The sequence below is a fragment of the Zootermopsis nevadensis genome, unplaced genomic scaffold (assembly GCF_977971745.1).
Source record: "Zootermopsis nevadensis isolate Lab colony 2312 unplaced genomic scaffold, Znev_1.0 Znev_ptg000020l, whole genome shotgun sequence".
NCBI classification, from domain to species: Eukaryota; Metazoa; Arthropoda; class Insecta; order Blattodea; family Termopsidae; genus Zootermopsis; species Zootermopsis nevadensis.
The window spans coordinates 17,025,610-17,263,535 of NW_028259152.1; the positions used below are offsets into that span (position 1 = coordinate 17,025,610).

The 237,926-nt window shown below is 39.6% G+C and overlaps 3 protein-coding genes and 1 long non-coding RNA gene across 15 annotated transcripts; 1 reads left to right on the top strand and 3 right to left on the bottom strand.

The window, feature by feature from the left end:
- Positions 1 to 2,837: 2,837 nt before the first annotated feature.
- mRpL55 (mitochondrial ribosomal protein L55) lies at positions 2,838 to 8,558 on the bottom strand. Of its 2 annotated transcripts, XM_087352025.1 has the most exons (4): positions 8,372 to 8,558; positions 5,771 to 5,871; positions 5,192 to 5,393; positions 2,838 to 3,050 (listed from the first exon to the last, which is right to left on the bottom strand). In XM_087352025.1, the coding sequence occupies exons 2-4, from the start codon at positions 5,803 to 5,805 to the stop codon at positions 2,907 to 2,909; spliced, it is 381 nt and encodes a 126-aa protein (XP_087208151.1). In that variant the 5' UTR covers positions 5,806 to 5,871; positions 8,372 to 8,558; the 3' UTR covers positions 2,838 to 2,906. The 2 variants fall into 2 exon arrangements, with proteins under 2 accessions (XP_087208151.1, XP_087208152.1); XM_087352026.1 differs by lacking the exon at positions 5,771 to 5,871 and having other exon boundaries at positions 8,372 to 8,555.
- Positions 8,559 to 9,091: 533 nt separating this feature from the next.
- On the bottom strand, positions 9,092 to 40,641 carry Ctns (lysosomal cystine transporter cystinosin). 7 transcript variants are annotated; one of them, XM_022071004.2, is made up of 11 exons: positions 40,101 to 40,641; positions 29,669 to 29,799; positions 28,983 to 29,073; positions 27,376 to 27,552; positions 25,146 to 25,289; positions 23,938 to 24,037; positions 23,322 to 23,441; positions 21,234 to 21,404; positions 20,174 to 20,291; positions 18,964 to 19,066; positions 9,092 to 11,521 (listed from the first exon to the last, which is right to left on the bottom strand). In XM_022071004.2, the coding sequence occupies exons 2-11, from the start codon at positions 29,718 to 29,720 to the stop codon at positions 11,437 to 11,439; spliced, it is 1,161 nt and encodes a 386-aa protein (XP_021926696.1). In that variant the 5' UTR covers positions 29,721 to 29,799; positions 40,101 to 40,641; the 3' UTR covers positions 9,092 to 11,436. The 7 variants fall into 7 exon arrangements, with proteins under 7 accessions (XP_021926696.1, XP_021926694.1, XP_021926695.1 ...); XM_022071002.2 differs by lacking the exon at positions 40,101 to 40,641 and adding an exon at positions 39,412 to 39,519; XM_022071003.2 differs by lacking the exon at positions 40,101 to 40,641 and adding an exon at positions 33,553 to 33,882.
- Positions 40,642 to 44,193: 3,552 nt separating this feature from the next.
- LOC147873322 (uncharacterized) lies at positions 44,194 to 45,268 on the top strand. Its single transcript, XR_015535979.1, has 2 exons — positions 44,194 to 44,590; positions 44,890 to 45,268. It is a non-coding gene; the product is annotated as an uncharacterized LOC147873322 (long non-coding RNA).
- XNP (ATRX chromatin remodeler XNP) lies at positions 45,175 to 235,310 on the bottom strand. Of its 5 annotated transcripts, XM_087352021.1 has the most exons (37): positions 235,179 to 235,310; positions 196,042 to 196,143; positions 110,841 to 110,939; positions 109,627 to 109,806; positions 107,557 to 107,681; positions 104,969 to 105,097; positions 102,338 to 102,480; positions 99,154 to 99,298; positions 95,506 to 98,114; positions 89,456 to 89,631; positions 87,764 to 87,898; positions 85,540 to 85,703; positions 84,627 to 84,745; positions 79,420 to 79,458; positions 76,371 to 76,532; positions 75,731 to 75,818; positions 74,131 to 74,262; positions 71,695 to 71,826; positions 69,553 to 69,669; positions 67,611 to 67,774; positions 66,566 to 66,729; positions 65,925 to 66,062; positions 64,662 to 64,837; positions 63,735 to 63,977; positions 63,249 to 63,435; positions 61,751 to 61,919; positions 61,310 to 61,525; positions 60,393 to 60,570; positions 58,800 to 58,970; positions 56,909 to 57,077; positions 56,503 to 56,561; positions 54,921 to 55,031; positions 53,059 to 53,220; positions 52,188 to 52,328; positions 50,122 to 50,245; positions 49,732 to 49,834; positions 45,175 to 48,671 (listed from the first exon to the last, which is right to left on the bottom strand). In XM_087352021.1, the coding sequence occupies exons 3-36, from the start codon at positions 110,902 to 110,904 to the stop codon at positions 49,737 to 49,739; spliced, it is 7,329 nt and encodes a 2,442-aa protein (XP_087208147.1). In that variant the 5' UTR covers positions 110,905 to 110,939; positions 196,042 to 196,143; positions 235,179 to 235,310; the 3' UTR covers positions 45,175 to 48,671; positions 49,732 to 49,736. The 5 variants fall into 5 exon arrangements, with proteins under 5 accessions (XP_087208147.1, XP_021926691.2, XP_021926690.2 ...); XM_022070999.2 differs by lacking the exons at positions 196,042 to 196,143; positions 235,179 to 235,310 and adding an exon at positions 112,510 to 112,653 and having other exon boundaries at positions 45,175 to 48,651; XM_022070998.2 differs by lacking the exons at positions 196,042 to 196,143; positions 235,179 to 235,310 and adding an exon at positions 112,510 to 112,653.
- Between the last annotated feature and the right edge of the window lie 2,616 nt (positions 235,311 to 237,926).

The following is a 237,926-nucleotide window of genomic DNA, read 5'->3' on the forward strand; positions in this document are numbered from 1 at the left end:
ATGTTGACCCGCCTTGAGACACTCGCCAGTAGATGAATGAGTCACACATCACAACACTTCTCTCAAAGAAGACTCTTGATTTGTTCTTCCTCTGAACTGCCCTTCAGGGTGGTTGTAATTCTCTTTAAAGGACAATTTGCCATGTAGCGTCCTAAGAACAAAAGTTAAAACTACTCAAAGGTACTAACTTATTTCACTAGTCTAGTGATCGGACAAAGTCGGATGTAACAGAGGGAACAAATTCAAGTCAGTTACACAAAACATGATGCTGATGGAAGTCTACATAACAAAGCACAAGCAGCGTCAAGAGAAAGTCTTTGTTGTTATCTCAGACATCCCACATGATGCGAACTCTTGAACAAATGCAGTATTCGCCCAACCTCACTCACGCTTGTCTTCAAGTTCCCAGTATTTCTGATTCTTATCAGAGGAGACAACTTTGATTACTTGTACTTTCCAAAGATGTAGGGCAAGAAAAAGTGAAACTCATCGAGAAAATTTACCACGTTATGTTTGTTTGTTTATTCAGTCGACTGCTACTCTCCTTTATTAGGCGACAATGGCAGTGACATTACACTGCAACAATGTGAACAACAATCTATGGAAATTTGATGAGAAGGAAAGCATTCGGTCATAAGAAAGATGAAATAAGCGGAAAATGATTTTATTCTTGTCCTGAAGTTTTTGTGGCTGGAGTTCAATGTCTAACTTTGGTTTCAGGGATAAGCCGCATCGAGTGTTGTTATCCAAAAGTTTCAGCAAACACTGTAGTTGCCATCTTCAGGGTGATTGCGTAGAGGTTTGTTGAAACACTGGATAACTATCAACATCTGATGTAGCCTATTTCCATCAACCAAAGTTACTTGATCATTTATACTGTTTATCAGATTCTGTAGAGAGTGGTTAAGACTAAATAACCAGATGGCTTACGGAAGTCGAAGGTTCATCACCGAATTAACCAAAGCCCTCCACCGGACCCTGTCCTGGGCCAACAAAATCCATTCTCCTTCAACTCCTATCTCCCATAGATCCCGCCTGAGATTATCCTCCCATCTACGTCTAGGTCTCCCCAGAGGTCTCTTCCCCTCAGGCTTCCCAAATAGTGGACCCAACCAACCACATGGCTTACGGAACCCGAAGGTTCATCACCGAATTAACCAAAGCCCTACACCGGACCCTGTCCTGGACCAACAAAATCCAGTCTCCTTCAACTCCTATCTCCCATAGATCCCGCCTGAGATTATCCTCCCATCTACGTCTAGGTCTCCCCAGCGGTCTCTTCCCCTCAGGCTTCCCAACCAATACCCGGTGCACACCTCTCGTCCCATCCATGCGCGCTACATGCCCGTGGTTAAGACAGTGAAATGAATTTAAGTATACCAGATAAAATCCCCCAATGGGAGACGCAAGAAATTAAAAGAGAATTTTGATGAAATCTCATGTAAAGATACCACTTTGCAGAGGATGATAAAATGTCCCTCAAGTATCAATATCCTGCCTACAGCCCACTGTAAACGCTGCTGTGTATGCAGTTTTCCTCAGCTGCCTCACCATTTTGACTGTCACTTGATTCCCTGTGCCCTCACCACTGTACTTGGCTGCTGGATCCATTTGAGAAAGGCGTTTTAATTCAGGGAACACACGGTTGTATTTTGCATATGATATTTAGTGAGTATTATACTTCTGGGGCAAATTGTACTTGCAGTTGTAACAGGAACTTTGCTCTCAGGACCATGTCAGCCCTGCTCCTGTTGGGCAGTTGCACGTAGGCCATTAGCCAGTTCAGGGTAGACCCAGGACTTTGGACCTACCACAGGTCATCATGTTTCATCACAGACTTTGTGATCAGAACGTCTATACACAGCTGCTAAGAATGCAGGAAACCCTTTTTCTTTTCGGAGTCATCTTTCTGATAATTCATCTGCCGGAAGAACAGAGCTGTAGGCTGGAAGCAAGGCCCGGCCTGTCTGCACCCTCCTGATCGACGATAAATCCGGGCTGGAAACTATCGGACATCTGACTACAAATTAATTTCTCCACGATACCTAACCACTGTGGCTATTCAGTATTCCCACTGCAATCTTCACCTCTGCACTTTGAGCATTACTCATTTTTACATTCATATACATTTTGCATCCATCGAAAATAAGGAGGAAACTGCGAGATCTCAGCTGAATTAAGATTTTGCCACCCAGGACCACACTTCACGAAACCAGGGGACTACCACAAGACCCCACTAAGCAAAGTTTTGAATGTCATTTGAGGTGCAAGACAGACAAAGCTAAACAGCAGGGGACGCACAACAGATGACAGTCATGGTGCTAGGATCAATAATTGCTCACCCCTTATTCAAGGCACCCCCACCCAACAGGTCAAGGGATTACAGCGAATTTTAAAATCCATTATCCGCGTCAAACCTTCTCCACGCTTGTCAGGAAATGTGATGCAAATCAGCTTGGGATCAAAGAATTCTGGTTCCATTTTAACAATAAAAAGCTTGATTCTTTTCTCACAGCCCTCTAGAAGAAACAACATGAAACAAACCTCACTTATGGTTTCTTAGCATATTTAACAACACTTATAAAATTATTATGGGTTTATTGCATAAAATAGTAGGAAGCGTGATAATGGAATGGAAATGACATAGAAGGAAGTGTTTGCGTCTTTGCCTGCAGGGACTAACGAAACAAAAGGATTCAGTCAGGACGTCTGGTCTTCAAGTCAAGAATCAAATACAAACAGGAAATTCATGTGCTAAGCAATCAAGTACAATGTTCAATGAAGTGGGAACAAAATATTCAAGAAGGTCAGTTCTGTGGATTCTCAAATGACATGGGTATTCATCACACGAATTTGTATTATAATTTTTATATTACATCAACAACTTGTATGCGTTTGTTATCTGTTCATTGCTTTAGCAGATGAACATACTGTCTGGCATCAAAATCATCTTCAATATCTTCCTCGATCTTGACTTTCTTCTTTGGTTTTCTTCGTTCTAATCTAGCTATACGCTCCGCTTCACTTAACGTTGAAAGGTCAAGTGGTAACTGCAAACAGGGAATTGACATGATTACCGATCAGTACTTGTACTTCTAACCGCTACAATAGTTTCGGAGCAAAACGGCTAGCCTACTTTTAAAAGGCCAGAGATGGCAGGAAGATTTATTATATTTAAATGATGTGGGCATAATTCAAACGGTTAAATATTTTGGTAAAAAAAGGATATACACTCTTTTTGCATCAAAATGTGCAGGAACTTAGGTACGTAAACACCTGAAGATGACTAAATTACAGACAAAACATGTAGCCTAACAACATAAGAGTGTAAAAGCATGTAAAAAATAAGGTTTAAATAAAAACCATATAAATCTGGTTACTCTATGTTTGTTATCAGACGTAACTAACTGTGCGCCTCGGAATGGCAAGATTAAAGCACAGTGACAAGTGGATGCAGAGAGGTCCCCTGGTATAACTGGAACTTCCCCTTCCAGCTTCCTTTCTGTTTCATGTGGGTCAACTGAAGAAAGTCTTCAGCCTCATTAATTATGCCACAATCTTTCTTTCTCGATTTCCTGTCAGCTCTTCCTTTTCTGCTCGATGTTTTCTAGTGTCTGGATAAACCAACTTGTTCTGAGCTGTCCCACGGATCTCCTTGTTTTAAATTTTAATTCTCTTTGCAACCATATTATATCCTTTTTTCTTTTCCAACAATAATTCTCAAAACTTCTGTATCTATTGCTTGGCTTCTTCTTTTGTTTTCACAGCAGTACATATATATATATATATCAATGTTGGTCTTATGGGTTGCAATGCATGCCATGTGTACTGTCCACAGACCACGAGAAAAACCCTGCTGAGGGAAGTCGTTTCTGGTCGGTGCGGGGGGAATGTTTACTATCAGCTGGACTAGAGGGCTGCTATTGGTGGGAAGTGTGACACGTCAGAGTTTTACGCTACTACACACAGTCTGAAAACATCAAGCAGTTAAGCGTAGCGTGTAGTGAGCGCACCTCTAATGTGTTCTGATAATATTCTAGATTAAATCGCTGTGCCGCTGTGAGGTAATCTTAAAGCTGTACACATTAGAACACATGAAAGCCTATCGTCTGTTGTTCGTTCAGTGGTTGTGGAACGAATGCTTTTAGGATGGGTCGTCACTCACCGCGAAATCTTGCGCATGCGCGTATATCGAATTCCTAGCAGGGATTTTCTCCTGGTCTGTGGACTGTACTTGTAGACAGATTATTAATTATGAAAAAGTGGAGGCAGCAAGGGCCTCTGAAACGTCAGTAAATTTCTACCAGACTACAAGGCACAACAACCCAGAAGACAACCATCCTCAAACTCTTCATCATGAATACCTCAAATCTTACAACACATGCTTTGTTTTGAAAATATTTTTCTAAAATTAACAGGTTAATAGAAATCTCATGCACTGAACAGTTTGTAATACAGAAACAAAGTGAAGACCCTCTATTTGAAACAATGGTGTCCTATAAAAAAAGTTTATGTATTTTTAATAATACGTTATAATACTGTAGAGAAAATTGCGTTGGAATTCAATTTGCTAAAATGTCTTCTATGAGTAAGATTAGTACTTAAGTGTTCAAGAATAAATTTTACTGCTCTTAAAAATATACAGTTGTGTTTCTACATCGCCTGTGATCTATCAGTAAGTTCATGTGGTCATTATTTATGGTAATGCTTGTGTAAAGTAAGTAAAGCTGTCCCACTACACGCCATGCAGGCGCTTGGGGGGAGTGGAGGTATAGCTCCTACTCTTGACCTCGGCACTAGATGGGGGTGAGTGTTCAGCATCACGCCCCAGCCACGCTTTAGCCCCCGGGAAAGGACCCCGGTACCCATTGTATAGGAGGCTGGGTGGGCCCCAGAGCCAGTCTGGACGCAGAGGCTACAGGAAAAATCCTCTGCCCCCATCGGGGATCGAACCCTGGTCGTCCAGCCCGTAGCTAGTCACTATACTGACTGAGCTATGCCGGCTCATGGTAATGCTTGTGTGGTACATGTAATTCATTACAACAGTTGTCTATTTCAACAAATTGCATTCAGAATAAAAAAGCGCAAAAAAATGCATGTGGAAGCTGTGTATTGTGGTACAGATAACACTTTTCCAACCTAAATAAAATTAAATAACCCTTTTAAAGTAAATAATGCAAAATTAAAATACCTTAATGATCTTTCTTGGCTCATGATAACGAATACCGAAGCTTGAACCATCTGGTAAAATGACTGCAGTCGGATATAACCGAGCATAAATTTTACGATGCACTTTGGTTATACTAGCAGTGTTGCTATTCAGACATCTGAAGGGTTGATGAACTAAGGAGCGTATAACAAACCGGGCTGGCTCCTTTAACACCACCTGCCAACTAAGAAGACAAAAACTTCACTTCAGCGCATTTTTACAATACAGTGACCAGTACCTCACACCATTTCCGCTGCCACAATGTTTTGAATAAGACATACAAAAAAATTCATGTACTGCAAAAGTCACACATTCAAGTTTTTTTACATGTGGCAATGGAAATTCATAAATAAGTTCTAATAATTTCACACCTTTCAAATCATCCACTAATTGACGGAACTTGTATTTTTTTTATTGTGATTGGATATACTTTTATGTTTCTATAATAAATTTATAATATGTTAAGTCAGATTAGTTTAATAACCTATATATTTAAATGATGTCTTTGTGAAGTTTCTCAAATTTAAATTAACATTAATTTTACAAAACGTTTTATTGTACCTTACATGATCTTGATGAGCACTAAAGAGACTCATGTATACGATCACGGTAAAATAAGATTCCAACGCCGCTTTTGTTCTTACGCTTAGCACGAACTAGTGCTGAAATATAAATTGTCAAAAAGATTGGGAACAATATAGCAGTAGTAGTGGGTTTATAGGCGCATCATCTACTCTGGCTATTAGCATGTATTCAAGTAAATCTTGTGAAATAACACAACTTAAATATCCAAAAACTAATTTGAACATTAAGATTCTAGGGTTTTTTTTATTTTGCTGGTATTTCTTTCCTGCAAATGTTGATATCTTTCATGACAATTCGTACAACACACAGAGATAAAGATGATTTAGAAAAATAAAATCTAAAATATGCCTATCCAAAAAAGAAAGACATTTTTTTAAAAGTAGGTACATATTTAGTGTTTCTACCAATTCCCTTTCAAAGAGTTTCTAATTTTCCTTCTGTGTCATCTACACATAATTTTAGCAGCACAGAAAACCACGTAACTTAAACATTATAATGCTGCTGCCTGTTGCAATGAACAAGTTTTATAAAACTTACATAAATAATTTTCTATTTTCAAGGTGTAGATTTTTTTCCAGACTTTCACCTACAGTGAAGTCAGGAATTCAAGGCAGGCCCTATAATAAACGAAAAAACTGAAAATAAGGATAAAACAAGTTCTGATTTTAAAATGGAAACTATTAAACTCCTCCGCAGATTTGAGGAAAACAAACTCTTGTTGTACAAGCACAAACCTTCTTGCCAACATTTTAAGATATTGTATTTTTATTATTTCACAATATTTACACTTCTGTACGTCTTTGTCTTTGTTTTTTGTTTTTTTAATCTCCTATCTCAGTATCTTCCTATGAAGAAGATTAAAACTGTGTCCTAATTAACTAGATCCTAGAATATGATGAAATAAAATACAAAGACTTTAACTTATATAAGATTTTTAATTTCATGTATGAATTCAAGAGATTCAATCTGACTTAATACAGTATTCGAAATTAACCGACAGGTTATGTCATGATATCAAACAATTATATTGAAAAAAGTGCAGAAAATAATTTGAATTCTTCTATGTTTTGATCTAATCTAATTACACCAAGTTTGGCAAAATGTAACCAACTCCTTGGGGCAGACTGCTTCTTCAAAAGCTAACAGATGATCAGCTGTCAAGAAATTCTCCACCTTTTATGGAACAAGAAGTATAATTACCATGCTCGCAATTGCTGGTCAGACTGAGGATCAAATACTGTCCTGGAAGATAATGTGGTGGGGCAGGCAAACTGTATTCCGCACTTTAAACTTTAGTGTTGCTTGGTAAGTAAATGAGCAACACATGTTATGCAATTTGATATCAAAAAACTAAATGATGCAGAAGTTATCAGGCCAAAGCCTTAAAACCAGGCTGAAACTTTGGAAAACTCGGGATGGTTCACAGACACAAACTTATTAACTCCATTTGGAAAAAGGAAGAATTGCAAGAGGCTATTACTGCACCTATTTATAAAGGACAATAAAACTGACTGTGGTAATTATTGAAGAATATCACTGTTACCAATCCCATACAAAATTTTACCAGACATTCCTCTGTCAAAGTTAACTTCATGCCTACATAAAATTATTGGGAATCATCAACATGGATTTCCATGTGACTGATTAACTACTGATCAGATATTCTACATTCATGAGAAACTGGAAAAAAAATAAAGAGTTCAAGGGGGCAGATTACCAGCTATTTATATACTTCTAGAAAGCCTATGATTCAGTTAGGAGAGGGGACGTACTACACAACTCTTGCTGAATTTCGTATATCCATGAAAATAATTAGGCTAACTGAAACATGCTTTAATGAAACCTACAGTAAAATATATCGAGATAAACAACTGATATAGCACCTCCTATTCAGAATGGTCTGAAAGAACAGTATTTGGAGATAATGGTAACAGACCAAAATTGCATTCACAGGGAAATTCAAAGCAGATTAAGTCTGGTTACCATGCAGTTCAGAACCTTTTGACTTCCTGTGTGCTATCCGAAAGTGCAAACTGTAAAATACACAAATCTATAATTTTACCTGTTGCTCTGCATGGATATGAAACTTCATCTCTCAAATTACGAGAAGAATGAAGGTGTTTGTGAACAGGGTGCTTAGAACACTTGGACTGAAGTGGCAGGAGGCTCAAGAAACGTACAAAATGAGATGCTTCATAATTTGTAATCTTCATTCTATATCATTCGCATAATATGGTAAAGGAGATTGTGATCGGCACAGCACGTAGCACGCACAAGGAGATGAAAAATGCGCACGTTAAATTTGGTTGGAAAGCTTGAAGGAAAAGGACACTAAGGTGGCCTCGATATATATGGGAAAATAATAATTAAACAGTCTTACAAAACCGTGGATGGACTATTACGTGTATTCATTCAACTGGCTCGGGATCGGGGCCGGTGAAGGGTTATTGTGAACATGGTACAAATGCTTCAGCTTCCATAAAACGCAGGAAATTTCTTGACTAGGTGAGCATGGAATTTATTTAGCTTCTCGAGAAGGAATCTTCTCCATGTAGTCAGTTAACCGGCCACATGTACCATTTTATTAGCTGTGAGGTCAGCATAGTATAATATTGACCACTGCACCAAACAAACGTGAACTGCCCAAAATATACTACTGCATTCGCCCCACAATTACACCATGGTTGACATTGCACACACAACCACACTTATTCACACATGGATTACAGCACCACACATAACCACAGATTATTACAAACCCGAATACCGATACAAATCAGTAATCAAGTGCTACAATTTGGTGCTGCTTTCGCTGCCATCTATTCGTATGGAAGTAACACTACGATCACAGCGGTTGGGTCGATGAAAAGGTTACCTGCTATTCAACCTATACAATTTATCTCACCCAACTACTAGCTTGTACACACAAAATTGAATGGAAGTTAAAACAGTGAAAATGTTAACTGTTTTTAAAATGTTTTATGGTAATTTTACATACATATGTTATATGATCTTCAAGTTTATTCATTGCTGTCTCAAATTTTGCAACAGGACAATTCTTTTTCACAATATTAAACGTCTAATAAGACTCACATGAATCTAGTATATATCTGCTAAAATAGTCTGACCTCACATAATCCTTTTTATTTGCATTTTTCTTGCTATTCCCTACCACCATTCACATGACATAATATTTAAGCCTTGAAAGGGGGGAGATATTAGGTTCTCATGGTCACATAGTCTGGTGGATACTGACTGACAGATGCTTCAGAGGAGTTTACTATTTAAATACATTCATTTTCAATTCATTTCTTTATTATTGGTGCTCTGCATCAACAGCCAGACAGCACAAGAGAAGAACACGATCATAAATTAGAGAAATAAACAGATTATAAAAAATACATGAGTTTAAAGGGTGTTAATATACAAAGGCAACTTGCTACTGAAAACATTAGTATCTTTGTAATAATAATTTAATTAAATAAAGTCAATTAGATTAAAATTAGAAGAAAGTACCCAAAACATACAAGGTACTAGATCAGAATATATATATATGTATATATAATATGTAAATTTAGAATGATGACACATAATTAGTCAATGGTGAGTAGTAGAGGAGAGAAAGGAGAAAAATGTATGTAAATTTATTGTGTAATTAATATCCAGTATATGAATAGCAGAACAGTTATTCTAGTATGTGATTAAGAAAAACAATTTTTGTGTCAAATACGTATATCAAAGTCCCTGAAAACAATATTAGCAGTTGATGTGCATCTAACAGAAGGACAGTTTTTAATTAAAGGGCTGTAACTTAATATAATAAGATAATTAACTGTTGGAAACAGTTGGTTCCATCATATTACAGATACAAATGCATTTTTGTAAAGATACAGTACCAACTAAAATTATAAATTGTTTGTCCTGTTATTTCATTAAATACGTTTCATATTAAGAAACGTTTAAATAAATGTTAATGATCTTGATGATGTCTATGTTTTGTGATATACAAAGTTTTGTAGCGTAAGCCATTTATGAGATGATTGATAAAGTTAAACGTGAGTTTCATGTATGGTAAATTGTGCGTTTAAACCAAACAAAACAAAATCTACAACTGTGACAAATGTTAGAACATATTCTTCCAGTATCAAAATTAATTAAATCTGTTCAGTAATTCTGGAGATGAAATATAAATGGACAGATACAACCTCCAATCATGTGTTCATTTTATGAATTTTGTGCTCGGAGAACTTAAAACATGAATTACTGGCCCCCGAAAAAAACAACCATAATTAAGTTATTCTTGTGCAACTTACAACTGTATAACACGACTGTTATCATGAAACTGAAAACTGATTAAAATTTCATGTTGTCTCTGTAAGATAAAGTACAGCCAACCCACTACATACCAAGTGCTTGGGGGAGAGGAGGTATAGCTCCTATTCATTCTTGACCTTGGCAGTAGATGAGGTGAATGGTCAGTGTCATGGCCTGACCATGCTTTATCGTAGGGTCAAAGGACCTCCAGTACCCACTGGATAGCAGGCTGGGTGGGCTCCAGAGCCGGTCTGGACACAAGTAGAAACCTTTACTGTGCCTGAGATCAAACCTCAGTATTTTGTCAGACATTACGCTGACTGAGCTACCTCGGCTACGCGTACCGCCTGTGTGGAAGACTGAAGCCTGATTGGGAGAATCCCGCAACCCAAAAGCAGGCAAAGAAAGACTACTTTTCAAACAGGACATTCCTGTCCTTGTACTGCGACAACTTTATGGCTGCCTTCAGCTGTATAAAATCTACATTTCCATTGTAAGCCACCACTTTGAAGAAATATTTCACCAATTACAAGTTCCTGTTAGAAACCGTCCTGGTCTCCAACATATTTCCTTGAGCCAACATTTACATTCTAACACATTATTCTTAAATCTCAGCCACTCCACTGAAGTTACAATGATAAATATTCTCAATAATTTTGGTTTCTGGTAATTTTATATTTATTGAGATATACGAGGAATAATTTGTTGAAAATATCAACACTGGGCACTCACTGCATCGCCCTAAAAGTCCTATTTCGTGAAGTTTACTGACTAGATGAATTTCTGTTTGGCATGACAACCTGAATTATGGACTGAGTTTCCGACATACGTACCATGACTAGGAAACTATACCGTAGGGTCATTTTTGTGCAAATGACAACTGAATTATAGCACACATGTTGTCTATGAGGTAGGTGAATAATGTTCTTCACTGGACATGCTATGAGCTACAGCGCCATCACTTAATTCACTTTGAAGCCTCAAAAATAAACCAAACCCTAATGTCAACACATCATGCAACCTTAAAACTTATTCACATAATACTGTATCTATAGTGGTCTATTTCACTTTGAATTGAAACAAATGAAAAAGATGTGTCTGTTATGAATCAATTTTTTGTTCTCACAGTTAGTGTCACTTTTAATTCAGGATTCACAAAACCAGCACACATGTTCGTTCCATTTCCATTGTACCCCAAGACTGACACACAATAAATATCAGTAACTTTTTTCAAGCTTTTTATGCTCAAATTACCGCAGTAGTCTGAGCTGATAGTCGATGTCCACCAACAGCACAAAAATTGTGCTGAAATCTGTGAAAGTCCAGTGTTATGCAAAAATAGGTTCTGACAGAAATGCATCTGAAGATCCAGGATTATTTTCTCCACTGATTTCTATGTAAGATCCAAGACCCCTGAAAACAACACAAAAGAAAGACTATGATATAGCTTCATATGACCAACAAGATAAATAACAGATGTAGTGGTACAGACATTCATTATGAATGGATGACAAAATGCCTTTCAGTGCATAATAATAAAGATACTGAATAAGCAACTAATGAGTAGACCAAGTGTTTCACAATCAGTGTGGCAGGGCACACTGGTGCGCCATCGGAAGGTTTAAGGTGCGCTACAAATTTTTATAAGAAACTATATTCATATGTCACAGTTAGAAAAACAAAATATCATATTTTGTAATTAGAATATGAAATGCAAAATGCACAAACACACTGGTTCATCATCAATAGTTTTATTTAAGATGTGTTATGTTCTGTTTGCACAGCATTCTTATACATATTTAAGGCCATGAATACTTTCGTACCTGTTTTTTGGGGGGCAAAAGTTTGTGGCGTACCTACCATCTTTGACAAATAAGTGTGCTGTGGGTGACAAAATTTGCAGAACACTGGTCTTAGTGGTGAGATAAAGTATCAAATGAACAAAATAGTACACAGATCCAACACTAATAATGGAAGGGAGGAGCCGTTTAATGAAACAACCCATCCTGGTGGTAACATCAATGGATGATGAGATCAGTTATTATTATTATTATTAAGTGTTCTGTCTTACGACAGGTCCGTTGTTCTGCCCAAAAAGAACTCTCCAGTTGTCCCTATTCTCGGCTTCTCGCTTTAATTCCTGGAACGTCATCTTCTTTCCTTGTTTAAGATCGTCGGTTAGCTGTATCAGTCTTCTTCCCAGTCCTCGCTTTCCTTCAACCTGGCCTTCGATGATATCACTCATTAATCCATTCCTTCTCATATTATGTCCCAGCCAGTTGTTAGCTTTCCTTCGTGTAATCGCCTGTAGAATGTTTCTTTGCTCGTTGACTCTCCTCAATACTTCTTCGTTGGTCACTCGATCCGTCCACCTGATCTTCTCTATTCTTCTCCAACACCACATTTCGAAACTCTCCAGGTATTTCTGTTCCTTCTTCCTGAGTGTCCAAGTCTCTGCTCCATACGTAACACTTCACTAGTTTCTTCTTCATCTCCAAGCCCAACTTGCTAGTGAGAAGTATCCTCTTCTTGACAAAAGCTGCCTTGGCCAGTAAGTAAAATAAATTAAAAACACTAGCCTAGTGGCAAATAACAGAAAACAGGATTTTAAATATACACATGATTCATTCCGTAGTGACTTAAAGAATGCCAGGCACTTCAGAAATCACACCACAATCGTACAGTTGTATCATTTTATTAGAATCGTATCAGCCGTGAAACAAAAAATAAATGTCTGCATACATGCAGAAGCACATTCAGAAATTCATTCATGTAGCTAAGTATGCTGTCGCAGGCCAACACATGCATAGTTCTATTCTACTTAGCAGACCATTCTACATTCTGTCCAACACATGCACATACCACTTTCACTCTACTTAACTCCTCTAACCTACAGCCGAGAATCAAAACACCATGATCCATGTGGGATGCTTTCCCATTCTGACCGACTTCTTCATCAATCACGGGCTTCTGGGTTGACACCACGTGGTCTTATAGGTGGTATCACCATGATTTTCAGCATGAACCTTGAAAAGATGGAGGGGGTGTGCTCCTCTGAAATATAGGTAACCACCTACAAGATCACATGGTGTCACAACCCAGAAGACGGCGACTTATGGTGCTGTAAAAACCTCAAATCTTCACTTTACTTAAATATTAGTTGTACAACAACAGCGTTAGCTGATGAAAGAAAGTACGAGCAGGATGTGTTGCACAAAAACACAACTTTGGCTGCAAAACCTCACGATGAGATTTCCTGTTCAGTCGAGACGTAAATTGGAGGACAGTGCCACATCCTACAGTATACATAGTGCAATCAACTGTTCAATGCCATTCTTAAATACTAAATCATATTATACACAAGGCTTACATCAACTGGTTTGACTGCATAAGGATGATTAACTATATACAGCAGAGTCCTTCTAACTCCATGGAGCAAAATTCTTTTCAGAAATGAATTTCCCATCTTTTACAATACCCAAAGGTTCATTAGCTTGTTCACAAGAACCTGCAACAAATTCCAATCCTGAACCGGATGAATCAAATCCATATCTTCCAAGAAACACACTTACCTAAGATCCACTGCAATTTTCTCCTCCCACCTATGTCTTAGGATTTAAAAAATGGTCTCTTCCCTTCAGGCTTACCAAGCCAAATTTTTTATGCATTCTTATCTCCCCCATGCATACTACATGCCCTGCTCATCTCATCATTAATTTGATTGCCCTAATAATGTTTGGTTGAGAGAGTAATATCTTTTCCTATGATTCATACTAACGGACAAGATGCAGAAAATCTGCTGAGGACCCCCCCCATGATCGCCAGATTTAACCTCACCTGACTTTCTCTTGTGGGGTTACTTGAAGAATGTGGCGTACAGCATAAAGCCAGCAACACTTTAAGAGCTCTGGCAAGAAACTGAAGTCTTGCACAGCAGTAACTTTGATGGCCGCTTGTCATAAATTGTTCACCACTGTCAAGTGTGCCATGAATCTAATGGTGGTCATTTTGAACACCAACACTACATTCACCAAGCGCCAATGCTAATGTTTTTCTTTAATAAAATGTCTTTATTTCATTCACTGAATATATGCATACTTCTTTCTAGGACATTCTGTAGAAAGATGGACACGACTTCCTAATTCGGCATTAATTTTATGCACTCTGTGCAAAGATTATAAAAAAATCCCAATACATACACTGCATCAACAGGCTATGTTAAGCTATGGGTATGTGCAGGATAAAATAGACACTGGATACCAATAAAAACATTTTAACCCCCTCCCTCCTCTTTCCCGTTGTACCGCAGCAATATTAACAGAGTATGGAACTTAATTGTACATCCAGTGACTATCTGAAACCATGCATTCATCCATGGTAACAGTGCGCCAATTGGTATGTTGCAATTCTTTTTAATTCATACACCAAACAAGCGGCATTTCCATACGCATCTGGAAAGTGGCAGTCAAGACTTATTTCAAAATATGCTAACTTTGCCTTGAGAAACTGAGGAATATGAAAAGAAACTGGTAAATCAGCTAAGATTCAAACCAATATTACCACTACACGCATCTCCATGGTTATAAAGATAGGTATTGTTAGGAATTTTTATGAATTAAGAACTGAATTAAGTTGGTCCCTTGTCACAACAGAACAGTGCATCCTCAGGTTGCAGATGGAGAAGACTGCCTCCAAATATGGAGGGCAACTGTGAACTCATCACAGTACAAACCAGAACTTTACAAAATGTTACACAGGGAGATGTGGTATAAACATGAGAATAATATTAAAGTGTACCTTAAACAGTGGCATGTGACAGTGAATAGGGTCCAGTGGCAGGATCTTGTCAACAAGATAATAAAATTTTAAATTATGGAGCATATAATCTGTTATTTCAGTGCATATCTCACTTAGGGGAAATGAGAAAAAAAATATAGCAAATTATGTTCATGGAGTCTGAACTTTTATATCTATATTTAGATTTCTTCTACTAACAAGAAAACTAAACTACACATATCCCATATTGTTGAATCACAGATTATTTGGTTTATGGACTGTCTACACACATTTATTTTCATTACAAAATTTTTAATAATCTTGAATTCACCGAAGGTTTCTAAAACTGTACACAAATAACTGTGAGGTTCCTCTCATTTCTCTCTCCCACCCTTCCTCTTGTGTTTCTACCCCATTCCGTTCCACGATACTCTTTCAGGATGCAGTAAGTTATGAGGTGGTACGTACTTAATGTCCTCCCTCCCCCAAAAATCTACACAGTTCTGCTTATACTGTAACTGCTAAAATTATGAAGACGCCTGTCTTCTGGGTTGTTGTGCCATGTAGTACTTATATTAATGTGGTGATTATAATTTTAGCAAGGGTCACCATGCTGTTTTGGCTGGGTTGCCTTGATCCTCTTCAATAAACTGAAATTTCCCACACAACAGATTTTTAACAAGTGATGTGATGGGTGGATGGAAAATTTCTGCGACACATTAACACTGAACGAATAGGAGTACTGAAGACAGGAAAGAGAAGGAAGATGTTACTTGACAGGTAAGGCATGGGGACAAGGACAACGACCTGAGGGTGCATAAGACATGCATTTGAAGTAATGGCCAAAATAAATATTCACAAGTCTCCTGTCATTTTTATTGATAACCTTCAAACTGCAGTAATGGTGGTCATAGTGTTTTAAGGAAGTCTTGCTGGGATCTCCTGGTCCAGTCAGCAAATACTCTTCTCATATCGACTGATTTACAATTACAGCAATAATCGTAGTTACGGAATTAGGAAATTTTCACTTTTCTTATCAGAATTTTTATGAACAAGTTATAGCCTACTTTCTTGGTCAATGTGTTCTAGATTAACTCCATCACACTGATTAATTGTGACCGTCTGCACACCAATTCAAAACCTGAACGTATAATAATTTAACTTAAATTAGGAATTGGTATTTTCTCCATGCCAGATCTGATGGCTATACTGACAAGACTCGATCACAAAACCCCCATTGCGAAGAAGCAGCATGTGAAGCTGCAGCTGTCGTCATGGTACTAGAGGCTTTATACATAACCTAACCTAACCTAACCTAACCCTTTGAGTTATTTAGATATAGGCAGCAGGAAGCATATATAAATGCAAGCATGTTCCTGCAATCTGCAATTCTTTTACATTAACAAAATATTTGTCACACAGTAGTACATAATACATAGAATTCACCGTAGTTACGTTGCAGGATTAATGTTATTAGTAAGTAGGGAAATGAACATAAAAAAAGGAATGAATAGTGAAATATATATTACATGGTGGAACACAGTTCTTCATATGTAACAGCAAATATAAAAGTTACATTATGTTTCACTATAAAAATATAAATCAAAATATTTATATATTTGTACTCCAAACAACAATTAAATCCAGGCCTATAATTACAAATTCTTCTTTGTATCAACGTCCGATGCAAATAAATTAAAACCAGTACGACTTCAGGTTCTCATGGCCGTCAGTATGAAGATGGCTGCCTTCTGGGTTGCTGCACTGCATAGTCTGGTAGAAGTTTACCAACGATTCAGATGTGCTTCCTGCCTCCACCATCAGGGTGATTACTCATCGCCCGAATGATGGAAGCAGCAAATACCTCGAAAACATTGATAAACTTCTACCAGACTATGCAGTGCAGCAACCCAGAAGGCAGCCATCTCCTTTAAAACTGTACATTTGAATGACCTGAGCCATGTATTTCTTTAATAGACTGTGAAAGCTATTTAGGTTATTGATGTAGTTCAAAAAAACAAAGAATTACAAAAATATAACACAATTATTCCAGAAAACATGCTATCTCCTATACTTTGTTGTAAGGTAATTTTTTTCATTACAGTTTGTGTAAGTACCCAAATTTTTGGTAACACAATACACTACTGTTTTACCCAAAATATAAGGAACTTCCAAGTCTAAGATGATTATTTCAAATGTGATGTTAATGATTGGCTTAATACATACTTCGGCAGTGCTGTTAATATATGTACTGAACAATTCGATGTGCGCCTTGTTCGTAAGTCGATAAAACAGGAATAAAGTTTGAAAAGTTGTATCTTTTTACAACTGCTGCCCCATACAAGGTACTAATCACAGTTGTATTTGGTCCACTGTTGGCATGGACATGAGTCCCTCCTCACACACAAAAATATGTGAAATGTGATCACGCATTTGGGAACACAGTTCCACAGGACACATTTAAAGACAACAATATTCAAGCAGGTGCAAAGATAAAAATCAATGTGACAGATGTCCAGACACACAAACCCTGCAACTGGAGGAGACACAGAGCAGAATCTCATTCAAAGATGATGGAGGCAGCAAGGACCACTGAAATGCTGGTAAACTTCACCCAGACCACATGGCGCTACAACCCAGGAGACAGCCAACTTCTGCCATGAAAACCTCAAATCCTACAAAGACGTACCTAATACACGTGCATCAATGAAACTGGCATCAAAAATCAATCTCTCTAAGTATGCAAAGAGCATCTGTGCCTTTTATCCATGAAAAAGAAAGTAGCCCAGCGAGCGATCACTATCATTTTCTGCTGAAGACCTGTCCAGCAGGTGCTCAGTATGCTACTGATGATATACGTATATCCTCTGTACAAGGATAATGTCATTTCTATGTTGCTAATGCATTAGACTTAGTAGACAAGATCAATTTCCTTCGAATGTCTGAAAAATAATGGAAGTACAGAGTGACTTCAATAACTTTGCTGATCAGAAAGCAAATAAGTCTAATTACTTTATAGAACTCTTGGTATCAGACACGTCCTTCATTGATATTTACAGTTCAAGTTTTGCCTGACTAATCTAAAATATCAACAATTCGGGAGAGAAATACAAAGTTTTTTCTCACTTAAAACCGAAAGGGGCTGGATGATACGTGTACTTTGGGCACAAATGGACTTAGCGTACTAGCACCTGGTCATGATAACAGGTTAGTTCAAAGAATGGCAGTGGAAACTTAAATACTCTGAGAAAAATATGTCCAGTATTTGAAGATGGCTGTATTCCGGTCTTCTGGGTTGTAGCGCTGCGTAGTCTGGTAGACCAACATATCGAGAGGTCCTTAGTGCCTCCACATCAGGGCAATTACAGAGGCAGCAAGGACTTCTAAAATGTTTGTAAACTTCTATCAGACTACACGATGCTACAACCCAGAAGACAGCCATCTTCGGACTCACTACTCTCAAAATGTCAAATCCTACTTTCCAGTGTTTCTTTTCCCCCCATAATAAATTCTACATGAAATGGGATTGAAACAGGGCATCTGATGTGAAAATTTTCTCTCTGTAAAAGATTATAAAAGTATCTTATGCAAGAAGATACCGAACTAAAACTACTGAACCTCCTCTTGCATTTTCTTTCTTTTTATGAAGAACAATTCAGCGTGATTTTAAGTTTTTCTTTTTTTATTAACCCTCAAAGCCAAATATAGTCTACAAAATATTTAATAATTCAGTCCCTACCACAAAATACACACAACACCTCCATTATAAGGATCACTTGATTAATGTTGTTCAGGGAAATAATTGCTACTCATCATGAGAACCATACTAAACCTATAAATATAAAACATTTTTACCCAAGTACATTTCACACGACAAGAAATTTTTTGACAGAGTGAGGATAGTCAACAAATTGATATACAAATCAGTCATGTAATACAACAACTGCAAAATCACACTACATTTCATGCCAATGGTAAACAAGGTAAAATGACAAGAATACGCAAAAATAAAAGTGCATCACGACATACTACTGCCTTTCAAATTACTATAAGCCCACAGCAGCATTCTGAATTCTTACCTGTATAGAATGTAGTGTTGAATGATGAAAAATATATCAAACACAACAGAGAACAAGCCCAGTCCAAATTTGGTTGGATCACCAAATATTGATTCCCAATCATCTAGAAATAATATCAGAACCAGATATTATAGCTTGTTAAATTCGACCGCATAATTAAACCAATATCTCAGTAAGAAATAGTCTTACCTTGTCAACCTAAATTAACATTCCCCTGCCACTCACTTTATGACACACAATATTTTTTGAATAGTCAACTGTATAGTTGGCTTCTCAAAGAACAGCCCACTTTCTTAATTGAACCCAAAGGTCCATCACCGTGTGCACAAAAGCTTGCCACTGGATTCTATCCTGAGCCAGCGCATCCAGTTCGCTGCATCGATTCCTATCTCCCAAAGGTATATCTTAATGTTATCCTCCCACCTATGTCTAGGTCCTCCCAGCGGTCTCCTCCCTTCAGGCCTCCCAACCAAGACCTTGTAAACTCCCTTCCATCCCCCTTGCGTGCCGCATGTCCCACTCACCTCATCCTCCTAGATTTAATCAACCTAACAACATCAGGTGATGAGTACAGGCCGTAAAGGTCAACATCATGCAGCATTCTCCATGATCTGTCTCCCCCCCTTTTAGATCCAAACATCTTCCTCAACACTCCGTTCTCGAAGAAACTCAATCTATGTTCGTCACTCAAAGTGAGAGACCATGTTTCGCACCCATATAGCACAACTGGCAAAATTTACACTTTTTAATATTTTAATGTCTCCTGTCACTGGAAGAAAATATTTCTTTGAGCATACACCGCATATGTCACAAACTCTCTCTTCCATGATACAACAGAAAAGAGTTAAAACACATCTCTTGACGGACATGGTAAGAAACGTCCAGAAGGAAAGGGGGTTTAAGGGGAACTATGGTCCAAACTGAGGGAAAAGGTTATTTCTGGAAAATGATTAAGAACTGAAGTACCTCATTTGGCAACAACAATCCAAAATGTTATACTGTCAATGAATTCAATAAGTAAAATGACTGTAAAGAATCTATCCTTCTTAAACAAAAGTAGAGAACTGTCATTAATATGCTGGATAAAAATATGATCAGTCTGACAAGATTCATTATAAACGTTTCTCCAGCATCATCTTGGGAAATCGCTTATGACGTTAAATTTTCGTTGAAAACAAATACAAACACTGTAATGCAATACGTAACTTACTGTAGTTGTGGGCATTGAGGATCATCTGCAGCATACTGAGAATTCCACCAGTAAAATCAAGAAAGATGTTGCCTATACTCCACCCCACTGTACTTTTCCTTTTGTAGTTCATGTAGGCCTACAAATGTTAAACAATATTAGATACATGTACTCTACAGAGTACACAAAGTTCAAAAAACAAATATACGCTGATTGAATAAAAATTTTCTAGGATATTATCCATCGTCTAGTAAATATAAAACGTAAAACGACGTTTCGAAGATGGGACTCTATCTCCGTCTTCAGGTTCCTACACAGTTGGGCCCACTAGATAGAGCTAATCCCTATCTCCGTTTTACATTTTTTACGTTTTATATTTACTAGACGATGGATAATATCCAAGAAAATTTTTATTCAATTGACTCTTCACCATCGTCAAGAAGTTTTAGATTTGATAAATATACGCTGTTTCAACATAAGCACTTTGGAGCACATTGCTTCACATGCTAGCTACCCCCACTCTGTTTCGAGGCGTGCTGTCGCAGATGGCCAGCATTCAGGAAATGGTGAAGTCACAGCTGCCGCGCAAATATTTGTGTTCTTTCTACAATATTCTTCTGTCTTATACAATGCTGTTGTTATAGACCACACTTTCCCAAACTTACAACGCCCCCCTTAAAATGCGGCTGGAGTCGAGAGACGCGGCCTTTCAGTCAGTGGAGTTAGATAAGGATGGAGCACCGAGCAAATTACGGGCAAGAAACTGACAAAGGAGTCGTAAAGCCGAGTGAAACAGACAGTTCAGTAAAGTAATTACTAAGACATACAGAAGAGAACATTTGTATCCAAATAATATTTGTGACGTTACAAACATTAATCAAGGGAAAAACCAAATGTACTTGTAATAGCATGAAAAATAAACACATCTTGTGCCATATAAGATTTTTTTCGAGTTTTATGTACATTTCATCGTATTCATTTCAGCCAATTTTTCACTTGGTAAACTAGTTTTAAAGGTTTCTGCAACAGCACTTCACTGCATGATTGGTTACTTTTCAGCTGATAAATCTTACAGTCTTACCTGTGGTATATATTTGATTAGTGTGATGGCGAGTTTCACGTAAGAACAGTATGTCAAGAAATCGAGCCATTTAATAACTTCTGCCCATGCTAGTATCAAGGAAACAGCCACAACTGCAGCAAAAAGCACGTGAAATCCTCGCGCTGTCCACGACACTCTTTGACTTCCGCGCTGAAATTAGTGAAAACATTAAAACTGACACTACACAACACGATTCTCTCAACTGAAACAATTTAATATGCAGAAATAAAATTAAACAGATCTGACATAAATGAGAAGTAGCAGAAACAGATTTCACAGTGAAATTTTAGGTTCTTATAGTGGTCTAGCGGTTAGAACGCTGGCCTTATAATCCTGGGGTCTCGGGTTCGATTCCCGGCGGTGCCCGAATTTATAACTTGTGTTGGGCAAGGCCGTGGTCTAGGCAACACGGAGTTTTCCTCCGTGGCATCCCAACAATTACTCCATTCACACACAGAAGAAGGCAATGGCAAACCATTTCTGGATCATCTGCCAAGAACGTATATGAACAGGTCCCAGTCCGAGAAAAGGATGGAAGGATCCTGTTCATATGGACCTGTCGTCAGACAGAACATTAAATAATAATAAGATGAGGTGGTCTAGCGGTTAGAACGCTGGCCTTGTAATCCTGGGGTCTCGGGTTTGATTCCCGGCGGTGCCCGAATTTATAACTTGTGTTGGGCAAGGCCGTGGTCTAGGCAACACAGAGTTTTCCTCCGTGGCATCCCAACAATTACTCCATTCACACACAGAAGAAGGCAATGGCAAACCATTTCTGGATCATCTGCCAAGAACGTATATGAACAGGTCCCAGTCCGAGAAAAGGATGGAAGGATCTTGTTCATATGGACCTGTCGTCAGACAGAACACTAGATAATAATAGTGGAGAGTATAAAGATGGCTGTCTTCTGACTCGCCGTCAAACACTACCAACAACTGTTGCAAAAATTATTCATACAACAATGTATCAGTGAATAACATCAGTATGTATAGTCGGCGCAGTAGTTTTTGGCCAGCGGAATTTTCAAGGCGAAGGCTAGGAGCGAGTCACTAGTGCGATCGTATAATGCTGACTGCACCGAGGAGCTTATCGGACTGAACGCCCAAACAAAAGAAATACACTGACCGTGCCACCGCAGGTACACAGAGTAGGCCCTTCCGCCAGCTTCTCCACTGGCCAAAAATTACTGCGCTAACTATAACAGTTATTGCTGTGCATGTTGTGTGTATCGTTAGATATAGTTCAATAAACTGTTAAACAGCACAGTTTTCCAAATGAATCATATGTGAAACGAAGATTCTGCAAGGCAGTGCAGGAGAAAATTTTGTCACAAATTTCCCAGAATCACTTTTCCAAACACAACAAGCATCCATGAACTTATTAATAAAGGAAACCTGCTAAAAATAAAACGGCGTCTTCACCGAAGAAAAATTACGCAAAATACAGGCTAGGTTAGAACAAACCACAGAAATCACTGAGATGCTTTGCGCAAGAGACCATTGCCTTGAAATCATCAGCAGTCAAAGCAGCAAATTTCAACCTGCCAGTACACAGAGAGAGCGACGGAGTACGCGTACAGGAACATCATTTTCAGCATTTCTTATGATACAGATGAGTCAAGTTTATTGTTCTTATGGAGCAATTCTTGACTTGCATCGGGAAAATTTCATAGTGCTTGGCTGTGTGTCGTGCAGTTCCTGCCAGGAACCAGGATGACAGTGTTGTGTGTAACCATGCCAGTGGATTCACTGCATTCGTCTTCATTCTTATTACGCTGTGGCCAATTCTTTCGGCAATCTTAAATTTCACTGATAACACTTTAAGCATCTAAAATTTTTCTACATAAAGCTAAGAGAACTTTTTTTTTCTTCAGATATGCGATGCTGTGTTGCACTGCCAACTGTTTTTTTTAAAAAAATATTAAACCTCATGAAATTTGTTCGAAGCTACGTCATTTTTCTATAATAAAGATCTATGTTATTTGTTCACTTTACCATATCTGAGTACCAGCACTTTACACATCAGACAAACAAAACACCGGCAACATCGCCTCTAAAACAGCTTACCTCATATACAAAGCACTGAATAATGGTGATCACAGTAGCAACAGAGGCATGAAGAGAGAACACAACGTCATTAACTTGAACAGGATTCAATCCTGTCGGATACCTGCGCATATATTCCTCCTAAGAAAGAAATAAATATGTTACATTTGTTACATAAGCTCCTAAAAGGTCCTAACATTTGAAATACCCAACCACGTAACTCTGAAGAGCAAAGTTCTTCTTCTTAAGAAGTAAACAGTGGCTCGTGAAGTGCAAACCATCTTAAATCTTCCTAATGACATATTCTAAGATGAAATTTAAAAGCAATTGTGATAAGGCATTTCTATGTTTCATTAAGATAGTTTTTTTGAAAATTAATTATGATTTTAAAATTCTCTGTCATTTATTGCCATACGGCCACATAGCGATCACTTTGTAAAAGCTATAATAAAGTAAAAACATTTTGTAAGATGCAATTCCTATACAGAATAATATAAATAAGCAAATTCATTATTTGAGTATATAGCCGATTAACTGTTCAGAAAATAATCGCTCTGTAGAAACAAAGTATTTAACATATGAAACATACAATTCTCCTTTTTTTTGGAGAAAAAATATTATAGAGAATCAAACTTACCTCTATTTCTGTAATCCAATAGAGACCACAGTTGAAAAGGGAATATAACACAAATCCAACAATATTTAATGACAAGAAGTCAAAATTAAGTCCCACAACACTGAAAATAAGAATTAAATAATTACACACGTCTTCACCCAAGGTCACTGGCTGCTTACATCACTAATGAGATGGGAACACGCATCCTCCCCCTTGTCTCAGTACCAAAAAATATTAATTTTCGTAATTTCATTCGGCATTGAAACTATGTTACACGTATATTTTTGAAGTATCCTTTTACATCACAGACTAATAATGTCATATTTTGACACAAATTAAGTTTAAAAGTAGTACAGAGATGTAATGTTATGAATCACTATTAAATGTTTCGTAAACATGCTAGAAAAGTGTTCCGATGCACCCAAACATTAAGTGTACAAATTAGGGCAGAGGAACTGAGAGGAAGATTTTGACTATCTGGGAATGACAAAATTTTCAGCAAAGATGGCGCCATGGTCCGGGGTTTCTGGCCAAAGATCAATACTGAAATTGGACCATCCACCATATTCGGCCCTGTGCAACTTTTAGCTATTCCGAAAACAGAAGACCACTTCAGGGGCCACAGTTTTCAGACATTGGCAACATTCAGAAACATGCAACAACCATCCCGAAGGGCATTCCAGAAATGTTTTGAGTAGTGGAAACACTGACTCAGTAAGTGTACTGGTACGCACGGAGATTACTTTGAAGATGACAGCAACCATTACTGTGTAAGTAATTAAATACAGATTTTATGACAGCATTCTGGTAACTTAGCTGTCACACTTCGTAGTCTCCCAATAACAAATTTCGTAAGACCTCAATCAGCAATTCTCAAGTAAGTTACATACAGATGTAAAGACACAGCGAGGTAACGTTAACAATTTTTCAACTTTTTATTGTAAACATTCCTGAAAATCTCTGGCACTGCCAAAAACTGTACCCCCGTCCTCCTGAATGTACGTAGCCTACCACTTCATGGACTGACAATCCCCATCTCACAGGCACATCTACTTGTGGTTGATTGATGTAACTGATTATCAGAAGAACAAATGCACACGCACATGTGTGTTTATGTGCGCAAATGTACGTGTGAGAGACTACACATGAACTTTATGTGGATCTGATCACCAAACATAAAGAAATAAGACATATTAGTTGGCCTAGCCCAGGCTTTTTGAAACGGTTACCTTTTTCTCTTCCAGTTTTCATATATCTGCGGATAGAAGGATATCGACCAGGCCACAAAGTAGATCCAACCAATTACAGCGCTCGCGTGGAAAATGGCATCATCATGTTCTACAGTCACTCTTACAAATTTTGCATCCAGTGTTCTGAAAATACAAGCAAACATAAGAAACCGCACTTCACTGGTGGATTAAAAAATTAAATCCGTGGCTTAACAGCTCCATAGAGCCAAAGCCGACTAGCTTGACTGCTGGCCTCACGTTCACATGCCTAAGCAGAGGTGAATGATCATCCAACCAGATACAGGGTGATGTGTGGTCAGCACGACGAACCCCCAGCCATTGCTAGTTTTCAGGACCGGATTACACTACTCATTGTAGCTCCCCAATTTCCTCACGATGCTGGGTTGGCACTGGTCCCATACACTGGTCGAAAGCTCATGAGAAAATATCTTCTCACCCGAGACTCGAACCAGCGCGCATTCCGTATCACCGGTCCAAAGCATGATGCCTCAGACAGCGCAGCTAAGGCGCGGGACCTTCACTGGTGGATACTTTAGTATTTTACATCAAAATTATAACCCTGGAGAACTAATTAATTAATCTGCTACAGCAATCTAAGGTTGATTTTATGTAAATGTGTCTTCCTTACTGTAGCCATGTAGACCCGATTCAAAATTTGCCATCTTTTTCATGAGGATCGTATTTACGTTTTATATAAAATCAAGGGAACAGACCCCTTTGCAGAACAACGTGAGAATAATATTAAAGTATCTTAAGATACTAGAGATCACGGTAGTGACGATGTCAATAGTAATCATCTGGGTTGTTACATCTTGCAGTCTTATCACACTGCACAGTATCACAATGACAGATCACTAACAAAGCATTAAAATGGATCTTAAGAAAAAAGACAGTGAAAGTACTGACTTAAGTGACGTGGATAGGGACCAGCGACATGCTCCTGTGAGCACAGTAATAAACCTCAGTTTTTCGGAAAAGGGGAGGAACTTCTTGATGCCTGGTGACTACCAGGTTCTCAAAGTGAACTGTGCTCCATGCAGTTGGTCCATTTAGACCAGCGTTCCACGTTATCTCACCCACAGCACACCCTGATTTTACATCGGCAAATGATAGCAAACCACAAAATTTTGCGTCATGAAAAATGCATATGAAACTATACAAGCCCATAAATACTTACCTTACAAGAACGCGGGTACATGAAAACAAAACATTACACACACTGAATAAAACTATTGATGATGAACCTGTGCGCGCGCGTGCACATGTGTGTGTACTATGAATTCTAATTATGAAAATAGTGACTTATCCTAACTATAACATGTGAATATGAAATTTCTCATACACATTTCTAAAGCTGTTCTTCAAGCCTCATCACGTAGGCTGTGATCCATCATCATTAATGCATCTTGGGTTATTCTTGTGCTGTCATTCCAGGTTATTCAGGATGACAACCTCCACAGAACAAACAACCCTTTGCAATGCAGGCCGAGTACCCTCAATAACAACAATTACCACTGACCACAGAGACTGAGTACTCACAAGGAAATAACAAACAGACCATCAGTCATGCAGGTTGACTATCTTTATAGGAATAATTATCGCAACTCCAAGCACGCAAGATGAGCACCCCTGTAATCTTGAGGGGTGAGAAAATGGGGTGAAGGAGGAAAGATACCGTCAGCATTTAACGCTTCGGACTTCCTGCATTCCATGCAAGTCTCAAGATTACAGTCGCGTACTACAGGTCGAGTACTCCCACAGGAAATATGACCCCCAGCCATGTACAGTGAAGACCTTGTAAGAATACTGGCCCCCACTCATGAAGGCTGAGTACCCCCGTGAAAAATGCAACAGAAACACGTACAGGAATGTGTATAAAGAACACCTACGAAGCCACCTTTCGAAATTAATGCTCTTTCAGCATGTTTAAATACACGATGCTAACTACAAGTTTCAGATCACTATAAGCTAAACTACAGGCCATGAGCAGCTGATAAACTATCATAAATAACACCAGATGGAGAGTGGCGCGTTTTCAAGTTCCAATGATAAACTGAACCACAGAGAGTTGAAGATTTAAAGAGAAATTACGAAAAACAATTCCAATACTAATCACATCTTGTGCTGAAGATGTTTACGGAACGTGTAACAAGAAAACTTTGGGATAATTACGAACTAGTTACGTGAATGGACACGTAACATTTCATACCTGTTATCCAAAGAATTTACGAGACTGAAGTTGATAACTGCGTGTCCAGCATCTACTGCAGACACTGTGACATTCCAGCTCTGAACAAAAGGGTCTATGTGGATGACTTGTTTATTTGTTTCAATTAAGTCTCCGTTATTGATGGAGATATTTATATAGCCACTCACATTCTCCTGCCTGCAACAAGAAAATAATAAATTTATATAACAAATTATCTTAAAAACTTTTAACCCTTACAATTGTTTTAAATGCTTCCATCTATTCAGTGAGGACCAGAGAACTAACAAATTAATAAGAAAACAATTGCCTTAAATTTTTATCTAATAGAAATATGCAATATATGAAAGTTGTGAGACCTTACACCAAATTTGTAATTAACAAAAGAAAGATTTCCGTCTTCTGGTTTGTTGCGCTGTGTAGTCTGGTCGATGTTAACCAACGTTTCAGAGGTCATACTGCCTCCGTCATCAGAGTATGAAGATTTCTGTCTTCTGGGTTGTTGCGCTGTGTAGTCTGGTCGATGTTTACCAACGTTTCAGAGGTCATACTGCCTCCGTCATCAGAGTATGAAGATTTCTGTCTTCTGGGTTGTTGCGCTGCGTAGTCTGGTCGATGTTAACCAACGTTTCAGAGGTCATACTGCCTCCATCATCAGGGCAATGAGTATGAATATTTCTGTCTTCTGGGTTGTTGCGCTGCGTAGTCTGGTCGATGTTAACCAACGTTTCAGAGGTCATACTGCCTCCGTCATCAGGGCGATGAGTATGAAGATTTCTGTCTTCTGGGTTGTTGCGCTGCGTAGTCTGGTCGATGATAACCAACGTTTCAGAGGTCATACTGCCTCCGTCATCAGGGCGATGAGTATGAAGATTTCTGTCTTCTGGGTTGGTGCGCTGTGTAGTCTGGTCGATGTTAACCAACGTTTCAGAGGTCATACTGCCTCCGTCATCAGGGCGATGAGTATGAAGATTTCTGTCTTCTGGGTTGGTGCGCTGTGTAGTCTGGTCGATGTTAACCAACGTTTCAGAGGTCATACTGCCTCCGTCATCAGGGCGATGAATATAATGGTTAATATCGACCAGACTACACAGCGCAACAACCCAGAAGACAGAAATCTTCATACTCATCGCCCTGATGACGGAGGCAGTATGACCTCTGAAACGTTGGTTAACATCGACCAGACTACACAGCGCACCAACCCAGAAGACGGAAATCTTCATACTCACCGCTGTGAGAACCTCAAGTCTTACATAACAAAAGAAAGTTTCACACTATCTACACAAGCCTCATGTTTGGAATATACCACAGCATCTCCTGTAAGGCAGGTAATCAAACTTCACTCTACAACGTTGGTGTAGTCTCACTATCACCACAGCTGACCAAGCAGGAATGACAGCAACAGACACATTGTGAACAGCGCAGCAAAGGCTGTGCTCTTGGCACAGCTGTCGAGTAGCCTTGCCGACTATCAAACTGAAATGCTGCATCCAGAAATTCCTCAGTTTTAATAGTATTTGTAAACAAGTATGGAAATTTGGTACCAAAACATTACACTGCTACATAAAAATCAATAATTATTTCTATTAGAAAGTATGAACCTTACTTACGAAATATATATGTCTAAATCCCATTCACCACCAATTTCTATTCTCAGATCCTCTTCTGAGATCTGAAGTGAAGGATCATCGCTAGTGGAGCCTACATGAAAAAAAGAAAAAAAGAAAGAAACTTGTAAAATCACCTTAACCTAATACTGAAGACGCTCCGTTATGCTGGGAGCTGTAAAAGTGCAGTTATATAAAAGTTAAACAATGGCACACTTTCTTACCCTAACTTAATTAGGTCATTTAATGATACTGTTTCATCTGCAGAGGTTACAGACATCAAATGAGACGTTAATGGTGGGTACGTAAGGACTTGCTACGGCCTATTCTGAGGTACTACTCTAGCATTTACTTCGAGAGTAGTCTTGTAAGAGGGTACTGATATTTTGGAAGAATGTATTACCTCCATCTTCAGGGCTGAAGAGACTGCTGGTAACCACCTGCAAGATTGCATGACATCGCAACCCAGAACACTATAACCAACAAATTTACGCGCTTTGTAATTCCTTCTCTTTCATATCAGAAGGCACGACGGGATCGACAGAAAGCCGCAACAGGAAATTCAACGCTCTGGCTTTGGAGAGTTATATTTCTGCACGTCAAAACGTACAGCGACCTGTGAGAATACTGCATGCCTTTAACAGTCGAGGATACCGGTATTTTCAGGTAGCGTATTTCATGGTACTTACCACACTGAATGATTCCAAATATAAATATTACACACAGATATGCATAAGCCATCTCCTCTGGTAAATACTTTATGTTATTCACAGCCTGTAGTTAAGAGGTAGGGTATCTGCTTCCTTCCTGGATTCCGCACCTGTTGCATGAAAACGTAAAAAGTACTGGAAAGCAGGAAATCCTGGCTACAGAATGTTACGAGGTTTACTGCAAAAGGGAAGCTTAAGCTCGTTTAAATTTAATCTCGTGTGTTTTTTATTACTGCTGTAAACATTAAAGTAAACCTCAACTGCCTTCCAAGAAATGTATAAGGTCCGATTTGTTTTGCATACGCAGGGAACGTGACCGAGTCCACGAACAAAAGTTTTAATTTACTTCAGAGATAAAGTTTAAACAGACAGGTCCTGCTTTACATGTAACTTTGCCTACTAAATTACAACTGTTTTTAATGATAATGAGGCTCAGAGCAATTTAATATTTAATCAGCATCCGTATAAAGTATCTACCAGTCAGCATCACAAGAATGTTTGCATAAAACAAATACAAAAGGAATTTGGTCAATCTGCAATCATGGCATGATACTAACACAAGGAATGTAATTCTTGACTGATTCTACATTACTTAATAATGCTACTGTAACAAAAATGTAAAAATGACTTTAAAATTATGATGTATTTATAGTTATTTTACACACACACACATAAGACATCGACTCTTGGTAGTTATATGTTTACTAGACCCAACACTAACATAAAATAAGGTTAAATTGTACTTATTAGGTAGTTTAATGGTGGACCCCAAAGAGAAAAATCCTGTTAATGCCAGGAACTTAAATGTGATCAGTCACTTACAGACTCAGCTCTCCCAGAAAACACAGCATCAAATTGGGGTACATGATAATAACTTTAAATTAATTTATTCATTCATTGCAGACCACAGCACAATAAAACTATCTCTCATGGCATTATCATCTTCTCAGATTTATTCTCATAACTAGAAACCTTCCCCATTCCCACTTACATTTTACTAATTTTAATGTCTCATTTACATCTAGCTTTATACAAAAATTCCTTCATTCTCCATCAGAACAATCTATCATTCTCTTATAGGCCACATCTTCTTTAATAATAAGTCATTTTCTGTTTAAAAAAAACTGATCCCTCTACTTCCTTGTCACAAAACATTTTAATACAGTTTGGACATCTAACTTTTTATGTGCTCTATCACTATACTATCTCATAGTATCTCACGTGAACTAACCTCAACCTTGAGATAAGAAAGGGAACTGTGTCCAGGATGTTGCACATACCTCAATAATGATAGTTTAATACAAAGGTACACACAACCTGCTGTCCATGAACCAAATGTGGACCACATACAGTGTTTTATAATAGGTCTATTGTGTCAATCTGTATGGTGCAAAATATTTCGTCAATATCAGAAAACATGTTCAGTAAATTTTATCAGTATCTGGCAATAATAATCATTGTGAGCAACTGTACAGCTTACTGAATAAAGCAAAATAAGGAACTGGGCTGTTTCTTACAAATTAAGAGATGCATGCTGTCAATCAAGAAATTTCCTGCCTGTTATAGACCCCAAAGGCTCATTAAAGTGTTCATAGTTCTAATCCTGAGTCAGATGAATCCAATACACCCTTCACTCCTATTTCCCCAAGATTCATGTTAACGTCAGCATCCCATCTATGCTTACGTTTTTTGAGTGGGCTCTTCTCATCAGGCTTTCCAATCAACATTTTGTACAAATTTCTCATCTGCCACTTGCATGCTACACGCCCAGCCAACACCGTTATCCTCAATGTTCTCATCATATTATTTGCTGATGATTGCAAATGCTAGAGGTCTTCATTATTCATTTTTCACCAGCCTACTGTCAGTCCATTCCTCTTAGGTCCAAATAATCTCCTACTCACCTTGCTTTTGTTAGTAACATAAAACATAAAAACTAATTTAAATGTCAAAGAAGTAACTTGATCTCACATAACGCCACTCATCATCAAACCTCTTTTAACCCTACTCTTCATTTCGTCACTACAGAAGTACACCTACCTCCAACAGCACAAAACGCATTTGTGCTGTCCTCCCATTAAAAGAAATAAGGAACTGGTTGCCGTCTGTAGGCATCTTTGTACCGTTGTATTAGGAAGTGTTTTCATTAAAACTCTCCACAAACAGGAAACACGATACCTACAATTCGGACATGTGCTACATAACACACACACTTCGAAATGCACAACCTCCTCCTTTAGGCAGCAGTAAGCGCACTGATTACATAACAATTAGGGACACCTGTTGTCAACAGCATAGTACAAGTTCTAGACTTGGTCTACAGAGTGCATCACATGTCACAATTCTAACTAAACATGTGGCCTTGGTTGCGACACCATCACAGGCAACTAAATTATTTATCTCTAACCGCATTATTATATAGTGGTCCCTCGGCTAATGTCGATAAACGGTTCCAATAAAACCATCGTCAATTGAAACTGTCATTAATGGAATGTAGGAAATACATGCTAAAGGATTAATTCAATCCAAGACGACAGGAAGTTCAAATTTTTCATCCTAAAAACATAGTTTAAAATATTTAAACATGCATTTCTAATAAATACAAGTTATAAGAACATATTTAAGCATTAATATGAATGCATAGAAACATGCATGAATACGTAATTAGAGCATAAAAATAAAAATCCTTGCCGAGCTAAGAAGATGGATGGCTGAAGGGTTTGACAATGAAGTTGGGGTTAGAGAAAATTAATTTTTAGAGACGGTGGGGTATTAGAGGTGCAGACTTAATAAAAGGGGTTGCTGATTGGCTGTGGCCTGCTGAGTCCACCTAGGAGCTCCGATTGGCTCGAAAATTTGAGGATTTGAGGATTGTTGTCTTCTGGGAAAAGTTTGACGCCTAATTTTCTCTGTTTTTGTCTCAATAGGACGGGAGGTATTCAGTAACCCCCTCCTCAAGAAACTTTTGCACAAAACAAAAATGCTCTAAACATGCAGTACGGAACGCGTATTTGTTGTGTTAGGGCCACATTTCTCATATTTATCCATTATTTATTATAAATAATCAAACAAAATTTAATCTTACAAACTGATGTACAAGTAAACACACGGCTCTTGTCGGCGTATCACGTAAAGACAGATCGGCAAAGTTGGTACTTTGGTGTTTATAGTGACATTTTCGTTAAGTTGGAACTTTTCAAATTCCCTCAGACACAGTTTGAAGATTAATAGCACAAAGCTTGGACAAGAGTTCTAGGATAGTGAGGAATCAGGGACAACAATGCTATTGGCTTGAAGATTAGCTCTGCAACAAATGCGGTTTAATTTCTTGTGCCGAAAATAACAGATCGTTGGTTCTTCGAAACAGTTGCAAGAAGGCACGACTGTGGGTGTCTGTTCGTTCACGCAAGACTGAGACATGTCCGGGCGTGTTTGTTGCTGAATAAATACCAGATTACTTTCACAGTACGTTTGTTTGTCTGTCTGAAAAGTTAAGCAAGCGTCTTTCCCAGAGGCAATGAACTTTAAATGCAGCAATTACTCATTTACATTTCACATAGAAGATCAATACACTTGAACAAAACGATCAACAAAGTCACTTTGTAAACAAAAGAATGCAAACCGTGAATGCGGGACAAATGTGTCTAGTAGTTCCCGAAACTTACCGGCAGGTGTCTCGTCCGTGCAGAGCGATCTCTGTTTTTAAAAAAACTCGTGACGAAATCATGTAAGGTGAAATTGCTGGTAGGAAGAAACCTTTACCTCTAGATTAAGGAGCAGTATTGATGTGATTTGTGACACCACCATGACCAAGATAACCTATCACTTTTAAGATCCGTCTCAATGTTATCGTTCAAACTTACTGGTTATTCAGCGGACGCCTTTCCGAAGGTTTACGCACCAATATTCTGCATTTTCTGCTCGTCGCTACCTTACAGAGTTCGCTACCCTAACAACACTGCGCATCGTGTGTGGTTATGGTCGTCCTTCGACCGTGAAAGCCGGGGGAAACCGAGAGCTTGCATGGAAGGTCGGTTCCTTCAGGTCATGAACATCGTTTTATCTTTACTCGTGTTGCTTTCCGAGGTCACGGAGCGTCAACATTTATTGCGAAGTGAGGAAAGATGTCAACTTGTCAACTTTATTGAACAAAACGGCCTTGAAAGGGCGATTCTCCAAGTTTAAAATTGGGCTAAAGACTTTGCACCTACAAACACCTCCTTCTGGAATTATTAACATAAATGCCATGAACATACGAAATCGAAACGAGTTACGTCAACCACATATTTTAATACGTTGTGAAATTTCATCTAATAAAACTCCATGTGTTCACAGACTTTCATAGACGCTGGGAGCGTAATTTTCAATGACAGCTGATAAACAGAGCTTTTTTGTTGTTGAAGCAGGCGGTACATATAATTACCACTAGGCTTTAAAATGAATAAAAATAATGAAACACAGTCACGAAAATCGTTTCCTTCTTACATTGTATCCTGAGGATTTGATGATAACTTAAAATATCATGTGTTACTCACTGTTACTAATCAGTAATATGATATATTGACAATAATCCTCAGAAACTGTCAGCTGTTATCAGCTCCTTCCGGTTTGTTTAATCGAATTCACATTTTCGTCAATGTAACAATTTAATAATCATTATTATCAGCGCGATAACAGAAATTGACATTTTTATCGTGTTAGTTGCTTAGTCATCTTGAGATATTTTCCAAATGTTTATGGTGTCATGCTACTGGATAACTTAAGTGATTAGCACTACGAGAGTGATAACTATCCGTGGATTAGCGCATAGCCGTGTTATCTGCCAGAAGGAACTGAAGACAATGAACGAACGGTATGCATAGCACCTTCAGACATTTATTTCCCGTGCCAAAATACGAGAAAAAGTAAAATTAACATCGATCGATCAATCGATCGACCTATCGATGAATACTACGATCCTACCAGTCTGAACATAGCACCAGTAAGATTGATGGACAATATTAAACGTCTAGAACGTTCCATGCTGCAGCGGTAAATTTTGTATTGTTGTCCTATAATTCATCACAATGCTTAGCGTTTCCTACACACCGAATGTTCGCTGATATTAACTTAATCAAGACCGGTTTAAGAACAGTTGTAACAATGAGACTTTTCTCCGACAGTGGAACCATTAATAATACGTGCGCCATGTTTATCACGTGATGAGGATGGTGTTGTCTGTAGGAGCCCATGTTTGAGGTTAAGTACAAAACATTACGGTTGGCACTCATTAGTTACATCTGATAGTTACGGCTTCTAATTTATGCCATGGGATCGGTTATGCTGGCCTTCGTGGCTTACTCTGTTCCACTACTCATATTCTGGGAACAATAAAAAAACCACAGCCACTTCCTTCCTCATCGTTTCAAATTGACTACTCAGAAGCAATTTTATCATTCGACGTCATACAGTACATTAACCTAAAAAGCGTTCTGCATAAATCATTGTTCTTTGCTCGCGTTATTAGTTTAAGAACACAGATAATGAAATTCAGTTAAAAAATTAATAGCGTCATGACGACGTAGTTAAAGGATATTCATCTATACTACAATAAAAATAAATGATAACCAAAAATAATTAAGGGAAGTTTCGTAACTGAGATAGATAAGCGAAATCATACACAGATGCATAACCACCACGAATACCAACATTTGAAATCAAGCCAAACTACGTAGTACGAGCGTCTATCACCAGCTGGGGCCAGAGGTGAAGTTCCATTGAGATGTGGCCGAGACTTGTTGCACAACGGAGCGGGGATTTTCACAGAACACTGATGAATGGGCAGGGGAAATTAGAAAATATCATGGCATGCATTGCCACGCGGTGAACGTAAATCTCAACGCTGAAACGTCTGTGGATAATTCTTTGTAATAATATCATATGTACCACGAACATGCGTTGTGATATCTTTAGGGAAGGAACTGGATTTTCAGATAGATATATTGTCTGTAAGATCTTCTTTCAAAGGATTCAATGTGTGTGAAAATGGTTGATTCATAATACGAGTATAATATTACGCATTGCGTGAGACATTCGTAGAAAAAATTGAAAACGAAAAATGTTGCTCTCGGACAGATAACCCACGGAAAGTTATAGAACTATTTTTTTATTTAGAAAATCAGGCACAGATGTGTTTAAAAATTATTGTTAAAAGTGCAGAGATGAAAAGGTCACTGGGGACTTCAAACACAGTTATCATTTTTCCATCCTCGGAGGGGATGCAACACAGTCACTGGCTGCAACTCTGGGGTTCGATTCTCGGCAGAATCAGTAATTTTATTCTTCGCCGACGCGTCGAGGCAGTCTGTGGAGCCCATTGGTATTTGACACCATCCTGACATGTCAGAAAAGTAGGGTTATGTCACACAGTATCATAGAAACGTCGCGGGAACACATTCCTGACACGCGTTTTTCGTTTCTTGGTCAAATATAAATTACACTGAAATCAGAAACTCATCTTTGAATGCATTCACTCCTTTTCTCTTGTCTGGTGCAAATCGACAAAGATTTTCAGCAGAGACGCTTGAAAAACACAGCTCAGTAACTTGTTTAAATTATTCTAATGTGTGCGGATTATTTTTGAACACGTTATCTTTAAAAAGAACACTAAAAATGAAAATCCTCCGGTGATCGAAGGGACCACAAGGAAGTCACACAAAATAGTTCCCATCTTGCTGAAACCAGCATCCTTGTCCATCAAAATCCAAGAATACGAAACTGACGATGTCTGTCATAAATTGTTTACAGGAACAAATTGCAACCTGTTTAGACCTGTAGAGACTTGTTAAATCCTGTCGAAACCTATCAAAGGATATTCAAATTTCTTAGAATTTTACCAGACCCCCTGGTAACGTTCAGCTGTTATCGTTTCAAAGAAGGAAATTTGGCCAATTATCCTCCGCCGAGAGACAGCACGCCATACTCCGACTTTTAAGAAGTATAATGGTCTAGCGGTTAGAACGCTGGCCTTGTAATCCTGGGGTCTCGGGTTCGATTCCCGGCGGTGCCCGAATTTATAACTTGTGTTGGGCAAGGCCGTGGTCTAGGCAACACGGAGTTTTCCTCCGTGGCATCCCAACAATTACTCCATTCACACACAGAAGAAGGCAATGGCAAACCACTTCTGGATCATCTGCCAAGAACGTATATGAACAGGTCCCAGTCCGAGAAGAGAAAAGGATGGAAGGATCCTGTTCATATGGACCTGTCGTCAGACAGAACACTAAATAATAATAATGGTCTTTCACGGAAGGTATTCGAATGCCAAACAATCCATTTTCTACTATTTTGGTTAATAACGTATCCACTTGGGTGGAACCATGCTTCATCGATGCCCAGAACTTTATCTAAAGTGCCTTTGGTCCTTCGAAAGAATTGTGTAAATCAACTGCAGGACAGATTTCGTATTTCCCCATCAACTACTTGAGTTCGTGACTGACATGTATACACGGTATAGACGGAGGTTTGACATCTTCGTAGTCTTACGTAAACTTCCGTATGATATAATCCACTCTCGAGAGGAAGATTTCTCGGTGACTTGAGGAAATCTCAAAACCGATCGTCGCTTGTCACAGAATCTCGACAAGAACGATATATGTCATGTGTCGCCGGACGAGATATTGTCCCTTTGTTTGGTACAGGAGAATCTAAAAAAACTTGTCCCTAAACTCGTTCTGGTTAAGTTAAATCAGAACGAGATGTGAGGTAGTTTTTCACAATGACCACTTGTGAAAAAGACATCCTTTGCACATCAACCACAATAGTCTTTGGCGTTCCAACAGGAATCAAAATCTTCCCAGAAAGTATACAATTACATAACACGAAGATAATTAGAAGCACTTCCATTGTTTGAAGACAAATTATGGACTGACAAGAGCAGGTTACAACATGTCGAGACCTGCGTGAGTTCTTATATAATCGCAGCGATATTATATGTTTATTAATCGAATCGAATTAAGGACAATCGCACAAGCTCGTTATCGATGTCCAATCGAAGACTCGAGGTCACAGTGCCAACTCCACGTTCGCATAGTTTACGGGAGCAAAAGTGTTCTTAATAACACGAGGCCGTGCCGAGGCTTTCGCCTGTCAATAATATCATTCCACCGCTGCTCGACATTCTCTGGGGAGTGGACAGCGAACCAATCGCACAGAGAGACGTCGTAGAATAACTCATTTCGAAGAACCACATCTAGGAATATGGACAGAAGACAGAGAGCCTGGTGACACTTGGGGTTTATGAACACCGCAATTTATCTGCTTTACAAAGCGTTCAGAACGCTACTACTCTGAAGGCTGTGGGTTCGAGTCTCGGACAGATGGCTCTCCTCAGCACATCCAAGTACTTTCAAATAAGCAACGAACGATTCCTTACACTTGTCACCGTCCATAATCACCCCCAAATCTGATGCTACATAATGTGTGATTAACGTAGAATTCGACCAAAATATGGAGAAATTGTCATGGTAGAGAGGTGAGGTTTTCGAAAGAAGTGGTCGTGGTCTATTTACTGGCATGAAGACTATGAAACACCTCAGCTGTAGTGACCCATGACCTAGTTCAAATTCGAAACGGAACTACAAGTCAGGAACGTTATTTATAAGTAAAGAACGCCGCCCAAGTTAAGAGATTTTATAGTAACGCATGTTGAGGTCGAGTGGTTGGTACGCCTGTTTACTGTTCTGGAGATCCCGGGTTGTATTGCCTTCGTAATTTAATAATAGTTGACACATAACCTCATCTTTTTCATTAATTATTTATTACAACATTTGTGAGAAAACATATCCCATTTTAATTAATCATCCAGGGAAAATCATCCCTATTTTTAGTGTGTTGGCAATCTAATGTTTTTAGAAGTTGTACCTGTAAGCTTCGCCGTGTCCGTCCGCGTGTACCACAAAGTCGGGGAAATTTTGGGCTGTGCAGTTGGACTAAAATTTAAAAGAAAATCCGAAATGAAGATCACTTCGCGTGGAACATGCACACATTTCTGTGCATATTTCGACCGTAACACGAGCGCAAATCGATAAATATTTATCGGAGCGAAAAATTTCTAGAACGATATCTTTAAACGCTGCGCCTTGTTGTATAAGCAACTTTAACAATAGAGGGAAAACCGTTGAGTCACCGGGACGTATCGGTCAGGGTTGCACTGCTTCGTACGTAAACACCACAACCAAGATCGAAGTCCACAGGCTACCAACTACACACACGTGAAGCATAAATAGATGAAAAGTAAATACCATTACTAGAATAGTAAGCAGTTGATGGACCCAGCACAAACCACTCTCAACAAATCTACAGTCACATACCGAGATGCAATTTGTCTGACCCAAATTCGACATCACTGCCCTGAATTGTGGATGCTAACACAAATTCGCGTTACTCTGACATCTCCTTCTCGGTCTAGCAGTTAATTGTTTGCCCTTCAAAATTCTGTCTGTCTAAAAACATCAGTAATTTTGCGTTTCGATTACGTTTACAATGGCTTTAAAAACGTCTCACATGCAACTGGCCACCACGCTCTAAAATAAAGACAAATTCTTGTTAAATTTTATGAGACATTACACAAAAACATATTTGCTCCTTACACCAAAGCACTCGACACTTTTATATCAACTTAATCCATGAGCGCCTGAAAAAAAAATGACGAACGCTTGCAGTAGGGCGTGCTCTGTACTTACAGCGAACCGCTGGATGGACGCGTCTGCGCAGTAGAGTCGCTGTGGTCCAGTGACCTTCAGCCTTCTCGCCCGCGCTCACACTGGCATTGTGTAAAACGGCGTACATGAACCGTGCGTATTATATATATTGCGCGCAGATGTTGAGCGCTAGAGTGGCATATGCGCTGATTCTTCTTCACACGGCACTCATAATGACGTCACAGGTTGCAACATTTTTACAATGTGGCACACGCTCCTAGCTTCGGGGGCTCCTTCGCGGGGGTAAATTTATTTTTTTTTCTCCTGACACTTGGACAGACTGAACAGCTCGTATTTGCTAATCGATTCTTGACTTATTTAATGACGATGTTACAACTACAGTGGTTGTATAGATTCGAATAATAGGACTTGTTGCGAATGATTAATTGAAAGGGATTCGGGAGGAGACGGTCGTGGCCTAGTTTAAGGTACTGTCCCAACTATCGTGTGGAGAAACTGAGGAAAAACAGGAAGACTAATTCCCGTCAACAGCGTTGGTGTTTTAATTTACGTAATGACATCACCACGTGTGCTACTGCTCGAATTTCGCGTGTTAATTGTAAGTGTTTGTTGGCATGGAGTATGAACGGTAAGGAAAATCTTCAGAGACGCACAAATCAACTGCAGACATTACTGGAAAAAATAAAAATTTGACTGAATATGTTTCTTACCTGGAAAGTGATTTATTCGAAGAAACAGTAGCAGATCTTGTGGCGAGTCGCGCAGTTCCATCCGGGAGCTGGGAACTGACAGCATTTTTAATTAGGTCACCAAGTTTTCGATATGAAATTAAATTACGTCACGTAGTTTCTGAGATTAAATGTGAGGACCGGACACGACTTTGAATTATGTTTTATATTTGACATACGATTCAGTGGGTAACCGCTGGAGCACATTGTACGTGGGGCAGAGATGAATAGGAGCTAACTTAGGTTAGGTTGATGTTGAAACAAAAACAAAAGAAGTGACACGACCCGTGTGGTCCTCGATCCTAGAAATGCGAACTGAACGCCTCTAGACGAATTATTTTGAACTACGGCTACTCAGCAGATTGCAAATCTAAAAATGCAGTAAAAGATTCAACTATTATTCAAAAATAATTTATGGATATCGATTGTTTCAATGTGTAAAATGAGATATATGCGGGCATAAATTGAACCAACTCATTCTAGGTCTTCCTAGTTGGCGTTTTAGAGACACTTCCTAGATGTCGCCAGATAAAAAATGTTTTCCTCGACACTTTGTTTTCAAATACAATTTATGGCATATTTTTAAAGTAAAAGAAACACGTTTCACATATATTTAAAATTATTGTTTTATAATTCTTAATATTTAGTATTATAAATGCGAAGGGACAATAACATTTTTAGATCGTATAATTACGAGCATTTCAAAAATATTTTCTTTTCGCTCACTACTGGTTTAATCACTAAGCAAATTAGGCTGATTCCTAGAGGGGTACAATTGCGGCGGCGGGGGGGGGGGGGAGGACAGGAAAAACTGAATTAATAAAGAAGAATAATTAAATTTTAAGAAAAAACTGCACTTTCGAAAAACTGAGAAAAAATCTATCGCATATTCCCAATGTACGTCAAAATCTTCACACAATTAATTTTTAGAACTTAATTTGGGGGAAGGTGTGGAAGGCCGGACGTTCGCCTTGGACGCCCAAAAACCTTTGCTCCAGTCCCGTTCTCATTACTTTTATCAATTTACGGGTCAATGCTATCAGAGCGTCATTATAATCGCTCCAAAGCAGCGTTTCCCTCTGAGAGATGACATTGCACATTTCAAAGCCTTACATAACACCGATGAGTTGCATTCGCGTTGTGTAACATTCCCCCTCGATACGTACACAGGACCTACTGAATTATATAAGAGTATTTTATTTATATGGGGATCAGACTGTATCTCTGTGGAACTGGGCCTCTTAACGATCCGTTGCCTAGGTTACAGTCCTATGCAAATGATATGATGCACTCCTTTAACACAAACTGGACCCTAGACCCGTGTCATGATATCAATATCAGACCAAGATGGGCATACGCTGATGCTTGAAACGATTCCACCGAGAAGAGAAATTGTTCTCCAAAATTGACTTCAAAGTCACTTCTCCAAGCTTATGGTAGCCGCCACGAAATCGTATGTTTCAAGGTCACGAAAGGACTTCGTTCCGTTACCACGCGGCTCCAAGTCAACAGCACAGCGATTCGACCTGTCTTCATGCGCCTGCGCTCCGCTGTTCGTGTGGCAGTGGCCCTGTCACGTGTCTTCTATGCAGTAACAACGTCCAGGCTGTTACTGCATAGGCTGGAATCGAGTATGAACTGTCCAGCAGCTGCCCAAAAGTTTCGAAACAGTTCACAACTGGTGACTGTTCAAATCGTTTACATGATAAACTCAAAACATTATTATTGCATATGCCAAATATCTTCCATCCGCAGGAAGATCGTGACTGTTGCTGGTTGCTTGGGTGTGTACGCTGCCTTACAATGCTGAAATCCGCCACCAGATGGCAGTAACGTTATTTAACTGTCAATTGTTTTTTTTACGTGATCAATGGCGTTATTCAATTGTCAGTTGTACGAGGATAACGGTGAAGTTACAATCATTTGTACTGAACTGCCAATCCATCACTTTCCTTTATCTTAATACTAAAAATATTAACACAATCCCCGAATCACTGATAAACTTATAACCAACATTTGCTGTTATCAGCTCCTAAACTTATATATACTTTCATTATAATCACCATTCAGGTCATCATTAGGTTCACTTTGTACACTTTGCTAGTCGATACTCACGTTAGATTGAGGTTAGAAAATATAAACACATAAGTAAACATTACATTTTTAAACTCGATGTCTGTAACTCTCTTCAGGTATTCACAGAAGGTCTGCTTATCCAGAACAACAGGCTTTTCTAGCACAAACAATGATTTCAGATAGCTCCTAATTATTTTTACTCTTCTACGTTTCTGGAATGACTTCACTCACATTTTCACGTAATTGTTAATACTAAGTACTGTAGATAGAGGATCATTTTTTAATCACAAATGAGAAATGAAATAATAATACACCTAATTGAAATAAATACAGACCGGAGCAATAACACAATTTTATACCGAATAACGTTTATTTCAAGACGTGTCACGAACTTACTTCGACAGTACGGGTTAATATATTCTCTAGTTGAACATTCAGAAACAACATTTGCAAATCTGTTCCATAATTAATAATTTTACGTAATTCTAGACTAAATTAATGCTGCTATTAATAAATTAACACAAGTGTTGTTAATCTATCTGTCTCCTGGTAGATAGGGAAGGCATTTGTTTGTGTTATTCTTACAAAAATTGCTTGTTTCGCAACAATCCCGCCACTGAACCCTATACTAAGCCACAAGAATCCAATCCAAAACCTTACATAACATCATTTGAGTTTTCCCTTATTCTTTATTTCCCTCACCAATGACTACGTTTCCTGTTTGATCATCCAAGAGGCCAGAAAACTGATGCAATATAAATAAATGTAACGTAAATGGCGATTGTGAATCTGTGATCCCAAGAGACCGGCCCTGTTTATCGACAAATGACTTCACGACCTTCCAACTTTGAAATACTGCAAGACTTATCTCGGCAAATTAACACACATTCAACTGTTGACTAAACAGCCAACAAATATTAAAGTATTTTCCTGTACAAACAAGCACTATACCAAATCCACTGCAGGCCCACAGTATAAATATTCAGAGTGCAAATTTACATCACGTGACAAGGGTCGCCTAATTTGACTTGCAGAACAAAGGAAGGGGTCGACATGCAATCAGTTTTATTTTATTTTATCTTTGAGCTAATTAACAATGATCTTTCAACTGCATAAGTCGTCAAGATGAAATAAAGCGTACGGAAACGGCCGTGGCTTATTTTAAAAATTTCGTCTTCGAACGGGATTCGAACCACGGTGAGCATCGATAGTGAACAATGAATTGGAAAGGAAGTTTAACGAAGCAGTCGTGGCTTAATTTAAGGTGCTATTCCAGAATTTGTCTGGAGGGACTGAGAAAAATCACGAAGAATATCAGACAGGGTTGCCGGTCTCCGGGCCGAGATTAGAACCTGGGACGTCCCGAATACGAAGCAGGAATGAACCACTCGACGTTCGGTTGAGTAGGCCCTTGTGTAGTCACTGTTATCCTGTGTTTATTAATTCTGAATTGCGACCATTAATAAATATTTTTAAAATCATTTGCGTGACTTTTCGATCAATCTGTATGTATGCCACATAATCTTAGCAGTTGATAAAATACTGTAAAGGAGTTTAATTATAAAACAAGCACATGTTGATTGAACAACATTAGGTCGTCCAATATCCAGTAAATAAATAGTCAATAATGTGGAACTCATTTACAACCCTATCATTATAAAAGTAATGACACACTGAAAATGGACAGCAAACATTTCAAACAGTGACGTGGACTGCTTGATTATTGGTATTTAATGACACTGTTTTGAGGTTATATAACATATAAAGATGTATGATAATCAGCATGAATGTCCATACTGATCCTATTCATTCAGATATGACTTTCCTTAAATTATCACGAGTCACAGATATTACTTGTTTATATCTGTTAATGATAAAACATAATTCTACACGTATAAACACTTGATAAGTTATCAGAATTACAGATACAAACTCTGCAGTAAAGGATGAATTAAAACGACTGCAAAATATTGGCTTTGCCTTCGCTCGTTTCCTGATATAAACATGGAAGCTGCTCTATAACATGAATAACACTGAAACACGAAGTATTTGCATGTCACGTTCTCAAGTACACAAACCACGAATAATTAAACACACAGCTTCAAGCATTAACTCTTCAACACTGCATTATTTTCTCACAACTTTCCTGAGATAATGCTATTTTAAGGTAAAAATATGAAAAAATTTCATTTTATAAACGTAACGTAATATTTTCATATAACTTAAAAAGCTTTGAACTAGGTGGAAGCACTATGCAGACCACAAAGGTGTGTTTTCATAGCTCCGAGAATGAAGTCACTTGACACAACGAAAGATTTCTTGACGTGGACCGAGGTCAAATGTCACACTCTACGGCAATGGATTCTTGTTTGGATTCGGGCGAATAGCACAATAAGGTTAAAGGAAACACAATGGCACAACCAGGAATATTGAATTTATGACATAAATGTCTTCATTAATTATTTATCATCATCACAGACCATGATGTTTAACATCTAACTATGAAGGGTGTTAAAACTAGTAACTTCATCACATGATGTACATCCGAGTTGTCACATTCCTTAGCGCAGATATCCATAAAATATTCTTGTGTTATAAGCATTTTTCATTCTTTTTAAATTCTTGACCCATATTATTTTATATTCCTTTCAATGCTATTTGATATTCAGTGAAAATATCGGTATATCAATTGCAGTCTTCTGGGTTGCGGTGCCCTATTTTCCACCGGAACATTGGTAACTAACCTAAAAGGTAACATGGCAACACAACCTACAACAGCAAGATCAAGATTAATCGGAAACACCACTGGCTGTTAGGGAAGTGAAATGAGGCAGACTGGGAAAATCTGGCAATGCATATAAGTTTTTCAAATATACTTCCGAGCACTGAATATGAGATACCACATTTCATAGCCAAAATACACAAAATGTAAATTCTTAGCAGTGTGTACTTTAACCTGCATGGCGAATAATAATTAAAATGGAGAGAAATACTTTTCATTTATTAGAATAACAAAATACTACAGAAATGTATTATAAAAGTACATTGGCGACAACAAAGTAATGACGAATGCAGTGGTCTGACAATCTTATTATTAATCCTGCTACAAATGAAGATGTTACTGCTGGCCGAAGAGGGAAGCCCCCACCCCCAAATTAAACTCCAATGAAATGGTCTGTGCTCTGCTGTTAGGTCACGCAGCATTGTTATGATGTTTTGATAACCTCAAAAACATCCTAAGTCCACGATGGCTACATATGACACACTTGAGATCAATATTCTCATGACAAACATGATACATAATGGAACTAGCAATTATATCAAATATTTTTTTCTCTTTGTACAAATTTTTATAGAAGTTTTATCAATGAAAGGGGGTTTAATTTAATACTAACTCTTCTAAATGTGAATGTATAGTACAGAGAAACAGTTTTTTGATAACAGCACAATTTCTGTCTAACTCATTTCGCCGTACTTTAATTCGTATCTCTTACTGAAAACATAATCACACATATATAGCAGGCAAACAAAAGAAAAACATTAATTCGGATCGACAATCTACACAGACGCACAAGGAAAGGAAAGGAATCAGAACCCAAGACTCAAAATTTCTACGCACAAAACAATAATTTTAATAAGACAGAAGAATAAATGGACTAATGATTAACAAAATAAATTAAATAATCCTGTTTAACTGATTTAATTTAAGGCAGCTTAATTTAAAGCAGGAGGACAGACACAGCCGTCCGACGCGCTAACAGAAATATCCACTTATACAGCTATTAACATACATCGACTGGACATGTAAGGACCGGATGGCAAATCTTTACCTAGCGTCGTTCTGCAAGAACAGTACACAAAACGCATACGAATACAACTAATCAGTACAAAATATAACAGGAATACATGTATGAAGTGAACATCCAGTCCTCAAATTTGTACTGGAATAATAATATTTTTTTTTTCAAGTCTTATCATACTTTACAATACAGTTTTTAACTTTTCAGCTACCTTTACAAGAACATTCTTTATTCTAATATTACTTAATTAAATATACAACATATTGATAATTTACAACAAACATCTCAATTATCTGTTAAAATGCATTAACAGATTATGAGATGTTAATAAATTTGGAGTGTTAGCTTTGGAGAAGATGGGAGCTAACGGATTACACTGACGTGAACAGCTCTCTTACGCGTTGCTTTCAGGCACTGAACACACGAGTAAGAGTCGTGGAACTGAGGAAACTGGTGGAGGCCTATCACAAGGAAACAAAAAACTTACTGTTTCATTTTTCACTGCCTGCATTACTGAAGAAACTTCAGCTTGACAAAACTGATTTTGTTCCCACTGACATGAACATGAAAAGGATAGAGTGCGAAGGGCAGACATCAGATCCCACTGGAATACCATCTGTCTATGTATTATTATTTATAGTTCTGCAAATGACACACTACATAAAAAGTAAATGTAAAGCTGTCCCACTACACGCCATGTAGGCGCTTGCGGGGAGAGAAGTATAGCTCCTACTAATTCTTAACCTCGGCACTAGATGGGGGTGAGCGGTCAGCGTCACGCCCCCGGGAAAGGACCCCGGTACCCATTGGACAGGAGGCTGGGTGGGCCCCAGAGCTGGTCTGGACGCAGAGGCTAGAGGAAAAATCCTCTGCCCCCGCGCGGGGTCGAACCCCGGTCGCCTCAGCCCGTAGTTATTCACTATACTGACGCGGCTATCCCAGCTAATTACAGTTTTCTTAAAATACACTTTCTTTACCTAAAACATATGGAGGATAACAAATCTTCTGTTGTTATCTAAGAGCTTGCATAAGCAACATACACAGGTTTCAATTTGATAATGAAGACAATGGAAAGGGAAAAACAGTAAATTTATTTCAAATTCTCTTGCGCTTTCAGTATTCTATTCTGCTTTACCAATGTACATCCACTATGAACATGACACCTAACAAAATACAGTCATTAAATTTCATAGCATTGTGAGACGAGTATCTTGAGTTAAAAAGTTAAAACTCTGTTCCCAAATTGAGAATTTTATGATCAAGTTAATGGGCACACTACAGGTTCATTCAGAGACCTGCGTAGAAAGAAAAAAAAATTGCAGATCTGGTACAAGACAACTTATAAGCCCAACTTAAGACCAGGATTTAAACCTACTGCCAGCAAAAGTTAATATACTTAAAACGACGTACACATATTCCAGGAACAAAATTACTCTCAACATATTTTAGAAATGTCTGCACGCCACGTCCTTCCTCTGTGAGCACGTGACATTACTCCAAATTAAAACGCTTTACAGTTCTTACCAAATGCAAATTTTAACCAAATTGGACGACCATTTACATGAAGATATAATATTATAAATAATCTCTTAAAAATTATTTGATTCAAATATCGCAGTTATTTCTAACAGAAACACTGCTTATGTACATTTTATATATTAGCCACTTCGTGCTGCTGTTGACGATGACGATAAATACATACGAATCACGTGCCTATTTGTGGAAGTCTGTGGACATTGATAATTTTATTTGTCATATCAGAGATTCAGATGTACTACTGCAACTCAAAAATATATTTATTTGCAATAGCAGTGTAATATTTTAGAAATTTTATAGCCAGAGTACATTTTATATTCAAGGTGGGTAGACACATTTAACAACAGCATTTCAAATTTCATGTTACGAGCGACAAAATGTTCGCTGTTATTTAACTTATCCTTATTAAGAGTAAAATACCCTATAACATTAATTCATGGACTACTTTATTTGCAGTATATACACACATCCTATAAATGTTATTTTACGCATCAGATTTTGGTTTTCATTATGCTATTGCGTTACGACAGGCATACCACTCCAGCTCTAGAAAAATAATTGGTTTCATTTTCTTTTGACTAAACTTCCCTGTCTTTATTTATACTGACGTGGCAGACATAACCAAGACACTGTGATCTGATTCTGGGTCATGAGGATGCCTTGCGTTATAAAGTTAAAACGACTGCATTTTGTACATTTTTAGCGCACAACAGTAGGCAAACTCATGGTTCCAAAGAGATCTGACAATAACATTGACCTCAATGGTCTACTGCATGTCAGCGAGACGCACAGTGAAAAAGGTTGAAAACCCCTGGTTTATAGATGCCAAAACCAAGAACACAGTAAAAAAAAAGAAGATGAGTATTAAACGCCACTACTCTTCACCTCCGTGTCACCACCTGCCAATTTGTCCATTATTCTTTAATTACGGCACTGACAGTGTAAACATCTGACAACACCAGAATCCATCCAAACTACAGACTGAGCTCCAGGTAATAATGAACTTCGCCTCTTTGCGGTATTAACCACAAACACAATGAGCAGTTGCCAACTGAAGGCTTCTCCCATTTCTTCAACTGAGGAAAGATTTTCTTGGTCCATCCAACCCTCCCTCATACTTACTGCAGGAACGAGATGCAATCTGAGTTATGAACAGAAAATAACAGGGACACTTGACACACACATGTAATTCTTAACATTTGCTAATTTCTTTTCAGCATCTTCATTTTGACTCAAATGTATGTTTGAATGGGAAGAGTTGGATTTTCATGAATACTGAGAAAAATAAGTTTGATCTTATTTATGATGATTCAGGTCATCATCCAACCGACGTCTGTCACATGTACACTTCAATGAATTCCTTGTCTCTTTCTTCGAGTTAGTCACTTCCTGAGAAAAGGGGGTAACTTATGCAAGTAAAAGCGAAGCAGTCCCATTACACGCCATGTAAGTCGCTTGGGGGGAGAGGACATAGAGCTCCTAAACATTCTTAACCTCGGCACTAGATGGGGGTGAGTGATCATCCAGTCTATAGGCAGTCACTATACTGACCGAGTTACCACGCGTAAATACGCAAATCATCCGAACGGCAAGAAACGCTAGTATTAGTACTGTCACAAATCTGGAGAGACAAACGGGGACAGAGTTTGTTCCAAGAACGTCGGTTTACTACGGTAACCAGTTAACGCGGCTGATTGGCCGAGAAGATTTTATTGATTGTACTTGCTGCGAAAGTCTCAAATCCTATGGATCCCTAGAGAGTTTAAGTGAACGCGTTCTAATGAAGGGCTCTGACTGCCTCACCTACCAACACACAGTGAGATTGAAATTGATAGTTCTGGACCAAGGAATGGACTACTCGATCCCTCCCGACCTGCATCCTTAATACCCAGATTCCCACAGGAAACAGGGACCCAATTGGACTGCAATCTTTTTCCACCCAGACAGGACACACAATCCCAGATGAGCTTTGATGTTATCCTCAATGTATCAAGTGCCATTGCTATTGCAGTTTTATCAGCAACTGTGTTGATTCCTAAAATGGAACAAGCCACATTCCTTTCGCATATTACTGTTTCGTCTATCGTAACATTTCCAGTCAACAAATCTTTGTTCTTAAAAGTTCTATGAAAAATTGGGGCATATGACTCGTGCAGGGATGCACAGTAAATATATTTCTGACACAAAATGCAGATTCATACCTGACTCAATCAATTGTCTCGATCATATCGTCAGTTATAGTCGTACTGCTGCCTGCTGGTTGTTGTGCGTTCTGATGCTCCAAGAATTCTTTCAAATGACTCACTGTACAAGCAAACATCAATTAGCATATATTGTAAAACTATGAACCAAATATTTGGAGTGCGGTCTTCTGGGTATAACAACATGTAGTACTGCAGGTGTTTATCAGTGCTTCAGAGGAATTTACCACTGTCCTAAAGACAGACTAATAACCATACAGAAGAAATAATACAATTAAAATTCTGGAGGTCCTAAAACTGGCTCCATCCCACATCAACACCAAACGTACCTTCATTATGCAAACCCAAATAACATCACACTGACACACACAACTGCTACATGACACTGACCTTTGGTGTTGGAAGCAAATGGGGGCTGCATCACACTGGTGGATGGTCTTAACAATTGCAAAAGCATTGGTGGACGACTCGTAGCTTCATTTCTTCCTGTCTGTTTACCACCCAAGTTTGGTAACTGTGGAAATAATGATACACCGTCAAAAATGAAGCCAGCTTCACTGTCAAGGCACAATTACTATAATCCAGAAACAGAAATCAAGTAACAATAAGAGAAAGGCATACATTACTCCACCCCACTTAATGGTACCTGCACCTTGTCACGGTGGTGGGGCTTGAGTACCTCAGTGATCCTAAGAGCTACTGGTAGGGCCTCCCTAGCCAGATTGGTCGAGGGGGAGAGGTCAGACTAAGTCAGGTACCCTGATCCTCCAGGTTGGGGGTTTGTCGCAAGGCTAACAACCTCGCACCGTAAAAAGGAAGATGTTTCGAAACCTCGATCGAAGCCTCGGACAGACAGACCTAACAGTGGACCGAATGGAAGAGGAGAATTGAGGAGGCCATGGACCAAACACAGACAGGAGAGCCAGAGAAGAAGATACATTACTCCAAATAATCACACAAATGGCAAGGAAGATGTAAAAAAAATTGTTCTGAGAGACACTGTCACAGAAATCTGAAAGGCAGAGTTGAATCCTCTTACTGAATATCCATCACTAGAACGCTGCATGCATGACACATTTGCAAAGAGCAATGCTTGTATCCAAATATATATATAAATTATATGGTGATTTAACCTGCTCAGTGCAGACTGAAAAGCTTTTGTCAATGCGATGAATGATTTAGCAAATACAATATATAATTATAATAAATTATAATAAATTATTAGCTATCCTTCATATCATCACTTTTGTCCTCAGTTGGGGCATGAACATTAAAGACAATAATGCTGCACCAACGTCCTTCCAAAATTACGTAAGACAACCTGCGGCTAACAAATTCAACTCTCTTAATTGTGGCCCTAATTCTGCTATGAAGGGGGAGAGAGAAAGAAAAGAAAAGAAAAGAAAAACCACACCTAGGAAAAAGTGAAATTTTCCACTAAGTCTAACTTATAATTCTCCAATTCTCTACTCACTGATTTCAGTGCCCTAGCCCTATACAGACTTCTAACATTCAACGTTCCAAATCTCATATCGTTTTTCAATTGCCAAGGTTGTGCCAAAGAGTGTGTGTGAGTTTTTTACGGTGAAAGATTGCTTGTTAGCTTCACACCCAACCCCCAAGCTGGAGGACCACCCCTCATCGGCTGCCTGCGACTGCTTATTCAATATATTCGCAGCTAACCTCCATAACTGGAGGCTGTTCCTCCATCCGCTACCCGAGGACGTGTCACGCCGTGGTGACAGGGAACCACAAAACATGGCTTACTTAATAAATATCTGGCATAAATAATTTCAAATAATGAAAGGTATAAGCCACGGTGGTCTAGCGGTTAGAACGCTGGCCTTGTAATCCTGGGGTCTCGGGTTCGATTCCCGGCGGTGCCCGAATTTATAACTTGTGTTGGGCAAGGCCGTGGTCTAGGCAACACGGAGTTTTCCTCCGTGGCATCCCAACAATTACTCCATTCACACACAGAAGAAGGCAATGGCAAACCACTTCTGGATCATCTGCCAAGAACGTATATGAACAGGTCCCAGTCCGAGAAAAGGATGGAAGGATCCTGTTCATATGGACCTGTCATCAGACAGAACACTAAATAAAATATAAAATGGAAGGTAGACAAAAACCACATAAGGACAATACAAGGAAACTACGAATGACTGGAATTATCATGCTGACTATATCACTTCTGACGTTGAACTCAGAAAATTTTAAGTTTTGTTGCATAAAGTGTACCTGACTCTTTGAACAGGCATGAAGAAATACTGCAAAATGACATAACAGATTTTACATAATGCCTAGAGAAATGTACAAAAGAATTATGTGACTCATGTATACCTGTATATCACATCACTGTTTCTGTTTCAAAACAAGAAATATGTAATGAGAAGGTTAACCTCCACGCATAAGTAAGAGAACAACCATCGCATTCATTTCAGAACCTTTTCTCTTACCATGGCCCCTAATGATGAGCTCGGTGGTACACTAGGAACAAGTTTAGAATGCATCCTCAATATACCAGGATTATCTGTAGCAATATTTCGGTACAAGTTGGTCGGATATGCCGTTATATTCTGGTTCGTTTGCTGACGGTCCTAGAACAAGAAACAACCACAAACTTACAATTAGAGAATTCTACTTATAATAATTAACAAATACTACAAATTTACCATATCAAATATCAACTATGTCTTGCAACGAGCAATTCATTTCCCCTTTCCGCTCGAAAGTTTCAGCTACTACTGACAGTTATATTATATATAAACAATGTTTTGACATGTACTACTTATTTTACTAATAACTAACTACATCAAAAACAGAGAGAAGGTCTCTCTAGTGGAGCTGACAGCTATTTATATGAATGACAAATTCCTCTTCTTACGGAACTTATCAATTCTGCAAAATCTCAGCTCTCCTATGCCAGTTCAAACATTCAAAACCTATTTCTCTCTAATATCCATTTTTTTATGTTCTTCACACTCCAACATGGGTGAAGGGCACATCCACGTCTGTCTGTCTGCTGGATTCTTCCTGCATGTCCTTAACCCTCCTGCTGGCCAGATCCAATTTCCTGTTGGTTCCCAGGCCCTCCCCCAATTCTGACTCCGGTCCCCACTGGGTAGGCCACGGCTTTTCCCTGACTGCCAGTCTCCTATAACTCTAACAGTTTCCATGCACGTGGCTTCCTCATTGCCCTGACGATGGACCTCTGAAACACTGGTAAACTTCTACCAGGCTACATGGTGCAACAACGCAGAAGACAGCCATCTTCAAACTCGCCACCATGAAAACGTCAAGCCCCACTTAACAAAGAGTTAATTTTACCTGTAAGAACTGCCTGAATGTTACGTTAGGGTTGCTGTAGTTTGCTCCAGTCTGCATAATATTCTCCTGATGCTGCCTCAGTGTCTCCTGTTGCTCCGCTTGCTTCAACTGCTCCTGCTGTATTCGGTACTGCTGCAGTGCTTGCAACTGCGAATAATACATCTTGCGCCAAGCAAAAATAAAATAAAAAATCATTTACGGAGCCTTACTCTCATTCCAACTAAAATATCATGAGCTTGTACTTCCAGTGGCCCAAAATGTAGAAATGCTACAGTGAATTAAAGAAATTAATTAATCGGCAAAAGGACACAAACAGGGTGGAACACCGATAACATTAACATTACAGACCACCACTGCATCATGTTCTAAGCCATGTGTTTCTCTAAAGGTGGCGACTGACTTGTAACATTTGCCTGTAATGTAACGTGTTACAAATCAAGCATTACACAAGTGAAGACAGCGAACGGAGCCGCTCACGCTCGCGGGTGCTCCATCGTGTTGTCGGTTTTTTCGCGAATCCCTTTGAGTGTTACATTACAAGTCAGTCAGTCAGTCGAGCGGCGTCATAACGAGCATTCATGAGTTCTTTAGATAAGAGTAGCGTATTAAATGAAACAAAGATAACACAACCTCCACGTCCGACATATTGAATGAAATGAATGGAGCACACATGAGCACAGTCGAGCCGAGCGTTCAAAACGAGCATTCGATACGCCTCACCAGTTGTGGTGTAATGTAACATGCTCGCCGCGAATGTTACATTACGAGTAAATGTTACAAGTCAGTCGCCACCTTAACATCTAACTAAAATGCAATCCTGCATAAAGTAGCCAGTGAATTCCTCCTCCAAGAACATCAATATCTTACAGCAGATTTAAGTAAATTTACAATTTAATCATACACAAGAAGCATAATAACGACAGATGAAGGAGCTATTACTAGAGTAAGGTACCAGAACATGATGATGATGATGATGGTATTTCTGTCATTGTACGTAATATCCTGGTAAATATTCCACCTCCTTTACTTATCCTTTTCAGTACCACCCTCCCGCCTTTTCCTCAGTCTTCCACATAGACACATTTCAGGTTTCCCCATCTAAGTTACATTACCAGTGTACCTTAATCTTATTAATTATAAAAGTAATACAAGATGCCCTGTACAACTCTTGAAGCTTACGTTGCCTCGTGTTCTCCGTTCATCACAGAATCTATCTCTTACACATTTGAATATTTTCCTTGACTTTTTATTTCCAAACACAATTCATGTTTTTCCCTCATATTGAGAGAAATTTCACAGCCATATAAAAGGTGGCAACACTTTTAGTATATAAGTCGCAATGTAAAACGGTTGGTTTTTCAGGCGGCAGATTCTCATATCTCATTGCTACCCTTCTCCTACCTGATCTTTTAAACTTCCACTAAATCTAACTTTGGTAATTTTCTTATGACTGATGTCAGTTGACCTCCCCTGTACAGACTCCAGATATTCCAAGTTCAAAATTTCATGGCCTTTCACCCATTGCACGGATATGTCAAAATTCAATATCCTCCATGATATTTTGCGGCAAACAGTTTATAGTTCTGGGTCTAGCTCCCAACCTGATGGACCAACCCTTATCAGTTTTCAATGTCAATTTAGTACTCATTCAGTAATTAAATAATATATTTAGGAAGTCCTTCTTAATGTACAATTAAAAACTGTTATCATATTACATGTTACACTGTGAAATTTGATAATTGTTTGATTTTACAATCTTTTCTACAAAAGTGTTACATTTATGAGGCCCGAACATTTAAACATCTGCCGGCCTCGCAGTAAGGTTCCTTTCAAATATCCTATATGTCAAAGGATTAACAAACCTGGTAGTTTTGTGCGGGTACCGTATTCTGTGAAGTGTTCAGGTACTCAAAGATCCGGCCAATAGCAGCGCTCACTTTTTGTTGAAGTTCATCTTCTGTTATAAGAGGGTTCTAAACAAACAAAAATCATCACATAAAATGCCTATACACTTGACAACCCTTATAAATATTTCAAAAGTCTGGGTAACCTAAATGGGATCGTATGTTGACACTGCACTAAGTAGCGTGTTTCATGGTTGACGTGCTTTACAGAGCACTCTTAAAATGAATGATCATTGCTTAGTTCAAGTGATATTATTCAGAAATAAAAACCATTAACGAATCCCTTAGTAAGATTCTGTTAATATACAGAATGATTACAAACATCTAAGCAACATCAAACATTAATTACGAAGAAAAAAACTGATGAATTGAAAATCAGGCAATAGCAATGAAAAACTCTAGAATTTCTTGGATATCATACTGAACTGAAAGATGTGTACTGTCTGTGGCTATGTATGCATCAAAGCTGAATTCTGCTTCTTTCCAACAGCATATCAGAATGAACTTTCTTTCAAGTGTCGTAAGCTTCTCGTAACAGCAGAGCAGTTTCCCCATCCCTAGATTTCACCTCTTCATTTGAACTCCAAACAATGAAAAGTGTGAAGTCACAAGCTTATAGCAGTCAGAGAGCATTCCACTTACTAAGCAAAACAGAACAACTGAAAACAGATGACCAACCTTTCAGAAGCAACGGCCAATGCTCTTTCATGATCGACACGACAATTATAATAAATTAGTTAGAATGAAGAATCAATTGAAAGAGTGGCATCAGATAGAGATAATTTTGTTCATAAGGTAGTATATTTGCGTCATATTGTGAATTAGGTTAATATTTTCTGTCAAATCACAATTTTTAATAAGATAATAAAATATAAAATATTTAAAATATCATTTCACGTTCCGCATCGAATGATCGATTTACAAATTGGAACGTTTAGTAAAAAATTAATATTAAAATATTAAAATATAGAGATAATTTTATCACAAAAATGTTACATCATTGTAATTTATGTTGTAACTGTTCAAGGCTCACTGGTACCACAACGAATTGGTGAAATGTCACTTAACAAAAATTCAATAATCTTTCTAAAAACAATAAACCTCAAGTCATTAATTTATTTTTGTTTTCCTTCATTAGAGCAAATATTCTTTGAACAAATATAATTTGTCAACCTACAAAAATTCATTATAATGAGACGTTACTGTAGTGATTCAGGAAGTTTGTGATCTCACCAACGCGTTGAAACACAACATCCAATTTGTGTTGTATGAACTGGGACACGAGCCAGAATTCCAGCGTGTCCGCTGTTTCATAATAAATGTCTGAAATTTCTCAGACAACTTGTAATCATCCACTATTTAAAACAGCATGTCACATAACCAATTCAAGATTCCTTATCATAACTGAAGAGCATGACAAAAATACATATAATTGACAACATTATGAGATCTAAAAATGTCAAATCAAGTCTTGCAACATCTGAATGATTTCAAGGTAATTTATAATTTTTAAAATCACAGTAAAAAAATATGTACTGACCTCGTTCCGTAAGGTTTCACGAAGAGCTGGTATGTTCAGACCGGGTACACCAGTAATTACTGAAATAGAAGAAAAAGTTGCAAGTACTACAAAACAAACCAAAATGTGAATAACAAGAAATTAAGGAAATCACTGTTACAGAACTAATATTAATTTCAATAAAATCTTCTACGGCAATAAGCCACGTCAAATGGTTGCATGCGGAGACCAACATTTCAGGAACCATTTGTCCCAACCATCAGGGTTCTGATGTCATCAGAACCCTAACGAAGGGGACAGAAATGGTTCCTGAAATGTTCGTCTCTCATGCAACCAAATGATGTGGATGATTACCAGAGAAGATTTTATCGACTCTTGTCGTCGTGAAAGCTTCAAATCACATGATATTAATCTCGTGCTGACATACCTGGTGGAATGGTCTTGCCCTTCTTCTCATTCTCATACTCTTCCCACGCAACCTTACGTTCCTCCTCGTTCAGCTCTTCCTCCTCTTTGTTTTGAAGCAAAGAATCATGTTCATGGTATGTAACAATCCAATGTTCGTGTTCTTTCAACAGCTCAGCTAGCAGACGATCCTAAAAAGTCATTCACTCATTTAAAGAAAGCAGCGCACAGTGAATGGTCCTACCTCTGAAGAACATTTTCAAGCAACTCTTACGTGAAACAAGAACTTTGATAATAAATTTAAAGAATAGTTAATACATTTAAGTGCTGATTTCTTTATGACTCTGCAGCATACAATCAGAGATAGCCATTAATTTTTTTCGGTAAGAACACAAGGCCTCTCAGATATGCAGCGTCACATACAGAACTTGTTTCTTTGAAATTCTTGATAGATTCATGCACTGCATGTTCATTAGGTTCTGTATCAGAATACTCATTTAATCATGCATTCTTTGCACTGTGAATTTAGAGATATTACATCAGCTTTGTCCCACAGAATAAATTTACAAAATTTTTAAAATTTAAAAATTTTCAAAATTTGTAAACTCAGATAATTTTAAAAATTTTCAAAATTTCAAAATCCAGTATTAAAAATGTCATAATTCCCACATTCAAAAATAATATTTAAACACCTACCCTAACTTAACTTCCTTAACTGAAACTAAACAAACAAACCTAACCTGTCTTAACCTAACGAACCTGACTTGACTTAACCAAAACTAATGTTTCCTAACCTGTTCCAACACTTTGACTGATTCCCACTTACATCAATACAAACCACAATTACCACGGGAATAACAGTAAACATTCAAAGAACACATAACAGTGGTTGCCAATGGTAACAACGGCGACCATCGCAAACAAATGAATTCCCACCAAGACCACCAGATTGCAGTACCTCAATGTCAACCTTACAGCTTTCCTCATTTTACATTTTGTTATCGATGTTCATACGATATTCGAAAGTACAATTTTGAGTTCATACAGAATGGCACAGCCTCCATACCAATTTTTATTCCAATCTGTCCAGTGGTTCTTGAGTTGAATAGATTGGACACGATTAGCCCATAATAAGAGGTGTAGATTTAATCGGCTCAGAATAAGACTGAATCTTTGCGTCCCATAAAAGGAATGACTATAAGTTTCTTGATAAGGAATGTGCTCTATTATTATTATTAAGTGTTCTGTCTTACGACAGGTCCATTGCTCTGCCCAAAAAGAGCTCTCCAGTTGTCCCTATTCTCGGCTTCTCGCTTTAATTCCTGGAACGTCATCTTCTTTCCTTGTTTAAGGTCGTCGGTTAGCTGTATCAATCTTCTTCCTAGTCCTCTCTTTCCTTCAACCTGGCCTTCGGTGATATCACTCAGTAACCCATTCCTTCTCATAATATGTCCCAGCCAGTTAGCTTTCCTTCGTGTAATCTTTGCTCGTTGACTCTCCTCAATACTTCTTCGTTGGTCACTCGATCCGTCCACCTGATCTTCTCTATTCTTCTCCAACACCACATTTCAAAACTCTCCAGGTATTTCTGTTCCTTCTTCCTGAGTGTCCAAGTCTCTGCTCCATACGTAACACTTCACTAGTTTCGTCTTCATCTCCAAGCCCAACTTGCTAGTGAGAAGTATCCTCTTCTTGACGAAAGCTGCCTTGGCCATGGCTATCCTTGCTTTTACTTCCTTGGTGCATAGAGCGTCCGTCGTGACTATGCTTCCCAAGTACTTGAAATGCTCCACAGTTAGTTTAGTTCATAATGAAAGAAACAAAACAAGCAAAACAAAATCAAATGACATTTATTTTCTAGTACTAAGTATATAACAAACACGCAATGTCTGAGCTTTAGCAGAAAAAAATACCTTGGGTAGAATTGGAGTTGGCCGTTTGGTCTTCTGCTCAGGATCAAATTGGTAAAGCTCCTGAAGATCAGCCATGTTGTAATGCCTCTCAATTTGCTGTTCATCCACGACTCGGCACGACAGGGACAACTTTGTCACTTGCCTATCATAGATCTTCTCTTCCATTGTACCCTACAATGAATTATGTTCAGGAGTTAACAAATGTTGGCTGAGTTCATCAGTCGGACAAAAATTCTACTCATCAGATACTTCATCCACATGAAAAACTGTCGTGGACAACTGCTGTTTGTAAACGAGTGGCTATAACTGACCCACACAGTGGAGAGTTGAGTAGGTACTATCTTAGCTTTCAAACATGTTGAAACAGTTAAAATAAAACAAAGGAATAAATTATTTATAGGGTAATTTACAAGAACAACTGGCAAATTATGTTTCACTTTAATCCTCCTTACACCCTTATGTTCAAATGCGTGTCACATTAACGAAGGAACTCATCAGTCCCAGTCTGTCAGCAACATCATATTTGAAGATTTCTGTCTTCTGGGTTGTTGTGCCGTGTAGTATGGTCGATGTTTACCAACGTTTCTGAGGTCATACTGCGATAAATCACCCTGATGACGGAGGCAGTATGACCTCTGAAATGTTGGTAAACATCAACCAGACTACACAGCGCAACAACCCAGAAGACAGAAATCTTCATACTCATCGCCCTGATGACGGAGGCAGTATGACCTCTGAAACGTTGGTAAACATCGACCAGACTACACAGCGCAACAACCCAGAAGACAGAAATCTTCATACTCATCGCCCTGATGACGGAGGCAGTATGACCTCTGAAACGTTGGTTAACATCGACCAGACTACACAGAGCAACAACCCATAAGACAGAAATCTTCATACTCACCGTTGTGAAAACCTCAAATCTTACAACATCATATTTGTTTTTACACCAAATTCACTTAAAATGACCACATTCTTAATTGTAATCTGCACAATACTTCATTTGAACCTTGTTAGCAGTGTGCCAGAACTAGCATGCAGTAACAACAACATTAGTGTAAGAGATGTGTGGTGTTTCATGTACCTTCTCCTAAACCTACCCCTGGCAGCAGGAATGGACGCTAAAATTATTATATACACTTCATCACCAAAGGCATTCATGAGGGTACAGACATAAAAACAACTTCATAAAGTACTTTTAACGCACAAATACTCATAGCCTCCGACAGCTCTGTTTCTCTGCTGTACTCTCCTCTGGTCCTGCATGTTCTGCAGTCTATATGACAGCCAGTCTGCTTGAACACAAACATTCTCTTCCGTATTTATGAATTACTGTTCAGGACTCAGCTTTGCAACCACAGAAGCTGAGGAAATGTAACAGAACTGTGTGAAAACTGCGCCTGGCTCATATTCCTTATAGAGTCGCAAAGCTGAGTCCCAAACTAGACCATTTACCTGACAAGAAAGTGGCAGCTGTCAGAAACCATAAGAATTTCTTTAACTCCTTTGACTTTGCTGCTTTCCTTCTGCCTGTTGCGTCTGAATTATAACAGACAACAGTTTGAAAATCCTTCTTTATTTCATAGAGCATACCTGTGCTAAAAACCGGTATATGTAGCATGGCTTCTTCTGGCCAAACCTGTACACTCGGAAAATACTCTGAACATCGTGCGATGGATTCCATGATGCATCAAAAATTATAACACGGTTTGCAGCATATAAATTGATGCCCAAACCTCCAGCACGAGTTGAAATGATGAATAAGCGAGCCCTGAAAGTCACAACAAATGTTACGTGCAAACAAACTTTCTGGTGTAGAGTCAATCCTTAAAAGTCACTCAATAAATCAACAAATTCTCCTTTTTTCAAAGCAAAAGTCTGTGGCATGTAAGTTATGATCAGAAGTTAACAAGAAACTATTATTACACATAATTCAACCTATCACAATATTCAGGTGATGGAAGTTCAAAGGAGAAAAATAACATGTAATTTAGGTCATAGGTTAGAATGACAGCCTAATGTGCACATGGTCATAGGATCAAATACTACTTGGGTCCAAGTAGTTTGTTGTTTGCAACTGTAATTACAGACTACTGTTGTTATTGTTGTTGTTATTATTATTTATAGAAGTTTATCATGGCTTGAGTGGGATTCGAACCCACGGTCCCCGCGACCAAGCGGCACAAGACCCACGCCAATTTTAGATTCTTAAAAATGAATAAAAACAGATTTTCAAAGATACTGTCAAATTACAACTTGAAGGACACAGAAGAACAGGAACACTTAAGACAAGCTGGACAGATGAATTCAGTTGAAGATGGCAGAGGCCCGAGGACCTAATACTCGAAGCAGAAGTATAAGATTGGTACACATATTTAAAGAAAACTCTTAAGAGACGGCAGTATAACAACAATTCCTTACCATGTCATGGCCTCAAGATATCAACACTAGCCACTTCTTACTGAGTTGAGGACGTTTTAAAGAAAAACCTTAAAGGTTTAATTACAAACCTGTGGTTCTCTTCACGGTTGAAGAGCTTGCACCAGACATTACGATTCTCAGATGATGTTGAACCGTCAAGACGAAAATAATCCAATCCTACAGACCACGAGCCTGTATTACCATCCAGCGACTCTTTAGTTTCTCCATCTTGTGTAGCAGAATCAACACGTGCCAAAAAATATTCAATGAGGTCCAACGAGTAGAGAGACTGGCTAAATACCAACCTGAAACAAACACTTCATAAGTGACATATTCATAGCAAAGAGTCTACGCGCATTCTCATGGCGTGAGTCCGAAGATGGCTATCTTCATAGTCGTAGTGCTGGGATGATGACCTCTGAAACGTCGGTAAACTTCTACCAGACTACACGGTGCTACAATCCAGAAGACAGCCATTTTTTAATGCACACACACACACACACACACACACAGAACTACTGTCTACTCACACTTTATCTCCGATTTTCTCACACTCCCGAAGTATGGAAAACAGCAGAGTTAATTTTCCGCTGTATTTTATATCATCAAGTTCATCTCCATCAATAAACTGCTTCCACCAAGCCACGTGGTTTGATTTCTCTTCATCTTCATCTTTACCATCCTTCCCACTTTCCAGTTCTACAACATACAACATTCAGAAGTAAGCAATGTAAACAGACTAAAAGACCTCCAGACGTGAAGGTCAGCTATGAACATGCTAAATAAGCAGCTGTGGATGTACATGTGCTGGGCCTCCAATATGTTATAAAATGCTAAGCAAGGCCTTAGAATGAATGAATGAACGAAGCAAAAGAATGTGGACATGCAATTTGGAAAGTGAAATGTCAGGAGTCGAGAGAACGAGCATAACGCAAGTTAGATTTAGTAGGAATAGAGGTCAGATGGGATAAGGGTGGCAACAAACCAGCAAATTATATAATGTGTCCAAAAAATGTGTATATATACACATTTAATGAATGAAATCAAGGCATTTTAATAAACTGACTGACAAGCAGCCACCAAAGTTGCTGCTGTCTATACAACATTTTGGGGCTCACTGTACATTCTTCTATGGGAATGGGAATACTAATCAGTATAATCTTCTCACAACACAAAATCCACAAATACACCGAGACTTCTGATGGAAAGACAAACAATCAAACCGATAATGTCTTGGTAGACAGAAGACAACACAGTTAAGTCTTTTATTAGCTCAGCATATTACGAGGCGCGTCCCAAAAGTAAGTTTCCCACTCGTCCTACAGCTAGCAAACCTTATATTGAGCGAAGCGACTGTGCGTACGTGATAGAGCAATGACGTAGCATGGCTCATGCACTAACGGCACTTCCCGCGTTCTCACAGTAGCATCGTTGCAGCTGTTGAAGATGGAGGTTCTTATTCCAGCTCCCGCCGACTGTGAAGTGCGGTCAGTGATAACGCTAGGCCGCGCACGGCTCAACGGACAGCAAGTCTCCTGCAGGAGTTCAGCTGGGAGGTGTTTAATCATTCACCCTACAGCCCGGACCTCGCTCCCAGTGATTTCCATCTTTTCCTACACCTCAAGAAATTCCTGTCCGGTCAGCGTCAGCGTTTTGAGAATGACAGAGAGGCGGAGATGGTTGTCACACAGTGGTTCCAATCCCAGGCGGCAGACTTCTACGACACAGGTATTCAAAAGTTGGTCCCACGGTATGACAAATGTCTCAATTCCGGTGGCGAATATGTTGAAAAATAGCTGGACACTTGCTGTATCTGTTGCAATAAATATTTCCATGAAATTGTGTTTTGTTTCTGTAAACGGCCCCAGGGAAACTTACTTTTGGGACGCGCCTCGTATTAGCTACACCTCCAAAGATTTAAACAGCAGATCCGAAACACAGGAAAGAGTACCGGCCTGTCAACATACTTTGTAAATATGTGTGTGTGTGTTATCAGACACATACAACACATAAACACAGTTAGCTCACCTTCAACTAGATTGTTACATGTACTTCGTGTGTATCTGCCGACACGTTTTTGGTTGCTCCCCTTTCCTTCTTCTGCAGCTTGCGTATCTGTCTTGTCCGAGGAAGAACCATCTGATGATTCTGTTGTCTCGTCATCATCATCAATGAAATCTTTCAACGAACCCTCTGAATCCGATTCCATTAAACGCTGAAAAATTATAAAAAATTTATTATTGTAAAAGTTCATTACATCAAGTTAAAAATCAGTCTCTGCACCAAACATCACGCATGGTAAATCGGATCTAGCGGATTTCTATTTTAACACACCTGTAGATTTTGGAACATACTTATTTTCCACCTTAATTACCTCAAAATTAATTCCTATGGAACAAACAATATACTTCAGGGTTACTTAATAACTATACAGATAAATATCTTTCAAGCTAACTATGTTTGCTGAATTTCTTCAACTCTGACTTACAATTTCTCATAATTTATCAATTTTACCTTTCTCTCTGCAGTTTTCTCAGCCTTGTCATCACTCATCTGCAATACCCTCGGATGTGTCCATATTCTCGATAGATTCTGGAAGTCAGTAAAAAGCTGTGCTCCCTTGCCCCTCTCCCCACCTTTACTCAAGTGTTCCAGGTAATATCGATATGCCTTAATTTGAACTTCAGACAAGCGGATTGAAATAACATACTCTTGTTTTGGTGGTAGAAATGGAGTCAACACAGAATAGTCAAACCTCTGCAACAGAAGAAAGTACAATATTTTAACATTTTATTTCTTATTAGTAAGGGTGGAAATGAAATGTCTCAGAAAATCAATACGGAAAACGAGCAGGGACAGAATTAGGAACACCAAAATTAGAGAAGAGGTGCGAATTAATTCACTTAAAACAAAATTGGAAGAAAAACAATTGAAATGGTTTGGACATGTTCGAGTGGCAGATGAAAGAAGGACGAAACAGTTTTTGGAAGCTACAGTTGAGGGTACCAGAACAAGAGGAAGACCTAGATGACTGCGTGCACTTATGTGGGTACGGACGTGTGTGTTGGCGAGATCATCGAACACACTATCCATTGAAATAAAAATAACGGTGGCAGTGCTGGAAAATTAGTTTCATCCAAGAACTGCAGCACCTTATATATTAGTTAAGTACTTCAAAACACTTACTTAATTCTTAAAATTAAATTTTTTGAAGACATGTTTTGGTATTAAAATAACATATTCAGGCCAATTTCTTAATATACCAACTAGGATAAAGACAATTAAAATTAATTTTAACTCACTTCAACAATAAAATGTTGCTTTGTATTAATTATCGTGGCAGAACACAACATAATGAAAACGGTCTATGCGGAATTTTGTAATGTAAGTGAAGAATCTACACATCATATTTACATAAAATAAAACAGTAAACAATTCTACCTGAATTGATCCCTCCAACATCTTGTGTAGAACATGGGCCCGGCGTTTCATTATCTTCACATCGTGTGCTGTTGAGTCTTCAAACTGTCCATTTGAAATGGGGTTCATGAATCGATTCTGAAACTCCTTCCGATTACCAAGCAAGTTTGGCTTCACAAATTGCACCATGCAATGATCTGGTAAATGAAACAAAATTGAAATTACCACAGTCACCGTGACACACACCAGTCACATGTGGCACCTGGGGGGGGAGGTGTGCACAGGAATTTAATTCTTCACACCTTTATGGCTAGACGAGATAGATCTATAATACAGTGTTCTTAAATTCTATTTCTTCCTTATTTCCTATGGAAAATTAACTTATGGTATTATGTCTGTGTGTCTAGTCCCCTTAATAAATTCTGCATCAAACGGTTGATTTTCATGAAACTATGTACAAATGTGAAACAATCACAAACAGCCTCACATATCCAATGTGATTGCGAGGCCCTAGCTGAACCATAATTCCATCATTTGAGCAGGCATTCCTGAAACTAGGTCATTATCATGAGATCTCACTAAGTAGGTTACTGTGGTTTGTTGCAGGCACAAGGCTGATGGTGGATTAATAGAAAAATGAGGCACAGAGCTAGGATCACTTCGGCGCCCATCCAATTCACATATCCGCATACAAGTTAACAATAATATTACAAGTGTGGCAACGGTGCAAAACATTAGGGATTTATCTAAAAAATGTGATATAATCAGAACCCATACTAGTAAAAATCATGTAATAAAATTTTAATAAATTATATTATTACAGTAGACTGGCTATGGGGCCCACTCAGCCTCCTATCTAATGGGTACCAGGGTCCTTTCTTGAGGTAAAGTGCCAGCAGGGGGTGACACAGACCACTCAACCCTATCTAGTGCTGACGTTAAGAATGAGTAGAAGCAAAACCTTCTCTCACCCCCAAGCACCTACATTGCGTATATCAGGACAGCTTTACTTTACCTTTACAGTTGTATTGTAATAGCTCCTGTTAGCCTAACTACGAAAACTCACATATCTTTAAGACAGCAGGTACTATAAGAAAAGCTGATACTTCTACACAAATGTGAAGTCTCGCATGATCTTATATGTGAATCACATATAATAGTCTCCTATTCTTCATCACTAGATATAGCAATAGAATAGCTTTCTAGGATTGATACTGTACTTTTAAAAACACATTTTAGAACCAAAACAGTTACATAAACAGTGCATAGGTTCAACAAACTTACATTCCTTGAGGTTATTTTGTAACGGTGTACCCGTCAACACGATTCGGCGTAATGTTCTTATCCTTCTCATGGCTTTGGCCAATGCTGTATCCTCATTTTTGAGCAAGTGGCCTTCATCACACACAACAAGGTCAGGACCTGAGAAAGGATAATGCTAGAAATATAACACACATTTATCAGGCTCATATCTGACTTAGAATACAATGCATACGTGTGTCTGTAAACTGATTTCTGCATCAAAACTGACATTATAAAACAATAAGTTCTGACTGTGATTGCCGACCTATTGGACATTATCCAGCACTGTAATTTTAATTAAAATTAAAATGAACGTTTCAGAGACCATAATCTGTGTCCATCTTCAGCTAAAACCTACTCTGTCGAACCCAGTCGATAAACCTAGTCCCCATCTCCAAACAACAATAAAATTTCAACTCATCCAGGACAGAAAAATTATGATTAGTTCCCACTCCCACGGTGAACTGTACTATAGGTCAGATTGCCGAGGAGACAAATTCCTGTAATCTTGCTGGCCCATGTCGTTAAGCCACACATAACTCAGCCACGTAAAGTTTTACAGTCTCCTCTCAGAAGTGACAGTCACTGGAGAGATGCAATCGTCATATAAAAATAAACCTTACCTGGATCAACTAAAGATGACTGGAATGTTTCCATAGCATTTTTTCGCATCCGTTTGGCCTGTGGGTTAGTTAAGATACGGAACATGTCATATCCAATCACCATAACACCTCCACAATCCTGCCATTCCTTCACCTGATACATACGCTCATAGTTCTGCTTGTATCTAAACAGCAAACATATTCATTCATTGGAACAACAGAAACAGACATTTAACAATAACAACAATAATAAAAGACCCACAAGAACTATATTAATAACAACTATTGCAATAACAAACTAATTAACCAACTCTCTCATACCACACACTTGAATTTTAGCACCACTACCAACAAAGTCCAATATCGGACATAATTCTGAGCTATTTCAGTCCAGTTCACACGCTTACATTCCGCTGCTGTAGGATCCATTTTAATATTCTCCTCCTTTCCCCTTCCCAGTCTTCCACACTGCCACTTTCTATGTGGTTTCGCCACTAAAATTCTGTTATTAATGTGTAGGATTTGAGGCTTTCATGGCAGTAAGTTTGAAGATGGATGTCTTCTAAGTTGTTGCGCCACATGGTCTAGTAGAAGTTTACCTACGTTTCAGCGGTCCTTGCTGCCTACATCATCGCCCCGATGATGTAGGCAGCAAGGACCCCTAAAATGCAGATAAACATTTTCTACACAGTGCAACAACCCAGAACAATGTCTTACTCCTCCCATTCTCCATGCCCAAACTAAGAAAACCTTATTCATTTAAAAATGCTGGTAATATTAAGACATTAAACAACAAAGTTTTTAATTTTTGACAATCTGACATTGATTTGAAACTGTGAACAGCACTATTAAATATGTCCTCCACCGAAAAAGTCCTACTAAATGTCCAAAACATTAAATGATATATAAATCTCTACAATTCTAACTAAAACAGCAGATAAGGATTGACTCAGACTGAATAAAGGTTAGCAAATACATAACTACGCATGAAAATACAGAATATATTTCACAGAAAATTATTCTAAACATTTAAAAATTCACATATAAAATGAAGATGAAACATTACCTGGACAGCTCAAAAATATTAACCTCCTCTCCACTGCCAACATCTTTCAGCCACATGTTGAACTCGTTGACCCAGTTGAGGACTGTGTTAAGAGGGCTGACAACAAGAACCGTCTTCACGTTGGTGTTTTCGTGTTTCAATAACGTGTGAACAAGGGCCACAACCTGATTTTAACAGAGAACAAAAAAGACTTCCAAACTCTGTGCAAAATCGTACATAGTAATACACATGTCTACAGTGTCTCTGTGGGCACTAAGAGGGCTCTCCAGGAATGCAATGAGCTTTTAGAGCATCACATATCAAACCAGTAAGTTAATTTTCTTACATTACTCACCTTTCCTGCTGAATGTAAAATCATGCAATCAGGATGCAATAGTTTCAAATCTGTATCGCTGATGATATTAATTTTAATACCATAAATCCTTCAAGCACTAAGAAAACTGAAATAACTTTAACCCACACAAATACCCCCTGAATGCTAAGGGCTGTCCACTTGTTCATTTGATGTAACAAACTTCTGATTGCTGTGAGACATTACTGAATGAAAACTGAAACAAATTCTTTGTTGAACAGACATACAAAGCAAGGTAAAAAAATTCTTGTAAAGTATAAATTTACCCTAAAATCTGCACCTGCACCCCTTGATAAAGGTGGTAAGAGTGGGGGACAATGTGTTCACCATACAGAAAGTCTCATTTCCATGTGAGCGTTCACTCAACTACTAGGCTGAAAGCCACTCGGGACAGTCATCATCAGATTTGGTCTTTCCGTCCTCATCATGGCTGGTGTATGGATTTTTAGTCCCTTATAAGGGTGTTGTTTTTTCATGTGCATCTGCACAGTTGTACAGGCACATGAAAGCTGGTTTTTCAACTAGCCATGTATAGATATTAGCATTTTCAACACCACATAAAATTTCCATACTGACAGTTTTAGCAGCAATTAAAACATGTGTGAACTCTATGCTGGATTCACCCATGGACTAATTTTACTTGTAAATTAATCTTGACGGATTCAACTATGTGACATGGTTCGCTGCAACACACACAGACATCCATTTCACAATAATTAATTGGGAATGAATCTGAAGATGGTCAAAAACAACTGACACATGACTGTCATTATAATCTCATTCATTTAATTTTAACATCACATAGTTCTCTTGAGCACTGTATATTACACATACGACGACTTCATAATCATGCATTTGGTAGAGCCTGCAGATAGCTGGAATTCACCAAGACATGTTGCTCTGAATTAAGTAATTAATTTTGTTATTATATTGTATATGTTTCATAAATAAATAATAAAATATCATTTGTTGTATGACAGTAAAATAGACCACTTACTCATAAATTAACAAGGCAGTGAGCATAATGACTTCTGTATTCTGGGTTGTCGTGCCGTGTAGTCTGGTAGAAGTTTACCAATGATTCAGAGGTTCATGTCACCTACCTCACCAGGGTGATGGAGGCAGCACGGACCTCTGAAGCATCAACAAACTTTTACCAGACTACACGACACAACAACCCAAAAGACATTCACTTCCAATCACGTAAATGTTACATAGAACATTGTAGTTTGCACTAAAATAGTTTAATAAATGACTGTTCTACAGTCATAAGTATCATTACAAGCACATTATGTATTACTTATTTTACAAAAATGCATTGACATTTGTAAAAACAATCAATATCATGTTATTAAATTGTTTGCATCGCTTTTGTTACAACAAATTTCATTACTAAAAACATAATTTGTCAGTCACCAGAAGTCTGTTTTACTAAGATTTTACTGTACAATATCTTCAACATATGCTCTTCCCTCTTCAAGTTCACTTATTTCATATCATAAGAAACCACGATAAAACACAGCAAAGGTCGCATGCCCCTTCAAAACCTGATACAAACAATTAAATTATTACTAGGTAGTTTGTTCTTACCTGAAGTGTCTTTCCGAGTCCCATGCAATGAGCAAGAATGCAGCCAGATCCCGTTGCCTTGTCAGCTTCTTTCAGCGACTCAAAACAAGCATCCCACATAAATTTGACACCTTTCACCTGAATTAAACGAAAATAAGCCTGTAAGACTTGAGGTTCTCACAGCGGTGAGTATGAAGATATCCGTCTTCTGGGTTGTTGCGCTGTGTAGTCTGGTTGATGTTAACCAACGTTTCAGAGGTCATACTGCCTCCGTCATCAGGGCGATTCATCGCCCTGATGACGGAGGCAGTATGACCTCTGAAACATTGGTTAACATCAACCAGACTACACAGCGCAACAACCCAGAAGACGGATATCGAAAATAAGCCTGCCTTGAGAAATTGGATTCACCTACATCTAACAAATCAATGTGATCTGAAGGTATCATGAAAGCTGCATGAAACCAGGTCCATTACCAGTAGGAAGATACATCGATGAAAGGGTTGATAAGACCAGAAACCCTCCAAAGACATCCAAAAAAAAGGATCAAAGTTGAGTCCAAGTTTATCACTTTGTTCAATCTCCTAAGAAACTACTGTCTGTTAACTCTCAAGCCACGTTGTCACAACGATTCCAAAATGTCATTACTGACAAAAATATATGGTGCTTCACCCCATCAACTGTAGATTCAGTTTCGAAAACAAACCTTAATAATTAGTATTTTAAAAACTTTCACGGTGGTAGAAGTGACCGACTGCTTCTTTTTAAACAGAATGAAGCTTGGTTTCATCTCAGCGCCTACAAAAACACAAAACACATGCCAATGGAACACTAAAAATCCATGTGTAATTCACCAGATTCCATTACATATTCTTATAGTTGGTAAATGCTGAAAGAAAGGAAAAAAACACCAAAAGATGCTGTGAAACAGTTAATTCAGAGTGGCATGTGATTAAAAAGTATTTCAGGGTCCTTTTCGGAACAAAATCTAATGCATGCTTTTAACAAGATAATGCACTGCTGGCTGCACAAATTTAATACAGGCTCCATGAATAATCATGTTCCCTGGACCGAATGTATGTGGATTGAAACTGTGAAGAAACTAAAAGCATGAAGCTTTTGAATCAACACACACTCTTTGCAAAAATCAGATTCAACAAAAATGGAAGATATACTTCAACGTGTAACAGAATTTCTTACATCAGTGTAAAATATACTTGGATTTTGGGAAGACAAAGGTTTCAGCAGGAGCTGTAACATCAGACAGGAAAGGTTTTTTTATGAAAATACTTTATGAACTTCAATGGAATCTCTAAGTTATTCATGCAGGCGTAATGTGAGAGAATCTGACCGTAAACCAGCATCTTGCTTTATAAACAGGTAATATTAAATGCACTGTAGTTATTTATCTATTTATTCTACTAAATGAGCATTTGGAAGAAAAAAAGATATTTTCAGAGTACATTTTAATTGTCCAAAATAAAAGCATTATAATATGTTGTAATTGGAAACCAACAGATGGAGAATGTGGAGCATTTCAAGTACTTGGGAAGCATAGTCACGACGGACGCTCTGTGCACCAAGGAAGTAAAAGCAAGGATAGCCATGGCCAAGGCAGCTTTCGTCAAGAAGAGGATACTTCTCACTAGCAAGTTGGGCTTGGAGATGAAGACGAAACTAGTGAAGTGTTACGTATGGAGCAGAGACTTGGACACTCAGGAAGAAGGAAGGAGAGTTTTGAAATGTGGTGTTGGAGAAGAATAGAGAAGATCAGGCGGACGGATCGAGTGACCAACGAAGAAGTATTGAGGAGAGTCAACGAGCAAAGAAGCATTCTGCAGGCGATTACACGAAGGAAAGCTAACTGGCTGGGACATATTATGAGAAGGAATGGATTAATGAGTGATATCACCGAAGGCCAGGTTGAAGGAAAGAGAGGACTAGGAAGAAGATTGATACAGCTAACCGACGACCTTAAACAAGGAAAGAAGATGACGTTCCAGGAATTAAAGCGAGAAGCCGAGAATAGGGACAACTGGAGAGCTCTTTTTGGGCAGAGCAATGGACCTGTCGTAAGACAGAACACTTAATAATAATAATAATAATAATAATAACACGCAAAACTGATATTATTCTTTCTGAAAATAACATCTTTAAGTTTACCTGATGAGGCTTCAGCTTTGAAACAATAAAAGGATCCACAGCAACCAGTTCCTCTTTTGTCTCAGGATCAAAATCCAGAACAAGTTTGTCTAATTTCTCTGTTCCTTCCAGTTGCTTGTAAATCTCATTATACTGAAAAATACAAACACAACATCTATATTAACAGTTTATGTCGTTTACTTTAATTCTGATGCACGACTGAATACATGTTGATTTATAAACTGTTGCAATCTTAGGCAGTATCACCACGCATGAAGAAACCTAACCTGCACACAGACTGCTCATTCGAGGCAGTGTTCCAAAACCGGTGCGTTGCAAACACACTGGTATGATGCCACAACCTTTTGTAATAAATTGTGCATCTGTATCTTATACTCATAAAAACGCAATATCTTACGTATCATAATTATTTATACACAGACAGATGTTACGGCTGTGTACAATTTCATATCACCCTTTTTGTGAGACAAAATTTTTTGGTGTGCCACCATGTGTCTTTGACAACATACAGTGTGCTGAGGGTGAAAAACGTTTGTGGGACGCTGGTTCAAGGTCCACAGTGTACCTTACATCACTCTGTGTATCGCTGCTGCTGCCCTGCGGCTCTTTATCTCCTTCAAAGTACTCTCCCCAGAGAAGTATGCATTTGATTGATGAAAGATTCTTGGGCTACAAGCAGCGTCAGGTGGCCGAACGTTGAATAAACCATATCTTCTACCAACGTTTCGAGAACAATCTCTGCTCTCATCCTCAGGGCTGCTGGGTAATTTTACTTTCATATCGTTTTATTAGTCCTAGCGCTATTCTGCACTTACTATATAATAGTGTAAACATCTTATTAGGCTTTGATATGCATTTGCAAGTGAAAAAAGGCAAAGATCCGCTTTTTGCTGTTCGGCGGGGGTCTGGTCCCTAACCCACTGTATATGCGGTGCCCTACTGTACCACATTCTTGAAGTTTGCAGCCTGGCATTATCTAATGGAAAACCCATGTCTCATTAAACAGTGCAGGTCTTCTTTTACAGACAAGATGGCAGATATTTTAAAGCACGACATCAATACAGGATTCTCCTTTACAATAATTTTTATTCTGGACAAGCAAAGTGACTTAGTGGGTTGGCTTCTTACCATCTGCCATGGATTTTCATCACTACTTAAACTTATAATGCCATCTGAACTCAACATGCTTTTATCCCCTTAATTTCACGCTCCATAAATCTTGATAATTTATTTGAAAATATGAACAACATAACACAGCAACAAATACCATAACACTGCTCAGATTTTAAGTCTTCATTCCTAAAATCACAGCACAAAAACACAAGAAAGTCACTCAGAACAGGACCTCTGCACAAAGCACAACTTATGAAAACTGTGTAGTTCTCGCGCAAATGAACACAACCTTCAACCAGTCTAAATACATTCCCAGCCAGTCTGTAAAATGACCCAGCAAACAATTGACAGGTAAGTAATGGGTTCAATGCACAAATTACACATTCATATTAATTTACTGTACCTACAAACAGGTATGTGAAAACCAAGTGGGGCATGCATATCTCGTAACCGTGAGAACACTAATCTCACTTCAAGATATCATGTCTGAATTAATAATTAATAATCTTAATCTCATATCCCCCACTTAATGGTACCTGCACCTTGTCGTGGTGGTGGGGCTTGAGTACCTCAGTGACCCCAAGAGCTACTGGTAGGGCCTCCCTAGCCAGACTGGTCGAGGGGGAGAGGTCAGACTAAGACAGGTACCCTGGTCCTCCAGGTTGGGGGTTGGTCGCAAGGCTAACAACCTTGCGCCGTAAAAAGGAAGACATTTCAAAACCTCGATCGAAGCCTCGGACAGATGGACCTAACAGAGGACCGAATGGAAGAGGAGAATTGAGGAGGCCATGGACCGAATACGGACCAGAGAGCCATACAAGAAGAATCTCATATCCTGTTGGTAGACTTACACAAATATTTTATAGTTAATGTATGATCTAATATTTTCACAATGGCCAACATTAATAAAATCATCTCAGGCTATCAACTGGGTCAGTTAGTTAAAAATCACCAATGTTTCAAGGGCCATCTCTGTCCCCATCTTCAGGGTAATCACATCATAGTCCCGATGATGAGGACGTAGATGGTCCCTCAAACATCAGTGATTTCTAACCAACTAACATTGCTGACAGCCTGAAAATTTTAATAATTCACAGCTATTTAAGATTTTACTAGACTACAGTTTGTTCCTCACAATGTACAAACATGTAGCTATTTTAAATAATCCCATCTAAACTGAACTGATGGTCTACCTCTGCTCTAAAATATTATAATATGGACTTTAACAGTTACATACTATTGATGAGTTTTCAGAATAAGCCAGTCTCTTTATTAGAAGCCCTCCTTTGTAAATACACAGATAATGACAGACACTGGACTCACCAATTTTTGTTTCTCTAAAATTCTCTTCTTCCTCTCTTCTTCTTCTCGTCCAGCTCTTCGTGTTGCCTCGCCCACATTATCATCCTTCAATATTCGATGGATATTCTTACGTCCCTTGCCCGGAGTATCCGACTGAAAACAAATATCTTTGCATTAGTAACACAAAATTACAGGATGGATTTAGTAACAAATAAAAACAAAATTTGATAAAAATAGGAATAAAAAACACTCGTTTTGGATCTTTGCTTGTATAATTTACACTTTAATTAAACTCTAAGAATGCAGACTAGCAAAACTTTGTACCACTACATACACAATTCATGGGTGGGAGTACAAAGAGGAATTATGTAAAGAGTGAAAGTAAATTTACCTGTGAAACACTTCTAAAGTTTCTTTCTTTCTTTTTTTCCCCTACAGACAGATTTGAACATGGAACCTTTAAATCAAAATGCCAATGAACAAACTGCATAAAAGTAAAAGAAATACCAATTTCCTGCACATTTCTAACTTCACCAATGCAGCATAAATAGTAAAATGATAATGTGAAAGATAATACTGACAACTACCCTTTGCTCATAAAAAAGTTACTGGACTGCATATGCTTTATAGCAAACAACAATTACACATTCTCTTTTGAATATTAAAATCTGCATATTTACTGCTAATCTTGGTATGAGTTTCACAGAAATATTTTGAAACACACAGTTGAATATACACGTTTAAATGAGTGTTTGTGTCAAAACAACACATGAATTTAAAAACGTACGATAACATAAAAGACCTGAAATTCAAAATGTAAATTTCACACCAATGCTAATCCCTCACCCTACCAACTTGTCTACCAAAGAAAACAGACAGCTAGGCAAAGTGCAGTTGTCACCTCCATTTTGCTGTGGGACTTGGCCACACATCTCAGAAAAGAAATTAACATTAATTCATGCTTTTCCTCAAATTAGGCAGACATACTGGTGTCTTTGCTTAAGAAACGTTTAGCATAAATAATTGTAATTAATAGAAGGTAGAGAAAAACCACACATGAACAAATACAAGATTATGAATTATTGGAATTATGACGGCAGGTTACACATATATTGCTTCCAATTTCAAACTTAGAAAATTTTAAATTCTTGACTTTGTTGTACAGAGTATACATAATATACACACAATACAAGAAACTTGATAATCATTTGTCTTCCCAAATTTTCCAAGCATGGAAATGGAACAATTTTAAAGAGAGAGAGGAGACGTATGATAGAAACAACTGTGCTAAAGAATAGTTTCTTATAAGACTTGAGGTTCTCACAGCGGTGAGTATGAAGATATCCGTCTTCTGGGTTATTGCGCTGTGTAGTCTGGTCGATGTTAACCAACGTTTCAGAGGTCATACTGCCTCCGTCATCAGAGTATGAAGATATCCGTCTTCTGGGTTATTGCGCTGTGTAGTCTGGTCGATGTTAACCAACGTTTCAGAGGTCATACTGCCTCCGTCATCAGGGCGCCCTGATGACGGAGGCAGTATGACCTCTGAAACGTTGGTTAACATCGACCAGACTACACAGCGCAATAACCCAGAAGACGGATATCTTCAATAGTTTCTTACCTTTTGACTAGACTCAACTTGGCAACCATCACTGCTGCTGGAGTCTTTAGCCGGAGCCCTAATTCTCCTCCGTCTAATCACTTTAGAACTGCAAAAACATTTTAGAAGTACAGTTACTATCTATAAAACTATTTCATTAGTGCTTCAAGCACAGAAATATGTTACTGAGTTGTACACTCTGTATTAGTGATGTAGTAAAATACTGATATAACAAAGAACTCATGTCATTTATGCAGACCTATGTTTTCAGTGGACTCATAAAAGATTTGTAATCCCATAACACGTAACTTTCATTCCATGAATATATTAAAACATAATACTAGGGTTAATTATAATTTAGTAAAGTCAAAAAACACCAGAACATCTCTACCTACAGACATAGGAATATAGTGTGTGTGAGAATATTTACATTTCATCTTCCTTTCATCCACCAATAAATTGGAAAACCATCCAGACATTAGGATATGTATGTCCAATCATCATGTGATATCAACTTTGCTGAAAAGCAACATGTTACTTACATGTTTCCATTGAAAATTTCCATGAGAGCCAATTCTTATTTTTGAAACAAAGTATTAGCAAGAAAATATAACCATTACAAACAAAACATAAATATATTAAAAATAGACATTTTTGTTACCTTGGTACATCACTATCAGAGGTGCTGTCTTTAGAATCTGTTTTCTTTGACGGTTTCTTTCGTTTCATTACGACAAAGTCATCGCTGCTGCTACTACGGTTGCTGATGGACATGATATTAGAATTGTCAGAGTCAGACATCTGTTGCCCGATTCTTTTCTTCCTGTTGAGAAAACCAAAACATTACAGTTCCATACCCATGTTTCAGTTCTGTATTGAAGATACTTCTACTGATATGTTTTATACGCAATTTACTGTGGACAAATTCATCACTACAAAATAAAAGTGTTCACATAAACAAAAATCATAATTTTAACAAGTTTCAAATTGTTATGCAAGTTTATTAAACCTCTTATACAAAAATTACAATATAACAATCAATATTTTAGTTTTAAACTTGCAAATTTTGAAAAGTAAGACTTCATAATAAAGAGAAAATTTTAATTTGCAATATTTTACTACACTGCCCCAACAAATTACTTCTGTGACTAGGACAAATGCACATTCACACACCATACAAATCTATTGCTAAACTGCCAACACATAACTGTATCACATTAAACATTTCCTTGGAAATCCTACAAAGCATCACTTTCACATTGAAACAAACAATAGCTCATCATTACATTACAACAGATACGATTCATTTTTCCGTCACTCATGTGGTGGAACATTTGAAACTGCAGAAAACCTCTCTGATCAACAGGACTAAAGAATTTTGTCTGCATACTTTTTCATGTTATCCATATATTCTAATACAAATTACAGTTTAGACAAGTATGTGCAACTTATTACAGGTTGCAAAACTGTAATGGTTTTCTTTAACAACAGGCTTATACAAAATTGTTTCTAATTTTTAAACAGTTATTCCAACCAGTAAACACGCATGCACGCACATACACACGAGTGGTGACAACTAAGTTCTTGGAATGACCCTGTAAAAGTTGTATTTAAGCACTGAAACACTAATTGTTGCTGTCACCTTCGAAATAGTCTCTTTGAGCACCAATACACTTAATGAGTCAGTGTTTCAAATTCCAAAAACATCACATTTTGGAGTTGTATGATTTGAGGTTTTCACAGCGGTGAGTCTGAAGATTGCTGTCTTCTGGATTACTGCGCCGTGTAGTCTGGTAGAAGTTTACCGACATTGCAGAGGTTCTTGCTGCCTGCATCATCAAGGTGATGAGTTTATTCACCACATCACCCTAATGATGGAGGCAGCAAGAACCTCTAAAATGTCAGAAAACTTCTACTAGACTACATGGTGCAATTAGCTCCCATAAGAAGTTTAACCGGCAATGACCTTTAGAATTCAGGAGACATTAAATGTGCATTTTGAGAATGAAGCACAAAACCCTTACATTTGAAAATGGGGAAAATAGACAACTTTCATGTTGACAGATGCACAGTATCGTTTGAATTATGCAAGACTAAGTATCGATGAGTGATGTAGCAAGTTGTAAGTTTCATGTCAAGCCATTCATCAATGCATAAAAGATGAGAATGTGCATTTATCAGTGAATTAACTGAAACAAGTTTAGGTTTTTACTTATTATGATAGGGATCACAATTTTATACTAATGTAAAGACTGTATACTACATATCATTAATATGAAGGACGGTTAAAAAAAGACAACACATTAATGAACACGGTAGACATTTTTTCATGAGTCAGGATTATTTAACATCAAAATACTGTTGGTACTGAGAGGCTGGTGGAATATAGGAAGAAGTTTTCAAGTCAAATTGTCATAGTACAGTTTCATACCCACTGGCAAAGAAACCGGCATCTGTTCAGTGGGTATACGTATGAACTGCTTCCACCATATCACGGAGTTCTTACCCTTGAGACACACTCGTGTTCATCACGACCAGGTTTGACTTCTTCAAACAACCTTACCTTTATGTATCACACCATCACCAACAATCTTAACCCCTGAACCATGAAACAATGCCTTGAGGATCACATATCTGCTTTTGGTGAGTGATTGAAAACATAACAGCAACATGAACAAATCCTGTGAAAAAGCTAACACCGCAGATTTAAATAGTTCATGCAGATAGAGCAGTAGGTGTCAATACATAGGGATAACAGAAATAAAATATACAGAGTCGGTATTCAGTATACACATTTTAGTGGTGAGTTCAACACTCAAAAAAACAATTATATAAGTACATATAATTCAAATATATAATATAATTCAAGTCTATACACAAACTTTAAATTGTTGATGTTAAAATTTAAAATTAATATTGATATATTAAATTTTAACATCAACAATTTAAAGTTTGTGTATAGACTTGAATTATATTATATATTTGAATTTTAAAACACAAACATGACGCATTTAAACTATAAAGTACATATAAACGTGGGTCCAGAAGTCCTTAGTTTTCAAGTTAGGGCACCTGGTGAGTATAACTAGTCGCCATACATACCCATATGTAAAACTGCTGTTGAATAGTGGTGGTGCATACTAATGCAATTGAAACATTGTACCCAAACAAAACATCAGAAATATACCATATGACACTAGTCAGAGTCTCAAGTTCAGCCAAATATCCAAAATATCTTGCCACGAGTAGCTTGATTTCTAAATTACAAGAATTGAAATTATATACTGTCTTCATTTCCATGTTTCAGAGATACTGATACGCAAAGCATAACTTTTGTGGTTCCTCTATTAATTTTGAAGTATATCAAAACAAAAAGATTTTGTCATCCTGAACTCAGAACAGACATATAATATATGGTTTTCTAAACACCTGGCTGACAGCGGTGACAAGAAACCTGACCTTTAGAGGTTTAAACTGATATTTTAAGCCTTGAAAAATTGTAATTAGAATTATTATTTTGTTAAAGGAAAAAAAGTGAGAAAGTGTACAAGGAAATTATACAACAGATGTTAATATAGAAATAATAGTTTAACTACAGACGTCCAAAATGAGTTACAAAACTAAAATAAGTGTTGCAGAAGTAAGGATGGACAGTAATAATTAGTCACTAATGACAGCTCATGCACAAGTCACATGAACTTGAACCATACCTGGACTTCTTCTTACACCTGATGTTCTCTTCAGAATCACTACAAGTAGAGAGGTTGGTTAATTTCTAAAAAAAAAACTAATTATAACCTACAGCAGTAACACAAGTTTTCAGTGTCACAGAATTCCCACACATTACGAAATAAACATGCCGATATCACACTTCTTAGTATCTTGAAATCAAATTCTGTCAAACAAGGGTAAATGAAAAATATGTAAACATTAGTGGCACATATATACAGAGTGTAACTTAAAGGTCTGGCACAAATGTGGGGGGGTTAGTTCTAACCATCAAAACAAAGAAAACAGTTATCATGAAAACGAGTCCAGAAGAGTCTTCTTTTTGAGTTAGTCTTCTTTCCTTTCTGAAATTTCTAATGAAGTATCGTCACACTTTGTTTCTTCCCCTCTGCACTTGGAGCAGACATTTGAATAATCATTCATTATCATGAAAAATTTAACAAGAATTTATTTACGACTTGAGGTTTTCGCGGCGGTAAGTCTGAAGATTTATTTAGTTTATAACACTAAAAATGTGCTATTTAAACAGTATTTATCATCAGATTTTTTTAACATTGCCACTGGATAACATTAACAAATTAAATAGAACTGATACAGCATAGACAAGGAATTTGGATCCTGTAAACTAAATCAAAAATGGCACTAGCAGTGTCTGTGCTATTGATGCTGAGGTGCGTTGCCAAAAAATTTATCGAACTGTTCTGCGCGGCTTTCACACCACTCCCCTCTTGCTCTCTGGCCTCCACTGTACGGCATCACTTTGAGCGCATAATCAACAAAGCACGATGCTGGCTTCGAAAATTTCAAGGAGTAAAAGAGGGCTTTTCAAGACCCATGTTCATATTAACTTTTTCCATTATTTTGGACTGTACAATTCCACCTTACATTTATGCCCACCCTTAAATTGTAGCCTGTAAACAGAGCATGAGTGTTGTAATTTGAGAATATGAGAAATCAAGAATAATTTCAATTATCACAATCAGCACATCAGTTCCAAAATATTCCAATCTTTTCTTTACTGAATTATGACATGGGAGCTCCTGTGTGCACGTGTAACATGTTTGTTCAGATTAATTGTATGAAGGAAGGCCAGTCAGAGTGGATTTCTGTTTTTATCTGCTCTGTTTTGCTGCAAAAAGGAGTTATGACACTGGAACACAGAGCTCGCATCTTTTGCAAATAAAAGCTTCTCTGGCAGATGACAATCTACAATATATCACAAGAAGAAGTTGCTAATAGCAAGTTCAGGATTAAAGCGGCAGATACATTTGATGTACAATCAAATTAGAAATAACAACTGAATTCTAAACTGAACACAAGACATACAGAAAACGTAAAGTGTGGTTGGCGTGTGGATGAGTGTATCGTTGCACTGGTGCACACTCAGTAAAACCTGTTAAAGAAGTCGGGATGGGAGAAGCATACATGAAATATATACACCATATTGAAAACCAATGATAATGTGAGGCAATTTATTTGTGTGCACAGCTAAAAAAGCTGCCCTAGCATTCGATTAAACTGTTTTACTATTTCTTCCTAACGCAACTTGTACATCATTACTACTGATCACAGGGTTTAAAGTTGACTGAGTGGCAGTGGTTACGACCCAACAGTCTTGATTTTGTCATTAATGTCACACTCAAGTGGGGCATCCACTCCTGTTCAATGACAGCAGAAAAGTGTTACCAAAGACTGATACTATAAATAAGAATTTGGAAAAGAACATGTTAAAGGAAGAGGCATGTCTGCTCAAAATAAAAATAAAATACCAATGCAGAGAAAGAAGATGGCCAAGAAGACTTCTATGAAAGCAGATTCTGCAAGACACATAAAGCTAATACGGTTTGGCACTTCAACAAATGCTGACAATAAGATTCGACAGCAGCAAAGTGATAATTATCAGTGTTTTGTTTTACGCACAGAGTGCATATACATAGAAACAGCATGTGGGGGAGGAGTGAGGCATGGAAACTCAGTTGGTACAGTGTCTGATTATGAACTGGATGCTGGGGTTCAATCTCCAGCAGGGCAAAAGACTTTTCTTCTAGCCTCTGCATCCAGACTGGCTCTGAGGCCTAGTTTCCTATCCAATGGGTACCATGGGTCACTTCTCCGGGGATAAAGCATGACACAAGTGTTACGCTGACCAATCACCTCAATCTAATACAGAGTTCAAAGAGTACGAGCTATGCCTCCTCTCCCCCAAGCACCTGGTTGAAACATGTATGTCAAAATTTATGAGAAACGAAGTGGTTGTAGATACTGGATATTGTACATGATAACAGCCCTTCAGTGAAGAAACATCTAACTACATAACTGGGAAGCTATAGAATTACTTATGCAAACAGGCCAATCCACCCCATTACGAGACAATACAAATACAGAGAGAAGATAAACAACAAAAGGCTTACTTCACAAATTCAGCAAATCACCAATAAATCTCAATGGATTAATTACGGTTCATATTTCTTCTGTGCATTTTAAGAACCATTATCCTGCTAAGTGTTCAATTACATATCACACATTCATATTTTATGCACCAGTACTTTATTACTCTCATATATCTTAACAAGTCTTTTCATATTATTATGGCAGAGATTATATACAAGGAAAGAAATTTATTTCAACCAAAGTTCACTGTTTTATATCTCATATGGAACTAAAAGTAAACTGGAGGAGGTTCTTACTGGAACTGGGGAAAGGATGAAACACAGACAAAGGAAGAAGATGCGACACGCAAAGCAAAGCAAAGCTTGTACACACACTTGAAACAGTGGTGGATGGTTTTAAATTATTATGGTGGGGGGTATAAAGAGAAAAAGAGTTCCAGTATCACTCTGATCACCCCAAAACAAATATGGAACTGAACACGGGCCTCCACCGTGAAACTCCAACTTGCTGGCTGTGCTTGAGGCAGACACTTAAGGCCGCCATTCACGATCGCTCCAGATGGATGACATCCGAATGGATGACATCCGAATGGATGACGTCCAAACGGATGTCGTCCAAAGAGGTACTACATTCACGGTCGCGTCACGCCAGTCGCGGTTTGTTGTCCCTCTGTGAAGTGCGTGGTGTTTGCGATGGATGAAGAATTGGTACTAGCTACGGCAGTATGCCTTTATATTAAAAGGAAAAAAACCAAAACGAAAGTGGTCAAAGCAATGGCTCTTAAATAGAAGAAATTTAAGTCCTTATGCTCCTTTCTGAAGCAACTTCTAAGGGAATTTTCTTTGTTGGCGGTAGGATCTTTGGTTTTAAATAAAACCACCAATTCTTCCATTGCTAAGCTTCTGTTAGCTTTATCATGATAGTCTTCATTACTTATCTGCCACAAACATGGCAACTCTCTATATTTCTCAATCACCTCAATAACAAACTCATGACCCGACATTATACAAGTTTGGACTTCACTGGACGAAGGCTCGTGGCAGACTGGCATGAGAATGGACCACGTTTCCGCCACTCACAAACCGATTTGGAGTGGCTCGATCGCCGATTCCCCCATTCACGATACGATGGCGCGATGGAGTGATGGAGCGATCGGATGGATTATGGCTCGACAGAATATCCAAACGAGCCCACCACGCCACGCCAATGGACTTCAGTTTCTGCATTCACGGTACAATTTTGGAGCGACACCATGCCATTTGCGATCGTGAATGGCAGCCTTTACAACTATGGTCTTACTGACCTTCCCGGCCTCTTCCTACTTGGTGATGTAGAGGGACTCATTCTATGAGGTACAAACACCTGTGCAGTGATTTCGCTATACCTGATAATACGATGACAAGATTACAGCCAGGTGAGGGAAACATCAGTTTAATATGGATCATGAACCATGATACAAGTTGGCATGTGTCACTTCCCACACAAATTTCTGCAGGATGAGGGACAAAGTTGGAAAGCAGAAAAATCTACTATGGCTCTGGCCAGCCTTACAGAATCAGAGACCTTCAGCACAGGAAGCAAGAACCAAAGTCCCTACAAAACACCAAAGTAGAACACTGTTCTGCCTGTCACATTCATATAACACATTACTCCTTCGCTCTAGAACTTGCTTTGCTGCAAGACTTATGAAAGAATGAAAAGTGTTACGCTGAATTAATTATTTAACAATGAAATCTAACAAGCAGTTCTAACCCACTGGGCATTTCAGAACAGAATTTCTAACACAATTTAACAAACATAGGCTGCTGCTATTGTCACTGTTTAAGACAGAATTCATTCCAACAGCAATACGATTTTTAAGTATTTACACCATAACATGCTTCATTACTGAAAAATATTTAACTTTGATTTCTTTGACTTAACAATCTTATTATATATGCTTTTCATGTCCAGATTAATCAGTATGCATGTTATGGTGTACAGTCCTTTCATCCATTACTGTAGTATTATTACCGCCTCAATGTAATGTGATTTATAATCATCCTGAAATGGGTGAACCAACATTTTTATTTCTCTCCCATCCATTCCATTATGTCATTGTCAGAGACTACTTGAAACAACTTGTATGAGATTAAACTCTGTTAATACTTTTCCTACAAGCAACAAAATTATAATCATGATAATCTGTAAATCATATTATAAAGAAATCAACAGTTGTAGTAAATGTATAACAATGCTATAGAAAGAAAAGGAAAATAAGTCTAATACGAACAGTTCTACTTAAATTGTAAGGGGTGATAAAACTAGATAAAGACTATGAGAAAGGCGTACAAACTCTTCATGGCAAAAATTGGTTGGCTGAGTCTGCAAATAAGTCGAACGGAGATGCCAAACCTTCAAAATGAGAAAGAATGAAGATGTTTTCTAAAGAAATGTGGCTATTAAGATGAAAATAATGGTCCTGCACGTGACTGATTACCGATGTTTCAGAACACAGTCAGCCTGCCTGAAGATTGAGGCAGTATATATTTAAGAAAATGGAAGAAGGGTATCTTAGAACATGACAAGACAGCTTCCTCCCAAAATTTATCCAATCAGCTCTTCATAATCATCTACCCTCTCCCAGAACGTTGTGGTGAAACTGAAGCTCAACGCACAACCAGCTTTGCTCATGAACGCGAAGAGAGTTAAGGAAAATGAAACGTAGAATCAGGAGCTGGAAACAAAACTTGCAATTGTGGCAAGCATTTCAAGAGATTACAGCCACTTAATTCGCAATAAATTGTATAAAACTTACTTATTATCTTCCTTTTGCTCTCTCTCCTTCTTCATTTCCCATCGACGTTCTTCATCACTTGTATTCAGGTCTGACAGCCTCTCTGTCAGCAATTTGTCGTTACGCCAGCCCCTCTTCTTCTGTTTTAATGATTTCGACAACATAAAAAAATATAGTATATACCTACAACACCCTTACATGAGTACAGGAGGAAGATTAAAGGATAAATAAATGTTATATTATAGTTCAAGTAACTACTGTTTCCTTACTAACTGTACTGAAAATTCACTGTTAAATGAGATGGCATTTACTTTAAAAAATCACAGAAGAGAGAGAATGAATATCAGCAGAAGCCTGCAACCTCTGTTACAGCAACTGTACTACTTTATAAAAAGACAGAAAGGTGATTCCCACTTCTCTTGTTCTTTGACAAGCCAAACAACTTCCCCTAGCAAAAAATTAGATGCTTTTACTCTACGTTTCTCACCTGTTAGTGAATTAAAATCAAAGACCTTCACCATAATATGAAAGTGTGGCCTTTTTAATCTAAGAAAATAGTCATGCATATATTGTGCCTTTGTTATGATGTGAAATCACAGGATGTCAAATATTAGGTAAGTCAGTGGTCAACTGATTCTGATTAATGGATGGGAATGAAAATGCGGTGGGTTTTCCAAGGCCTGGTCCCCATTTTGCTCCGTATTTTATAACGCAAATAACGGCCTACAAATCTAATTATTACTAACATATTTAACCATACTTATTTAAAATATAAAAATTAAAAAAAAAATTCTGGTACTGAACTTTATCATATGACAACAGGTTATTTGAATCTCCATACTACGATAATGACAATTCAAATTTATGCATGAGGGTAGGCAGAACAATTCATCAGATATAGCCACCTTACAAGGGTTTGGGTTTTCTGAATTACCTGAGAATCATAAAGGAAATCATCATCAGTGCTACTACTGTCTGCCTTCTTTCCTCTAACTTCCTTCTTCTTCTCTTCTTCCTTCAAAACATCTTCAGTTTCTTTATTTGCTTTCTTGTTTGACTTTTCTTTTTCCTCAGGATCATCTTCCTTTTCACTGGAATCTTGCAAAAAAAAACAAAAAACAATCAAATCTCACAAATCCTGGTCTTGCCTCATGTTACACAAGATTTAACGCACTACCCCACCCCCCAAAAAAAAATCAACCCCATGATGTGATACTTTACAATTGCACAGTTGTGATGAATTGATAACGATGTGGAAGAAAGCAATTACAACCCATTTTAAGGTACTATCCCATTATCCGCCGGGTTGATAATTTTTCAAATCAGGAACGTAAAATTTTCATCACCAAGTACTAGTGCAAAACATTTTATGAAACGTGACTATTATATCAGGTTTTTATTAATTTTTTAAACCTCAGAACTAAAATAATTTATAAGGGCTTAAAACTATTCAATTGCATTCTTATGTAATATAATTCAACTGTATATTCAATCTGATACTTTATGTTTTCATCAAACTTAATGTGTTATGATACTGTTATCAAGATTAAAAGAATTACTTTACAGTTGTTTTTGTCATATATTTAATGCTTCCAGTTACTGTAAAATGACTCTGTTCTTTGGCTGCTTGGCATGAGTGAAGGACCTATTTCTAAGGTGGCATGATTATGAAGACAATGGCTTCCATCAAGAACCTACAACTTAATATGGATTCCAAACCACAATGAGGGGCTTCATAATTCCTCATCATAAGTTTGAAATCTAAGAGAGCTATGTGGAAAAACCTGTGCTCACTTTAACTAGTCTGAAACCCCAAACTTATGCACTGCAGTGCCTGTTACTAGGTTACTCATGATAACGTTCTTCTGGGTTCTAGTGCCGTGTGGACTGGCCAGTAGACGCCAAAGTTTTGGAGAAGCATCCTGTCTCCATCTTCAGGATTGAAGTGTAAAAATTACTTCACAAGAAGACAATATTTACATAAGATACCAACTCACATTACCATCTCCAGACCCCATTTGCCATCCATGTTTTCATGAAAAAATAAAACTGGATTGACAAAGTGTGAAGATAATGGAATCAGCACTGTATTTAAATTTGTTAATAAAACTTCCTCAGTTTTCTGTAATCAAGTGCCCAACCACTAGTGTTGGTCAGAGAGAACAAGTCATCAAAAATAGGAACAAGAAACATAACTACAGATCGGTGATGGTTAAACATTCAGGAAATACAGCACATTCAGTTTTCTCTATCTTTACAAAGCAGAACACTTATACAAGAAACCGGATATAGAAATCCGGAGGCTTCCAAAAAATAACAATGGGGAACAATATTCCAGCAGAAATGTAATACATTCCGTAGAACTAGAATCAGCAACCAACACTGAGATTAGTCTGACAGACGACAGCTAAATAGCAAATGAAAAGAATTTGGGAGGCCTTACAACCTAAAAGCTAGCCCAAGTAGATATATAAATATCAATACAGAAAAATGTAATGTCATCGTCCTAAGGCATATCATGCAGGGCACACAAAATGTCAGAAGTTACCAACAAGACAGATCAACACAGCTATGAGATATTTTTGGACTTAAAATGGAAGGACAAACTCTAACTCCACAGAGAACAGTCCTTCTTAAGATGTTAACAGTCAAACAATTACCCACATTTTATGGAACCTCAAGATTCACTAGCAAGATTAAAAAGAACCTGCCACTGGTCCCCATGCTGGGCCAAATAAATTCAGCCTACCCACTCCAACATGATTTCCCAAAGATACAAATTAAGATTGTCCTATCTTCACCCTGGTCTTCCATGTGGTCTATCCATTTCAGGTTTTTAAACCTTACAGAGAAACAAACTACAATTTACAAAACAGTAAAATCCCAACCTAACACGAAACACTGAATATTTTCATAGCAGCGAGAATGATGATGATGATATGGGTTTTAGTATAACGTACACTCACCAACAAATACCAACATTTTGGAGAAATATACTGTCTCCATCTTTACGGCTGAAAATGGAGACATATTTCTCCAAAATGTTGGCATCTACCGGGTCTATACAGCGCCAAAGCCCAGAAGAACATCATCTATAGAAGCGTTTGGGGAATCTACCAGGGAGCTAAATATATCAGACAGACTTTAGTACTCCTTACCACCATCATCAGTGGAACTTCCAAGCAGCATCTTCATTGCCATTTCATTTTCCTTTTCAAGAAAGTTCTTCTTCAGTCTCATGGCTTTCATGACCTCTTTTTCAGAATCTGGTGCATCTGAACTCAAGCTGTCATCTACGAAAGACATTATCATCAAAAGAACTGTGTCATTTCAAATTATTCACCCTTCAGTGTGTGTTTAAAAAAACTTTTCAAGTCATTTGTTCTATAACTTTGTTTACCCGTCACCGTAAAGACCAAATAATGCGGAATCTGAAGTAATCCATGTTATCTATAAACCTGTTTTAAATATAAAAAAGTTAAGAAAATTAACATTATCAAATGTGCAATAAGGGTATCAATATCAGGATTATCTAAATTAGTTCAGATTCCATATTAATTTACGATAAGACAGGTACTGAATTCTTCAGGGCTTCACGCTACCAGGATTAAGATAAAGAGTGCCACAAGAATAAAGTTTAAAATGTTACCATTCGGTAAATATCAACCGAGATAGAGGGGAAAAGGGAAACCGTGCCAAGTATCAATAACACATGATCTGTGTAAGCCCAGAGTTTCAGATGAACTTCTTAGCTTTCCTTGCTGTGCACAACATACCTTCATCAGCAGAGAATGACAGCATTCATTTGCACGATTCAAAGCATCCTGTTGAAAATTGCACCTGGACAAGGTGGGGTGGGGTGGGGGATTGACAGACTGGGCACATTCATAATAGTACAATGTCGTGTGTGTACTGTTCAGGAAGAAGAAATCAGTACAATGAGGGCAGTTATGAAAATATAATAAATAATTGTGTATTTGCCTTCCCATAACTGATCCAATCAACTGAAGATGATGAAACAGAAGATTATTTTCACAATGTAACAGCCTCTCCCGACCCTATCGCTATCAACGTCTCTGCTGCAGTCTTCCTTTCCCACTGGAATGCTGTACAGTTCAAGTTCTATGATACAAATGACATTTGATTAACTTTGTATTAAAATTCTTTTTATGTACCGGTCGTTAACTTCCTGCTGTTTACACTAGTCTCCCTTCATCTCCCCTCAACATCCCCATAGATTGACTGCCAGCCTTTGTAGTGATAAGAGTCAGCAGAGATGTTTCAAAACAATATGCTTAAACTGTCTCGGGGCAACTCTGGTGCGTATCTTCATTTGCACATGTCCTCATTAACAGTCGTTGCAGCAGCCTTCAGCACACACCGTTATCCATCTATATCAATTTCTCTATCACCACAAAGGGAATGAAAATAATAACAATGTTAACACCCATGTTTCAAGTTTGTAAAACTCACAACTACCACCTTCAGAGCGCATTAAATACAACAGGGACAAAGCAGGCATGACATTCGTTACAAAGGCATCATACAACTGCGTTACAACGTAAATTAAAGAAGCAGAGTCACTGTGAGAGCAATGAAGATTACGCATATAACCGAGCACTTGTGCGAGTATGATGTTTGGAAAATACAATAAATACATGGTACAGTTTAAAATGAGACTTATCATTCTGCAAAAGAAATATATCTGTAAATACTTTAAAATTCCATTAACGATATACTTCATTCTTATATGACCACTTTCATGCTCTAAGGGGAAAAGGGGCAAAAAAAAAAGGGGGAGAGGCTATTACACAAGTATCGTAAATTACAGTGCTTTATGCACGTTTTACCATCATCATCCATTTGATTGAAGAAATCGATCAACTTCTGCTCTTCTTTCGTTTTAGATTTCCCAATCTTTTTCTTTGCCCTTCTCTTGCCTTTTGTATCAGAATCTTCTGTATCACTTTCATCCATGTCACATTTCTTTGTTCTAACTTTCTTCAATGACTTTAAGTTGACCAAACTGTGGACAATGATAAAGATACATATAGCAAATTTCTTTTAGATGGAGACATTAAACAGCCACTGAAAAGTTTTCTAAAGAAACAGAAGTCACTACTGAAACCAGTTAGGTGCTGTAACTACTAATACAAGGAAGTTCCAGAAAGGACCACATTTTGAGGGCAAAATAAGACGCAAGAAGATTTAATGAATGTTCAGAAACATATATTTCAATCCATGTGGATCTTACAACACCTACCTGACATATGATGTGACATCCACATTCCTTCAAATGTTCTAATCTATAAAGTAATAATTACATTATTCAATATACCGCTTGTATGCAAAATTTCCACTAGTACAAATTCTATCATTGTGGTCTCCATACAAAACTTCAGATGCCTAACCACAATGGTTCACTGCTTATCACTGTCAAACTGAATGCTAAATATATTTCATCCTACAAGTATTACCCCAGTAAGTGGTGCACTTTCACCTCAATATAAGTGATAGCAGAAAATTATACTACAGAGGTGGGTGACCTCTAGCAACATTATGCACATACCAAGTTTCATAAAAATATATCAAGTGGTTCAAACAATGCAAGGTACACAAATAAACATCATACCAGAAACACTTATATCCTTACAAAATAACGAAAGTGAACTAAAAAAGGCTACATAATATCGTAAAGTTGTATTCAGTGCACAAGTGTTAAGATATCAGAAAATTATACAGAAGATCACTGATTATCTGTGTTCTCAGATTGTCTCCAATATGTAATTGTATTTTTATCAACTACTCACAACAGTCTTACATCGAGTTCAAATTGACTCATCACTCCACTTAAATTTTACAATGAACAGCACACATCGTCATCTTTTGGCAAATGCTTATCGATGCAGTAATACTGATTAGCATTCTTGGTAGTCAATTTGTGTGTATTGTCATAACAACCTAACCTAATGTCAGATTTAGTGACCAGTCATATAATACACATCCCCAGTGTTGTGTCAGACTGTGTTGAGGCCACATTGCCCTGACGATGGAGGCAGCAAGGACCTCTGAAACACTGGTTCTACCAGACTACACAGTGTTATAACCCTAGAAGACAGGTATCTTCATACTCACTGCAATGAGAACCTCAAATCCTACTACTCTGAGTTGTTTTATGCATATACAAAACGCTGAGAAAACAAATTGTTTTAATGATCGACAAGAAAAGTAAAATTATGAATGGACACAAGCAAGGACAAAGTGTTAAATACCTAGCCAATACATTTGGAATTTGGCAACAAACTGTGCAGGATATTGTAAAAAAATCAGGACAAGATTTGAAATTTTGAATTAAAGTGTAGGAAATTTGCTGGAGTTTCTCAAAGAAAATTTATGGAAGGTGTGACAAATGAGCAACTTGATTCTGTCATGATAAAGGACTTCCTCCAACAAGAAGCAGAAGGAACTCCAATAATTATGAATAAGGCAAAATAATTTTTCAAGAAATGACAGATTCCTGGAACATTTAAATTTTCTTCTTTAAAGATAGGCATGGTATAACAGAGTTACAAATAAAAGGTAAACAACTCAATGCTGACAACATTGGAGCAACTCTGTTCTATGACAAGATGGCAGAAATAACTTAGAAGGGTCATGTTCCAACACAAATCTACAGTACTTCACTAGCAAAGTTATGCCTACTTGTACATTAGTATCCCCATAAAACGGATAGTCTGCGCTCTACTGTACTTGCAATACATTATACAAATCAAGGACATTTCATGCTGAAGTCACTAGAAATAAGCAAAACACCCATTTACAAAATCCCTTTTCAAATCAATGTTTACACAGAAAACTTGAATCCTGCAATGCTGTAAATTCACATAAACCGTTATCCACCTCCTTCCTGCGTCCATAATTTTACAAGGAACACAGGCACTATCACGTCTGTGCAGGTGCTTGCACATGCGAAGGCCCTGCAATAACCTTTCGAACAACTGATAGATTTTTTCAACCTGAAATAAATATGAAATTCCAACATGACAAATGCAAACGTCTGAAGGGAAAACAACACAATATTACTTGACGTACAGTACCGAAACTGTGGGTGACGACAGGTCTTTGAAGAATGTTAAAAATCAATATGGCAAAACACTTTAGGTATAACTAATGAACCACTCTGGTTATACATATTAAATATGGTATGAAGATAAATTACAGACATAAAAATTATAAACATGGCAATGACACAAATATCCGAGGTTAGGTACAAAACGTGTGCATGTAGCAGAAACCTACAGTAATGGAAATTATGCACATAATATCACAAAACTGTAATTATTCATTTATAATTTACACTAAACATTACACATATCTGAAAGTACTGGAGGAAAGACAGTGCCTCAGACTTCAATGAAATCTACAACCATGCACAAACACTGCCACCATAACAAAACTGATCAGAACAGTATTTCCAAGACTGAAAGCCTAAATTTGAAATTTAAAATAATCTGTCTCGGCAAGGGGAGCAAGGAGGACAATCCTACGCTGTATATTCTGTATCACACAGGCATTTCAGAAGTGATGTCGGCGTACAGTGCGCATGTGACAGTAGTCACGCGCACTTCACAATTACGATTCACAAAGGACAAATTGCATAACCTCATCAGTAGACATGTTTAAAATATTAAAGATAAAACTGTATTATTGAAAAAGAGTAAAAGAGAGAGGTACTTAACATGAACAAGAATGTGTAAAGAGAAACATAACACTTGACGTGTGCGAGCTACCAAATTCTGTATCTTACACTTTGAAAGCCACACCTTTAAAGTTTGTAGGAATACTGACAATATCACACCTTTAGAATATCCACAGACCCACATCAAGCCATGCATAAAGTATAAGAGAATAAGATTTTACTATACATGTTTCTAAACCAGACATCCCACATGAGTCAACCACTACCTAAACCAAAAGCAGGACAAAAGCAAATAAGGTAAGCTCTACTAATTTAAGGAAAAATAGTGTATCACAGTACACACACTCAATAAAAAAAAACATTTAAGCAATAATCAGTAATCCCACTCACCAATCCAAACATATTTATATATAATTACAATTTTGTACACACAAATTGCAAACATTTCAAAAGAAGGTCCTATGACAACAGAAAATTAAATATATTCTGCTACCAGCATCTAATTTTACATCGCATGCATATTCATCAGTTATATATGATGTATTTTTAAATTAAAACTGGCATCATAATCAAAGGACCTCCTTGTACAAACTACACATGGGAACATAAAATTTACATAAACAACAAATTAATAACTTCACAAAACCACTAGTCATAGCCATTCTGAACAGAGTAGGATTTGAGGTTTTCACGGTGGTGAGTCCAAAGATGGTCTTCTGGCACCGTGTAGTCTGGTACAAGTTCACCAACATTTCAGAGGTTCTTGCTGCCTCCATCACCAGGCTGATAAGACATCAGTAATCTTCTGCCAGCTACACGGCACTACAACCCACAAGACAGCCATCTTCAGCCATTCACAATGAATTATCGTACACATTGCTCAATGCAGTACAATAGTCTGATAACTATTTTTCACAACTGTTCAATACATTTAAGTCACCAATTACTTTTAAAGCTGACTTCCAGCATTAAGCCATGCCATATATTATGCTTTCCGTAACTTCAAAAACAAGACACTTAGCTGGTGTCTTGTGTATGTCTTTATTAGCACAGCAATTAAGTAAACTACAAATGCAAACACAAGAATATAGACTACACGGATATTAAAGAGACTGGACTGTCTAGTGCTAAAACTCCAAAATAATAGTATACATGTAATGAATAAGAAACTTTCACTAAAATCCTTTCAGGCAATGAGCCACGTCAAAGTACGGCAAAAATCAACATTCCGAAACCTCTGCTATGTCTCACCACACATGGCACAGAAGTGTCCAAAACACTGGTCCTTAACTCAACTTCGATGCAGCTGCCTGTCACAGAGAATTTTAGTGTAATCACTTGCTTGAAAGTTTAAAATCTTAAATAAACTGTTTAACTTCTGTAGTGATGCAAATATAGACTGTGCTTAACCCTTTGAAGTCAGATCTCGCCCAAGTAACATTTAAGTCAGTCTTTAACCCAAAGAAAACACATTTCCCCATTACAAAGATCAAATGGCTAATGCTGTTTAAATAAGTAATCCCCAAAAATCATACAAAACTCACAAACATTAAATTCAGAATTAATGATTATTACAGCAGGTGGTACATATGATTGCAAATGGGCTTTAAAGGGTTAGCACACTACATAATGTCATTCTAACTCCTTGATTTACAAATGTTCTGTTGCTATATCAAACATTTAGGTTAGAAGCCTAACATTATGACCACATGTTCTGTAACATAAGATAAATCATGATGTTAACCTATGGAGTCCTCTCCATTTCAATAAAAAAGTGAATTTGTGCTCATTTCTTAAATGAAACTCAATATGTAAGAGTAGTATGATATACGAGGGGCAGTCAAAAGTTCCCGGAATAGTGGTATAGCACTGTAATGGTAGTCGCATTCGACACATCGCTGGTTGTGCAGCAATTCCTCACCGAGAAAATCATTCCCACCATCACCCAACCACCATACTCTCCAGATCTCGCTCCACGTGACTTCTGGCTGAAAATGGGCCTCAAGGGGACGCGTTTCGCAACCATGGAGGGCATCAAATCGAATGTGACGGCCGAACTCCGGAATATTCCAAACGAAGCCTTCCGCCAGTGCTTCCAACAATGGTAGGATCGACGGAGCAAGTGTGCGCGTGCGCAAGGGTACTACTTTGAAGGTGATTAGGTAAGCGTTGCCATATGTCCTACCATTACAGTGCTATACCACAATTCCGGGAACGTTCTGACTGCCCCTCATAAATATATATGGCAAACAAAGTCAAACATAAAGCTTACAATCGTATTTTAAAATATGCTGCAGCAATACATTTATGGAAATATTACAACTTGAAATGTCCATGACAAACCCCATACAAACTGCCTGAATACTTCTATGTTTCAATATGTTTAGCCACATTTAAAAACCTCAGGAGAGTCTTGGATGAGACAGGTGGTGGTCCATGACAAGTTTTATAAATATGCTAATATCATAAACATCTATAAGAAATGAATACCTACACAAACAGTTCAAAGTTTCAAACTAGCTGCACAATTCAATGAAAACAATCTGCATTAAATACAACAGTATGCGAAAAGTATAGTGGTGTATAGCAGTGTATTTAGTGTAACATTTAAACAATTTTAAGTTAGACCTTTATCATCTGTGAAAATTAATGTTTTAAACTGTACTCATCTGTACGTTCTGACCTTTATGAGTTATTCAATATCCTACAATCAGCATGACTAACGTTTGGACCCCCGGAATGTATATACGAATATATAAAGTCCTACATATTTTATACTCAAGCTTTTACACCCAATCTAAAATGGAAAAGCGAGGAAAGTCTGCAATCAAAATCCCTTTGTGACTCTCGAGTTATTCCTGTTTTTCGTTCTCTTCCTTCCAACCACACTTTTCTGTCTGAAATTGTACAGCCAGGATCAAAATAAATTAAATTCAAACAGTATTATAAGACACTTAAAAATTTGAAAACCACACGTATTTTGAAGGTAATTCTGGATTTCACAAACCATGAATAAATGCAGTGAAGAAACGCAGTCAACACAATCACCAAATCACCATTTAATTAATTAATCAAATCAATGTAAAAAATTATTCATTTATATGAAATAATCTACATTTAAATAAATCAACTCTTTTTTAACTGCAGTATACATGCTGAGAGCTGAAGTGCCCAGAGCCCATACACTCAAAGTAATCTTACCTGTCAATTTCTTTATCATCCTTGGCCTTCTTCTCACATTCATTTTCCCCATCACTGTAGTACTGCTCATAATATTTCTGGAATACTTCATCAAGCAGACGCTCCACAAGTACTGTACACTTCCACCCTAACTTCCCACCTTGCTTATATGCTTCTGTGTCCTTCAATCTAAACTTCTTCCCCCTACCACCATCCGCTTTAATGTCTTGCCTTCGCACGGAACACGATGAATCAACATCGGATACTGAAGATGCCGACGCAGCAGAAGTACTTTCCTTGCCCTTGCGTGTTCGAGATTTTGGACCAGAGCGCTGCTTTTTTGCAGGTTTTGTATCTTTACAGACGGCAACTTCATTTTCCTTTGCTTTCTTTAACCGTTCCTTTATCTTTTTAAGCGGTTCCTCTGCGCAACTGTCTTCATCATCTGTTGAGTATTCAAGAAGAGCTTGCTGGGCCTTTATACAATCTTCTGTGTAATTCAAAGAATCCACAGTCTTTTCCTCCACATTATCCTTATCTTCTGTGGTATCTTCATTCACTTCTGCTTTAATCTTCCCAGCAACATTTTCTTTTCCTTCACATTCTGACATATCATCATTCACTTCCAATTTACGTATACCACTGGTTTCAACTTCTTCATAGTCACATTCCAATTTCTTTTTCTCATCTATCTCTTTGGTGCACTTTCCTGGTTCTTCAGATGTATCCATTTTATTTTCTTCAACATCACTTTTATCACTTCCTGTTTTATGGTTTTGTACTTCAAAGTCTTCTCTATCTTCTTCAGAACCTTCCATAAGAGCACAGTGAACTTCAGCTATGGTATCCTTTCCCAAACCATCAGATACCTCAGTTTTATTACTTTCTTCTGGAGGTCTCTTCATAGTGGCCTTCAAATAAGCTGCTAAAGATTCAACAGACTCTATTTCATCATTATTCACATTACCTTCAACCTCATCACCCTGACTTTTGTCGCATTCATTTTCAAACAGGAAATCCATTGATGCGTCATTACCGTTACTGTCATTTTCACTTACCACCTCATTCTCTTTATTATTACTGACCTCGTCTACTGGGGCATCTTCACTGTCCTCACGCTTTGCTTCACTTTCAACATTTATTTTTGCACAATCCTGCTCTTCATCCAACTTTTTGGGTTGATTTTCTTGTAAGGTATCTTCTACACACATAGCAGTTTTTTCTGGATCATTCACAATGCCTGAAACTTCACGTGTTGGCAAGTCCTGCTCGTGTCGTTGAACATGTACGGTGGATAAACTTTCAAAACTCTTTTCAGACTTTTCATCTATCTCATGCACAGTATCACCACTTCCAGTATAGTTCGTTTCAGACTGAGACGTTTCATCAGCAGTTTCGTGCGATGAACTGCATTCAGCATGCTTCTCGGGAACAATGACCTCTTCATTCTGTGATGAAATATCAAGAAAACTCTCATTCATGTCATTGGCTTTCTCAGTCTCTGCATCTCCACCATCCTCCGTTACATCTGTACTGGCGTCTTTAATTGTTTTTCCCTCTAATATATCTTCCAATTCCATGTCAATTTCTGGTTCACTTGACATCTTCACAGCACATTCGCTCTGGATGTCATTCACTGTACTCTTAACATCAGTGTCTACAGACACATCTACCTCCATTTCCAATCCATCTTCCAGCTTCTTTCTTTTTTTGTCTCCTGCCACTGACTTTTGTGAATCTCCCTCTATCTCAGCACCACGCACCAGTTCCATATCAGAACTATCACTCGTTTCTTCTGGTAATTTCCTTTTTCTAGAGTTCTCCCCTTCCATTTCTACACTCTTGGAAGTACCAGCACCTTTTTGGTCTTCATCTGTTTCTCCGTTTTTAATCCCATTATCACCGCGTTCGTTTTCAGGAACTGAAAGCAGTTCAGTGTCGCTCCCACCAACCCCACTCAAATCCTCCTTGCTCTGACTATGCTTTGTAATAGTTTCGCTCCTCCCGTCTTCATTGCCCTGCTGATTACTATCGGCTACATCTGTACCTGTTTTAGAGCTATGCCTTATCACACGGTTAACCCAATACTTGTAGTTCAAAGCAAGGAAACCCTCTATATGCTCCAGATTCTCTCCAGCAAGTTTAATTAACAACTGCAAACTGTTAACTACATCATCAACATTCTTAGGATTAGTCATAGTCTTTAAATTTACTTTCTTCTCCAAACATCTCTGCACTCGATGTGAGAGGTCTTCACCCACAGAAATGAGTTCTTTTGCACGTTCTTCAAGCCACTCGTAAGCCCATTTAGCACTCTTTCCATCCAACTCTTTCGGTAGCTTCTTCTTGTCGGCAATTTCACTTCCTTGTTTAGATTCTGTCTTGCTTCTTTTCTCAGCAGCACTAGAGTTGCGCCCTACCTTACTAAGTTCACGCTTAGACTTTTTTTTACGGTTTCTCCTTTTCTTGAAATCGCCAGAGCTAACTTCTTCACTGTCTGTGCTCGCTCCTATATCCGAAACTGACGCATTGTTTTCAGTAACAGAGCCGTTTTTTACTTTCTTCTCACATTCCTCTGACTCAGATAGTGAATTACCAAAATTCTGTTTACGTCTATTCCTGGATAACTCCTGGAAATGAATGGTAATGTAAGATTATATCAGGTTATGGGCTAAGATTCATGATTATGGGGTGAATCATAAAGAACTATGGGCAGCTATCGTAACATATATACACATATGCCCTAGGGCTACACAAATACAGAAATGTTTAAGTAAAAATCCCATCAAAATACAGCACTAACTTCAAAGTAGTCTCTATATATCATTGTATTAGTAACAAAAAAACTCTGCACCCATGTCAATAAATTCAGGGCCAAAGACTGCCAACTGATACAAAGCGTAAGTTTAACAATCTCCGCTGTGCTGTGCTTCAAGTCATCACCTTATTCAGTAGCATAATATTCACCCTCAATATATTTATTTTGATATTCATGAGAAATTCAAATTACATTTCATGTATCAGTACGGGTTTCAAGTTTCTGATGATCAAGTTAATGCAAGTACCACTTTAAAGTCAGTGAACTTCTATCAGACTATATAGTGCTATAATCCAGAAGACAGCCACTTCATACCACCCACAATGAAAATCTGCATTCCCACTTAAATTCTGATTTTCTATTGGGGGGAGGGGGAAGTGGACACAGACACACAGACCGAAAAAAAAAAGACATGCACAGATTTAATATTTCTGGTCAGCCTACAATAATTGTAATCCTTCCCCACTTGTTCATGAGTGCTCACACACACTGTTTCTGATACATCTTTTAAACAATTTATGATCATGTAATACACATTTTTCTTTGGTTTGATTTTATATTTAGTGTCAAGAGCACAATTAAAATGCAAGACTTACAAAATCTGTACATAAAGTGTCAGAGAATATGGAGTCACTGAATACTACAATAAAAGATAACTAACCTGCAGTTACCCGAAAACCTAGCAAATTTTGTCAAAATATTTACCATACCAAATTTCCAAATAAAATTAAATTCTCACTGGGTTCTTCATGGCTCCTCTCTCATAGCTTATAACATGAAACCAAATGATTCATTTCCCCCCCCCGAATCATCCTACCATCATATAAGTCATAATTTGCCTTAAAAGTTACCTGCATTTCATTCAAACTTGTATCATCATCAGAACTGCTCTTAGTGCTGAAATTCTTCTGACTTAGTAGACGTGACTTCTGCTTTAACTGAGTCCGTTTCTTTTTCAGCTGTTTAATATTACACTGGTTTTCTTCTTGTCTACATCTAACAAACAGAATTACAAACTTTCTGAGTTCCATGGTAGTAAAAGAAACGGAGAAGGAAAAACAAAGGGAGTTTTAATAACCATTTACATATACACAGCAGCTGTTTTGTATTCGAAACATATAACGGAATGCTGCTGCCGGTAACAGACCTTATCAGATATGAGCATTCTGTTCACGCTAAGTGCAGGTTCTTAACAGTGTTCAAGATGGTATAGTCGGCGCAGTATTTTTTGGCCGGTGAAATTTTCAAGGTCAAGGCTAGGAGCGAGTCTCTTTTGCGATAGTATAATGCTAACTGCGCCGAGAAGCTTGTGTGACTGAACGCCCAAACAAAAGAAATACGCTGACCGTGCCACCGCAGGTACACAAGAGTAGGCCCGTCCGCCACCTTCTCCACCGGCCAAAAACTACTGCACCGACTATACATAAGTATTTAGCAGAACAAAACATTTTCATCTACAACGGTTATGTGAAAAGCAATTCAGCTCGTGTACGCCATAAACAATTTCAACAAAAATTCCCTGGTGCTAATATTCCTAGAAGGTGTACCATCCAACGTTCGGTTAATAAATTAAAACTATGGGTTCGACATTGGATAAGAAAGTAAAAATAAAATGCCATGTACTGACTGAAGAAAAACGGGATAATGTTGGTGCAATGTTGAAGCGTTCATCAAGAAAACCATTTGCAAAACTAGCTCGGCAAACTTATGTTTCAGTCTTCTCAACAAATAAACACCTAAAAAAATTAGTGAAACTTCACTCATACAAAACAATACAGGTGTATTCATTGCACCCAGATACATGGACAAATTTTTGTAACTGCCTTATCCAATCAGTGAATGAAGATATACTTGACCCATAATTATTGCTTCTTACTGATTAAGCGTCGTTTTATTTAAATATGCACGTGAACACACATAATGACTGATACCAGTCCCCTGAAAACCCTACAGTTCTTCATGACATCATAATCCAAAAGTTGGTGTTTGGTGTGGAATTAGTGTAAAATAAAAAAAACTGACCATGGATATACTTAAGTTACAAAGGTATATTAATTTTATTTTTAACAGGTTTTTCTCACAGTTAACAGAGAATGAAAGACTACAGTGGTATGGTTACTTTCAACAGGACTTGTCAATGACGCACACAACTGGTAACTCCACGGCTGTAATGAGAGATGTGTCTGGCAAGAAAGTTATTAGTGAACACTTATAGCATGCTTCTTTTCTAGACCTCATGCCATGGAATTTTCATTTGTGAGGTATCTTGAAAGACAAAGTGAACAAAAGAAATCCCCACACATTACATGAACTTGAAGAAAATATTCAAGAAATATCCAGTGTTTCTCCAACAGGCCTGCAACACATGACCCTGAGTTCTCATGCTGCAATGCACATTTAGAAGCACAACGGGATATTTTAAAAATCTCCTACATCTCCTTTGAACAAGCAGGTTTGTCTCACAGCTTATTTTGTTTTCTTTCACCGTGTTTGCAACGGCCCAGGCAACAGAGGGAAGGCAGAGCTGCCGGGAGCATGACAGTGGGCTAGGTGGTCCAAAAACAAATGAAAACCCCATATACCAACACACAGAGCTATATTTGGTTGTTAAAAGTAAAGTCTTCATATACTGCATTTATATTCATTTTCTGGCCTTATAAACTTCAATTTTACAGTCAATCACGGTCATATGGATTGTGATGCCATGTGGTCCTGAAGGTGGTTATCAATGTTCAAAAGAATGTATTGACTCCATCTTGAAGGTTGGAGGGAATGCATTCCACCAAAACATTATTAACCACTTACAAGACCACCCGGCACCACAACCCAGATGACCACGGTCAACATCTTTGTCATGAGAACCTTGAATCTTCAACTCATTTTATAATACTGATGATAAATGGTCTCAGTTGTAATCTTACTCAGTTCTCTAATTATGATCTGAGGTTTTCACAGTGGTGAGGCTGAAGATGGCTCTTCTGGGTTGTAGCGCCATGTAGTCTGGTAGAAGTTTACCAATGTTTAAGAGGTCCTTGCTGCCTCCACCATTAAGGCACACTACCAGACTACATCGCATTACAATCCAGAAGACAGCCATCTTCTTACTCAGTTCTATTCAGCAATATATGTGACTGAATCCCTTTTTGAGGTTGATACATGTGAGATTTCTCTCTCAATGATGTTATAGCTGGCAGAGAGAACCATAGCTTAGAAGCTCAGAAGTACAGAAGGGCCCTAGTATTCTCCACATACTGGAAATCACAACTTCACCAGAGTGGAGGGACCAACCTTTACACCAGGGGTCCCCAACGCGGTGTCCGCTGGCGCCCGCCAAGACTTTTTTTTGGGTGCCCGCGTTGTTACGGAAAGAGGTTATACTGAATAATGAAGGCCGTTCAACCATGAACATTATAAAATCAAAGCGCAGATCTCGGCTTACTGACGCCCATCTTGACGATTGTTTGCAAGCAGCAACATCATCCTACACTCCCAAATTTGAAAAACTGGCCGATGAAATGCAGCGCCAAACATCACACCAACTTCCCACTTGAGTAATAATAATTTCACTTATAAAAGTACGTATTTTTGATTGCGTGGTTTCTTGTATCATTAAACGTCTTGTTGTTTTGTGTATTATTTGGTGTCCATATCTTATTTGTCCAGAGAAAAGAAAATTTTGCTTTGTTAATTGGTTGGTGCCCACCACGATCTTATAAACTCTCAAATGTGCCCGAGGGCACAAAAAGGTTGGGGACCACTGCTTTACACAATAAACTCTGCTATTACATAAGTCAGAGATTAAATTGAAATGTCCTTTGACAGTCTGGCATCTCATCCTAGGAGTAAACATTTAATCTGCGCAGGATAAATAATATATACCCTGACACAATGGAATCTGTCACAGCATCTTCTGATTGATTCTTTCAATGATATATTTCTGTGGTATCATTAGTACTGATCTGCTACTTCATGGTGACCCTCAGGTTTCAGACACACCCTATACTTAAAACCAGAGCATAAAAATACAATGCATACCTCATCTTCATAGAATATGACTGAGCATTCACACAGATGGCACGCAGTTCCCAAAGAGGCTTTCCATTGCACACAAAACACTGCCAGTCCTCTGACTCGATGTCTTTAAGGATGGAACGATTCAGATTCTGCTTGATGCATCTCTACAAACAGAAAATAAGAGTGAAAATATTCACTGCATAATAGACTAGATTTCCAACTTTATACAACCAGTTTTCATTCTTAAGAACATTCCAAAATTATGCACTGTTGTATATTACAGATGTCATATTCCATAGGCGCTCACGGGAACAACATAAGCCAACAAACCTTAAGTGGCAAGGGTAAACTTTAGAAAACCTTGACATCTTATTTTCCCAGACCACTTTCAACAATACCTCACTTGACCACTGCAAGCGAGCCACAATCTAACACACTAGTCAGATACTGGAATGATCAGAACATTTACAGGCTCAATCACAGTTACTGGAATTCTAGAAGTTTGCAGTTTACATTAATTTGAACTCATTTTCTGGGGAAATTAGAATGCAAGTTCGAATTAACGTGAACCCGCCATTAACCGAGTAACTGGAACTGGTAACTGCAAAACAGAACTTACTGCAACCACTCTTTATATTTCAATGGACAACAGCCGCAGTAAGTAGCTAAGTTGCCAATAACCAGTTATTAGTTGCTAGTTACTGGAATAACTGGTACCTTCGATACCCGACACATAGCTGAACAATGAAACAGAAGACATTCTTTCACATACTGACGTGATATTTGTACGTAAAGCAGCAGACGAGATGACAATCACAATTATTTTTTCAAATCCATGAGAGCAAAGAAAATAAATAGGTTTGTACTAACGAGTAACAAATTAGCAAATACTTTTGCAGGCCGGATCCGGCCCATGGGCCGCCAGTTGGACCACGCTGACATAAGCAGAAGAATTAAACCACTGCTTGGTCACTAAGAATTCTTGTCTATAACTTCGCGTTATCCAGATTACCGCACTAGAAGATTAATGAACAGCAGTATATTTGACAGGTATATGAAAACATTAAAGGAAGGATTTTTTATGATGCCTTAAAATTTAATATAAAAAAAGACAAATCATGTAATGCCTGTCATTTGTTGTCTTTTATGGGTCCTCAGGAGCAAAAAATTAAAATGTGATAAAATGGAGCCTGGAACTTCAGGAATCCAGCACTAAAAATTGAGGACAAAAACAACTTTCTTAAAAACACATCAGGCTGACTAAAAGTGTATGCAGGATTTGATGGTTGATGGAGGCAGCAAGTACCTCTGCAACGTCGGTAAACTTCTACCAGACTATGCAGCGCAATGGCCCAGAAGATAGCCATCGTCTAAAAGTGTATGCTTCTAAACAAACGAAGTGAATGCAGATGGATAAAGGAATCAAACGAAGCCAATGATCAACTGTGCATTTACAGCACACCAAATCGCTATTTTTTCAATACGTAATGACATGTCTAACAGCATGGGGATTTGTATCGCTCCATATATTTATATTTTGCATACAGACATGACCACTAATGTAAAACCATGCTTCATCGATTATGAACAGCAAATGTGTTCCCACAAGTTTACTGTGTATAAGAGCAGAATTAAATTAGTCTTGTGCTTGAGAATACAGATGCCAGCGAATCATAAGTTTATTTTTCTGCTAGATGTCTTTGTGCAGATCAATTTCTAACGATATCTGAATTTCCTGAACTTTTCGTTCAGCCATCACATTCCTCTTAGACTCTCTCCTTTCATCATAAACTGTACCTGCAGTCCACCAATTTTTCACAAGCTTGAATGCTCACAGATTTGTAGGGATTTATGATTCTGGGAGAACACGAATAAATCTTCGAATGCACTTGTTTATGAACATTTGGTGTTGAATTGTAAATTTCATTTCAATACAGAGAAATTACGGCTGAGAGACAAACAGATGTGGACCATGTGACATTTGCCTGCTCACTATCTACTCCAAGAATGACTCATGAATCATATCAACAAGACAAGGACTGACTGCTGGCAAAAAAATCTTTTTGTTCTTCGTGTTGTAAAGTTTCTTGCTCAGTTGAACAACCTGTACAAAACACATGTGCAAAAATTTCTTGAACATATGTGCAAATTTCTTTCTGAATATTTAAAACAAAATATATGTTTTATTTTCTCATCCTATTGAGCTTTGGTGTTTTGAAAAGGAGACAGAATAATAACTACTTTGAAACTGAAAAGCATTTCCTGAATTTATTCTTCTGCTTATTTCAAGTTTGACATGATTTTTGCTTGTTGTTATTTAATTTGCAAGCATTTCCAAATTAAGTACATTACATTACGATCTTGCCAGACTTAGTTTCATGGCATAATTAAGTTTTACCTACATTTAATTCCAACCAATTTCCCTACTAGCATCTAAAAAAAAATGCTGTAATATTCTTGAAGTTATATGTTCATGTAATAAATGAACATCATCAGCATATATGAGTACCTAATTTAAGCCATTCAGTTGCATCTCTTCCTCATTTTATTGGCCCTTCCTGATTGCATATTAAAAGAATAAAATAAAAATGACTGAGGATAAAGGATCCCCTTGATTAACCCACTGCGAACATAAATTTATACCACATATACCTTGCAGAAAGCACAGCAACAAGTTGAACAGCAATACAGCATTCCGCCTTGCCCACACCATCGGCAGTATTTATCTGAACCATCTTCGTCCATAGAGAAATTCCCATCTCCATAGAAATTGATACATTGCTAAAGAAACAAATATTTTACACTGGAACATGAACTTCTTAAAAACAATAATATGTTACTTTATACTCTGATTTGTCACCACTTTCAATTGAATTCACATTTGCATCATGGTTAACGTACATTGCGTATATCATAAAGTATCTTACTCTATGACCCTGGTGCAAATTTATAAGAATATAACACATTTTTAGCAAAGTGAACATACATGAAATGTGTAGTGACACTTTCAAGACTTACATGACTTAATTTTATAATTAATACAGAAAGTTGGGAGCTGGGGGTGGTACAGCATGAAGAACCTTCTTCCATTCTCTTCTCTCTCCCGTAACAGGGCAATTACCATTCCCCGTGCAATCCGACCTCCATCCACAATTTCCAATACGATCTGCTTATCCATTCTCATCACTTCTACTTCGAACATGAAGGCAGTATGTTTCTCCAAAAACATGTGAAACCTTCTATTACCACTACTGGCGCATAACTACATAACATCTGAACTCAGAAGAAAAATCCTTAGAAGCATAATAAAGTAAGATATTCTTGCCAGTTACTTCGCCAACAAAAACTCCACATTATATGCAACTGCGTCGTCTGCAAGTAACGAATAATTACCAAAGGTTTTGTGTCTAACGATATACTTCACGGTCTTCACGACTAAAGAACGCACTTTATTTCACTTAAAAGTGCCAATGAGGTCATTAGATATTCTGACGTCTTAAACCTGGTAATTACTTTAGGATAATTTCACATGAAGGAAGTATCATTTAGTCTCGGGTGATCAGCCATGTGAGAGTGGAATTAGTTTCCAAAATTTCAGAGGTCGTCTGCCTCCATCATACGATGAGCAACATCCTTGACGTAGGGCCACCAGAAAAGAAAATCATCCATAGCAAAAAGAGTCTACAATGGCTGTCATCTGAGACTGCACCAGTTATGCAACACCATTTGTGTTGAGTGAACATCCAACTACTCGCTCTTCCCCACTGGTCCTCTCTCACCCTAGGAAAAATGGCTCCGAGAGCAAACTCAACAGCCAACAGTCAGTCACATCGCTCTTCACATTATTCCCTTATGACACGAACATTATGTAAAATACAGGAGGTCCTTGTTATCCATTGTTAAATGGGAATAGAAAATTGCCACTTGAAGCGTATCTCTTTAAAGCGGGAAATTTCTGCCCATAATAATTAAATAGGGGTTAATAAAGACCAGAACATCCAGTCATCCACAGACAGGTCTATAACTGGAGAATGTAATATGTCATCCACAACATGTTTAACCTTTATCTTGTGCGGAACGTACATACTTGTAACACTCTAAGGAGACTTGGCTACGTATTTTGGTCTCTTTTAGGGGCTGCAATCATTGAATCACTTTCTTGAGGGTTCTGGCAAGGTCAACCTGCTATTCAAAGCTTCTCACGATGGGCATGATGGGTGAAAAGAATGTGTATCCACTGAGGCAGAGGGAAACAAAATTTTCTGTGCGGTCAGCAGTTCACAACCATGGCTTCTACCATGTCGACATGATAAGACGAGACAGATACCTAGATATCCTTCGCTTCTTACACTTCACAGACAACAGAAATGGAATTAAGATATTAACTGCATTTTTAAAAAAACCGTGTATTCTCTGTTCCATTTGCATAAAAATGGCATTTATTTCGTAATTTTATCATGGTTACTTTAGATAATATTAAAGTTTTCCGTAGAGCGTGCACAAAAATTCAAATACCCGCAAAAAAAATATTCTGTGAGCTGCTACCACTTTGCGATTTAGATACCCGTCGTTTAAAGGTTAAGAAGGAAATGTTTCCCAGCAATCCATAATACAACTCCTACAACCATTCTGAAATATGATGATATTAAAATTCAAAGAAAAAATCACACCCTGGTCCATCGATTGCATAACTGGTGTCATTTACGGAGGCATATTACAATTTTATGTTCTTTGATAAACTCACATAATCAATCACATAACCACTGCCATTATCCAAAATGAAAAGAATCCTGAAATTGAGATTCTCCTCTGCACAATATATATAGTATATATATATTTACTTTTTATTTCTAGCACGAAATATTCAATAAACTGATGACAGAAGATCTGCCTCATAATCCAGGCCTTCCAACGTGACCTCCGAATCATAGACGGCAAAGATTTAGCAATGTTTAGACTTTTGTTCCCAGAGACAAGCAGAGTCTTGAGCTTTATGTCACTGTTGCCACTTCCACCAAGTGGGAGACTGGGATAAAATGGTGGACGTGCTTGAGATGGGAACCGTTATTTCTCGGGAAGTTCGTGGTCCACGTGATCCTTCAAGTGTGCGAAATTTTTATTTCCTCGATAAATTGGCCCCATCAATTCCATGATCACGTAGCTGATCACTCGAGAAAATTTCATTGCTTAACGCGTGTTTGTCTTTTACATATTCACAGTTATGGGCAAAAAAAACATACCTTACACATGAGTACTCTCAGTACAGGATGATGGAATACATTGCGACCTTTTAGCACTACCGACGTTAGGCTAGAAGAGCAGGCTGTGCAACGCAACTTGAGTTTCGTCAGAGCCTCATGATTATCTGCAAAAATATTTAACAACTTAGCTACTTCAACATGGTTTAATAAACACAAGGCTATTCAATATAAGTTAATATGGTAGGGCTAAATAGTTTGCAAAAAAGTCTTCAAACTTATAACTTAAAAAATCCTATCCCTTTACTTCACTGCCAGTAACGCATCATTAGTAAAAATATCAACGGCCGGTATTTTACTCTTATGCTTCAAGATTTATAAGCTTAGGAAATACCTTTGGTTTCAAGTCGGATTTTAAAAATTGGGTACTTGTGGGTTATCGGGACACATCGCTTTAAAAAGAGGTTAGGTTAGATTAGGTTAGGTTAATGTGTGTGGATATATGACATATACTTGAAAGTTATTATAATTTATTTCAATAAATGACAACTAACCTAACCTATTTTTAAAGCGATGTGTCCCGATAACCCATAAGTACCAAAAACTGTTTAATGATAGCAAGAAATACATTCAGTCTGATGGAAATACACAAACAAGGTCAGAATATATTCTATATTTTGCCTAGAAAACAAGCTTCAAAGGGTTTTTAGGAACGTACAAGAACAAGTTAAACTTACAGTCTGTGTCACTGTTACAAAAACAGATTCACATTAGTTGAAGCTGAAGGTGCTTGATTGTTTGATTATTTTTACGATTCTGTTTTGAACGCATTGAATTAGTTGCTACAGCAATATTCTTACTTGTGACAGACTGTATCATGGGCTGGCAGTCCAATTAATATCAGAGGTGCAAAAGATGAGCTCAGTCTTGTATTATTTATAAACGTATTATCAGATACTTTAGACGAAACAATGTGAGTTCTTATTGCAAAGTTTACAGTATGAGACAGATTATAGGTTCTTAGCAAAGAGTTCAGATGGATTGCACATATTTTAAATTGTGTCTAACCTCACCCAAGGGGGCTTTGTACAAGCTCACTACTACAGACAGATGCTCTGTGTGTCAAGTTAAATTGCAGTGTCAATTATACCAACGTACGACATGCCCCTTAAGGGCCTGATCGAGCTGCAGACATACATTCCTACCATTCTCATTCATCCAAGGTTTGTTGTGCCTCCTGAAGATATTGACAAATCCCATATTTGTACTAGCTGTCCTCTCTTCAAGAGCTATGCTGGCGGTAGCATAGCTACTGGTAGGGCCTCCCTAGGCAGATTGGTCGAGGGGGAGAGGTCAGACTAAGACAGGTACCCTGGTCCTCCAGGTTGGGGGTTGGTCGCAAGGCTAACAACCTTGCACCGTAAAAAGGAAGATGTTTCGAAACCTCGATCAAAGCCTCGGACAGACGGACCTAACAATAGGACCGAATGGAAGAGGAGAATTGAGGCGGCCATGGGCCGAATACGGACCGTAGAGCCATTGAAGAAGTCCTCTCTTCAACAGAGTTTACATCCTCTTATACTGAATTATAATTTCTAACAAGGCTGTATCTTGGTCCTCCCACTACCACAATCAGATCTTGTTCGTTTGCTTGGTAAGGTCTTTACCAACTTTCCTCAGGTCCTCAACAGCCTTTGCAAGAAGACCATTACCGAACATTGTGGTCGAGTGGTAAAGACTCCTGCTTTGTATTTGGGAGGTCCCGAGTTCTCATCTTGGCCTACATGCCGGATACCCTGATGGGTTTTTCGTCTTTTTTTGCTCCAACAAGCCAAGGCTTCGCTGGCAAATTTCCAATGTCTTTGTTTCAAGTAAAATGAATCTGATACTCATATGAACCTCAGAGGCAACATCAGCGCAAAACCTGCTGACTTGCTGTACTTTTGTTTGTTACATTTGTTTTTCCTACAAAATATCACTTAGGAGATAGGGAGCTTGAAACAGACACCTCAACATCAGGGTGTTACATTTAGACAAACTACTTCTAGAATATTTTAATTATCAGACAACATTCTGGCTTACTGTTCCTACGGCTGCCGGCTCACAACTTACCTTCAAAATATTTCTCCCTGAATTCAATTTCCTCTACCGTTTCTTCCACTGCCATTGCCGTTGCAGTACGGTGGATTTTAGGCGGAGATTTAGAACTATCTTCAGCATTTTCATTTTCCTGATCGCTTTCAACACCATTTGAATCTTTGGCAGACGACTTTTCCCATTGTGTTTTCCGAGCTGAAGAGGAAAACAACACAGAACTGAATCCAATGAAGCAAATTAAAAGACCAAATTAGATTCCACCATGTTACAAAATCAACTTTAAAGTTTTAAATCTTTTCTAGCCCGTATTTTTATTTAAAACCTTTATTCAGTCAGTACATATCCAAAGTAACAAATAACTAAAAATTAATAAGATTACATCAATTAGCTTACACAACTTTAACTTCAAACTGTACAAAACACGTGGTCACAAAGTCTTCTTTAAATCAATAATGACATGTCATAAGGCATGTCAGGTCTGCGGTATCATTCTGGACTCATACACATGGAGTCATAGCATCAAACTCCAGTAAAAAAAAGTTCCCCCCCCCCACCCCCCCATGCAGCTGCCATATTTTCCAAAGTTTTGTATTTTCTGAAAGTACATAACCATATACGATCCCTCTGCAAATGGCACTTGTGTTAACCCCATCACAAGTTTCTTTGTCCACCATGTTGGCAATATCAATTTCAGAAAATTTAAAAGTATCATTTTACAGTACAACATCCACACCAAATTTCATCAAAATCTGTCCAGCAGTTCTGTAGTTGAATCATGTGGACAGATGGATGAACATGTTTTCATTCAGTGCACATCATGCAAAGAAATAAAGTCACATCCTTGTTAAGTCGGCTTCAGTTCAGCCTTAGAAGAAGTACCACCATCAATGCTGTTTAGAGAAATGATCACTGTTCAATCTAAGAATTATGTGACACCCATACACTAGCCAAAATGACACAAAATACTCATACCCTTCCAAACAAATTAAATGTATATGCATTACAGTGCTTACATCAACAATACTGTTCCAAAAAAACTAAGCAAACATCCCGCAAACATTTTTAACTGAATACGTTATACATGCATTGAATTTCTGAACTTTTACAGCACATAAAACAGGTTACATGCTGAAGACACACACACGAACACTACAAATTTTTGTTGTAGTGTTATAAAGAAGGAACGTTTGAAAACTAGAAATGGAAACGTCACCTATAACCCCACTAACCTGCTTCTGCATCCTTCAACTCTTGAGAAGATGGTAAAATCAGATCTTCTGAAGTGTCACTCATGTTCAAAGCTTTAGGTTACAGATCCTTCACATTAACTGAAAAAATAATAAATAAAATGATGGGTTGCCTTGGAAATGCCTGTTTAAAATTTATATATATTATGAGATTTGAGATTTCCACAGCAGTGAAAATGTGCAACTTATGTTTTGTAGTGTGCGCTGTCTTGGAGGTTCTTAAAAAGGCATTGCATCCCACTCCTGCGATGCAGACGGAGGTGACGCGTTCCTCCGAAACACTGGATGCATCCTATAAGACTATATGGCATCACGACCTAGAGGACCACAATCCACTAGCTCAGTTAGTAGGGGCCTGAAAACCTGGGTTAAGATTCCTGGAATTGATACATTTTGTGTACAGAACCGAAAAGGCTCAACAAATTTGCAGATACTATGACAAGACCTAGTCCTGCGCAGTAGCCGCGCGGTCTGAGGCAACATGCTTCGGACCAGCGATACGGAATGCGCGCTGGTTCGAGTCTCAGGGGAGAAGAAAGATCTACCTTTATGGAAGCCACACTGCTCCTCTTGTAAAATCTCTTCTACTATGGATTGGAATTTTGATCACATTATTGTCATATATGTTTTATATGATGCATATAGGAGAGACAGCACTCTATAATTGGAGCATTTTCTTTTGCCTACTTTTTTGTGTATATTTCTGAATCTTGCTATTTTCTATTCCTCAGGTATCTTACCTACATTCCATGTATTGTTCAGCAATGTTTGAACCTCTCCTTAAGTTTTGTGCTTGCATATTTTATCAAGTGTCACCTATCACACTGACTAATCTATGATGGAGCAATGCCAACCAACCACAGTGCAAACTTTACCTCTGTTTTGCTATTAGAGAACTCAAAAATGTCAACATCAACTCACAGCTTTCTAATTAGACAGAAATACTGGCACCCTTGCTTCATAGACATCTGACACAAATCACTGTTGTTAATGGAGCAGACACAAACAGACAACTACAAGGAGATAATAAACGGAATTATGATGTAAGCTGTATGCTTACATGACTCCCACATTGGGACTTGGAAAATATCAAGTGCCTGATTTCTTTTGGATAGAGTGCACATTTCAGGGGAGAGTGACAGATGGGCATGGAGCATCTGTGGAATAATGCCAAAATAAGTGAAAAAACTAAAGCACTTGCTAAACTTATCTAACCAAACATTCCCTCCAAAAATACTGAAACTCAAAAGGATGATGCACTACAAGCCTATGAGATAAACAAATACCAAAAAAAGTATATGAAAAAACAGCTTGCTTTAGCAGTTACCTACACACTGAAGCTGGTGGTTGGTTGTAATACTTGTTCGGATTATCACTACTCTGCCACCGATTGTGGCTCTGGGCCATAAAACTATACTTAACCACCATACATACTTCATAAGGAAATATCAATACGTTTATTGCAATGTTTACAAATTCACCTATGCACTCCCCAACACTCTACACATGCTAGAATACAAATGCGCGTTAAATCAGTACACAGTCAATTTCAAAATAATGTTGAAAAGTCGTTCGCTCACTCCTTTGTCATGTCATAACATTAAATTTGCCTAGTAATGAAACATGTGGTAACAAACTACAAATCACTTACACGTACTTTCCTCAACAAGCCTTTCGCAGTGACCACCGACGCAATCTGCTACCATTAAAACACTTCAATAAGTAAATTAAGATTCCACAAACTCAATCACAAACACTGTATATAGCCTCCATCACAGATTATTTGTAATTATGTACATCACAGATATGAAAACTAGGAAACCGTATATACCAAAGAGTATCTACCTACATTATTGAAAATTTGACCTCAGACAGAAATTGTCACACTCAGCTTACAGCAAAATATTTTATGTGAACCACAAAGCTTGTAAGATTTCAGATTCTTGCTGCGGTTAATTAGATGTCCTACTGGGATGTTGCACTATGTAGATTGGCAGAAGTTCACAGATGTATCAGAAGCGCTTGATGCCTTCATCGTTGCCCTATGTAGAAAGAGTAAACACTCCTGAAATGTTGGAAATTTATTTCCTTTCTACGTAACTATACTTAACTTTCGGATGTATGTAATGTTTATCTTAATAAAAAATATCTTGAATTTATTAGAACCTGTATCTTAATATCATTTTCTCTTCTGAAATAACATACTATAATCACATACCAAAAACCACTGTTACAACTCAAGCTTCATAAACAACAATTTTCTTCGTTTGGACTCTTTCCATAAAAAGGGATAGTATATCTGGCACGATACTACAGTTTCAGTTTTAACTACCAGGGCCCAACAAGGGTAAAGAGCACTATATGCATTACATTTCACATTCATGTAAATGGAACAGAGAAAACGAACAATGCCAAGAAATGCCCCGCTTTCACGGAATGAAAAGGCCGTGTGCGCAAAAGCCTGCCGTAGGTCCCTATCGCAAGCATAACGAATGTATGTGAGATTTTAAACTTTACGGCACTGACGATAATGATGATGTTCTGGGTTTTGGTGCCATAGGACGTTCAACCGCAGCATCAAGGTGCCAACCAAAACACATCATCAAGACTGGGTCTCCCGCCACCTTTCTTTGACTCATTAAGGATGATTTTTCCCTTAAATGCCAAGTGTTTACAACATTCCATACAAGTGTAGGAAAGTGTACTCTGATTAACCCACAAATATGTGCCAAGGACAGTAATTTGCTGAACTGCTTTAGAAGAATGAACCAATCATGACATGGTAATATGTTATTAATGTTTGTACCTTGTTTTTACTTCGTAATAAATGTATAACTACAGCCTGACAATGTACACTCTTTATAAATCTGTAGTGTAGCACCTCCTTGTGTTATGTAAAATTCTTGATTTTTCTGCATGTTACTTTTCACACAATCTGATCACTGTACGTTTACTTGAACAACATGTTCCAAACTAATGAAGCCATCATCACGTTCGGTTTCCTGCTTCTAGTACTTCATTGTATTTAGGACATCGATGTTTTTATTTTCCAACAATTTCTGAAAGTATAAAGTTACATTATGTGGGGAGTAAAGATGCTATTTCCTTTTTAAAAGATGCATTTCTTGCAAAATTTCCTGGTATTAAAATTATTCAAACCACTGAAACTGAAATAAATACAGCATAATAAGCATAATACATTCCCTCAAATAATAAAACTTATCAGGTTATGGTGAAGAAACATGTAAAATATAGAAACTTTATTAAGGTTTAATAAGTTGCCCATTGTCCCACATTTGTAATCACCGGCATTTTCCCAGACAGTTTTAAAATCTCAGCAGTAAAACCACGACACATGAGTGGTGACAAAAGAAGTATGACAAACTATGGGCCAATTTCACTATTAACTATAAGATTATATACAACAGGTTAAACCATCATATGCATACTAACAACATATTGGTCACAGAACAATTTGGTTCACTGAAGATTGAATATTAAAGAAAAAAATGTGTTATAACCTATAAACAAAAAATGCACGTTGGAAGAATATTCTGTGATACAGCAAAAGCTTTGGACATTTCGTGAACTAAATTACATTTTTATGGCATCCAACCAGATCCTATCAAAGAGATGGAAAACAAAATATTTAAAAATAATCTCCTAAATACACTCAGAATGTTTTCTCAGACTGGGAAACAATAAAACATGGAGTTCCCCAAGGACAATTCTAGGACCTTATATGTAAATGCCCTTCCTCCAATGATACAATAAATAACTTATCAAAACCCAGATCCACTGATGACACGAGTGTCATAAATGATAGTAAACATTTTGATGATTTCTGTAACATGTCAAGCATAGTTCTGTGTCATATGAGTAAATGGTTCACTGCTAACAAGCTGGCCTTGAATCTAAAGGAAACAAAAGTAATACAATTTATAATAAATAATTCACCAAAATATGTGTGAAGTATTGGTTATAATGGAAAGTTATAGTTAGCAAATAAGATATTTCTTTATAGGATTTGAGGTTTTCATGGTAGTGAGTGTGAAGATGGCTGTCTTCTGGGTTATTGTGCCATGTAGTTTGGTATAAATTCACCGACGTTTCAGAGGTCCTTGCTGCCTCCATTATCAGGTCGTTAAGTAAGCTGCGCGAGTGGAAACACTAGAGTACACACATAGTTGCATAGGCGAAAAAATATTACACGGCACAGCCTGCTGTAACATCCTTAACAAATTTCTGCACTTACGTGGTTCTTAAAGTTTGTGTTGTGAACCCCATTCTTAAAAAGGGAGAAGTTAAGGATTCCAGGGGAAACACAAAGTATTCCTCAGCATAATTAGTAGAAAAATGATTAATTAAAAACAAAAATTAAATGTTAATTTTTTATTTCTTAATTATCATCATCTTCAAGTCACTTTTCTCCAAAATACATCTGCTTTTCTAATTTGTCAATAGTTCGTCTAACATTATTACACGAAATATTTTAATTTAATAAGCTAAAGTGCAACATTTATTTTCTTTACTTCTGTATTTTGTAACTCATACGTAATGTATTCAATGTAGAATAGGGAACTGAGCCCATTTTCATACATAAGTAAATGAATGATAATAATATTTATAAAACATTTGAAAATATAAAATAAACTGCTCTGAACAAGGAATAGAGGTAGAGCATTTGAAGATTACAAGAGGAAAATAAACTGAAGAAGACACCACAGAATTAAAAATGGCTATGTTACTATAACTTATAACGTCATGAAACACCAATAGGCGTAACAGTCGATTTCAACTTTTCCTTGCCATTCAAAACGTGGTGCGTTGTTTTTAAAGAATTACTACAATGAAATTATATCTTAAAATTTGGGGACAGTACAAAAAAAGACAAATGACTTCCAGAATTTGTAGATTGCACTTTTAGAAATGACAGCCATTTCTCCCACTTGGAGTACCTCATCACCTTGCAAAGAATTATGGTCCCAGTAGGATTCAGGGTTTTCGTGGCAGTGAGTCTGAAGACGGCTGTCTTCTGGGTTGTTGCGCCATGTACTCTGGTAGGAGTTTACAGACGTTTCAGAGGTTCAAGTGATATGAAATTATTTTCTGCAGAAACTCAACATTTTACATCCAAAACAAGATCATTAGAATAATGGCAGGCACTAAAAGAGATCCTCATGTAGGGAATTGTTTAAGAAATTTAATATTTTTCCATTAGCCAGAAAATTCTTGCTCTCATTATTACGAACTATATACGCTCAATCCAAACGTATTCTCTCTGTTGATGATATGGATTGATCTGGGAAAATTCAACAGACAGTAATAAAGTAGTTTACATCCAAAAGAAAATAATTTGAAAAATGGCAGGTGTTATGAGCAGAGCATATTTTATAAAATTATTTGTGAAATTTACTATATTCCACTTGCATGTGAATTCGTACTCTGTTTACTATCATTTGTGGTGGAAGACTTGGACAAATTTAGAAGAAATACAGATGTAAATAATTTAAACATAAGATATAAATACGACCTCTATATGCCAAAAACTATCCTCACTAAATACCAAAATACTATATAGGTAACAAGTTATTCAATAATCTTACAATATTGATTATCCTACTGAAACAATGTCTAAATTATCTACAAACATCATTTAATCTCAAGTCAGTAGTTAGTTTCCCCCCAAGAATTCAAAATTACTCCAGTACTGCCATTGTTAATGTTTTTATACATTTCCGGGAAAGATCACATTCGGTCACATTTTCACAAAAAAAAACATACCCCTTCCAGCCATTGTTTACAGTAGTTTTATGACAAATATGGATAGATGGCAGCATAGCACATATGTGACGTCATAAGCCAGTTCTTTACCGATCTCTATGATGGCGTGGTCAAAATTATTTACCATTCTCACAGGCACTACTGCTACACAGTCGAGGTATTGATGGTAGTTCGAGCTTCGACCAACAGATGTCGCCAGTGCACGGTCAATCTCCAGAATACATTGCTAGTACCATAGAAAATTAACTGTACATCTCCAACAATCGATTACTCCGTTCATTTAAGAACGGTGTTTAACGACAGAGCTCACATGTCATCAATTAAACTGGAGAAATCATCATGAAGGCGGAGATCGTAATCTATTTTAAGGCATTGCTAAATAGTATTCTGGACAGACTGGAGAAAACCATGAAAACAATCACTCAGGATTGGCAAGTCTAAAATTTTGTGTCTCCATCAGCCTGCAGGTTAATTTTATTTCTACAACATGTCGTGTCATCTGTCTGTCTAAAATTTCATGTTTGAAACTGCTGAAAATTGTCGATTTCGTTCCTAGAATAATAGTTCCTGCATGGAAAGATTTATATTTGGTCCTTGGCGGTCAAATATAACCCCTACTTTACATGAAGTTATTGTCACTGTCCTAAACAACTTGCTGTACATACGAACGATACAGATATTGTTAGGATATAAATTTTTTATCTGAAACACATCAATATGATGAATTAGCATGCGAGACCAAATATTTTCTGTCTGTGCAGTGTGACCACTTTGCAACGATAAATTTTCATCTTGAATAAATATAAATTGAGGCCGACAAGGAATGCAAATTATCAAACAATGAAGATTTCTGTCTTCTGGGTTGTTGCGCTGTGTAGTCTGGTCGATGTTAACCAACGTTTCAGAGGTCATACTGCCTCCGTCATCAGGGCGATGAGTATGAAGATTTCTGTCTTCTGGGTTGTTGCGCTGTGTAGTCTGGTAGATGTTTACCGACGTTTCGGAGGTCATACTGCCTCCATCATCAGAGTATGAAGATTTCTGTCTTCTGGGTTGTTGCGCTGTGTAGTCTGGTAGATGTTTACCGACGTTTCAGAGGTCATACTGCCTCCATCATCAGAGTATGAAGATTTCTGTCTTCTGGGTTGTTGCGCTGTGTAGTCTGGTCGATGTTAACCAACGTTTCAGAGGTCATACTGCCTCCATCATCAGAGTATGAAGATTTCTGTCTTCTGGGTTGTTGCGCTGTGTAGACTGGTCGATGTTAACCAACGTTTCAGAGGTCATACTGCCTCCATCATCAGGGCGATGAAGATTTCTGTCTTCTTGGTTGTTGCGCTGTGTAGTCTGGTCGATTTTAACCGACGTTTCAGAAGTCATACTGCCTCCATCATCAGAGTATGAAGATTTCTGTCTTCTGGGTTGTTGCGCTGTGTAGTCTGGTCGATGTTAACCAACGTTTCAGAGGTCATACTGCCTCCATCATCAGAGTATGAAGATTTCTGTCTTCTGGGTTGTTGCGCTGTGTAGTCTGGTCGATGTTAACCAACGTTTCAGAGGTCATACTGCCTCCATCATCAGAGTATGAAGATTTCTGTCTTCTGGGTTGTTGCGCTGTGTAGACTGGTCGATGTTAACCAACGTTTCAGAGGTCATACTGCCTCCATCATCAGGGCGATGAAGATTTCTGTCTTCTTGGTTGTTGCGCTGTGTAGTCTGGTCGATGTTAACCGACGTTTCAGAGGTCATACTGCCTCCATCATCAGAGTATGAAGATTTCTGTCTTCTGGGTTGTTGCGCTGTGTAGTCTGGTCGATGTTAACCAACGTTTCAGGTATTGTTGATTCAAATCTTCCAGCGGGAGTATTAATATTTTTTCCTCGCGCCATTACACACATAACCTCACTTAATTAACAGTGCACAGAGCAGCTCTGTACAATGTCTGGAATTTATTTACTTCAGAAGTCTTATTCACTTTGTCTACATTTTCTTTGTGTTTTCGAAATACCATTCACAAACAAATGATTATCACATGGTTAGTGAATTAAGTTACATTAACTTTCGTTATGTTACCAATAAAACTTAAGTTATTAAACTCATACAACTGATAGGAAGTATACGTAATTCAAATAAGAATCAGAACGCGTAACTAACAAACTGTTCAGTTTCAACTTGCACTAACGTACGCTTCTAAAACTTCTCCTTCCTAACCGGTCACTTAGACCGACAACAGAAACGAGGTTCTGGTCTTTTGAAATGTTAATCTTATTAAACGCATTCCTTTGCGGGCGGACGTCCCCCACACCCCAAACCAAAGAGCCCAGAGCAAAAGTGGGGGGGGGAGAGAGAGAGAGACCTTATTCGAGTGACGTCACATCCGCTGTTCACGTGACCGGAAGTCTCTCCGAGTGCGTGACGTATACGCACTGCGTGAGTCGCTGTTATGAAGAGTATTCTTGCGACCTTAATAAGGCCATACGCCCCCAACAGCACACAGCTAAACAAGTTCGCTGCCTAGCCTGAATGAAGTCGGTGCCACCAGGGCGAAAGTGTATTTGTTGGTGAACATAATTTAATTATTCTCACTTTTCTTTAAACTGAGTCTAAAAATCGAAATAACGTAACATCACGTGTTCTTTTATTTGCATCGAATTATAACATCGTGTTCTAAGAACGGAACGAAGGGACCCACAGACTTTCCACAAGTACTTTACGACCTTGGGGCCGCATAATAATCGTTTTATGCATTAAAACGTTGACAACCTACGGGAGAAAAGGGTATTATCGACATAACTGTCTCACTGTTTCAGTGTTTGTTCTTTATATATTGGGTATTACCAGATGAAAGTCTTATATATTATCGCAAAATGTCAATTATATGTGCTCCTGAAAATTATTTTTCCACTGTCTGTGTTTGACAGCTCTCGATAATAATTAACAAGTTCCCTGTTGTTTCTTTCTTAATTCAAACTTCACATTATCATCTAATATGGGCTACGTAAAGTACATTAATCGATTATTTCAAGTATCAACGGATGGTTTCATATATATAGCCGAATGAGATACAGCAAGATGGCAAAGTTGTCTCTGGAGGTCACGTGACCATATGGGGGGGGGGGGTTTAAGCATTCTTAACCTTGGGACTAAGGTGACTGCTTAGCTTCAGGCCCGGGCAGCTTTATCCCCAAGGAAGAAACCCCAGAACAAATTGTTTCAGTTCGAGTGTCTTCAATAAGGTCCCTAAGAATTTCTACAGCCTAAAGCGAAGTTAACTTTCAACAAATCACTCACCAACAGACCACCCATCAGCCCCGAGAAAAAAATCAATACTTCCAGCCCTCAACATTGATTGCACGCAATTAACAACTAATACAAACGATTATATAGAGGTCGCTCACATTGAGCGGCGGAAGCTCGGATTCAGTGCTGGTTCCGATAGATTGCGTTAGTGTGTAAGCACTGCATGTGCTTGAGTAGTTACGTAGATGATTGTACGATAATTGTAGATGAAACAGTGCGCCATCTCTGGAATATCCAAACAAACATCACACCACCAACGACATCTGTACTCCATATTAAGAAATTTATAACGAATTTCGGTTAAACATTTTTATACAGGGCAATAAATTCATAAATGGACCTAAAATCATTCGGTTACATGCATTTTGACGTAACATTTGTATGTAATTCTGATATATTCGATCCGCAAATCATGTACGACGAATTTGGACAACATGTTCACTACATGATATGTCCACATAAAAATCACTCAGCATTAAACCTGTAAATTTAGGCTTATCACGATGTATTTCGTCACGTATAGGCACTAATTACAAAATTTAGTATTAACGTCATGGCAATTCCAAATTTTCGAGGTCGTGGCCGATTTCGAAAATCTTCCACCTCGCGAATTTGACGTTTTCGTGGTTCTTTCCTACAAGAGTTGTGATATAACAGAGCATGAATTTTATTAACTTACACGTGGCATGACGTCTATAAAAAATTTCAATGTTTTCCATCCATTTAGCGAAATTCGTACACGAAGTTCTTTTATTTCTAAGTAGGCGTTGCCCGTCCTACTTAGGTTAGGTTATGTTTGTAACCACGTGAGCAGAAGGTACTGCGCACAGGCGTTACGCAACCTGTCCCGGAGTGGGCAATGTGTGATAGTGATTATTGTTTACGTAAAATTAAAATACACTTTTATATGAATCCTTCATATTTTAAAATTAATGCAGTGTCAACATCACATGTAATTATACTTGTAGGACATGAGTATTTTGCACTGGTCACCTGTTGTAGTCGTAAGCGACCCTGAAACATTTGACACAGATATTTTGGTTGGATATGCAGACTGTTGATGTTGAGACAAAAAATCATTAACATCTTTATATGCTATTATTTTACACTTTATGTATAAATTACAACCTTCATATTCTTCATCATGCAAAATATATAAATATATTTTATACATTTACACACTCAAAGCCGCTGTGCTTGAAGAAAGTCTCGATTAATGCCATTTACGTGTTAATAATGGAAACATAAAAGCCACGTCATGTCTTCCTTGGGCTCCTCAAGTGTCTTTAATACGTTCCGCCAAAACCTTATAGTTCGACACAAATTTCAAAGCACCCGTTCACTCACGACCAGAACACAGCTCAGCTCAGTGAAAAAATCAATAAAGACAGACGTTGACTTGCAGCTCCTCAACATTGATATACTTACATTTAAGAACTAATGCGAGCGAGTATATAGAGGTCGTTGCAATCGAACTTCGGAAGCTATGTTTCAGTGCTCGATCCGGTAGATTGCGTCAGTGTTTGAGCTCTGCATGTCCTTGGGTGTATACGTAGAAGATTGTTCGATATATGAAGTATCTGGAACGTATTATTGAAATGTCGTTTTACACGCTTTCCAACTGTCGTAAATATCCCGTCTTTTTTACATTGGTTTAGGTTAGGTTACTCCGGTGGTTCGAAGACGTGAAGTCTGATCTTAAACAGATGGGCGTAAGACGCTCGAAAAGTAAAGCACAGAATAGGGAAGATTGGGCGTCGATCGCAAGAGAAGCCAAGGCTATACTGAAAGAAGAAGTTAGGTTAGTGGTGCACCTGCGCGGAAGGGGTTGCGCATTGGCGTCATTATACTTGCCTACTTGAGGGCTACACATGATTGTTATTATTGATTGCGGAATATTAAAAAGCTCCATTATTCGTTCCTTCACATATTAAATATAGTGAACTGTGCGCGTCATTTTTATTCGTATATGGTATAATGGTTTTACTCAGCTTACCTGTTTACCTCGTATCTTAATCTATCACGCTTCACGTTATAATGTTGGCAGGCGTGCAGTCTTTCATTGTCGAAGTATACATATTAGTATATTTTGTAGGCAACATGACAGTATTAAAATATTTGATACACTTTCATTTTGCCATTTATGTAGAAATTAAAACTTACACATATTCCTAAATCAAGAATTAAATAAATATATTTATTGAATTAACACACGCGTAGCTGACGTAGAGAGAGAGACGGATTGTCATTTAAGGGTAACTAACACGAACGTAGGTCAACTCTCGCCACAAAATGCATGTCGAAAGTTTTTCCACTGGTAAACACATAAATTAACAACAAACAGTTTATCTACAGGTAAACCAGACTCCATCTTTGCTTACGTCATTGAAAAGACAACCCACACTCATGTTCAGTGTTACATGCACACAGTTGTCTTCGACGTAACGCGGGAAATTAATAATGCTAATGTTTCCGAAGAAGTGTTTGTTTCAGTTTGAGTGTCTTCAATATTATCCCTAAGAATTCTGATTGATTAGATCCCCAAGTCACGACGACTTTGGACAAACATAATCACTACCTGACATTTCGCCATAAAAATTACTCAGCATTTATTCTGTAGATTTAGGTGTCTCGCGATGTTTTTAGACACGTATGGGCACTACTTATAATATCGACAAAATGCTTGTTAATAATAACGTCGTGGAAATTCGCAGTATTTGAGGTCGTGGTCGATTTCGATAATCTTCAACCTCGCGACTTTGACGTTTTCGTGGGGCTCTCCTACAAGAGTTGTGATATAATCGAGTATGAATTTTATTAATGTCAATGACGTATTACTTGAAAATACAGACGGCATTTTGGCCGAGATTCGAACCTCAGTCGTTTAGAACAGTGGTATTCAACCTTTTTTGTTCGCGTACCCCCAGATATAATTTCTCTTCAACTTTATACCCCCAAAGTTGTTGGTGTATAATTCAAGTTATACGTAGTATATAATCTACATCTAAAATAAATTAAATAAATTACATTACTGATTATTCAGTGTTTATCATAAAATAATATTTTTTTTTTAAATTTCGCCTACCCACTAAGATGTCTTCGCGTACCCCAGGTTGAATAACACTGGTTTAGAATATGAAACGGGAATACTAACCACTAAATTCTGTAGATTCTTCTTTCTACAGGATAACTGAAAAGCCACGTAATCCATTCCTGATACGTGTTGTATTTATAAAAATGGAATTAGATTGTAATCACAAAACAGATAGCTGGAAATTCCCATTGCTTTCAGGCCCCTCGATTTCGTTTATGAAATGTACACGCCTTGGATGAATTTGTAAAATCTTTGCAGCCCCAAAGGATAATCCACTCAGAACAGAGAGTTTCCCCAGTGTATTTTAATATGGGTTGTGTGACTTTCCGATCAATTTGTGAAGATTTATGTCAAAAGAGTCCCTTGTCCTACATGGAGTGTCCTCAATTGCTGTCAGAGAAGACAGCCTTCGGATATGGAGTGAAGCAGCCAGTGCAGTGAATGAGCAGTCAAACAGTTTGTCAACCTGTCTGGGGGTTGAGTTGGTACTAAAATATCCCTACTGTAAATAACGAGCGTGTTACGTCATGTTACATAGGCCTGTGGTTTGGATAAACAATCTATGAGACGGTAAATTATCATGTGATTTGGAACTTCGAATATCAGGGGTCTCTGCAGGTCAGGTTTTTTTTAAAACAGTATCAAGATAATTGGTAAAATGTAAGTCAGTTTTTGTGGGAGTACAGGAGGTTGGCGTTCAACCAGCAGACATTAATCTGTGGAAATAGGAAAGCTAATGATGATTTCGTGCGTAAGGAAGTCAGTCACATGTCAGTGACAAGATGTCACATGCAACACGAAGAGGTCGTTGGTGTAATATTCTTTTGAACCCGCATGAATCGAAGATAAATGTGATGAGAACTAGGACATGTATTCTGCAAGTGTCTCAAGAAATATTTTTAGGATATTTAAATTTCAGGAGAGGAGAGAAGAAAGATATTTTAAAAAAAAAAAAAATTAAGCTGAAACAAAACTACAAATGATAATGGGGTTATAGCGGTAAACTTTCAGCTGAAATTAAATGGGGGCACATGAGTCTACAATGATTATGTTAATTTTTGGATGAAAACACAAACATCCATGTCTTGTCACGAGACTGGAAGATTAACTTTTTGTGTAAAGGAAGCCAATAGACGTGGCAAGAGCCACGGTGGTCCAGCGGTTAGAACGCTGGCCTTGTAATCCTGGGGGTCTCGGGTTCGATTCCCGGCGGTGCCCGAATTTATAACTTGTGTTGGGCAAGGCCGTGGTCTAGGCAACACGGAGTTTTCCTCCGTGGCATCCCAACAATTACTCCATTCACACACAGAAGAAGGCAATGGCAAACCACTTCTGGATCATCTGCCAAGAACGTATATGAACAGGTCCCAGTCCGAGAAAAGGATGGAAGGATCCTGTTCATATGGACCTGTCGTCAGACAGAACACTAAATAATAATAAGATGAGGTGGTCTAGCGGTTAGAACGCTGGCCTTGTAATCCTGGGGTCTCGGGTTCGATTCCCGGCGGTGCCAGAATTGATAACTTGTGTTGGGCAAGGCCGTGGTCTAGGCAACACGGAGTTTTCCTCCGTGGCATCCCAACAATTACTCCATTCACACACAGAAGAAGGCAATGGCAAACCACTTCTGGATCATCTGCCAAGAACGTATATGAACAGGTCCCAGTCCGAGAAAAGGATGGAAGGATCCTGTTCATATGGACCTGTCGTCAGACAGAACACTAAATAATAATAAGATGAGGTGGTCTAGCGGTTAGAACGCTGGCCTCGTAATCCTGGGGTCTCGGGTTCGATTCCCGGCGGTGCCCGAATTGATAACTTGTGTTGGGCAAGGCCGTGGTCTAGGCAACACGGAGTTTTCCTCCGTGGCATCCCAACAATTACTCCATTCACACACAGAAGAAGGCAATGGCAAACCACTTCTGGATCATCTGCCAAGAACGTATATGAACAGGTCCCAGTCCGAGAAAAGGATGGAAGGATCCTGTTCATATGGACCTGTCGTCAGACAGAACACTAAATAATAATAAGATGAGGTGGTCTAGCGGTTAGAACGCTGGCCTCGTAATCCTGGGGTCTCGGGTTCGATTCCCGGCGGTGCCCGAATTGATAACTTGTGTTGGGCAAGGCCGTGGTCTAGGCAACACGGAGTTTTCCTCCGTGGCATCCCAACAATTACTCCATTCACACACAGAAGAAGGCAATGGCAAACCACTTCTGGATCATCTGCCAAGAACGTATATGAACAGGTCCCAGTCCGAGAAAAGGATGGAAGGATCCTGTTCATATGGACCTGTCGTCAGACAGAACACTTAATAATAATAAGATGAGGTGGTCTAGCGGTTAGAACGCTGGCCTTGTAATCCTGGGGTCTCGGGTTCGATTCCCGGCGGTGCCCGAATTGATAACTTGTGTTGGGCAAGGCCGTGGTCTAGGCAACACGGAGTTTTCCTCCGTGGCATCCCAACAATTACTCCATTCACACACAGAAGAAGGCAATGGCAAACCACTTCTGGATCATCTGCCAAGAACGTATATGAACAGGTCCCAGTCCGAGAAAAGGATGGAAGGATCCTGTTCATATGGACCTGTCGTCAGACAGAACACTAAATAATAATAAGATGAGGTGGTCTAGCGGTTAGAACGCTGGCCTTGTAATCCTGGGGTCTCGGGTTCGATTCCCGGCGGTGCCAGAATTGATAACTTGTGTTGGGCAAGGCCGTGGTCTAGGCAACACGGAGTTTTCCTCCGTGGCATCCCAACAATTACTCCATTCACACACAGAAGAAGGCAATGGCAAACCACTTCTGGATCATCTGCCAAGAACGTATATGAACAGGTCCCAGTCCGAGAAAAGGATGGAAGGATCCTGTTCATATGGACCTGTCGTCAGACAGAACACTAAATAATAATAAGATGAGGTGGTCTAGCGGTTAGAACGCTGGCCTCGTAATCCTGGGGTCTCGGGTTCGATTCCCGGCGGTGCCCGAATTTATAACTTGTGTTGGGCAAGGCCGTGGTCTAGGCAACACGGAGTTTTCCTCCGTGGCATCCCAACAATTACTCCATTCACACACAGAAGAAGGCAATGGCAAACCACTTCTGGATCATCTGCCAAGAACGTATATGAACAGGTCCCAGTCCGAGAAAAGGATGGAAGGATCCTGTTCATATGGACCTGTCGTCAGACAGAACACTAAATAATAATAATAAGCAATATACCAAAGCATCATTAACGACTCTTGGATTTACGAACGAAATACCCCCCCCCTCAAAAAAAAATCCGCTTCTAGTATAACTATAACTGTAACTGAATAATACAAATTTTACGTTTCTTCTGAGTCCTTCACCCCCTCTGCTGGAAGGTCTCAAGCGCCCTGCTCCTTCGCTTTCGAGTGCGTCATAAAACACGCATCCATCACATTGCGTCATGTTGCGATGGGCAACGACCTAACAGCCGAAGCAGACAACAACTGAACGCAACTTTCTTTTACCTCCGTGACGACGAGGCGATGGATGACGTCACAAAGAAAAGCCGACACCGGCGACCAGATGTATTTCGGGCGCCCCCACTCCCAACTGGCAAATGCTCAGCACTGGGATATTTTTAAAACTGCACCTTCCTGGTACCATCCTCAGCTGTCTAATCGCCACTTCTCTCTCGTACGAGTGGCCACAGCATCACTGGACACAATTCTGCATCAGTTAAATCATATTTCATTTGTTTCGAGTACCTCGATTATCGTAATTATCGTAAGGCCCCGACGTACAGGGGACAGATAATATTCGTACGACCCATTGAGTGGGATTCGAACCCACGTTACTGTGACCGATATTGTTCCTGATATTTAAACACACGTTGACAGCAAGAAATGGAATCTCATAACCTAACAAAACAAAACGAAGAACAATTGTTTACATACGTACGTCGTTCAGTGGCATTTTAGAAGCCAGGAGAAACAGGAAGCCCTGAACTTATTTTAGTTAATCTCACGTTCTCATTGTAATTTCCTAGACAGTCGAATTCTGACGCAGTTTTAAACTATTCGTCTTAAGACTGCTGATAATTTTGATTTGGTGTAATTTTCATACAGGCTACTATTTAATTGGGAGACCAAATCCATTACAGGATTTTAAAATAATTACTGCCTTATTCTTAAAAAAAAATATGTACGCGTTCTCCTTGAAATCATAGTACAGTCAACTCTCACTGGGACTGTTCAGTTCACTGAACGTTGCTGTCGAGTGGTTAGCATTCCACTTTTGTATTCTGGAGGTTCCGGGTTCGAATCTGAACATGGAATCCGTCTTTCTTGTGCGATGTCTTGGTCCCTCTAGAAAAATACTGGGGGTAACTACCTTTGAACCGTCACCGACCGACTCCTTCCGCATCCTTAACCCGTCCATTCGACCCGATGCAATGTGAGCAGTTTAAAAGCAAAGAATCGAATAAGTACGATCCCATTTAATTGAATTCCTTCCCCTCGTGCTTTACCGATGACGTTATCCAGACGAAATTTAAAAGTTAACAACGTAGCGTCAAAATATTTTATTACTTTATAATATTAAAAAGTGTCATTTAGAAACTTTCGTCGTATATAACCAATCTCACAGAAAATATTCATATGCGTGGGCCATACTTAAAACACCAGGCATAGTTAATCATTTAAAAAAAATGGTATCGATATGTACCACCCGCTTTAATAGTCGATAACTTACTGAGTTTATTTATCGATTTAATATGGTACTTAATGTATACGGCAAATATCTTTGTTTCCGGTGACAGGGGACACAATTTGGCTCACCGCAAGTCCCCAGAAGCCTGATTTACACTGAAGATACATGAGAGTTGTTCGTACTCATGGTAGGGGTTTGAAATCGTGTTTGGGGTGAACGCCGATGAGAGAAACACTAAGATTTCTTCGTCTTTTGGGCAAGCAATGGTCTTTCTTGGATTCTAGAAGGCGGTGACTAAAGGACGGACTCATAAGGGGTTCTTCGCTCTAGTTAAACCGAAAAGAACACCTAACACGTTTTGATACATGAGTTACATTACGTCGCATTACCTCACGTCAGGTTTTCTAGGATCAGGTAAGGTTAGTTTGGTAAAATTCGATATACTCATTATCGAACTATAATCGAGCAAATACATAAACCCACAATTTCAACTTTATATGTAAGGTTGCTTATACGAGCTTCAGGTTCAAACGGTTAAGAATAACGTCACAGATTATAAGAAGAAATTAAAGTAATAGCAATACCAACTTTATCCCACTGTATAGAGTTGAATCTTGGTCATTTCAAAGTAGATAAATAATTTAAACACAATCAGTAGAGGCGAGATACCAAAGAATAGTTGAACGTTATAGTCCTACAAGACTTATTTATTTATTTAGTGTTCTGTCTGACGACAGGTCCATATGAACAGGATCCTTCCATCCTTTTCTCGGACTGGGACCTGTTCATATACGTTCTTGGCAGATGATCCAGAAGTGGTTTGCCATTGCCTTCTTCTGTGTGTGAATGGAGTAATTGTTGGGATGCCACGGAGGAAAACTCCGTGTTGCCTAGACCACGGCCTTGCCCAACACAAGTTATAAATTCGGGCACCGCCGGGAGTCGAACCCGAGACCCCAGGATTACATAGAACATATTAAAATGAAGATATCACGAAATAACTGCAAATACAATCAGTACAAAGTGTAACAGATATAAATAGACGGTGTTGTATAAACTGTTTGGACAGAATAACATATGACATTAGAAACAAATTCTGAAGCACAAACCACACGGACGACGAGGCTGAAAAACGCCTTCGAAAAGATTAAATGAGACGTAAAATCTCAGCGGGCCTGAGTTGACGCCTGTACCACGACATCGAAGTTTTCCATCCGTCAAACGAGATGAGACTAGGCAGTTACTGACAGACGGTACAGAGACAGGACGATAGGCGTTCTTTTCTGTAAACCAAAGCGCGGAACACACACACTCCACGTCACATTCTGGTAGTCTATGTCAATGCTGGAATGGTGATTTCCCTCGCCAGCACCAGACAGCGTTGCGTCCTCATAACAAAAGAATTCACCGTTGCATTTTAAGGTTTTGAAAGACGGAATAAGGAACGGGTCAATCTGGCTTTCTCGAAAACTTGCTAGTCGCTCAGCTGGCTAAGAATTCCCCTCAAAATTCGTCTACTTTGGAGTTCTTCTCACCACCCTGTTTCCAAACGTCCTCAATATATGGCCCTCACGCAAGCAGAGAGACCAAGTTTTCCACCCATACCTGCTGCATCCCAAATGACACGTGACGACTATTTGTATGTACTAGCAGTTAAAACATGGCGATCGTGCGAAATTTTGTGGTAAATCGGTTAGAAATTTAACGTAGTCAAAATGAGCATCCCTGAATTGGTCTCTGCCCTCATTATACTGGGGGATACTGGGATCGACAGTTGGTAGGACTCCTTAGACGAGGGATCGGCCCGTCGCGAGGCCTCTACCTGTACACAGGACAGCACAACGCAGAAAAACATCCATGGCTTGAGTGAGATTCGAACCCACGGTCCCAGCGACCAAGCGACACAAGGCCCACGCCCTCATTATAGGGCGAAGATTATTTGTGTTCGTAAATTTCAGATATATTAAGGGCTTCAGCGTAAATATTACTGAAATATCAAAAAATAAATATTGTTCTTTAATTCCAATTCGGAAACGACTTTTTGGGAAATAATTTAAATCGTCCAATGGTTCCGACTGAGCTAATGACTTATGTTTTGGTTTGTTTCTTAGTTTCATTTAGCAACGCTTTCATGGCGGCAAATGGAAGAATATATATTTAAAAAAAATCGGCCACTGCTCATTTTAACGTCGTGTTTCATAATTTTCCTGGGAAAAAAAACCGATTAAACCACCAAAATCCTCAGTCGGAATAGCCGACATCCAAGGAATGAATCGAGCCCAGAGCTTACTTAATACTTGGGAATAGTGCTAACCACTCAATCGGGAAGTTCAGGACAGTCCACGCCACAATCAGCTCTGGTCGTTGCTTGGAGGCTAAATTGCATTCGTGACTAATTCTAGTATTCGCTAAGAGATGGCACAACGGTGCCAACTGTTGTTCTGCATAATCTGAATACAGAAGTCTCTCTCGTGCTATTGCAGTTTCACGAAATGGATTGCTATAAACAGCTGAATATTCAGTTGTCTGAAATATCAATGTGTCATTGAGAACTCAAAATATGTTATTCCTCACTTAATAAAGTGTTTACAGGCTAGGCCAGGGTAGATAAGCTCAGTATGATGCAGTTTGCAAGACAAAATATCGTGACATCACACATCTTTTTGTATTACTAGAGCAGAGCGCTCCTTTCGGAGTTCCTCGGGGGGGGGGGGGGTTTGTAAAGTTTTTAAAACGCAACCCCTTGAGTAATAAATTTAACACCCAAATGGGGGGTTTAAAACACTTGCTTTTTTAAAATCTTGAGTAAGAAACTAAACCAACCCCCCCCCCAAATGGGGGGGTTAAAACACAGTATTTGTCGTACACAAGACCTCGCAAACACGTGGATTTTGTAAGACTTGAGGTTCTCACAGCGGTGCTGGGTTTATAGGCCGGAAAGTTCACTTCCCGGCCTATAAACCCAGCACCTCACACCCTATTGGCATATTCATCGCCCTGATGACGGAGGCAGTATGACCTCTGAAACGTTGGTTAACATCGACCAGACTACACGGCGCAACAACCCAGAAGACAGAAATCTTCATACTCATCGCCCTGATGACGGAGGCAGTATGACCTCTGAAACGTTGGTTAACATCGACCAGACTACACAGCGCAACAACCCAGAAGACGGAAATCTTCATACTCTGATGACGGAGGCAGTATGACCTCTGAAACGTTGGTTAACATCGACCAGACTACATAGCGCAACAACCCAGAAGACGGAAATCTTCATACTCTGATGACGGAGGCAGTATGACCTCTGAAACGTTGGTAAACATCTAACAGACTTCACAGCGCAACAACCCAGAAGACAGAAATCTTCATACTCTGATGACGGAGGCAGTATGACCTCTGAAACGTTGGTTAACATCTACCTGACTACACAGCGCAACAACCCAGAAGACAGAAATCTTCATACTCTGATGACGGAGGCAGTATGACCTCTGAAACGTTGGTTAACATCGACCAGACTACACGGCGCAACAACCCAGAAGACAGAAATCTTCATATTTTTAATCGCCCTGATGATGGAGGCAGTATGACCTCCGAAACGTTGGTTAACATCGACCAGACTACACAGCGCAACAACCCAGAAGACGGATATCTTCACGTGGATTTTAATTAACATACTAAAGAACATTTCTGTCCTAAGTCATGGTGATTGGTGATTCTTAACGTCTATGCACTTTCTGGATAAAATTTCTCCAGTATCTGACGAACATCGAATATATGATCAGTAATTGGCCCATTACTAAGGAATCCAAACTGACGTTTGCCAATAATTTCGTGATGGCCTGGATATGGGATACAACTTCAAAGAATAATAATACTCGATAACATTTCGAATCAAGTTTGTGAGATTTTTTAATTATTATCACCTGCTACGGTATGTTTAACTGGTTGAAATGACCAGTTAAAAGCCAATCTTAGTGATTGGCAACTCACTTGACTGTCCAGGTAAATAAATACGTCTCTCTCTCTTACTGACAAAGTACCAATTTATTTGGCGTAAGAACTGGGCTTTACGTAATGCCATGCGAACTCAATGGCTGACTTCGTGATCAATGGCTGAATGAATGAATTCCAGCCGGCTGAAAGCTCACTCTTCCGCTGTGCTTAATACATTTTTTGTTAATGACAAATCAATCATTTACGTATGTCTCGTAGTGACTCACAATCATGCTCATTGCGTGGCTGTTTGTCAAGAGACTGATTGGCGACTTATCAGACTCTCTCTCCGGCTGAGTGGGTTTCTGTGTGCACTAATGAATGACCACCGGAGCGAATCGATACTCCAGTCTTCATTGTAATCCGCCCCCACTACAAATTCTCCCGGTTCGTTCATACCGACCGAGCAAGGCCTCTCGACTGGAGGTTGAGTTCTGCACAGTCGAACGGCACTGAACCAACGCCGTGCACTGCCCGATCCCTGCTCCATAAGGCCAACACTTTGCTTTAAGGAATACGACGATGCGATGGCTGAGACGTTGTGGAAAGACATTACTCAGAAGTCATTCATAAATCCGCGCTGACCATTAATACGTCTTGCTACGTACTCCAGAGCTGCAAGATTCTAGATTCTGCAAGAAAGGATGATCACTGGTGGTCACTATATTGGTGATTCAGAACGCCACGTGTTCGATTCTTCGCGTTTAATGAAGTGTTCCTCGTGAAGGGTTCATATTCTGGAAAGTCCGCGCTGTGGGTCCGTAACAAATCTGTAGACACACCAGGTACAAGGCGCGGTGAAGACGATAATCCTGACGAGGACTTCCAAATGGACTAACATCCCTGTCTGAGAGTAAAATACCTGTGTTAAGAGTAAACTTTGCCTAAAGGGGGAAAGAACCCTCACGACGGGAACCCTAAGGATCCTACCAAAATCGAATTTTACGATTGCTGAATACGTTAGGCAAGAAGGAAGGGTAATGGACTGCGATTATCAGGGACGTACCAAGACATTTTAGGGCCCAGAACTATACCACGCTTCATAAAAGAATGACAAAACTAACAGAAGTCTGAGGTTCTCGATGTTGGTCCTCTGGTTTGTGACGCCGTTTGCAATCTTAGGCAGATATCAGTGTTTCGGATAGACATAAAGTCTCCTTCTTCAGGGTTACCTGCATGGCGTTACAATCGAGAACAATATTAGCATTACGGAAAGTATTCGTCGTATATAATAATTAAATATTTTTATAAAGAAAATTATATAACATCTTATTCGAACTCACTTGTTTAAACCACATTTAGCATTGCGAATACGTAGATAAAGTCAGAGGAACGTAGTGCCATATATTAACGTGGAAGAATGTTGTCTCAGTAACCGTGCTGTGAATTAAGTTTTAAGTATTTTAAAGCAATGTAATTAAGCTGGAAATAAGTTACACTTAGCTTATTTCTGAGTCTGTTCGCAATATGAGGCCCTAAGCTTCAGCGAGTTCCGCTTGGATAAGGAGACAAGAGACGACAGTTCCAGATGTTGTAACCTCTGTACCTGAGCGACACCTGGCCCTCTCTAGCACGCGGGCACAAATCGATGAATGAGCTGACGTATGGAGCTGAGAGCAGACGCTGATGCTCCGCGCAAAATCGGCCCACGACCTCATCTGAAACGCGAATTATCACTTCGAAACGTCGTATAAAGAAACGGTGAACGCAGGACGCGAAGGAATCTTTTATAACCCGCGGGCCAGACTTAGATTCGTCCTTATTACATCAAAATTACAGATTCTAACGATCACAGATTGCAAAACAGCAGCAGATGGGATATCGCGATGTTCGGGCAGTATTAATGACGCTTCTAAGTCAGGAGATCGGGTGGTCTGACTGACATCTAGTATGCATTAGCTGAACAACAGCCCACAGTAAAATTCTGGGGCCCTGCTGTAAAACAGGCCACGATCGCTTCCTTAACATTACTAATTTATCATTTATTAGGGTCCGGGACATTCTGTAATGAAGTGCTACATTATTTGTAGGCATATTCTTAACCCAAATTTGAGTTATGAGTGATTAAATAAGGGAAGATTAAACGAGGGGGATAAGAAATGAGCACAACATTTTAACCTAACCTAACCTAACCTAACCTATCCTAACCTAACCTAACCTAACCTATCCTAACCTAACCTAACCTAACCTAACCTATCCTAACCTAACCTAACCTAACCTAACCTAACCTAACCTAACCCAACATAACCTAACCTAACATAACCTAACCTAACATAACCTAACATAACCTATCCTAACCTAACCTAACCTAACATAACCTAACTAACCTAACCCAACATAACCTAACATAACATAACCTAACATAACCTAACCTAACCCAACATAACCTAACCTAACTAACACAACCTAACCTATCCTAACCTAACCTAACATAACCTAACATAACATAACCTAACCTAACCTAACCCAACATAACCTAACCTAACATAACCTAACCTAACCTAACCCAACATAACCTAACCTAACACAACCTAACCTATCCTAACCTAACCTAACCTAATCTAACCTAACCTAACCTGCTCATAACAAAACTTTAAATGGAGTATTTGAGATGGTCCAAGGGCCTAAACGCGTCTGCCAAAGAATAAGGAGATGATATCGGGATAAGGCAAAGTGCAGATGATACTGCATTACGATACAGTATGAAATACCCAAGGTCACAATGTTTCATACTAAAATTGTTTAAACCTAAAGGAAATAGACCACTTGGTAGACCAAGACAAAGATTGTAAGGATGGTAGGAAAATATTCAACTGGACTTTAATAATTAAAGTGTAAAAATATGGAATAAATTCTTGTGGTTCGGTATGTAGTCGAATGGCGGGCTCTTGTGAACAATGTAATGAACAGTCGGATTCCATAAATGACAGGAAATTTCTTGACTGGCTGATTAATCGTCTCACTAGACGTTACACAGTGACTAATGAACTGGAGAGGGTGTGGATAGAAGAGGTTGCGGTCTATTTAAAGTTACAATCCCGGAAATTTCCTGGAGCGACTGAGGAACACCAAGAAATATTTCAGGCAGATAGCCGGTCTCCGAGCTAAGTCATAGCCGAGTACACAAAAGCCAACTAAATCATAAAGCAAGAGTCCTCCTTCAGAAGCAGTTCCCTGCCTTTAACGACAACAGGGGAGTTCGAAAGAAATTGCCGCTGATCCCCATCCTGAGGCACCAGTCCACGTGTCCAAACCCTGTTTCCCTAAGATCCATTTTTCCCTTCGTCTGTGCCAAGGTCTTCAAAGTTCCCTCTACCCTTCGAGAGTTCCAACCAAAATTCTGAAAGCATTTTCATCTTCCCATGCCAAATCCGATTTCCTCCATCCTCCTGCCACATTCGTCCAAGCGCATTCCTCAGTTCCCCATTCTCAAACACTCTTTGCCTTTCTCTTAACGTAAGAGACCAAATTTCACATCCAAACCAAATGTAAGGTAGAAATTTTTTATACGTATTTTAATATTTATGTTTTTATTCAGCAGACGGGAAAATAAAATATTATTGACTGCATGTTACACAGATTTACCCTGAATTTCGCCTGATCTTAGTTCCCTCTTGAATGAAATTCCGATCTCTTGAAGCCGCTGTCAGATATCTGAAACACGCGACGTTTTAAAAATATTTATCGTCTGCCTTTATATGGTTTTGTCCAGAATTCTGGTGACGAGATATCGATAAATACTTCATTTTATCTGCGTTTATTTCTAGATCAACTTCTTTACAAACATCTAACAAAACTTCAGACGTCAGCCTGGAACAGAAGCTCATTCAATTCCAATCCCCTTTGTTTCCTTTAAATTCTTCATGACAAATTCCGAACCAAAGTTGAAAATAAATGACGATAAACCATTACCTTGTTTCAGTCCGTTTTGAATAGTAAATACGTCGAACAAATGTTTACCTATGCGGACCTCAATATATAAGTCTCATTTAAACATATTTTAGTCAATTTAACTGGTTTAATTAGTACACCGAATTAATTTAAAATGCTCGTATAAGACTTACCTTTTAAAATATTACAGGCTTTCTTGAAGTCTATTTTTGTGAGTAATCTTTTCTTCAGTATCTGACGAATGCACAATATGTGATCAGTATTTTATTGATAATATCAAAATTCAAACTTATGATACCCAGTAATATCCTCCTCTACGTACGTATCGACAGACGAATATTGGATAAAATTCTGAACAGGCTGATTCAGTTCTTATGAATAGTTACGTTCTTGGAGAGAGTTTGTAAAGCCAATATGAATTTTCTCACAGTAAAAAAAAATTAAAAAAAATCATTAATCAACATCCTTACTTGAAACGTACCTCATAAGCAAAGAAAACAGGTTATTATATGTGATAAAAATTAATTAACACCAGTAAATTCTGTAAAACAATGAGAAAATATTTATTTTTCCTTTGGTTTAAGCTACCGTTGAGAACTGTTGTGGATGGAATTCTAAAACAAACAGCGAAATCCTTCACACACTTCCGTGGTTTCACTTGAATTTCTGGGTCGACGTTGCGTCCTCTCCACGTGTTCGATGCTCTTCGGAAGATTTCGAATGAGCGAATTCGCGTTCGGATGACGAGCTACGCCCAAACGTATTCTCTTAATTATAATTAAGTTCTTGTGAGCGAAATTTTATAACTCGAATCTTCCTAAAGCGAGGCTGCGAGACAGTGGCGTTCCTCACCAGTTTCGCCAGAATTTGATAACTACTTGTCGATTTATGCGTTAATATTTCAGAAGCAATCCGAGTCTCAAACGAATTAGACCCAGATGAAAATGGTTCTTTCACAAATTCAAAATATCGTAGGAATCTGCATGGAGATCAGCATTTTCATCTTATCTGGTAGGATTTGATGTTTTCACGATGCTCCAACCCAGAATAAGTTAATCTGAGGCTCCCGGCAATTTGACCTCCACGGCAAGGTGAACTCTGTGGTCATCAGTGTAGTTGTATCGGGCTCTAATTCAACTTTCCGGTACTTTCTGTCACCGAGTTCAATAAGCTCCCTGAATACAAGTCTGTCAACGAGATGGATCAGACGTGATGGCCATACAGTCAACACTACGTTGTAGGTAAGGCAAAATGAGGTATCATGAAAGATCACAGGACAAATCCTTTCGATCTTCTCTCAATTCGGCGTCGGCAAGGCAACCCCAGTAAATACAGGAAATGTTGCGCAAAAATAACACAAGTCTATTATTTGAAGCTCGGAACATTAAAAAAATAGAGCCACGTCCCAAAGCAGTTGACTCGCCCTATAAAGCACAGTCTTTCTTGAAGAAAAAAAATTACACATGGCAATTTGTATCCGGCGCACAGTCTTCGTATAAAGAGCTGAAAACTCAGGGCCGAGGTACGAGGTGCGATCGGAAAGTTTCAAGACTGCGCGTATAAAAACCCGTACACTTATCTCAGGTATTAAATTCATCCATCACCCTCGAAGTAGTTCCCCTGGGAGTGAACACAACGATCCCAGCGCCGCTGCCAAGCCTGGAAGCATCCCTGGAAATCTTTCTTTGTCAGCCTGTCAAGCACCATCTGCGATTCTGCCTGAATCTCTTCTATCGTCTCAAATCTCCTTCCCTTTAGCTGAATTTTCATCTTTGGGAAGAGGAAGAAGTCACACGGAGCTTAGAAAGGAAGTTGGGGTCGGTTCTTGCAAGATCTTTGAGCTCCTGACAAACGAGAAGTCGATTCTGCTTCTGGTCCTCAGACAGGATGCGTCGCATGTGGAGTTCTTCCTTTAGAATCAGCTGACAGGTCCCATAGCCTATCCCAACAATGTCGCACAAGTCGTTGATGGTACGACGTCGATCTTCGTGAATGGCCTGCCGAATCTTCGTAACATTTTCGGGCGTTGTGCTCGAAGATGGTCGTCCAGAACGCTCGTCATCATCGACAGAGGTTCGGCCATTTTTAAAACGTGAATGCCACACAAAAGTTTGCGGACTCCCCAAATGCTTGCTTTAGCATTTCATAGGTTTCCGTAGCCGTTTTGGCGAGTCTTTGGCAAGAGATTCAGGCAGAATCGCAGATGGTGCTTGACAGGCTGACAAAGAAAGATTTCCAGGGATGCTTCCAGGCTTGGCAGCGGCGCTGGGATCGTTGTGTTCACTCCCAGGGGAACTACTTCGAGGGTGATGGATGAATTTAATACCTGAGATAAGTGTACGGGTTTTTATACGCGCAGTCTTGAAACTTTCCGATCGCACCTCGTATGTATTTATTTATTTGTAAACGTGAATCATTTCTTTAAACAGCATTCTTAAATTAATCTTTGTAACGGTGAAGTGTTGTGTTTTGATTGAGGAACGAGCTGAATTCTAAAATATATTTCCTTCTGACTCACCGCCGTCAAAACCTCAAATCGTACGCATTTCACACTATAAGAACTTCGTCTTCGAGGATGAATAAGACATCTCTTCAATTTTAACAACGGAAAAGTCCTCTTCTGAGGCTCAACGTACAGGGAAAGTCTTCCTGTTAATTTTGGGGTATGTCTGACCCCCGGGCCGAGGCATGAACGAGCTACACGCATGCCTCTGTATGTGGGTCAGCTTACGTCAAACTGTGAAAGGACAGGGTGGAAGACCTGTTGCATGTCTCGTTCATGCCCCTCTCCAACTCTGCAGTTCATTCATGCTCAAGGTAAGCGCTTGCGCGCGTCCTTTGCTCTCTTTATGCCCACGATTGATCCAATCGCGAATTCTAGAGTCTCAAACCCCGATGAAAGGCGCGCGCGCGTGTTTTCTGTGCGTGGCTTGGGAAAGGCTTCAGTCCACAATAACGTAATCCAGGCCGGCGTTTTCTTCTTCACTGGATAAGCCTTGCGATTTTCGACACGGTCTCTCACTCTGAGGGAGGAACACAGATTGCAGGTGTTTGAGGAGGATATTTGGGCCTAAGAGAGAAGACGATGGGGCGTGGAGAAAACTGCATAAAGATGAACCTCCCCCAATATTGTCAGGGTGATTAAGTCGAGAAGAATGAGATGGGCTGGGCATGTAGCGCGCATGGATGGGACAAGAGGTGTGCACCGGGTACTGGTTGGGAAGCCTGAGGGAAAGAGACCTCTGGGGAGACCTAGACGTAGATGGGAGGATAATGTCAGGCGGGATCTATCGGAGATAGGAGTCGAAGGAGACTGGATTTTGTTGACCCAGAACAGGGCTTTGGTTAATTCGGTGATGAACCTTCGGGTTCCGTAAGCCATCTGGTTGGTTGGGTCCACTATTTGGGAAGCCTGAGGGGAAGAGACCCCTGGGGAGACCTAGACGTAGATGGGAGGATAATCTCAGGCGGGATCTATGGGAGATAGGAGTCGAAGGAGACTGGATTTTGTTGGCCCAGGACAGGGTCCGGTCGAGGGCTTTGGTTAATTCGGTGATGAACCTTCGGGTTCCGTAAGCCATCTGGTTGGTTGGGTCCACTATTTGGGAAGCCTGAGGGGAAGAGATCTCTGGGGAGACCTAGACGTAGATGGGAGGATAATGTCAGGCGGGATCTATGGGAGATAGGAGTTGAAGGAGACTGGATTTTGTTGGCCCAGGACAGGGTCCGGTGGAGGGCTTTGGTTAATAATGAAGATTATTTGGCAGAATGAGCTCTCCTGCCTATGTCTTTAGAGCAGTCCACGTAATTTATATAAAACCATATCACTCCGCACAATGAATAAATAGTTCCTGCGTTTATTAAATATTTAGTTTCCAGTGAATAATTAATAAAACTTTATCAATAAACTCGTTAAATAAAATTATCAAGCATGTGGATTTGTTTGCATTTTTATTGTGAATTACCATGAACTTTGAAAAATTTGACACTTATAATCCATCGTCCCGTGACCTGCTCAGGGTCTTGAAGGTTAGAAAACTCTCGTAAGTGAACAGGGAAAGGAAAACTGCTGTTAAGTGCTGAAATTAGTATGAACCTCCGACTTATAATATAACAACTCTTCCCAAGAAGTGTTCCTTCATACGAAAGCACAGTCCTACTTCGTTGTTAGACTGATACCTCAATGAGATTTAATAATAATAATAATAATAATAAGGCCCCTTGAAATGTGATACAGTAAAGAGACCTCAGTCACATTGGTTTACTGATGAATTTCGATGATGACAGTCGAAAGCTTCCCTCTGTAATTAATATCAGCGACAAATACATCGTTCAGTATTCTTAATGATAAAATGACAAATTTTTAAGTATGGTTAATATACATTTATTTATGTAGATTGGTCGTTCCTAAATTACGCTAAAGTCTGTGTTAACCAATGAAGTAAATAGTGGCGCTTATTACAAGAATTGTCAGTAGTTAACCACTTTACGTAACTTACAGTGTCGAAGCAAATTCGTTAGTTTCCGCTATAGTGAACGAACATGGATTGTATCTGGGAACACGAACACCCGAGAGACTGGAAGATGATGAAAATTATACGGCGAGAGGATTAAAAACTTGTATTGAGCTATTCGCCTGATATTATAAATGTGGTAAAAATGAGGAGAGTGAGATGATAGCATGAATGGGGGAAGATCTAGACATGCTTACAACATCTCCTCAACATAAATAGAAGACACGATTATGGAGCATCAGAGTTTAATATTGCAACGAGTCTTAGAGAAATTCGCTGTGAGATACGTGGACTGCGTTCAAGTGTTTCAGGACAGAGGCAAATTTCTTTACCAGCTGAACGACTACAAGTCCCTTAAGGGCGATTATTCCACGGAGCTGGATATAATTATCCGCGTTATTTGAAGACGACCGCCACGGTGGTCTAGCGGTTAGAACGCTGGCCTTGTAATCCTGGGGTCTCGGGTTCGATTCCCGGCGGTGCCCGAATTTATAACTTGTGTTGGGCAAGGCCGTGGTCTAGGCAACACGGAGTTTTCCTCCGTGGCATCCCAACAATTACTCCATTCACACACAGAAGAAGGCAATGGCAAACCACTTCTGGATCATCTGCCAAGAACGTATATGAACAGGTCCCAGTCCGAGAAGAGAAAAGGATGGAAGGATCCTGTTCATATGGACCTGTCGTCAGACAGAACACTAAATAATAATAAAATAAAATTATTCCTTACGAAAAGTAATCAGTTCTGTGACGACTAATGTCTGAGGCAGAGTGTACCGTAACAGCTGTTTTGGAAGTGACTGTACTGTAATATTACCAGACATCTCCCTTATCCTGGCCGTAGTGCAACACTTCCGGTCTGCATGAGGCAGCAGGCTATTCTAGGCAGCACAAATCAACAGCCCTCGTCCCCCCCCCCCCCCCCCGCCCCTGCCAGCATCTGCCCTCTCTCTCAGGCGCGCACACACACACACACGATGAATCGATTCGATCAATGAACCTAACTAGGACGAGGGGGCTGCTCACTGGTGGGGTGCGGGGATGTGACCCAGATACGCCGGGAAAGGCATCGTTTCATTCAATTTGAAAGTCGCTTCAATTTGTGCGTGTTACTGAATACGATTTTCGGTTTGGCTTGGAATATTCGACGCTGGCTGATCCATTCAACCGCGCTACGCGGCTGTCAGCTGTTCCGTTGAGTAAGATCTCGTCGAGGAAACTTTGCAGCCACCATAACCCACTTTAATCGGTTTTCGACAACAGATTAAAGAGAATCCCCATCTTTACTGCGAAAAGTATCTGATTCCTTGAATACAGAAGGAAAACCTAACCTCTAATTACCTCTTGCAGACGTTTGTCGAGGAACTGGATATTGAAAACAAGACTTAAAGAATTAATATCGTGGGTCTGAAGCCACGCGGGGGCCTTGGTATTCCATTTTGAGCAGGGTTTAGTCGTAGGGACAGAATAAATCACCGTTGCCTTCTTCAGGTCTGAGATTTTGACGGCGATGCATTGCTGTTATGGGTTATAGCACCGTGTGGACTTGTAGGCAGATACAAAAGTTTCGGAGGAACACGCTGCCTCCACCTTCACCAACATCGATGTCGTCTGTGCTCTGTGGCAGGGGTTCTCAGCATTTTTCGCTGGCGTACCAATAATTCTAATTTAACACATTAAATGTACCACGAACCAAATGCGTTCGCGTACCACTGAACATTGGATCGCGTACCATAGGTTGAGAAATACTACTCTATGGGATTACTTACGCTGATAAACTGAGCAGAATTAAAGTCTTGTATTCGCGTAAACGAGAACACGGGAAACAGGCTTTAATGTCTTCAAATCAAGTCGCTGCTGAGTTGCCGTCCAACGGAACGAAGGCTTGAGAATATTCTATAAAATTCTAGAACCTTCCCTAGAGGCCTGAATGAAATTGTGGGACATTCCACGATTAGCCGTCAGCTTCCGAAGGATAGAATCATTAGGTTTCTTTCCTGAGTGAAACCAAAAAATATGATCATTTAAATGAATGACGAAGTTTCCTATAAATGTCAATCTGGAAATAGTATTAAAAATGTCTGTGAATTTTTTTACTCCTGAGCAGATTACGAACGACGAAACCAAGTTGAACCACAGTCGGGAATTTGATTTTGGCTACGAAACGTCCATTCCTTTGTTTTCTGACGTGTTTTCATTCGTGCGACGCACGAACGCGCATAAGGAAGTGGTTTTATTGAAAGGAAATATAAGACTTCCGTTTCAAGTGCAAAATATGAATCCACATATATTTCACTGTGTCCGTATAGAGAGGGTACACTGGATCATATTTTCTCTCTCTGAAGTTGCAAGAAACGAGTGTCGTCTGTCCACAAAATAATTTACGTGATTTTTTCATATATATGTCGACCTTCCGCATTTTGGAAACCATCTATTTTTATATTTGTTTAAATCTTGTCAGTCTAATCACAATAAAATTCCTATTAAATATTAAAATATTACTATAAATAACATTTAAATATTTAAAATATATTAAATGATGTTCTCTATCGAAATGTTCGATTTACATCAGAACATCACTTTTTTACACGACATGTTTCAGTTCTAAAAGAACCATCTTCAGGTGTATAAAATTATATAAACTTAAATATAATTTCTTAAATGCAAACTTTTAGTCAGATGTTTATCAGATTTCAAGTGATGTTTTCTTCCAGATTTCATTGTATTTTTAATATCGTATTCGAAGTTGTTCTGTATGTACGTCGTGCTTAACATGATTTTGTGTGATTTTAATTCAACAACAATACAAACTCTAGAATGTATTACCTTCCAGACTTCGTCATGAATCTGTCTGCTATTGTAGTTTCCCTTATTAAGAAACAAATTTGTCCAATAGACGTTTCGATAGTCGCGAAAATTGGTCTTATCGTTGTTATTATTATTGCGATGGGGCGAGGCTACGTCTCTGTGGAACTGAGGTAGCTAACGGACCCTTTGTCCATCCCCCAGATGACACACGAGTGAATGTTGAGCACCAGTGGACTGACGCTGACAGGAAACATAGGAATTGTGACGAAAGCTGTCCCAGCGTCATTTCATCCACTACAAATCCTACATGGACTGACTTTTACGCTAAACAAGGCCTCCGCGGCGAGAAGTCTGTCATCAACCACCATTGAGGCCTTATACTTTGATAGACGAAGACATTTGCAAACAAACTGCTTAGGGAAACATTTATATCCATGAGAAATTAACAACGAAGGTTTTACTCAGCGGGAAACCTCTTAATGTACGGGGGGGGGAACATTTTCAGGGCCGCGTCTGTTAACAAAGACTTATTATTGTCCACAAATAGAACTGCCGATTGTGATTCCTTGAGCCACTCTTGCCTTGAGCTAAAACGTCACTTTACATCGAGTCAAGATAAGTTGCCTAATCTCGTATGAAAAATGCCACGTGGTTTTTGCATAAAGTTCTCTGCTAGATGGGTCATCCCTCCGTACGTCGCCCACGGGCGGGATTTGAACAAAATTTGGTAGTGCCACTCAAAAATGATGATAGCTTCACTCTACAATATAACACTTTTCTTTGTTTCTGAACGAAGTAGCCTGAGAGTAATCGTGTTATGAGAATAATCCAGTTTCCATCTCTTTCTCTGTCTTGCCAGTAGGTGTTTTCGAAGAGGTTTCTGTATTAAATCGTGTTCCCCCAATCTAGCTACATGCTCAGCCCATCGAAACAGTCCAGTAATACTGGGTGACCTGTCTCCGAATTATAAAGTTCCTCGCTCCCCCTGACCGCTGAGCTAACCTGATGAAGTCAGCCAACATGCTTGAGAACCTGAAAACTCACCTACGCAATTTCTTCCGTTATATCCTCATTTTGGACCACATATTCAAAAAAGAAAAATTTTGCTGTGGAACATCACCAGTCTGTGCTTGTTACTAATCAACAGGCAACCAAGTTTGACGTCCACATGTTTTAATGCCTGGGATTTTTAAGAGGAAAAGATCAAACCGGAGTTTCTGAACCTTTCGTGTGTGACTGTAGGATAAAATATACTTCAGTATCTCACGAACAACAGCGGCCGAGTTTTCGACACTTCTACGCATGCGTAAGCACGTGCCCTCATGAGCCAATCAGCTTCATTCACTTGCTGTATGCCCGCTCGGATGGTAGTGCTATTCGCGATTAATATTTAGTTCGTGATATATTGTGTAAATATCGTGATTAGGTGAATGAAATTGAGTTGGTGTGTAAATAATTGAGTGAATCTGTCGCACTTTGTTCATATCTCTCTCTGCTCTGTCCGCCTTCGTTAGCGTCGGTCAGTAAAATAATACAATTAAAAACGAAGCCACGCAATTCTGGGGATAATTATGACATCTGCTTCGGTTCAAATGGTGAGCCAAGCAAGAAGTGTGAGTTAATACAATTGTTTTTTAAAGTTTATGCGTAGTAATGCAGATGCTTATCACCGTAAGTTCGCATTGCTGGACAGCCAACACTTCGCGCCGACAGCACGTTTGCAAGTTACCATGTTTACATAATTTCACATAAAATTTCAGATATTTATCGTTCAAAATAATAAACGATGAAACAGATAAACGTGTCATAAACGGGCAACTGGAATCTTCGGACCTGCATCGAACCGCGGTCCACCAGTTCAAAACGCAAATAGATGCTCGGATAATAAAGGATAAGGGATAATTCAAATGCCGTGTCCCTTCAGACTCACGGCGTAGCTAACAGGAAGTTGCGTTGCTTATATGGCGACCGGAAGTGCGTCTGAAGATGGTCACATCCGGTGAGAGCTAGAGCTATTTCCGCCATCTCTCGCAGGAGGAGGCGTATGACGTCACGCTCAAAGACGTGGACCGCATCGCGATGCGCACTACACACGAGTTACAGGGTTCAAATCTCGGCCGCGGATCCGGTGTCCGGAGACGGTGTCTCGAAACACTTATTAAAATTACCTGCAGCGACACGTACACAGACTAATACGGAGTGGTGGCTTTGCTCGAGAGATCTTCGGTTCGAATCTCTGCCGGCAGACAGATTATCCAGAGTTTTAAAAGTATTCTTGATTTTTCCAAGCAAACATATGGATAACGACTTCCAATTAATGAAGACCACTTCCTAAGCCATGTCCATAATCATTCTAAAATTCTTAGCTGTAAAAAATTCATCATTCTATATCCTTTCCAATTAACATTTCATAATTATCGCTAAACCTGCCACGGTGGTCTAGCGGTTAGAACGCTGGCCTTGTAATCCTGGGGTCTCGGGTTCGATTCCCGGCGGTGCCCGAATTTATAACTTGTGTTGGGCAAGGCCGTGGTCTAGGCAACACGGAGTTTTCCTCCGTGGCATCCCAACAATTACACCATTCACACACAGAAGAAGGCAATGGCAAACCAGTTCTGGATCATCTGCCAAGAACGTATATGAACAGGTCCCAGTCCGAGAAAAGGATGGAAGGATCCTGTTCATATGGACCTGTCGCCAGACAGAACACTAAATAATAAAGACCCTCTGATGGGGGCTCAACCCATGGCAAAGCATCCACGGACATAGGACACTACGTCTGAGAACAGAGCGGACATACTGCTGTTTCGAACCGATAATAATGATAGCCAAACGCATGAGATGTACTAGGGAAATGATCTTGTGAGAGCAGCTGAGGTCCTCGTAGACGAGGGGGTCAACTGCTTCAAGTCGTGCAAATTAACCCAAGTTCGCGCTACGTTCGTCATTGTGTGGATATTCTGGGAAAGCCACAGACCAGCCGCGCGCAACAGCGGCATAAATCACAAACTGCTTTTAGCAATTAAATTGAGTTCGATCGGTAAATAAGAAACAGGGCAGGACTCTTTTTAAGAATCTGACACTCCCTCATTTGTTACATAAGCACCTCATCTTTAATGGAACCCGATGGTTCGTTACCATCACCACAAGAGCTCGCTAACGTCCCTTATCCTAAGCCAGATGAATCCACTCCTAATTCTCCAAGAGCCATTTTAATGCCATCCTTGCACAGAGGCTCGTCTCCATGAGGATTTCCAACTAAAACGATCTCTAAATTTCGCCACCCCCCCCCCATGTTCCATCTACCTCGTTCTCCCGTTGCGTAACTTTTGCGAAGATGACAAAATGCTTTGAACTGCTTGTAGTTTTAACGAAGAGATTAATATTAACATTATGAAATATAAAACACAACAAATTGTGTAGGCCTACTGAAGAGTCCCTAGTTTCTAAATGGGCCTTATCCCCCTAAAAAAAAGTTTAAATTAAATTAAATTTTTACTATGAAAAAAAAATGTTTTGGATATTCTGGAATAAAACTTTTTTTTAATCGAAGGCATGATCTATATAGAGTAAATGCTTCATTTTAATTTGTTATTTTGTCAGAACCTATCCATAATTTATGAGCGTCAGTTCACCTTAGCAACTGCCTTATTCCAGAAATCGCGACTGACGTGTTCTCAAGTAATTTTTACTAAATATGGACATCAGGTTCTGTCTGCTGCACTGAGTAACTTCCTGGACCCTGAGCCAGGACAAAAACAGGACTGAGATAGCACAAGACATGTTTGCTTGGGGGAAAAAGGGGACTTTTATGGGTAGGGAAGAATGAGATTAAGGTTTAATACATGTTGCGTGGATGCCAGGGGAAAATTGACTTCATTCATACAGACAGCGAGAGACCACATCACCAGACGGGGGAGCTTTATGTATTTATTCACCAATAATATATATAAAGAAGCTGTAAGTAACTCAGACTAAGTATCGCCAATGATGGGATGAGTAACTATTTGGGAATAATGTAGAAGGAAGTGGTCGTGACGTGATTTAATAAAAATGAGTCAGGACAGCCAGTCTGCGATGAAGACTTGAACCCTGGACCACTCGAACGTGAGGCAGGGACGATAACAGTTCTCTGTAATATAAATATCAACACTAGGTTTGCAGAATGAAGTCATTTAAAAATTACAAGGTCATTTTAAAAAGAAATTTTATCACACTTAATTCTGACAAATTTGTGTATCTTTAGTGAAGATACTCACGTATCTTTTAGGTGGCAGACTAGTCAAGGTTTTGCCACAGTCACAGCAATATAATTCCCGGGATATTCCGAATAGAGGGCTTTTAAAGTTTTCAGTGTAATTAGAAGGTCGTTATTTCAAATGCGTATTTCTCCTGATTAGTAGGAATCTGAGTCATAATACTCATGTCAGTTTGAGGTCAGAGACAGGTCAGTGTCACGTCAATATCAGTCCGTGGGTTTAGCGAATAGAGGCCTTTGAAAATTTCAAGGTCATTAGGCAGTCATTTTTCAAACGCATAATTCTGCTGATATGTCGAAACCTGAAAGACAATACTCAGGTCAGTTTGAGGTCACAAACAGGTCATCGTCATATCACGGTCTCGACAATATCAGTCCGTGGGAATTCCTAATTGAGGTCTTTGAAATTTTCAAGTTCATTGGAAAATAATTTTTTTCAAACGCATATATCTGCCGATCTGCTGGTATGTGAGTGACCTTATTCGTGGCCTTTTGAGGTCACGCACATGTCAGCGTCATATCTTAGTCACGACAATATTAGTCTGTGGGTTTTCCGAATAGAGGCTTTTACATTTCTCAAGGTCATTCGAAGGAAATTTTTTCAAACTCATATATCTGCGGGTCTCTAGGAACCTTAATCACCACATTCATTTCAGTTTGAGGCCTTTGATAGGTCAACATCACCTGAAGATCACGACAAGTTCAGTCCAAGGTTTTAAGGACTATAGGTCTTTAAAGTTTCCAAGCTTACTTTCTCTTATATCTACCTAATTATGTTAGTCTGTGTGACCACTCCAATGTTAATTTGAAGGCACTTGGACATCTATTAACGTGCTCGTGGAAAATGATTTGCAGGTAACATATGGAGAAGTTACTGTCTCTCACTTTCGTTCTGAAGTACGGAAGGTGACGGAATGACTTATGCCCTTATTTCATTTCTACTTTAACCTCACATAATTGCTCGTAATTAAGACCTGGCCCTTCCATGCGTCGCTTCGAAGCAAAACGTTCGTGTGAGGATGGACACGTCTCCTTCCTTGAATGCTGGTCGTACAGTTTGTCGTACGCCATATCAATATTATAAACACTGGTTTTATCAAAGACGTGGGATGAAACTGACTGATCCCCTCTGATTGAAAATTATCATCACAAGCGACTTCTTCATACACTACACAGGGTGTTCCAAAATATGCGTACACATTACGACTTTGGTGGCAGCTTCTCAGTCACGAAGCATTTTGAATACCTACACTAGACTCGCTAATCAACCAAGTGCCAATGCTAGCGTATATAATGGTTTAGTTTATTTAAAATGTCTTTATTTCATTTATTGAATGTGTGTATGCATTTTTTCTGGATTCCTCTATATCTTACGCATTTATCGAATTGGAACGAATACATTATCTGCACACTAAAGTATTTAACTACGATATAAATTAGCAGTGATTATACCGGATGAAATAATCGCGTAAAATGACAATGATGTTCCAGGTTTTGACAACGTGTGTACTCGTCAGTAAATGCCAAGGTTTCGGATAAAAATAATGCCTCTATCTTCAAGGCTAATTTGAGCCTGGTGATGGGGGACAATGTACTTCTTCTAAATGAAGTTCGAAAGATGCGAAATTATTCTGTGGGGTCTAACACAAAATTATGATACAAAGATTCGTAATTAAATCCTATTATTTACGAAATATTTTTTTGGTACAATATGTAACTTCTGTTGACTTGTTTGTTGAATGTAAAACAAAGATGGCTGACGAAAGAATTCTATATTTAGTTCACCGTTTGACGGCGATAACTAATGATCACTGATGTGAGGCGTGCGAAATTGTGCACAGAGATAGATCATAACGTCCTTGCAAAGTATCATCGCCCTGATGATGGAAGCAGCAATGACCTCTGTAACGTTCATAAACTTCTACCAGACTACACGGCGCTACAGTCCAGAAGACTTCTTATAAAATCTGTATTGGATATTTTTAACACATAATTAAATTACGTCGTGTACTAATTATTAAACCGCCACGGTGGTCTAGCGGTTAGAAAGCTGGCCTTGTAATCCTGGGTTCTCGGTTTCGATTCCCGGCGGTGTCCGAATTTATAACTTGTGTTGGGCAAGGCCGTGGTCTAGGCAACACGGAGTTTTCCTCCGTGGCATCCCAACAATTACTCCATTCACACACAGAAGAAGGCAATGGCAAACCACTTCTGGATCATCTGCCAAGAACGTATATGAACAGGTCCCAGTCCGAGAAAAGGATGGAAGGATCCTGTTCATATGGACCTGTCGTCAGACAGAACACTAAATAATAATAAGATGAGGTGGTCTAGCGGTTAGAACGCTGGCCTTGTAATCCTGGGGTCTCGGGTTCGATGCCCGAATTTATAACTTGTGTTGGGCAAGGCCGTGGTCTAGGCAACACGGAGTTTTCCTCCGTGGCATCCCAACAATTACTCCATTCACACACAGAAGAAGGCAATGGCAAACCACTTCTGGATCGTCTGCCAAGAACGTATATGAACAGGTCCCAGTCCGAGAAAAGGATGGAAGGATCCTGTTCATATGGACCTGTCGTCAGACAGAACACTAAATAATAATAAGATGAGGTGGTCTAGCGGTTAGAACGCTGGCCTTGTAATCCTGGGGTCTCGGGTTCGATGCCCGAATTTATAACTTGTGTTGGGCAAGGCCGTGGTCTAGGCAACACGGAGTTTTCCTCCGTGGCATCCCAACAATTACTCCATTCACACACAGAAGAAGGCAATGGCAAACCACTTCTGGATCGTCTGCCAAGAACGTATATGAACAGGTCCCAGTCCGAGAAAAGGATGGAAGGATCCTGTTCATATGGACCTGTCGTCAGACAGAACACTAAATAATAATAAGATGAGGTGGTCTAGCGGTTAGAACGCTGGCCTTGTAATCCTGGGGTCTCGGGTTCGATGCCCGAATTTATAACTTGTGTTGGGCAAGGCCGTGGTCTAGGCAACACGGAGTTTTCCTCCGTGGCATCCCAACAATTACTCCATTCACACACAGAAGAAGGCAATGGCAAACCACTTCTGGATCGTCTGCCAAGAACGTATATGAACAGGTCCCAGTCCGAGAAAAGGATGGAAGGATCCTGTTCATATGGACCTGTCGTCAGACAGAACACTAAATAAAACTAATTATTAATTTACAGACCCCGCTAACTGAATCATGTAAATTTCAGTACCGAAGAAATGTAATCTTAAAATTTCATGTCAGAAATTCTTGAAGTTCATCGCGATACAGCACCAAACAAACAGATGAACCAAATAAACAAAAGAACGTCGGTCGCGTAGCATGAACCGATCTGCTATACAAAGTACACAGACAAGGCAACTTTAAAAATAACACTTCGTGGACCGGAGATCTTTCACGGTCACCTCAGCTAAAAGCCAAAATAGTGGATTGAAGTCAACAGTTTTGTGCTGGTTAGTAAAATGCAGGGGTCAAGCCAGGAGGTCTGTGCCTGCAACTATCTGATCAGAGTGACCTCTCCTCTCCTCTCCTCTGCAGACACCGCGGGTCGCTGAGATCACATCTTGTCAGTCAACAGTCTCCTGCAATAAGACGCATTTCATACAGACATTTTTTGGGCTGACGCTAATCTGCGAGCCTGTTCATCTAACACGCGTCACTGCTACCCTCTGCCTTAATAATTCTTTTACGTACCTGGGGGGAAACAGCGACAAACAGGGATTCACGGTGACACCAGCTGAAGAATGAATTCCAAAAATATTCTAGATTATTCAGTCGAAAAACTGCACTATAACGATATTGGTCTACAAATACATTTTAAGTTTCTCTTCGTGGGTTCACAGCGTGACATCTTACTTTTTGGGGAGGGGGGAACATAATTGTCAATCGTTTGAGGCAAAGTTCATACAAAAGTATTTGAACCTTAAAAGCCAGAAGAAACTGAAAAGATAATATTAAAATGCACGCCTGTCTTCAAGAGACGGTTGTTCTGCTATATTTATTTTATTTATTTAGTGTTCTGTCTGACGACAGGTCCATATGAACAGGATCCTTCCATCCTTTTCTCGGACTGGGACCTGTTCATATACGTTCTTGGCAGATAATCCAGAAGTGGTTTGCCATTGCCTTCTTCTGTGTGTGAATGGAGTAATTGTTGGGATGCCATGGAGGAAAACTCCGTGTTGCCTAGACCACGGCCTTGCCCAACACAAGTTATAAATTCGGGCACCGCCGGGAGTCGAACCCGAGACCCCAGGCTTACAAGGCCAGCGTTCTAACCGCTAGACCACCTCATCTTATTATTATTTAGTGTTCTGTCTGACGACAGGTCCATATGAACAGGATCCTTCCATCCTTTTCTCGGACTGGGACCTGTTCATATACGTTCTTGGCAGATGATCCAGAAGTGGTTTGCCATTGCCTTCTTCTGTGTGTGAATGGAGTAATTGTTGGGATGCCACGGAGGAAAACTCCGTGTTGCCTAGACCACGGCCTTGCCCAAAACAAGTTATAAATTCGGGCACCGTTTTATCAAATTAAAATGACTGATAAACTTATATTTGAAACTTTGAAGCAGGAATTAGTAACAATTACAGTATCAGTTACCACTGGTGTTGGCGTTACAATGACAATGAAGGTACATCTCCCCCACCCACAGCACCAAACGAATTGTTATAGACTCCATTTGTTGACAGAGCCTGGTAGGAACAGTTAAATATTTACGTTGTATGTGCAAGATTCAGTGTCGTTAAATTCTTGCACAGATTGTGTTGAGTGTAGTGACTTTTGTTGGAAACAACTTCCGGTTACAGAATAATTGTTACACGTAGCGATCCTGAAAATGGAATATATTTGTTACAATAAAAATAAAACACGCGAAGAATATTATTAACCGACAAACCCGGAAAGTTTATTCCGTATGCAAAATGTGAAAACACCCACATTTTTAAAATGTTAAAATATTGTCGAAATTTTAAAATCCAGAATTAAGAATTTTATAATTTCCACATTCAAAATTCAAATATTTCAAATTAATATCTATCCTAACCCAAACTTCCTTAACCGAAACCAAATAAACCTAACCTAACCTAACCTATTCTAATATAACGTATCTTCACATACTATAGTGGACCGGATTTAACCTAACCTAATCTAACCTAACCTAAACTAACATAACATAACCTAACCTAACATAACATAACATAACCTAACATAAACTAACCTAACCTAACCTATTCTAATATAACGTATCTTCACATACTATAGTGGACCGGATTTAACCTAACCTAATCTAACCTAACCTAAACTAACATAACATAACCTAACCTAACATAACATAACATAACATAACATAAACTAACCTAACCTAACCTATTCTAATATAACGTATCTTCACATACTATAGTGGACCGGATTTAACCTAACCTAACCTAATCTGTTCAAAGAATGCATAACAGTAATTGCCAAAATAACTATTGTTAAGAAACAAGTTCCCACTATGGCCACCAGATCTCAGTACCTCAATATTCACCTCACGATTCTACTTATACATAATTTTGTTACCGCCAATCGCAGGATAATGAAAAGTACAATTTTGAGGTCGTGCAGAACAGCACGACCTCCACGTCAAACTTAATCCATTGGCCGATCCATGATGCGCACTAGCTATGCGCAAAGAACGAATAACAAACAAATTCGAACTTCCATAAGGTGAGTTGACTTCACGGGTGCGTTGTACAGAAGGCTTAGTGAGGGGTCACGCATGAGGTGTCATTGGTGAGTTTAAGGGTCCAAAGGTGACACCACGAAACTCGGATACCAGAGTCTGTTGATCTTTCAAGATTAATTTATGCTTGGATGGTAATGTAAGACAATCGAGCATCCTTGTCTGATTTCGGAGAAGCCTTCACCAGAGTGCCTGACTAGGTGATCTGCTATCGGCTTTTAAACAAGAAGACAGACAGACGACCTCGTGCAGCGTAGAGCAGAAAGATACCAAAGGCGCTCTGCCTCAGGCATGCGTCTAGGGTACCTTATCGATGAAACACTATTCGGCTGTTACCGTAGCAACTAAAATAACATTTTATACAATCGTTCGAGTGCAACAACGACACTTATCTCGTCAGCGCCACGAGACAGTAATTAAGGCTTTGACCGGGATGTTCTTTTGTTAAATCTTATGTGGTACCGCCTGATTCGACTTCTAATGGTTAAGTGAAGTGTTTTCTTCGCGGTACGGTCTGGATTCGTAAATATTATGAAGACGAGCTTCGGCTTCAAAGGGTTAACCAGCTGATTTTCGTAATGGTGAGGTGTAGTGTTTTCTTCGCGGTACGGTCTGGATTCGTAAATAATATTCAGACGAGCTTCGGCTTCAAAGGGTTAATACAGGCACACCGCGGGGGACAAACAACTCACTTTTTGTTTTTTTAAGTAACGTAAGGACAACAACGTCTGAACCGAGCGGTTAACACTGTTGCTTCGTTATCGAGATGTCCTGGGTTCAAATGTCGGCTCGGATATCGGTTATCACTGCTGAAATTTTCTTGGTTTTCCTCAGTCCGTCATGGCAAATTCAAGGAATTGTACGTTAAACGTTAATCTTTGGTCACCGTTCTTGAAAAATCTTTAATCCAAATATTAAAATAAATTATGCATATTGCTTTGTGTTATTCATTAAAAGAATAAATAACATTATTTTAATTAAAACACGACCGCAGTGTATGAAGTTAAATACTTTATAAAATCGCGCAGTGACGGTGGTTTTCCTCAGTCCCTCACCGATCGCCGCTAGTATTTTCTGGTTATATTTGCCTGCGATTCGAACATTCTACATCGGAGGAAGCTCATTATTTATTAAGGTACTGTTTTCTACAGATCTCTGCTTTGAGAATTATCGTAAAGATCACATAAACTTGACTGAACGAGCGTTGAGTGACTCTGTGAGTGGGTGTGTTCAGAGAACAGTCATAAACAACCCGTCCTGTTCCTCAGGGTGTCCTAAGACATAGAGTTCTCAGCATTGCTATGAGCCCTTGGTGTTCTGGAGTGTCATTTAATAATCAAACCAATTCTTAAAAGCACCATAGCATCTAACATACTGTAAATATTCATAACAGTATATTTAAGAGCTATATTTAACAAATATACGATATGAGTCCTATATCCAAATTTCTATATTCACATATCGACTCCGAATTTATTTAATCGTATTGTGGTTTTGTATTTTATATAATTCTATAATCATATTAAGACCTACAAAAACGCCATATTTTATACTGTACTTAAGTGGCGGAAAATTTTACCATATTACGACGATGAGATAAATATCTTCACACTCTGATGTAAACGAGACTAAGACAATATTTCTTACATGTAGTAAGCAAAGTGAAAAAAAATCACCACTGCAGGTTATAAAAAGTCTAATCTGATGATGTGTAAGATGTCAGAAAACATCGACGTGAAATAAACAACATACCAAGGTTATTTGTTCTGACGTGCGCATATGGAAAATTATATACATCTTACGACATCTAAACTGCACTATCTGTATGCAGTATCTCGTTCAGTATATTAGAGATTTTAATTTCCTCAAGAATTATGGTTCTCTTTTGTTGTAAACAGTTACGCTGTCGGGACCTTTGCCCATCCGAAAATGCGTGAATATGGAACAAATTCGGTTTCATAAGAATGAAAAGTGGTTTGTTTCGTAGAAAAACATCGTTTTAAACTGAAGTTCACAGAGACACATGTAATCGCTTCACGTGCCTCTATGCGTGTGGCCTCAAATTCAAAATAGGGCATTTTTCGATGGAACCAAATTTGTGGTACCAGTTTAATCAGCGTTTGATCCGCCTCAAAAATCTCAGGCCTTACAATTTTCTTAGTATTACTTAGTTCCGACCTCTGTCGTCATCTGGGAAAGGGGTTCCTTGACCTGACCCAACCTAACCTAATGTAACTTAACCTAACCCAACCTATCCTAACCTAACCCAACCTTACCAGACGTAAATTAACCCAATCTAAAATAACCTAACCCAACGGAACCTAACCTAACTTAACCTAACCCAACCTTACCAGACGTAACCTAACCCAATCTAAAATAACCTAACCCAACCTAACCTAACCTAACCTATCCTAACCTAACCTAACCCAACCTATCCTAACCTAACCTAACCCAACCTTACCAGACGTAACCTAACCCAATCTAAAATAACCTAACCCAACCGAACCTAACCTAACCTAACCAAACCTTACCAGACGTAACCTAACCCAATCTAAAATAACCTAACCCAACCGAACCTAACATAACTTAACCTAACCCAACCGAACCTAACCTAACTTAACCTAACCCAACCGAACCTGACCTAAATGGTTTGTGTTATCTAACATGGTCTTTGATCTTAAAAGCTTTTTAAAGGTTAGATTTTTCGTTTTATTCATAGAAAATTTCGTACTAAATTTTTTCTTTATTAATTTAAGCAGAGAATACTTTGTGCCTTCGCGATCTAAGGTTCTGAATAGCTCAAAAACTGTGATGGTGGTTCGAATCCCACTCGAGGCATGAATATACATGTTTTGCTGTGTCGTGTTATCCTGGAGGACCTTCGGTTCTTCGCCGTCCAAGATACTCTGTCAAATACCAAATCCGGAACAGGAAGTGATGTAAGCGTACAGCTGGCATCATAATTTCAATCTTTTATAAGCTACTTGTATTTGTCCATATGTGGATTTTCTCTGCCTTCTATTAATTGCAATTACTTAAGCCATATGTCTATTAAGCACACACCAATATGTCTGCCTGATTTGAGGAGAGACATTAATTAATGTTAATGCCTTTCTGAGACGTGTGTTTAAGTTCCAAGGTAAAACGAATATGAACCTGGAGATCCTCTTCTGGACAGAAGTTGGCAGGGATTGAAGGATTGTTTTGATGAGTAAGTCAATGAAAGTTCAAGTTCTGATGTCAAGATATATCTTTTTAGCTTTTACGCTATGCATTATTCAACTGTATATTTCAAAATGTCCGTGTTCAAATCATGCCAAGAGGAATTTGAAATGGATTCGTCATATGTGGATTGTAATATTGGAAAGAGAATGTCCAATTACTGTTTATCTCTGAAGTATGCAGAGTTCAGTAACTTTTGTTGACGAGCAAACTGTAGTCGTCAGTTATCCACATTATTAATGTATTATTTACGGAGTACTGGCGACACTAGAAGTGATTTTTATTCAATGGAATTTTAATGTAAAGCTTCCATGTTCGAATCTGCCTGTAAAAAGGGCACATACATACCGTTATGCGCCATGTACCACTACTAAAAAAATGAATTTATGTTTCAGAAAGAATTTCTATATTTTAATGGAATAAATATTTGTCCTGTGACTCGTGTTTGTCGTCCGATTAGCCTTCTTCATCCATTCCAAGGACTGGGTACAAAATCCCGTTCATAGTCTAGTGGAAATGTTCCGTCCATCATTTTCTTGGTCGATCGAAGTTGCTTTTTCCTATTCACATAAAATTTTGTCTTCCACGGTACGCGTTCATTTGACATTCGTAACACGTCTTCTAGGCATTTAATTCGGACATCTTACACCGGATTTTGATTTCATAATCGTCTTCGTATTTCCTAACTCGTTATTTTTTCCCCCCCCAATGAAATTTCTAACACTGACAGAACGAATCTCGTCTCAGATTTTTATATTATTCGGAGATCTCGTGCTTCGAGACGACACACAACGACTGGATTAAATAGGACATACTTGGTTTCATTTACATTGCAATATATATTTATCAGTGATATTACTTCAGAACGTTGACAGCATATAACTAGCTATCTGATTCTCCCTTCGGTTTGTAACGTTCAAATTACCTTAATCAAAGTTTCTTTGACAAGCTGTTCGTAAATAAACAAATGAAATGAGATTCCAGTTTTATTACAACAATCTTTGCAACCGACGCTCACCATAGCGACCGCTTTATGAATTAGTTGCCAAGCGACGGAACGGAGGCCTACGGACTTAGGTCACAATGAAACTGGAATTGCTCGCGAAATAACCAGATCATAAATGCAGATCATTGAGCCACGGTGGTCTAGCGGTTAGAACGCTGGCCTTGTAATCCTGGGGTCTCGGGTTCGATTCCCGGCGGTGCCAGAATTGATAACTTGTGTTGGGCAAGGCCGTGGTCTAGGCAACACGGAGTTTTCCTCCGTGGCATCCCAACAATTACTCCATTCACACACAGAAGAAGGCAATGGCAAACCACTTCTGGATCATCTGCCAAGAACGTATATGAACAGGTCCCAGTCCGAGAAAAGGATGGAAGGATCCTGTTCATATGGACCTGTCGTCAGACAGAACACTAGATAATAATAAGATGAGGTGGTCTAGCGGTTAGAACGCTGGCCTTGTAATCCTGGGGTCTCGGGTTCGATTCCCGGCGGTGCCAGAATTGAAAACTTGTGTTGGGCAAGGCCGTGGTCTAGGCAACACGGAGTTTTCCTCCGTGGCATCCCAACAATTACTCCATTCACACACAGAAGAAGGCAATGGCAAACCACTTCTGGATCATCTGCCAAGAACGTATATGAACAGGTCCCAGTCCGAGAAAAGGATGGAAGGATCCTGTTCATATGGACCTGTCGTCAGACAGAACACTAGATAATAATAAGATGAGGTGGTCTAGCGGTTAGAACGCTGGCCTTGTAATCCTGGGGTCTCGGGTTCGATTCCCGGCGGTGCCCGAATTTATAACTTGTGTTGGGCAAGGCCGTGGTCTAGCCAATACGGAGTTTTCCTCCGTGGCATCCCAACAATTACTCCATTCACACACAGAAGAAGGCAATGGCAAACCACTTCTGGATCATCTGCCAAGAACGTATATGAACAGGTCCCAGTCCGAGAAAAGGATGGAAGGATCCTGTTCATATGGACCTGTCGTCAGACAGAACACTAGATAATAATAAGATGAGGTGGTCTAGCGGTTAGAACGCTGGCCTTGTAATCCTGGGGTCTCGGGTTCGATTCCCGGCGGTGCCCGAATTTATAACTTGTGTTGGGCAAGGCCGTGGTCTAGGCAACACGGAGTTTTCCTCCGGGGGCTTCCCCGGTTTCTCCGTGGCATTCACACACAGAAGAAGGCAATGGCAAACCACTTCTGGATCATCTGCCAAGAACGTATATGAACAGGTCCCAGTCCGAGAAGAGAAAAGGATGGAAGGATCCTGTTCATATGGACCTGACCTGTCGTCAGACAGAACACTAAATAATAATAAGATGAGGTGGTCTAGCGGTTAGAACGCTGGCCTTGTAATCCTGGGGTCTCGGGTTCGATTCCCGGCGGTGCCCAAATTTATAACTTATGTTGGGCAAGGCCGTGGTCTAGGCAACACGGAGTTTTCCTCCGTGGCATCCCAACAATTACTCCATTCACACACAGAAGAAGGCAATGGCAAACCACTTCTGGATCATCTGCCAAGAACGTATATGAACAGGTCCCAGTCCGAGAAAAGGATGGAAGGATCCTGTTCATATGGACCTGTCGTCAGACAGAACACTAGATAATAATAAGATGAGGTGGTCTAGCGGTTAGAACGCTGGCCTTGTAATCCTGGGGTCTCGGGTTCGATTCCCGGCGGTGCCCGAATTTATAACTTGTGTTGGGCAAGGCCGTGGTCTAGGCAACACGGAGTTTTCCTCCGGGGGCTTCCCCGGTTTCTCCGTGGCATTCACACACAGAAGAAGGCAATGGCAAACCACTTCTGGATCATCTGCCAAGAACGTATATGAACAGGTCCCAGTGCGAGAAAAGGATGGAAGGATCCTGTTCATATGGACCTGTCGTCAGACAGAACACTTAATAAATAAAATAATAAATGCAGATCACTACGAAAATACTTTATGTTGGGCCACACCTGCAATTTTTAACAAATTATTTTAGTATAATAACAACTTTTTATAAGTGCAGATTCTGACAAATGTAAACTACTGTGATGGAGACTGTAAAATAATTTTTAATGCCTAGGTTATAAGTATGTGAACTGGATTTAACACTTTTAGTGATATCGTATTAATACAGCGTTTTTAAAAACATCGAATTTTTCGAACTTTTAATTTTTTTTTATATTTGACATAGGATTTGAAGCTTCTACACATTCGATTCGACTTTTGGCATAATTTCTAGCTGACTGACAGTTGAAACATGTAATGGCGGACACAACAGATTCGAGGAATCGATCTGATCGACCCTGTTACGTCATGAATTCTTGTCGTCGATATAATCGATCTTGGTGCTATAAGAACTACGTAGCTCAAGACAGAATCTAGGGGCTCAGAGAAAATTCTGGTTACATGATAGGAATTTATTTACCAGTAACAGGTGACAAATTAAGGCCTTATTCCACGGTGTCAGTATATTACGAAGACGATAACTCAGTATAAGAATCTCTAGGAGGAAAATTTGTGCGATGTGGTTTCCAGGTTTTCTGGCCCGCGGACCACAGAGTGGGAATGACTGTTGGCCGGTGTAAGATATGGGCAGGAAGCCATAAAAATTACGGCACGTCCTTCCTGCGGCAAATTTGGGCAACACAGTCGCCGACTTACGTCCGGCGAGTGGAGAAAGATCGGCTCGCCTGACGACCAGACGTGCACCACACTTGGAGATTTACTCGTATTACCGAGCTGAATAAAAATCCTTATCAAACTAAACTTATATTAACCGGGAAGCAGCTTTTTTTCCCCAAAAAAGTTTCTTACGTCACGAGATTACAGTGACAACGAGCGAAAAATTTCCCTAGCAAATGGAAAAATTAACGTGGAAATGTAAATGCAACCCAAATATTTGAAGAAATTTAGTTGAATAATTATTTATTTCTGTTCACACACTGCATTTCACTGATTTTAAGACACACTTTTCTTTACATTCTAAAATTTCTAAAATCGGTGTGCATATTAAAATTGATAGTATCTAAGAATCGGCATAGTCTTTTTTTCCCGAAATCCTATTGTCTGGATGGATCGATGAACAAAAACTGTTTCACGATGATTTTCAGCAACGCAATACGAATGCTTTTACATGAAGGTAGCGTATGACAGAACACGGCCATTACAGATGATATCCGAGCAGATATCCAAAATCGGGATATGAATCAGGACTTATAACGGTGTAAAAATACAACAAAGTGTAAGGAAAACGACCAGAACATAACCGAGTTGAAACGAGCCCCATCGTGCTACCAGTGGGGGCACCTTTTAACCACACATTTTAACAAAACTTCGTATGAACATCACGTGATCGGAGGTCACTATCAGTAATACCAACATGGCGGCGCTGAGGTGCTAAGCATAAATGCACGTCTTTGATCGCAAGAAATTATCGGCATTACAGGTCTAAAGAACAAGTTTTATAGCACAGACAGATCAGTCGGTAAAGCGACTGGTTGCGGACACAGGAAGTCCCGAGTTCTGTCCCTGCCGGTGGCACTGATTTCTCTCTTCGCCACTGTCGCCGTGGGCCATCGACATTTCATCTTTCCCAGTGGATAAGGCAGTCGGAACGTCAACCAAAACCACGAAAACATTTGACAAAGCAGCCAGTCTCCGGACTGAGATTAAAGATGCTGTCTCTGCATCCGCGTGGTGGTCTAGCGGTTAGAACGCTGGCCTTGTAATCCTGGGGTCTCGGGTTCGATTCCCGGCGGTGCCCGAACTTATAACTTGTGTTGGGCAAGGCCGTGGTCTAGGCAACACGGAGTTTTCCTCCGTGGCATCCCAACAATTACTCCATTCACACACAGAAGAAGGCAATGGCAAACCACTTCTGGATCATCTGCCAAGAACGTATATGAACAGGTCCCAGTCCGAGAAAAGGATGGAAGGATCCTGTTCATATGGACCTGTCGTCAGACAGAACACTAAATAAATAAATAAATAATAAAATAACACCATGTTGCGGCCGGTATTCGAACCTGGTACATTTGAAACACGGAGGTGAAACGCAAAGCTCCAAGTCACTTCGCTTTCAAAATCATTAATGTGGGTTCAAAAACACTGAAATTAGGACGATGTCTGCACCGAGGTTCGTGCAGTTGGTCGCATGAGACGGCAGACCAGAGGCAAGGACCTGTCGTCGCTTACCGGAAGTGACGCACGCGGGCGGGATGTGACGTAACTCGCAGGAATGTTGAACGCACAGAAGGGTCGCTCCGTCTCCGTCTCTCTCCTTCCCGTTCGCCGCGGGGACACGAAACTTCTGCGATGCTTACCGGATGGAAATTGGGACACACACGTGATCCGACTCGGGGTGGAAACTCCGAAATCTGTCGCTTCGTCCGCAAACTGTGTCAGGCGACCACCAGGGAAAATTTCGCGGGCTTCGATCTGAAAAGTCTTGTCAGTATCTGTCTGGAAGAGCTCGCGGAAATAAATAAATCTCACCCAGGTCTCCGAAACGAGTTTCAAACCCGGGACCTCCATAAGATGAAGCCGAAAGTCTCATCGCTGCACGACGTTTAGTGTTATGTAAATTTGGTTGCACGCGCTCTCATACACGCACGCAAAGAACGCGTTTTCTGCTGTTGATAATTTTCCAAAACGACCAACAGATATGAATCATTCCACAGCTCATAAAATTTCACAACTGCCGTCTAACCTTACCAAGTCTGCACGACCCATTACCCTAAGAAGCGGCAGGCTATGTCACTGTGTGCATACGTCTTTTCTGAAGTTTACCGCCATGCTAGCCGTGCTTTAAAACATTTCTCATCCCCCTTGATTTAATCACACTGACAATATTGCCGCAAACAGCAGTATGAAAATTAACCCCCACAGAATGAAATATGTATGCGTGTATTATGTAACAAACAGAACATCTTAGTGACATTATCATTACATAATTACAATGCATAAGCCACGGTGGTCCAGCGGTTAGAACGCTGGTCTTGTATTCCTGGGGGTCTCGGGTTCGAATCCCAGCGGTGCCCGAATTTATAACTTGTGTTGGGCAAGGCCGTGGTCTAGGCAACACGGAGTTTTCCTCCGGGGGCTTCCCCGGTTTCTCCGTGGCATTCACACACAGAAGAAGGCAATGGCAAACCACTTCTGGATCATCTGCCAAGAACGTATATGAACAGGTCCCAGTCCGAGAAAAGGATGGAAGGATCCTGTTCATATGGACCTGTCGTCAGACAGAACACTAAATAATAATAAGATGAGGTGGTCTAACGGTCAGAACGCTGGCCTTGTAATCCTGGGGTCTCGGGTTCGATTCCCGGCGGTGCCCGAATTTATAACTTGTGTTGGGCAAGGCCGTGGTCTAGGCAACACGGAGTTTTCCTCCGGGGGCTTCCCCGGTTTCTCCGTGGCATTCACACACAGAAGAAGGCAATGGCAAACCACTTCTGGATCATCTGCCAAGAACGTATATGAACAGGTCCCAGTCCGAGAAAAGGATGGAAGGATCCTGTTCATATGGACCTGTCGTCAGACAGAACACTAAATAATAATAAGATGAGGTGGTCTAGCGGTTAGAACGCTGGCCTTGTAATCCTGGGGTCTCGGGTTCGATTCCCGGCGGTGCCCGAATTTATAACTTGTGTTAAGCAAGGCCGTGGTCTAGGCAACACGGAGTTTTCCTCCGTGGCATCCCAACAATTACTCCATTCACACACAGAAGAAGGCAATGGCAAACCACTTCTGGATCATCTGCCAAGAACGTATATGAACAGGTCCCAGTCCGAGAAGAGAAAAGGATGGAAGGATCCTGTTCATATGGACCTGTCGTCAGACAGAACACTAAATAATAAAAAATACAATGCACCATCACTCAGCTTCCTCTCGGATGATTATAAGTTCGAATCTTCGTTCGTAAAAGACACAAATCAGCATCTCGCGTCGTACTTGTTTCCATGTTTCGTATCCGCTGCTGACATCCACATTATAATTCATTCCGTGTAAGAAAGAGGCAGGTTCGATTCGGGTATGGACTTACGTCTGTTTGGTTACAGGACTTGCGACGGGCTGAGCAGGTCCTCCGGGAAGTGTTACATTACGTCCGATAGATTAAATTAAATTAAAAATCCTTCACATTTAATGAAATTGTATTGGACTCGAGGTTTGTCCCTTTTTATGTTTATGCCGAGGAACTGACCATTCCGCCACTGCAACAAGGCATCATGGTCTGGTAAAGCCGAAGGAAACATGTACATTATCTTTGGAACATCGGGATGCTAGAGACAGGAAGTGCCTTGCCACAGGATTGTCTGACTTCTGTAATTTGCTCCATACACAACCAACTCGTTTGGCTGTATTACTGACTTTCTGGCTCAGAACACAGCCCCAAAATTAAAAATGAGCCCGCCAATACACATTACTCGACGCACTTCTAGATTGTTCTCCCATCTCCTTCTAGGTCTTCAAAGAGACAATCTCTCAAGACATTCTATACCAAATTTCTGTGTGCATTTATTGTTTCTACCTTTCGAAATACTGAATATGACTATCTCTTTTTAATCTTCTCAGACAATTCTAGGAAAGATGTACAAATCACGATGAATAAAAGGCGAAAGGACGAGGTTCGGGTTTGTTCTGAGGCAGGAATTGGGCAATACGACGCGACTTCTCTCAGTCACCAAATCTCTCGGCGAGAGATCGAACTACAGTTTCCACGGCAACTACAGTAGCCATCAACAAATCGCAAGCTTCAAGGTCACAGAAATGAAGAATGCATTTTGGCGAAAATGCAGCCTACACAACGAAAATTTGTATATTGCAACAGAAGTAAACGTTTCTACAATCCGAATTTTGGTCTTAAGATAAAAACAGGATACAAAATAACATACCTATGCTCTGTTCAATTGAGACAGATTTAATATAATCCGGGAAACACGAACTGGCGACCCAGATTTTATTTTCTTCTCTGGACCCTCGTTGCAGTTTCAAACTGAGAAGTAATTGAAAGCATACAACAAAGTCTAACAGTACTTTTAATTACACAAATGTAATAACAGTGCAATTAACCTGCTCACACCTTATTACCTCATACACAACTCTTTCGAGTCCTTTATGGTCCTCAGCAGAGTTCGGCAGAATCCGACAACCCCTACAAGGTCAGAGAGTAGTAGAAATTGGTTGAGATTTGTTCTAGTGGTCTTTTGATACGATATTAAAAAACAAAAACAAGATAAAAATTTAAATTTTGAAAGGTGTGCTGCCCTCAAAGACTTAAACTTACACAAGTCTTGTTAGAACATGGCAACTTTGCCTTAGCCTACAAATCAGATGTTTCTTTTTTCAAATATCTTGACTTCTAGAAGACAGAAACCACTGGAGAATCAAGTCGCCAGATTGTAACTCAGTAAGTCAGTAACAAATGTATTTGTCCCAGAAACATATGAAATCCTTTCACCACTGCGAAATTACCACTTATCCATCCATTAATATCCTGACGTCGTGCTTGGTTGAGGCCAGCCAGCGTCGTAACCACGAACAACTTAGTACCTATGGCCACTTCAGATTACCTAATCCATCGACAGCCACAGGTATGATATAATTAATCGATTAATCGATCAGTTGTGTTGGTGGGGGATTGTCGATTACGCCTTGTAGCTAGGGTCCTGACTGAAGGACTGGAAAAACGTTTTAACACCAATTGGATTTCTTACAGCTGAATTTTTCCTTCTGAGGGTAAACACTGAAATAAAACTGTTCATGAAGATCAGTTTATTGTGAAAAATCACAACTAGATACAACTGGAAGACGATGTTTCCTCACAAGTGCGTCTTATTTGACAAAATGCGGTATTTATTTATAGTTTATTAAACAATTCTTTTTCAGTAGCTCAGACTACATCGCGTCGAATGAGAGAAGAACTGGAAACGATGTTGAAGGAAGCGGTCGTGACCTATTTTAAGGCATTATCCCGTAATTTTCGTGGAGAGATTGACGGCCGAAACTTGAACCCGGGACCTCCCAAATACAAAGGAGTGATAACCACTCGACCACAAAGTTCGTGAAACGCAGATTTGGTACAGAACGGTATAACAGGAGGTAATGTATATGACGAAGTAAGGTAAGCGACGAAGAGGGGGGGGGAGTGAATCTGTGAAAGCAAAATCCTGCTCCATCTGTTTCCTCTTTCGCCTTCCTGGTCCAGAAATATCCTATCCGCCCGCCTGTGCAGGAGAAGGCAGCCCACAGGAAGCTGTGTTCGGTCTGCCCTCAACTGAGTTTATGATCATCCGACCATCAGACCGGATCTCGGTGATGCTTCACTGCAAGGCGATCTCTAATAAAATACAGCATCCATTTTGAAGAAAATAAGTATTAAGTTAATATCCTTCAATTTCAGAATACTCTCTCAATCTTTCATAGTTAAATGCAAACAGTTTGCAAAAGTATCATATTGTACAATGTTAGTGTCTATAAACTCTGCTGTCTTCAATCCATCTCCGCAGATGCAGCATGCACTCGCAGCGTAGCGTTTCTTGAAACCGTGAAGAGCTCTCGGGCCGCAGGATAGGTAACGAGATTAATCAAGCGTCATACTAAGGCGAGAACTAATTCCCCAGGGCAATCTTTAAAGGGTTAACAGACAACCACAAAATTTTCACACATTTTTCAAGTGCGTTCTTAAATGGTCATGGCCTTATGTCTCGCGAATTACCAAAAAAAAATCATTTAATAAACAAAAAGTTTCTTATTCATACAATCGACGCCACGGTGGTCTAGCGGTTAGAACGCTGGCCTTGTAATCCTGGGGTCTCGGGTTCGATTCCCGGCGGTGCCCGAATTTATAACTTGTGTTGGGCAAGGCCGTGGTCTAGGCAACACGGAGTTTTCCTCCGTGGCATCCCAACAATTACTCCATTCACACACAGAAGAAGGCAATGGCAAACCACTTCTGGATCATCTGCCAAGAACGTATATGAACAGGTCCCAGTCCGAGAAAAGGATGGAAGGATCCTGTTCATATGGACCTGTCGTCAGACAGAACACTAAATAATAAAATAAAATTCATACAATGTAATATGCAATCTCACTAATTTAAATCCTGTACAGCATATAACCTTCAATTAACACATTAAGTACATCAGTACCTTACTTATATTTTAAATACAACGTACTTAAGTTACCAATATCATTCATCGGTATTATTTATTTTCTTCGAAAAATATTTATCAAAATATTTAATCCGCATTGTCACAAAACCTTATTCAGAACAGGAGAACACATAACATCCTCATATGTTCTCTGTAACGTGTACCAACTCACTCACTCTCTGTAGCGTAAGAAATTCTTTAAAAAGTCGACTGTGCAGTCGTCTTGTATCAAAGAACAGCCTACCTTCTTAATTAAACCCAAAGGTCCATCACCGTGTGCACAAAAGCCTGCCACTGGATTCTATCCTGAGATAGAGTCTGGTGGTTGAATTATATTACTTAGGTATCGTATTTAACCCATTTATTTGTGAAATATGATTCAATAAATTAATCGAATTATTATTTTATATCTTAATTATTAATATCGAATTATTATTATTAATATGGTACATTTATATATTTAGTTTCATTGTTTGTTTGTTTTACTTTTATTATTATTGAAATAAATTAATTACTTATTATATTTTATCCTGTACTGTTGTTCAGTGCTTGGCTGTTGTCAAGCATTTAAATGAATTTAATTGAATTGAATTATTATTATTTCGTCATAGAGTTCGCTCCATCGATTCTAATCTCCCTAAGGTCCATCTTAATGTTATCCTCCCACCTATGTCTAGGTCCTCCCAGCGGTCTCCTCCCTTCAGGCCTCTAAACCAAGACCTTGTAAACTCCCTTCTCTCCCCCATGCGTGCCACATGTCTCGCCTACCTCATCCTCCTAGATTTCATCACCCTAACAACATCAGGTGATGTGTACAGGCCGTAAAGGTCAACATCATGCAGCATTCTCCATGATCTGTCTCCCCCCCTTTTAGGTCCAAACATCTTCCTCAACACTCCGTTCTCAAAGAAACTCAATCTATGTTCGTCACTCAAAGTAAGAGACCAAGTTACGCACCCATACATAATAGAACGACATAAACAATGAGTAATGTCCACTGTCACTACTAAACAACACTTTTATCATCCAGGGTGATATATTAATACTTTTCACCTTGCAGAATTTTACTCCAGATTTCTGGATACGAAATTGATCTCCCTCTATCACAATTAGTTTCTGATTTATCACGTTCAACCGTGAACTTTTCCTCTCAATGGGTACATTTCGTTAAAGTTTTTGTAGCGGGGAAATATTATATTGTTTCGTTAGCAGCCCTGCGCGTCACAGCGCCATTTTTCAGCGTATTGGAAGCTTCTGCCCTCATCTGTTTAACGATCAATAACTCTGCTTTTGCCCACACAGAGTATTTGTAGGTTTCGTATGACTCACGGAATAAACAGCGAATGTTTCAAACGTCATTTACCACAGATTCACTCTTCAGACGGTCGAGGGGGGAAATTTTTTTCTGATCCTACACTGAAACTATGATTCAGTTCACAAAATGGTTTCACTGACGAAACAGTCAGATTATGTTATAAATGTGTAAACCTTAATGTCGTATATAATATAAAATCCCTCTAGATCGTCGTTTCTTTCCGTATTCACGTCTTGGCTGTGTTTCTAGAAGACCGTAGAAGGTACCACTCATTGTTTTGTCCCTAGAAAAAACACACGCGGTTCAAGGAATAGAAAAATTTTACGACATTATCTTTTGAGAATCAGAATTTTGTGGCAATAATAATTTAATATGTGCCTCCTTGTTACCATCTTTCAGCTGGAGTTTGAAAATCGAAGTGGCCCATTACTATACCATGTATAATTTTTAATGTTGGTAAGACTACTTTATTTACTAACCATTCATAACTATTAGTACTTTAAATTACATTCTGTCAATAGAGTTCTGTTGGACTGTAGGCTATATTTTCATCACTGCATTGACTGCATATTTTCTCAATGATTAAAAATGTTGGACTTGTTATATTAATTCTTTGTATCTCACTTAATTCCTTCGTTCCATTCATATAAAACAACTTACCAAATTACAGACGGCTGAGCTAAAACATTGATGTGTATTCATTATTTCGGAGAATGGCCCCTTCCCGTAGGAGCACGGCAGTAGATATCCGTACTAAGAATCAGCAGTCATCTGTCCACAATGATAATTTAGGTGACAGAAACAGTTGAAAAACTGTGTGCGAGCGGAAGAGATCGGACACCGCCCTTACTGATTTACTTCGGGCCATGCGCAGAGATCTACCGCGCATCCTCGTTTCTCTTATGTACAAATAACATTAAAAAAAATGCCTTTAGGTTATTATATCACCGCAGGCTTCAGTATAATCGCTCGTTGCCGCTCAGGACGCGTTATGTGAATGACCACAGCTTCATCCGGCTACAAGACTGCGTTCGTTTAAAGACACTTCTGCCAACAGACGAATAATTAACAACAGGCGATAAATTGAAACTCACAGAGAACGAAACATGTACTCGGAAGCTGTTTTATCGGAAAAATTTTCTCTGAGCCAAGAATATACAATTAAAAATAATAATAAACCATCGGTAGAATGAAAAAAAAAGTCCTATGTGCTTGTTGTTCATATAATTTATGAATTATATATTATTTAATATATAATTTCGTGGAATTTATCTGAAAACGAACATTTCTGTTACAAAGGAAAAGAAAATTAAATCTGAAATGTCGGCAAAACGTGCTTAAAAATTTCTACTACAGGAAAATGAAAGAGAATATGAGAATAAAAGAGACGAGAGGATATAAAATGAGAAAAACAGCTTTGAAAGGAAGAAAAACCACGTACGTTTGTTTATTGTTGAAGAAAATGAAAGAGAATATCGGAATAAAAGAGACGAGAGGATATAAAATGAGAAAAACAGCTTTGAAAGGAAGAAAAACCACGTACGTTTGTTTATTGTTGAAGAAAATGAAAGAGAATATCGGAATAAAAGAGACGAGAGGATATAAAATGAGAAAAACCACGTACGTTTGTTTATTGTTGAAGAAAATGAAAGAGAATATGGGAATAAAAGAGACGAGAGGATATAAAATGAGAAAAACCACGTAAGTTTGTTTATTGTTGAAGAAAATGAAAGAGAATATGGCAGGAATCAGAAGTGGCCTATTTCAACATACATACATACAGGGAAAAACGACACTAGTCCCCTACCAAGAAGCGAACCTGGCAGCTCCAGAATCAAGTCTTTTGGGTTACTGCTAACGAGAAATACGATACACAGCCAGCAAGCAGTCTTGCCATCTGTCACAGAACGACTCAGCACAACAGAAGCGATCGATGGAAAGATAACCTGTTGTGGTTACGTTTCTTTCCGCGTGACCGCGCCACAGAGCACAGGATGCTAGCCCAATCATTATTAGTCTTGTTATGATTGTAGCCTTCCTTTCTTTCTTTCTTTGCTATAGTTTCTTTGTTTTTCGTGTCCTCCGGGTACTGATTCATTTCCTGATGCCCAAAACGAAGCAACCGCTTATATATATAATTCGTCCAGCCATCCTTCACTCCAAGTCAGACCACGACGTAAGAAAATACGACAAACGCTACGCACCTGAACCCAAGTCAAATTACCCTTTCGTGTTCCCACACAAAATTGTAAATTAGTCAAGGTTCTTCTATAGGATAGCAATAACACCAGAGGACGAGACTTTTTTAAATTATTATTATTATGTCTATGTGTTCGTAAGCATCTCTTTTGAATCAAGTGACGGAATTTCATAAAACTTGGTCTGTGCATCATGATACTAAGGCCAACCCATCCACGTTCTTATGAATTTCCAAATCATCAATAACATGAACATACAGACCGTGTGAAGTAAGACGTAATTGTGTCTTACCAGATCTTCGAATTTTTAGCAATATAAATTTTGTGAAGCATTTCTGCTTGTAGAATACTAAACAAATGAAATGTATATATTTAACTATCCATTAACGGCGATCACTAACGAGCCATATTTCGGAGTGATGGCGGTCACTAAATGTAATGTACACATGTATCGAGTAATCGATAAACACGAGAGAGACAGTATATATCGAAAGTATCCTTTGAAACCGTACAATTCGCTGGACTAATGGAAGACGTCTTCAAATTTGACGTAGAATGCAGAATTTAAATACGTTTTCCGACATGTCACTTTGTGTTTCCCTGTTGACATTTCTTGCAGATCTAGAATGCGTACTTCGACGTGGCCGTATCAAGAATTCTGTGCCTCTGTGTTGCTGATTAATCGATCGACTAATCGATTAACGGCTTATGGTCCGCTGATCGGTACAAAACATTCAGCGGTTGGCATCCCTACCTTCTTGTTCATACACGGACTATTTTATTATTTAATGTTCTCTGGGACACTCTCATTATGCATAATATTCATTATTCTGTGTTTAAAATTCAACTGACGACGTAAAGATAGAAACGTTGTAACGAGCGATGCGTATGTGACGACACGGTCTCAAATGCTAAGGTTAGGTTAGGAATCGGATCTAGCAATGCTGGCACATATCTGCGCGATCGAGAACTATTTTAATTTGCTATTCCCGAACAGCTTTAAAAGGAACGCGCGGCCTCTTTAACAGAAACTCTAGTATTGTCTGCATAATCGAAGCTAGTGGCAGCTGACGGATGCCAACTGGAGGCCGACTTTTTGTATTCTTCGACAAATGCGTGTGCCATCTTGTTATTTGAAACCTATAGCTTTTATCGCTCATTTTGTAGACGTCTGACAGCAGTCCAAGAGCTTGAACAAGAGATCGTAAGGTCCCTGAGACCTGAGGTTGTGGTCATCATTGTCCTGACACCGGGAGTTTTATTCGTTGTTACCAACATTACGAAAGAACTTATCCCGACATCAGCACTGAATATGAAGACGATGAGGTCCTCCTAAATGTTGGTAATTACGAGATGACACGGCGTTAAAAATTCGTAAGACGGCAAATCGAAAACCAGGTCTGGCTATGCACTTCTGATGACGTCACGAATACGTCATCTTGTAGTCAACTTTGAAGTTAACAGCTTACAGTACGCTATTGGCTATTTCGTTTGTTGATAAGTGCGTGTTTGTACCTCTCCGTGTTTAGTATTTTTAGTCGAGCGTCTGTGACCGTGTGATCCATCACTTCTCGACTTGGAATGGTTTACTTCTTTCATCTGTAGATCTCTCACGAGATAGTATTATCACCAGCAGCAGCAGTGGTCGTGGAACCAACTTATTGGGGCCTGCGTTAACCTCACGCGTATAAATTCAAAGACTTCGTTACTACGTTTGTGGCTGCTCACTTTTACTTATCTAATAAAGAATCTGTGGGCCCGTTTGTGATCTACGAGGTGCGATCAGAAAGTTTCAAGACTGGGCCTATAAAAACCCGTACACTTATCTCAGGTATTAAATTCATCCATCACCCTCGAAGTAGTTCCCCTGGGAGTGAACACAACGATCCCAGCGCCGCTGCAAAGCCTGGAAGCATCCCTGGAAATCTTTCTTTGTCAGCCTGTCAAGCACCATCTGCGATTCTGCCTGAATCTCTTCTATCGTCTCAAATCTCCTTCCCTTTAGCTGAATTTTCATCTTTGGGAAGAGGAAGAAGTCACACGGAGCTTAGAAAAGAAGTTGGGGTCGGTTCTTGCAAGATCTTTGAGCTCCTGACAAACGAGAAGTCGATTCTGCTTCTGGTCCTCAGACAGGATGCGTCGCATGTGGAGTTCTTCCTTTAGAATCAGCTGACAGGTCCCATAGCCTATCCCAACAATTTCGCACAAGTCGTTGATGGTACGACGTCGATCTTCGTGAATGGCCTGCCGAATCTTCGTAACATTTTCGGGCGTTGTGCTCGAAGATGGTCGTCCAGAACGCTCGTCATCATCGACAGAGGTTCGGCCATTTTTAAAACGTGAATGCCACACAAAAGTTTGTGCACGACCCATTGCGGACTCCCCAAATGCTTGCTTTAGCATTTCATAGGTTTCCGTAGCCGTTTTGGCGAGTCTTTGGCAAAATTTGATGCACACGCCATTCCGAAATCGCAGGAGGGTCGGTGTAATGCACTACCAAAACGCCCGTAACTAAGAAACAAATGCTAATTCGATGATGCCGGCTGGCACACTGATTCACTATGAATGTAGGCCGCACCCCCTAGCGGCAGAAGCTCGTACTACATCCGGTTCGCCCTCTATTGACACAGTCTTGAAACTTTCCGATCGCACCTCGTATCTGTGCCAAATTTCGAATACCTAACTCAAATGATTTATTAGTTATTGTCAAGTAATCGTCAGCTGATATAGATATCTAGCATCGGCCATATTACTATCCGGAAAGTCGCGTAATTTTCTAATGTCTGCTACGATACACAATCGCGGGGCGCCGAGCTAAGTGGCGCTGATGTTGTCACCTTGCCAGGCCAAACCTCCGCGCGTTGTCATTACTGAATTCAAGTAATTAGAATGGTCTTCAACCAGTGGCGAATGATCGGATCTGGCTAGACCAGGATTCACCACTGCCTTCAAACGCATCTCCTCAGCATCCGGAGATCAGAAGTTACATTAGTCTATAGATCTGAGCGATAGGAAGAGTTCACTTCGGGGGCAGCGGAGAAGGAAATGAAGTTGACCCAGGCTTTGGTCTGCAATGTTGAGACGTGACATATTTGAAGAGAAACCTGGTGAAAGGACTGGGACAGGCAAGATTCTAAAATTTCAGCTCACGTAAACCTCTGTAACCAAAAGAAATCCGGCTGCCAGGCACGTCCCTGCTACTTCTAGCAACTGAAATGTTCAATCATGCCATGGACAATTTTCGCAAAATTGCTATTTCATTTGATTTTCTCATTTCATAAGGTTTATTTAAGTCGAAAACAGCAACCATGAAGGTTAACTCAACCTGAGGACTCGAGCCAGAGAGGGGTCGCGGATCACACGCTGGAATTCCCACTACCCACTTGTAATCCTGGGGGTCTCGGGTTCGATTCCCGGCGGTGCACGAATTTATAACTTGTATTGGGCAAGGCAACATGGAGTTTTCCTCCGGTGGCTTCCCCGGTTTCAATTACTCCATTCACACACAGAAGAAGGCAATGGCAAACCACTTCTGGATCATCTGCCAAGAACGTATATGAACAGGTCCCAGTCCGAGAAAAGGATGGAAGGATCCTGTTCATATGGACCTGTCGTCAGACAGAACACTAGATAATAATAAGATGAGGTGGTCTAGCGGTTAGAACGCTGGCCTTGTAATCCTGGGGTCTCGGGTTCGATTCCCGGCGGTGCCCGAATTTATAACTTGTGTTGGGCAAGGCCGTGGTCTAGGCAACACGGAGTTTTCCTCCGTGGCATCCCAACAATTACTCCATTCACACACAGAAGAAGGCAATGGCAAACCACTTCTGGATCATCTGCCAAGAACGTATATGAACAGGTCCCAGTCCGAGAAAAGGATGGAAGGATCCTGTTCAGATGGACCTGTCGTCAGACAGAACACTAGATAATAATAAGATGAGGTGGTCTAGCGGTTAGAACGCTGGCCTTGTAATCCTGGGGTCTCGGGTTCGATTCCCGGCGGTGCCCGAATTTATAACTTGTGTTGGGCAAGGCCGTGGTCTAGGCAACACGGAGTTTTCCTCCGTGGCATCCCAACAATTACTCCATTCACACACAGAAGAAGGCAATGGCAAACCACTTCTGGATCATCTGCCAAGAACGTATATGAACAGGTCCCAGTCCGAGAAAAGGATGGAAGGATCCTGTTCATATGGACCTGTCGTCAGACAGAACACTAAATAAAATAAAAATTTGCACTGGTAATTTGTATGCAGTAACCAGAACTCGCAGTCTGGAGGTCTTCACTCTAACTTCGTATTCGGGATGTCCTGAGTTCGAATTCCGCATGCATGCAATACCGACCGGCACATTGTTTCCTTCCTGTCTCCTTAAGATACGTCATGGGTACTCAATTCCACATCGTCCCACCACCTGCCGATACATAACACAGGCAGTTGAAAGAACGCCGTTAAACAAACCAACAGGCGGTCAATGAACGTTTCGACATAGAACTTGGTACTCCTACCTCGCGCTCCGTGGTTACTGGTTCGAGTACCGTCCCACAACCCGGTAATACCAATCGAAATGTTCTGACAGTCCATGTTGACTCCTTCCGAGTCATTCACAATTCATTATTAACCGGACAACTCGACGATTTAAATTAAATTGAATTTTAAAAAAGGCATCGTTAAGTAACCAAAGCATCAGGTAGTCACGGGATGCGTTAAAGTCTTTCCCGTTATACGCCATGTCGGCGCTTGGGGGGAGAGGCGGTATAGCTCCTACTCATTCTTAATCTCGGCGCTAGATGGGGTGAGTGGTCAGCGTTAACCTCGGAAAAGGACGCCGATACCCATTGTGTACCAATTAAGAAATAATCATTCATAAAAATGATTATATTTACAATATCCCTAAGTTAAACTATTAATTATTAACTAATATTTTCGTTAAGAAAAAATAATATAAAAGAACATTTATGAATTTTTCAATAAATGTAAGTTGCAAATGACTTAAACGATTCAAAACAAAAATTTTGTTTAATTTCAATATACTATACACGATTGACGTTTTCACGAAAATAACTGCGGCAATTATTTTAAACTTGCCACGGCAGCGCGACTCTCGTCTATAAAAAATCGCTGATTCAAACCATCGTGATGATTCCTTTAGTAAGTTGATGGGTAAAGAATTTATCAGCTCATTTCCAGCACGTTCCTCCAGAAAACACTTCTAACAAAGTTCCAGAATTGTAACATAAAAATTGTTCCATGTAAACATAACCGTCACTCAGAATTCTTGAGGGCGTAAGAGACAATTTAATGTCCCTGAGTTTCAGCTCTCATAAATCGTTGGTGGAATCATTCGTCCTGATTTCTGATGTTATACGACTGAGAGCTTCCGTAAGACCTCAAATGTAACAAATCTCGCAAAATAAATACCACATAATTAAAACAGTAAGAAAAATAATTAAGGAATCTGTTTCAAGGCGTGTTTTAACTGACAGATTATATAAAACAGTTCAATAAATACTGCGTTATATTTAAACCCTTTGTGTACGTATTTCTGCTACGACGCGTGTATCAATTCGGACTACGAGACAAATACGATCTCTTTCCAATCGCCCGAAACAATTCTCTCTACAGTGCCTTGTAGCAGCAAAGGCTACGTTATTAAGAAATGGTGTCAACATAAAGTGGGCAGGATTTCAGATGTGTCCAAATTAACCAGAATCCACTGTATAGGATATTGCTGAAATGCATTTTAATGACGTCTTCTATGCACAAAAACACTGAAAATTTTTTTTTTCCAAAAATCTGAGGTAATCGATCCACTTTATTTTGGAAGTAGAAAGATTAAAAAAATAAGTATACACACGCGTCACAGAAATGCGTTTATTTACAAACTCTGATTCCGACGTATCAGGCTCGTTTTAACAACAACAAATTTGCAAAAATTCACCAAGTGTTCAGGTACCGCGCTGAGCGTCTCGTTTTAAGATTGGCGCACTCTTTAAAAAGGATTCAGTCGTGTTACGAATTAACTACGCCTTCTGCCCTCTGTCGCAGTTCAGTTACACCATTAACTGTCGTAACAAACACAAAACTATCTTGAACATGCCATAAATACACATCCAGCTGGCTTAAGTCAGGTGAACTTGGGGGCCACAGCTATAAAATGAATCAAGGGCCCAATTTAGCTATCAGTTTTCATTTCTTTTGTGCACAGAACAGGCCTCGGAAGTGATGTCTCGTATTTCACAGATAATTTCAATATTTGGTAGAGGAAATCCAAACATGTTGCTTGTAGGTCGCACAGTCCTGCATGTTTTATAAATTTGTGATCACTGAAATCATTTCGAATTTTTAAATAATAGGCTATTTCATGGCATGAATAATCTCCTCTTAATTAGCGTAGAAGGAAAACGTTATCCTGTGCGAGCAATCTCATATAATGCGGTCAGGAGAGTAGTTTTGGACAAAGTTAAGCGTAAACGGAAAAGTATGACGAGAAAAAAGTAAAATATTATAATATTCAGCTCTCATTAAATGTAAAATAAGAATGTATGTATGGAAGAGAGATTACGTCAAAAGCCAGCTGTTAAACGGCGTGATGTAACTTGGATTTGTAAACGAACTCATTTCAAATATTTCATATCATAAGCGTCTCTTTGTTTCCACTCTTCATTCTCTTATATTATCGCCTTCTCTCCCATTCTTTCTCCTTTTAACAATTTTATCCATCCTCCATATTTCTCCTTTCTTTCGTTTTATTTATTTTTCATTCAATTTTTTTTAATATACGGACGTTTCGAAATGGAAACCGCATTTGGGAAAAAATTCAATCCTTCAGCCACCGTGCCCCAAAATGTCCGGCGCCTGATGAAAGAATCTAAATAATCTAAATAACAAAGCGTAGTTTTTTAATTTCTCTGAACGCCCCTGTAAATCAAATCCTACGTGTCCTTTGTCAGACATGACTTGAAACTTTCACGAAATTTAACTGAGGTGTCACCAAAACAGCTTATGTATTCTGTAAAGACTGACAAATCGAGGAGGAAAACGCAAGTCTGTCTAGAACGATCATCAGGTCTCGAAGAAGGGTCTGCCTAGTGGGAGGTCTGAGATTCACAGTCGCTTCATTCACAGTGTCTTGAGATATCGTAGGATGTCAGAGGCTGACTCCAGCGGAGTAGAAGAACTTGATTTGCAATAACAGGAAGTGGAGTCCGGACAGTAGCACAGGGTGTCTAAGAAACCGCGTCTCATGATTAATAGATGAAATGGTTCATTTAATCGATAACCTCTCCTCCTATCATCACTTGTGTGTCACTGTCAGCCTCTAATAACTTCTGGATCAACTAACAAATGTTGATGGCTTATCACACTACAACAGACTGCTGAAATATCAACAGATGCCTGAGCAATATTCTCTCTTAGGTGGGAGTAGCGCCAGGTTTTTGGGACCTCAAATTTTGTGTGGTGTTAGATGTGAGAAATACGCAAATCCTCTTAAGTTTTTTTTTAAAAGGATTTAAAGTAACGCGAATGCAGCGCAAAGTATATGGAACTGTGGGCCTTGTGTTTGTTAACGATAACTAACAAACCACTGAAACCGATGTCGCTGGAATTGTATTCGACGATGGATCACGAATATAGAACAATCCATAAACTCTGACGAAACATGTTTTAACGTAATTATAATCTGTTCATCTAAGACACAAACAGATCGCTGAGTTTTTGCGATATTCTAGGTCAGTGGTCTCCAAAACTTTTCTAACGTAGCACGCACCCCCGGAATAAACAAATATTTAAGTGTAATTTTTATTATATTTATTTATAAATAATCTACATGGTATGCATTTATATTTAGCATCAAGTCATAAAATCATAAATACAATTCAATACAAGAATACAAAACAAAATTAAATTGAAATTATCTCGCGACCCCCCAATGGACCATCTCGCTCACCCCGCTTTGCAGACCACTGTTCTAGGTCATTGGACCTCGTAGTCTACTGATAGTCCCGATAACAACGTTTCGGTCAAACATTCTGCCTCCATTCCAAGGCTAAATGTCACTGACTTTTAGAAATATTTCTTCACAGTTGCACGTATTTTCTTACAAACCAAACAGATTCAATTAACGTTGGTGACAGGAAGCACATCACGGGCAGAAGACGATCAGTTGACGTGTGTAATAAATCAGCGGCATTCCACGAAGACACGTAATTTTAAGTCCTGTGCGTGAGTGGGAAACTTGGTCTCTTGTCGAAGAGGAATGTGTTTGGAAACAAAGTGACGGCGAGCGATCATGGACATTCAGGACCGCGTTTAGGAAATTGCGCGGCAAAACGACGTCTGCTCGACCCCCCTTTACCCGGCATGCGTATAGTACTTGTGTACACAAGCACGTTTCTTCAGTTAAGAGGTAATTAAAGTAAGGGATCACTCCGTGCGACAATTCAGCTAAGAATCGTTTCCTGCGTAAAGCACGCAAAGCCGGAAACATGCAAAACTTTGAAGAAGGCAGTTCGAAGATGGTCGTCTTCAGACCCACCGCCGTGAAAAATTGAAATCCTACTTAAGAGGACAGTCTGGCGCTGAAGAGAATGAGTAGACCCAGTTCGGCATTGGAGATGGCAAACAAAATCCAGTCTCCTTCAACTCCTATCTCCCTTAGATCCCGCCTGAGATTATCCTCCCATCTACGTCTAGGTCTCCCCAGCGGTCTCTTCCCTTCAGGCTTCCCAAATAGTGGACCCAACCAACTAGATGGCTTACCGAACCCGAAGGTTCATCACCGAATTAACCAAAGCCCTCCACCGGACCCTGTCCTGGGCCAACAAAATCCAGTCTCCTTCAACTCCTATCTCCCATAGATCCCGCCTGAGATTATCCTCCCATCTACGTCTAGGTCTCCCCAGCGGTCTCTTCCCCTCAGGCTTCCCAAATAGTGGACCCAACCAACCAGATGGCTTATGGAACCCAAAGGTTCATCACCGAACTAATCAAAGCCCTCCACCGGACCCTGTCCTGGGCCAACAAAATTCAGTCTCCTTCATCTCCTATCTCCCATAGATCCCGCCTGAGATTATCCTCCCATCTACGTCTAGGTCTCCCCAGCGGTCTCTTCCCCTCAGACTTCCCAAATAGTGGACCCAACCAACCAGATGGCTTACCGAACCCGAAGGTTCATCACCGAATTAACCAAAGCCCTCCACCGGACCCTGTCCTGGGCCAACAAAATCCAGTCTCCTTCAACTCCTATCTCCCTTAGATCCCGCCTGACATTATCCTCCCATCTACGTCTAGGTCTCCCCAGAGGTCTCTTCCCTTCAGGTTTCCTAACCAGTACCAGGTGCACACTCTTGTCCCATCCATGCGCGCTACATGCCCAGTCCATCTCATTCTTCTCGACTTAATCACCCTCACAATACTGGGGGAGGTTCATCTTTATGCAGTTTTCTCCACGCCCCATCGTCTTCTCTCCTAGGCCCAAATATCCTCCTCAACACCCTGTTCTCAAACACCTGCAATCTGTGTTCCTCCCTCTGAGTGAGAGACCATGTTTCGCACCCATACAAAACAACCGGCAAGATTATTGTTTTGTATACTTTAATTTTCAGGTTCTTAGAAATCAGACGGGAAGACAAAATATTTTGAACTGAGAAGTCGCAAGCATTTCCGGAATTCAGTCTCCTCCTAACTTCCTCGTGAGTGTCATTTTGATTTGTCATTTTGTTCCCAGATATTTGAACTTTGTCCCCCTTTCAAAGGACTTATTAGCCGCCCGCCTGTCATCTGATGACGAGATACTAACACGTACTTGGTTTTTTCTGAATTTACTTCGAGCCCCGCCTGTCTACCAGCCTCTAGTAAAACTTCTGCGTCCCCCAATAAATTAACATCATCAGCAAATGCCAATAGCCGATGTGTCCCATTCAACTGCAAACCCTCGTTACGTATCTTGGACCTTCCTGATGGCGTAGCAAAACATTAAAGAGCAATGGAGACAAAGCATCTCCTTATTTCAGACAGTTCTTGATGTAAAATGAGTCCGATAAATATTTACCTTTTTATTAGATTCACTATCTTCTTTGGTATAACAAATTAAACGAGAATACTATAATAACACTTCTCTCTCAACGGCGTCATAGGCGTTTTTGAAATCTACAAACAAAGGACGTAAATATTAAAGACACGTTCAAAGCGTAATGTGTCTGGAAGGACAACCGAACTTAGAGGAAGTCTTGCGTTATTGGAAAATGTCTGTAGCCGGGAGAAAGATTATACTAAGGAATGTTTTAAGTATTTAATGAGAAACGAAAAAGAGGAAACAAGAATTTGACGTAAAACATTGATCTCGCTTTCTTTCAATTCCGTGCTCCAAGAAATTTGGTTCTTACGGAACAATTTTGAGACTAAATAATTGGTAAGAATTAGATTTCTGGACAAGGGGGGGTAGGGGGGTAGAGGGGGGGGGGGGGGGGCTTTGGCCTTCCTCCTCCAAAGCCGACATCCAAGGATCCAAGGATCCATGGATCCAAGGAGTCGTGCTGTAATTGTTCTTGATAGACGTGCAGAATGTATCAATCACTGGGTTTGTGTTTCACCTCGGCACGGCCAGGTAGTTTGTTGACCGTGCCGTGCCGCGCCTGATAGGAGGGGCAAAGGGTGAGGTGAACCAACGTCTGTGGGAGAAGTTGTCATTCATGGAGCGCTAGGGTGCGGTACGGAGGAGGAGGAGGAGGAGGCCGTGCCACGCAGACTGCCTAATCACACCCAAGTCACAGAGAGAAAGTTCTTTCTTTCACGAATCGCCTTAAGGCATTTTGAGCTACCAAAACAATTTATACCGTAAACAAAACTCCTTCAGCGCGCCAAGGTTCAATTGAATAAAAATGTTCTTGGATATTATCCATCGTCTAGTAAATATAAAACGTAAAAACGACGTTTCGGAGATGGGACTCTATCTCAGTCTTCAGGTTCCTACACAGTTGGGCCCACTAGATAGAGCTAATCCCTATCTCCGGACCGGAACCTGAAGAAGGAGATAGAGTCCCATCTCCGAAACGTCGTTTTACGTTTTATATTTTACTAGACGATGGATAATATCCAAGAAAAATTTTAATTCAATTGACTCTTCACCATCGTCAAGAAGTTTTAGACGCCAATATGGCATTAGTGGTTAAAACAACGAGCGAAGGTATGAAGTGAAAATTTTGTGGAGTTCCCACACGCAGCTGCTCTGAGGATGACAGCAGAGATTGCTTTCGAAACGTTGGTTTATTCACAATTCAGCCACCTGAAGCGACTTGTAACCCAAGAGTTTTTCAACGACAGAAATATTTTTTGAGTAGTACAAATTGGGGTCTTAGGGACTGCTGTGGCTTTTTCTAGAGTTGACCTATTTCATGGATCAGTTACAGAGGAATTCAATATGTCTGACGTCTTAATTAAATAGTTGATTGGCCTAAATATCCAATTCTTCGTGCCCAAAAAGAATTTACGATAAATTCTGAAATCACAAAAATTTAACCAAATAATGATGAAGGGGTGGACTGATGTTAATATATTCAAATAGATTTGAATTGATATGAACTGACAAAATTCTTTACCATCTCAAGCCACGAGCATAACTTTTATTTATTAGGTAAAACGCTGTATAACATTCGAAGTTTTACGGCGGTGAATTTACGATATGAACGTTGGTCTTCTAAATTATGAGACAAGTGATTTCGGCTTAAGACTACAAACCATATTTATTTAATATTTTATCAAGTACGCCACGATTATCAGCGTATCTAGGAGTCCATTTCACTATTTTGTAACATTTAACGGGATTTGTTCCTGGCATATGAGATTAGGCAGTGCATGGTGATTGCGCCCAGCTGTAACGCACTTTCTGGTTCATAGTCTCTCTACAGCCCGAAACCGACGTGAATGATCCAACCCATGGGACGAATGTTCTTGCAGAACGAACAGTTTGTGCTTCTCGGAGACCGTGGATCTCACGAACATCAGCCCTGCGAAGGTCTCGCTGTATTTGCGACTGATTTAATAGTCTTAAGAGCTCGGAACAGGGAAAAACCAAAGAAACAACCGACGATCTCCACTTCGTACTCTGCAAATCAAGGAAATCATTTGTGACCACAGAACCCGTGCAATCTTCGTATTTGTAGTACAGCAAACGTTGAAATCCTTTCACCTCGAGGGTTTCAATACGAAACTGCGACCAACCCCGTGGAAGGGAGTTCTTCCTGAGGGTCTCAGCCCGTTAAGAGCTCCAGGTTCTGTACGCCCCGCGTTCCCGAGGTGCCGTGTAACGTTTTAAAAACATCACGCGGCACTTCCACGGTTTTGAGTTGCTAGCCCACGCCTAACCCCCAAATTCGAGAATCCCCCCTCGTTAAACTTCTTATCTGAGAGTCATCGTTAACTTTCAGCAAAAATTTATGTTATCGAAAACTTTTTTTTTGGAAATACAAGTTTCAGAAAGCGCCCAAAGGAGATGTGTTTACGTCAAACTAGGAACGTTCTATTTCCAACATTAAATTATGTTCCATAGCGTTAAACGTTGTGATGACAAATTATTTCATATCAACCACAGACCTGACAAATTTTTCAAAAAACATTTTATACCACTGAAAATATTAGTGACGTCGAACGATGTATGCACGTTTGCTAAAGATACGTCTTCCGGTCATTCTAGTAGAGTAAAGCGTCTTCTTACAAGCCTACTTTTGAACGTAACTCGACGGCAACCGTTATCCACAGCCCCCCGCCCCCTCTGGGGTCTAAGGACGGGCATTAACACCAATTTATGAAATGAAGGAGCTTGGATTCCACAAAGTTTCAACTGTGTGTCGTTAAGACCGCTGCTTTACAACTAGAAAATCCAATTTCCTTCACCCGGACTTTTGTAACCCCCGAAATAAAAAACAATAACTCCGTTCAGCATTCTTTCTCAAGAAGCTAACAGTCGCTCTGGTAATAAACGCCTTTTTTAAGTACAGTTTATTACCATACTTAAAGTACCCATCCAATTGAACATAATCTTGACCAAAATGAATTAAGTAAAAAACACATTCCTTAAAGATCAGTTTAAATATTATCTCCCCATCTATGTTTACATCTTCCAAGTGGCGTCTTTCCTTTCCCCTGTCTAAAATGTTGAAGGAGGCCCACTTTTCTACAACACGTGCTGCAAGGTTGAACCCGCCTCTTTGATTGAATATCTAGTATTTCGTTACAATTCAATGGAATTCTACAGCAGCCAATCACAGAGTCAGCACAAAAGAAACCAGGAAAAAATGAAACCCTGTCACTTTAAAAAATACCCGCAAAGGAAACTGAGAACATACGAGCGCGAGGAGTCCATGGAATTGTCTACTTTCCGCGGCGGGATCTATTTTTGGTGTCAGATTCTGACATCAAATTTGACAGTCATCAGTAAAATCAGACGAAACTAAGTTCATAACTGCGTGCTCATTTAGACGTACCTTGGGACAACTGTACTGGATATAACTGATAACCAAAGAGTATTATTTTTATTATTATTTAGTGTTCTGTCTGACGACAGGTCCATATGAACAGGATCCTTCCATCCTTTTCTCGGACTGGGACCTGTTCATATACGTTATTGGCAGATGATCCAGAAGTGGTTTGCCATTGCCTTCTTCTGTGTGTGAATGGAGTAATTGTTGGGATGCCACGGAGGAAAACTCCGTGTTGCCTAGACCACGGCCTTGCCCAACACAAGTTATAAATTCGGGCACCGCCGGGAATCCAACCCGAGACCCCAGGATTACAAGGCCAGCGTTCTAACCGCTAGACCACCTCATCTTATTATTATTTAGTGTTCTGTCTGAGGACAGGTCCATATGAACAGGATCCTTCCATCCTTTTCTCGGACTGGGACCTGTTCATATACGTTATTGGCAGATGATCCAGAAGTGGTTTGCCATTGCCTTCTTCTGTGTGTGAATGGAGTAAATGTTGGGATGCCACGGAGGAAAACTCCGTGTTGCCTAGACCACGGCCTTGCCCAACACAAGTTATAAATTCGGGCACCGCCGGGAATCGAACCCGAGACCCCAGGATTACAAGGCCAGCGTTCTAACCGCTAGACCACCTCATCATCTTATTATTTAGTGTTCTGTCTGAGGACAGGTCCATATGAACAGGATCCTTCCATCCTTTTCTCGGACTGGGACCTGTTCATATACGTTCTTGGCAGATGATCCAGAAGTGGTTTGCCATTGCCTTCTTCTGTGTGTGAATGGAGTAATTGTTGGGATGCCACGGAGGAAAACTCCGTGTTGCCTAGACCACGGCCTTGCCCAACACAAGTTATAAATTCGGGCACCGCCGGGAATCGAACCCGAGACCCCCAGGATTACAAGGCCAGCGTTCTAACCGCTGGACCACCTCATCTTATTATTATTTAGTGTTCTGTGTGACGACAGGTCCATATGAACAGGATCCTTCCATCCTTTTCTCGGACTGGGACCTGTTCATATACGTTCTTGGCAGATGATCTAGAAGTGGTTTGCCATTGCCTTCTTCTGTGTGTGAATGGAGTAATTGTTGGGATGCCACGGAGGAAAACTCCGTGTTGCCTAGACCACGGCCTTGCCCAACACAAGTTATAAATTCGGGCACCGCCGGGAATCGAACCCGAGACCCCCAGGATTACAAGGCCAGCGTTCTAACCGCTAGACCACCTCATCTTATTATTATTTAGTGTTCTGTCTGACGACAGGTCCATATGAACAGGATCCTTCCATCCTCTTCTCGGACTGGGACCTGTTCATATACGTTCTTGGCAGATGATCCAGAAGTGGTTTGCCATTGCCTTCTTCTGTGTGTGAATGGAGTAATTGTTGGGATGCCACGGAGGAAAACTCCGTGTTGCCTAGACCACGGCCTTGCCCAACACAAGTTATAAATTCGGGCACCGCCGGGAATCGAACCAGAGACCCCCAGGATTACAAGGCCAGGGTTCTAACCGCTGGACCACCTCATCTTATTATTATTTAGTGTTCTGTCTGACGACAGGTCCATATGAACAGGATCCTTCCATCCTTTTCTCGGACTGGGACCTGTTCATATACGTTCTTGGCAGATGATCCAGAAGTGGTTTGCCATTGCCTTCTTCTGTGTGTGAATGGAGTAATTGTTGGGATGCCACGGAGGAAAACTCCGTGTTGCCTAGACCACGGCCTTGCCCAACACAAGTTATAAATTCGGGCACCGCCGGGAGTCGAACCCGAGACCCCAGGATTACAAGGCCAGCGTTCTAACCGCTGGACCACCGTGGCGGTCCCAAAGAGTATAGCCGACATAAAATCAGTCTTACTTCGAGTGTCAAGGAAATCATCTCCTACATTCCCAGGCAGAAGTTGAAGTTATTTACATGAAACTTTATTCAACCTCTGTTTAGAATTTTTAAGTATGTTTCAACAACACCCACAGTTATTAATTTATTCCAGTTTCTTAGCTGATATAGCTCGTGGGTTGGAACTCTGACTCATCTAAAATCATCAGTATAGGTCTCCTGGCTGGATTCGATCCAAGTACCTTCCAAATCTGAGGCACACGCGTTACAAAACTTGGGAATAATTCTTGGTATGGTTTCAGGAAAACACTTTGCTCCCCAGAAACTCTGATCGACATTGCGTTAGAAATTGTCAACATTCTTTAAAAATCACTGATGTGATTACAGCTGATACGCAATTCGTTTCTTTTTTGTTTTTGTTTTTTTAAATTTCTTATAAATAAGTCCCTTGCGGTCAAAATACTCTCTCTACTCACTTTCTTCTTTTAATTATGTGGACAGATGTTTCTAACAAGCTTTATGGAATAACCCCTGAATGGGAGATGAGCTCCATCACGTGATTTCTATTTAAACAGACAGAGAATGCAGCAGGCATATCAGTGACCCCTAGCGGGATTCGAATCCACGATCCTAGTGTGCGGTGTAACTTAGCCCACGCGAAAGTTGTGTATCTGCCTTTCTAATCCCTGTCCGCCATAATTCGACACTCGGCATTCCGTAACCACCAACGTGAATAGAACAAATGTAAGTCGGTGGACCGATTCGACCTCAGTCGGAATGCCGGTTGTTTGCGTAGACCTTGCCAGGATTATTTGCTGTGAAACAATTCAAGCAGCTTCCATTTCAAGGCAATTTACTCACATTGAAGACCCCGGCGCCCGTCCACTCGCCGGCCAGGTGTCACGACTTCCAACATGACAGCCAATCCCACTTTTCTGAATGGTGTGGGCGCTTCGCTGGGAACTGCCCATTCTACTACACGACGTGAAAACATTTTCAAGTTCTACCATTTCTAGCAAAACCAGGAAATGTTCCACTGCCGTACTGGCCATGGTTTGTCGACCGGAGAACCGTGGACTTCTGAGAGTCTGTAAATCGTACCTAAAACGTCCGTGACGTTTTCTAGAAGATGGAGTTCCAGGAATTAAAACGAGAAGCTGAGAATAGGGAAAACTGGAGAGCTCTTTTTGGGCAGAGCAATGGACCTGTCGTAAGACAGAACACTGAATAATAATGGCTTTTAGTTTTAAGCGATTTTATATAAAAAAAAAATTATTTCCACAGTAGATTAAAAACATGCCAAAACCCCATATCTTCTATCCATATTTTAGTTGGTCTATATTCCATATAATCAAAACGCTTGAGATAATATTGGGGAGGAGGGTACGCTGCTCTAGAAAGATCGAGAAATGCTCAGGCTCACGTGTATTTTTAAATATTATTCACGTGGCTGCACATTAAAAAAACTATAGCTGATTACCTCACGACACAAACCATAAATGTTGTGAACATTTTTTCCCCCATAGAACAAGCTCGGAAAGTGTATTCTATACCGAAACACACATAATATCCTCATGCGTTCTTCGCAACGCGCATTTAGAAGTAAAACATCCCCCTTGTTCGACACTTCTCACACTGGCCACCAGATCGCAACACCACAACGTCCACCTCACGACTTTCCTCGTCCGTAATTTTGTTATCACCGCTCGTACGATATTCAATAATACGATTTTAAGGTCGCGCAGAGTGGCACAACCTCAGAACCAAATTTTATCGAAATTCGTCTAGCGGTTCGCCAGTTTAATCGACTGGACGGACAAGACAACAATTCTCGCTATGTACTTCGTGCAAAGAAGGTATAAGAAGTATCGATACATCGACAATGTAAAAGAGAATAAATGACAGTGCTGCCAATCTGGCGCAACTTCGCTGTGTGCCGTGCCACCTTACGAATGTGAAAAACCTAAAAATAAAGAGAAAATGAGATATATTGATATGTTCTACGTAACATTCAGTGTCAAAAGAAGATTATTCGTTTATTTCTTACTTCCCAAACGTTTAGGATGCGTCAGTGCGATATCTTGGAGTAATTGCAGTGTGTGGCTTTCAGAACTCCGTTTAGACTACACGTTTCTACAATCCAGAAGACAGCCATCTTCGGAAGAGAACCTCAGATCTATAAAAATCTCGTCTCGGGGGGGTCGATATCCTACCTGAAGTTTTTCTAAATTCCCCTGAGTCACTCCAGGCTGGTGTTCCGAAATGGACGTCTGACACTTTGACAATCATTCACCCTACATAATCTAAGCAGTCGATAAAGCGTCGATACATGAGGAACACTGCGTCGCAGACAGCTGTCGTTGCTCGCGACACTCGGTGACTGGTCTTTGCAATTCCATGGCCAGTTGGCCGCCAATACTCTGTTGGCTGTGACGACCTCACATTAGCAGCTAAGGAAGCCTCGTTCACACCAATCAAGTTGCTTGAATTCAAGCTTATATTCACATTTAGGCAAGTTCACAGGATGCCAATATACGAGGTGAGATCGGAAAGTTTCCAGACTGCGCGTATAAAAACCCGTACACTTATCTCAGGTATTAAATTAATCCATCACCCTCGAAGTAGTTCCCCTGGGAGTGAACACAACGATCCCAGCGCCGCTGCCAAGCCTGGAAGCATCCCTGGAAATCTTTCTTTGTCAGCCTGTCAAGCACCATCTGCGATTCTGCCTGAATCTCTTCTATCGTCTCAAATCTCCTTCCCTTTAGCTGAATTTTCATCTTTGGGAAGAGGAAGAAGTCACACGGAGCTTAGAAAGGAAGTTGGGGTCGGTTCTTGCAAGATCTTTGAGCTCCTGACAAACGAGAAGTCGATTCTGCTTCTGGTCCTCAGACAGGATGCGTCGCATGTGGAGTTCTTCCTTTAGAATCAGCTGACAGGTCCCATAGCCTATCCCAACAATGTCGCACAAGTCGTTGATGGTACGACGTCGATCTTCGTGAATGGCCTGCCGAATCTTCGTAACATTTTCGGGCGTTGTGCTCGAAGATGGTCGTCCAGAACGCTCGTCATCATCGACAGAGGTTCGGCCATTTTTAAAACGTGAATGCCACACAAAAGTTTGTGCACGACCCATTGCGGACTCCCCAAATTCTTGCTTTAGCATTTCATAGGTTTCCGTAGCCGTTTTGGCGAGTCTTTGGCAAAATTTGATGCACACGCCATTCCGAAATCGCAGGAGGGTCGGTGTAATGCACTACCAAAACGCCCGTAACTAAGAAACAAATGCTAATTCGATGATGCCGGCTGGCACACTGATTCACTATGAATGTAGGCCGCACCCCCTAAAGGCAGAAGCTCGTACTACATCCGGTTCGCCCTCTATTGACACAGTCTTGAAACTTTCCGATCGCACCTCGTATTATCATAACTCGACTTATCACTCACTTTGTGAACGTTCACGAGAAGACATTTTGTTAAGGAAACAAATTACAGTCTTTCAATAAAACGAGCGGAAAATGCAGTTTTCTTCATACGCCCCCAATAAACTGCTGAGTCATTTAGTAGGAGACATTTTTAAAGTTCTTATTCCAGTCAGTTGAAGTTGAGTAAAACGTTGAACTGATTTCTGCTCTACTTCAAACTTGAAACTTGAAATAATCCTTTCAGCAGACTTGAAAAACACAGTTCACATTCCTTTCAAGCTCCTGTTTTCAAGCGACTTTCAATCAAGCAACTTCACTAGTGTGAACGAGGCTTAAAATAGAAAATTGTGCCAATTGAGAAGTTCAACTCCACGGTTCATTCACAGATAACATCTCGTGTTATGTAAGAACACAGCATACAAGGAGATGTCGCGTACATTTTATACGGAATTATTATCGCAGTGGCAACGTTGCAACAACAACGATATAATCTATCGATTGTCGATTGTCGATTGTGAACGATAAAATCTGAGACGCGTTCCAGGAGAAACTAAGTGAAAAAGAGAGAATACAGCTTCGTCAATTGTTTGTACATGCGATTATATAACTTTGTTACAACTTCACCAAATAGACGTAATATCGTCCATATAATTCAATTTATACCAAACTAAGTAAACAATTTTGATGAAATCAAGACAATTTGCGTGTATCGAAATATGTAGCCACGGAACGCAACTCATAATAAACTATTACATAAACATAACCCAACATTAAAATTAAAAAAACATTTATTAAATCGTATTCTCCATCTGATCTACTTTTTCCTGTCATAAAGACGAATGAGACAAGAGCAGGGCATGTTTATTTAATGACGCTTTCCAGTAGCTGAGACAAAACGCGTTAAATGAAAGACGCTAGTGAACACTGAATTGGAAAGGATGTGGAAGGAAACGGTCGTGGACTAATTTGAGTACAGTCATTTGCCTGGAGAGCCTTAGGAAACCCACGGAAAACCCCAGTCACGATAGCCGGTCTCCGGGCCGACATTTGAACCCGTAAGTACGTATGTACGTGTGTGTGTGGGGGCTTAGCCCCACTTACAATGCATGCTGGAGAAATGGCTGAGAGGTAAATGTCCAGAGGTTAGGTTAAGTTGTGATCAGGCGAAGGGTTGTATTACGTAGGGTGACTCCAGGGGCCGTCGCCCCATGGGTGACCAAGGCCCTCGGGGACAGTCCCGGTCGTCGCGAGACTTGAGTGCTCTAACCTGAGGTAAAGCCCCGGGGACAAGTAAGTCCTGTGGGCAAAGCCCTAAAGTGTAGAGAGCGGGATGGAACAAGGACGTGGTGGAAAGAGCCCCGCCGAGCCGAAATCTGGGCCCCTTGCGACTATTCTGATTTTTGAAACCGGTAAAATATATAACCAGACGTCTTGATGGAGCGGTTAACACTCCTGCTTCGTATTCGGTGGGTCCGAGGTTCAAATCTACACCGGCAGACCATTCTTGGTTTCATTCAGTCCCTCCAGGCAATTACCTTGAATTAGGCCACAACCGCTTCCTTCCAAATCCTTCCCAATTCATGTTTTACCATCATCTTCTCATTCGATGCTATTGTGATATATTGAAAAAGCTTATTTAAATAAATTACAATTGAACACGAAAAATATCGAGGCAGGAAAATGATAATATTAGAGCATCAGATAATGCTTGGAAAAATAGGGCTGAACAAAATTGTTGTTAAAAGCGTAGAAACGTATCCTTATCCAAAACAAGCACTCAGGAGCAGCAAAGCAGTCGGACGGCTCGTAAACATGGTCAAAGCGATATATCGTATCACAAGAATCGGTTTAATCGCTTGGCGATGCCCGTTAGTCATACCAGAGCTTCACTAAATTATTTTAGAGTTTGAAATAAAATGTCCCGAATTTGTGATTGGTCGTGACGTCACAGCACGTGCTCGAAAGGACTCGACCTTATCAATGGCAGGTCATTTGCCTGTTGATTTCTGCTCACAAGATCACTCAAAGCAACATAACGTAACTGCAATGTGTGTCAATCCATCCATCGTCTTCCTGAAAACAGATCTCGTTATTCGTCTTGAGGAAATTCGACCCTAACCTTAATTCAGCTCAAAATAGTTTGAGGTCATTTGGCATAGAATAACAGAGGACGATCACGTTGGAATAAATATAATGCAGCAGTTTCGAGGTCGTCAGCCGGTATTCGAACGGAGGGACTGTGGGTATAGTCGGTGTTCTGACCAAGATTCGAACCTGTCACCTCGAGAAAATATAAAACCATGAACCAAACCTAAAACTTCTTGACGATGGTGAAGAGTCAATTGAATAAAAATTTACTTGGATATTATCCATCGTCTAGTAATAAAACGTAAAAAACGTAAAACGACGTTTCGGAGATGGGGCTCTATCTCCGTCTTCAGGTTCCTACTCAGTTGGGCCCACTAGATAGAGCTAATCCCTATCTCCGGACCGGAACCTGAAGAAGGAGATAGAGTCCCATCTCCGAAACGTCGTTTTACGTTTTATATTTTACTAGACGATGGATAATATCCAAGAAAAATTTTATTCATGAACCAAACGCTGGTTAGGTAAGCAGTTGAGGAGGAGATGAAGGTGTCGATGGGTGAGATGGACGAGGCATGTAGCTCGCACGGGAGAAGTGAGAAATGCATACAAGATTTTAGTGGAAATCCTGCAGGGTTATAACGAAATGTATATTACATATGTGTATGGGATGTGATGATATGCAATGGATTAAAGTGACTTAAGATTGGATAGAATGGCGATGGGTGTCTTGTAAACGTAGAAATAGAATTTAGGAAGACGTTTCTTAAATCTATGTAAAGGCTTGGAACAGAATCAAGGGTAAGCGGAAACTGAGGAACTCTTGTTTTTAAGAAAGTGACCAATGGGAGCTGAAGGTTCCGGAAACCGCTGACTATCCAAGGGACTCAGAATTACCGTAAATTATCTAGATCAAAGTACAAACAGATGGTCCACGACATTCGCATCTACGCTCAGTTCGTTGTGAACATGTTATCCGCCTATTACCCTGCTTTAGACAGTAATTAGACATGAAGATACAGATGGCTTGAACAGAAGAGAACTTCAGAGCAATACACGACACAGTGAACCCGAATTTTTTCATTGCAGCAGACGTTAATATCGAACTAACGAAACCAAGGAACCACTGCGTTGTGATGCTCAGAGAATTACAAATATTAATTACGACTGTTAAGATTCGTCTGCCTAAAATCATAAGTCAGGAATAAATATCGCTCACAGACTACATGTTATATAGAGTTCCAAAGATAATTTCATTATATTATACAGGGTTATTCATAATTTCCTGATACATTACAAAAAATCGCTAGACTTGAATGGTGCAATGGATGGTAACATAGGACACGCCGATAGAAAGAGAAACTCTCCAAGTTTATTTTACATACCTCATAAATGCTCTACGTGTCCTCAATTTGTGACGAGGCAGACGTCAAGCCGATAATCCATTTCCGCTCACACCTACTGCTGCATGTCACGATCGATTTGTGAGATGGCAGCGATGATTCGTCTTCGGAGCTCAGGTAGATCCCGTGGCAGAGGCGGTACAAAGCCCCGGTCCTTCACGTACCCCCATAAAAAACCACATGACGTCAGGTCAGGTGATCGAGGTGGCCAACGAAGCAGTGCATGGTCATAGAGCATTTATGAGGTATGCAAAATAAACTTGGAGAGTTTCTTTTTCTATCGGCATGTCGCATGTTACCATCCATTGCACCATTGAAGTCTAGCGATTTTTTGTAATGTCTCAGGGAATTATGAATAACCCTGTATATCATATATTTTATATATATATTGTCATGTTATGATTCATCAGGTACAGCCATGGACCTAAAATGTTCCCCTCTTTAAAGAACTACGTCGATAAAAGCTGCAGAATCTTCAAAAACACACAGTAAAATCTCATAGAATTTCAAGACATTACTTCAGTGATGCGATAATTAAACCGAATGCTGCAATTTACCAATTCCTTGATATGTACGGCGGTTTTCTCGAGGAGCTAAAGAGAATCCTTGCTTTTCTGGAACCAGAATGTCGATAAACTGGGGCCTATCCTGAACTCTTCATCACACTGTAGTAAAGCTTCATGGATTCTTTCCAGTGGGAATATGACCGATGCCTACAGACGTCGTTCATGTGTTCCGCTGTTCCGTTCTGAGCACGTCTGAGGGCCTAATCATCAGATCCGAAAATGACATTAACCTAACCGTTGTAACACACGACCCTGAGAATAGATCCGCGTTGTCTTATAAGCGACCAGATTACTACAAAGATTAATTCTAAAATCCACATAAGCCCCCAGGTTTTGTATTCGGAGAGAGAAAATCTTCTTCTCTAGAGCTTACAAAACAGAGATTATGTACATAATGATCTGGACCAGAGACGTAATGACAGTCAATGCAATACAAAGACAACCAAATCAGGGAATAAGTTAAGGCTTTGGCCCGGATGTTCTTTTGTTAAATCTTATGTGGTACCGCCTGATTCGACTTCTAATGGTTAAGTGAAGTGTTTTCTTCGCGGTACGGTCTGGATTCATAAATAATATTCAGACGATCTTCGGCTTCAAAGGGTTAACCAGCTGATTTTCGTAATGGTGAGGTGTAGTGTTTTCTTCGCGGTACGGACTGAATTCATAAATAATATTCAGACGATCTTCGGCTTCAAAGGGTTAACCAGCTGATTTTCGTAATGGTGAGGTGTAGTGTTTTCTTCGCGGTACGGTCTGGATTCATAAATAATATTCAGACGATCTTCGCCTTCAAAGGGTTAAAGGCTGTCGAACTACAGCAGCTAACAGGAAAATTATATCCTGAGGTACTTTGATCCGGTTCATACCCTCCCATATTCTAGTTTATTTTATCTTAGCCAGTGGGTCGCGACCCGCATGTAGGTCCGCGGCTTAATTTAAGCCATGATGTCCCGAAAATTATTATTATTATTATTATTAATATGGTACATTGTATTTGTAATGTTTTACTTTTATTATTATTGAAATGAATTGAATTATTTTGTGGTTTTAATTTTATAAGTTTTCTCTGTTTTTTTTATTGTTTAATGTTTATTTAGTATTATTAATTTAATTATATTACTTAGGTGTCGTATTTTGCCCATTCACTTGTGAAACATTATTCAATAAATGAATTGAAATGAATTGAATTATTTTGTGGTTTTAATTTTATAAGTTTTCTCTGTTTTTTTTATTGTTTAATGTTTATTTAGTATTATTAATTTAATTATATTACTTAGGTGTCGTATTTTGCCCATTCACTTGTGAAACATTATTCAATAAATGAATTGAATTGAATTATTTTGTGGTTTTAATTTTATAAGTTTTCTCTGTTTTTTTTATTGTTTAATGTTTATTTAGTATTATTAATTTAATTATATTACTTAGGTGTCGTATTTTGCCCATTCACTTGTGAAACATTATTCAATAAATGAATTGAAATGAATTGAATTATTTTGTGGTTTTAATTTTATAAGTCTTCTGTTTTTTTTATTGTTTAATGTTTATTTAGTATTATTAATTTAATTATATTACTTAGGTGTCGTATTTTGCCCATTCACTTGTGAAACATTATTCAATAAATGAATTGAAATGAATTGAATTATTTTGTGGTTTTAATTTTATAAGTTTTCTCTGTTTTTTTTATTGTTTAATGTTTATTTAGTATTATTAATTTAATTATATTACTTAGGTGTCGTATTTTGCCCATTCACTTGTGAAACATTATTCAATAAATGAATTGAATTGAATTATCGTCACAGTACCTAACTCATCACATACAGAAATAATTGTTTTGCAGATAAGAAATGATTTATTTCTGTAATACGAGCCTCTGAAATGTTGGTCGCCTGGATCATCCGAGTGACAGACCTGTACACCAACTACTACACTACCGCGGTAGATTAGTGTTTGCCAGGGGTTAGTGTACCAGCCCAGGACTCCAAAGTGTCGAATGACCTGAAAACGTCCTAGAGACAAATCCCTAAACGTCGTGCGTATAAAATATGCCTGGTAATGCCCAACACAGTATTACAGCAACGAATCGACCATTTTCAAGGCGGAGTGCCATATTGTAATGGTAATGTATCTCGGCCATGCGATGCTATGCCTAGTTGCCGATAGATGGCAATGCGGCATGGTGATTGCTAAGTCTTGTGAGCGGCACAGACTTCATTCAACTGCTCGGTTGTGTGAAGAGTGGATTGGCGGGGGGGGGGGGGGGGGAACCCATTAAATGTGTTTGTCCAATGGCTGAACATACGAGAGAATCCCCTCCAAGGCCACAAGCGAAATGTGTTGAAACAACCAACAGACATGGTGTTGTAAATAGGTTTAATGCCTGATACAGCGTTCGATAACCATATCCTCCCGAACAGATGAATGAAGCCTGTGCAATTGTGCGTTGCAAATTACACGTGTTTTTTTTTTAGAGTCAAGCTATCCTCCTGATGAAGGCAGTGGACAATCGAGAGAAGCTCAAATCCTGCTTACAGCTACTGAAGGTCTGGACCCAACTGTTTCAACACCAATATATGTTAACCGCATTTTCAAAATCCAAAATATTTTCCTGGCCCTCGAATTGTTCCCTTGTTTCAACGTGACAGACCCTGCCTTCAGCAACGAAGATCCGGACAGAAGATCACCTCCCCTTGTCGACGATCAGCTGTTCTCAAAAATACACGATTCCAGAAAGTAACTAGATCAGATGGTAATTTTACCTGGAACTGAGTTAGCGGCAAGATGTTATCCTCCCGTCACATTCAATGTCTTCCAAGTGTTAGTTTTACACCTGAAAGTTTCTTCGCAAAAATTACGCGTTCATTTCTTGTCTCCCCCCCATTCAAACTACGCGAACAGCTTACATCAGCCTTCTCCTTCCTGTTCCTCACTCAATTCCTTTAAGGCGGGTTACGTGATCGCGAACCTCCTAAGTTCCTCGATCACGTCATGTATTTCCCTAACGCTCAAGCGAAACATCTTTACATTCAAATTTAAAAAGACGTATTCTCTGAATACCAGAGACGTTGATTCTCATTTTAAACGTGGCATCAACAATTATTTATCTTTTCTACGGATCCATAACGTTAACAAACATCTGCTAACATACAAGTCAATGGTTTATGCAACTGATTTGCGGTGATGTTGCATAACAACAAGGCGAATCAGGTATTTGTGTAATCGAGAGTTTCGAAACACGGAAAGAGTGGCTTGTTTTGTGTCGTACTACAGTATTCATTCATAATAACCATGAACACTCCCTCCATATAAAATATGCAAAAATATAGCTAACAATTCAGCATGAAATTGAAGTTTTGAATGTATCAGCTGTAGACAACCTTCACAAAGTTAACTCACTGACACAATTAGCAAATTCCAGATTAAAATTACGTCAGAAGTACTTACATATTTCTACGCTTGAGGACGCTGGCAGTCGGCGTACGTATTTCCGGTACGGAAGTAGGTACCACACATTTTAGCCACAGAGTGTTCGGATGGCCTCGGATGCTGAAACCAAATTTAATGGAAAATAGTGACAGATATCAGAAGCAGTGCGCCGCGTAACGCGACTTCCAGATAATGCAATCGGGGCGAATCCGTGCGTTTTTCCTACGTCAGTAGCTTGCGGATAACAAACGCAAAGCACAGAAATGTCCCTGGGAAAATGATGTTCTTAGGATGGACAGTACACGCTTCCTTCCCTCTGATACCCTGGCCTTAAATTCAAACGGATTTTAACCGCACAGATTCGCCTCGATACAAAACCAAGTACTAATATTCTGTACCAACTACCACCAGCCCCATGCGTGCTACATGCCGTCTCATTTCATCCTATTAACATCAGGTGTAGAGTACACATCGTGGAACACCTCAGTTTGGAATTCTCTCCAGCATTTAACTTTTGCTAAATTGGATAACTAATTCAATCACATAAAGTTAAACAAGAATAGATTAGTCCAGTGGTATTCAACCTGGGGTACGCGAAGACATCTTAGGGGGTACATGAAATTTTAAAAAAAATATATATTATTTTATGATAAACACTGAATAATCAGTAATGTAATTTATTTTATTTATTTTAGATGTAGATTATATACTACGTATAACTTGAATTATACACCAACAACTTTGGGGGTACAAAGTTGAAGAGAAATTATATCTGGGGGTACGCGAAGACATTTTTGGGGGTACGAGAAATTTAAAAAAAATATATTATTTTATGATAAACACTGAATAATCGGTAATGTAATTTATTTAATTTATTTTAGATGTAGATTATATATTATGTATAACTTGAATTATACACCAACAACTTTGGGGGTACAAAGTCGAAGAGAAATTATATCTGGGGGTACGAGAACAAAAATTTTGAATACCACTGGATTAGTCTATCACGAAATCCTGGGTAGAACCTCTGACGCCCACTTAATGCTAATGTATTCGACGTCGAACATAAGCTTAATGCATTGGCATAACAAATACAGGCCTACATAATATTTCAAATGCTTCATTACATCCGGAGAGGCAAGTAAGTCCTCTTAACATTATACTAACTGTCTTAAGTGATCCATCACCGAGCAATATTTCCAGCAGCTTTAAATTTCCCTGATATGACATCAATGTTTCAACTCGTCGCCATATTTGCGATTCTAGCGATACAAAAATAGTCCATGCACAGAATTTATATGTGCCCATTCTAAATATGAGACTCTCAGTTTGGGAAACCCTGATTCACAACAGTCGCTACGATTACACAACATGAACGCACAGAAGCTCTATCTAAGAGCGTACCCGTTTTTAATTCAATGCGAGTCCGCGGTAACCTTGGGCTTGGTCCGGATATTGCACAATACTCAAAAGCGTGTAATTAATTCACCGCATTGAAAGTCGACGCGTGAGCGCTTGGCATTTGTTTCATAACACTGCGTCTTGGTGGGTGTTGAACGACGGCAAATTCAGCTTCGTATTAACACTTGTTCCTTCAAGACCCCCTGTTCTAATTGGAAGAGAGAAATGCCTTTCACAAGCAGGAAGACGTATCTTTGTGTTTCAATACTGATATGATGGTGAGACATGTACGAGGTGCGATCGGAAAGTTTCAAGACTGCGCCTATAAAAACCCGTACACTTATCTCAGGTATTAAATTCATCCATCACCCTCGAAGTAGTTCCCCTGGGAGTGTACACAACGATCCCAGCGCCGCTGCCAAGCCTGGAAGCATCCCTGGAAATCTTTCTTTGTCAGCCTGTCAAGCACCATCTGCGATTCTGCCTGAATCTCTTCTATCGTCTCAAATCTCCTTCCCTTTAGCTGAATTTTCATCTTTGGGAAGAGGAAGAAGTCACACGGAGCTTAGAAAGGAAGTTGGGGTCGGTTCTTGCAAGATCTTTGAGCTCCTGACAAACGAGAAGTCGATTCTGCTTCTGGTCCTCAGACACGATGCGTCGCATGTGGAGTTCTTCCTTTAGAATCAGCTGACAGGTCCCATAGCCTATCCCAACAATGTCGCACAAGTCGTTGATGGTACGACGTCGATCTTCGTGAATGGCCTGCCGAATCTTCGTAACATTTTCGGGCGTTGTGCTCGAAGATGGTCGTCCAGAACGCTCGTCATCATCGACAGAGGTTCGGCCATTTTTAAGACGTGAATGCCACACAAAAGTTTGCGGACTCCCCAAATGCTTGCTTTAGCATTTCATACGTTTCCGTAGCCGTTTTGGCGAGTCTTTGGCAAAATTTGATGCACACGCCATTCCGAAATCGCAGGAGGGTCGGTGTAATGCACTACCAAAACGCCCGTAACTAAGAAACAAATGCTAATTCGATGATGCCGGCTGGCACACTGATTCACTATGAATGTAGGCCGCACCCCCTAAAGACAGAAGCTCGTACTACATCCGGTTCGCCCTCTATTGACACAGTCTTGAAACTTTCCGATCGCACCTCGTATACAGCATTTTAGTGTGAAAAGACCTTTTGGAAGTCGCAGGTTTAGATACGAGAATAATATTAAAGCTGATCTTAAATAAATGGTATGTGGACTGGTTTCATCTGACCCATATAAGGTCCTGTGGCGAGCTCCTGACAATACGGCACCTAACCTTGGACTTCCAGAAGAGGAGAAGAATTTCTAGGGCTAAACAGTCATTAGTTTCTCAATAATAACTCCGCTCTGTAAAGTTAATTAATTATCACGACAATTTAATGACAAGGTAACAAGATACAGTTCATAAAACAATTCAAGCAGTGGATCGTTGGTTGGAATCCCGCTCGTGACACGTTTTCCTGTGATTGGCCTAGAAGTTCTGTCATTAGTTTGCAGGTATTTCTTGTTTCAGAAGTAAATTATCAGTTAATCCACAGGAGCTGATAAAATATAATTACGTAAAAGTGGTCATTAACTAATTTAAATTTATGCCCGATTAATTTGTTATGTTTATAATTGATTTAATATGTCGTTAATGTTCTAACCTAACTGCAAGTACGATAGCATGAGACTGGATATGGTATATATTTTTTTTAAACTTTTAATATTAAGAATAAAATATGTTCTTATTTGCTATTTGCGATGTTTAGATCTGTGACGTATTGGCGTGGGAAAACTTCTCAATTTAAAAAAAGTCACTTAATGTTGCGAGGGAAATGAAATAAAGGAGGTTTATTCTGGTTAGGTTATGTAGCGGGAAGGAGATGGGCGGGAAAGGTATTGATAAATATAAGTACCCAAGAATGAGACCCAGAATGAGATGGAAATACGAAGAAGGATCTTAGGGAAATAGGTCATGAGGTCAGAATAGAAACGTGTGGATATTAACAAAGTATCAGATTGGATATTATACTAGACCAATGGTATTCAACCTGGGATACGCGAAATTTAAAAAAAAATACATTATTTTGTGATAAACACTGAATAATCAGTAATGTAATTTATTTAATTTATTTTAGATGTAGATTATATACTACGTATAACTTGAATTATACACCAACAACTTTGGGGGTACAAAGTTGAAGAGAAATTATATCTGGGGGTACGCGAAGACATCTTAGGGGGTACGTGAAATTTAAAAAAAATATTATTTTATGATAAACACTGAATAATCAGTAATGTAATTTATTTAATTTATTTTAGATGTAGATTATATACTATGTATAACTTGAATTATACACCAACAACTTTGGGGGTACAAAGTTGAAGAGAAATTATATCTGGGGGTACGCGAAGACATCTTAGGGGGTACGTGAAATTTAAAAAAAATATTATTTTATGATAAACACTGAATAATCAGTAATGTAATTTATTTAATTTATTTTAGATGTAGATTATATACTACGTATAACTTGAATTATACACCAACAACTTTGGAGGTACAAAGTTGAAGAGAAATTATATCTGGGGGTACGCGAAGACATCTTAGGGGGTACGTGAATTTTTTTTTAAAAAAAATATTATTTTATGATAAACACTGAATAATCAGTAATGTAATTTATTTAATTTATTTTAGATGTAGATTATATACTACGTATAACTTGAATTATACACCAACAACTTTGGAGGTACAAAGTTGAAGAGAAATTATATCTAGGGGTACGCGAAGACATCTTAGGGGGTACGTGAATTTTTTTTTAAAAAAAATATTATTTTATGATAAACACTGAATAATCAGTAATGTAATTTATTTAATTTATTTTAAATGTAGATTATATACTACGTATAACTTGAATTATACACCAATAACTTTGGGGGTACAAAGTTGAAGAGAAATTATATCTGGGGGTACGCGAAGACATCTTAGGGGGTACGTGAAATTTAAAAAAAATATTATTTTATGATAAACACTGAATAATCAGTAATGTAATTTATTTAATTTATTTTATATGTAGATTATATACTACGTATAACTTGAATTATACACCAACAACTTTGGGGGTACAAAGTTGAAGAGAAATTATATCTGGGGGTACGCGAAGACATCTTAGGGGGTACGTGAAATTTAAAAAAAAATATTATTTCATGATAAACACTGAATAATCAGTAATGTAATTTATTTAATTTATTTTAGATGTAGATTATATACTACGTATAACTCGAATTATACACCAACAACTTTGGGGGTACAAAGTTGAAGAGAAATTATATCTGGGGGTACGCGAACAAAAAAGGTTGAATACCACTGTGCTAGCCAATCATGTTGTGAACATGCGAGCTGGAAATGATGACCTGGTTCAAAACAGAGACCAAAGATGAGGTTGTCGTGAACAAGGAAACTTGTGGGTCCTACAAAACATGGAATTTCCTGGCCGGTTAAACATCTGTCACTCGCTCAAGAAAGACCCGGAATTTCACATAGGAGACATCATCGTCTTCTTCAGTAACATCTGTCTCAGGCTCTGGATTCCAGACTGCCAAAAGCATTTTATCATATTTGAATCTTTCCTAGACCATCTATAAACATTCCATCCTAAACTACTGTTCGATGGCAACTTGAATTATGTCGATAATAAAACTACCTGCAAGCAGCACTTGGGCTGTGGGCTGTGCTGGATGGAACGTTCTTGAACCGAACAAACCAGAGTTTCTCTCAGCCGAGGGGAATAGTGAACAAGATGCAGCAGGAGCAACCAAACCAAAGTAAACAAGCTTAAAATTAGGAACGTTACAGACTAAATCAACTTCCCTGCCCAACTCATTGACGCTTTCTATAAAAATTTAAACGCTGGTGACGTCAGGACCTTCAAAACTATGTGGCTGTTGTCTCCGGCAGGAGGAAGGTGGAGGGGGGAATGGGGGGGGAGGGGAGGTAGCACCGATAGTGAAAGCAAATCCAGCCAGTATGTTAACTTAAGCCAAGCCAATGAAGAAACACTAAAAAGAGAAGTCTCGCACAGATACAGCTGACCTTGTGAAGGACACGGTTCTTGGCAGCATGGCCGTAGGTCCTGTGCGTGGAATAATGCTACTCTCGGTTATTACCGTCCGTAGTTTACAACCTGTGGCCAGCAGCGTTCGCCGGGTACAACACGGCCTTCTGCCTTCTAAATAAACGGCCATTACTCGAATGATTTAATTGTAGCGGTTAGAACGCTGGCCTTGTAATCCTGGGGGTCTCGGGTTCGATTCCCGGCGGTGCCCGAATTTATAACTTGTGTTGGGCAAGGCCGTGGTCTAGGCAACACGGAGTTTTCCTCCGTGGCATCCCAACATTTACTCCATTCACACACAGAAGAAGGCAATGGCAAACCACTTCTGGATCATCTGCCAAGAACGTATATGAACAGGTCCCAGTCCGAGAAGAGAAAAGGATGGAAGGATCCTGTTCATATGGACCTGTCGTCAGACAGAACACTAAATAATAATAAGATGAGGTGGTCTAGCGGTTAGAACGCTGACCTTGTAATCCTGGGGTCTCGGGTTCGATTCCCGGCGGTGCCCGAATTTATAACTTGTGTTGGGCAAGGCCGTGGTCTAGGCAACACGGAGTTTTCCTCCGTGGCATCCCAACATTTACTCCATTCACACACAGAAGAAGGCAATGGCAAACCACTTCTGGATCATCTGCCAAGAACGTATATGAACAGGTCCCAGTCCGAGAAAAGGATGGAAGGATCCTGTTCATATGGACCTGTCGTCAGACAGAACACTAAATAAATATAAATAAAATATTTTCTCCATGTTTGATCCTAACCCAGGACCATACGATTAACAGCTGAACCCGAGTCAGATTTCTTGATGCTACAGTAAAGTCCGTTTCGGTAAATGTTCATCTGACACGTTTCCTATTCAAAACGATCTTCAACAAGGGGATGCTTTATTTCCGTTGCTTTTTAACTTCGCTTTAGAAAATGCCATTAGAAAGGTCCGAAAAAACAGATGGAAATTGATCTATGCTGATGATTTGAATCTATTGTAAGATAACATAAATACCATAAAAACACCGAAGTTCTGATTGGCCCCAGTAAGGAGGTTGGTCTGGAACTAAACACAGAGAATACCAAGTACAAGTTCATATCTCGTCACCAGAATGGAGGACAAATAGTTGCATAAAGATAGCTAACGAATACTTTGAAAATATTGCGAAGTTCAGATATTTGGGAGTAACAGTAACAAATCAAAATTTGATTCACGAGGAAATTTAGAGCAGATTAAATTCGGGTAATGCTTGCTACCACTCAGTTCGGGGCCTTCGTCTCTTTGCATGCTGTCTAAAAAGGTAAATTTTAAATATATTTATTTTGTACAGTCTATACACAAACGTTTGAAGTTTATTGGTGCTGTAAAAATTATATAATATTAAAACATTTTGTTGTGTAAAATATTATATTAGCGCTCTTAATCGTAAATACGATTTTACATTATATTTTTTTAGCGCTTTTATTAAAACGACATGTTTCGACGGGTAATACCGTCGTCTTCAGGTTTTTATCAATTTAAAATATTTTAAAAACTATTAGATATTTAATGCAATATATTATAATGATCCGTAGTTCTGTTTGTAGCTTTCCATTTTCATGGTAAGTTGCTTATTGTAGTCAGACGTTATATTTATCTGTGGAATTAATATAATATTTTACACAACAAAATGTTTTAATATTATATAATTTTTACAACACCAATAAACTTCAAACGTTTGTGTATAGACTGTACAAAATAAATATATTTAATCAAACACAAACATGACGCATATAAGATACAAAAAGTAAATTTTAAAATTTGTAAACCTACAACTTTTCCTGTATTTTTGTATGGGTGTGAAACTTGGTCTCTGACTCTAAGTGAGGATCGTAGTCTGAGGGTGTTTGAGGTCAGTGTGCTGAAGAGAATGTTTGGAACTAAGAGGGACGATTTACTAGGAGGCTGGAGAAAGTTGCATGTACTTATCACCAAATGTAATTAGACTGATAAAGTCAATTAGGATGAGATTGGCGGGGCATGTAGCCCGCATGGGAGAGAAGAGGGATGAATGCAAACAGGGTTTTTGGTGGGCAAACCAGAAGGAGAGAGACCACTAGGAAGTCGTGGACGTAGATGGGAGGATAATATTAAAATGGAGGCATTACCTTCCTCCTATGAAATGTTGATATCTGCCTGTAAGTTCACACTACGTTTTAGCCCAGAAGGCCAACGTCGGCATCCTCCAACTCCAACTCCGACCGAAACACGACACTTCCCCGCGAAGGAAAATACAACCAGGGCGCGTTTCCGTTAATTCTATTTTCGAATCTCCATTCACGTGTTCGTCCCGCTGACTAAGACCACGTCGTTTTGTGGACGACAATCCGTTCTCCTGTCACGTGTTCACGGCTGGAACCATCAGGTCGAGAGTGAGGGAGAGAGAGAGAGAGAATACCAGCGACGTCGGCTCCTCTGTCCCGGGCTCCAGACACACATTCATCCAAGTCTTTCCCCCACAAAACTCACAATTCATGCCGCTTGATTAATAACTCTGCTTCATACTCGGGAGGTCCCGCATTCAAATCTCGGCCCGCAGGTCGGATATCCTACATAATTTGAGCGGTTTTCCTCAGTCACTTAAAATTTCACAAGTACAAGCCATTAGATTCTGTCTACAAAACACATTTCTATTAAATCCAATTTAAAATTATCCTCGGTCTTCCGAAAACAGTTTCTATAAAGGTCGAGCAGGACCTTTGTCGACGTCAGTCAAGAAGTATCCTTATTCTTAATGGCTTCTTCTAAAATTATGAATCCGATTAGACATCTGGTACGACTGTTTGATCAGCCCAACTCAGTATTCAAGAAATTTTCACAAATTTTAAAACGAAATGGTCACTTAATCCTGGCAACTAGATTATAAAATACAAACGAAGTCACGATTTATACTTCGATGAAATTTCTTCTTAAGAAACACAAAAGTTGTAGAAATTTTGTCTCTGGTTCTGCAAACCAGAGACAAGCATTTGAACTTGCAAATATTACTTTAAATCCCAATTTCGGGTTGAAATTTTTTAAAAAAATTTTTTTGAAAAGTAAACGTGTCTGGTCAGACATTTATCTGGTCCTCGTGGCTGTACTAAAGAATGAACTGTAGAACGCGTCTCCTTTCGGATTCAGCGTAACCACTGCACTGCATTGCAGCCCTAATGTTGAGAATTAAAAACATTTGGAACAGGTTTAATAACTATATATTAAATCTTGTCCGTCTAATCACAATAAATTCTTATTAAATATTAAAATATTACAATAATTAACATTTAAAATATTTAAAATATTAAATGATGTTCTTTATCTTTTTCATGAAAAATGATGGTCTAATGTAAATCGAATATTTCGATAAAGAACATCATTTAATATTTTAAATATTTTAAATGTTAATTATTGTAATATTTTAATATTTAATAAGAATTTATTGTGATTAGACGGATAATATTTAATATATAGTTATTATATCACAATATGACGCAACTTTACCATCTCAGGTTTAATAACAAAAACTCATACCTTGTCAAAAACTGTACGAATCTGAACGAGTTAAAATATCTTACTCTTAGCAGGTCACATATTTAGCACAGAAAGGGGGCAATTCTTTATTTCTGAAGACCAGGAAGTAATGAAAGAGACAGACAGACATAAGAAGGCCCACGTTAACAGTTCAGTCAGTGTCCTGATGAAAGGACGCTGGGCACAGGGGAAGTTGGGGGGGAGAAGAAGGGGGACCCACGCCTACATCCGCCACGTGAGTTCCAGCCTCCAGCAGCAAGAAGGAATGCAACGGATTTCAGCCCACAAGAACGACCTGGGGACCTGATGGAACCAGAATATGAAATCAAGTTCCCAAACAGCGCTCGCTGTCTTCATAGTCATCATGAACTCTGCCGGCCCACACAATGTGGTCAGCGTTTATTAAGCCCATTCATACCTCGCTACAGCCGGAAAGAAAAAATCTATTTTAAACACAGCGCGAACTCCGTCCTTGAATCCTGAACTTCTGCAAAGTCTCCGTTCTGTTCCTGCGCGACGTATAAGACGGAGAAAATACGTAAGGAACATTAAAACAAAACAGAAATGTGCTTATTCATAGTTTATGATCAAACCGGAATTAGTTCAGCGTACGACCGTTCTGACCCGGACGAAATCCGGCGCACTTCTCCAAGGATAAGAGGCGTATGTGCACGTTCCTAAGTAGAATTTGAGGTTATCATGGCGGTGAGTCCGAAGATGGCTGTCTTCTGGGTTGAAGCACCGTGTAGCGTGGAAGAAGTAGGCAGCAATGACCTCTGAAACGTCGGTAAAGTTCTATCAGAGGACACGACGCCACAACTCAGAAGACAGCCATCTTCGGACTCACGGCCGTGATAACCTCAAATTCTACTTAGGAATGTACACACTACCCAACCCCGACGTCCTCTAATTCCAACCCGAAAGAAGTCCGATCTATCTGCAATCAGCCCTGGCTAACAAATCATAAATGACAGTAATCCTCAGATGAATTATTTAACGACGCTCAGGGATGGTAAAAATATTTCGGATGCCAAGTTTTTTTTTAGGAGTTCTCTCGATTTATTTATCGGAAATCACACAGAAAATCAAGTCCGTGGGATTTATTTTCGGAGCCCGACAGCGTCATGACCATAAGATGAGAGCAAATATAAATGAATCTTTTTTTCTTTGGTAATAAAAAATTTTTCCCGACAAAGCCCGAAATGTTCTATTTCACTTTTATCTGGTACCATTTTAAGCAGGTCCAGACGCGTACGTTAACTTTGGTACGACGCCCAAGGCCAGTATAGACCTCCATCCGACGCTGTATAGTGTCTTCAGTTGAAAAGGCGTTATCAAATAGTCTAATAACATAGCCAGACTCTCGCGATACCGTGGTTATCATTCTTGCTTTGTATTCTGGAGGTCGTGGGTTCGGTTCTTGGCATGAACACTGGCTACCTTGATCAAGGCTTCTTGTTTGTCACGGTGGTCTAGCGGTTAGAACGCTGGCCTTGTAATCCTGGGGTCTCGGGTTCGATTCCCGAATTTTTAACTTGTGTTGGGCAAGGCCGTGGTCTAGGCAACACGGAGTTTTCCTCCGTGGCATCCCAACAATTGCTCCATTCACACACAGAAGAAGGCAATGGCAAACCACTTCTGGATCATCTGCCAAGAACGTATATGAACAGGTCCCAGTCCGAGAAAAGGATGGAAGGATCCTGTTCATATGGACCTGTCGTCAGACAGAACACTAAATAATAATAATAAGATGAGGTGGTCTAGCGGTCAGAACGCTGGCCTTGTAATCCTGGGGTCTCGGGTTCGATTCCCGGCGGTGCCCGAATTTATAACTTGTGTTGGGCAAGGCCGTGGTCTAGTCAACACGGAGTTTTCCTCCGTGGCATCCCAACAATTACTCCATTCACACACAGAAGAAGGCAATGGCAAACCACTTCTGGATCGTCTGCCAAGAACGTATATGAACAGGTCCCAGTCCGAGAAAAGGATGGAAGGATCCTGTTCATATGGACCTGTCGTCAGACAGAACACTAAATAAAAATATTCTGGAGGTCGTGGGTTCGGTTCTTGGCATGAACACTGGCTACCTTGATCAAGGCTTCTTGTTTGCTTATTAATTTCAGGTCAATTCTGTGAGGAGGAGATGAAGACGAAGAAGGCATCAGTGAAGACCAGTTTCAATGCCGTCATCTGGAAAATATGGCTACCTTCCACTACTAGCCGCTCGGCGCTGTGGACGTGGGAAGATAGTCGTGGCGTCATGGCGACTGCCGCCCTCAGGTCATTCCTAATTGACGGTTCTAGGTAGGACCTGGGAGCGTTTGTAGTTGGCACGGGACAAGGAATGCCCCTCGTCCGGAAATCATGAACATTTCGACATTTTACGCTAATAACTCTGCTTCATCGCCGTTCTGATCGACATTTACGCAAGGCGCATTCAGTAAACTGATTTACAGGAAATCGTTTCGTGTCGTCCGTCCAGTTCTTCATCAACGCTGTAACTGACGTTGAGGGTTAATTTAATCGCAGACTGTGAGGGTCAAACATGACCCCTCGTTCACAAAAAGAAATTAATCGTCTTAGGAATGCCGTGTATAATAAAACTTTCCCCGTTTTGTAAGTACGAGGCGCGTCCCAAAAGTAAGTTTCCCACTCGTCCCACAGCTAGCAAACCTTATATTGCGCGAAGCGACTGTGCGTACGTGATAGAGCAATGACGTAGCATGGCGCATGCACTAACGGAACTTCCCGCGTTCTCACAGTAGCATCGTTGCAGCTGTTGAAGATGGAGGTTCTTATTCCAGCTCCCGCCGACTGTGAAGTGCGGTCAGTGATAACGCTAGGCCGCACACGGCTCGACGGACAGCAAGTCTCCTGCAGGAGTTCAGCTGGGAGGTGTTTAATCATCCACCCTACAGCCCGGACCTCGCTCCCAGTGATTTCCATCTTTTCCTACACCTCAAGAAATTCCTGTCCGGTCAGCGTCAGCGTTTTGAGAATGACAGAGAGGCGAAGATGGTTGTCACACAGTGGTTTCAATCCCAGGCGGCAGACTTCTACGACACAGGTATTCAAAAGTTGGTCCCACGGTATGACAAATGTCTCAATTCCGGTGGCGAATATGTTGAAAAATAGCTGGACACTTGTTGTATCTGTTGCAATAAATATTTCCATGAAATTGTGTTTTGTTTCTGTAAACGGCCCCAGGGAAACTTACTTTTGGGACGCGCCTCGTATATTGAAGCTGTCTGCAGCAAACGAGGGGGAGGGGTGATGCGAGGGTTGAAATCACTCTGGGAAATGTTTTTCGATCACATTGAATCACGCCAGTTCTAGTTCTGCAGTCGTTAGCACGTACGAACGTGTTTTGCCGAGTTGTACACAAGCAGACTATGTTCAAGCCATGAACAAATGAACAGTCTTTTGTTCCAATGTCACTGTTTCCATTCTGTGAACGTTGATAATATTTGAGTAAATAAATATGTGACTAAATATATTTATTTTGTACAGTCTATACACAAACGTTTGATGTTTATTGGTGTTGTAAAAATTATATAATATTAAAACATTTTATTGTGTAAAATATTATATTAGCGCTCTTAATCGTAAATACGATTTTACGTTATATTTTTTAGCGCTTTTATTAAAACGACATGTTTCGACGGGTAATACCGTCGTCTTCAGGTTTTTATCAATTTAAAATATTTTAAAAACTATAATGTAAAATCGTATTTACGATTAAGAGCGCTAATATAATATTTTACACAATAAAATGTTTTAATATTATATAATTTTTACAACACCAATAAACATCAAACGTTTGTGTATAGACTGTACAAAATAAATATGATTAATCAAACACAAACATGACGCATATAAGATACAAATTAAATATGTGACGTTAATGTTTGTCGTGGAAAGTGAACCAATCTAAGGGTTGTCATATACGCTACAACTCACTGGAAGGGAGGTCTTATAAGATTTAAGACTCGTAAGATGAGCCTCTGAGAGCCCCCAGACGCGCACAGTCTTCGCGGCAGTTTTACGATCACGGAAAAAGATGTAACTTTAATCGGTCTCGTTCTGAGTTTTAGTGACGATAAAATATAAAACGTTCTAAGCGAATCAAGGACTTAGATAGATGACCAAAACTTCTACAAGCCTCCTTCCTGATACATTCCAGAAGACAACCATCTACGTTCCCAAGGAAATTAAGAGCAGACTAAATACTATTTAACAAAACAACACCTCTAATATCAAAATTATTCTTCTCGGGGAGGGCACTGCCCCCAAAAGTCATGTGATTGGAAAAGACTTCGGGTGTCTGGCAGTCCCTACGAGTTTAAACGTTTACAGTTGCCTTTAAACTATGTTTCGGAATAATATTAAAGTTCAAGGTCAGCCCTTAAAAAAAAGTTACGTGTTGAATTTCATCTTAAGAACATACAACATGGCTGTCCCTAGACGACAAAGATTTCTTAATATTCCCAAGATCAATTAATGTTAATATTTTCTTATTCAAGCATTCAACATTACTTTTTTCTCTCTCTGTATTTGATCTAGTCTGAAAACGAATTTCATAAACTAAACTACCTCGTGAATATTTAATTATTTTCCTTTCAGTATACCGCTGTATATTTACTTCTGAGCACAACAAGATTGTGGCGCCAACTAACGTTAGAAAGGAGAACTGGGCCCAACTGCTGTTAAAATTCAAACAGAAAGCGTTGGTAAACACCTGACGAATATCTCTGAAGCTAATTACTGTAGGTCAGTGGTCCCCAACCTTTTTGTGCCCTCGGGCCACATTTGAGAGTTTATGAGATCGTGGCGGACACCAACCAATTAACAAAGCAAAATTTTCTTTTCTCTGGACAAATAAGATATGGACACCAAATAATACGCAAAACAACACGACGTTTAATGATACATGAAACCACGTAATCAAAAATACGTACTTTTATAAGTACAATTATTATTACTCAAGCGGGAAGTTAGTGTGATGTTTGGCACTGCATTTCATTGGCCCGTTTTCCAAATTTGGGAGTGTAGGATGATGTTGCTGCTCGGAAACAATAGTCAAGACCTGCGCTTTGATTTTATAATGTTCACGGTTGAACGGCCTTCATTATTCAGTATAACCTCTTTCCGTATTAACGCGGGCACCCAAAAAAAGCCTTGGCGGGCGCCATGGCGCACGCAGGCACCGCGTTGGAGACCACTGATGTACATTATTTCGCCCTCACATCTTCATAGAGAGATTATTCTCTTGTCACATTGATGTCACTGATAGGCCAAGGTCATGACAAAGTCATGACAACAACGCCCCAATAGTTTGCCAGATAAAGGTATTTAAAATTATCAAGGTCATAAGTTTCACGCTTAATTCTGCCAAACCGTAAATACATGATTCACCATACTCGTGTCAAAATAAGGTCACGTATAGGTCAAGATCATATGGAAGCCACGACAAAATCGGCTCAATACTTTCCTAGATACGGGTCTTAAAAATCTCAAGGTCATATCTTCTCACGATTATTACTGCCAAACCTTAAGTAACTGGTCGACCATACTCTTGTCACAATGAGGTCAGGTATAGGTCAAGGTCATATGGAAGTCACGCGAAAATGGGCCCACTAGTTTCCTAGATACAGGTCTTTAAAATTCTCAAGGTCATAGATCTAACGCCTATTTCTGCCAAACCGTGAATACCTGGTTGGCCATACTCATGTCAAAATTAGGTCACGTACAGGACAACGTCATACGGAAGGCTCTACAAAATCGGTCCACCAGTTTCCCAGTTGGAAGTCTTTAAAATTCTCAGGGTCATATATTTTAATATTTATTTCCGCCAAACCGTAAATACCTGGTTGACCATACTCATGTTAAAATGAGGACACGAATATGCCAAGGTCATGTGAAGACCACAACAAGATCAAGCAAACTGTTTGAGAAATATTGGCCACAAAATTTCAAGGTCATTCGAAATAAAATTTTGTCACGCACATACAAAGAGAACTGTAGGAATCTGAGATATTGCAATATCATTTAGAGGTCATAGATATATCAAGGTCAATTGACGGTCAGTGCCTACTTTGTGTTGGGATAGATTACGTTAATTTGTGTTAGTTTAGGTTAGGTTTGGTTAGGTTGCGTTAAGTTAGGTTAGGTTGGTTTAGGTTAGGTTAGGTTAGGTTAGGTTTAGGGTTTGTCGGTTTTTAAAAATCGGGTTTAAAAACCGGTTTTTTTTATAAATTTGTAAAATTCGAAAATAGTTTTTTAAAATTTAAAAAATCGGTTTCAGATGCTAGAATTAATATGGCAAAATTAGTTAATCAATTAATTAACGACGTTAATATTTTGACTTGAAATCGCCTCGGGCACAAGCATATTGTAGTAAAACTAATCTTCATGAGTCAGGCGAATGTTTGACATGCAAATCCACAAACGCATTCTATTTCTAATTTCGTGAAAAAGAGCAGTTTGGAAGAAATTATAGCAAAACTTGCTGCAATGGATTGTCCATTAATAGCATTACAACGAGCTCGTTCATACGAGAGTCTTTGCAACAACGGGGATATTCATTACAAAAAAACAACTCTCGAGTAATGGATCTCACTCATAAGATTTATGACAATGCCAAACGTGAAATTATAAATGAATTGGATTGTATTAAGAAGATTGGGAAAAAATTTTCTATAACTTTAGATGAGTAGATTAGCAAAATAAATCGCATATATTTGAATATCAACGTACACCATTTTGCGGAAGATTGTAATTTGGGCTCAGTTCCAAAAGCTAGTTCCTGCGATGCTAAGAAAACATTAGAATTAGTTTCTGAGAGGCTACAAATTTTTAACTTGGATCTAGCAAACGAGATAGTTTATAATTCATATTTTGTAAGGATTTTAGATATTTTAGTTTTTTATTTGGTTTTGTATAGAGTATATTTCATTTTGTTATAATCCTGTAGTTCCATAAATATTAAATAAACTGAAAAAAATTAAAATAAGTATAAATACTTTTTTAATGTTTTAACTATGTTTTGCTTCTGTTTTCTTTTTGTAAACATTCGAAAACCGGTTTAACTCGGTTTTCGTATAAACCCTAGTCACGACGTGACCGCAGGTCACGCTTAGTCACGCTGGTTCACGCTTAAGCAAACGTGATCACTAAGTCATGCTTCGGCACGTTTACGTCATGTTACGTATAGTACGGTTCATTTCAGCTAAATTCCAATACGTTAGATGAAGTATCAACAAGTTAGGTTAGGATGGGTAGGGTGCCGTTAGGTTAGGTTAAGTTAGGTTAACTTAGGTTATTTAAAACTATGTTAGGTTTGGGTGGTGTATTCTGTTAATATAGGTAATGTTTTGAAAAATTTTGTAACGTTTCGACAATTTACGGTAACAATTCGTCATGCGTTGTAGTACGTAACTAATCACGCCTTGTCACGCATGGTCACGCTTTGTATATATTCGTCATCTTTCGACTCTTCTGGCAAAATCTCCTCACTCCATTACAGTAAATCACGCCTAGTCAGGCTTCATCACGCTTTGTCACGCTTAGACACGATTGCTCACGCTTTGTAAATCTTCGTCACAATTCGACACTTATGGTGATCCCTTGTCACCACGTGTGCGCAGGTCACGCATAGTCACGCTATATTACGCTTGAGCACGCGTGATCACAATGTCAGGTTTCGGCACGTCTACTTTATGTTACAGTACGTCACGACTAATCACGCTTTGTCACGCAAGGTCACGCATGGTCACGCTTTGTTTAAATTCGTCATCTTTCGACTCTTCTGGCCACATCTCGTCACGCCTTTACAGTAAATCACGCCTTGTCACGCTTCATCACGCTTTGTCACGCTTAGTCACGTTTGATCACGCTTTGTAAATCTTCGTCACAATTCGATACTTATGGTGATCCCTGGTCGCTACTTGAGCGAAGGTCACGCGTAGTCACGCTACATCACGCTTGAGCACGCGTGATCACAATGTCACGTTTCGGAACGTCTACTTTATGTTACATACGTCTCGGTTATTTTGCCTTCATTGCAATACGTTAGAAGAAGTAACTAGTGGCTAGGTTAGCATGTGCTGGGTTACGTTAAGTTAGGTTGGGTTAGGTTAGGCTAGGTTAGTTTAGGTTAGGTTAGATTAGGTTATTTTTTTTAAAATTTCAATTTTTTTGAAAATTTTCGAAAAATCGAAAAACGTGGGAAATCGTCCAAAAAGCGCACAAAACCAAAAAATTTTGAAAATTTCTGAATTCAAATTTTTTTCGAAAATTTGGAAAATCTTTAATTTTCTTCGCGTTTCATGCCATTTTCAGCCACTTTTAATTTTTTTAAAATTTCGAAAATTTTTGAGAAATTTCAATTTTTTCGAAAATTTTCGAAAAATCGAAAAACGTGGGAAATCGTCCGAAAAGCTAGGTTAGGTTAGGTTAGGTTAGGTTAAGTTAGGTTAGGTTAGGTTAGGTTAGGTTATGTTAGGTTAAGTTAGGTTAGGTTAGGTTAGGTTAGGTTATTTTGTTAGGTTAGGTTAGATTAGGTTAGGTTATTTTTTTAAAAATTTCAATTTTTTCGAAAATGTTCGAAAAATCAAAAAACGTGGGAAATCGTCCAAAAAGCGCACAAAACCAAATTTTTTTGAAAAATTCTGAATTCAAATTTTTTCGAAAATTTCGAAAATCTTTATTTTTCTTCGCGTTTCATGCCATTTGCAGCCCCTTTTAATTTTTTTAAAATTTCGACAATTTTTGAAAAATTTCAATTTTTTCGAAAATTTTCGAAAAATCGAAAAACGTGGGAAATCGTCCGAAAAGCTAGGATAGGTTAGGTTAGGTTAAGTTAGGTTAGGTTAGGTTAGGTTAGGTTAGGTTAGGTTAGGTTAGGTTAAGTTAGGTTAGGTTAGGTTAGGTTAGGTTATTTTGTTAGGTTAGGTTAGGTTAGGTTATTTTGTTAGGTTAGGTTAGGTTAGGTTAGGTTAGGTTATTTTTTTTTAAATTTCAATTTTTTCGAAAATTTTCGATAAATCGAAAAACGTGGGAAATCGTCCAAAAAGCGCACAAAACCAAAATTTTTTGAAAAATTCTGAATTCAAATTTTTTTTCGAAAATTTCGAAAATCTTTATTTTTCTTCGCGTTTCATGCCATTTGCAGCCACTTTTAATTTTTTTAAAATTTCGAAAATTGTTGAAAATTTAAATTTTTTCGAAAATTTTCGAAAAATCGAAAAACGTGGGAAATCGTCCAAAAACCGCACAAAACCAAAATTTTATGAAAAATTCTGAATTCAAATTTTTTTTCGAAAATTTCGAAAATCTTTATTTTTCTTCGCGTTTCATGCCATTTGCAGCCCCTTTTAATTTTTTAAAATTTCAACAATTTTTGAAAAATTTCAATTTTTTCGAAAATTTTCGAAAAATCGAAAAACGTGGGAAATCGTCCGAAAAGCTAGGTTAGGTTAGGTTAGGTTAGGTTAAGTTAGGTCAGGTTAGGTTAGGTTAGGTTAGGTTAGGTTAGGTTAGGTTAGGTTAGGTTAGGTTAGGTTAGGTTAGGTTAAGTTAGGTTAGGTTAGGTTAGGTTAGGTTAGGTTAGGTTAGGTTAGGTTAGGTTAGGTTAGGTTAGGTTAGGTTGTTAGGTTAGGTTGGGTTAGGTTAGGTTAGGTTAGGTAATTTTTTTTTAAATTTCAATTTTTTCGAACATTTTCGAAAAATCGAAAAACGTGGGAAATCGTCCAAAAAGAGCACAAAACCAAATTTTTTTGAAAAATTCTGAATTCAAATTTTTTTTCGAAAATTTCGAAAATCTTTATTTTTCTTCGCGTTTCATGCCATTTGCAGCCCCTTTTAATTTTTTTAAAATTTCGACAATTTTTTAAAAATTTCAATTTTTTCGAAAATTTTCGAAAAATCGAAAAACGTGGGAAATCGTCCGAAAAGCTAGGTTAGGTTAGGTTAGGTTAGGTTAAGTTAGGTTAGGTTAGGTTAGGTTAGATTAGGTTTTTTTTAAATTTCAATTTTTTCGAAAATTTTCGAAAAATCGAAAAACGTGGGAAATCGTCCAAAAAGCGCACAAAACCAAAAAATTTTGAAAAAATCTGAATTCAAATTTGTTTTCGAAAATTTCGAAAATCTTTATTTTTCTTCGCGTTTCATGCCATTTGCAGCCACTTTAAATTTTTTTAAATTTTCGAAAATTTTTGAAAATTTTAATTTTTTCGAAAATTTTCGAAAAATCGAAAAACGTGGGAAATCGTCCAAAAAGCGCACAAAACCAAAATTTTTTGAAAAATTCTGAATTCAAATTTTTTTTCGAAAATTTCGAAAATCTTTATTTTTCTTCGCGTTTCATGCCATTTGCAGCCCCTTTTAATTTTTTTAAAATTTCGACAATTTTTGAAAAATTTCAATTTTTTCGAAAATTTTCGAAAAATCGAAAAACGTGGGAAATCGTCCGAAAAGCTAGGTTAGGTTAGGTTAGGTTAAGTTAGGTTAGGTTAGGTTAGGTTAGGTTAGGTTAAGTTAGGTTAGGTTAGGTTAGGTTAGGTTATTTTGTTAGGTTAGGTTAGGTTAGGTTATTTTGTTAGGTTAGGTTAGGTTAGGTTAGGTTAGGTTATTTTTTTTTAAATTACAATTTTTTCGAAAATTTTCGATAAATCGAAAAACGTGGGAAATCGTCCAAAAAGCGCACAAAACCAAAATTTTTTGAAAAATTCTGAATTCAAATTTTTTTTCGAAAATTTCGAAAATCTTTATTTTTCTTCGCGTTTCATGCCATTTGCAGCCACTTTTAATTTTTTTAAAATTTCGAAAATTGTTGAAAATTTAAATTTTTTCGAAAATTTTCGAAAAATCGAAAAACGTGGGAAATCGTCCAAAAACCGCACAAAACCAAAATTTTATGAAAAATTCTGAATTCAAATTTTTTTTCGAAAATTTCGAAAATCTTTATTTTTCTTCGCGTTTCATGCCATTTGCAGCCCCTTTTAATTTTTTAAAATTTCGACAATTTTTGAAAAATTTAAATTTTTTCGAAAATTTTCGAAAAATCGAAAAACGTGGGAAATCGTCCGAAAAGCTAGGTTATGTTAGGTTAGGTTAGGTTAGGTTAGGTTAGGTTAGGTTAGGTTAGGTTAGGTTAGGTTAGGTTAGGTTAAGTTAGGTTAGGTTAGGTTAGGTTAGGTTAGGTTAGGTTAGGTTAAGTTAGGTTAGGTTAGGTTAGGTTAGGTTAGGTTGTTAGGTTAGGTTGGGTTAGGTTAGGTTAGGTTAGGTAATTTTTTTTTAAATTTCAATTTTTTCGAACATTTTCGAAAAATCGAAAAACGTGGGAAATCGTCCAAAAAGAGCACAAAACCAAATTTTTTTGAAAAATTCTGAATTCAAATTTTTTTTCGAAAATTTCGAAAATCTTTATTTTTCTTCGCGTTTCATGCCATTTGCAGCCCCTTTTAATTTTTTTAAAATTTCGACAATTTTTTAAAAATTTCAATTTTTTCGAAAATTTTCGAAAAATCGAAAAACGTGGGAAATCGTCCGAAAAGCTAGGTTAGGTTAGGTTAGGTTAGGTTAAGTTAGGTTAGGTTAGGTTAGGTTAGATTAGGTTTTTTTTAAATTTCAATTTTTTCGAAAATTTTCGAAAAATCGAAAAACGTGGGAAATCGTCCAAAAAGCGCACAAAACCAAAAAATTTTGAAAAAATCTGAATTCAAATTTGTTTTCGAAAATTTCGAAAATCTTTATTTTTCTTCGCGTTTCATGCCATTTGCAGCCACTTTAAATTTTTTTAAATTTTCGAAAATTTTTGAAAATTTTAATTTTTTCGAAAATTTTCGAAAAATCGAAAAACGTGGGAAATCGTCCAAAAAGCGCACAAAACCAAAATTTTTTGAAAAATTCTGAATTCAAATTTTTTTTCGACAATTTCGAAAATCTTTATTTTTCTTCGCGTTTCATGCCATTTGCAGCCCCTTTTAATTTTTTTAAAATTTCGACAATTTTTGAAAAATTTCAATTTTTTCGAAAATTTTCGAAAAATCGAAAAACGTGGGAAATCGTCCGAAAAGCTAGGTTAAGTTAGGTTAGGTTAGCTTAGCTTAGCTTAGGTTAGGTTAGGTTAGGTTAGGTTAGGTTAGGTTAGGTTAGGTTGGGTTGGGTTGGGTTGGGTTGGGTTGGGTTGGGTTGGGTTGGGTTGGGTTGGGTTGGGTTGGGTTGGGTTGGGTTGGGTTGGGTTGGGTTGGGTTAGGTTAGGTTAGGTTAGGTAAGGTTGGGTTGGGTTGGGTTGGGTTGGGTTGGGTTAGGTTATGTTAGGTTAGGTTTCTGTATTGTGTTACGTTTGGTAATGTTTTGAACATTCTTGTGACGATTCGACACTTATGGCCACAATTGGTCACGCCGTTACAGTACGTCACGACTAGTCACGCTTTGTCACGCTTAGTCACGTTTGCTCACGATTTGTAAATCTTCGTCACAATTCGACACTTATGGTGATCCCTTGTCACCACGTGTGCGCAGGTCACGCATAGTCACGCTATATCACGCTTGAGCACGCGTGATCACTATGTCAGCTTTCGGCACGTCTAATTTATGTCACATACGTCTCGGTTATTTTTGGCTACATTGCAATACGTTAGAAGAACTAACTAGTGGTTAGGTTACCATGTGCTGGGTTACGTTAGGTTAGGTTAGGTTTCTGTATTGTGTTACATTCGGTAATGTTTTGAACATTCTTGTGACGATTCGACACTTATGGCCACAATTCGTTACGCCGTTACAGTACGTCACGACTAATCACGCTTTGTCACGCAAGGTCACGCATTGTCACGCTTTGTTTAAATTCGTCATCTCTCGTCTCTTCTGGCCACATCTCGTCACGCCTTTACAGTAAATCACGTCTAGTCACGCTTCATCACGCTTAGTCACGTTTGATCACGCTTTGTAAATCTTCGTCACAATTCGATACTTATGGTGATCCCTGGTCGCTACGTGAGCGCAGGTCACGCGTAGTCACGTTTCATCACGCTTGAGCACGCGTGATCACAATGGCATGTTTCGGAACGTCTACTTTATGTTACATACGTCTCGGTTATTTTTGCCTTCATTGCAATACGTTAGAAGAAGTAACTAGTGGCTAGGTTAGCATGTGCTGGGTTACGCTAAGTTAGGTTAGGTTAGGTTACGTTAGGTTAGGTTAGGTTGGTTAGGTTAGGTTAGGTTAGGTTAGGTTAGGTTAGGTTAGGTTAGGTTAGGTTAGGTTAGGTTGGGTTAGGTTAGGTTAGGTTTCTGTATTTTGTTACGTTTGGTAATGTTTCGAATATTTTTGTGACGATTCGACACTTATAGCCACAATTGGTCACGCCGTTACAGTACGTCACGACTAGTCACGCTTTGTCACGCATGGTCACGCTTTGTTTATATTCGTCATCTTTCGACTCTTCTGGCCACATCTCGTCACGCCTTTTCAGTAAATCACGCCTTGTCACGCTTCATCACGCTTTGTCACGCTTAGTCACGTTTGATCACGCTTTGTAAATCTTCGTCACAATTCGACACTTATGGTGATCCCTTGTCACCACGTGTGCGCAGGTCACGCATAGTCACGCTATATCACGCTTGAGCACGCGTGATCACTATGTCAGGTTTTTGTATTTTGTTACGTTTGGTAATGTTTCGAATATTTTTGTGACGATTCGACACTAATGGCCACAATTGGTTACGCCGTTACAGTACGTCACGACTAATCACGCTTTGTCACGCAAGGTCACGCATGGTCACGCTTTGTTTAAATTCGTCATCTTTCGACTCTTCTGGCCACATCTCGTCACGCCTTACAGTAAATCACGCCTTGTCACGCTTCAACACGCTTTGTCACGCTTAGTCACGTTTGATCACGCTTTGTAAATCTTCGTCACAATTCAATACTTATGGTGATCCCTGGTCGCTACGTGAGCGCAGGTCACGCGTAGTCACGTTTCATCACGCTTGAGCACGCGTGATCACAATGGCACGTTTCGGAACGTCTACTTTATGTTACATACGTCTCGGTTATTTTGCCTTCATTGCAATACGTTAGAAGAAGTAACTAGTGGCTAGGTTAGCATGTGCTGGGTTAGGTTAGGTTAGGTTGGGTTAGGTTAGGTTAAGTTAGGTTAGTTTAGGGCAGGTCAGATCTGTATGTGTTGGATTCGTTTAGATTACGTGATACCCGTCCCGCTTAAATTTCGAAATTATATTCTGTACATCAGTGGTCCCCAACCTTTTTGTGCCTAGGGGCACATTTGAGAGTTTATGAGATCGTGGCGGGCACCAACCAATTAACAAAGCCAAATTTTCTTTTTCTCTGGACAAATAAGAAATGGACACCAAATAATACGCAAAACAACACGACGTTTAATGATACAAGAAACCACGCAATCAGAAATACGTACTTTTATAAGTAAAATTATTATTACTCAAGTGGGAAGTTAGTGTGATGTTTGGCGCTGCATTTCATTGGCCCGTTTTCCAAATTTGGGAGTGTAGGATGATGTTGCTGCTCGCAAACAATCGTCAAGATCTGTGCTTTGATTTTATAATGTTCATGGTTGAAAGACCTTCATTATTCAGTATAACCTCTTCCGTATCAACGCGGGTACCCAAAAAAAGCCTTGGCGGGCTCCATGGCGCCCGCGGTCACCGCGTTGGAGACCACTGATGTATATAATTCCGTAAAGACAAATGATCTTGGGTTCTGGGATATTTTTCCTTTTCCCCGTGAAATTCAAGGATACGTATCAGATGTTCAGGCGTACGCTAAGCTTGCGAGGAAGAAAGGTTGATATGAAATGTAAACCTTCGTAGGATTTCCCCACAGTAAGACTGCAGAACTCTGACAGAATGAAGTGTTTTTAAAATGCCAGCGGTGTAAGAATTACTTGTCGTAAGTTTCTTTTGTCTAAAAAGGTAGGAGGGGTAATTTTGTCTTACAAATTAGATCTACCTGCACACGTGAAGGTACCGGACACGTACACACGGCCTCCAGACATGGACAGTATCTGTGTGAATATATGAAACAGGCATTCGAGTACGGCCGAAAAGGGGTGGTTCTCCACCTTGAGGGTTTTTTAGCCTAACAACCTCGCATTTTAAATACCTAGAAGGTAAGAAACGCTCTTGGCCAGCTGAGTGACTGTCAGCTTCTGAAGAAATCTCATCTCATCTCATCTAGACTGGTATGACAGGCGTGGGTTCCAGTGTTTCGCAAGTACACATCGCCTCCAAGTTCAGGGCGCGTTTACTGAAGGTTTTTCACACTGCAGAAATGACAACGGAGAAAATGTTTTTGACTCGGGTAGTAGCGTACAGCTCCCTCCGTACGCATGCGTGTGCTGTTAAACACGTTTCAGTGTTTCGGACAGCAGTTCGTTCTGAGTGTCAGGACAAGGCGACGAATACTGTCCGCACTTCGTCTAGCGCAAACACAGTCCCATCTGACACTGTTGTCAAGTTGGGCGCATCTCGGCAACTGCTGGGTTCGAATCCCGTCTCGGTGACAACGCCCCTTCATTCTTTATCTCATGGGCCGCGATCGGAACCTTCCCAATCCCCTGTTCATCCTGCTGCTCTTGGATCCCGCCTCCACGCCGTCTTAATCGCGGAAAAACATGGAGGTGAGTGGACAGCTTCACGCTCCGGCCGCTTTATTCAGGAGTTCAAATTGTCAACCAATTCCCTGTTGTTGTTGTTTTTTTTTTTTTTAAGTAATCGTAAGTTTATCAAAAATGTTCGCAGAATTTCACCGCTTGAATGTTATTCAAAATACCATTTATCTACGATGGATTAAATTCTGTTCTACCACAAAGCTCAGGTCTCCCATCCAGCCTCGTCCTTTCGGTTTTCTGGACCGAATTTCTCATTTCTCCCATGAGTGCTGCATTTTTCATCATCTACACGAATGTTATCGCTCTATTGACGTCAGACGAAGACGCTTAAGACAATTGTCAATTTCAAATAAAAGAAACGAGATTGAATGTTATAACCTATGTATCTGTCTCCTGGAGAGCTTAATACAGTCATTTGGAAGGAAATATCAATTTCCTCTAAATACAGCTCCAATGTCAAACACAGTAAGTCATGAAGATGACTGTCTTCTGGGTTGTTGCGCTGTGTAGTCTGGTCGATGTTAACCAACGTTTCGGAGGTCATACTGCCTCCATCATCAGGGCGATGAGTATGAAGTTTCTGTCTTCTGGGTTGTTACGCCGTGTAGTCTGGTAGAAGTTTACAGACGTTTCAGAGGTCTTTGCTGCCTCCATCATCAGGGTCCTACCAGACTACACGGCGCAACAACCCAGAAGACAGCAATCTTCAGGATCACTGCCGTGAAAACTCTCAAATCCTACACAATAAGTCACGGTTAAATTTACAGTTTATTTCATCGTGATGCGTACAACTGAAAACAAATATTTCTTTGTGGCGAGCGACTCTTGTGGCAAACCACAAACCCTACGAACGAAAATAAAGACGTTTCGGAGCATGAATCGATTGGGGATCGAACTTGTCCGTACTTTAAAGCAGCTGCAGAATGAGGCTTCGACTTCACCCGCCTGGAGAACACCATTCCTCAGAAGCTGACAGTCACTCATCTAATCAACAAACTTCCCTCCTTTTCTGGAATCAGAATGTCCATTCCCGTGTCGCCTAGAACCCACCTGAAAAATCATCCCACTCCCTCGCACGTTCCTCAAAATATATGACAATCTGCTTCAAAATCCCCAGGAATATAAAACCACAGAGACTCATATTTTTTCAGTGACCTCCATTGAATTATTCGCAGAGAAGTCACTCATTTTTGCTGTGTACTGTACTTCAACTCTGCTTCATATAAATATAAAAACGCACAAACACAATGTTCGCAACGCTTGGAGGGTCTCCGCTGTTGGAACGTGCCTCAGGTGAAACCAACTTCACCGATAACATATCAGGATTCATGAAGCTCTCTTCGCAACTACGCAGACTGTCTGCGCAGGCGCAAACTGCAGTTTCTGTGACGTTCTAATTATTTCGCTCCTCTCATTACGCCAATATTATTCTTATGTCCGCGAAGGTCCGGTTCGTGCCCGATTCCTCCCAATTAACCGTCGACGTATTTGTCAGCAGCACTAAAAACCGATAACCGCTAGACGGCCGAGTATATCCGTGGTATTGCGAAGTCTCTCCAAGTGAATCCTGGGAATCGAACCCGAGACCCCAGGATTACAAGGCCAGCGTTCTAACCGCTAGACCACCTCATCTTATTATTATTTAGTGTTCTGTCTGACGACAGGTCCGTATGAACAGGATCCTTCCATCCTTTTCTCGGACTGGGACCTGTTCATATACGTTCTTGGCAGATGATCCAAAAGTGGTTTGCCATTGCCTTCTTCTGTGTGTGAATGGAGTAATTGTTGGGATGCCACGGAGGAAAACTCCGTGTTGCCTAGACCACGGCCTTGCCCAACACAAGTTATAAATTCGGGTACCGCCGGGAATCGAACCCGAGACCCCAGGATTACAAGGCTAGCGTTCTAACCGCTAGACCACCTCATCTTATTATTATTTAGTGTTCTGTCTGAGGACAGGTCCATATGAACAGGATCCTTCCATCCTTCTCTCGGACTGGGACCTGTTCATATACGTTCTTGGCAATGATCCAGAAGTGGTTTGCCATTGCCTTCTTCTGTGTGTGAATGGAGTAATTGTTGGGATGCCACGGAGGAAAACTCCGTGTTGCCTAGACCACGGCCTTGCCCAACACAAGTTATAAATCACTAAATTAAATCTTTACTTCCAATAAATCCGCCGCCATATTAGAGCCTGCAAAGTCGTTCAAGACGGAGTCCGAAAGTGGACTGACTTCATGGCAACCAAGACCCAACATTTCACTTCGGCTCAAAGGGTCCACACCTGATCTGGGGTTCTTTCGTCGGGGTTGAGGCAACAGAGGAGTGAGTGACCTGCCTCGCGCCGGGGTTAAAATGCGTGGGGCTAAACTTCCAATCCTCCTCATACGTCTTCATGGCACAGTGGTCAATGAAGCGCCTTTACCGTAGTTAAAGTATTAACTCACGTCCAGTGGAGAGAGAGAGAGTGAGAGAGAGAGAGAGAGAGAGAGAGAGAGAGAGGAACGTCAGAAACATGCCACATCACAAGCCCGGTCGCTGGAAACACAATCTTTCTTGCAAACCGCTTGGAATTCTGAGCATGACCGCTTGTTCCGGGATGCTGTGCCGATGAGGGTAATCGAGACTATAAGAAACAATGTCCAAGCCGACTGACGTCAGGACCGGAAATAAGCCAGAGACTTCCGCACAGAGAGAGCATCGTTCTATTAGCGTCGGCTGGAACTTGGAAAAAAAAAATACCGACGTGAAAATGTACGCAAAAGAAGTACATACGAGGTGCGATCGGAAGGTTTCCAGACTGCGCGTATAAAAACCCGTACACTTATCTCAGGTATTAAATTCATCCATCACCCTCGAAGTAGTTCCCCTGGGAGTGAACACAACGATCCCAGCGCCGCTGCCAAGCCTGGAAGCATCCCTGGAAATCTTTCTTTGTCAGCCTGTCAAGCACCATCTGCGATTCTGCCTGAATCTCTTCTATCGTCTCAAATCTCCTTCCCTTTAGCTGAATTTTCATCTTTGGGAAGAGGAAGAAGTCACACGGAGCTTAGAAAGGAAGTTGGGGTCGGTTCTTGCAAGATCTTTGAGCTCCTGACAAACGAGAAGTCGATTCTGCTTCTGGTCCTCAGACAGGATGCGTCGCATGTGGAGTTCTTCCTTTAGAATCAGCTGACAGGTCCCATAGCCTATCCCAACAATGTCGCACAAGTCGTTGATGATACGACGTCGATCTTCGTGAATGGCCTGCCGAATCTTCGTAACATTTTCGGGCGTTGTGCTCGAAGATGGTCGTCCAGAACGCTCGTCATCATCGACAGAGGTTCGGCCATTTTTAAGACGTGAATGCCACACAAAAGTTTGCGGACTCCCCAAATGCTTGCTTTAGCATTTCATACGTTTCCGTAGCCGTTTTGGCGAGTCTTTGGCAAAATTTGATGCACACGCCATTCCGAAATCGCAGGAGGGTCGGTGTAATGCACTACCAAAACGCCCGTAACTAAGAAACATATGCTAATTCGATGATGCCGGCTCGCACACTGATTCACTATGAATGTAGGCCGCACCCCCTAGCGGCAGAAGCTCGTACTACATCCGGTTCGCCCTCTATTGACACAGTCTGGGAACTTTCAGATCGCACCTCGTATCTGACGCAAAATATTTATATTATTCGGTTGAATAACGGGGTTCGAATTTTCATTGCCAAAGTTGCACGTCCAAATTTCTTTTTTAACAACGGTGTCGCACCACGAAGGTAAATTTTGTCTTTGCTTTTGGTACCTGGAAGACATGTCCACGTACGTGTATCGATATGTTGGTACTTGTGGACTGCCTGTCAAAGGACTCGGATAATATCCGAAAGTTAATGAAGATGGAAATTTCGAGATTATAAACAGAAAATCAGATCTTAAGAAAGATTAACGAACTTCACATTCTTCGAGTAATTGAAGTTTCAGCCTGTTCTGGAAAAAAAAAAAACTACATTTCGCTTTAAGAACTTCGTAAAATTCAAGTTAATCTCAAAGGAAACAATTTTTAAGATGTGTCAAAACTCATGCATACTTGCGACATTTCGAAACGATAAAAGTCTGTCTCGTTAGGCTTTTGTGCAAAACTGCACTCATCTGTACTGTTCGCCTTAAAAAAAAACTGAAATTACGTGTTACTGTGAAATTATATCGAGGCAATTTCATCCGGAACGGGGTCACATGAGCCCTGACCGAGACTTATCCTTTCATCGCTTATCTCCTGATAAGAACTGCTCATTCAAGGAACACCCGAATAAAACTCGTGTTCCCCAAACAGTGTTTTGCAAAAAAGAAGTTCCTTCGTTGTAGATTTTGGGTTTAAATGTGTCCTGTGCTTTTTTGAATAAAACACTAATTTATTCTCATTTTCCTGCAGCAGATACGAATCTAGTGTTCCCAAGATGGATGTCTTCTGGGCTGCAGCGCCGTTTGGTCTACTAAAAGTCCCGGAAGAAGCCATCTTTGTACTCACCGCCACGAGAACCTCAGATATTTCTGCAGAGCTAACAGCCATTGAGTCACACAGTTTCTTGTCTTTAACTCAATGTTTTGACACATAAGAAAGTGTTTAAAATAAAACTTTCTGATCATCACGAGATCTAAATAGTTTATTTGCTGGTTTTGACCCAAAAAGAAATGTTCAAAGTCTGGATAACGATCAGTTCGGGCTTCGTGTGAAGTTGAGGCCGATGGAGTTATATTATTATTCGGCAGAGAACGTTTTGTGTCGTCTCAATATAAAATTTAATCGGATTTCATTCAGTGATTATTATTATTAAGTGTTCTGTCTTACGACAGGTCCATTGCTCTGCCCAAAAAGAGCTCTCCAGTTGTCCCTATTCTCGGCTTCTCGCTTTAATTCCTGGAACGTCATCTTCTTTCCTTGTTTAAGGTCGTCAGTTAGCTGTATCAACCTTCTTCCTAGTCCTCTCTTTCCTTCAACCTGGCCTTCGATGATATCACTCAGTAATCCATTCCTTCTCATAATATGTCCCAGCCAGTTAGCTTTCCTTCGTGTAATCGCCTGTAGAATGTTTCTTTGCTCGTTGACTCTCCTCAATACTTCTTCGTTGGTCACTCGATCCGTCCACCTGATCTTCTCTATCCTTCACCAACACCACATTTCAAAACTCTCCAGGTATTTCTGTTCCTTCTTCCTGAGTGTCCAAGTCTCTGCTCCATACGTAACACTTCACTAGTTTCGTCTTCATCTCCAAGCCCAACTTGCTAGTGAGAAGTATCCTCTTCTTGACAAAAGCTGCCTTGGCCATGGCTATCCTTGCTTTCATTCAGTGATACGGGAGATAAAACACGTGGACGCAGATCCGTCCAAATATTACATTAATTTCATTTCAAATTCTGCAAATATATATATATATATATATATATATATATATATATATATATACATGATGGACACAATGTTTCAACTCAACCGGAAATCTGTCGACAACGTACCACCTTCTGAGGCTGTTATTTTTACGATAGGTATTGGTTCTCTCTCTTTGGAGAACTGCAGCTCCAAAACGGGCCCGATGTCCTACCCCGGACGATGCATTAGAATGCTGACCAGTACTAGATGAGACAGGGACTGTACCCGAATTTAATTCGCCTCAAGCGACAATCTTCTGCCCACTTAAGTCAGCTTACTCTGGACGACGGTGGAGATGGAATCAATCTGACATGCACACCCATTCGACGCTATATAAGCTCTGTACATGAAATATCGTCGTTAAATAAATCAGGACTGTCCGGCAATCGATCGGGAATTGAACCTGGAAGTTTTGGAATCTAAGCTCAGTTTCTTTCCGGCGAAGAGATGGAGAATGGAGTACGCTGGGACTTGAATTCAATTAAGATGGATAATGAAAACGATACAAGACGACAGATAAAAATTGAGGACTAAAAAATGAAGTTGTAAAGCGCGGATGAAGAGAGGGAGGGGGGGCAGGATGCTCAGGTCGGATTGCAGAGGGGCAGGGAGAGGGCAGGGGGTGACTTCCGGTGTGCTCGTGGAGGGGGGACTGACTGATACCGTGGGAACACGAAGCTTCGCTGGCAACTCTGCGGGCAACAGCGGCCTACGCCCTCCTCAGTGTTTCCTGGCTCACGATTTCAAACAACGAACTACGGGACAGACAGATCTCAGTGTTCCAGGCGCAGACACTGGCTCATTTGGCAACGTCGAAAATCACGAAAACACAGACGATCAAATTTGAGATTTCCTTGGAACGCGAGATCACGTGTTTGTGTAACCACTCGATCGCCATATTTACCACGTTGTACATATACTTTCTTAACACTCATTGTTTCACACATGAACTGACTGTTATGAACGATGCAATTACCTACCTGTCTCTATAAATTCCCCTGTTTTACAAGATTTACTCACGATCAGTGAACTTCCGGTCTTAAGACCCACGTCTCGAAAGTAGTTCGTCATTACAACAAGCAACTCTGTACTTCATGAAAATAACTCTTATGTCCAAAGTTCGCGGAAAGTCTCTTCATAATAGCCCATATTGTACCTCTAATACAGACACACCTCGGTCTGAATATTCCTCGAAAATATCCCTTGACTATAAACACGTTTAAGTCTAAGACATTTTGTCCTTGTGTTCGGTTAAAAACGGAAGCTCCTTAACTGAACGGTACTCCGCGTGTTGATAGTCTGTGTTAATTCCTATACACTCAGAGCCGATAAATTCCTCAGCTGGTGGTTCAAATGCCATCCATCTCTTTCTCTGTTAAGCTGGGAAAGTCTTAGGAACGAAACCTGGCTTAAAGTTATGAATGAAGACTGTCGAGTCACTGTGCTCATTCACGGAAGCCCATTTTTACGCGATTTTAATGTTTTCCGCGAATCCATGGTCAGGACCGGCAAACCTTGACGTCATATCCCCGGGTGTGTTAGGCCTACGAGAATATTTAATTTGGGTGAAAACCCTGGAACCAGGCTACAAAGATCAGCACAAAAGCGATTTTATTCTATGAAGTTTAGAAATTATTCTAACGTCGTGACGTAACAATCCCTGTCCTGGCCTGCGCGTAACGTAGCAGGCCCCTCTTCGGGCGGAAAGTATATTAATGTTATCAGCTCATAATTTTAACTTCAGACCTGATAAACTCGTGACTGTCGGCCAATGGCGTGTCGAGGTGATTTCTAGAAATAATCAAATTGCTTTTCTCTCTGCTTTGGACATAATTTTAACGAGCAGATGCGTACAGCCATAACATTTGCGGTCAACATATTAATTTAATATTCCCAAGCAAAAGTATCAATCTACCTGTTTGCTTTCCAAGTTATAGTCTTTTGAGAACCGCCAAACGGATTTTCACAAAATTTGACATTGCGGAATTTTACTAAACTCTTTTCTAACATTTCAATTATTTTTTTTTAAATCGGACAATAATAACGAACACTATACCTGAGGTTCTACAGCGTGCCGAAGTTAAGTGGGACCCCGTTCAAAAATATCAACATTCAAATTCTGGTAATTTGAACTCTACATTTCCCGACATGCAATGCAACACAATTCGACGTACTTTTGTTGAATTTTGAAACTTGCCTACCGGATCAAAGTTTAAGTTATTAATAATGAAATTAATTTTAAAAAGTTACCAGCGATTACGTGTGAATAGAACGACACTCATTCCGAACGCAACGAAAACCAGTGGGTAGACATTCCAGACAGGAAATCACTGAAGCCTTTAAAACAATATTATATTATGTAATTTTCCCGTCGATTAGAATAATTCTTACTGCAGAATTGTATATGTGTCATATAAATCAGTTCTATTACATTTCCAAATATGACACAACAGTTCCGCAAATTATGAGCGTTACTGTACCATGTTAAGGTCATTCTTCTGCCTGAGTAAGTTACCTGTTGCTTCCAGGTCTCCGATATAAACGAGGAGAAGCCTTCAAAAGTCTGGTAGTCACGGGAAACCAATTTCCAGTATCTACGACATAGAACCCCCCATCTTTTCTTTACGACACGTGGAACATATTTTTCTACCTCTATCAGATGTTATACAACGCAATGGTCACTAAAAGTTCAACGACGCATCTTATATCTCATACAAACTGCCATAAAATTTCCCGTCATGATTGACGGGAACGTTCAAAGCCGCCTCGGTCTTAAAACATCTGCTTTGCTGAGTTTTACGTAACTTCAGTAGACCCTCCTCGAACATCGCGGTTTTCCTCATTCGCGGGAAAAATTGTGGCGTTACAGGGTGTGCCAAAAAGATGTAAATATATACAAGGTTAACATTCCACGTGTTAAAATCTTTTGGGACACTCTGTATTCGTGCTCTTTATACAGATCCTTCGCGGTTTTTCTCACTCACTCCACGCAAATGCTGGGTTGGTACATAGCATCGTGAGAATAATCTGTTGGCCGACGTTTCTCAGTCGCGCTGTTGTCAAAACTAACGCGACTGAGTGACTTACAAGGAAGATGGCGTATTAGATGCGTAGTGGGGAAATGTACCACTGAGGACAGGGATTTTGCAGCGCGTAATAAAACCATCACAACAAAAAATATGAGTACTTCATGGAAACTCGGGGTACCCTTGCAATTCCTCAATGCTTCTCATTAACGGTGTAGCCGGGGGGGGGGGGACACCCCTCAAGCTGCCGGAAGAGGCAACTAACTTCGCAGAAAAAAATGGATAACAAAAGATAGATCATGAAACCGACGAAATCCTCTGACCCGTTCCGACCCCGTCAGAACCTCGTTTGGTCGGTCCATCTTCTATTGACAACGCAACATTCCTTCATTATCTCGCGGACCAGAATTCACAAATTGTTCTGAGGGAACCAGCAGCCTATAAAAACATCTAAATGAATAATAAGAACAATAACTGAGTCATTTACGTGGCAAAACACTCATCGTTGAGGATAAGATGGGTAGGACATGTTGCATGCAAGGTGACGCGAGAATTTAACCAACCAGATGGCTTACCGAACCCTAAGGTTCATCACCGAATTAACCAAAGCCCTCCACCGGACCCTGTCCTGGGCCAACAAAATCCAGTCTCCTTCAACTCCTATCTCCCATAGATCCCGCCTGACATTATCCTCCCTTCTACGTCTAGGTCTCTCCAGAGGTCTCTTCCCCTCAGGCTTCCCAAATAGTGGACCCAACCAACCAGATGGCTTACGGAACCCGAAGTTTCATCACCGAATTAACCAAAGCCCTCCACCGGACCCTGTCCTGGGCCAACAAAATCCAGTCTCCTTCGACTCCTATCTCCCATAGATCCCGCCTGACATTATCCTCCCATCTACGTCTAGGTCTTCCCAGCGGTCTCTTCCCCTCAGGCTTCCCAAATAGTGGACCCAACCTACCAGATGGCTTACGGAACCCGAAGGTTCATCACCGAATTAACCAAAGCCCTCCACCGGACCCTGTCCTGGGCCAACAAAATCCAGTCTCCTTCAACTCCTATCTCCCAAAGATCTTGCTTGAGATTATCCTCCCATCTACGTCTAGGTCTCCCCAGAGGTCTCTTCCCCTCAGGCTTCCCGACCTGTACCCGGTGCACACCTCTTGTCCCATCCATGCGCGCTACATGCCCAGCCCATCTCATTCTTCTCGACTTAATCACCCTGACAATATTGGGGGAGGTTCATCTTTATGCAGTTTTCTCCAGACCCCATCGTCTTCTCTCCTAGGCCCAAATATCCTCCTCAACACCCGATTCTCAAACACCTGCAATCTGTGTTCCTCCCTCAGAGTGAGAGACCATGTTTCGCACCCATACAAAACAACAGGCAAGATTATTGTTTTGTATACTTTAATTTTCACGTTCTTAGAAATCAGACGGGAAGACAAAATATTTTGAACTGAGAAGTGGCAAGCATTTCCAGAATTTAATCTCCTCCTAACTTCCTCGTGAGTGTCATTTTGATTTGTCATTTTGTTCCCAGATATTTGAACTTTGTCCCCCTTTCAAAGGACTTATTAGCTGCCCGCCTGTCATCTGATGACGAGATACTAACATGTACTTAGTTTTTTCTGAATTTACTTCGAGCCCCGCCTGTCTACCAGCCTCTAGTAAAACTTCTGCGTCCCCCAATAAATTAACATCATCAGCAAATGCCAATAGCCGATGTGTCCCATTCAACTGCAAACCCTCGTTACGTATCTTGGACCTTCCTGATGGCGTAGCAAAACGTTAAAGAGCTACCGCTCAGGGAACGCGTAACAGAAATTAGCAACACGTGCCTTGGAACGAAACACGTGTTAATAAACACAAGACGGCGTGAACATTACAGTGACGTAGGCGAATCCGAGAAAGAATTTCTGTAGCAGTTAATGCCTGAACTGATCTCACAACCTGCGAGAATATGGTAAGTTTACTGGCATTTTTGTGTAAGAAAATGAGTATCGTTCTTTGCCGTAGTTCAATTACGCAAACGTGTGAAGTCCGGTTAATCTCATGGCAACAGAACGACATTTCGCTGTCTGGTTGCATTTGAGTACGACGCCTCTCCAACTACACAGGCGTCTTCATTACGAAATCTGTACAACAGTTTCGGGCCGTCCAGTATCTCTTTGGAGATACAACCTTCTACGAGGTGCGATCGGAAAGTTTCAAGACTGCGCGTATAAAACCCGTACACTTATCTCAGGTATTAAATTCATCCATCACCCTCGAAGTAGTTCCCCTGGGAGTGAACACAACGATCCCAGCGCCGCTGCCAAGCCTGGAAGCATCCCTGGAAATCTTTCTTTGTCAGCCTGTCAAGCACCATCTGCGATTCTGCCTGAATCTCTTCTATCGTCTCAAATCTCCTTCCCTTCAGCTGAATTTTCATCTTTGGGAAGAGGAAGAAGTCACACGGAGCTTAGAAAGGAAGTTGGGGTCGGTTCTTGCAAGATCTTTGAGCTCCTGACAAACGAGAAGTCAAGTCGATTCTGCTTCTGGTCCTCAGACAGGATGCGTCGCATGTGGAGTTCTTCCTTTAGAATCAGCTGACAGGTCCCATAGCCTATCCCAACAATGTCGCACAAGTCGTTGATGGTACGACGTCGATCTTCGTGAATGGCCTGCCGAATCTTCGTAACATTTTCGGGCGTTGTGCTCGAAGATGGTCGTCCAGAACGCTCGTCATCATCGACAGAGGTTCGGCCATTTTTAAAACGTGAATGCCACACAAAAGTTTGCGGACTCCCCAAATGCTTGCTTTAGCATTTCATAGGTTTCCGTAGCCGTTTTGGCGAGTCTTTGGCAAGAGATTCAGGCAGAATCGCAGATGGTGCTTGACAGGCTGACAAAGAAAGATTTCCAGGCTTGGCAGCGGCGCTGGGATCGTTGTGTTCACTCCCAGGGGAACTACTTCGGGGGTGATGGATGAATTTAATACCTGAGATAAGTGTACGGGTTTGTATACGCGCAGTCTAGAAACTTTCCGATCGCACCTCGTATGATTTTCCACCGTGTAATCTCGCACAAGTTTCACTGCCTCCAACATCAAGATCACGTTGTCTTCGTATACGCAACCGTGAGGACCTGAAAGCTCGCCAGGACCTCTTTGGTGTTCTATTTAGCTTAATTATTTATCTGCGTAAGCTTTCCAGATGGTTCATATTTAATTTTGGAAAATTTAGGGTACGTTTTAGGTTTCTGTATCGCAGAATTGTACGATGGTCACGAATGTTAAATTACAAATAATGTTGGCTAATTTTAAGGTACTGAATAGCATTTGCATGCGGAGACACTGAGAAAAATCATGAATAACTTCCTACTGGCAGCAGCTCTCTATTGACCATCTGAAGCCGTGAGAGACAGGAAGTCTAAACGATATTTAAAAATCCAGTCCGTACCTCAGAGAAAACGGTGCACTTCGTCATTACAGAAAACAGCTGACTAACACTGTTTAAGGAAATAATCGCTGTTTTCTGTGATAGATGAATACACTGTAGGCAAACTGCAATTAATGTTTATTAAATTAGATGGTAAATATAGTTACCACTGGGTTTTAAAGGATTAAAATTTGAACTAAGCCGTTAATTTGGTGTAGAAATATCTAAGATGGCAACACTGTTATAATTATGGTTCTTAAATATCTGTCTACAACATCGGGCCGTCATTTAATGAGTAACAACATTCCCTACCGCCTTCATCTTCTTCTCTGTATTACGAGCATGTAATTGAGGAATGACCACGCCTTCAGCACGCGGACCATTTGCGTTCCTTCACAGTTCTCAGGACATGGGCTACGTGATTCACAGTACCAAAGTCTCTTAGCAATCGCAGTCATCTATTATTCAAACATCTGATACCGGAAGTTTTATCATTTGCATTAAGAGTTTCTGTGCATCGTTCCTCGAGGTGTTTACACAGAAATCCCCACCATAACCAGGGCCATCTTCTTGCAAATTGCGCGCTAATGCATCATAACACCCCGATAAACAGACAAAGAAAAGTGTGAAAGCGATGTTGCTAGCTCTTACGTCCTCCTTTTCAGTATCAATTCCTTCGAATGTTTCCAAGTCTCTCTCCATTTCTCATTTCTTTCTATCTACGTCCCACACCTTGGTCCTCAGGGCTCAGAAATATTGATGTTATCGGTTCCACGAGTTCGCTGTCGCCGTCAGATGGAGCTGACTCCAGCTCTCTCTTACTGTATCACACAGAAGCCGATCCCTCATCTAAGGAATCCTACCGAATGTCTATAGATCGAGCCAACGAAACGTTGGGACTCGCAGTGCTCAGGAACTCGAAGAACGGGTCGATCCCAATATCACACACGCGTAGTGAAATGTTTGATCTCCGGGGAAGGAGTTTCGAAAGGTTAAATAAGCTTTTCTGTTTAATTTCGAATCCAGAAGCTCAGACTATTCCAGCGCCGAGTGGTTAATATGGACAGTGAATTGGAAGGAATATGAAAGGAACCGATACAAGCCTAATTTACGGCGCTATAATCACGGATCTCCAAAGTAAGAAGCCGGAATGATAACCACTGAGAAGTAAAACTCGGTATATAGCCAAGGTTTATCATCGAGTTATGCGAATATCATAACACCGCTGCCTAATATTAAATCAGGCATCACATGGGGGTTGGACAAAGGAGCCGTTTGTGGCCACAGTTCTACACAGACATTGTCCCACCCCTTCGCAACAGCAAAATATAAAATGGTAAAATAACTGAAGTAATTTGAGACTGCACACAGACACAACGCGTTACTTTTATGAGGGAATCTCCCACGAAAAGGCAACTTGGATCCAGGATTGGGGTGGGGGGGAGAAGGGAGTTGTAAAATGGGAGCGATCCTTCTAACCCTGACAGGCGTTCTCATTAAGAGGTGCTGAATACTCCACCCAGGGAATAATTTTTTTTACAAAGGTCGCAAGTTGCAGGTGAATTTAAAAATAAATATTTTAAACAAATGATGACAACGTATTCAGATTACTCACCCCTGTTAGTGCATGAAACAGGGCTGTCTGGAATGTAAAAGCCCTATCTGTCTCAGCAAACTCGAGGAAATTCGAATAAATGCAACGTGACGCGAGAGATTACAACGCCTACTACTAAGCTCCACGTGTTTCATATATATATGTAACATAGAGAGGGGATTGCAGAACTCAAGTAGACAATTCACACGCACAACTTGGAACTTCCAATCGTACCATCCACACCGTTACAGGTGTTCAGTTCTAACCTCAAAGTCCCGCAGTCACCACGTTTTTATTATTTTAATTTTAATTTTTAACACACAAAATGTTTCAAACGAGATATCTCGTAACGGTTATGACCTGCATCTCGAATCTTCACTTCATTGCCTGTTGTCAGCAAAAACAAAGGCCTCTGTACGCCACTCCCTAACCATTAAATAGACGTTGCAAGGCTATATAAACAAAGGAAAGGCAGTGTTTATATATTGCAGAAAATAGCCATATCCTTAATTTCTATGGGCTTACGTCATAATAGGCTACAAAATGACTTACAGTCTATGCCGTGTGTTTCGAATGACATATAACGTTTAGATTTTCGTTTAACAAATATTTTATTGGAGACACAAAGCTCTTGTTAACTTAAATGTGTAATATCCATACAGAACACCACTAAAAATATAATTCTGTATCTTTCTTTTTGTAAATCAACGACACTTTGAAGAGATAAATATAGTCTCAGTTTCAAAATTCGCATGGCAACATGGACGTGAGTGAATATTTGTGGAAAATAATATAAATAATAAAAGCAAGCCTTCGGTCACTCCCCCACTTCAACGTCATATGACTCTGGTGTCTACCCACATGCAGTGTTAAGTCATTTCACGTAGCCACCGCACCTAACCTCCAAAGGTTTGGCGCTGATGACATGTATATTTTACGTAACATAAACAAATACCTTGATAACATATGAATATTCTTAGAATATTTCTTACCTCATATCAATCAGGAACCGTAATCTAAGGCCGGGTGAACAGGAAGGCAACTGCAAGCTTCAATCCAACTTCTGTTCCACTTTAACTACACCACAACTGAACAAAACACAAGGCAGTAATGGCGCGACTCCACCTGGGAAACATTACCGCAACTGGTGGGAGAGGTGGAAACTAAGCTAACAAGCAGTGCCGTAAGTCAGTTTCATCCCGGGAGTCTAGTTTCCTTTGTCGAGGTGCACAAATGACAAAGGAAAAGATTTATCTCGAAGAAATAAATAAATATTTCGCTCGGTCAGTGAACTCAAGGATGAACCTTGCTTCTTACGACAAATATAATCCCGATTATTCTAAGACCTTCCGTGGTACTCATTCTTGATCTCGGCACTAGATGGGGGGGGTGAGTGGTCAGCATCACGCCCCGGCCGCATTTTATCCCCGGGTAAGGACCTCGGTACCCATTGGATAGGAGGCTGGGTGGACCCCAGAGCCGATCTGGACGCAGAGGCTAGAGGAAAAATCCTCTTCCCCGTCGGGGATCGAACCCCGGTAGCCCAGTCCGTAGGCAGTCACTGTAATGACTGAACTACGTTAAAGAATGAAAATCCTTGAATACACAAAACTATTGGGCAGCTGACAGAGAACTGATTTTTCTCTAAGTACGTACATCCAAGTAGCAACTTCTTTTTCGCTGACAACAAGGCAGTAGTTAAGTTGAGATACAGTTTAAATTTTCCTTAGTGTATATTGGGCGTAAGTGTCACATCTACCTCAGATTAACTACGCTGATAATAGGAAATTAGAAATCGCGCTCAGACCAAGCGTTCCTTTGGGAGGAGCGGAGATGCACGGACACGTGGAAGTGATGACGTAACGCAAGGTACAAACGGTCTGACGGATCTTTTCTGACTGAATGATATTTTGTAGACAGGAGTTTCAGGAACAACAAACACGCTTCAAATATGAACATTTGGGAAGAATTTTGTTACGCCTTGTTTTATTCAAGTGTTTCAACGTGTGCCTATATGGTATATGAATTTATTTCTAGCCCCAACTTTATACTAGCTATCTCCTTAAAAAAAAATCATTGGGTTATCAGTGTTTTCACACAACACAACAAGACTCTGAAATAAGTGTTGCTCCTTTTAGACAAGTTCTCACGAACTACGTGTTAATATTATTGATGATAGGAAATTGAAATGTCATACAAAGCCCTGGGTGGCTTGAGGTTCGTGCCCAGTTCTACAGAACTGGTTCGAAGCCAAAGGCTTCGTAATGAAAGTGATGCTGCCACAAATGGGAGGACCCTGATAACAAAGACGGAGGGCGACTCGCCTGTGAAGCATCGGTGGACTTCCGGTCGAAACGGGGAAACCGAACGAGGCCAGTCACAAGAGAAAACTTTCCAACGCATCCTACACGGACTGCCCTGGAATCGAACCCGGTCTTCTACGTTGAGAAGCCGGTGACCAACGGACTGCGGTCAGCAATTCTGTGCAGGTCACTCTCTCTCTCTCGACAGGTACCTAGATCGAATCCCGGCGACGATCTGACGGTCTGTCGTTGCTTTCTTAAGTTTATCCTGGAGAACGCAAGGGTAATATTTAAAATAAGCCACGACCACATCTCGTTATACGACGCTATATAACCAGCGCAGTCAAAAACGTATCGTTAATAAACTATTTTTTTTTTTTAAATTTACATAAAATTTTGGAACTGTGCCAAAATCATTGAAAATCTGTAAACATGGACCATTCTATAATTTATGTACACGCAGATGCTAATTACATAGTATTTAACATTAACGTGTTTAAGCATCAGCTTACGACATTTAAAAATCAAAGACGCTCCCATCTCAGACATTTGCGCGGCCGATAAATTGTCACCGTGACATCGCCCTACCGAAAGTCACGCATTTTGCCAGAGAGAGACAAACGCACGGACATGGAGATTCAACAAGCCTCTTCCATCGGCCTGTAGAATAAGAAAAGTGCGTGAACCAGGGCGAATTGGAGTGTTTATTTTAACATGTTCGAATCAAATTAGGTAGCTCAAACAACGTTCTCCTAGCGTATCCAGTTTTGATAATTTGGATTACGATGTTTTCAAAGGCCTATCGTAAAATGAAAGTTTGCCAGGTATCAACTGTAGCAGATATACAAGGTCTTTGAGAGCAAATTTAAAATAATGTGCTACCCTAGAATAATTTGTTAACCTTTAAATACACTTTATATTTGAGCGTATGCTGTGGTAATTTGTCGTTTTTGAATATTATTAAAGATAACTAAAATTTGTTACAATTCAAAAATGGAAAAATTATTCTTGGCACAAGGTAAGAGAAACTTTGGCCCACCCTGCCTTAAAGCACCTGGTTATTACAGTTTCTTTCAAATCGACTTCGTGAACACAATCCATATCGCACAACCTTAACTCAAAACGAGCTGAAAATTGCGTCATAGCTCCTTCCTGCGGATTAATTCGTTGTTGGATACAAACGTCCGAAATGCTGAGTAGCCCCAAGTTTTATTTTCTGGAAGATATCTTTCGCATCTGCTGAGACTCCCGACAATCATGTCGTCCACTTCCGGTCACGTGGCCTGGTTGAGGAGAGGTCTGGTCTGCGGGCAGCTATACCACCAGATACCACCACCTCCACTAAAATTTATGAAGCACCTTTTCCTTCTCCCAGATAACCAGGGACGACGTTGTTTTAAATAAAACCCTAACAGCAGCGAAAATATCACACGTTTA

Coding starts and splice junctions, on each gene's coding strand:
- Ctns (XM_022071004.2), bottom strand. CDS start 29,720: ATGGCTTATGCATATCTGTGTGTAATATTTATATTTGGAATCATTCAG. Junction 25,290..27,375: donor GTAAATTCTTTGGATAACAG/GTATGAAATGTT, acceptor TTGTATTTTCAG/AACACTGGATGCAAAATTTG. Junction 23,442..23,937: donor ATTGGATTACAGAAATAGAG/GTAAGTTTGATT, acceptor TTTCTTTCTTAG/GAGGAATATATGCGCAGGTA.
- mRpL55 (XM_087352025.1), bottom strand. CDS start 5,805: ATGAGTCTCTTTAGTGCTCATCAAGATCATGTAAG. Junction 5,394..5,770: donor GCTCATCAAGATCATGTAAG/GTACAATAAAAC, acceptor TTGTCTTCTTAG/TTGGCAGGTGGTGTTAAAGG. Junction 3,051..5,191: donor AGCCAAGAAAGATCATTAAG/GTATTTTAATTT, acceptor CCCTGTTTGCAG/TTACCACTTGACCTTTCAAC.
- XNP (XM_087352021.1), bottom strand. CDS start 110,904: ATGAGTGACACTTCAGAAGATCTGATTTTACCATCTTCTCAAGAGTTG. Junction 85,704..87,763: donor AAGTTCCACTGATGATGGTG/GTAAGGAGTACT, acceptor TTTTTTTGCAAG/ATTCCAGTGAAAAGGAAGAT. Junction 56,562..56,908: donor GGGCAAGACCATTCCACCAG/GTATGTCAGCAC, acceptor CTTCTATTTCAG/TAATTACTGGTGTACCCGGT.